Source organism: Salvia splendens, chromosome 9 (genome assembly GCF_004379255.2).
Source record: "Salvia splendens isolate huo1 chromosome 9, SspV2, whole genome shotgun sequence".
Lineage (NCBI taxonomy): Eukaryota > Viridiplantae > Streptophyta > Magnoliopsida > Lamiales > Lamiaceae > Salvia > Salvia splendens.
In genome coordinates this window covers 22088053-22361081 of record NC_056040.1, presented here as the reverse complement: position 1 = coordinate 22361081, position 273029 = coordinate 22088053, and the positions used below count along the sequence as shown (strand labels likewise).

Sequence of the window (273029 nt, the reverse complement as noted above, 5' to 3'; positions counted from 1 at the left end):
ATGCATGCAAGTGAAGTTGCTGGTGGTTAAATGAAGTAGGATCTGATTTACACGTTTTTTACAATTGGGTAGTTTTTGCGGGCAAGGATCTCCTGTTGTGCACAGCAGGGGATCCAAACCCAGTTTTTCAAGTGAGAGATGAGAGGTAAAAGATAGATGTTTCGGGGTTGTGAATTTGTAAACTTAATTTTCCTCCACGTGGGTTACTCTGTTACTGAAAGTGAAATTTATAAAAATGACGAAGCAAAAGGTTTTGGCAATATGAAAGGTGAAATAACTACAGTACTATAACATTATCTTACATCGATATAAAAAAATAATGAAACTACTCCTTTTATCCATGAATAATAAGCTAACATGGATTTTAAAAAATGTAAAGGAAAATTAATAAAATATAAAGGAAAGTAAATGAAAAACAAAGTAGAAAGTATGTCTTATTTTAATATATTAGTTTTATACATAATAAAATATGAGTGAGATAAAGTAAGTAGAACGTGGATACCATTACGAAAAACAGTAAAAAAAACACAAATGATACATTTATTGGTGGATGAACGAAAGACTTATGGGTACTCCTACCAAGCGAGATTTTAACAATTGGGGGCCAAAACTTCAATTAGGGCTGTTGGAAAAAGATGGGTGGTGGGAGAAATCGAATTAAAGGATTAATGATGAAAACTACCGATATACACTAAAAAATAGAGATTTATATTCATATAATATTGCTCTATTATACAAGAAAATGTAAAGAGAAACTATAAGAAATATACTTACCAAATCAGAAAAGATAGCAGTAACAGATAATATTGCACTCAAGAATTTCTAAGCTAGTGTAAATGCCATCTGCGCCTCTGATTTCTTGTTATTCTAGACATGAATACACAATATAGTAATAAGCTTATCACTTGACTCTGTATGAACGTCGTTTTAACATTTTTTGTTAACATATTATTTGACGTAAGTAAAATCTAATGATCCAAATTTTAGTTTCTAGTTTGCACAAAAGATGTACAGAAGGTTGGAATTGATTACACCTATATATATAGAGAGACTATAGTGGAGTATTAAATTTTTATTAAAATAATAATAATAATAATAATAATAATAATAATAATAATAATAATAATAATAATAATAATAATAATAATAATAATAATAATGATGGATATAGAAATTGGATAATAACATTCGTGTAAACTAGACTTTCACCTTTTGTACCATCTTTCCTCTTTTTATCGTCTGAACGTTAGAATAAGATTTTTAAAAGAACGCATTATGAAATAGTTGTAACCCTAAAGAAAATGAACATTATCATTGACAGATGACATTTCTTCTTTTTCTTCACTTTGCCCTGAATATTGGTACTACTATTACCCCATTGGAGTGGGTGTATCTGGCAATGCAAGTGTATAGGCACTTAATAACCAACAGACCAAATAAGTATACACGAGTTCACATACATATGAAGCAGAGGAAGAATGTGTGAGAAGAGGAGGTGATTTATGCAGTTTGGTGCCACTCCTGAATGGCGTAATAAAGAGCATAGTTTGGAATTAGGTCGCAATTGTCAAGCATGAGATTTGTCATCGGTGAAGTCTTGTGGCCACTATTGAACCAACCTTGTATTGCTTCTGCTTCATACGTGTAGCCGTCTCCGGCTATATGCGGATCCGTCATAACATCCTGCGCCATCACCACTCTCAATCAGCTATACAAAAGCAACTAACAAGCATTTGGACAGAGTCACAGAAACCAAGATGTATTTGCAAGTATTACCTGGATAATGGGACACACAAAATGAGAAGGTATTTTGCGCTTACTCCCGGAATCCACAGATGATGAGGCGGAGCACAGCTCCCTCATCGGCTCAAGAATAGCCCAAACTTGCGACACAAGATCTGGCCTATCCATGCTATCGTTTTCACAGCATTTCAAAGCCAAATTAGCCAACTTCTTGGCTATCCCGAGTGGCCACTCCCCAGCTGACATGTCGAGTATGCTGTCTAATTTTCCTCTTTCGAGAGCACATTTCACATCCCTCAGTGCCCCTCTAGCCGCTCTTGCAGTTAATAGTCTTAAAAGTACCATCCCAAACGAAAACACATCAGATTCTGGGGTGAGCTCCCCAGTTTCAAGAGATTCGGGATCAATGTATTCTAGATCTTTTGGATCACTTGTGTACAAATTCAAACAATTCTCGTTCTGGGATACCAAATTTGAGATGCCAAACTCACTTATTTTGGTGACAAAATGTACATCAAGAAGAATATTTGAGGGTTTTAAGTTTCCATGTACATTACAGCTGCTGTTCGCATGCAAGAACATGAGGGCAGCACATGTTTCAATAGCAATCCTTATCCGAGTTTGCCATGGAAGAGAACAAGCTTTGGCAGGGTTGGAAAGGTAATCTTCAAGGCTGCCATTATCAATGTATTCATATATGAGTGATCTCGATTCTGGACAAGCGCCAAAAAGAGTAACGAGATTTGGATGCCTCACTCTCGACAGAATTTCCACCTGTGTTGACATAGAAGCCTTTTAAGATGATAATATCAGAATAGCTACAGCTAACTGTTTTTGAAACCAAACCTTGTTAAGCATACAATTTCATTTAGAGATGGATTACAATTTCAAACAATTTACAATCGCACATCATTGACATAATTGTAAATTTTGCAGCGATATTATGCTAATATGCAAATGTTAAGGTTTTGAAAATATTACCTCGATCTTGAACTCTGAATCACTCTGAGAACCTGAAGACGGTAACATCTTTATAGCTACCTTGTTATGGTTAAGTATTCCCTTGAAAACACTTCCATACCTTCCCTCTCCAACTTTTTGTGATGGTTTAAAATTTTCAGTAGCCTCAATGATATCCGAGAAACTGGTTCCAAAAAAATGTGCAGGCGATATTACTGAAGGATCCTCTGTCTGCAATGCCCTATATCTGTTAATTTTCCTTACAGAAGAATCGTACTCCATCTGCAATTCATCCCGTGTTCCCTTAAATGTTATTAAGAGATTCACAGCTTGAACAATCTTGTCTTCTAGCTCTCTCTCTGAACAGCGGGCTTCACTTAGTTGTCTTTCTAGTGCAGGCTTCTGGGCCTCAATCAGCTGAAGTTCTTTTAGAATTTCATCGTGCTGATTTTTCATTGTCTCAGTTTCTCGCCTTACTCTCAGCAATAGTTCCTCAATTTCTTTAGTTCTGTTAATCTCGTCCATCAAAAGATTTTCTGCTGCCTCAGCCTGAGTTGAGCATTATAACATAGTATATCACATGAAGGGCATATTTTTTTATTTATATGTTAGGAAATGAATGAAATGGATCCACCAACAAAAGTTGCAGGTAATTTTGAAAAAAGACTTTGTAAGGAAAAAATAAATTTTCTGAAACTCCACACTCCGGTAAATGTCATGTGGATGAAAATAAACTATTTTATGATCAACAGCAGGGAGCATGAAAGTCTAGTTCTTAAGTCTACGATTCTTTGTTGTAACTATATGATTCAGACTAAAATAAGTACTCCCTCCACCCGCCATTAAATGTCCCATTTTTCCTTTTTCGTTTGTCTGCCAATAAATGCCTCATTTCAGTTACTATTTTTGGTAAGTGGACCCTACATTGCACTAACTTATTCCACTCACATTTTATTATAAAACTATTATATAAAAATAAAACCCACATTCCATTAACTTTTTCTATCCACTTTTCTTTATAAAGTCAAACAATTTCTTAAAACCCGAGCCGATCAACTATGGGACATTTATTCATGGACGGAGGGAGCATTATTTTTCAGTGATAGTTTTCATTAATAAAAAATGGCATCATTCTAGATGACAAGATAGTTCGGAATTCACTCCCACTAAGAAAGAGTTGCAGATTCTCACTGAGTATAATGTCTCTAGTGTTTTACTTACTAATATTTTTCTACCCTTAGAGCTGTTGAAATTTTCTCACTGAGTTGAAGATCTGTGTCCGGTGGGATTTGAAATTTTGTCAAGGTGGAGATTTGTTGAAATTTTCCAATATTTCCAATCCCACATCGGTGGGCTATCAAATGTTTGGGGGTGTGATTGCCTATAAAAGGAGCTCACCCCCCCATTTTGTAATACATCCCAAATTTGTAATCTCTTCTCCGTCTATATATAAGCGGGCTCTGCAGAAGGTGCTCGGAGACGTATGCAATTTGGCCGAACTCCATTATCAAAGTTTCGGGTGTGTTCTTTCTTTATTATTTATTTTGTTCCGCATTTATTTCCGGCTTTATTTTCTGTTGGGATATTGTATTCAATATTATTTGCGGGTTTGGTAGTAGTGTTTTGTACGGTTCTTTTGGGTGTTTTTATATTGTGATAAATACACCGACTGATAAATTCTGTTAGGAATCTGGTATTTAAGAGGGACAGTGTCCTCGCCAGTCTTTCCAAAGAATTTATTTGGAGAAGTAATTTTATCGAGTAGACCCCATTGGGTTAACTCTGAAATTACTGAATCGGTTCATTTCACTATTTGAGAGAAAATTACCCGGTTTTCTCAACAAGTGGTATCAGAGCCAAGGTTCGTCCTTGGTTCTGTTTGTTTGTAATATTGAATACTTTATTTTGAGTCTGTAATGGCAGCTAATGATCAAGAAAACAAGGCTAGTCCTTCGTCATCGTGGTCGAGGTTTCCACTGTCAAATATGAAATTGACGGTGGAGATATTTGACGGTACTGGCCATTTTGGTATGTGGCAGGGGGAGGTTCTAGACTCTCTTTTCCAGCAGGGTCTTGACATTGCCATTGAAGAAAAGAAACCAGAAGATATAGATGATAAAGATTGGAGTACCATAAATCGGTTAGCTTGTGGAACAATTTGATCGTGTCTGTCCAGGGAGCAGAAGTATGCTGTCAAGAATGAGACTTCTGCACATAGATTGTGGAAGACACTGGAGGACAAATTTCTGAAGAAGAGTGGTCAGAATAAGCTCCTTATGAAGAAAAGGTTGTTCCGATTTGAATACCGATCAGGTACCACTATGAATGAACACATTACTTTGTTTAACCAATTAGTAGCAGACCTGCTAAATTTAGATGTGAAATTTGAGGATGAGGATCTGGCATTGATGTTGTTGTCGTCTCTACCTGATGAATTTGAACATCTGGAGACCACATTACTCCACGGTAAAGAGAATGTGTCTTTAGATACTGTATGTTCTGCTTTGTATAGTCATGAATTGTGAAAGGCAGATAAAATGAAAGACAAAGCAGTTACAGATGAAGCATTAGTGGCAAGAGGTCGTCAACAAGGCCGATCAAAGGAGAGAAGAGGAAGGTCCAAATCGAAAAGGCGAGTTGCCAAAGATGAGTGTGCTTTCTGTTATGAGAAAGGACATTGGAAGAAAGACTGCCCAAAGTTGAAGAAGAAAGAAAAGGCTTCGCAAGATGCAAATGTTGCTGAATGCAAAAATGATGCGGAGTCAGATTGTTCTTTGACGGTTTCACCTTCAACATCGCATCCAGACGAGTGGATATTGGATTCAGGTTGCACCTATCATATGTGTCCCATCAGGGAGTGGTTCTTTGATTTCGAAGAACTCAATGGCGGACTTGTTTACATGGGGAATGACAGTCCATGTAAGACAGCCGGGATAGGCTCAATCAAGCTACGGAATCAGGATGGATCCACTAGAATTTTGAAGGATGTGCGGTACGTGCCCCAGTTGAAGAAGAATCTCATCTCATTGGGTGCCTTAGAATCTAAAGGCCTAGTTGTGATGATGCGAGATGGAATTCTTAAAGCAACTTCAGGAGCATTGGTGATGCTGAAAGGTGTGAGGAAGAACAATTTGTATTACTACCAAGGTAGTACAGTTGTTGGGACAGTAGCAACTGCAACTTCGAGTAATAAGAAGGATGCAGAGGCAACGAAGCTTTGGCATTTGCGATTGGGACATGCTGGTGAGAGATCATTGCAAATTCTCGCCAAGCAAGGATTATTGAAAGGTACGAAGTCTTGCAAATTAGAGTTTTGCGAGCATTGTGTTCTGGGAAAACAACGAAGAGTGAAATTTGGCACTGCAATCCATAATACGAAGGGAATTCTGGATTACGTGCACTCAGATGTGTGGGGACCTGCCAAGACTCCGTCACTTGGAGGTAGACACTATTTTGTCACTTTTGTTGATGATTTTTCCAGGAGAGTTTGGGTGTACACTATGAAGAGCAAAAATGAAGTCCTTGGGATTTTTCTGAAATGGAAAGCTCAAGTTGAAAATCAGATGGGGAGGAATATCAAGGTTCTCCGATCTGACAATGGTGGAGAATACAAGAGTGATCCTTTCCAAGATGCATGCCAAGAGTGTGGCATAGTTCGGCACTTCACAATAAGAAATACACCACAGCAGAATGGAGTGTCAGAGCGTATGAATCGAACACTAGTGGAGAAAGTTCGTTGTATGCTGTCTAATGCTGGGCTAGACAGAAAATTTTGGGCTGAGGCCATCACATACGCTCAACACATTGTCAATCGTTTGCCATGTTCTGCCATTGATGGCAAGACTCCTTTAGAGGTATGGTCCGGTAAACCTGCAACTGATTATGATTATTTGCATATTTTTGGTTCTATTGCATATTATCATGTGACTGAATCAAAGTTGGATCCACGTGCAAAGAAGGCTTTGTTTATGGGTTTCAGTGCTGGTGTTAAAGGATATCGGTTATGGTGTTTGGAGTCTAAGAAGACGATTGTAAGTAGGGATGTTACCTTTGATGAATCTTCCATGTTGAATAAGGTAAATCCAAATAGTAGTGATACTTCGCAGCAGGTGGAGTATATACCGAAGCAGGTGGAGTTCGAAGAAACAGTTGTGATCCCAACTACGAACACCACAAATGACTCTTCTACGGAAGAAGAAGAGTCAGATGATGAAGAGGTTCCACCCCAAGAACCTTCGCAGCAATCAGAGCCAATTGCAGTAAGGCGAACGAGGCGGGAAAATAAGAAACCTGCTCGATTTGCGGATATGGTAGCATATGCGCTTCCAGTTATTGATGATGTTCCATGTATCTTTTCGAAAGCTATTGAAAGTTCAGAAAGCGATGGTTGGAAAGGTGCTTTGGAAGAAGAGATGCAATCTCTTCATAAGAACAAGACGTGGAAGCTGATGCCATTGCCGAAAGGCAAGAAGGCAATTGGATGTAAATGGGTTTTTGCAAAGAAAGAGGGATTTCCTGACAAAGATGATGTTCGCTACAAAGCAAGATTGGTAGCTAAAGGCTACGCCCAGAAGGAGGGAATTGATTACAATGAGGTATTTTCTCCTGTTGTTAAACATTCCTCCATTAGAATTTTATTGGCTTTGGTAGCGCAGTTGAATTTGGAGCTAGCTCAACTTGATGTGAAGACTGCGTTTTTACACGGTGATCTGAAGGAGGAAATCTATATGACCCAACCGGAGGGATTCAAGGTTGCTGGTAAAGAAAATTGGGTTTGCAAGTTGAACAAATCGTTGTACGGATTGAAGCAGTCTTCAAGACAGTGGTACAAACGGTTTGACAAGTTTATGAAGGATCAGATGTACACAAGAAGCAAATACGACCACTGTGTGTATTTGCGCAGACTTCAAGATGGTTCCTACATCTACCTACTCTTATACGTTGATGATATGCTGATAGCATCAAAGAGCCAAGTTGAAATTGACAGATTGAAGGCTCAGTTGAGTAAAGAGTTCGAGATGAAGGATTTGGGGGAAGCCAAGAAGATTCTCGGTATGGAGATTACAAGGGATAGAGAGGGAGGCAAGCTTTGGCTGACACAGAAGCAGTATTTGACCAAAGTACTACAACGTTTTGGTGTGAATGATGATTCCAAATCTGTAAGTACCCCACTTGCTCCCCATTTGAAACTTAGTTCTCAGTTATCTCCAAAAACGGAAGACGAGCGAGAATATATGGCGAAAGTTCCCTATGCTAACGCAGTTGGAAGCTTGATGTATGCAATGGTGTGTACAAGACCAGACATTTCACAGGCCGTTGGTACTGTGAGCAGATACATGCATGATCCAGGAAAGGGTCATTGGCAAGCTGTGAAATGGATTCCGCGGTATATCAAAGATACTGTAGACATTGGTTTGTTGTTTGAGCATGATAAATCACTTGGTCATTTTGCAGTTGGATATTGTGATTCTGACTATGCTGGTGATTTGGATAAGCGAAGATCTACTACGGGCTATTTGTTCACTTTAGCGAGTGCGCCAATTAGTTGGAAGTCTACCTTGCAGTCAACGGTAGCTTTGTCTACGACAGAGGCAGAGTACATGGCCATTACTGAAGCTGTGAAGGAGGCGATTTGGCTTCATAGGTTGCTGAAAGAATTGGGTGTTGGTCAGAAACAACTTGAAGTATATTCTGACAGCTAGAGTGCTATTCATTTAGCAAAGAATCAGGTCTTTCATGCAAGGACGAAGCACATTGATGTTCGCTATCATTTTGTGCGGGAAATTCTCGAAGAAGAGGAAATTGTCATCAGAAAGGTTCCGACTTTGGAGAATCCTGCAGATATGTTGACCAAGGTGGTAACGAGAGCCAAGTTTGAACATTGTTTGGACTTGGTTAATATTCTGCGATTTGGAGCTGGCGCTTGACTGCGCAAATATGAAAGCACCGCGAGTCGTTTGTTTGGATGGAGAAGATCTGTGTCCGGTGGGATTTGAAATTTTGTCAAGGTGGAGATTTGTTGAAATTTTCCAATATTTCCAATCCCACATCGGTGGGCTATCAAATGTTTGGGGGTGTGACTGCCTATAAAAGGAGCTCACCCCCCCATTTTGTAATACATCCCAAATTTGTAATCTCTTCTCCGTCTATATATAAGCGGGCTCTGCAGAGGGTGCTCGGAGACGTAGGCAATTTGGCCGAACTCCGTTATCAAAGTTTCGGGTGTGTTCTTTCTTTATTATTTATTTTGTTCCGCATTTATTTCTGGCTTTATTTTCTGTTGGGATATTGTATTCAATATTATTTGCGGGTTTGGTAGTAGTGTTTTGTACGGTTCTTTTGGGTGTTTTTATATTGTGATAAATACACCGACTGATAAATTCTGTTAGGAATCTGGTATTTAAGAGGGACAGTGTCCTCGCCAGTCTTTCCAAAGAATTTATTTGGAGAAGTAATTTTATCGAGTAGACCCCATTGGGTTAACTCTGAAATTACTGAATCGGTTCATTTCACTATTTGAGAGAAAATTACCCGGTTTTCTCAACAAGAGCAACATATAATCACATAAAAAGTAGTTCAAAATGCAACAGCAAGCAGCATTAAGCATAAGGTTGAATGAAAAGAAAAGAAAAGACAGCCCAACATTCTCTACTTACCTTACTCAGAGCCTCCAAGATATCTTCTCCAGCTTTCTGTTGCAACGGCTCCTTAATTTCTGTCTGTTTCGACTTCTCAGCATCTATCATAGTATGCTTTAGTTTATTTTGTAAATCACACATTTCTTGTTCTTGAAATTCAGAGTCCTGGAATATTTGATCATCAAAATCAAAATTTATAAATTTTATAACATCTGCAACCACATTCATGTTATGTTCAAGGACCCTATAATCATATATTCATATGCATCATGAATGAATGAGAACTAATCCCTTCAGGTGCATAAAACTGAAAAATTAACTGTCTATTTTTGGAGCCATAGCAACATACATGGTCTAGGAATGTTACAAATACATTTCATTCATCCAGATGGTCCAGAATCCTCCTAAGATATTATCTTTTGCAAGTCATACCAGGCCATAACAAAAGATATATCCAATTAATTAAATCTCTAGCATACCAGCGAAGTGCTAGAAGAATGACTTGGTAGATGATCTGGAAAGTCCACTTTCAGAAATAAAGTCGTTTGGCGTTGCTGAGCTTCCGTTTCAATTCAAATTATCACATGATATTAATCATTTTTATGAAAAAAGGAATAAAATACAAGTTTAAAGCACAACAGCATAACTTTCAAACCATTGGTTTTACTTATAACATTCACAATTGTCTCGTAGTACTACAATTTATTTTGAGACCATCTGTTGGGACAATTGTGGATTCTGAAACACCATTTTTTTCATATTTAAGCGGAGAGGGACACTGCAAATCTGCAATGACCAATGCAAATCTTTAGGCTGACAATTATAAAATTTAAGATTTAATTCATCATATTTGAAATTTATGGAACTAAGCAAAAGTCAATGAAAATTATACTACTTAATCAATTTTATAGAATAATTATAGTATGTGACGTGGAATAAACCATGCACCTCTATTATTGGGCCTAAGCCCAACATTATAAATAGCCATGGCCCAATCGGGCGATCTAAAGAAGATTGAGCCCAAATTCAACGTATCGCCGAATAATCCGAAACAATCCAACTTAGTTATCTTTTCACAAAGTTTCTGAAAAATAATTGATGAACTGAAATGATTACTCACTTAATTTGGTTATATACATTTATGAATTTTAAATAATACTAATAAATTGTAAAATACCTGTTAATTAGTCGCCTTCTTTTTAAAACTATATTCTAAAAATAAATTTACAAACTAAAAATAAATATGCAAACTATATAATTCTATTTATATTTTAAACTGATGAAATCACGTGGAATATTATCACCCAACCCCATATAAATAGTTATAAATTGAATACCAGTGTCAATAAATTTAGTAAGCATAAGTTATAAGTTACTACAGTATATAAGTAGCCGCTTTGTTTCTATTCTTAATGTGATAAAATAAGCTTTGCTGCCGAAACTATTTATTTATTAAAAATTAAATAAGTAGTTAATCTCTAGTACAATTACATTCAACTAATGTTAATCTCAAGCACGCCATTGAACAAATGAGGACTTTTGTCCGATACTTGAAAACGTAAATATTTTTTATAAAGGTTTACGTCAGTTGATGACGACCGGCCGCCAGTAGAAATTCGATGTTGGATTCAAGGTATTTAAAATATAGTGGAGTATGAACTAACATATTTTTATGTTGTTTGGCGTTTTTGAGACACATTTTGAGTGGGGTGTCTTGTTTGTTGTAGGCTATCCACCCTGGTTATGGTTTCTTATCAGAAAGCTCTGAGTTTGCTCGACTTGTTCAAGACGAGGAATTACATTTGTTGGACCTCCGGCATCTGCAATTCGTGACATTGGTGATAAAAGAGCCATTTAGTTACAATATGTGAGCAATCTTTGCCAATCCATTTCATTGTGTGGTTATACACGTTGTATTCCCCTATCTAAAATAAAATGTGTGTTTTAAGAAATGTGAGAAATGTAATGGTTACTTTATTCTCATATCAGATCAACATATATCTCCCTAAACTTTAAAACTAAATGCCTTGTATTTATTTATATACCTAAAAGGTCTCTAATTTGGGCATCGCAAGCAACATAGTAATAAATAAAAAAACACAGTAGAATAAATAAGGAGGATTGTCCATAAATATAAAAACATACTAGTAGCCAAACTGCATCCGAACCTAAGACTTGTTCTAATAACAATTCGACAACATCTCTAATATTAGTGGTTAACAAAATATATAGTAGCAAAGATATAGGTATTATGCGTCGGTCGGGTCTGGTTTGACAACCCACCACTGTTCAAGTTGCCAAGGTTTACATATGGGGTGATGGACAACTGCTCGGATAGTAGCAGCTTCTGCTTGTGCTTGTGCTTGTGCTTCTTCTTCAACCTTTTCCACAGCAAGAGTCAAAAATAGCAAAAAGAATGGGGCCCAAGTGACGACAACATTGGTAACTTCCACAAGCTTGAAACTAGTTTTGTTTTTCTGCAAAAACATCTTGTTTCAATCATACATAAACTACTACTATAACAGTCAAATTTGATCATCAACAAACAGTCATATACATACCATGTCAAGATTGATTTCATGAATGGCAATTTTTGCTGCTTTATTGACATATTTAAGATCACTGCGGGTGGCATGAGAGAGCCACATTGGGGTGAAATATAAGGCGGCCTCGTGCTTCAGCCATGAAGGAAGAATCGTATCCACATCAAAACCCTACATCATAACATGTCATTATCCATCAATCAATCAATATTACTCAAAACATGAACCTATTATCATATCGCTATCAATCAAAATCAATTTTACTCAAAACTCCAATCAAACTTGAATCAATTACTCAAAACTCCAATTAAACCATCATAACCCCAGGAAATTCTCAACAGTCAATCAATCCTCTCCAAGATCAAATTTTTATTCCTTTTTGATCAATTATCAAACTATCATTATCAATCAATAAGTCAAAACTGCAATTGAACTTGGAATCAGTTATCATATCAATCAATTACTCAAAACACGAATCAATTATTATATCATTATCAATCAATTATCATACTAATACCACCAGAAAATCTCAACAATCAATCCTCTCCAAGATCAAAGCTTTATTCCTTTATTTCGACCAATCAAATAGTGGGGAAGACATGGCAGTGAGTCAAAACATGAATCAATTAAACTTGAATCAGTTATCATATCAATCAATTACTCAAAAGATGAATCAATTTGGCTTGGAATGAATTCAAATTAGGTTTACTTACAGAGCTAAGGCGGACTTGGGAGATGTATTTGATAACAGCCTCGTGGTCGTAAGGAGTAATTTTGATGTCCTCGAGCAGACGCTCATCATACCATGGCTGATCATGACCTGGGATATAATCATCCAATTTGAAACCTTCCTTTTCAAATACCATCTCTTTGTCGTAGGGACCAAGTATTCCATATCTATCTTCAAATTTCTCTACTTTCCGCGTTTTCTTTTCCTTTTCCTTTTCCTCGGACTGATCGATTTCCTCATACTCATACTCAGACTCAGACTCATATTCAGAAGACTCAGAATCAAACTCATCTTGTTCCGATATATACTTAACCCCTCCTATTTCTAGTTTACCACTCGCATCCTCATACTCATACTCAGACTCAGACTCATATTCAGCAGACTCATTCCCTCCTATTTCTAGTTTACCACTCGCATCAGAATCTATTTCCGCAATCTCACAGCCACCGGAATCGATTTCAGGAATATCCTCAGTCTCTCCTCTTTTTCGTTTACCAATCGCACCAGAATCGATTCCCGAAATCTCACGGCCAGCAGAATCGATTCCCACAACCTCGCCGCTGGGAAGGATTAAATTAATATCGCTGAGTCCCGCAATGTTCGATTCCGATTCCAACATAAACATTGTTGACCTGGAAGCCATGGAGGAATCACCACCGGAATCGATTTTCGCAATCTCGCCGCCACCAGAATCGATTTCCGGTGTATCTTCAATCTTTCCTCTTTTCCCTTTACCACAGACACCGGAATCGGGGTCGGATTCAGGAGCTGTTCCTCCGATTGGGGAATTAGGGTTTTCCATGTTTTGGGAATTTCTCGTATTTTGGTTTTGTGTTTGTGTGTGTACTCTTTTTTTCTCTCCTTTTATTCTCTTTTAAATTAATGGATTGGGCCGATAGCATGTGGATTTAACATGGGCCTTAGGGCTATTGATTTCATAAAACAATATTCACTCATTTCAATTAGGGCTGACAATTTTTTGCACGACACGATAACAGGACACGAACCGGCACGAAATTGATAGGTATGGTTCAAAGCTTATCGGGATCGTGTCATTATCGTGTCGACATGTTAAGAACACGAAAATTTCGTGTCGTGTTCGTGTTACACATTAAGAAATAATACTACTATAATATTATTAATTTTTATTATGAGCAGTGTCATGTTTGTGTCATGTTTCGTGTTGTATCAGAATCAAGATTTTGTAATTTTTGTTAATCATGAGCAATTGTTATCATGTTCTTATGTGTTGCTATCGTGTCGTGTTGACCCAAAGTGGTTCGTGTGTTATTGGGTTCGTGTCGGTGGCTACTTGCCGAAGACCATTTGCAACCACCATCTGGAGCTCAACAGCTGGAGAGTCCCCATGTTTCTTATGTTCACTTCTAGCATCAAACTGTGCTCCTATATCTTCAACTGACTCTTTGTTTTGGGGTTGAACAGAGTCTGAGGTTGTAGGAACCTCTTTTGAGTTTGAGTTTGGGTCCGATGGGGATGACAGATCAGATGCTTCGGCTGAAGTAGGCCTATCTATAGCATCAACATAGACATTCAAATCTCTGCTGCACCCATAGTATTGTTCCCTGACCTTCTGTTGCTTTTGACGAAGCTTTTTCTGTTTCTTCCTCTCCAGAATCACTACTTGCCTAATAACATTTCAAATCAAAGTAAATAGTGTTAGAAGAATTTTGTTCTAGTACCTGCAACCCAATCCACTAATAGTTGCCCAATTCCTTAACCCAAATTCTGCATGAATTTCTGATCAGTGTTATGCATCTCTCAACTCTAAATACTTCAGGAATAGTTTCACACAAATACAGTAACCATACATCTCACTAAAGCTGTGTGACACTGACAATTCATAATATAAGCAAGCATTCACAGTACTGCCCTCTTTTGGCAAATCAACCATGCAATACTAAATTACACCTACACATAAATATTGTGTATGAATCAAGAAATGGAGTCTACCTTTTCTGTTCAGCTTCCTCCTCCTCCACAAGGAATTATGACTCAACCTGTAGTATACTGAATAGTCCAGTTACCTTGACGCCATGACAACTAAGGCAAAGATAAGGGCGGAGGATATATAACAGAGATCCAATCTCTTTCTTACTTTACCAATTGTGCATTAATTCATGTGCCATACCAAATGTCCATATTTTTATGGGACGGAGGGAGTAACTAAATAGTGCTGACAGCAGACATGGGCATAGTAGTACTTTTTTATGTAGGAATGGTAAAAGAATTCAGAATTCTTTTACAGGACTAAATAATTTGAAACACGCAGTTCGGACTTTTGAAGCTTCCCACAAACAAACAGAGTTTTTTCCACACACATTTTCCCTAATATACAGTTCATTTATTTCTTTCTGGCATGCCACAAATACAAGTTTACCATAAATTGTTTTTTTACCGGAAAAGAACATTGCATAAAATCCCTTACCGAAAAAGAAATATTTCACTTTGAATGGGACGGAGGGAGTATATCCTAACAAACAAATTATATAGAGATATAAAGGGAGAGCATGACTACCTTAAGAATTATGTCATTAAATGACACTAATTCCTTAGCCCGCTCCAATGACAACTGTACACAGCAAGAGTGAAATTTTCATTTTAGAAGGATAAGCAATAAAGGAATGCAAACAAGAAAGTAATTACCTTATCCCAAAATACAGCTAATAAATCCCTATTTTTGTGCCATTCCTACACAATATTAAGACATGCATTAGAAATATTATAAAATGTGACTCAACAAAACGTTGGTGATATTCTTGGAAATACAAGCAACAAACAGATAATGTATCATATGCATTGAATTTAATGCTTCATAATAAAAGAAGGCCATCAATTTGTGTGTGCTTCTTAAGGTGCTCAGGAAAAGTTTGACAATCTTGTTGATATTTAAGGAGCGGCGGTGCACCCGAATATGTCTTCTGTAGTTTATTGGAGAACAGAACTCCCGGGAACACTTCTAGCACCTTTGCATCTGAACTTTCACAGGGGTCAGCAATGGCCAGCCAGGGAGATCTATAAGTAAAAGAAGAAACAAACATAAAAGCCAAATTAGAGTTCATATCTAGAACCTACCAAACATGATCTTTCGTAAAAACTCCAATATCTAGTACAAATCAGGCATCTAACAAGGTAACCGCTGCACCTGAATGAGTGATAATCATCAAGGAAAACCTTTCTAAATGAACACCTACAGATAGTGCTTGTGGTGTTTGACATGTGCCAAAAACCAGCAGCCACTGGGTGAGTATATGTCAAATCTTGGAGAACTGGGTGAGTATATGTTAATCTGGAAGATTATACCTGGGCCCTAGCATTGTGAAACCAATGAAGCAACAACCAAATGCAAAGAAATAAACAAAAAACTACACAAGAAAGGCACCCAAGTAGAATAGAAGGCAATATACTACTACTCTACTTGCAAATAAGGTCTTCTAGAGAAAATGTTGCGGCTTCTGCAAATCTGATTTAGCTTTTGCCAATGAATTGTAGGTAACTGATCAGGTGCAGAGGACAATTACTAGATTGTAAGAGTAGAGGTGAAGCCTTAATTCTTGAGGAAAGATATAAGGTGCCATCAGTTAGGTGGATAACCCTAATTTGCTATTTATATGGGCCATAGAGTACAGGGCATTCGGAAAACAGTCCGATTATGCAGTACAGTACAGGATCGATGAAGAACTAGAACTGATTGCAAATGTGGTTTGTACATTTATTTCTCTCAGTCTATATAAACACACCGTAAATGTTAAAAAAGAAAATTATAATGTTCCATACAGTTGCAGACAATTGTATCACATCTGTATGTGTTAAGTTTTTATGCCTTAAATCATGGATATAGAATCACATACCCCAATCGATAACTTCACCATATAGGTATTTTTCTTCGTGGATGGACAACCAAATTCAACAACGTTAAACTTTATTTATACCTGGTTGATCTAAGGCCTGAAACAATTGAATCCAAGGAACTGAACTATCCACAGTCCTTGGGAAAGGGAGAAGAGGCTCCTTTCCTACGGCTTGTCTGATGAAGGTATCTAGGGAATCATTCCCTACTTCTGATTTCATTGCATTGAGAGTTCTTGAGCAGAGCTTTGTAGCAGGCATCTAGGTTTCAATTACAATTATCTCAATCAGAACTGCACAATTTAATGATATATAAGTGACCATATATTGATTGAAAATGCCAAATAACTATAAAACTCAGTCAGACAATAAAGGAGATAAATCTCATTCAAAAAGGCACAAGATTCATTAAATAAATAGGCAGAAGCAGTATATATCAAGAAGGTCCTATAGCATTAAGCATTTATTATAAAGGTAAGAATGATTTGGGTATGATTCTTTTCTCATTAATGGATGAACAAACTTGATTAAACCACGTGCTGAAGACGAATATAAGGACATAAGTAAAAGCTACTTTAAATGTGTAGTGATCTTACACAAAAAAAAAAAGCTACACCCAACGTTTAATTGTATTTAACATGGTAACACACAATTGTATCCACCTATTAAATTCATTTCAAATTTTAAGAATGAGAACCACCGAGAATCACATCTAGTTATCCTTAAGAACTAATCTATACATTTTACAGAATAATTGTGACTTACAGAAATTGTTAATGAATACTTACGTCTGTAAAGCAACTGAATAAGTTAATAAAATCGCATGTTAAAATGAAAAAAAAAAAACTCATGCAAATCAGATCAAGCCGCCCTTAACCGTTGTTACCAGCTCTATCCACAAAACTAATCTGTGAGCAAAAATCTCCAATTGCTTCCTCAGCGAGCAGCATATTGCCTACTACTTATGTAGCTAACAGTCACACACATAAGCATTTGATCATCGGCAGAATAACACTGTCTATACACAATGAACTTAGCAGCACTAAACAAGAAGATGCTCATAGTGTAGATAAATCCTGGAAATATGAATTAGTGAAAAAACTCATTCTCACTACAAAGGATCCAGAACAATCTGAAGAAACTCATACTTGAGTTAAAACTGATTCGCAAGCAAAATTTTCTAACCATAAATTGAGATTCAAACATTATGATCGAAAATCAAGATAATATAATGAGCCAGGAAAAGCGGCATTAAATTCGCCACCACGCAATTGTTGAGACGGAAAAAGGAAAACAGAAAATGAATACACAAAAATGAGTTTATAGGGTTAGCGTGCTGATGATCTTGAGAGGAGATAGGCAGCACTTACCACTGAACGGAGAGATCTGAGGCGAGTGACTGCCGAATAAACGACGTCGCAAGAACAGGAAATGGAACAAATTACGCCTTTTTATGTATGACAGAGTGTGCGTTTATAAAGAAAAATAAAATGTTTAAAGATACAGAGGAGGAGGAATAAGCGACACCTTTTTGAGAGAGAAAGCGGATGCAAGAGTATCCACAATGGGCGAGCGGACCGGCTAATCGATCTCCGGCGCTTGCCGGTTCGCTCGCCGAACTATTGTAACCAGCGAGCGCCATTTCAGCGAAAAAATCGGCGAGCGCATGCCGATCCGCTCGCCGCCATTGCAGACTCCGGACCGGCGAGCGATCGGCCACCGAAATTTTTTTTTCTTTTTCGAAACACTATATATACGCGTAGACATGCCCACGGTTCACGAACCGGCGGTTCCGGTTCCGGTTTGGCGGTTGGCGGAACTGGAACCGAACCGTGAGGCTATTTCACGGTTCCGGTTCCGGTTCGAAAACCGGCGGTTCCGGTTCCGGTTCGGAACCGCCGGTTTTTCCGGCGGTTTTTGGCGGTTTCGGTTTTCGAACCGGCGGTTTCGCCGGTTCAATTATTATTTTTATTTTTTTTTTAATTTGAAATTTGGCTTTATACAATAAATCGGAACAGGACAATGCATAATTCAAGCACAAATAAGACGAATATGGAGAAAATGAAATAAATTTTATTGATTTTGAGTTGTAACGGACAACGAGTCAACGATACATTACAATTTACAATACATAAGTATACAATACAACAACATACAACAATATAATATAATTTACAAGTGTCGTCGCCTCATGGGACTCGGAAGGTAAATAAAAAAACATGAAATGGAGGGGAAAAGGAAAAATTGAAAAGGGCTTGGGATCAACTTAAACTTTCAAAGTTAAACTTTTCAAATTTAAGTTGAGTTGCCTACGTATCCACAATTTTATTGAGGAATCAAAGCCCACGTAGTTCTCTTACCTTATGATCAACCATTTTTTCTTGCAAAATGTTGCCCATTTTCTAAGCAAACACATATCAGCACGCCATATACACATTGCTGCATTTCTAATAGGGGTAATTTGATCTTCCAATGCAGCAATGTGTATATGGCGTGCTGATACGTGTTTGCTTAGAAAATGGGCAACATTTTGCAAGAAAAAATGGTTGATTCCGAGAAGAATTGTACTTGAAGATCATTAAAATATATTCCCCATTTGATAAATATCTTATTGGTGAAAAAGTGGGTATCTTTGAGGCAGATGGTACTGGAACACAAATTTATAGATGGAATCTGGATGATACTTCAAGATCATATATAAATTTGTGTTCCAGTACCATTTGCCCCAAAGATATCCACATTTTCACCAATAAGATACTTATCAAATGGGGAATATATTTTAATGATCTTCAAGTACAACTTAGCCGCAACAACGATACATTATAATTACAGATAAAAAAACATGAAATGGGGGGGAAAAAATAATTGAAAAGGGCTTGAGCTCAACTTAAACTTTCGAAGTTAAACTTTTCAAATTTAAGTTGAGGTGCCTACGTATCCACAATTTTATTGAGGAATCAAAGCCCACGTAGTTCTCTTACCTTGCTTACCTTTTTGGTCGGTTGTGCTCGCCGTTCACCGCCCCCCGTCGACTCATTGCTAATGTTGAGTGCTCTCGCTGCTGACCTCGTCATCGCCATCGGAAGAAAATTCTTCACCATCACTCTCTACACGGAAGTCGAAATCCGGCTCTTGTGCTCTCATGTCCGCCTTTGCTCAATCGTCAAGTAACATAGTGGTTCCATGTTCTTGGCGGAGAGATTGCTCCTTTTGTCGTCTAGGACACAACCGCCGACTCCTTGGTGGTGGTGGGGGGTGGCATTTCTTGAACCTCTTCTACCTCCTCCCCCTTCTCCTCGTCGTCATCATCATCGTCTTCATCAACATTCACAGGGGGTGGACTTTGTTGGGAATAGGCACCGCGACCGGGAGCACCACTACCGGTACCAACATAAGCATCGCCTTGGGATTGAGAGCGAGAGAGAGCAATAGCATGTGCCACATCTTGCTCTTCTCGAGCCTACAAAATAATATTTGTATTGTAAATACAAAATAAAATTATGAACAATAATGTAATGTAATTCAAAATTAATTAAATTAGTAGATAATAAATATTAACCTGCCACTCATCCATGTTCATTTGAGAAATTTCATCAATAACGGATCTCCGAGATGGCCTCTTGGCCTTTCCCTTTCCCTTATCAACACGACCTTCTCGGGATGAAGACATATTGCTATGTAGAAATGTAGAAATATGGAATAATATTTTTTTTTGTTTTAGCAATTGAGAAAGGAAGACAACTTATAGAACTACGGGAACAAGTATAAGTGTATAACAATGCGTAAAGCGTAATAAGAGTAGCACTTGCGTAATTAAATGGAAGCACAATAGCACAAATGAGAAATTGGAGACAATGAGAGAGAATTGGAAGATTGAAGAGAGAAACTCTTATTAACACAAGAGTGGGGTGAATGTAAATGAGGATAGAGGGGGGGGGTATTTATAGATAAAAATGGGGGGGAAAATGGAAGAATTCGAATTTGAAATTTGAAAAAAAAAGTTGAAAAATCGGCAAAACCGGCGGTTTTTGGCGGAAAACCGCCGGAACCGCCGGTTTCCGGGCAAAACCGCCGGTTTCCGGGACGAAACCGCCGGTTCGGTCAACGAAACCGTCTGCAAAAGTTGCGTCATGTAGCCTCGTTTCTCGCGCCGCATCCGGAACCCCCTGAACCGGCGGTTCACGACCCAAAAACCGCCTGAACCGGCCGGTTTTTCAGCTGAAAAGCTGTCGCCGGTCTGCCCCATCCGCATGCCTTGAAAAACGCACCCGAACCGGCGGTTCGGCCGGTTAACCGCCGGTTCCGAACCGTCCGGAACCGCCGGTTCGGTGACGGTTCCGGTTCGAAATATCTTGAACCGGAACCGGACCGCGACCCGAATTCTGACGGTTCCGGTTCGGGAAAAAGGCCACGGTTCCGGTTCGGAACCGGAACCGGAACCGGTGGGCATGTCTATATACGCGCTTTGCACGTAATTTTTATTCGCAACCTTTGTTTTAACGAGTACTCTCTCTATCTTAAATAGTATAGTACTCTCTCTATCTTAACTAGTATTAACCCGCGCTACTCACGGGCTATACAATTTTTAAATAATAATTGCAAATTGTAAATAATTAAAAAGAAGCATGATCCTTTGTCCTACTCTAAAAAAAAGATTTCGTATTCCTCACACAATTAATTCTCCTCTATCCCAAGGAAAATGAATATTCACTCCACTATTGTTTGGACCACCAATAACACCATTATCAATAGATGCAACCCAAGAAGAAAATCATTAAAATTGAAAACAATCCAACATGAAAAAGCAATCGATCTTAACTTTAATAGTCATTGCATACGCCTAACCTACTTTTTGACACAAAATAGCTTTTATTCAATCGCAACCAGTTCTAATCTACACAAACAGACCTCCTCCAGATCCGAATGTGGTGAAGATATTGAAGAAAAAAGTGTACGACTCTACAATAAATCCGAACGTGTCAAACAAATTGGAGAAAAATGTGTATGACTCTACAACTAAAATTATCAATACGAGAACCTGAAAGGGAAATAAATAGAATTAAATGTATACGAAAAAATTATCACTATCACCTTCATATATGAAATTCAATTTCATATACCTTCAAATAATACTATAGTTTCTAAACTGTAGGTAACATCTTAGTAAACAAAACATAATAATAGAATCAAAAATAACTCCAACCTCATCATTGTAGACTAAAATCTCGTGACTATTAAATATGCAACGTACATTTGTGCATGACTAAAAACTTGTCTTTTTAGAAATTGACCAACATGAGCAAGCGAATACGAAATAAAATTTCTGCAATTGGTATTCACTTTAGCCATTTAATTCAATACATCACAATTAATATATTCAACAACAATATATTACCTAATAGAATAAATCAAAGTCTAACTCAAATCTAACTATGTATTATCTCAAGTAATTTAAATAGTATATTTATTTATAAATTATATAGCTTAAATAGTAAATATAATAAAAATTTATAGTATATAAATATAATCTATAAATAATTGCAATATACCAAAGTGTAATAAAAAATATTAAATAAATTAAATGTAAAAATTATAAATCAAAGTCAATTGCTATAGTATTATTTAATCTAATAAATCAAAGTCTAACTCAATTGTAAGTATTCTTAAAAGCATCTCCAAACATTTACATTGAACTCAAACCCAATTTAGTGTAAATGTCAAATCGAATACTCCATGATTTTACTTTAATCAATTACGCCAAACTCAAACTTAAAAAAAATCTCTATTATGCCTTTTTCTACTCAAAATTTGAAAAATTTTTTGATTAGTTCATGTTTTAGGGACTAATATCCTTAAAATATATTGCTTATATCCTACACTAAAAGCTCAAATTAGAGCCCAATTAGTATACAATAGCAATATTTTATGAAACCCTAACTAAATGATGTGCCACTCTCACTCTCTCACACCGTCTTTCCCCATTAACGCCTCTGTCGTGGCTGCGCCTCCGGAAGCGTCCTGCCGCCTCCTCTCTTGACCGCCCCGCCGCTCCGGTGAACCATCCGGCACCGCCGCCACCGACGTCGCCACTCCTGCATATCAGCGTCGCCGCAGCTTCATCTTCAGCTGCACTCACCGCCTCACCCATTGGATGCTGCCTCTGTTTGCCGACGCCGCCGCCTTCTTTGCCTGACGCCGCTGCATCTCCCTTCAGACGCGGAGAAGGTGGAGAAGGTTGATCTTCTGCACTTGAAGAACTTCTCTCAAAATGAAAATGAGAGAAAATTGACTTGAGAGAGAAAATTTTGTTAATGGAATTTTGAAGATCTTGCTCGGTATTTATAGAAAATATGGCTTCATTTAGGAATTTTGGTGTGAAAGATCTTTTTCATAAATCCAGATTGATAGCCTTTTTTTTGATGTCTTGTAAATTACAAATCTTTTTGGAATATGTACCACCTCCTTGTTTCCCACTAATCAATGTAGCACATGTCCTGTAAATTATTTGGAATATGTATCATACTTCACGTACATCTAAATTTTACAGAACCAACTCCCATTTTCCCACCCAAAAGGGTGTTGCAGTAATTTTAATCAATTGTCCCTTTTAGTAGTATAGATTAATTAATTAATTAATTTAATCAATAAATGGTTTCCCTTCAAAAAGGGCAAAAGTGTCATTTCACCCAACTGGCACTTTAGATTAGTATAGATTTCTGTACAAGATCAACCACATGAAATGGAGAACAACAACGAAGGTACTCCAATGACGAGCGGGTCTCAAACTCCCCCGGTACCCGTGGGAGGTGGATGGGGTCCGATGCCTGGGTACTACAACATGTGCCCGGGATGACAGCCGGGGGGAGTATGCCGGGGGGGTTACCGGCGATGCCGGGGTGGGCACCCGGCATGCAGATGATGCGGGAGGTACCGGCGATGCAGGGGACGCCGGGGGAAAGTCTATCGCTCCAGTTTTGATTTTTCGACTGCTTCTTCGCACACATCGACCCCAACGGAGGCGCAGTTCATGCAATATGAGACTTTCTCCTTAGAGGAGTTGAGGTTTGATCTTCTCGGTGTTCCGGAAACTCCCGTTCAAACCAGTGGAGTAGGGCGGGGTCGGGGCCCCCCAAAGAAGAAGGGGAAGGGCAAGGGCAAGAGGGTCGGCGAGTCGTCGCAGCTGGGTGAGGACGACTGCTCGGTAAGGAGGAAGTGGACGGATGCGGAGAATGTCGTGTTGTCCAAGGCGTGGGTGAGTGTTTGCGATGATCCCCTCACTTCGAACAATCAGAGGATCGTCAACATGTGAGCCAAAATAGCAGCAGCCTACAAGGCATTTTGCCCGGAGGGGAGGCTGCGCAACGAGGAGGAGTGCCGGAAGGCGTGGGACCGAATTAGGGCGGACCAAATTAGAGCTGGGGTCTCCCGATTTTCGGGCTTGTACGCCAACGCCCTCTGTATGCAGAGCAGTGGCCAAACGGAGGATGACTACAGGGGGATAGCGGAGAAAGCCTTCCCCCAGCCCGGGTTGTATAAGGAGTTCACCTACTGGAACTGCTATGAGGTGCTGAACGACTCCGAGAAGTTCCGGGCAAGTGTCGACGCTGGCTGGCTGGCCGAAGAAGCAACGACTGAACTATACCGGTGATTACAGCGGCAGCAGCGGCGGTTCCCACAACCTCCCCGAGGGTGCTCAGGAGCTCCTGTCCCCTCCATCGTTCGCTCGCCGAACTCGCCCGGTTGGTCAAAGGCGGGTGCAACTGGAGGCGAGGGGGCGCCGGGGGGGTCCCAGGAGGTCCAGTCGGCATCCCCCTTGGCCAGTCGACAGAGGATCTCAAATTTTTCGCGCGTCAACAAACGCGTGCTCATATGGTCAAGATCTTAGCCGATTGGAATGCGGCAGAGGACCCCGAGGAGACGAGTTTTCTTCACGCATTGCTCGTGAGCATGCGTGATGATTTGAAGGCCACGCGGCACGGGGGTACCGGTGGCGACGGTGGCGACAGAGGCGACGACGACGGAGGCGACGAGGGCGACGGAGACGAGGAGTGAGGCGGAGGTCGGGATTTTTTTTTAAATAATGTAATTTTTTTTAATTAATGTAATTGTTTAATGTAATTTTTTTAATTTAAATAATATTATTGAATTTTCTCGTATCTGTGTCGTAAATTTAATTCTGTATTTTGTGTGATTGTCAATTATTTGTTTTATATAATTTTGAGTGATATGGCTAGGCTATTGTTGGTCTATTGCTGGGCTATTTGCTTGTCCTGATGATGTGACATGAGGATTTTTAGTGCTAATGATGTGGCAGGAGGAGTTTGTGACTGGGCTATGGCTGTGCTATTCTTATCGTGGATGCCCTAAATAGGAAAAAAAGAAGAAGAAGAAGAAGAAGAAGAAGAAGAAATAGAGATGAAAACAGGAGCGGCTATATACAAATTGATTTCTTTTTTATGTTTTATATTCTAATGCTCAACTTTCCCTTCTCAAAAAAATTCCATACCTGATCAATTGGAAAACAGCATTAGCACTCACTCAGAAACAATCAAATTAGGGATTAGGGATATGAGTGAAGTTCGAAAGCACTTCATAAATCAATCTTTTATTATGGACTAGTATTATTCTTCTATATATTTAATGGAGTACTCCTATAACATTTTTGTGCAATTGACTGAAATTTTCTTGTTATTCTAGACATGAATACACAATATAGTAATAAGCTTATCACTTGACACTGTATGAACGTCGTTTTAACTTTTTTGTTAACATTATTGTTAACATTATTTATCATCCATTGACGTAAGTAAAATCTAATGATCCAAATTTTAGTTTCTAGTTTGCACAAAACATGTACAGAGTAGTTTGAAATTGATTACACCTATATATATATATATATAGACTATAGTGGAGTATTAAATTTTTATTAAAATAATAATAATAATAATAATGGATATACAAATTGGATAATAACATTTGTGTAAACTGGACTTTCACCTTTTGTACCATCTTTCCTCTTTTTATCGTCTGAAAGTTAGAATAAGATTTTTAAAAGAAGGCATTATGAAATAGTTGTAACACTAAAGAAAATGAACATTATTATTGACAGTTGACATTTCTTCTTTTTCTTCACTTTGCACTGAATATTGGTACTACTATTACTCCATTGGAGTGGGTGTATCTGGCAATGCAAGTGTATAGGCACTTAATAACCAACAGACCAAATAAGTATACACGAGTTCACATACATATGAAGCAGAGGAAGAATGTGTGAGTGTGTGTGAGGTGATTTATGCAGTTTGGTGCCACTCCTGAATGGCGTAATAAAGAGCATAGTTTGGAATTAGGTCGCAATTGTCAAGCATGAGATTTGTCATCGGTGAAGTCTTGTGGCCACTATTGAACCAACCTTGTATTGCTTCTGCTTCATACGTGTAGCCGTCTCCGGCTACATGCGGATCCGTCATAACATCCTGCGCCATCACCACTCTCAATCAGCTAAACAAAAGCAACTAACAAGCATTTGGACAGAGTCACAGAAACCAAGATGTATTTGCAAGTATTACCTGGATAATGGGACACACAAAATGAGAAGGTATTTTGCGCTTACTCCCGGAATCCACAGATGATGAGGCGGAGCACAGCTCCCTCATCGGCTCAAGAATAGCCCAAACTTGCGACACAAGATCTGGCCTATCCATGCTATCGTTTTCACAGCATTTCAAAGCCAAATTAGCCAACTTCTTGGCTATCCCGAGTGGCCACTCCCCAGCTGACATGTCGAGTATGCTGTCTAATTTTCCTCTTTCGAGAGCACATTTCACATCCCTCAGTGCCCCTCTAGCCGCTCTTGCAGTTAATAGTCTTATAAGTACCATCCCAAACGAAAACACATCAGATTCTGGGGTGAGCTCCCCAGTTTCAAGAGATTCGGGATCAATGTATTCTAGATCTTTTGGATCACTTGTGTACAAATTCAAACGATTCTCGTTCTGGGATACCAAATTTGAGATGCCAAACTCACTTATTTTGGTGACAAAATGTACATCAAGAAGAATATTTGAGGGTTTTAAGTTTCCATGTACATTACAGCTGCTGTTCGCATGCAAGAACATGAGGGCAGCACATGTTTCAATAGCAATCCTTATCCGAGTTTGCCATGGAAGAGAACAAGCTTTGGCAGGGTTGGAAAGGTAAACTTCAAGGCTGTCATTATCAATGTATTCATATATGAGTGATCTCGATTCTGGACAAGCACCAAAAAGAGTAACGAGATTTGGATGCCTCACTCTCGACAGAATTTCCACCTGTGTTGACATAGAAGCCTTTTAAGATGATAATATCAGAATAGCTACAGCTAACTGTTTTTGAAACCAAACCTTGTTAAGCATATAATTTCATTTAGAGATGGATTACAATTTCAAACAATTTACAATCGCACATCATTGACATAATTGTAAATTTTGCAGCGATATTATGCTAATATGAAAATGTTGAGGTTTTGAAAATATTACCTCAATCTTGAACTCTGAATCACTCTGAGAACCTGAAGACGGTAACATCTTTATAGCTACCTTGTTATGGTTAAGTATTCCCTTGAAAACACTTCCATACCTTCCCTCTCCAACTTTTTGTGATGGTTTAAAATTTTCAGTAGCCTCAATGATATCCGAGAAACTGGTTCCAAAAAAATGTGCAGGCGATATTACTGAAGGATCCTCTGTCTGCAATGCCCTATATCTGTTAATTTTCCTTACAGAAGAATCGTACTCCATCTGCAATTCATCCCGTGTTCCCTTAAATGTTATTAAGAGATTCACAGCTTGAACAATCTTGTCTTCTAGCTCTCTCTCTGAACAGTGGGCTTCACTTAGTTGTCTTTCTAGTGCAGGCTTCTGGGCCTCAATCAGCTGAAGTTCTTTTAGAATTTCATCGTGCTGATTTTTCATTGTCTCAGTTTCTCGCCTTACTCTCAGCAATAGTTCCTCAATTTCTTTAGTTCTGTTAATCTCGTCCATCAAAAGATTTTCTGCTGCCTCAGCCTGAGTTGAGCATTATAACATATATCACATGAAGGGCATATTTTTTTATTTATATGTTAGGAAATGAATGAAATGGATCCACCAACAAAAGTTGCAGGTAATTTTGAAAAAAGACTTTGTAAGGAAAAAATAAATTTTCTGAAACTCCACACTCCGGTAAATGTCATGTTGATGAAAATAAACTATTTTATGTTGATGAAAGTAAATGTCATGTTGATGAAAGTCTAATTCTTAAGTCTATGATTCTTTGTTGTAACTGTATGATTCAGACTAAAATAAGTACTCCCCCGTCCGCCATTAAATGTCCCATTTTTCCTTTTTCGTTTGTCTACCAATAAATGCCTCATTTCACTTACTATTTTCGTAAGTGGACTTTACATTGCAATAACTTATTCCACTCACATTTTATTATAAAACTATTATATAAAAATAAGACCCGCATTCCATTAACTTTTTCTATCCACTTTTCTTTATAAAGTCAAACAATTTCTTAAAACCCGAGCCGATCAACTATGGGACATTTATTCATGGATGGAGGGAGCATTATTTTTCAATGATAGTTTTCATTAAAAAAATGGCATCATTCTAGATGAGAAGATAGTTCGGAATTCACTCCCACTAAGAAAGAGTTGCAGATTCTCACTGCTGGCAGGAAGTATAATGTCTCTAGTGTTTTACTTACTAATATTTTTCTACCCTTAGAGCAACATATAATCACATAAAAAGTAGTTCAAAATGCAACAGCAAGCAGCATTAAGCATAAGGTTGAATGAAAAGAAAAGAAAAGACAGCCCAACATTCTCTACTTACCTTACTCAGAGCCTCCAAGATATCTTCTCCAGCTTTCTGTTGCAACGGCTCCTTAATTTCTGTCTGTTTCGACTTCTCAGCATCTATCATAGTATGCTTTAGTTTATTTTGTAAATCACACATTTCTTGTTCTTGAAATTCAGAGTCCTGGAATATTTGATCATCAAAATCAAAATTTATAAATTTTATAACATCTGCAACCACATTCATGTTATGTTCAAGGACCCTATAATCATATATTCACATGCATCATGAATGAATGAGAACTAATCCCTTCAGGTGCATAAAACTGAAAAATTAACTGTCTATTTTTGGAGCCATAGCAACATACATGGTCTAGGAATGTTACAAATACATTTCATTCATCCAGATGGTCCAGAATCCTCCTAAGATATTATCTTTTGCAAGTCATACCAGGCCATAACAAAAGATATATCCAATTAATTAAATCTCTAGCATACCAGTGAAGTGCTAGAAGAATGACTTGGTAGATGATCTGGAAAGTCCACTTTCAGAAATAAAGTCGAACCATCTTGACTTGTCTCACCCACTGCCGGTGCCGTGTTCAATTCTCCATCTACATCTTCTGTTGATCTGGATGAGTGACCAATATCCTTAACAGATCCGACTTTGACATCTATGTTTTCCTCCGGATTACTGGTTTGTGCCATTCCACTTCTACTTATTGGAGGTGAAAGTGGCACAACAGTGGTTGAATGAGAACGAAAGCCAACAGGTCTAACAAAGAAAATGAATGTCAGTTCTCGTTCTAAAATAAATAATGCACATGCAAGGGGAATAAGAGCCCAGGGATTAAAGTGTCTTCTTTTGCATCTCAGAATTCAAAACTCATTGGTTTCTCACTCAGCGTCTGCAAATGGAATTATATGTTCGCTAAATTTGAACTCCACACTAAATAACAACACAAAAACCTATTTTTCCCATCGAATTCTTCAACACACACAAAATAAATAAATAAAAGGAAAAAAAAACACCTTATACTTTTTTTAGCCTCACAATTCATTCAATAACTTCTCAATCAGTCAATTGTCAGAGGCACCCAGTGGAATGCAATAATTAGCTTACAAGCATTAATTTGCACACCTTTCGTATATGAGCCTCCCCTTTGAAATAAACCAGACATGGCATGATGATGGAGCTTGTTGGCAGACGATCATAGCTTTACTGGAATTGGTCGTTGACAGCTTCCTGCAATCTAGATTAGTCAATATTAGTAAATAAACACTATCACTACAGGAATTAAATGTGCAGTTAAAAGATCATTGAATTCATTGGAGAGGATCTATCTACTTAGTAAGGTAAGTCAACTTTAGTTAATAAAATTTTCAGAGACAATATGTTCCGCATATGCATTTCTGTAAAATATTGTAGAACTAATGAGAATACCAATTATACTTTAAATAGCCATCAGTATCTTCAATATCTCAAGTGCTCAACATGCCCATTTTAAATTACCTTTTGACTTGAAGATGTGGTCATGTAACTATGTAAGTAAGCTGCACAAATGAAATCAACACCGCCATTCTAACTCTAACTTTTGGACTATATACAAATTGATTAGATTTTTAGATACTTAGATCAAAATAAAGAGCTAACAAGATTCTTCTTCCTATTTAAAACCCACATTAACCAAAGGAATGAAATGCACCATACTAATTTGCGAGTTTACCCTATTTTATTCTCTGAAATAGCCTTCATTAGACATTTTATACTACTGTTGCCTTTTCCTGATCCAGATCATAAATGCAGGTCAGCAGCTAGCATACATCACATGAATTAGCAAATGCTTCATACCACAACAGCCATACACAAAATTCCAGGGTCGGTAAAGCAATCAAGACCCAAAAAACATCATAATAAAACACCGAAATTAATAATAGCATACATTGGGGTGAACGTCTCAGCTGAAGCTCCCATGATGAGCCTTCCTATTTTGTATTTTGTGATGAGTTGTAGAATCCCTTTCTCAATCTCTCTCATTTCTATCCAAAGCCTATCAGCCTGTTTCTGTACAAGAGCAAGGAAATCAATCTTTTTCAGTTGCAGTTCATACAGGGCTCCGTAACATTAGGAGAAGAAAAACAGATAGTTGAATATTTGTTAAGGCCTAAGGCTGATGGAATATATAGAAAGGGGTGAATACTTATAAACCAAACCTACACAGGCTGATATACATTTCACATATCTGTATGCAATTATGCATGAAGTGACAAATCAATACAAAATTTGATAAGGTATCTGCGAGCATTAGTGAAAAAGATATTTACCCCCATCTTGGACAGGAAGAGAAGGTACTGGTTAATAAGCTTTTGCATCTTCATTGTTTCGTATTCCTGCGATGATTTTATTCCCTGACTTTTAAGGTTGCTAGTTGACAGCTTCCCACCGACTGAAAGCATGTGAAAGAAAGGTTATGTCAATTCAAAGTGATGAATTGATTTGCTACCATCCTATATTATGCAGTATAAGGAAGACGAGAATAACACTAGCATGAAACTCAATTTAAATTCATGCATCTCCTGAAAAAGAAAAAACTAGAATAAAACTGAAAGTGAATTTGATCATCTCTACATGCCCAAATCAACTAGCCTTAGACAAAAGTTTTGTTAATGATTAATAATAAGCAGCATAAAAGGAATTGCAATAGTTTCATTGATACGATCACAGGAATAAAGAGAAACCCAATAATACTTATAAAAAAATCTGTTATAACAAATTAAAAATACAGAAGTTGGAATCAGCTAAACAGTTGAAACTGTTTGAAGAGTCGCGTCTAGGAAAAGATAAATTGATTAGAGTTGAGAATTGAGATGTAACTGGTATCTTTGATACTGCGTAAACACATTTGGCTCATTAAATTCTGGAGAATTTTTTACCTTCTTTTATAGGCAAATGAAAAGATATTTTAAAGGCCTCGTAACGGTGGACTCACACCCAAGACCTATGGCTTAGGATTAACCACTCTACCACTAGGCCAACTCACACACACAAGAGAATAAGAGATTGTTCTTTACCTTCCATTCATTCTTTCTTGGGTTTCTCTTTATTCTTGTGATCGTATCATTCATCACAAAATAGCTTGAAAAGAATATAACTTTGCACCAATTCAATCAGAATCAATAAGATACTATTCAAAAGAGAAGGAGTATAAGATTTGAGAACACATGATCCTCAAAAAGGCCCACGTCAAAATCCAAATTTTTATCAAACAACAGAACCTAAAACGATATAATCCCCCATCCATGAAAAATATAAGAAACAAACTTTCAATAAACCAACCAATCACAGCACAGAAACACAACATCACCAAACCCCAACATATAAAAAACTAAAATGGAATAAACATGAACGAAAAAGGTTCAAAATTAAGCAAAAATGAGCTTACAGAGAGACGCAAAACTCGCGGGCTGATGAACATGTACAAGGCAAATCTTGCTCCCACAAAAATTCTCGACCGCCCAAGTGAGCAACGACTTGCCCACCTTTACATTCCGTCCCACGGCCACATATATCGGCGAATCGCGATTTCCGATTTCCCCTTCACTCCCCATCTTTTCGTTTCTGACACAAACTCATCACTCCCAGTTTTGTGACTTTATGCCTGTGTGAAAAAAGAAGATTAGGTATGGTTAGAGGAGTTAAACTAAGTCGTGGTCAGGACGAAATTGTATACTAGTGGAGTGTGAGCTGCCCACCTTTTCCTGATTTTCGTCAAAACCAGAAAGGATGCCCACTACGTGTTTGTTATTTTGCCGATGAAGACTTTAACGTTGTAATTAAATGGGCAAACAAATAGTTGACCCATAAATTAACAAAGTCTTTCAAATTTTCTTTATATAGAATCTACCCTTTTCTATTCGCAATTTCTTTTTATTTTCATATTTTTGATCTGAGAACATTTTCCACAAATCAAATACTAATTCCTACACAAATACTCCCTCCGTCCCACAAAGATTGTCCCATTTTTCCATTTTCGTTCATCCCACAAAATTTGTCTCATTTCACTTTTTACCATTTTTGGTAGTGGACCTCATATTTCACTAACTCATTCTTACTCACATTTTATTATAAAACTAATATATAATGGACCGCATATTCCACTAACTGATTCATACTCACACTTTATCATAAAACTAATATATAAAAGTTGGACACACATTCCATTAACTTTTTCAACTCACTTTTCATTACATTTCTTAAAACATGTGTCCAGTCAAAGTGATACAATCTTTGTGGGATGAGGGAGTAATCTATTTTATTTATTATATTATAAAAACTTTCTTACTATTTTTCACTTTTTTCTCATATATCTATCTTTTCTCTTTCCTTCATACTTTATCAATTATTTATTAAATTAATATTATCTACAAATTAGACTATTTTGGTGGGTAGTTAAGGTAATACTCCCTACGTTCCCTCATAGTTGATGTAGAACTTTTCGACACATAGTTTAAGAATTGGACGTTGAGTGTGTTAAATGTATAGATAGAAAAGTAAGAAAGATAATAAAGTAAGATAGAGTAAAGTAATAGTAAGAAAAAGTGTTACTACTATATATGGAAAGTGACTCAACTATGAGGAAATTTCCCGAAATGGAAAAATGACTCAACTATGAGGAAACGGATGGAGTACTATATTTTAAAAAAACGAAATCCAAACTATGTAAATAGAGCTGAACCAAAAAACTGAAATTTCATAAATATATCATAAAGACCCGGAAAAAATGAAATTTAAAAACTGTACTATCAACTAATTAACATATCTTAACCATTACAATTTTTATAAAATTTAAATATCATGATATATATAATTCAACACAATTAGAATTTGTTCAAGTAGTACTCCAATGAAAAATTAAATTAAATTCAACACAATCATGATATATAGGAGTATAATATTAAAATTAAATCCATTTTTATGGGTTTTGTATATTCAACTAAAATGAACCGATAGTTCAAATTTAAACAGTATCAAAATCCAATGAAAAACTGAATTAAATTCTAAATTTTAATTTAGTTCGGATCAAAAAATTAATTTTCATAGTATAGTTTTACTTACCCCTAATCCAGGACGGTAATTCCAATGACTTTTTTTGGCATAAAATTTAAGAAAATAATATATAAAGAATTAAGTGAATGGCGAATAAAGTAAAAAAGAAAGAATAAAGTGAGAGAAAATAATTACGTTATAGTTTGTCAAAAAAATAAATGACTCACTAAGTCACTATGGAAACAGAATACAAGTCGCATATGATTGGACAGGCAGAGTACTACTCCCTCGGTCACCGAAGATGACTCACTTTCCCTTTTTATTTATCCCAACCAAGATAACTCACTAAAATAGAAACACATTTATACATAATTTATTTCCTCTCTTTTACTTTATTCTATCTATTAAACACACAAAATAAAGTTATATAAAATCATTGACACCCAAGGTAGGGGTCATCTTCCTTGAGACAAAGGAAATATATTAGATTTAAAATTCAATACTTTTGAATTGCAGTTTGGATTTTCTTGAAACTGATATTCACACACATAAAAAAGAGACTACATAATCATACAAAGAATATTGAATAAAAGAATGATGCCTTCATAACATACATATAGCACTCAACCAATAAGTGATTTCCTCAGCAGCATGTGACCAGACTCGTCCCTCTCAAACAGACGCTCGATCAGCTCGTCCCAGCTCTCCCGACTCTTGCTTTGGGAAGATGACCCTGTCGAACTATCTCCTAACGATTGCTGCGAATCCACATCCTCCCTTTCATCAAAGGTTCCGTATTGAGACGGTGAAAAGGCATGTGGAACAGCTAAAGTAACAGCTCTGCGTAGAGCAGACCGGTACTCATCACCATGATCCTTGGCTAACGACTCCCGTCTCTCCATTCTTTGACGCGCTGGAATCTCCAATGCATCATCTTTCTCTTGCAATAACTGTATTTTGTAAAATACCCAAGTTTGAAATAAGGATTAATGAAAATATTGAATTCTTGCACCAAGCTGCAAAGCATCTTTTAAGACAGCATAGAACCATTGTATTGAAGATGATAGACATACTTCCAGAGCCCTTTCAGCTTCTCTCTCTATCCAAATGATAGCATGATCGGAGGTGGCATTACAGGACAGAACTATATGCTCGAATCTTCCATCCACGGGCACTGCTGTCTTCACAACTGGAGGAAATCTTCCACACCTGTATCCATAAAAGGACATTTTGTGATTGTGAGATGATCAGACATCGATCATCGATCAGCTCAAACTTATTAACAAAACACCAGGACAAGTATTTGCATTTAAGAATATCCAAAAGTATCAAATTTCAAACATTTAAGGTTAGTACAAATAAGTATGTGGTGATATTATTTTGATGATATAGATAATAGTTGTAGGATATAAGTATCCGCCATTAACCTGAAAGGTTTTCTCTCAACAATGTGATAGAGGCGACCCGGTGCATACAACCTTCTTGGATCTTTTAGCATCTTGTCCTCGGGTATGCATGTATCTCCCAAGCATCTTAGGCACAACAAGCACGGTAAACTGTCCCGATGGATAATATGTGAATTTTCATTTTTATTTTTTTATCTCGGAAGAAGAAGATTATAATAGATATGATAATTCCTTTTTACCAGAAAAGCGACTTGAATATATCTTCCAGTGGAGTGGCTGTCCGAGGCAAAAAATCATCCTGTTTCAATAAAGGTAAGTTTAATTTAAATCTGGCATATTCACCTGCACACCTCATTTCAACATGTATGTACACCCAGCAAAACATATGCTTCAATAGATTCCACTTCCAAGTAAAGAAACAAGGTCAGGCTCAGCTCAGAGTAAGTATTAGATTCTTCAAGCCTTCAGAGAAGAAAAGTTTACAAATAAAATAATCAACACCAGATGTGAATATGAAGATCAAATCAAGCAGGTCGTATAAATTTCTTTTCTTTCACTCTCAAACAAATTATAAATCCATCAAAGATATCTGGTGCAGAAGACTAATAATATTCAGGTTGATATAAAGTTGCAGTAGTGTTCAAGATTTAAGAACAACTCATGTCAAGTCATTATATGTACATAATATTCACCTATGAATACCAAAAGTTCACAAACAAAAGTGTAAAATAAGTTAGCAGATGCACTATATGCCTGCAGCTGGACGAAGAGACTCCACAGGGAGCTCTTACCATTATCAAATATCGACACTCCAACTATAATGGCGGCACAAATCAAAACCTCATTTCCATTGTGTATAACTATATTTAGCATCACAAAACAACAAATATGTTCATGCTACAATCTTATACATTCAGAAAATCCAATTGCTAAAAAAATGAAATGCTTCTACTGGCTCTCTACCAAGCTATAAAAATCACACTGTAACCAAACTACAATAGGCACAAACAAAGTGTGTACCGACTTGCCTGAAGAACAACAGAGTTAATAACATCAGCATATCTGACAGCCAAATTAAGCGACATACATCTAGCCGGTGCAATCGCATAGCACCTGACCCTCGATCTCTCCACACCCCCAAACCTATGGCGATTCTGCACCACCACCACAGTCAGCAGCGCCGCCACACCAGACCCTAGCGAATGCCCCGTGAATGTCAGCGTATAACTCGGATACCTCTCCAGAAGATCCCTTAAAACATCACACTCAGCATTCAGAACACAGCCAGCCGCCTTGAGCAGCCCATTGTGCACATACCCTCCATCAAATTTCCTCTTCCCCAGCTTATTATCCATCAAAACCGCATAATCACTTTCCTTAGCTAGATTAAGCCCTCTTACAGCAAGAACTATATCAGAGTGATGATGATCAAGGTATATCAAATAGGGAGGCGCTTGGCCGCGCGTATCGTCGTAATTCTTCCTGACAACTATGCAATCGGGGTCGATTCCGTAGCCCCTCGGCGGCTCCCAGAGGGGGCGGCGGAGATCATCCTCGTAGACGGCGAGAATGTAACGGCAGAGCCTTGGAACGGGCTCGAACTCTTCGGGAGTAGCGAGGCCCCATGACTCGCTGTCGTGGCCAGCGGTGTACAAACACCGCTTCCAAGCCCATCTCGCGCATCCTATGCAGTATACGCACTCGAGAAGAGGCAAGCCGCAGATAATCGACATCGCATCACTAGCATTTCAAATAGGAAATGGCGTGGGTAAAGGTGTGAACTTGATCGATGATTTGAAGTTGCTGCAGTTGGACTGAAACTGAGCGAAATGAAAAGGGGAAATGGAAGATTGGGTTTTGTCTTTTTGGGAAGTGGCGGAATTGAAGGGGATGGGTCGGAATTGGTGATATGGGTGTGGATAAAGTAATCAACAAGCGAAAACTCTTTACGCTATTCTTTTACCTTGAATGAGCAAAATTATGGAATTCGTTTGACTGGTTTGAGAGAGAGATGAAATCCACAAGCGAAACTCTCCTCGTCTCGGACATGAGATAAAAGAGGTTGAGTGGTCTTAATTTGAAGCTTTTTTAATGATTTTTTTATAATTTATATCTAAATGAATAAGAGACAGGAATGGTTTAATTAATAAGAGGAGGGTGAATACAAAAAGTGATATGTGGAGTGAAAAAGGAGAAGAATTACATTTGTATACTCCTATTTTTGGATTTGTATACTTCTACTTTTTTGTCGTGGCCAATAAGAAGTGAAATTAACGATTTAGTACTTACTCCCCCTGATCTGCAATAATTATCCATTTTTATTCCAATACGAGTTTTAAAAAATGTAAGGAAAATAGATTGGAAAAAAAAAGATATTGGTATTTACAACCATTAACTTTGGTCAAAATTTAGTATTTCCCATGAATTTTGAAATTGGTGTAGAATATCACAAATTTTGCATTTTGTTTGGTATTTCCCAAACTTACTCAAATAAGATATTTTCATCAAAATCTTATCTTACATGGGCAATCGTGATACGTTTTATGATATTTTAAACAACTTTTTAAGTTCATAACAAGTATGATAAAAAGTCACATAGAAAAACACATTGATTTAATTGTGTCAAGTATGATAAAAAGAAAAGCCTCGTAAGTTAGTCAAATATGGTGATAGACATGCCGTGGAAAATATCAAACAAAGTGCAAAGTTTGTGATATTCTACGTCAAATTTAAAGTTCGTGGGAAATACTAAATTTTGGCCAAAGTTCATGATTTTAGGGACCAATATCCTTTTAAAAAAATTAGTACTCACTTTTATATATTAATTTTATAATAAAATGTGAGTGGAATGAATTAGTGGGATGTGAGATAAACTTAAGTTTATGACTTACCATTTATAGTAAAAAAGTAAAAATGAATCATTAATGGAGGACGAATAAAAATAATAAAAGTGGATAATTAATGAGGGACGGAGGGAATATATATTATCGAATATTAAAATTTTTATAATTTTGTTTGAATAGAAATGAAAAGTGAGTCATGATTTAAAAATTCACAGAGACGCTGGGGGGAGGTTGCTAAGAGGTGTGATGCAGATGACAACAAAGATTAATTGAATTTATGAAGAAATGGAAATATTAATTGATACGTATTTGTAGTTCACATTGAAATAAAATATTGTATAACACATCGATCTCGTTTGGTAGCTATGTTTTACTAGGATAATATTCCCACGATCTTATAATAGATGTCATACTTGAGTATTGACACAAGATTTTAGAAAATGTTGTTTTGTGTATTAAGTAAAAAAGAAAAATACTACTATTATATTAGTGAGATAGATAATTTTTTCTAAAAAAGAAAATATGACATCTTTTATGGATGAATTAAAAATAGAAAGTGTGATACACCTATTATGAGGCCGACGGAGTATTATTTATAATGACTCTACTTATCGTTTGGTATACAAAATAAAATATTCACTAGCCCGTGTTATTCTCTCCGTCCGGAGAAGCCTGCGCCATTTTTCATGTTTCACTAGCATAATTGAACCAAGGATGAGAGTGAATTTATTTAGGGTTATTTGCCTGGAAATATATGAACTTTGAGATTTTTTTTTATTTTTTCTTTAAACTTTAAATTTAAATATAAATGCATGAACTTTTAATGTTTCTGATTTTTTCCCAATATCCAAAATCAAAACACATGTAGCAAATTAAAGCTTATGTGTCACTCATACTACACCAACATATTTATATTAACTAATAAAATAATAAATTTAAATTCCACATCATCCATCTCTTATGGACCACACCTTCCTACTCTTTCTTGTCGCGCTCTTCAGTAAGGCTCTACCGCCGCTGCCGTCGGGACAACGCCGGAGATGTTTGCATCTCCATCAGCTGTCTCCTTGCTCAGATCAAAGCTCGCGCCTTCATCCTCAGCTCCTGCACGCACCGCGTGAGTGCACGCTCCCCCACAAGCTCCCTCTGCAGCTGCCCCTTCACCTTCAAAAACCTCCACAACTTGCAATGCGCGATGGCAATCGCCGCCGACGCGCACCCCGACAACATCTACGGAAACCACCACTCCCCTCAGTGCTCGTTCTGCAACGGGGATGACGATGCGAAGAGGATCGTGAAGAATTCGCCGTGGAAGTGGATGAATTGAGTGCAGAGGTAAAAAGATCTCTCGTCGGATGGAGTCCATTCGCGATTCCTTTTTCGACATTCTCCTTCCAAACAAATCCTTCTCCCTCTGCCACAGCTTTAGCACTTAGGAGGAAGTGCCCCCGGGCTGCGCAAGATCTCCGCCAGCGGATGGCACCTCATCGCCGCTGTACAAGCCGATCTGTGCGCTGCTCCTCATCCACCAACGGAGTTTCCACCACGTGAGTGTCTTTACCTTCCGCCATTGATGTAATCTTCCACCAAGATGAAGAGGCGGCGGGTTAGAACTTGAGACACGAACATCTCCGGCGTTATCCCGACGGCGGCGGGCAGAGCCTTGACGAAGAGCTCGACAAAAAAGAGCAAGAAGGGTGAAAGATGGCTGATGTGGACTTCAAATTTATTATTTTTAATTAATATAAATATGTTAGTATAATTTTAATTGCTACGTAAACTTTAATTTGCCACATGCGTTTTGATTTTAGATTTTGGGGAAAAATCAAAAGTATCAAAAATTCATGTATTTATATTCATATTTTAAAGTTTTGGAGAAAAACCAGGAAAAACCAGAAGTTTATGTATTTATAGGCTAAAAATCCATTTATTTATGTATATTCAAAACAGAGTGAATTTATTTATGTATATTCAAAACCAAAGAAGGATATTGCCTAATTAGCATGCGAAAGAGAGGAGGCAACGCAGAACTGAATTATTGAATATTGGCTTTATCAATTTCCTTTTCACATTAGGCAACGAATCACAAATTCTGGTGGATGGAAGGGTTTTTTCGTTAAATACAATCGCAATTTTGGGGCAAGGATGGAGATTTAGTTGTCCTGCACGTGTTAGATTTGAAGAATTTGTAAGCAATAGTACACTTTGTCATTGCCTCCCTACTAAAGCTGGTCTGCCTTTCTTCTTTCGACTCTTCTACCACCTTCTTGTGGGCAGTATAGCAATGGGTATAGTTGTACTTCAAAACACTCTTCAAATATTATGTATTCACATCCTTTTAAACAAACAATTATTATTAATGTCAAAATCGAAAATCTAGAATACTCCTAATTACAAAACCAAAAACCTTAAACCAACGCCACAATTCTGAGTGACAACCAACAAAATGGAACAATCCAACAAGAAACAATTACTCAAAACCCTCGAGTAGAAAGTTTAAAACCATGATCAATCGAGATCGTATATTAAATAAAAATACGCGTAGTTTTTCCAAATAAAGTCCACTCAAAATGGTAGGTGAATGATGAACCTAAAGTTCGTATCCAGATAAGTAGGGTCAAGTAAGAGAATACAACCCCCCATGCAAGGACAATTTTGTCAATTACACAAAGGATATATAGGAAACTCCGCCCACTCACCGCATTCAGCCAATTCGTTATCAACCAAATCAGCCCTGCTACGCCGCGCCGGAATCTGCACTCAGGGATATATTACCCGAAATACCCCTAGGAAATAATTTATTGACCAATCGTATGATGCAAAGCCCACTCCAAATTATAAATTCAAATGTCATCAATTTCCAATCGCACTGCGTCTGCTCTCATTTGTCATTTCTCTCTCTGCCTCTCCTCGTAACTGCACTTTCAAACCCCACTAAATCCAGTGAGAGAAACCGCGCCGACCCTATTTCCACCAGCACTACCAGATTCAGAGCTAGGGCGATGCCTTCTGGCGACGACAATGGTGCTTTGAGTAATTTCAAGCTCAACGAATCGACCTTCTTAGCATCGCTCATGCCGAAGAAAGAAATCGCCGCCGATCGCTTCGTCAAGGAGCACCCCGAGTACGATGGCCGCGGTGTCATTGTTGCTATTTTTGGTCTGTTGTTTAGTGAAGATGATATAATTCCCCCCCCCCTTTTCGCAATTGATTGCTGATTTTGTTGTGTTAAATGCTCGTTTTGATTGTTTCTTTGTTGCTTATGTTTTTGGTGTCGATGTTTTCTAGATTCTGGTGTGGACCCTGCGGCTGTGGGGTTGGAAGTGACTTCGGATGGGAAGCCGAAAGTTTTAGATGTGATTGATTGGTATGTGAAGGATATCGTGCGATTGAAATGAAACTATATTGTGGAAAGATAAGGGAATACTTTATACTATTGTGTAGACATGTTTATGTTTGTATGTATGACAATTTGAGATTTTTTTACTTGATTTGTTCTTTTGATAGTACTGGAAGTGGAGATATTGATACCTCAACTATTGTCAAGGCAGATGACAGTGGGTGCATTAAGGGGACCTCTGGTGTGTGTTTCCTGTGAACATTAATTTTCATTTTCTCGACGGAGCTTAATTCTTCAGTTGCTATTTCCTAAAAATTGGTATCTTGGGCATTCTCCTGATCATTCTTCTTATGGATGCAAATGCAAAAATATTCAGGGAATTCTTTGGTTGTCAATTCATCATGGAAAAATCCATCTGGAGAATGGCATGTTGGCTGCAAATTGGTCTACGAGCTCTTTACAAGTACTCTGACAGATCGATTAAAGGTAATATTCTGAATACTGATGATGTTCCAATTAATGTTTGATAGTTGTTCGACTTGCAATATTCTTATAGTGCTTCATTGCCCTATATATTCCTTACTTTGGTTGCTGATTGTGGTGCAGAAAGAGAGGAAAAAGAAATGGGATGAGAAAAATCAGGAGGCAATATCAGAGGCTGTAAAGCAGCTTTTTGATTTTGACAAGGTAGTTAGTACCCTGGTCATAATAATTGTTGTATTTAATATTCAATACAGCAGTTACTGTCATATCCTAACAGTCTGATTTACATTCTGATGGTGTATATGTCACATATATTGATTTTGTTAATGTTTTCTGTACCTTTTGTCCATGACCTTCCTAGTTTGTCTTTCTGCTTATGCCTTTCACTCGTGGAAGACACATGCACATATCATTTAGATTCTGGAAGAGTCGACTTGTCTGCCCACCCTTGATTGGTGAGCATTTGGGTGATTGATGAAGTTGTTCTAGAACATGTAGATTCAGTAGGAAACATCATTTTCCCCAATAGGCAAAGCAGCCAAGATTCGTATTCTCCACTTTCTTTATTAACTTGATTGGTGAGAGAGCCAAGGAAAAATTGCGAGTTTTGGAATTCAGGAAGGGTGATAACGTCTAGAATAGTTAGCAAGAGATACTGTGCTGACTTGTTGGTTAGTTTTATGTTTTTTCACTCTCTGTTTTTTTTTTTGGTTTCAGCTTTCTGCATATTGTAGGTGATGTGATAGTTCAATACTCATTTCTTTTGTAATATTGCCTGTATTAGTCGACCACAGACAGTTACATAAACTTTTTAATATTTGAACTAAGGTGACATGGAAAGATCTAGAATGTTGATTGCACAGCAACTGATTCTTCTAAGATTTATTTGATATTGTAAGGCGGTTTTCCTTTTCTTTAAAAGCTATATCATTTGAAACTGTTTTTTAAATTATTGAGTTGTACTATTTCTGAAGCTATAGCTCTCCTAAGACATCATTATTCCATTTTTCACAATGTATAATTATTGTGCTTCAGTTTCTAATGTTGCTAAACAAATAATTACATGTCAAAAGTTGTTCTTACTTAGGGTTGTCAAATGGCTATATAGTTTTGTAAATATGACGGGGTCCATACTTGATATTGGGATTTTTTGCAGCTGTGCCAAACTCACCCTTAATCCGGCTCAAGCTGTAGGAAACATTAGGCTAGAATTCAACTCCCTCGGCCTAAATCTGCTGGTTCAAATGCTAGATATTTGTCAAAATAAATGTGAGAAGTGATTAAAATATTGCTGATGAAATTGCATGTTAGTTCTCAAATCATTAGCTGTTAGAAATAGTAGTCCTTTTTCTTATTCCCCTTACCCACTGTACAATCCAAATGTGTGTACATTTGTTCAAATCAGGAATCTTTTCACATTCTCCCATCCAAAACATTCTCAGGGAAATCCAATTTATGATTTCTTTTTATTGTATAACTATCTGTAGAAACACCCAAAAGTTGATGACACGAACTTGAAAAAGAAACGGGAAGATCTCCAAAGCAAAGTGGATCTTCTACGCAAGCAGTCTGATGTAAGTGTCCCTACACCAATTGTTTTCCTATTTCCTTTTGTTTTCAAGATTGTATTATATATCCAATGTTAACTATTTCATTGATTCCTTAGAACTATGATGACAAAGGACCTATTATAGATGCTGTTGTATGGCATGACGGAGAAGTTTGGAGAGCTGCTCTTGACACACAGAATCTTGAGGATGAAGCAGGATGTGGGAAGCTTGCTAACTTTGTTCCTCTTACTAACTATAGGTATTTTTGGATCCTTAAGAAAAACTTTAGCATATATTTCTTTGTCAAGCTCTTTTGTTCTCCTCAGAAACTGTATTATTGCTGGGAACAAGCAAACAATTGTCTTAACTTCAAAGCCATGGTTATGACATGTTTTCTTTTGATTGTTCCTGTCAATTATTGACATCCATTTGCGCTGTGCGTAGTAACTTCAGTTACTCGTTCCATATTATATCATGACATATATCATAACTTCTCTTGTTCATTGTGTACTGCAGTTCACCACTCACTCCTACCAGATTCAATATCTTTATTAGGATCATGAGGAAGCACTTAAACTAGCATTTGCTAGCTGTCATCTGAAAGTTAGAATAATCTATTGTGTGTTCATTGTAGAATTGAACGGAAGTATGGAACCTTCAGCAAATTAGATGCTTGCACAGTGGTCCTTAATGTGTACAATGAAGGCAATGTTTTGAGTATTGTGACAGACAGTTCTCCTCATGGTACTCATGTTGCTGGTATCACATCTGCTTACAATTCTAAGGTAGCCTTGTAAAGGAATTATAATAAATCATAGACCCAATTTCTATCATTAATATGCATTTTCACAAGAGTCATCATCATCTAGGAGCCTCTGCTAAACGGGGTTGCCCCTGGAGCTCAGATAGTTTCATGCAAGATTGGAGATTCACGCTTAGGTTCAATGGAAACTGGGACAGGCTTAGTTCGAGCACTGATTGCGGCTGTGGAGGTAATGCTTATGTTTATATAAGACAATGGAACTTATGTGGCCAATTACTGCGGAAGACAAATATCTTGGTTACATATTTACTGCTATTTATATTTGAGACATACAACAAAGTCATTATGTTTGCTGTTTGCTTCCTAGTCTGCAGTCTCATCATTTTTTATTGTTCTTCATCTCCAATGTGCCATTTCTCAAAGAGTATTTTGATATGCAGCACAAATGTGATCTTATAAACATGAGTTATGGGGAGCCTACTTTGCTACCAGATTACGGTCGCTTCGTTGACTTAGTAAATGAGGTATACTTTTCAACTTCTTTTAATTGGACTAGCTTATTTCATTGCTATGTCTCATATCTCGTGTACGCTTCGAATTCTTTGTATATATAGGTAGTGAACAAACATCGACTGATATTCATCAGTAGTGCTGGTAATAATGGGCCAGCATTGAGCACTGTTGGAGCTCCTGGTGGTACAACATCAAGTATAATTGGAGTTGGAGCATATGTTTCTCCTGCAATGGCAGCAGGAGCACACAACTTAGTAGAAGCTCCTCCTGAAGGTCTTGAGTATACCTGGTATATCAAATTCTGATCTTCAATTACATTCCAATTTTGGAACTGATAATCGTATTGAATTTGCTACCCTCCGAACAAGTAAATGATAGTCTCCATATAGTCAGCTGACTTTTAGTATGGTTGAATTTTCATCTCATTAGCTGATATTGATGAAGGTCAAGTCGAGGACCAACAGTCGATGGGGATCTTGGTGTTTCTATAAGTGCAGCTGGTGGTGCTATGGCCCCTGTTCCTACATGGACTCTACAACGGCGCATGTTTATGAATGGAACATCTATGTCATCTCCATGTGCATGTGGAGGGGTTGCTCTGCTTGTCAGTGCAATGAAGGTTATTTTGTTTTCAACTACAAATTGAACTCTTTTTAAATTCATATTGGCCATCTTTTCTCTTCTTGGGATATGAAGGTCTAAAGTCTGCAGGCTGAAGGAATTCCCGTGAGTCCCTATAACATACGGGAGGCTCTTGAGAATACATGTATTCCAATTGGTGGTTCTCCTGAAGATAAACTGTCTGCTGGACAAGGGTTGATGCAAGTTGACAGGTTATATTTAGAACTTTGAGTTTCCGTCCTCAACATGCAATAGTTTTATGGATCATTGCTTGATTATGGCTTTCTAATGATTTTGGATAACAGGGCATATGAATACATTCAAAAGTCACAAGATGTTCCATGTGTTTCTTATCAAATAAAGATCAATCAATCTGGAAAGACAAGTGGGTAATCCATCTTGTGTGTATTTATCTAATGCGTAAATACCATCTCTTCTAAAATCACAATGTGTAGGTTGATTGCATATAGTACTCTTTATGAGCATAAGTATGTAGATGGCAACTTGTGTTTACTGGGTATTAGCTTTTTGGTACCCTATTAATAATTATACATGTAACCATTGTGGTCTTTGATTCTGTAAAGGCCATGTGCAATCATCTCTAAGATTCTCTTTTATGTACAGTACCTACATCACGGGGCATCTACCTCAGAGAGGCTGATTTATGTCAACAGTCAACTGAGGTAAGTACTATTTACTGCAAAAGTTCCTCCTACAATGTTCCACTTTCTGTATACAGTTTTTTAATGGCACAAAGGTTTTAATGTTTAACAGTTACAAATTTCTGCAGAAGAAACTCATTTCCATTGCTATTAAAAATTGAAGGCTCTTACCAGTTATTTTCACCTTTTGGTAATAGTCCGAACTTATCAAAATAGAAAAACTCTGATTTCTACCGTTCTACATAAGACATTGTTTTCTACCAGAAAGGACTCCCACATGATAAATAAACTTTTTTGTTTCTAGATGGTTCTGGTTCTCTGTGGGGTCTTTTTTTGAGTCTAACATTGAATTAGTTCATCCAACCTGTAAATATTGAAAATATACATTCTTTTTTGTCTTGTTTATCAGATATTTCATGCAATTTTGTAAAGTCTATTCCCCCCCCTGTGGGTGGCTGTCCTATAAAATTATGGTTGTTTATGACAAGGTGAAATTGGGAGATTTTGCCTCCTAAAATGGAGGATGTCATACTTATTTGATATTCCATCCTGTGAGTTATATGAACCAGCAGTTACATTTCTAGGGTGATAACAATGGAAACTTTTTTTTTTATATTTATTTATAGTTAAGAATTCTTTGTGGTTGAGTTGAGTTCCTTCTTTCTTTGACCTTGTAGTGGACAGTGAAAGTGTCACCAAAGTTCCATGATGACGCTAGCAACTTAGATCAACTTTTTCCTTTTGAAGAGTGTATACAGTTATGTTCTACTGCAGAGGCAGTGGTGAAAGCTCCAGAGTATCTTCTCCTAACTCATAACGGTCGTGAATTCAAGTTAGTTTCACGTGCATTTTACCTCTTCTCAGTTTTAGTGCTTATGTGCAGTAGATTATCTGATGTTTCAGCTGCACCATCTTATTTGCTTATTTATGTATTGTTATTTTATTGAGGAATGAAGTGCTGAGTTAGGTTGATAATATGGTGGTTACAGTTTTCTTCATATCCCATTTTATAAAGCAAATTTCCTATAGAAAATGAAAATGTTCATATCTTGAATAAGTTTTGCATAGCCATCTGTCCGATAGTATTCTAAACTATGGATTGAGAATCTAAGTTTGATCCAAGGTATATAACTATGTGGACATTATTGCTAATATGGGTAATTTATGCTGAGGCGATTAATGCATGGCAGTACTTTTCTGGGCTCACTTTGGGAATTGCAGCTATTGCTTTAGAGGAGCTGTTATATTTTCATGTAAATTATGAAAAAATGGCACCTATTAAATAGTTTTTCTGGTTCCCCTCACGTGGTTTTCCCTAGTAGAAACTATGCTCTGAGTAGCTACATCCTGTAGCTTGTTTATGTTTGTCTTACTTTGTGATAAATGCACACATTCTTCCTTCCTTTTCCAGCATAATTGTGGATCCTTCCACTCTTGGCCATGGTTTGCACTATTTTGAAGTCTATGGATTAGACAGTAAATCGCCATGGCGGGGTCCTCTATTCAGAATTCCTGTTACTATTACCAAGCCCCAAACAGTGAAGAGTCGACATCCAGTTGTGTTATTCCAAGGGATGACTTTTGTACCGGGTATGTTATAATTGAATAGCAGAGCTCTCTAGCAATCTTTTTGTTCTTTCTAGTTGTTCATTTCCTATTTTATTCTTGGCTAGTATATGTTGACTTGTATCTTTGTTTATGTAGTATGCTGTTGTCTTTGGCTCCAGTCTTGGTTTCACTTAGGAAATTTGTATTGCAAGGCTGTCTCAAAGTTGTTTAGTTTTGTTTTATTTATCATATAAGCAAGTTGAACATGATGCTGGAACCAAACATCATTTTCTATTTTTCAGCTCAAAATTTATTTTTACTGCTACAGTCTGGCATCTTGGCCATGAAAGATGGAATTTTTATTTTTTCTGAAATCAATCACGGGTTAAAAAGTATGATTATAGTGCTTACTAATGACAATTGATAGTACAATTAGTTGTTAAGCAATTTATGATTTGTGAATAAGAGTTTTCCATTGGATGTAGGTCATATTGAACGCAAATTTCTAGAAGTCCCAATTGGGGCTACCTGGGTTGAAGTAACCATGAAGGCATCTGGTTTCTGTACATCACGAAGATTTTTCATAGATTCTGTTCAGGTAATGACTTTTATGGCATGCAATTTTCAATGTTTTAGTTCTCTTGTCCTTGATATTTAAAGATGACATTATTTGGAGCTTGTTAACCTGCGCATCATATGCAGATATCTCCACTGCTAAGACCCATTAAATGGGAAAGTGTAGCCACATTTTCTTCCCCTTCTTCAAAAAACTTTTGCTTTGCTGTTGAGGGTGGCAGAACTATGGAACTTGCAATTGCTCAATTCTGGTCAAGTGGCGTAGGAAGCCAAGACGTAACTAATGTAGATTTTGAGGTAATATCTACCGGTTAACTTAACATGCTTCTAAATTGGAACTCATACACGAATACATGCAGAAATGTTAGTAGAGGCTTCTGAGTGGTGCTGGGCTGCTACTCATGTAATTTCTTATCAGTTAATCAATTACACACATTAGTATTTCATACTCTTGCATGTCACCTTTAGCTATAAAGTAATGGATATAATAAATAGTATATACATCATTTTTAGTATTATTTGATATATAGGTGGTCTGCAAAAACACAACAATTTATCCTGGATATATTTCTGATTGCTATGATCTATTGGATATAGCTCTTCTGGTCTTGCAAAGTTCTTTCGTTCTTTCTTATTGCTGCCAAATTGTTAGCACATGCACCCTATTAATTGTGTCCTGCTTTTTCCTTATCCCTGAAGTCTATTATTTTGAACAATTTCAGTTTGTTAGTGATGGGCTTATCTCTTTCCTATTCATTTCTCTGTGAGAGGAGATTTATTCTTCCTATGCCAAATCACTATAACATCATGATTACTAATTTATTATGTTTCTTTTGACCTTGGTATTTCTCCCCAGTTCATGATCATGTTTTATGCGAAAGGTTATTGTAATTAGGTTTCAAGTAAATATCTGGATGCCTGTTGTCATTAGTCTCAGGATGTGGAAACATTTATCTTTTTGCTTGATTCTGATGCAAATCCCAGGTTGTATTTCATGGCATCAGCGTCAACAAAGAGGATATTGTACTTGATGGAAGTGAAGCACCTATACGTATTGATGCTGAGGCTCTTCTTTCTTTGGAGAATCTTTCTCCAGCAGCTGTTCTAAATAAGGTGAGAGTTGCTGCCACCTTTAATATACACATACATAGTTACTGTCACCATGGCATTTTCACTTTTCTTCCGGTTTCTCTAGTTTGCTACTCTTTCATATCTTCATGCTGAAAGATTAATATTTGCAGGTGAGAATTCCATATCGCCCTGTTGATGCGAAACTGAACACACTTTCAGCAGAGCGGGACAGACTGCCCTCAGGCAAACAGACACTGGCTCTTGTATTAACGTGAGTTTTTCTCTGCTACCGATGACCTTCTATGTTTGTTTTATTGGGCTTACAAGATATATGACTATACTTTTCATGTGATGCTGCAGTTACAAGATTAAATTTGAGGAGGGTGCTGAGATAAAACCCAATATTCCATTACTAAACAATCGTATCTATGACAACAAATTTGAGTCTCAATTTTATATGATATCAGACACAAACAAGGTGATTGCCTTCTTCATCTGTCCAACTATCTTCTTTTTTTCATTATTTTCCTCTTTCAAAATTCATTCTTATTGCCAAAAGTTGTCTCTTTTTGATTTGTCAAAAAGTTACACCTAAAAGCAAAGATAGTATCCCCTTATAATTTTATTGAAGGATATTACATACACTCCATGAAGTGGAATATCTTCCTGTTTGGCTCTTTTATGGGAGCTCTTTCTCTCTCTCATATTGGAATTGAAGTATGATCTGTTGAGTGTTATTCATACAGAAGCTTCTTAAATCGCTCAATGTGAGGCGGGTTTCTATATTCATTTCTTAAAATATGTGCCTCGTATCCCAAAGCAGGCCTGGATCTGCAATGAGAAACACATACCATTTAGAATGTTGGGGAATACTTTCCATGTTCTCGCCTGAATTATCTTGCCAAACTTTTTTATAATGCTCTTCAGATGGGGGATTTTTGTTACGAATAAAATATCGTAGTTTCATGAATCTAATTTATGCCATAAAATCAAATGAAGAGCTCATAAATATTTATGTAAGAACGCTAGTTTTGTTATCTGATGGTGTGTAATTCCACTCCAAAAGATGTTTTGCAGGAAGCTGTGGCTTTAAGACTTTGACTAGAATTAACTCAAAACTGCAGTAGCAAGTAAGAGGTTAGGACTGAGAAGAGCTAATGCTAGTTTTGAGGAAACTTTCTAGTGGCATACATGCGAATATATGCCATATATCTTTGTTCAGTAGCAATTTAGGGTTAAGAAAGGACATAACTATTCAACGACCATGTCTACTGGTTTATCTTTGTGTGCGCACAAGTAGTCATATAATATCACATTTCGAAATGGACCTAGGTAGAAAAAGATTCAATCACACATATGATGTCTTTCGTTGCAAGAACTTTGTTATAAACTAGAACGGAGTGGCTTCGTGAAAATTTAAGAACAAAACTTCAAGTAGCACTGTAGCATGACTAAGAACTAATTTGTCAAGGAACCAAGATTACAGCTCCACAAATGGCTGAAATTGAAAGGTATATTTAGCAAGTCTTTACAAGAATCTGCTTTGTGCACCATCAATAATTAGCTCCCAATTTGACTAGCTTTCATTTAATCCATGAAAAAGGTAAAAGGTATTTAATTAAATGTGCTAATAGCTTACAAATACAATAGTTACAAAAAACCTGGAATAGATACAATATATTAGGCCATTAGTCAGCCTGCTTATATTTGATTCAATTCATGTGCAAGTGTAACCAGATTATGATGTTATTTTTCATGATTTTCTGCAGTCATGAGTGTGTCCATTTGAGATTTTTGATGAAATCAACTTGGTACAAATAATTTTTGCTAATTGAAACAGTTTACACATCAATTGGATGCCCTAACTTCTTTACGAAAGCTTTTTCCTATAATTATAAAGGCTTGCAAGTTGCAACCAAATTCTAGCAAGGTGTTTGTGGTTTCTTGTTCTGATTTTATTGCCATATTTTGTATTATCATCAAGGCTCCTTCCATGCTCCTTATGATTTTTAGGTTTCCTTGCTGGTTTTTCACTTGCCTAATCATTTTTGTTATGATATGTAGCGTGTGTATACAATGGGTGATGTTTATCCAGACACTGCCAAACTTCCCAAGGGTGATTACACATTGCAGCTTAACTTAAGGTACTTGAACACGCTACACACTATACATATTATCTGGACTGTGGTAAATACAGTAAACTTATATTTTTTCTGTAGTTTGTTTTGGCATTGAGTGTCCAAAATAAAAAAAAAATAGAGATATGCACAACCTTTTTTTATCAAGTGTAAGAGCTTAAGAAACTTAGTTACTACGGAGTATGATTTTAAATCCTGATATGGTCATTGTTTCAGGCATGACAACGTGCAGTACTTGGAGAAGATGAAACAGTTGGTCTTATTCATTGAGAAAAACTTGGATGAAAAGGTTATTTCACCTTCATAAAGAATCAAAATTCTTGATTCACCAGCATGTTAAATGATCCCACTCATGGGGAACTGAAACAAAATTTTAACAACCTTTATCCTTTAGAATGCCTTAGGGGGGTGTTTGGATGTTTCAAGAGCTTATAAATGTATTGTCTTAAGAGCTTATTAGTTGTGAAAGTTTTTGGATATTTGATATCGCGAGCTAGAGAAAGAATTGTGAGTCAGAGAGATAAAATTAAAGACAGATGAAAATGGAAGTGTTTATATTGGAAGCAACGAACCACAGTAGAGTTATTTATGTAAAGAGATCGTTTCTGAATTCTTATGAAAAATTGAGTTGGGATGGAGGAACTTATTTTTAGGGATTTTATAAGCATTGGAGCTTATTTTCAAACCTATAAGCTATTTTGGAGCTTATTTTTTCAAACATTTTTCAAGAGCTTAGCTTATAAGCTCAGCCAAACACCCTGTTAAAGTTTTCTGACATTTTATCTCAAACTCCTTCAATTTTCTATTATAGGAAGCGATTCACTTAAGCTTTTATTCACAACCTGATGGACCAGTGATGGGTAACTCCAATTTTAGTTCTTCAGTCTTGATTCCTGGGTATGTGATATATTATTTATTTATTCCACCATCTTTTTTCCTTATTCTTTTTTTCATAAAGACCAAATTAAGTTATTGTATATTACTGATGATAGAACAAAAGAAGCATTTTATGTGGGCCCTCCAGCTAAGGAAAAGCTTCCTAAGGTTTTGCATCTTTACATTATTCAGTTTTGAATTATCTATTGTCATCTCTTCTTTACAGAAAGTGGGGAAATATATTCTTAGTGCTCATCTTGTCGTATTCCTGCAGGGTGCTTCAGCTGGTTCTGTATTGGTTGGGTCAATTTCATATGGAAAGGTTTCTTTTGGGGTCAATAATGATGGGAAGAATCCAGAGAAGAACCCTGTATCATATAGCATATCATACATAGTTCCACCAGCACAGGTTCAATATTCAGTTATCTTCCTGAATTTGTCTCTTTTTGGTTTCTTTACGGACATGGAGTAACTTTTCCTATCACCTTAAATACATGGTATCGGTTTATCAGTATGCTGGCCCAGATTATTGTTGACATAGTGCATGTTTCATTCTCATCAGGTTAATGAGGACAAAGGACAAGGCTCTTCTTCAGGCTGTAGTAAGAGTGTATCTGAACGGTTGGAAGAAGAGGTATATTTACACAGTTTCATATAGCAACAAGTGAGCTTATTATTCCAAAATCTGGGTTGTATTATTTTTATTGGAACTACTTTAGTTCGGCTTCCTGATTCTTGAGTTGGCCTTCATCTGTATTTGTAAAAAAATACTTGTTTAAATCACTATTGTCCGTCTTCATGTTTTGGCGTGCAAAATAAAGATTATTAGGAAATGAATACATACTTATCTATAGCAAAAGAGACAATGAAGACTAAAAAAAGAAGTCTTACAATTTCCATGGCAAGAAGCGGAAGAGAATGTAAGGTTTTCATGTTGAGTGCTAATAGTTTTTATGTGGCTTTTAGTTACTACACTGGAAAAGTTTAATTATCTTCATTATAATGGAAGTTGTGTGTCTTTCTAATTTAGGTGATTTGTAATTTTCCTCATGTTGCCAAACAGGTTCGGGATGCCAAAATTAGGGTCCTCTCCAACCTAAAACAAACTACTGATGAGGAACGTTCTGAGTGGAAAAAGTTATCAACCAAGCTAAAGGTATTCATTTCATTCTCAATCAGTTTTCTCCTACTGGAATCTTCTCCTTTGAGTAGTATTAATAAAGGGCCTTCTTGGTGCTTGAGAATAGATGATGAATGCTACTATGATGCTATGAATGCTACTATGATGCTAACAGTATTTCACCACCTTAGCGTAAAATAAACCAACTTTCCTATTTTCTACCTACAATTAGGCACTCACCTTATTTCTACCCTATATCATTCCTTTATATCTAAACAATATTTTTTCAGAGTAGTGCAGTTGTGGCTTAGTCAATATATTACAATATTGCCCCTTTTATTGAGTATATTGGATGTGTAAAACATAGACTCTGTTATAATAATAGATATATAGATATATTGGCATTGAAAGGATTGAAATGGAGATCTGAAAATTTATTGTCATGTACTTGCAAGTAGTAAATCAACTAGGGTTTATGAGCACAACATATACTGATTATATAGATCTACATTGTTCTCAATTTGTTCGCTGGGTACGTACTTTCTTCTCTTTCTCTCTTGCACCGTGCGACCTTGGTTTGGCTCTTTAACCTGCAAAACTGAAATTGAAAAATTATCATCTTAGAATCCAATGTCATAAAATAAGTTTATCAAGTGCTTCAACTTTATTGGATACTGAAAGTTATGTATGGTTTATTTTGCAGCACATTTTTTCTTCTGTGTAAATGTATAAAAAACCATACACCACATGCTATATTCTTACTTTCCAGAGATCCAGGGTTTTCATTCCATAAAATATCTAATCATTACCTGTTGGCAGTCGGAGTACCCAAATTACACACCGTTGCTTGCTAAATTGTTGGATGCATTGGTATCCCAGAACAACTTTCAAGACAAAATTCACCATTATGAAGAGGTAATGCCAATCATTTTCCAGCTACATACTCTTTCTCACAATCCTTAATAACTTGAGAAAAATTATGAAATGATTGAAGTACATTCTCTGAGTTACTATCGGATGATAGCATAAATCTGAAACTAGACCCTTGGTACTTAACTCAGTGTTAGCTATTTCCTATGCACCATGTCAATAAAGATAGTGAAAATGATATGAAGATTTATCATTATCTGGCTTTTTTTTGTAACTACTGTTTTTTATGCAGATTATAGCTGCCGCAAATGAAGTTATTGAAAGCATTGATGCAGAAGAGTTGTCAAGATATCTTTCACTTAAAAGTGATCCGGAAGATGAGGGTGCAGAAGTGAGCATTTAATATTCCATCTGATTATTGTTTTCCTCCTCAATTTTCATTTTCTTCTTCTTCTTAATGTCTTGTAAGGTCAATTTTTTTATGTTAATGTGCTTGATAACCTAGAAAACAAAGAAGAAAATGGAAACGAACCGCGACCAATTAGCAGAGGCTTTGTATCAGAAAGGCTTGGCTTTAGCAGAGATTGAATCAGCAAAGGTACATGCTTTAAATATTAGTATGACCTTATAACAGCTATTCATCTGCTAGCAGTCGAACCTTTACCCCCAGAGTTCGGTATGCATGAATTTGTGCATTTATCATACCTACTAACTGAAGTTTTATCAAATAAGCCAAAAGGTAGTACATGCATGGGACAAGATTTCCACTTAACCACAGTTTGATATATTCTGCAATGATAGCAGGGCGGGAAAGTTGTGGAGACGGAGGATGCTAAAGCTGCAACAGACTCCAGCAGTAAGCTGGATCTGTTTGAAGAGAATTTCAAAGAACTCCAAAAATGGGTAGATGTGAAATCCAGTCGATACGGAACCCTTTATATCATACGTGAGAGACGTAAAGGGCGGCTTGGAACTGCACTAAAGGTATTTTTATTACATGGGGGTTTTCATAGTGTATTTTTTAAGAATGTAAGTTGGTCTAGGTGGAAAGAATATGCAGTTTTGCATGAATAAATTAAACTAATCCCTAAACATCCTATCGAAATTTTATGAGCCTTAAGATTTCAAGCACTTGATATTTTCTAACTAATAATAATTGTCATTCAACTGTATTCTTTACTTGATAAATATTATCTCAAATTTATTCCTAGTGCAGTTTGACTAATGATTAACTGTGGACATTTTTTTTACCTGAATTGGGAAGAGATTTGGTTTCTAATTCACGATTTCAGTTTGTGAACAATAAATGTCATGAACTATTAGTTATTGTTGCACGATAACATTGATCTGATTGAACAATCCAGGTTCTAAGTGACATGATCCAAGAGGATGGCCAGCCTCCTAAGAGGAAGTTTTATGACCTGAAGCTTTCGCTGTTGGAACAAATTGGATGGGACCATCTGGTGTCGTACGAGAAGCAATGGATGAACGTTCTATTCCCTGCGTGTCTACCTCTTTTCTGAGGTTTATGCTCATCTACTGAGCTACAAGTGCTTTCCCAGATTGCTTCTGAGTTCTGCATAATGAATAAAAAGACCATGGTCTCCGAACTAGTTAGCTAGAGTTAAATCCTAAACCGAGTCGTTTCAAGATGTATGTTTTAATTTTATTAATGATTATATGGACCATTTTTTAATCATCATCGTCATCATCATCCATCTTTACTATAATTCGTATGTAAGAAAACGAGACTTTGTCGTAGCCTGTATCATGTGGACTCCTTTTTAGTAACAGACCGTGTAGAAGCTAGATCGCGACTGAGTAAGGATTACAATAAAAAGTAAGACGACGATATGCCATGTTATTGGTTATACCACGGAGCAATTTGGCAGGGCAACATAATCTTATTTTCTCAGTTTTTTTAATTATTATCATCAATCTTATACATTCATTTCATATTTGTTATTTATAAAAATTCCTAGAATTGAAAATATATAACTAAAATTCCTAAAAAAGCAAATTAAAAACCTACAAATATGTAGTAATTTAAATTGCTACTCCATATTACTTTGTACTCATTTTCTTATGAAGCATTGCAAGCATCATCCTTGGTTCTTTAGTCATTAACAACATATCTTGGATGATCATCTTCAAGTACTCCTTAACTAAAATTACATTTTCAATGTGGTCAATCAGGTAGAGATAGAGAGACTTCATCGATGTCAGAGGTGGTCGTCATTCCCCTTTGCATTATTCTACTTTGCCGTTTTAGTCGATTGATGGAATCATTCCCCCGCTCATCGATTTTGGTTCTCTTCGACTCGCCATTAGAGAAGCCTCTCAACCACCACAATATCCACCATTAGTGTCACTCTTTTTTTTTTTTTTTTTTTTTTTTTTTTTCTGAGCAAAAGTCTAAAAGTCAAAGATCTCACGAATCATGAAATTATAATTATTGAGTGTTGTTTATAAAATTATAAAAAAATTCATAGGATCAACGATATTAACTTTCGAAATTTAGTTTTATATCTTATACTCTTTTAGAAGCTTATTTTCAAAAATTAAATACTTTATAACCGCATTACACATCAAAAGTTAGAAAAGGAAGATAATAAGCAAAAATATGATGAGCAATTTTGATGTAAGATGCGCAATATATGTGAAATAAAAAAAAAGTTAATTTGACTAGTTTGAGGAGACAAGTGGGAGCCCACATGCTGCGTATAAGGGAGGCAAATCAAATGTGATGCTTACATTTGAGATATAATCATAACGCAATCTACCACTATGCAAATGGGAAGATAAGATTTCCTTTTTCTTTTTGCTGTTTGTACCCAATACACAACTAATATTTGTGTGCATCACTTTATATTTATTTAGTAACCATCAACTTATAGTTCCAAACCCAAAATTTAAAAATCCACAAGTCGAATTCTACTTTGAGAATGAGTGAAGAATATATATACTGGAAGAGTAGAATTATTAAAAAAAATCGTGTTAAATGAATTAAGTGAAAAAAAAATACTAGAATAAATTAGACAGATGAAAAAAAAATAAAGTAAAAAAGATGAGATGTGCTGCTTTTTATTAAAAAGAAATAAGTCAATTATAATGGAACAATAAAAAGAAATAAGTATGACTCAACTAACAGATAGATTTAAGAGAGTGAGGTAGAATGTTAGGTGTGAGTTTGTGATGAAAAATGTGACACAATTTTGGTCTAGGTGTGGTGTGGGTGTAGGTAAGGCTTATTAATTGAGACGTTAATTGTGTAATGAAGAGACAAGAAGGGTCCACATAAATCAATATGTCCAAACAGAATTTCATGTGCCACGAGCAACAACTACTACTCGTGCTTCGGCCTTCATCTCTTCTTTAAGGTTATCTCGGAATATTATTAATGAAAAATAAGTTCTACTTTTTAAGGGTTATTTGGTTGACAAGATTATAATATATATCATGTTAGATTTATAAAATTGAATTCCACAACTTTAATTCTAGATGAATAATCTTAAAATAATTAGTCATAGCCATGCCTTCCAACTAAAATAATCCCACAACTTAATCCTAAATGGATAGTTATACGATAATGATTCATAGCAACCGAACGACACTAAGCACACAAAACACATTGTGCACAACACACAAACACACATACAAAACGTACACGCAAATACAAACACCATATGACACTTTACACAAAGTATACGTAACACATGAACATTGCATACACACGACTGGCGGGGCACGGATAGCGACTGCAGAATATGGATTTTTGATTCAAGTTATATGGAAGAGATAACTGAACCGGATAGATCAGTTAGCAAATGTCGTTGCCACTTGATCAAGTTGCTCTCGCTCTCGCGCACCGCCAATGTAATTTATAAACTCTCAATTTTGCACTACTTTAACAGTAAAGCGGCAAGTTCGGGGTCGATCCCACATAGAAGCTAGTGTATCGAGTGTGTGCGTAGTGAATAGGGGTTTGGCTGCTGCCACGCTTTAACTTTGAGAGTTTTTAACTACTGATTTTACTTTAGACAGAAAAGTAACTAACTACTTGCTCAAGGGAATTTTAACTACTAGGTCAAGTGAATTTAAGAACATGAACTACTTAGAACAGTAAACACGATGACGAAAATAGAACAACTTCGATTTTATACTCAAAACCCAAACGAGTACATCGATCATGCGGAATGTAAAAAGCTCGAAACTTTAACTACGAAGCAACTTGAAATTTAACTAAGCTAACACTTCGGAAAATATGAAATCAAGTAAAATCGAGAAGATCCTCGGCGGGAAACTTGAGATAACGCCTACAGATATAGAGTATTCTGTAGCGCTCACTTCGGTCGCCCTTTAACTAAACGTTTCTCTATCTAAGCTATCTAGAGAACTGAGCTAACTAAACTAAAAACTAAAGACGAAAAGGTAAAAGATCCCCCCTTTAATATGGTGGCACATCCTCTATTTATAGGCTCGGCACGACCTCCAGCTGGATAACGATCTTGGCAGGGAATATTTGCTCATGCTGAGAGTGAGCGACTCATTGATTGCTACGTGCTTTCCTTCTAGAATGACGACGCTTTTCAGTAATAGATTCATGGCTCAGCTCCGTTCTTGCGTCTCATATATCAGCATGTGTCCCCTTCTAGAACATTGTCCTTGATAACAGAATGATGCGCACCATCCAGCTTATTGCCTCACATGTCCTTCTTCTGGAAGCCAGTGGTCCCCTCCTTGATTGCTTGATTACCCCCTAGATCAACTCCCCCGATTCTTGGCCTTTTTTCGCCTATTGTACTTGCTTGATTAGTTTGGCCTTGTTGCTGTGGTCAAGCGGCATTCCTGCACCTTTAACACTTGCTTTGCGCGATAAAACCGATCAAGTAACGTACATTTTACCCCTAAACCGATGCATGAAATGGGTTTTATCAAACTGCTCACACTTAAAACATACTTGTCCCCAAGTATAAAGAAAAAGAAAAGAAAAAGAAAAGAAAAAGATAAGGCAAATTTCAGGCATGGTTTACTCATTTCAAGAAAGTAAAAGAAGACGAAAAAGAAAACAAGACTCGAAATAAAAACACATATTCACATAGATGCATTAGATCGAATAAATTTTCAACAATCATACCCGAGGTCGAGGTCAATCCATTTACCAGCAGCTTATGTTTCTTCCTTTTCGCTTTTACTTGATCAAGGTGTCAGTTCGTCAAGATTGCTCAATTTTAAAACCACTGTTGGATTCACGCAGTCACTCATTTCTCACCAGAGATGTTAGGACTGTTCACTCGGCATTGCCACAAATTTAATACCCCGAATCGGATTGCGTAAGATAGTTCCTTAAGGTCTTTGTTTCGGGTGTAATGGGGCTTAAGGGTAGTGGTGTATTAGGGTAGGGTCCTAGGGGTTCTAAGTTTAAAAATATAAACTGTAAAAAGAAAAACACATGAGTCAAGCGACCAAAGATTTGAACTTTTTATTTTGCCAATGGATATCTTACTTGGTCAGTGGCTACTTCTAGCCTTTAATTTTTGGCTTTATACTCTAACTTTCGACTACTGAGTCAGGCTACAATTTTCTTTTTCCTGCCCTCTTTTTCTCAAACTTTTCTTGACTTTTTTTCCCGACATTTTTTTTTCGACTTGATTTCTTAGACTTGATCAACCTGACTACCCTTTTATTTTGACTTTCTATCGGTATCCCCTTTCCTCACATGTTTATATATATATATATATATATATATATATATATATATATATATATATATATAAGTATATGGAAGTTGAATTGGGTTTCAAAAGAACGGGTAAAAGTGTATTTGGGCTCAATGTGGTTAACTAAGGGGTGCCTTGCTTGACGAGGCGGGTTCGTGGAGCGAAAGAAGAAAAGATTCAATTGGTTAAGTCATAATCCTTTAGTCCTCACTACTTGTGCAATTTTCATCTAAATATTAAAAATCAACCTCTTGTAAAATATTTTTTCTTTGTAAAAATAGTAGAAAGTGTTCTACTTTGGCTTATAACTCACATATAGAAAGGCTTCACAGTAAGTTTAAAAATTGAGCATTTCTATCATACTTGCGTCGTTCAAACTGATCAAGTTTTTGCAATCAAGTTTCTACATGTAAACATACTGAGTCCTTTTTCTAACTCTTCCCAAAGTAATCAAGTCTTCCACTTATCCAATTTCATGCATACTGCCCTAATTACTAACTGATAATTTGTATTTTCAAAATTTTGACATGAACGATTTTTTATTTCCTGGAACTAACCCTCCCCCCTCCCACTGCATATGAACTCGTCCTCGAGGGACTGGATGTAGTGGAAAAAGGGTTAGGCACAGGCAACGGCTCAACAAAAACAAGGAAAACTCCTCACACTTAGACCAGACACTGGGCTAAGTGTGAGACAGTGCCAATAATCAAACATGCCAAATAAAAAACAACAACCAAAACAGATAAGACAGGCAAACAAACATAACAAAAACAAATATGCATAACTTCTCACACTTAGACCCAACACAGGTCTAAGTGTGAGGTGGAGCAGAATATCAATTATACAAACCAAAATTAAAATTGTTTTGAGATTGAAATGGGTTGAGATGGGGGGTTGTACTTAGTGCTTCCTGGGAGGTTGTCTGAGGGATGTTGAGGGTGGCCTGGAGGATGATGGGCGCCGGGTTGGAGGAGAGCTTGTAGAGGGAGGTGGTGGTTGGCTGGCATGGCTCTGTTGGCGGATAGCCTCCAGAATCCTAGCTTGAGCAACCAGCTGGGCATGTGAGTTCTCCACCAGCTGCGTAAGCATCTGCTCCATACGGAGCTTCCATTCGCGGTCGCGCGTGCAGCCTCCTCTGTCTCTGGCTCCGTTATGGGCACCATATCCAGCCTTCGCCTCTGCTACCTCTCAGGGCTAGCCGGGCGATCGGTCGTCTGTCTCCTCCCCTCCGGCCGCTCCTACTGCTTTTCCTTCTGCCTCTCCTGCCGTGCCTTAGTGTAGAAACGAAGCTTCCCACCGGGTAGCCGTTCAAGTACCTGTATTCTGACAAAGAAATCTAGGTCAAATAATTCGGGCTTGAGGCAACAGCTGGGGCGCTCCACTTCCTCCTGGAAAACCAGAGTCCAATTGCGCCTTAGGTAGGCTCCAAGCAGGTGGAAGACATTGAGGTGGCGAGAAGGGCGAGTTGCTATCTGATTTATCGAATAAGCAAGCCAGTAGCCAAGGTGCACCCTCTTCTGCTCCCTCATGCTCCACATAAAGTAGAGGTCGACCAAAGTAATGATCGCCAGTGTATTGGCTTGGCCAAGGAGATTACAGGCAAGGTAGACCTGGGCAAGGCGGAGGGCCGGATCAGCAATATGGATACGTTTGGACTCAGAGGCTTTAAAGTCAAGGGCACGTCCGTTGCACAAGGCCTGCCAGACGGCCTGCTGATCAAAATCCGGTTTCCTCTGAGGAAGGCCAATGTCGCGGCCGAACCACTCCCCACTGGCGACCTGTGCCTCTGTGTGGAGTCCCATTCTTATGGAGAACTCATTCAGGCTCATATTCTGGGCACGGCCGAACACCCTGAAGGAGACGCTCCTGGCCTCTAAGTCTGTGCTTCCGGTGAATCGGAAGGACGTAAAAAATCCTTGGTCAGGGCCACCGGCACGAAGGTCTCCTCAATCTCCAGCAGCCAGTCAAAACCAATCCCAGTGATATACTGGGTAAATTTCACCTCGATCCGGATAGTCTCCAAGGCTGGCTAGTGGAGTTTCTTGCCGGCCTTTAGCCGCTTCTGGGGGGTTACCCTCAGGTGGACCTCCTCTTGCCACTTGGGGTTTTATTATTTCAGCATCCGCTGGAGGAGGTCCGTGGTCAATACCACAGTGGTGTTGGAGTAATGGGCGGTGGGGGGTGTTGCAGGCCTTCCTTGTTTGCGTGATGTTCGGGCCCATCGAAGCTCTCTGGCCTCGGATTCGCTGCCCTCATCTCCTTCTTGTGGAGGAGCAGGTCGGTCTGTATCAGCAATAACAATGCCCCGGGTTGTGGGGCGCATCCTCTTCGGAGGAGAAAGAAAACTCTTCCCATTCCTTTTCCTTTCCCTCTCTGCCCTATCATGGCTGTCCTCAACAGCCTCCCTCTCCTCACCGGCCTCACTGGCTCCTCTCTCTTCTACGGCCTCCCCGACCCCTTGGTTCGCCTCCTCCGGATCATCCAACAGCCGCCGCATTACGCGGGGCCTTTGCTCCGGCTCCTCCTCTATCCCTGGCTTATCGGCCACCCTGGCCTCTACCTCCTCTATTATTCGCGCCATGTTCCTCCGGCGCATCCGGCGACGGAGTGGCTGCTCTTCCCTCTCCTCTGGCTCATTCTCCACCGCATGGTGGAAAACTCGGAATTAAATATCCTCGGAACTTTCCATTGATACGACATGCTATTTTATCCATTTATTCCCTTTCAGGGTCAGTCGTGGTCTTCCAACCTCCCTTGGCTGCAGTAGGACGTCGCTGGGAGGCGGCTGAAGGTCCTCCGTGGAGTCGTCGTCTATGGTCACAACCTCGATCGGTTGTGACGGCCCTTGGAGGGGGGAAGTAGAACTCCCGTCACTCGGTGGTAATGGGGCGTTTTGAGCAGATGTGACCTCTGAATGTGGTGGCGGCGGCACAGACTCTGCTTTGTCGGCCGGAGCGGCGGCGGGGTTGCACGCCTCCCTCCGCTTCTTCATCGGAGTCCCCACTGTACTGTACCAGTGAGAGAATGGGTGTAGGTTCAGGTGCATGAAGGGGGGCTTGTGTGTGGGAGGAAGATGGAGGGTTTTGGGGAGTATTTTGGGGTGTGGAGGTTGTAGCGGGGTTCCTCGACCGGGAAATTCTAAGTCGGGCTTTTAGGGTGGCGTACACCGTCGCGGTATCCATCTCGGGGGCATACTCCGAAGGATTCTATCTAAACGCCGTATGGCTTCTTCATCCACTTCAGGCAGTGGAGTGGCGGCGCTGGTTTGTGGTGGAGGTTGAGAAGATGGGCTAGGGTTTTCTGTATGGGCTGGGGAAGAGATTTCCCGGTCACCACTGTTGGTACCGGCATCGGAAGATGATGAAGACGTGTCAAGTTGGGTGATTTGCATTTTTACTGGTAATGATGGTGGGAGAAGATGTTAACTTGGGCAAAAGGCTTGAATTCTTGGAGAAATCGGGTGAGAGCAAGTGTAATGTACTGTAGACGGATTGGATAAAAGTGATATACGGATCTTAAGGCTGCCTTTTATATTGATATCCCGTCTGTTGAGATCCTGACTGTTGAGATCCCTGCGACTCTTCGCGTACAGGCGCGCCTTTTCAGAGTGCCAGCCGGCAAAGCTTCTCCGATACGCTACTTCCCTCTCTCCAGTACTATTCTGTCCAATGCAGTAGTTGGCGCTTCCGAACACCTCTTTAACGACTGCACACGCCCTATCATCACCTGCCCTGATCAATGCAAGTATTGTACCACCAATTAAATTCGAATTGCACTGATCAAGCGGACAATTAACTCCAGATGAAAACTCAAATAATTCCACTCGATCAGTCTCTTTCTTTACTTCCGACTTTTAATTTTCCTAAGATTTAAAAACTAACACATGAAAGACTATTTACACTAACTTCAAAGGACTTGACCAAGTTCCCCTAGGATGTCACTTGATCAGTTTAATAGATTAAGAATTTGTTGCTTGATCAAGCAGACTACCCATGAGTACCCGATCACTCCTTTTACATGCTCACTGGATAAGATTAGGCAGGATCAGTGGAATTTCTTCCACTATGTCCGCTTCAGTCTTGTCTCTGAAGGGCTCAACCCGATGACTATTTACCACGAAGGAGAACAAATTGGGGGGGGTCTCCTTGGAGTATGTTTGCCTCCTGTGTGTGCATTGCCATGATGGTACGAGGGTCCGCCCATTTTGAATTCCGCCTCCTGGGTATCAGTTTGAGTTGACATTAGAAGAGTAGCTCTTTCTGCCCCACTATGAGCTCTTCCTTTCTTAAAGCGGGGTCGAGTCTGCGTTGTCAATCAAGGTGGGGTGTCACTCCTTCTTCTAACATGGCGGGATGCATGCACAGATCTGGGTTAATCTCTATCAAGTCTGCTGTTTTCCACTAGACCACCTCTTGACCCAACCTCCGTTCTTCCATCAATTGTCCCCCCTGTCCTTGCAGATTTGATTTGACTGGTTTTTGATACGTCTGGTTGGATAGGATCTTGAGGGTAACTGGCGATGCAGGTAAAGACAATAGTTGCCTTGAAGGCGCGGGACTTTCCTTCAACATTCTTCTCAATAGGGCGGCTTGGTCAGGTGGTTTTTCGACCCTTGCCGATTGAGTGATCTCTTTTGACTTAACTGGTCGTGGCGGCTTACAGAAATCCATAATTGCCCTTTCAATGGCTTGATCATCCATTTCCCCAGTCATCGTTGCATCAAACCATTCAGCTGCTTCATTCTTAAGCTGTTCATCTTCAATGGAATCAGTGGATGGTCTTTTGAAGAGTTCCTTTTCTAGATACCTTTACTCCCAAGGTCTGATAGTATCTACCGATTGTATGCTCTCACTGTTCTGTGGCTTCCTCACAGCTTCATCAATGTCGAATATAAGTTGTTCTCCATTAAAATCCAGATTCATCGTCCCATGGCGGACGTCAATGACTATGCTGGCTTTAGATAGGAATGACCTTCCCAAAATGACTCCAATAGACTCCTCTCTCCCTGGCTTATCGGCCACCCTGGCCTCTACCTCTTCTATCATTCGCGCCATGTTCCTCTGGCGCATCCGGCGGCGGAGTGGCTGCTCTTCCCTCTCCTCTGACTCATTCTCCACCGCATGGTGGAAAACCCGGAATTAAATATCCTCGGAACTTTCCATTGATACGACATGCTATTTTATCCATTTATTCCCTTTCAGGGTCAGTCGTGGTCTTCCAACCTCCCTTGGCTGCAGTAGGATGTCGCTGGGAGGCGGCTGAAGGTCCTCCGTGGAGTCGTCGTCTATGGTCACAACCTCGATCGGTTGTGACGGCCCTTGGAGGGGGGAAGTAGAACTCCCGTCACTCGGTGGTGATGGGGCATTTTGAGCAAATGTGCCCTCTGAATGTGGTGGCGGCACAGACTCTGCTTTGTCGGCCGGAGCGGCGGCGGGTTGCACGCCTCTCTCCGCTTCTTCATCGGAGTCCCCACTGTACTGTACCCGTGAGAGAATGGGTGTAGGTTCAGGTGCATGAAGGGGGGCTTGTGTGTGGGAGGAAGATGGAGGGTTTTGGGGAGTATTTTGGGGTGTGGAGGTTGTAGCGGGGTTCCTCGACCGGGAAATTCTAAGTCGGGCTTTTAGGGTGGCGTACACCGTCGCGGTATCCATCTCGGGGGCATACTCCAAAGGATTCTATCTAAACGCCGTATGGCCTCTTCATCCACTTCAGGCAGTGGAGTGGCGGCGCTGGTTTGTGGTGGAGGTTGAGAAGATGGACTAGGGTTTTCTGTATGGGCTGGGGAAGAGATTTCCCGGTCACCACTGTTGGTACCGGCATCGGAAGATGATGTAGACGTGTCAAGTTGGGTGATTTGCATTTTTACTGGTAATGATGGTGGGAGAAGATGTTAACTTGGGCAAAAGGCTTGAATTCTTGGAGAAATCGGGTGAGAGCAAGTGTAATGTACTGTTGACGGATTGGATAAAAGTGATATACGGATCTTAAGGCTGCCTTTTATATTGATATCCCGTCTGTTGAGATCCTGACTGTTAAGATCCCTGCGACTCTTCGCGAACAGGGGCGCCTTTTCAGAGTGCCAGCCGGCAAAGCTTCTCCGATACGCTACTTCCCTCTCTCCAGTACTATTCTGTCCAATGCAGTAGTTGGCGCTTCCGAACACCTCTTTAACGACTGCACACGCCCTATCATCACCTGCCCTGATCAATGCAAGTACTGTACCACTAATTAAATTCGAATTGCACTGATCAAGTGGACAATTAATTCCAGATGAAAACTCAAATAATTCCACTGAATCAGTCTCCTTCTTTACTTCCGACTTTTAATTTTCCTAAGATTTAAAAACTAACACGTGAAAAACTATTTACACTAGCTACAAAGGACTTGACCGAGTTCCCCTAGGATGTCACTTGACCAGTTTAATAGATTAAGAATTTGTTGCTTGATCAAGCAGACTACCCATGAGTACCCGATCACTCATTTTACCTGCTCACTAGATAAGATTAGGCAGGATCAGTGGAATTTCTTCCACTATGCCCGCTTCGGTCTTGTCTCTATAGGGCTCAACCCGATGACTATTTACCACGAAGGAGAACGAATGGGGGGGGGGGGAGTCTCCTTGGAGTATGTTTGCCTCCTGTGTGTGCATTGCCATGATGGTACGAGGGTCCGCCCATTTTGAATTCCGCCTCTTGGGTATCAGTTTGAGTTGACATTGGAAGAGTAGCTCTTTCTGCCCCATTATGAGCTCTTCCATTCTCAAAGCGGGGTCGAGTCTGCGTTGTCGATCAAGGTGGGGTGTCACTCCTTCTTCTAACATGGTGGGATGCATGCACAGATCTGGGTTAATCTCTATCAAGTCTGCTGTTTTCCACTAGACCACCTCTTGACCCAACCTCCGTTCTTCCATCAATTGTCCTCCCTGTCCTTGCAGATTTGGTTTGACTGGTTTTTGATACGTCTGGTTGGATAGGATCTTGAGGGTAACTGGCGATGCAGGTAAAGACAATAGTTGCCTTGAAGGCGCGGGACTTTCCTTCAACATTCTTCTCAATAGGGCGGCTTGGTCAGGTGGTTTTTCGACCCTTGCCGGTTGAGTGATCTCTTTTGACTTAGCTGGTCGTGGCGGCTTACAGAAATCCATAATTGCCCTTTCAATGGCTTGATCATCCATTTCCCCAGTCATCGTTGCATCGAACCATTCAGCTGCTTCCTTCTTAAGCTGTTCATCTTCAATGGAATCAGTGGATGGTCTTTTGAAGAGTTCCTTTTCTAGATACCTTTCCTCCCAAGGTCTGATAGTATCTACCGATTGTATGCTCTCATTGTCCTGTGGCTTCCTGATAAGTCGTATTCTAGGTCTTTGTTACGGGTCAGTATGATGTGCAAAATTGATTATATCTGCAAAACAGTTGCTCAAAGTGTGCAGGTTAAGTGTTCTAGCCAGTAGGGAAGTTTCGGAATGTTCAGGTGAAAAAGGACGCCAGCATGATCTCATACTGATCAGTATTCGTGCTGAAACGGCTTGAGATGGAAAAGACGGATAGCTGGGACGGATTACCCACAATTAAGGGCAAAGAAGTCAACTTGCAATGAGGATTTACCCTAAAATCAAGGGTAAGCCTCCCTATAAAAGGAAGCCAAGAAGAAGAGAGAAAGAGACACATTCACTCATTCACCACCATCTTTAGGTAGAGAGTTCTCTTGGTAATACCAGTCTTTCAGCCGTGTCTCGCTTCTTGCCTCGCCGCAGCTATGATCACCTGACGCCCAGATGTTCCCGAAGTACCAGTCATCCTTATTCCAGCCAGCAAGATCATAGTTTAGGAGTTCCATCACCCGGAGTGGCAAAACACTTTTATTTCGCTTTCGTAGTTAAATTGCTTGTTTTTCCTTACGTTGGATCTTTGTTGCTTTTGGATATTTTCTGTTTTTGAAGTACTTGTTGAAGATCCGAACGTGTTTATGCTACGAAGTTGTTTTCTGTTCAGTTTACTTCGCCGATCTCTTTTCCTTCTGCCTAGTTAGCTTAGATCTAGAGTTTCTGGTCGTTTTGAGTATCAAATCGTGTGTTTCCAGTTAGTAGTTTATTTCTTCAAGTTAGCATAATCTGTTTACTTTTATTTCATAGAGGTTTGTGTCATGCAAGGTGCAGTTATGTGTTTCTTGTCTTCTCCATGCTGATCAGTAGGCGGGATTTCAGTTTCGATGTTTGATTTTCGATTTGGAATTTTTGATTGTAGATCTGTGTTCGTGAGTTATTAATCTGTGTTTTTATGGTGCTGAATCTGGTTTGTTTTTCTGATTTTAGTTTGTGTTTGTTGAAGAAGATGATGTCCATATCCAAGTTTGGGACCACTTTTGCTTTTTAGATGCCTTTTGCTTTTTGTCCTTCACCTTTAGTACACCCTGCAGATCTGTCAGCCTAGTCACCACAACTACCACTTATTCTCTGCTTTTCTGTTTAGCCTTTTATAGAAACCTAGTACTTTCCGCATATTTTCTGTTACACCGCATCCACCATAATTCCACGTACACCACTACATGTCGACCACCATTCACCCTTCCTAGTCAGTAGGACACCATCTTAATTTCCCGTCTAGGTAGAGACTCAACCCAAGCGTGGTAGCTAACCAAACCATCCAGAATATCACCACAATAGTTTTAACGCACCATCTCTGTGGGATTCGACCCCTACCTTCACTATACTACCCAGTAGAAGAGGGTTGAGGAATCTTTGAAACCAGGGTCTAGGCTTAGTTAGGATCTCTATCCTGACCAGTAGGTTGCTTGAACGACACCTACGCACCCTGCTGCATCTTTCAAATGGCGCCGTTGCCGGGGATGGATGGCGTTATTAGTTACTTTTGTGTGTGATACTTTGGTGTATATATTGTGTATAATTTTCCTTTTTCTTTTCATTTCAGTTTATGAGCAGTAGCTCGTCTCCTGATCAGTGGAGGCCGAAAATACTCAAGCGAGGAACTATACTCGTAACCACTCGTTCTGGCCTGTCGACCACCCTGTCTGACCTAGGCACGAGTAGTGACGAAGAGAAGGGCAACATAGAGGGACTACTCTATGTTGCGGCGGCGGAGTGGCTGCTCTTCCCTCTCCTCTGACTCATTCTCCACCGCATGGTGGAAAACCCGGAATTAAATATCCTCGGAACTTTCCATTGAAACGACATGCTATTTTATCCATTTATTCCCTTTCAGGGTCAGTCGTGGTCTTCCAACCTCCCTTGACTGCAGTAGGACGTCGCTGGGAGGTGGCTGAAGGTCCTCCGTGGAGTCGTCGTCTATGGTCACAACCTCGATCGGTTGTGACGGCCCTTGGAGGGGGGAAGTAGAACTCCCGTCACTCGGTGGTGATGGGGCGTTTTGAGCAGATGTGACCTCTGAATGTGGTGGCGGCGGCACAGACTCTGCTTTGTCGGCCGGAGCGGCGGCGGGTTGCACGCCTCCCTCCGCTTCTTCATCGGAGTCCCCACTGTACTGTACCAGTGAGAGAATGGGTGTAGGTTCAGGTGCATGAAGGGGGGCTTGTGTGTGGGAGGAAGATGGAGGGTTTTGGGGAGTATTTTGGGGTGTGGAGGTTGTAGCGGGGTTCCTCGACCGGGAAATTCTAAGTCGGGCTTTTAGGGTGGCGTACACCGTCGCGGTATCCATCTCGGGGGCATACTCCGAAGGATTCTATCTAAACGCCGTATGGCTTCTTCATCCACTTCAGGCAGTGGAGTGGCGGCGCTGGTTTGTGGTGGAGGTTGAGAAGATGGGCTAGGGTTTTCTGTATGGGCTGGGGAAGAGATTTCCCGGTCACCACTGTTGGTACCGGCATCGGAAGATGATGAAGACGTGTCAAGTTGGGTGATTTGCATTTTTACTGGTAATGATGGTGGGAGAAGATGTTAACTTGGGCAAAAGGCTTGAATTCTTGGAGAAATCGGGTGAGAGCAAGTGTAATGTACTGTAGACGGATTGGATAAAAGTGATATACGGATCTTAAGGCTGCCTTTTATATTGATATCCCGTCTGTTGAGATCCTGACTGTTGAGATCCCTGCGACTCTTCGCGTACAGGCGCGCCTTTTCAGAGTGCCAGCCGGCAAAGCTTCTCCGATACGCTACTTCCCTCTCTCCAGTACTATTCTGTCCAATGCAGTAGTTGGCGCTTCCGAACACCTCTTTAACGACTGCACACGCCCTATCATCACCTGCCCTGATCAATGCAAGTACTGTACCACTAATTAAATTCGAATTGCACTGATCAAGTGGACAATTAATTCCAGATGAAAACTCAAATAATTCCACTGGATCAGTCTCCTTCTTTACTTCCGACTTTTAATTTTCCTAAGATTTAAAAACTAACACGTGAAAAACTATTTACACTAACTACAAAGGACTTGACCGAGTTCCCCTAGGATGTCACTTGACCAGTTTAATAGATTAAGAATTTGTTGCTTGATCAAGCAGACTACCCATGAGTACCCGATCACTCCTTTTACCTGCTCACTGGATAAGATTAGGCAGGATCAGTGGAATTTCTTCCACTATGCCCGCTTCGGTCTTGTCTCTATAGGGCTCAACCTGATGACTATTTACCACGAAGGAGAACGAATGGGGGGGGGGAGTCTCCTTGGAGTATGTTTGCCTTCTGTGTGTGCATTGCCATGATGGTACGAGTGTCCGCCCATTTTGAATTCCGCCTCCTGGGTATCAGTTTGAGTTGACATTGGAAGAGTAGCTCTTTCTGCCCCACTATGAGCTCTTCCTTTCTCAAAGCGGGGTCGAGTCTGCGTTGTCAATCAAGGTGGGGTGTCACTCCTTCTTCTAACATGGTGGGATGCATGCACAGATCTGGGTTAATCTCTATCAAGTCTGCTGTTTTCCACTAGACCACCTCTTGACCCAACCTCCGTTCTTCCATCAATTGTCCCCCCTGTCCTTGCAGATTTGATTTGACTGGTTTTTGATACGTCTGGTTGGATAGGATCTTGAGGGTAACTGGCGATGCAGGTAAAGACAATAGTTGCCTTGAAGGCGCGGGACTTTCCTTCAACATTCTTCTCAATAGGGCGGCTTGGTCAGGTGGTTTTTCGACCCTTGCCGGTTGAGTGATCTCTTTTGACTTAGCTGGTCGTGGCGGCTTACAGAAATCCATAATTGCCCTTTCAATGGCTTGATCATCCATTTCCCCAGTCATCGTTGCATCGAACCATTCAGCTGCTTCCTTCTTAAGCTGTTCATCTTCAATGGAATCAGTGGATGGTCTTTTGAAGAGTTCCTTTTCTAGATACCTTTGCTCCCAAGGTCTGATAGTATCTACCGATTGTATGCTCTCACTGTCCTGTGGCTTCCTCACAGCTTCATCAATGTCGAATATAAGTTGTTCTCCATTAAAATCCAGATTCATCGTCCCATGGCGTACGTCAATGACTATGCTGGCTGTAGATAGGAATGGCCTTCCCAAAATGACTCCAATAGACTCCTCCGCTCCTGGCTCTGTCATCTTTATGACGAAGAAGTCGGTGGGGTACATGAATTTGTTTACCTTGACGATTTCATCTTCCAGAATTCCCTCTGGGTGAACGTAAGACCCGTCTGCTAGCCGTATCACCATACCGGTTTTGACAATCTTAGCTTTTCCCAGCTTTTCATATACAGAATACGGCATAACATTGATGGAAGCCCCCAGGTCGCACATTGCGTGCTTCATTCGAACGTCTCTGATAGAAATTGGGAGCGTGAACACCCCTGGGTCAGTCTTCTTTGGTGGAAGATCACTTGGTTGGATCACCACGGTTCCATTTTCTGCTTCAACCGTCCTCCCATTCTCAGTGACGAGTTCTAGGGTACTAGACTCTCCTTCTTTTGTGACTTGATCAAGGGCGCTGGACTCAGAGCCTTCTTCATGACTGGGTCCGTCTGCGGGTGCTGGAGAACTCGCAGATGAGCTTTGATAAACTCTTCCTTATTTTAGAGATACTGTATTGACATTCTCTCGCCCAGTAGGTTGCTGCACTGTAGCTGAAATCTTTCCTTCATTTCCTCTCTGCTTGCCCAGTGACATGGCAACCTGAGATAACTGCTTTGTCAGCATCCCCAATGCCGGGCGCTACTCTTTCTGAGCCTCCTGGATTTCCCGCATCGCATCATTATGATGGTGCGGTACTATCATATCTCATTGGCCATCGCTGGGGTGTCGGTTGTATCTTTGATTCGATGGTCCCCCACCGTGGTTGGGGTGCGGGTAGTCAGATTGCCCATAATGCTCTTGCTGGTATTGTGGCTGGTTGTGCTGTTGATTTCTAGGATGCTGATTTCCCCGCTGGTGCGGTGGAACATAGCTGACCATTTGGTTATTCGGCTGCCTTCCCTGGTTTCTTGACTGGGGGCCTTGTTGTCTGTACCCCCAATTTCCTTCATTCTGCCTGGTTGACCAGTTGGGTTGTCCTCCACTGGACCAGTTTCCTTGAGGTCCACTTGACCAACCTGCTTGTCCTCCCTGCATTCTGATCCCTCCGCTATTTGTCATTTCCTGGTTTCGGGCTGGCCAGTTGGGCTGCCCCTCAGAGGGTTGCATCTGCTGTGTTGAGGGTTGAGGTGGTTGGCTCTGACTCTGATCAGTCCACCTAAAGTTAGGGTGGTCTCTCCATGAAGCGTCTCTCTGTTTGCCCTGAATCCAATTGTCATTCCCATTCCAGTGGCCGACGACATTCACTTGGGCTTGCGGCTCCGCCTCAGGGGGAAACTCGCAATAGTAATAGTGATGCTCTTCCAGCGGTGGTGGTGGCGGCACATACTGCTGCTCTTTGGGTGCAGGTGGCGGAGGTGCTCTGGATTTCTCTACTGCCTCTTACAGCTTCTTCTCCATCTGTTCAAATCGAGCCTCCAGTTTCTCGTCGCTGCGCGCCTCTGCTGCGTGCACCGCACCTCTCTTGTACTGGCCACGGGATATCTCGTACGACCTCTTGGCTTCAATAAGCCTCTCCAGGATGTTTTTGGCTTGGCTGAATGGGGTCTTTTAGAAATCCCCTTGGGCTGCGAGGTTGAGGTCGTTCTTGCTGTCAACTGTCAGTCCACCATAGAAGATCGAGTAGATTTCCAGCTCCCCCAGCTTGTGGTTGGGGCATGCTTGAAGTAGCCCTTGGAATCTATCCCAGTATTGACCGATGGGCTCATCGTACTCCTGTCTGGCTTCTGTAATTTCCCTCTTGAGGGCACTTGTCTTTGAGGCGAGGAAGAAACGATCTAGAAATATCATGCGGAACTCGCCCATGTTCTGATGGACCCTTCTGGCAGTCTCGACAGCCATACTCCAGCATCACCCTTCAAGACGAAGGGGATAGCCTTCAGCCTATAGTCTTCAGATGTAGATCCAGCCGACACGGGCTGGATATCGCAATATCGGCAGAACTCTTCCAGGAAGGCGTAAGGACACTCTTTTGAAAGGCCATAAAAATGGGATAAAACGGCCAGCACTCCTGATTTAATTGCGATGGTCCGCATCCCAGGAGTAATGGTGATGGCATGGGTAGGTTCCTTTTCATCATGTGCGTGCAGGGAACCAATTCCTGAGTCGTTGTCGACGAGGGCCATCTCTGCTTCTGTTTGTTCAAGTGGTGGTGGTCTAGGTTGCGCGCTGCTCTCCTTCTTCTTCGTTGGTCAGTTGATCAGCGCTGCTGCTGCGGCTAGTGCGGCTCTGTAACGAGTGGTAACTACGCCGGCTTCCTGGACTCTCCAATGAGCGTTAGTGCCTCTGTATATAAGAGGGTGATTCCAGTGGCCGCCGCGGTGGTACCTTCTCATCAACAGAAGAAAAAACAAATGAGAAAAAGAAAGAAACAAAATTATATACATATATGCGCTACACACAAACATAAAATAACACGATGCTTCCTTGGCAACGGTGCCATTTTGGCGGGGCACGGATAGCGACTGCGGAATATGGATTTTTTATTCAAGTTATATGGAAGAGATAACTGAACCGGATGGATCAGTTAGCAAATGTCGTTGCCACTTGATCAAGTTGCTCTCGCTCTCGCGCACCGCCAATGTAATTTATAAACTCTTAATTTTACACTACTTTAACAGTAAAGCGGCAATTTCGGGGTCGATCCCACAGAGAAGCTAGTGTATCGAGTGTGTGCGTAGTGAATAGGGGTTTGGCTGCTGCCACGCTTTAACTTTGGGAGTTTTTAACTACTGATTTTACTTTATACAGAAGAGTAACTAACTACTTGCTCAAGGGAATTTTAACTATTGGGTCAAGTGAATTTCAGAACATTAACTACTTAGAACAATAAACACGAAGATGAAAACATAACAACTTCGATTTTATACTCAAAACCCAAACGAGTACATCGATCATGCGGAATGTAAAAAGCTCGAAACTTTAACTACGAAGCAACTAGAAATTTAACTAAGCTAACACTTCGAAAAATACGAAAGCAAGTAAAACCGAGAAGATCCTCGGTGGGAAACTTGAGATAACGCCTACAGATATAGAGTATTCTGTAGCGCTTACTTCTGTCGCCCTTTAACTAAACGTTTCTCTATCTAAGCTATCTAGAGAACTGAGCTAACTAAACTAAAAACTAAAGACGAAAAGGTAAAAGATCTCCCTTTTAATGTGGTGGCACATCCTCTATTTATAGACTCGACACGACCTCCAGCTGGATAACGATCTTGGCAGGGAATATTCGCTCATGCTGAGAGTGAGCGACTCATTGATTGCTATGTGCTTTCCTTCTAGAATGACGACGCTTTTCAGTAACAGATTCATGACTCAGCTCCGTCCTTGCGTCTCATATATCAGCGCGTGTCCCCTTCTAGAACGTTTTCCTTGATAACAGAATGATGCGCACCATCCAGCTCATGGCCTTTTTTCGCCTATTGTACTTGCTTGATCAGTTTGGCCTTGTTTCCGTGGTCAAGCGGCATTCCTGCACATTTAACACTTGCTTTGCGCGATTGCTCAAGGGAATTTTAACTATTGGGTCAAGTGAATTTCAGAACATTAACTACTTAGAACAATAAACACGATGACGAAAACAGAACAACTTCGATTTTATACTCAAAACCCAAACGAGTACATCGATCATGCGGAATGTAAAAAGCTCAAAACTTTAACTACGAAGCAACTTGAAATTTAACTAAGCTAACACTTCGAAAAATACGAAAGCAAGTAAAACCGAGAAGATCCTCGGTGGGAAACTTGAGATAACGCCTACAGATATAGAGTATTCTGTAGCTCACTTCGGTCGCCCTTTAACTAAACGTTTCTCTATCTAAGCTATCTAGAGAACTGAGCTAACTAAACTAAAAACTAAAGACGGAAAGGTAAAAGATCCCCCTTTTAATGTGGTGGCACATCCTCTATTTATAGGCTCGACACGACCTCCAGCTGGATAACGATCTTGGCAGGGAATATTTGCTCATGCTGAGAGTGAGCGACTCATTGATTGCTACGTGCTTTCCTTCTAGAATGACGACGCTTTTCAGTAACTGATTCATGACTCAGCTCCGTCCTTGCGTCTCATATATCAGCGCGTGTCCCCTTCTAGAACGTTGTCCTCGATAACAGAATGATGCGCACCATCCAGCTCATGACCTTTTTTCTCCTATTGTACTTGCTTGATCAGTTTGGCCTTGTTGTCGTGGTCAAGCGGCATTCCTGCACATTTAACACTTGCTTTGCGCGATAAAACCGATCAAGTAGCGTATATTTTACCCGTAAACCGATGCATGAAATGAGCCTTATCAACGACATACAATTGAGATACACAACACACACAATTGAGATTATATACAATCATAGTGAAGAAATAATTATATATATAGATATATAATTTATTTATTAAAAAGTTATTAATTTTTTGACTTACTAAACAAAGTAATTAAAATAAGAATGTAAGTTTGTAGTACTCCGTATTTAATTTTACCGAACAATGAATTTAATTATAATTGAACTAGAATAAAATTAGAATTCCAAATTCATTGTATCATACACACTAATATGAGATAGGTACATGGAAATTAATGTTGAATTATTTGAGGTGGTTATGACATAGTAGTAGGAGTAGTAAATTAGTGAGAACTTATGTAATAAGACATTCCTATAAACAGTGGTTGCACATATTGAATATGATGTTGTATGTGTCGGGACGAAAAGCAGACAGCATATTTGCATAGACACTGTTTATAGGAGTGAAAAAGGGAGAATTGCAAAGTAATATTCTTTCAATGAAATAGCAAACTATTTTGCTTTATTATTCATCAGTCACATTACACATAGCTGTTTTGATTGCAACTTTTATCTGCTTTTGAACAAAGCCAATAAAAGAGGTCTCATTATCTGCCATTATTATTTCGCATAACAATTTGGAATCTGCAGCTTTGACTAATCGACATGCATGTCGACACACACACATATATATATATATAAACTATTATTATCCCTGCCTATGTATATTTACACTCACGTGCACGCTTGCTTTTATATATATATATATATATATATATATATCCCAAGAGTCATGATAATCTACAAACCCTCTATAATACAAACTATACGATCTTTAGGCGTTGACATTGTTGACATTCCTCCCAGTGACAGAATTTGTATTAGGCGTTGACTTTGACATTCCCCTCAGTGACAGAATTTGTATTAGGCGTTGACATTGACATATGAATCTCAGTGCTAACCGTTGATTACTTACAAGGAGTGTGTATGATTAAAGTTTGTAGTTTGTATTATAGATTGAGGTTAGTATTTGATCACATCTCTATCTCGCTATATATATATATATATGGCATTGAATTTAATTCATAGGGCAGTACATAATAAGAGATACCAATCAGATCAGACCAGTGAATTTCATGCCAATCATATTCAAGTGGTGGATTAATCGGTCGTGATTTTATGAGGTATAAATATTCAATCATAATCCTAACTAAAGGTTCGGATTTTGTGTTAGCCACGTATATTAATTGAGATGCTATCGATAAAATTAACATTGTGATCAATCCAATAATATAATGATGAAAATTAGTCATATTTATAATATAAAACATTTAATTTTGATAATTTTTTATGTTTAAACTTAAACGGATTAAATAATAATTTCAAACATATTCTAAAATACTTCTTCTAGTGTTTGAATTTATTAATTTATTTATTTTTCATTATATTAATAAAAATTTAATACTAAAAATCATGAATTCAATGTTGAATTAAGTATTAAACAAGATGAAACAATAGACCATAGTTGCATTAAGGTCTAATTCATTGGGCTACCTATATTCGGGTTGTGCGTTGATCATGTGTAGACTGAGATTGTAATTTTATGGAACTAAAAATTTCGAACCCTAACATTCTAAATGTAGAGAGCTATTCAGATCAGCTGTGAGTTGCATTGAGTAAGGAAAGTAATGATTAAGGAAAAATGGAGTGCTTTATATTTTTCGCTCCTAAAAACTAGTAGTAATTCATATACTATACTATAGTATTTTTTAATTCTCAGTTAGGTTTTGGTCCCACAATAAGCTAATAAATTCATGGACAATTTTGCTTATTTTTGTTGCATCGTATAGATTAATACTAGTATTTTAAAACTCTCGAAAATTCGTAATCAAATTCTCGTTGACGTGATATATCAATATTATCTTTTTGTGATTGCATTTTCGATTATGAAGCCAATTTTTGGTGCTCATTCTTTCAAACTAAGTGATTTAATTTTATTTTTTTAATTTCGCAATATTAATATGTTATTATTATGCTTTTCCACACCATGATTAAAAAAAGAGATAAATAGTTAACAACAATGATTAATCATCTAATATACAATTATGGATTCCTCGTTCCCTCCAAACTAGCGGTGATTAAAATTAGTCGAAGATTCCTTATTTCCTTACTCACAAAGTACTTTGTTGCTTTGAGTTGATATGCGTGCAGGGTTTGCTATGGAAAATATATTCTCTTTATAATCTATATCACGTGTATGTGTTTCAATAAAAATAAATTAATCATGTACTCCTATTAAAAACTTTGTATCTTATACTATTATGACTAAGTAATATTTATCTTTATTTTTTTTAATACAGAACCAATTTTCATAGTTCAGAATCAGGTTCTGAATTATGGTAGTTTTACGGTCACTTATAATTCATATACATTCCTCAAACAACAAAGATTTATGAAATGCAAGTTGCACAAAATATTATAAAATTTGGTCGGTCACACAACTTTGAAAACTAATAAGAAAAAATTATGAGATTTAATATTGTTCACAATTATCCCGTGGTGAAATATTTCAGTCGTCTATGTGTATGAAATTGTTAATGTGATGCATACATGATTTAAATTAATTGTATGATGCACTAAGTAGTTGGGAAAACCCTACTTCCCGATCCCCTAGCGCCACTTGGTGGAATTCGGCTGCCAGAGTTCGGTTGCCAACTCCGGTGAAGAAGTGGTGGTTGGAATCACGCTTTAATTTCCGGTTGGAATAGAGCGAAAAAAAGCAATCCGTCGCTTATGCAACTTCATGGCTGAAATTCACCTTCTAGCTACCGCCTCTCCATGGGACAGTTACAAACATGGGTGCATTATATTGCTAACTTTTGAAGTTGATAACTCTGCTACCTCATCAACGCAATGTATTAAAAATTTCAACACGATGGCATTAAAATATCAACACATAATGCCAACACAATATATTGAAATGTCAACAAAATTATGTGTTGACATTTTAATATAATCGTGTCGACATTTTTAATATATTGTGTTGATGGGTTAGCAGAGTTAACAATTTAAAAAAGTTAGCAATTGATAGCAACCCGTTACAAACAATGTTAAAATTCATGATTTTTCTTGTCGATTTTGAAAGTGATTCCAAATTTAACCAAATTCATGATTTTTTAACAATCTGCATTATGAATTAAATATTCTGATGAGAAGCATCAATTGTCCTCTCTAAGTTTCCTTTTATGTCCAAAGATCCTTGGAACTGAAAAAAGTACTCCACCAAGAAGAAATAAAAAAAATAGGGCTAGATACTTGAGAGTCATGATTTCATGACCCTCACCCAATATTAATAAATGATTTTGAAATAGTAGATAAAATTGACGAGTTGTGAAAACTGAAGGACTTTTATAATTTATTGAAATACTATTTAAATAAAAGAAAAAGGTTTGTTGAAGACCTGAAAAGGGGAATGTATATAAACCTCCAAATTCCTAACTAACTTTGCTCATGCCTTTCTCACACTAAATGAGTGAATATAAATGAGCAAACCAACGCATCTACCACACACGCATCTCTCAAGTTTTTTCTTCTGAAATTTCTTCATCAATCCAGCTTCGTGAGAAGTGGAGGATTCCAAAGGGATCGCATTGATCCGATGATTTTTTTTCTTTATCTACAGATCGATGCGATCCTTTCGGAATTCTCCATCATACTACACTAATTCATACTACTTCTCAGGTAATTAATCCTACTTTTTTTTCGATTTGTTCCTGTTTCTTATTTCGATGATGATTGATGGATCAGTTAATCGGTCGAATTTATGTTTCTGTTGTTTTTGATTCTTACTTTTCCCCTTTTCTTGTGTTTGCTTCTGCGTGTATTGTAAATTTGTAGATATAACAAATTAAATAAGCAGATTAATTATCTGCTTATTTTTGGATTTGAATCGTTACTTTATGTAGAATTGATTAGAGTCATCCTCTATAATTTACGTATGTGAAATCGATGAATTGTTTGAAAGAATTATTTTAAGATCTTTCTCGAATATTTCTGTGAAATCCAGATTTTCACTTCAAATGCTACCTTAAATTATTCAGCAAAAAAGTTGTTTATGTGAGCTGTTTCCTTTAATAAGTACCTGGCGAATATACAAGTTTTATTAAAGAAAAAAATATGCCAAATTAATGTAAAGAATGAGGTATGTGGTTAATTAATTAATGTGCGTGTTCACTGAAGATTTTAACTTGCAAGTGTGCATGGTAGTTAGACATGCTGCAAATTAAATTAAATATAGGAGGGAATTGGAATGGTGCATACATATATATTGATATATTTATGGGGAGCCTTAGGGTGCCATCATAGTTAAAGTGACAACGTACCACCAACCTCGTGCTGCCACGTGGCACGCTATCCAGCAATATTAGGGGCATATCCAGCAATATCATAGTAAGCGTTTTAGATGGATTTCTACAGATTGCATGATAGTACTACGTGGATTGCTGAGTATTGCTAGATTAGATATACATCAAAATAACAGTATAAAAAAGCAATCTGTCTATATACATACTGCAACTGAAACATTCTATGCATATATAGCAATACTTAACCATCTACACAGCAATCCACTTATTACTATCATGCAATCTGTAAACACATACTAAATGAATATTGCTGGATAACGTGCCACGTGACAACACGAGATTGGTGGTACGTTGTCTCTTTAAAAAGGGTTATCATCTAAAAATAATCCTATATTTTTTATGTGTGTATGTGCTTGAATTTTGATGGGTAGTTAATTGAGATATATAGTGGTAGGGCAGATGAATTAGATGTGATGGAAGTGGTCCGTGTGTGTTTCCGGTATAAGTGGAAGGTAGATCCTTCACTTTCTGCTCTCAAATTATTTTCTTTTCTTTTTTGTTCATTGTCAATTACTACTACTAAATTTTGTAACACTTTTTTTTGAGGTCAGATAAGTGTAACTTTTATTCTAAGCATGCTGAGTTAGTAAACAAGATTTCATTCAACAGTACTACCCTTTTTGTTGAGTTAGGAAACTAACTAATTGGGTTGGGAATTGGTGTCTCGAGTTAGAACTCATTGATCATTCGACTTGCAACTCCAAATGTTCGATGGTCAGTAGCGCGTGAAGAATATACAAACATAAGCTTCAAAATCTTAAATCCCCTTTAAATATATAGATACCTAAATTTGTAAGAAAATATTTGGAATGACAAATCTACTGTAACTTTAAAATTTAAGGCATTATTACAACGTTTTAAATATCTAAGTTAAATTAGCAACAAACACTAAAGTATTGTATAGTAGGAGTATAGTAGTAGTAGTAGTATTTATGCCTATTTTGGATGTCTAGATATGATAAGTCAAGATAGGATTGGGTTTTATTAATATAGTGTATATGTTTAGAGTATATATAATCTTGATTAGCTATGTTTCACTACTCCCCACTTCACAAAAATATAGTCTCATTGGTGGGTGATACATGCATGTTTATAAAGTATGAGAAAGAAAGAGATATACTGAGTAAAGTAAGAGAGAGAAACGAAAATGTGAACAAAATAGGCGAGAAAAGATAAAAAAAAGTGAGTACTAAGTTAAGAGTAATTTTTCATTTTTCATATAATACTAATTTTGGTGGACATATGAAAATGGAAAAATATGATTATTTTTAGTAGATCGGAGGGGGTATTATCAAGTATTATTGTAGGGATCAGACCAGTCCGGGTTCACTAATTTCCGAGACCTCTTTGTTCTTCTTACAAGAGAGCTCGGCCAAACTCTCAATCAAGCGGCTGATATTAATCAAGAATTACAAGGGAAACCTATCAACTATTACAACAATAGTTAATAACCCTAACTATGTTCTTGATTAATCGCCAACCCTTCTTGAACCTGCACACTCATTAAATCTTTTCATAGTTGACTTGGTCAAATATATTTCTCCAAACCCATCAATAAACGATTTCCACATATCTTCATCTTACCTAAAATCTCTCCAACCACCAAATCTATCAATATCTATCAGTTTTGCCTATATATACCCAATCAATCCCTCAAATCAATTCCCATCGAATCAAGTTCAAGGAGGGTTGACAATACAATCTTTGCCAGCCAAACCTTTCACCAACAGCAGGTATACACTTCTTCCACCTCATTCCTATTCCATTCTTGTGCATCTCATGGAATCTGAAATAAATCTCCAATTGGAAAACCAAAACAAAACCGAATCAAAGAATCGAACTTTAATTTCACGAAATTAACATAAGAACTTTACTTGCGGGGTGGTTCGGGTTGGTTTCGGGGCTGCGCGGTGTCGTTTCAGGGCTGTTCGAACAGCGAGCAAACCCGTGGCGACTGCAGACGGCGATGGCGTTGAGCGACGGCGTGGACGCGGCCAGCAACAGCTCTTCCCGGCGGCGACAACGGCGTCTTCCAGGCACGGTGATAGCAGCACCGTTTCCTCTCGGTGAGCAGTGGCCGGCGGCATGGAGCGAATCGGAAGAGGCGATGAAAATTTGGGGATCTTGTTTTCTTCCTTTTTGTGAGAGAAATCGAGAGACATAGATGAGAGTTGGGGAAGAAAGGTGCGCGAGAGAGGGAGAAGAATACGCAGATGTGAATGGGAGTATATTTGATTTCTTGTTATCTTCTTTAATATATTTGATGATTGTTAAAGTGGAGTGGAGGGTATACATATTGTTTATGGAATGGGAGTACTCAATCCCTTTTATTCTTTGACCATTAATTTTATTCTTGTTTTAAAGTAGAAAATGAAGGGGCACGTGTATTTGTGAGGGAGTATTTTTGGGATTTTAATTCGATATCGTGGAGGGAAATACGAGGAGCCAACGGAGGAATATTAGGCGGCCACCGAATAATCGAAAACCGAGAAATGAGATAAACGATTTTAATTAGGGTGCGTGCATCTTATTTATTTACTTGATTCATTGTGTTGATTTATGTGTTATTTAAATGCTAAAGGTGATTCCTTGCAAGCGAGACGTGATATCAAGGGAAAGGAAATAATTTGGATTAAGAACTTGAGGTGGGCTTTCTTTTTAAATAAGAGCAATGCCCTAAGTATATTTTTATATGAAAATAATATGAATATTTGTCATGTCGTGTTTTGTTTTAATCTATGGAACCTATCTGATGTGTCTTTTGCCATCAATGGATAATCGAATTCAGGTCTGTCTAGGGAGTGAGTCCCTATTCAGGCTAGTGTACACCTATGAAGATCGTGCGCTATCTCTTCGAGTTGGCCGGTCTAGTGACTTGGAATGTGGCCACGTTCCTTGTCATCAATGGATCAGATATGGTAGACATCTATGGGAAAATGGTTGATCAACCGAATTTTACAATGGAAATTATTTTAGTGTCTTGTTCATTTTCTAAAGTTAAAACCCCAAGGTCACTCAATGGTGGCATGATAAATACTTTTTATAAAATGTTTTCGGCATGAGTCCACTGAGTGCATCAAGTACTCAGCCCTGCATTTCTTTTTAAAAATGTGCAGGTTGAGCGTGACGGGTGCGGTGGGTGTTGAGCAAGACCATTGAAGAAATTTAAGTGTGTAGAATGTGTCATGTCTTTACACGTGGCATATTCCTTCTCTCAAATGCTTCCTCAAAGTAGTTGTCATTCTTTTGAGTTCTTGTATCGCTGAAATAATATTCATTTTTGAGTTGTTGGTTGTTGAGATACTCTGATTTTATTTAAGCTATTCCCATTTGTTTCGAGCTATGGTCGATTTGTATTGATTTCCCCTTTCTTCCCCACTTCTTTAATCATCCCCTAGTCGCGATTAACCGTATTTTCTATCCTTAGAAAATGCGGGCGTGACAGTGCTGCAACTAAGATTTCCAACTAATGCAGGACCTGCAAACTGTAAACACATAGGAAGTGGTTGACTTCCTTTTATCCCAGTCATTAGCATAGTTGGAATCCACAAAACCAGTTAGAGATACACCTTCATCATATTTAGAATAACAAAGCCTATACTTAGCAGTGAGCTTCAAGTATCTCAGAAGCCATTTTAAAGCTTCCCAATAAACAGGACCAGGATTTGACATATACCTACTTAGGCATGACACAGCATAGGCAATATCAGGCCTAGTACTCACCATCAAATACATCACAGACCCAATAGCATTAGCATAGGGAAATTTCTTCATAGCATTAATATCAGACTGAGACTTAGGACACAAATCTTTACTCAACATAAAATGAGCTACTAAAGGCATAGAAGCTGGTTTAGCATCAAACATGTTAAATTTCTTCAGAATTTTGTACACATAAGGTTCCTGATGCAGCACAAGGGTAGAAGCTTTTCTATCCCTAAAGATACTTATCCCTAAGATTTTCTGATCATCACCTAGATCCTTCATATCAAAATTCTCACTTAAAGCAGTTTGCACAGCCTTTATAGTTTTCAAACAAGGACCCATAATAAGCATGTCATCCACATACAACAGTAAGAAGACAGTCACAGAATCAAGGTTTTTAACATACAAACATGCATCAAAGGTACTTCTAACAAAGCCTAACTTCTGCATACATGTATTAAACTTGATATTCCATTGTCTAGGGGACTGTTTTAAACCATACAAGGCTTTTTTCAACAAACACACATGATTGGGGAACTTTGGATCAACAACACCTTCAGGTTGCTTCATATAAATGGGTTTATCAAGATCACCATGCAAGAAAGCAGTTTTAACATCCATTTATTTCAATTCCCAGTCAAACTGAGCACATAAAGCAAGCATCAACCGCACAATAGTAAATTTAACAACAAGAGCAAAGATCTCAGTATAATTGAAAGGTCGGATTGGACGAAGTGATTTCTTTTTTGTTTGCACGTGTGGTTTACAAACCCCCAGGTCCAGATGATTCACTAGAGCACATGGTCTAGTAAATCGTGGAACCTTCGGATATGCAATCGTTGTCACAACAATCCCCCGCTTCAAAACCTCAACCCTCTATACTATTGGCTAGTATAGGGAAGTCGGGATCGAATCCACGAGAATGGAAGGGTTAGAATGCATTAAGAGAACTTTGGAAGGTTCGGCTGCTGCCACACAACGAGAGGGTTAAGTTTTAACTACTAGACCTGGGAAATTAAACCTAATCTATTCTATCTACTGGCTCCAGAGAATGGAAAATATGTGAAATATAAATGCATGCATGATTTGAAACTGAATTTAACTTTAGATCATTCACCAAATTTCCTGGGTCAAGCAAATGAGTTCCCTAAAATAGCTAGACACAAGGCATGCAAAAGTAAACGACAAACAGATTTCCCTAACTGGCTACTGACAGAAAGCTGGAACTAACAAACTAAAGCAAACTCGACTATAACTACCAATCGACTTCATATTCTTCAGCAAACGAACACGAAATAGAACGAAACAGAGCATAAAAACAGAGCATACTTCAAATCGACCATTAAACAAAACGATTAAGCTAAACATCACCAGATCTAATCTACCAGGTCAAGCAAATCAATAATAACAAACAATTCCATGCAGATCCAAAAGTACGTACTCATATTTAAATATTAAAAAGGAAATCTACACTAGATCCATCAGATTCAACACCAACAAAACTCAGATCCATAACCTCCAACTCCGATTCAAACCAACAACCAACAAATCCACTCAGATCTCTCCGATCTCAATTTCAAACGAACATTCAATTGCGAAAAGTATCCAAATCAATAAAGTAAACACAGAACATCACAAATCAGAGTGAAAGCGAGAAATGGAACTAGATTAACCATAAAAATGTCGAAGTGAGTCACAAAACAGTCACCGAACTTCCGGCAAGGAAGTCGGCGAGAGAAAGTACGTGCGGAAAATTAAAATTATTTCTTCGCCCTTGTCAGGACGGTGTTACACTTCCAACTGAGCAAACACACCACGCTTCACTACCCAGGATTCCGCATATGAAACCAAATGCGTGAGCTAAGTGAGTGAAGATGAAGAGTGAGCCGAAACACTTAAGGAATTTTTCTAACTAAGAGCCTCTTTCCTTTTTCGCAAGCTTCCTTGTATTTATAGGCGTGGCTCAAATCCCTAGGGCAACGGACTTCGTGATTTGACATTTGTGCCCTTGAGGATTTCGCTCTTTTTCTTCACTTTTTCTCTTCTGTTTCCTCTGCCCTGGTGATTGATCTTCATTCCTAGGTCTGACAGATTATTCACGCACCTGGACTTATAAATACGCGTTAGCACCGTAGAAAACACAGAATTTATACCCAAAATAGATGCATCAAATGAGCCTTATCAATAATCTACCCCCTCTTGTTGAGTAAAACCTTTGGCCACAAGTCTGGCCTTGTACCTATCCAAGCCCCTTGGCCTAGCGGTAAAGGGTGCTGGATACCGCGTCCATCCTGGAGGTCTCGAGTTCGAACCCTGGGTGGCGTAATTTGTCTTTCCTCCTTGTTATAGGAGTTGATTTGTAATTTCCTCCTTCATATATATGATATAAATATATGAAGTTAATTTTTTTTAAAAAAAAAAAAAAAAAAGTCTGGCCTTGTACCTTAGAGCATCCACAACCGTGCTCTTGCCAGCGGCACGGTTGTGGGCCCGGGCGGTACTATTCATGCCTGCTCTCTGGCAAGAGCACAACACCCATAACTGTGCTCTTCCGCAAGGACGAGCACAATTAATATAAAATTCAATTACACAAAAACATTTCCATAATATTAAAGTTCATTTAAAACCCACAATAAATATTACAAATGACAAATAAAATTAAACATTGCATAATTAAAATCCTAAAAATTAAAAATTACATAATTAAAATCCTAAAAATTAAAAATTACATAATTAAAATCCTAAAAATTAAAAATGACACTACTCGTTGCCGAATTTCGCCCATATGTGGTTGATTAGGTCTTCTTGTAGTTGATTGTGGATTCGAGTATCGCGCATTGTGTGTCTTGTCTCGATCCTCTGGCCAACCGTCGTATGCTCGCCTCGGCGTAGGGGAGACCTCGCTGTTGAGCTTCCGGCTTCGTCCTCGTCGTAGAAGCTAGCCGCCCTCGGCCCTTCGTCGGCTATAATCATGTTGTGTAATATAATACACGTGAACATGATGTCGGCGATATTATTCACTTACCACAGCCGAGCCGGGGCCTTCACAATGTTGAATCGAGCTTGAAGGACCCCGAAGGCTCTTTCGACATCTTTCCGCGCTGACTCTTGACGCTGCGTGGGTGAAATCCATTTGAGATTTTGAGTGGGGGATGAATGTGTTGATAGTTTGTATGAGAATTATGAATGAGAGATGAATGAGAGATGATTTGATGTGATAAATGGATGATGAATGTGTGTATTTATAGATGATTTTGGGGAAAAAAAAAATAAAAAAAAATCAAAAAAATTCAGAAAAAACGGGAAAAAAACGGCCATATTTTTGGGATTTGGAAAATATTTTTTTTTATTTTTTAGCATTATTTATAATTAAATACCGATTTTTAAAAAAAAAAAATAAAAAAAAGTTTAAACACAACGGCTATGCCGTTGACGAATGGGAGCGCGCCACGTGTGCGTCCGCTGGCACGGACGTGCTCGATACATCGAGCAGCGCCGTGCCAGCGGCGCGGCTGTAGCGGCGGCGGTCCTGCGCCTTGCCAACGGCGCGGACGGCGGTGGCGTCTTTCGCCACCGCTGCGGATGCTCTAAGATCCTCTACCTCAATTTTCAATTTATAAAGCCACCTGCAATCAGCCACAGAGGCACCAGGGGGTAAAGGCACAAGGATCCAAGTAAGCTTAATTTTCAGAGAATGCATTTCCTCTAGCATGGCTTTATGCCACTGGCTCTAGTACTTTGACTTAAGATCTTGCTTATAAGATTGAGGTTCATCCCCATCAGATTCATACACATTAAAAGCCAAGTTAATAAGAGCAACCAAGCCAACATAGCCATCAAACTTAGAGGGCTTCTTAACATTCACCATTCTAGTTCTATCCCTAGACAACACATAATCTTGCAAGTTGGGATTATCAATAGCATTTTGAATACCACTGGGGCTATGAATCACATTCTGAGCAGGAACAAAAGAAGCATTTCTCATAGGACTAGCATGCACATCAGGAATATTATCATTATCATTTTGGGGAGGCACAACATCATTCACATTTAGATTTCCTTCACAGGGTGTCTCATTAGTTGTAAAGACTGGATAAGAGTTCTAGAAAGGTTGCTCCACCTCACTTGGAGTATCACTAGGATGCTCCACACCAGTGAGTGTATTTGTGGACTCCACCTCAATAAGAGCATCTCCAATGGTTCTAGATATGAAATAGCCCTCTCATAGCCTTCCCACTGCCACATCATCTGCACTAAAATCCTCATGCCACATCATCTGGACATGCAACTGGACATGCAATAGCCCTCCCATAGCCTATCCACATCACTAATAATAATTATATAATTTAATTTACAATCGTAGCAACATACGGAATTTAATTTACGAGACAAATACAGGAAAATTGAATAATAATATTAAAATTTATAAAAAAGTACAATAATTTATAAAAAAGTACATTAATTTAAAAAATATATAAAAACTAAAAAAGTACAAAAAAAAATACATAAAAAATCACTCCTCGTCGCCGTCCTCGCCTCCGTCGTCGCCCAACCCTTTGTCGTCGCCGCCGCCGCCTCCGTCGCCCCCAACGCCGCCGCTACTCCCGTCGGTATCCCTCTGAAACCCCTCCAATTCTTCACGCATGCTCCGGAGTAAAACGCGAAGATAAGTCTTCTCCACGGGATCCACCGCCGTCAGGAAGTCGGCTAAGGTCTTCACCATTTGAGCGCGCGTTTATTGACTCGCGAAGAATTTGAGCTCATCGATGGACCTACCGAGGAGGGATGCCGACTGGACCTCGTGGGAACTCGGGGTGCCCCCCCTCGCTTCCCGTTGCACCCGCCTTTGGCCAACCGGGCGAGGTCGGCGACCGAACGAACGAGGGGTCGGGAGCTCCTGGGCCGTCTCGGGGAGGTCGTGGGAACCACCGCTGCTGCCGCTATACTCACCGGTATAGTTCAGTTTCTGCTTCTTCGGCCAGCCAGCCTCGATACCTGCCCGGAATTTCTCCAACTCGTGGAGCACAAGGTAGGAGGTCCAGTAGGTGAAGTCGTAGTACTTCCCGGGATCCGGGATGGCTCTCTCCGCAATCCTCCTACAGTCCTCCTCTGTTTGGCCACTGGTCCACATGCGGAGGGCGTTGGCGTACAAACTCAAAAATCGAGATATGGCAGACCTGATTCGGTCCCAGCATTTCCGGCACTCTTCCCCGGTGCGCGGTCTCCCTTCAGGGCAAAATGCCCTGTAGGCTGCGGCTACCTTGGCCCACAAGTTGACGATCCTCTGGCTGTTCAAAACGAGAGGATCATCGCAGACACTCACCCACGCCTTGGCCAGCGCAACGTTCTCCGCGTCCGTCCACTTCCTCCGGACCCCACTATCCTCAACCGGTAGCGACGACTCGCCGACCTTCTTGGCCTTGCCCTTCTTCTTAGGGGTGCTCCGACCCCTCCCTACTCCCCGGCTTGGAATGGGGGTTTTCGGAACCTCGTTAATATCAAAACCCAACTCCTCTAAGGAGAAGCTCTCAAACGGCATGTACTGTGCATCTGTTGGGGTCGATGTGTGCGAAGAACCGGTGGAAAAATCAAAAGCCGGCTGATAGACGTTTTCCCCCCGGGCTTTCCCTGCGGCGGTGGCATCATCTGCTGCGCCGGTGGCTGCATCCCGGGTGCCCACCCCGGCATCATCTGCATAGGGGGTTGCATCGGCGGTACCCCCTGCCAAGCCGGTAAACTTTCCTTGGCGACCATCGGTGTCATCATCTGCTGCCACGAGTACATGTTGTAGTACCCGGTCATCGGAGGCCAACCACCTCCCACGGGAGTCGGGGGAGTCTGAGACCCGGTCGTCACTGGAGTACCTTCGTAGTTGTTCTCCATTTCTCATTGTTGATCTTGTACAAAAATTAAGATAGAGAGAGTACTCGTTAATATAAGTGGTGCGAATGAAAATGACGTCCAAAGCGCGTATATATAGTGTTTCGAAAAATTTTAAAAAATAACAAAATTCTTACGCCGGTCTGACCCCGATTCGGGGCCTACAATGGCGCCGTGAGAGTCGGCGTCAGAATCGGCGTCAGTCCAAGAATCGGCGTAGGCGCACCGATTTTGACGCCGACTGCAATGGTTCGGCGTCAGCACTGGCGTCCGCAAAAAATCGGCGTGCCTACGCTGACGCCGCCATTGGAGATGCTCTAAGAGGATCATTGTCCACATGTTCTGAAGTTGGGTTATTAGTCATTTTCAAGCAAGGGAATTCATCTTCATTGAAGACCACATCCCTGCTAATTATGACTTTAAACCCTGGTTCATCTCTTAACCAAACTCTTTAACCTTTAACACCTTCAGGATATCCTAGAAACACACATTTTTCTAGATCTAGGCTCAAGTTTGTCAGACTTAGTATGCACAAAAGCAGCACAGTCAAATATCCTTAGATTAGAAAGAGATAGAGTTTTTCAGAAAACACATATTCAGGACATTGTCCTAACAAAGACACAGAAAGAGATCTATTAACCAATTAAGTAGCAATTAACAAAGTTTCACCCCAAATTTTTTTAGATAAACCAGATTTAGCAAGCATGCATCTAACTTTATCAAGTAAAGTTCTGTTCATCCTTTCAACCACCCCATTTTGCTGTAGGGTGTAAGGAACATTTTTATGTCTTTTGATTCCAAAACCAGCACACAAGTCATCAATCTGTTTGTTACAAAATTCCAAGCCATTGTCAGTTCTGATAGCCTTAATTTTTTCACATGTCTGAGTTTCAATCAAAGTTTTCCAAGCTTTCAGTTTTTCAAACAGTTCACACTTATGCCTCATAAGGAAACACCAAACTTTTCTTGAAAAATCATCAATAACAGACAAAAAATGCGCATAACCAGAGTGAGAAGACACAGAAGCAGGGCCCCAAACATCCATATGCAAATACTCAAGAATGCACTTACTAACATTAACAGGCACATGAGTAGGAAATGAAACCCTATGTTGTTTACCCAGCACACAAGTGTCACAGAAAGACAAATTACCATGGACATCATTATCAGAGAGAATAGCATGCTTTTTCAGAATATTCAAACCTTTTGCACTCATGTGGCCTAGCCTATTATGCCACAACATAGTTTTATCAGTTTTAACAACATTGACAAATGCTTTCTCACATGAAAGAGGCACAGCAGTACAAACATACAAACCACATTTTCTCTTGGCCTTAAACAGACACATTGAACCTTTGCAGATTTTCATGTAGCCTTCCCCCCATTTTCAAGAGGAGTACAAGACATCAAATTATAGCATAGATCAGGAACATATCTTACATCCTTCAAGTTGAGCACATAGCCATTATCAAACTTTAAACACAATGTGCCAATACCAAGAGTTTCTCACTTCTTGTCATCAGCCATTGACACAAAAATATTAGTTACAGGCTTTAACTCAGAAAAAACTTCCTTGAAAGGACTAACATGATAAGTACATCCAGAATCATAAAGCCAATAATTTGTAGTAAAGGGGCAGATAGGAGAAGCATTTATATACATCAAATCATGCACCATATACACAGATTCATTTTCAGCATCATACTTGGCCACATTGATAAGGTTTTCTAGCTGAGTGTTATTATTGTGGGGTTTATTCTTTTTAGGCTTGGTGCAATCTTTCTTGTAGTGCCCAACTTCTCCACAATTAAAACACTTTCTATAGCTTTTAGGATCCTTACTTCTGGACCTAGACCTAAACTTCTTCCTTGAATTTTAACTAGAACCAGAACCCCCATTGGATTCATTTCCCCCTCTAGACTTAGGTCTACCTGTGACATTCAAGACTTTATTAAAAGCATTCTTGTCGGCAACCCTTTCCCTTAATTCAAGTTCTTTAGATTTCAGGGAGCTTATGATTAAGTACAGAGGAGCAGAGTCTCTACCATACTTAATGGCTGCTTTCACATCACGATAAGAGTCAGGTATGACATTCATTAGAGCTATACTAGTGTATTCATCTATAGTTTTGTCACCAGATCTCTTTATATCCTTCACAAGCTTCTGAAACCTATTCACATTATCATCAATGCCTTTTGCAATATCAAGCTTAAATTTAAACAACTTTTCAAGCAGGTACATTATTGAAGACATTGAAGTCTCAGTGAACTAGGTATCAAGTTGTTTCCACATATCAGAAGCTGATTCAATATGATCAACTTTCCTAATCACAGAATCAGACAGATTTAACACAATAGTAGCTCTAGCCAACTCATTCATCTCATCAATTTTATCTTGAGCAGTGTCATCAGGTAAAGAATCATCCACAACCTTAAATACCTTTTGCTGAATTAAAACACACTTCATTTTTTGTTTCCAAATAACAAAATCATTTTTGCCATTAAAAGGAATCAAACCAACATGTTGGGTCATTTTTGCAATCACTTTAGCAAGAACACAGGAAGTAAGACAGAAACACAAAACCTTGCAAACCTCAAAGCACAGAGACATACACCAAAGACCAGACACACTTTTACACAGCTTTCACACAAGTCAGACCTCAAATCCCTGACTGTCACGAGCAACACTGGCTAAGGCTATCCCAATTCGCAATCACTCACTTTTAGAGGGTGCAGGGGGTCACTTAGGCAATACTAATGCTTGGTGGTCAGGTAATCAGAAGCTAGAAAACATAGAGAACAAAGAAAACAAGAAAAGTCCTAAGTCTTTGCTAGAGACTATCTACCAGCAGAGAATAACCCAAGCCTATATGTGGCTCTAAAACAGAAAAGGAAATCGGAGATTTAGCCAATTTACCAGAGTGAATCCCCACTCGAAAGAGGATTCCACTTGCCCACCTCCTTAAGCGATTTGGCGTGCCAGACTAGTCCCCCCCGTGGCTCTGATACTACTGTAGGGATCAGACCAGTCCGGGTTCACTAATTACCGAGATCTCTTTGTTCTTCTTACAAGAGAGCTCAGCCAAACTCTCAACCAAGCGGCTGATATTAATCAAGAATTACAAGGGAAACCTATCAACTATTACAACAATAGTTAATAACCCTAACTATGTTCTTGATTACTCGTTAACCCTTCTTGAACCTGCACACTCACTAAACTCATTAGTAATAACAAATAAGATCCTCTCGGATCTAAAGCAATTACACAAGAAAGAACAAGGCAAGAACAACACAGATCAGAACAAGGCGATGGCTCAGCCACCCGCCTATAGAACAAATCTATTCTCCGGAAACCAGATCCAAGGGAGCACCGTTGAATCCACAAGTGATTCACCTCACACCACATAAATCAACACCACACAACTCCTTCACACCGGATCTATAACCTGAGAACACAACCTCGCACCAATTCTCTCACACCAAAACCCTAGATCTCACGCACACACCAGCAACCGAAGTAGTTGCTTAAACCAGCAAAGCCACCGGTCTATCACTCAAAGAAACATTGATAACCAAAGTAAAGCCGTCGGAGAAGTCATCGGAGAAGAAGAGAGTGTAGAGAGAAAAGAGAGAAATCACAGCAACGAGTGAGTAGAGAGAGAGTGTGTGACATCTGAATAATGAGAGGAGAGAAAGGGTCGACTCTCACATAACGAACACAAGCCACAATCCAACGACTCCAAGCCAAGATCTGGGTGGGAGTACACATGGCACCATCTGGTGGTAGAGGGAAGAGATTTGGGCTCAGCCCAAATAATTTTCACATGGGCCAAATTAAATAAACAGCCCAAATGAAAGTCCACCACAAATATTGAACAGTTATTTTTATAGTTCCAAATCAAGATAAAATTACAAAATGACAACAATAACCTTAGTTAACTAGAATAATTACTTATAGCCTTAGTTAAGCAACATCATTTTGAGGCATTTGCATTTCACTTCCTAAAAATCCCGGGGATTTGTGGGTGTTGCAAATTAAATATTCATCTTTTATCCCATCAAACTTTATTGGTGCTATGCATATTTGGACTCAATTTAACAGAATATCTCCACTACATGGCATGGAAATGTGGCAATTGGAACGAAGTCGGGAGTCAAGGGCAAGGTTTGAAAGCAGTTTCACTTCCACTCGACCAGAGTGGAATTGTGGCGAGAACTCACTCGACCAGAGTGGATAATCACATTCCAAGTGAGAAAGTTCCACCGCCGACTGAGCGGAATTGTGTCCAGAATCCACTCGACCCGAGTGATGTTGCGCTCAACTGCAAATTGACAGTTATTTTTTTTAATTTTTTTTATCATTTTTAAGTGGAAGTTTCAAGCTCATTTTTTTAATCCGAAGGTCTGATACTAAGGGTAGGGAAAATACTGAAATACCGTAATATCGGTCTTATTATATCGAAAAAATACCGAAAATACTAAAATTTTGGTATACCGTGATTTTAGGTATGATATGATACCTTATCGAAATATTTCGATAAGGTAACGGTGTGAATTTTCATATACCGCGGCTTATCGAAATTCGGTATATACCACAAATTAAGATATATACCGTGATTACAGTTAAAAAACAACTAAGACATTTATTGGTGGACATATGAAATTGAAAAAATGAGATGATTATTGGTGGACGAGGAAGTATTATTTTCAAAAATCAAAATATTGAGAGATACACCATTCTCTCTTTATTTCGATAAGGTAACGGTGTAAATTTTCATATACCGCGGCTTACCAAAATTCGGTATATACCACAAATTAAGTTATATACTGTGATTACAGTTAAAAAAAAAACTAAGCCATTTTTTGGTGGACAAATGAAATTAAAAAATGAGATGATTATTGGTGGACGGGAAAGTATTATTTTCAAAAATCAAAATATTGAGAGATACACCATTCTTTCTTTTCTTCCTCCCTCCCCCCTCTCTTAATTTATAAACCGATGTTTGTATTAAAATTTTATGATATGTTTTAAAAGATTTCAACAGCTTAACATAATTAATTAAATTTCTCGCCAGAAGCACTTTGATTGACAATCTTGTACTCATCTCAAAATTCTCTCTTTGTATTAACATATATAGCTAAATTTAAGTGTTAAATATTTATTGATTTAAAAGCTCTAAAATTTTACAATGAGATGGTATGCGAAATAATTTTAAATCATGAAACACCTTTAGCCCTACTTGGTATGATGAAAAGAAAAGAAATGAAATGAAATGTGAGAATGTAATGACATTCTTACCTCCATTCCACTCCATTCTATTCCTTTGCTTGGTAAATTTTTTTTCTTAGGAATCACCTCCATTTGGAATGGTCATTCCATCCATTTAGCTAAGGAATGATCATTCCATTTCATTTTTCTTTCTTCTTATTTTAAATTTTAACAAAATTATATAAATATTATTTTATATTATATTTAAATTTAATATTATCATAATTTTATAATAAAATTTAAATTTTAAAATTTTTAATAATTGAAACACACTCACACATATGCGCGCGCACAAACCAAAATCTCCAATTTCAGTTTCATGTTTTGGGCTAACCACAAACAGGCCCTGATTTTCTCCATCCTTCAAAATCAAAATCAATACTCAGCGGCGGTTTAGAGTCTCCGCCTCTTGTCTCGGCGCCGCCTCTTGTCAGCGGCGGTTTAGACTGAAAGAGGATTTAAACTTGATGAAAAAGCAGCAGCCACCGCTGCTAATCGGATTCCTGCCTCTCTTCTCCGCCCTCAACCGCCTGTAATCACGCAGTGATGGTGTCGCAGCACGGTATTTTACTCGCCGCCCATGTCATCTCCTCCTTCTACGGTGATTTGTGCTCTGTAATTCCCTCTCTTCTTAATTTTCTCACCTATTTTGCTTTCTGCTTTTAATGTTTAGCAATTAAGTACAAATCTGTTTTATGTGCAGAAAGTATGCGAGTGTTTGCTCCGCAAAGGAACCCTAAAGCTAGATGAAATTGGCAAGTCCACACAGCTCTCTAGAGAAAATGTTTTCAATTGTTTACGGGTTTTGATACACCAAAACTGCGTTCAAGCCTTCCAACTTGAGCAAGAAGGTGAATCTTTGCTGCATAAATTTCATTAAAATTCTGTTTGTGTTGCTGATTCAATCTTGTATTTTGATTCAAAATGGTTGTTTTTTGAAGTTGGGTATTTTATTCAAGAAAGGCCTGTTTATTTATACAACATTGATAAGAAAAAAATAAGTTTATCTATTAAAGATTGTGTGGGAAGTGTTTATTCAGTGATTGCGACTAATTTATTAGTGAAGATTGTTTAAAGCATGAAGCCCATATAAGTGGTTTCTCTTTTGCGACTGTAGGTGTTAAGGCACAGAAATCCACCCACTATATGGTGTTATTCGACAACATTATGCATAAATTAAGGGCCACAAAATTTATGCAAATTGTATCAGAGGAGCTTGGTGAAGATGTGAGTTCATTTTTTAGTATTTTTTTTGTTCTGTTTACTGGCATTTGAGTTTATTCTTTGATATGTGATAACTGATGTTGAGGTTGATTGCTCATCTCGTTATTTTACAGTGTCGAGGAATATTTGATGGGTTGATTCAACACGGGAGGCTTTCGCTTGATCAAATTATTGATAGAGAAAAGCAGAAAACAGGTATCGATAATTAGTTGTAACTTTTGCTATAAAACTAGTCAAAATTGAAACATACTTTATAGAATATAGACCAAGTTCTTCTTCAATTTAATAGTCATTTTTTCTTCATTATAATTCAATATCCAAGTAATTGCAATGAAATTCTTACCAATATAATGATAATCGTCATTATGGTCATCATCTGATATTCTGATGCATGATAAAAGTACGAAGCTGTTAACGAAAAGTTTTGAAGAGACCATTTCAATCAGCTCCAAGTTAGAACCTTTAGTCAATCAATTCATAGTGAAGCATGTTCAAGAAATTAACCGACAATATATATTAGCAATGGTTACCAAAGTGTTTTTTTTTTGTCTCTTATCAAAATCCAGTTAACTAATAGTAATTTGGATTTGGGACTATATTATATGGTTGCTTTGCATTTGAAAACTCTTCACTCCTGCAGGTAGTTCTGACAATCAGGTTGTGCATGATAGCTTCAGGAGACTTTTGAGTGCCCGGTTTATAGAGCGCTGCCCTTTGCCTGGGCCACTCCTTACTCCACCTACTGATGAGGCTCCTGCCAAGAAGCGAGGTGCCAAGTCAGGAGAGGTACCCATTTGAACATAGCAGTATATTCTACGTTTCAAGAGACCTTCTGCTAATTTCCTTTAAATATCTGTCTGCACAATATATTTTTGGATGGTGTGTATATTGTGCAGTTCTTTGCTTCCATTCATCATAAAGTTTATTTGTCTTGTATGGTCATTTCCCTTCAATTGGTTGAGGGTATAAACTTTCATAAATAACATGCATTATATCTATATGTTGACAATTCCTTTGTGCTGATGCCTGCTTCATGTATTAAAATATTTTTAGGAAGTAATAGGATTGATGAGAGTTGTAGTTTCTTGGATTATATCTATTCTCTTTTGTTTAAAAATATAAATATATGAAGAAAACGGAATCTTTTCTCTTTTTGTCTGCGGGATGGGGGCAGGGTTCTTGATTATCGAGGTAGATGACTGTATGAGGAAACTGGAAAGTCTCACTTGTTTGTCACTAGCTAACCTGTTCATGTGGTCCTGCATCTTCTGCTGATATTTATGCAAACGACCTACTTTAGTAGAACTGACCATTCACTTAACAGATCACAGAAAGGAAGACCATAGAGCAGCTTGCTTTGGAAGCTGCTGCTCCATCAGAGTTGATAAGATTTTCAATGGACACGGGTGATATTTCTGAGGAGAAGGGTGAGGAAAGTACTAGTATCCCAAAAGTGGGCCAGAAGGTTCGAGTAGCATTTCTTTTGAAGTATCTTTCAGCACAATATTTGAAATTATTGACTTATTATTTGAGATTATTGACTTGTTATTTTTGTATTCATTTTGACTAATAGCGCAAGAATATTGTTTTGGACTCTGATGACGAATTAGCGGATGTAAATAGAAAGATAGAAGTTCTTTGGCGTGTTAATTTTGAAGAATTTTTGTGGCGCCTGATACATAAGGTTCGTTATTATAATTATTTCTAATTGGTTGCTAGAAGAAATAAGTTTGATGTCACTTGCTGTGTTTATTTACATAAAAAGCTTCTGTATGAGATTCTTATGTATTTCTTCGATGCAGGCTTGTATTTCACATGTGAAAACAAGTATTAACAATGAAGCAAGCATTGTGCTGAGTGCAGCTTTGGATTTAATTGGACAATCAGAGACTCGAATGAATGCTGAAAACTCTCGTAAGGACATTTCTTTCTATACATACCTGGATTGAATTCTAAGGTTATGTTGTAGGACTTCGTCACTCTCCATTACTAAAATGGAACAAATATCTTTGGAATCAAATCCATCATTCAAATAATTCAATGGCTTTAGTTAGTGGCTTATGTTGTATGTGGTGTACTGGTGTTTTAGTTCATTCTACGAATTCACAAATTTGATGGCAAGGAAGAAGACAAGCGTACTATTAAGACATAGCATGGGGATTGCCTAACTTGTTAAGAACATGGAGCGATCTATAGTGATTTGTCAAGAACTTCAAGGCATGTATGGTTCAACAAGAACAATTTATACAATGAAATAAGAAAGCAGTGTACAATTTGATCATGACAGCCTTGTAGTTAAGAATTAAGACTGGCTTGCCCCACATACCCTTTATATGTGCATTTGTCAATTTGGTACGAACGGCGCTAAAAACACCAATAAATAGTAGTTGTCTTATTGTTGGTTTGCTTTGAAGTCATTTGATTGTTACTATTCCAAAATTATTATGTATTTTAGATTTATCCACTCCTTAGTTTTCTGTCTCATATTTAGTTGATTAGTAGGGACACCTGAACAACTTAGAATTAAGAAACATATTCATGATGGCACTTGAAGGGATTTGTGTAGGGCTGGCAAATCGTGCGGATTGGGTCGTTATCGGGTCAACCTGATAATGACCCAACCCAATAAGGCCTAACCTGAACCCGACCTGCTAAGGAAACTGTAAATCCGAACACGAACCCGACCTGCTACCTTCAAATCCGAACACGACCCACACCCGACACGAACCCATTATCGACACGATATAATATGGGTTGACACGACACGATAACAACCCGAACCTGATATTACACGATTAAAACCTAATATTACACGATTAAACCTTAATTTTTAACCTAATTTACATAATTAAAATTCGTTTTATACTATTTAAACCTAATTTATAAGAAATTAAAAAATTAAAGTAATATATATTTTTTTAAATAATAATAAAAATAATAATATTATTTCTTAATGGGTTACCCGTATCCGACCCGCATCCGACCCGAACCCAACCCGAAATTATCGGGTTCTTAATGGGTCAACCCGATAAGGACACGAATCCAATAAGACTCGACCCCAACCCAATAATTTCATGCGGATTCGTGTCAGATTATCGTGTCGTGTCGAAAATTGCCAGCCCTAGATTTGTGTACCATTCACAGACATTGTTAAATGATCAATTGTGCCCTGGTTTATCAACATTTATCTGATCTGACTTGTGGTATTATTTCCAGCCGATCTGTCTATAAACGATATATATGAAGAAGTGATTAAAAAAGATGGTGGTGTTGGCATGGATCTTGACCGTGTCCAAACTTCACTCGAACAACTTGGTTGTGAAACCCTTGCTACTGATATGGAAAGCTATAGCATTGGTACTTTCATCCTCTTCTTGCTTTTTATCTTAATGCAACCTTTATCAACCAAGCCACCATCCATCTATTGAGTTCTAACACATACCTTTGCTATTTGTCTCTCTTCAGATATTAAGAGCTTCATTCAAATGGCTCAAAATCAAGAAGTTTGTTTTTTTGTTCCTTCATTCTCTATTGGTCTCTGTTAATGTTTATTTATCTCAACATCTTATGCAATGGCATTCTAATTAGGTGGAGTCAATGATATTGAAAAGGTATGGGAAGGAAGCCTACAAGATATTTAGGCTACTGTCAAGGGCTGGTCGCCTCGTTGAGACGGACAAGGTAACTTTAGCAATTTGATAATCTTAAGAAATAAGGATGTTGTTTCCCTTCCTCCCTCCCAGAAGTGAAACATATTTTTAAGAAGTTAATAGTTTAGTTTACATAAAATCCCATAAAATGAATTATTTCAGGAATCATTGCACATTGTACTTCAGTCAATTCAAGGTGGAATCATCGCAGTAACTAGTTCGTATCTTATGCTTTAGATTTCAGATATTACATTTGTTGAGAAGAAAGAGACCACCAAGATACTCTTCCAGCTCTGGAAAGATGGATATTTACACATGGAGGTATTTTCTATTGCATTATCATGGTTCCAAGAAGAATTTTGTGTCTGGGTGGGGGTCCAGCCCTATTTATATTGATATGAAAATCTAATATTTGTGCAATGTTGTCAATCATGCTGTGCAAAAGATAACATGCACATTGAATTAATATGTGAAGTATACATTCAAGTCCGCTGATACGCTTTTCCTCGAGAATTTCAGTGACTGAAAGAAAACTTTATTTGTAGAGTATGACTGCGGCCAGGCCACCATCATTTCATCTGTGGAAAGTGGATCAGAAACGTTTCCGGGAAAAATTTCTTGATGAAATGTACCATGCTGTTCTAAATTTGAAACTTAGAATCGCTCACGAGCAAGACCAGAGAAAAGAGGTATGCTTTAGATAGTTACGATGCATATATATGAAGGAATAAACAGTAATGGATTTACTACATCATTGTGATTTGTGAATCAACAATAACATATCTATTTTGTTGAGAGGAAAACCTCACTGTTTGGCACTGTGAGTGTATTTATAGAAGATCGGTCTCAATGATTTAAGTGATGTGCTCCAGGTTCTTCAAATACCTAAGGATAAACTTGTTGGGGAACTGAGGAATAAAGTTATGGTGTACAGAATAGTCAGGGCTACCTTGGAGCGTTCATTGATGGATCTAGATGATGCAGTGGTGCTGTTTCATCATTTCTGAGGGTTCGAGATTCCCTTCAATTAGATTTTCAGTGATAACTGTCTGCTTTTCTCAGGCTCTCGATGAATTAGACAGAAAGATGAAGCAATAAGAGGGCAGCAAAGGAGGTGCCCTGGTGAAAATATATGTTCATTTTTTATTACTTCTATCATTTTGTAGTGCTTTCAGTTCATCAGTTTCTGTGTTGACGTTATTAGTTTTCGGGGTAGGATATTGATAAGACAATCTTACGCAGGTTTTAGGAAACTAGTGTTCATATTAATTTAGGATATCATCTCGTTTTACAATGCTAATGGTTTCTTGGTTTGATGTTGGACATGTATCCTGCAACTTGGTAAATGTGATCAAAGTCTGCACAATTTCAGTTTGGAGCCATAGAGATTGGGCATAAGCCATCAATATTTTCCCTCATGGGTGTTACCCCTATTAGTTTTTTATTTATTACTCCGTTGATGTCACTTTCTTTTTTATTTTGTCCTAAAAAAATATGAAATTTCATTTTTTTGTAAAAGTTGCCTCACATTAATAAGAGTAAAGGTCAATTTTGATCTTAAGAGCTATCGCTTTGCCGTCGGCGTGGCACATACCCTGCCAGCCGTTGTGCTCTTGCCAACGGCACGACCCTTATAACATCCATAACCTAAATCATATACTATTATTTTATATTATTATATTTATTATAATTTGTATTATACAGATTTTATATGAATATTTATTATTATTTGTTTTATAGAGATACTATATGGATGTCATAATAAGTGGAGCAATATTTATAAATTGAGAAAAATCAATATGATTAATTTTTTAAGATTTAGATAATTTAAAATATTTACAAATAAATATAATATATTATGTGCATATGTGTTAACTTAAATATTAGCTAATTTACGTAAGAGCATCTCCAATGGTGGACGTCCGGTCGGATGTGCGCGACGGGCGACCGGGACGTCCGCCATTAAGGCAGGGGAGGTCGGATACGGACGTCCCGTGAGGACGTCGGGTGTCCTCGAACGTCGGCGCGACGGGCGGGCGGACGTCCGCCATTGTGGCGTGGGTCGGACGTCCGATTTTTAAATTTTTTAAATTTTTTTTAAACTCTATATATACGGCTCGTTGAATTTTATTTCATTCGCACCACTTGTGTTAACAAGTTTCTCTCTCTACATCTCTAATTTCAAGTATATCTAGAATGTCTAGTGACAGTGATAGCGAGAATGAATTGGAGGTCGCTGTGGAAGGTGCGATAGATAGGCTGCTACAGCAGAGGGCGCAGCGGCGGCAGCAGGCTGCGGTACCTCGGCCGATCCATCGTCGAACTACAGTACCCCGTGACCACATTGCTGCACATATTCGGTTGTATGCAGACTACTTCGCTCCGCAACCGCGTTTTGGGGAAGCCTTATTCCGGCGACGCTTTAGGATGCATCGTCCGCTGTTTCTGCACATCGTGGGTGCTTTAGAGAGAAGATACCTGTATTTTAGGATTAGGGAGGATGCAGCTGGCAAACCCGGACTCACGCCCTTGCAGAAGTGCACTGTCGCAATCAGACAACTGGCGTACGGAGGCGCGGCCGACATGTTCGACGAGTACCTCCACATTGGCGAGTCGACAGCCGTCGAGTGTCTGCAGAATTTTTGCGCGGGCGTGAGAGCGATATTCGGTGAGCGGTATCTTCGGAGTCCGAGCCCCGAAGACTGCCAGAGTCTGGTAGATATGCATGGGTCGGTGCACGGGTTCCCTGGGATGTTGGGCATCATAGATTGTATGCATTGGGAGTGGAAAAACTGCCCCGCCGCCTGGAAGGGGATGTACACTACTGGCTTCAAAGCCAAGCATCCCACGATGATCCTAGAAGCTGTAGCTGACTACCGCCTGTGGATATGACATGCTTATTTTGGAGTCGCCGGGTCGAACAACGACATCAACGTTCTCCAGTCGTCGCCCCTGTTCAATGCTCAGTGCAATGGCGTTGGTCCCGCCATCAGTTTCGTCGCCAACGGCAACCAGCACAATATGAGATACTATTTGGCGGATGGGATATACCCAAACTGGCCCGTCTTTGTGAAGACAATCAAGCATCCGCTCGGACAAAAGAAGTCATACTTTGCGTGCCGTCAGGAAGCAGCGCGCAAGGATGTGGAGCGGGCATTTGGTGTGCTCCAGAGTCGATGGGCGGTAGTCAAGGGTCCTGCACGGCAGTGTTATATTCCCAACATCGGCGATGTCATGTACGCATGTATCATAATGCACAACATGATTGTCGAAAATGAAGCTGCGGAACTGACTCAGTGGACCAATGAAGATGATACGGGTGCAGGTCCAAGTCATGGCGTGGCCACCGCGAATGTGAATATGGGGGTACCTCATGGAGAGGTCAAGCGGATGCGTGCATTTGCCGACATGCGGCAAACAGATGCCCATGTTCGACTTCAGAACGATATTATCGAAGAGGTTTGGACGCGGAAGGGTTGACGTTGATGTTAGTACTTTTTTTTGTTTTATTACTATGTAATTTTTTTTCAAATCATGTATGTTTTTTTTAAATGAAGTTGTTAATTTTTTCGTTCGTATTCGTGTTGAAATTTTATTTCCGTAAACGTAAATTGCTTTATTTGTGAATTTGTGATTTTTTTTATTGCGGGAAGTCCTAGTGGGAAGGGCGATGGGAAGGGCGGATTGTGAAGGGGATGTCCTAGTGACGTGGCAGTGGGATGGGAAGTCCTAGTGACGTGGCAGGAGGTGTTTTTGGGAAGTCCTAGTGGATGTCATAGTGGGACATCCGCCCATTGGAGATGCTCTAAGTACATGTGTAATGCACGTGAGTGTGTGCATGGAAGTTTTTGTGTATGAAAATATATGTAATAAGATAGAAGTTACGTTGTATGCTTTTATATGTATATACACGTGTGTATGCATGGGATTAAGTCAGTCATCCGAGGTGGTGTTCGGTTTCTAAGATAAAATAATACCAAGATATAATCTAGGATTGAGTTGTGAGATTATTTTAGTCATAGGAGGTTAGCTATGACTAATTATCCCATGATTATCCATCTAAGATTAAGTTGTGAGGTTGAATCTCATGAACCAAACATACTACAAGTTTAATCTCGGATACAATCTTACAAACCGAACACCCCCAAGTAGATTATTAATCTACATGTGTACATCACCTAAGGACTACGTGTACACAGGGTCGGCTTTGTGTTTTGAAGGGCCCTTGGCCAAGCTGGATGTCAAGGCCCCATACTGGATTATAAAATTTATGATTACATCTAATTATCAATGTCTTATAACAAAAAACTCTCAATATTTTTTATTACATTTAATACTCAATGTCTCATAACAAAAAACTCCGTCGAGCATTTCTTGAAGCAAAATCAGCAAGGACGATGTTGAGATCAACATTCTCCAATATACCCTTCTCAATAGAACATGTAGCTAAGCCATTCAATCTATCTTGCGACATAGTTGACCTCAAATAATTTTTGAGCAATTTCAGCTTTGAGAAACTCCTTTCAGCTGAGGCTACAGTCACAGGTATGGTCAATAAAATTCGATATGCAATAGAAACATTTGGATAACAATCTTCAATAGTAATGAACTGAAAAATCTCAGGTGCTGACATCAAATCATCTGGTAAAATTACTTGCAGCACTTGTAATTCACTGATAAAGTCATTGAGATCAACATCAGAAGAGTTATCATGAGAAAAAGCTTCTGCAAAAGTAGTACAACACTTCCATAGATCATTATCATCCAAAGACTTCAGGTTTTCTGAGTTTAATAAGAAACCAAATAGGTTTTCAAATGTCTTCATCTGCTCGAATCGACTAGTCAATGAAGCAATCGCCATATCAATCATGGTAAGAAAATAATTAATTCTGAATGGCTCTATAGCTGCTAGTGTCTCTTCATTTTGATCATTCTGTTCATCAAAATGTTTCTTTCTTTTACCTTTTCGTTTTGTCGGAAATATTGGCTCCACATCCATCTCTTCTGCAATTTCTATTGCAATCTTAATGCTACGACTAAAGCCTTCGTCTCTATACCTCTTGAAATATGAAATGACACCTTCTATTTGGTGAATTGTAGCATCCATGCACACAATCTTAGATTGCAGTTTTTGACTCACCATATTTATTGAAAATAGAATATCATGCCAAATAACCATACCACATAAAAATTCAAAATTCTCAAGAGCGGTTACTAAATTTTCAGCATCACTTACTGATTTTGGGTCATTTGTAGAACTTCTCACCACTTCCAACAAAGCTGCTCTTATTTGGGGAGTTTGGTACCTAATAGCTTGGACACTGTTTATTCTACTCTCCCAACGAGTGGTGGACAAAGATTTGACAGTTAGTTTGGGAACATTGTCAGTCAATATCTTCCACCTCTTAGTAGAACCAGAGAGCAAAGTATATATCCGTTGTATAACACCAAAGAATGAAATAGTTTTTCCACAAGATTGTGCCATATCACAAAGAGTGAGGTTTAGACTATGACAAGCACATGTCATATATAATGCTCTTGGATTAATCTCAAGCAAACGCTTCTGAACACCCTGGTGTTTTCCCTTCATATTAGAACCATTGTCATAGCCTTGACCTCTCACATCATCAACATTCAATTCAAAATGCTCCAATAAATCCATCAAATAAGTAAAGAGTCCCAATCCTGTTGTTTCTTCCACAGATAAGAAGCCTAAAAAGAATTCCTCCACTCTCGGAATGTTACTTGACATATTGACACAACGCACAATTAAAGTCATTTGTTCTTCATGGCTAGCATCTGGAGTACAATCCAAGATAACAGAGAAATATTTGGCAGCCTTGATGATACTCAACATATATCTTCTTATGGAATCAGCAATAAGAGAAATTATTTCATTCTGAATATTATGGCCAAGATAATGATGATGAATTTCATTATTCTGAATCCGTCTAATGTGTTCTTGCATAACAACATCAAATTCAGCAATCATTTCAATTGTGCCTAGAAAATTACCGTTATTATCTTGATAAATCTTCTCATTTGTTCCTCGCAAGGCCAAATTATTTTTAGCAAGAAACTTCACAGCAGAAACAATTCTTGTCAACACTTGTCTCCAACGCTCTTTTTCCTTTGCCACTTCCCGTTGCAAATCATCATCAATTGTTTCATTTTTGTTCAGCCTCAACCTAAGTTCATTCCATGTACTCATACTTTTTAGATGCTCAACACTGCTCTCATGTTCTTTCAGCCTCTGACTAAGACGCTTCCAATCCCTCAGTCCATCAGATGCCAATAAAGACTTGCTACAATTTGATTTGAACAACTTGCAGCAAAAACAATATACCTTGTCCACATTCTTAGAGTAAAGCAACCACTTTCTATCAACAACCTCATTGTTAGGTAACTTCCTAGAGTAGAAAGCATATGAAAAATGTCTACCAATAGCATCTTTAGGGAATTCCAGATTCAATTCTCTCACCGGTCCCTTTTCAATTAACAAATCCCTTTTGACATTGTCAAGATTCTCCCATGTACTAGGATCAAAGATAGATAAAAGGCCATCTAAATTTTCAGTATGTAAAGAAGGTTCCCCTGAAGCCGTACCATTTGGATTTTTCGTATGCAAATTTTCCTCATTACTGTTTTCCTTATTGATCTCAACTTCTGCTATTAAACTTTGTTCCCCTGGAGCTGTAGCATCTTCATTGACCTCAACTTCTGCAGCTAAATTATGATAGTGTTCCTGTTCATGACCAGATTCCTGCCCTTGATCTTCATTAACATTAACATTGCTAGAAACTGAAAAGAACTTGTCTAAAGCACATCTCTGCGATTCAACAAACAATTCATCTTGTTTTCTTTTTTTTCTTTTTTGAGCTCCAGACAAATGTTTCTTTGGCAACATTCCAACACCTAAATTATGTATTGGAAATTAGATATGCAAAGTCCAGAAATCTAGAAAAGAATTCGCTAAAAATTTGAGTAAAAAGTTAATAAGAGTTTGACACCTATTAGTATATAACCTAACCTCGATCAGTGAATCAGTGATTAGGCTGGGCTGCTGGCCGCGGTCAGGAGGGCGTAGCGTAGGCTGAGGCGTCCCTGCTGGTCGGCACTCGGGACGGGACGCAGCGTCGAAGGTGCGATGCCGTGCCGCGATCTGATCTGAGAGACGACGGAGGCGCAGCGTTTTTTGGAGGCGGCAAGGTCAAGGGTTGTTCTGCCTGTTCGTTTTCGTATGGATCGACTGGCGACTGCGTCTCGGACTCTCGGTGGAACGGTGGCAGGCTGGCAACTCAAAGCCTCAAAGGACATCGCTGGGTGCCTGGGTTACCTGGGCAGACCTGCTGGGCCTAAGAAGCTGCAAAAAAATTTGGGCCCCTGTCCATCCTGGGCCCCTGGTCGTGGCCTTGGTTGCCTATGCCCAGAGTCGGCCCTGCGTGTACACCATGTCAATTGTTTCGTTCAAATAATTTTTTATGTATCCAGACATGAGGAGCTAGATATATTTTACGTTTCAAAAAGATGGGAGGGGAGGAGGAAATATTCGAAAAAATAAATAAATAAATAAATAAGGTGATGAAGATATCATATTATAGTTGATCGAGAGTAAGTAGGTAGAAGAAGGAAAAAAGGAAAAGATTCAATTTGGATCGTAAGGTTCGGGAGCTATAAATAAGGAATAGAAATCAATGGCTCAGTTCAGTTAAATTATCTCTCATAATCAGGTGTGTGTATAAATCGTACTTTTAAATTTTTATGCTATATGATTGAGTGCTAAATATTTAATTGGATTGAATATTCGGATTAGATGGTGGAATATGATATAGAGATATGATTGGTGCAAAGGATATATTTCTATACTGTATTGGAATTATTTGATAGAGTATAATATGGATATATAATTGATATGTTTTACACATGGTGTTGAAATTACATGAATCATATAATTAAAGAGGATCTGTGACGGTCTTGCCCGGGATCTGAAATCATAATGGACATATTAGGACCTTCGGGTCAATCATATTGGGACCTTCAGGTCAATCAGAGTGGGACATACGAGTCAAATCATATTGGGACCTACGGGTCAAATCATAATGGGACATTCGGGTCAAATCATATTGGCATTTTGGAAATCCTGGGCAGTTAACAGGCTTGATCCGTGATAGAATAATAAAATTGAACAAAGAGGCATATGCATATGGATACGAAATTATTTATGATATTATTGCTTCTAGTTGGCTAAAGAATATGTTTGATATTTGGAATGTGAAATTGAAAGTGAAGTTTAAATACATTAAGTTGTGGCTCATTAACCCACCACTATTTTTCGGAATTAGATATCAATAATGGTTTGGTTAGTGTGAGTTATGCAAACTCCACGTATTATCAGGGTCGGCGGCTGACTCATTTTAGAAACCTTCTCCTCCTCATTGTTGTACGTGTAAATGAATGTATAATATATAGAGTGGCGATAGGACCCCACCATTAAGAATGTTTTGAAATATGTACCTAAAAAATGTTAGCTTTTGAACTTATCTTATTTGGGAGGGTTTCGCTTTTAGCAAGTGGACTAATTATTTAAAATCTTAGTTTTGATTTTTTTATATACGTTATAGAGGTTGGGGTGTGACAGCACTGCTCCATAGCAAGAGCACCGCCGTGACGAAGAGCATGCCTACGTGGCGCCTCCTGATTAGCTCATTTTTTCTGTTAAATTTATTATTTTTTAATTCATAAAAAATCAAAAATAATTCTGAAAAAAGAAAAAAAAATTCGGATATCCAAAAATGTAACCGTTTTTTACCATTTTTTTTCAAATTTTTTGATTTTTTTTAAAAACTTTTATTCCAAAATCATCTATAAATACCAACATTCATCATCCATTCTTTACATCAAATTATCTCTCATTCATACTTCAATTTTTTTTATTATGAATTTAATTATGTAATTTTTAATTTTTGGAATTTTAATTCTGTAATTTTTAATTTTGTAGTAATTTGTAATAATATTTCGGATATTTTTAATGCATCTTAATATTGTGGAAATGTTTTTAGTAATTGAAGTATTTAAATTGAATAATAGAATGGTGTGACCCTTGAGCATGCTCTTGCGGAAGAGCATGAAGTAAAAAATGAATAAATGTGGGTCCGGGCCTACATCCATACTCTTGCATAAGATCATGGATGTGGATGTTCTAACATGGAAATAATGAAAACTCTCAATTAAAAGGGAAGAAAACTCTCAATAACATGGAAATAATGAAACAAGGCAAAATATATTTGGAATTGGATGGAAGGAGAATTAAACCACGGCACATGTAAGAATTGTGAAGCGCGCAGAAAAGGAATTTAGAACAAAAATACGTACTCTTCCACAAAGAAATAGAAAAATAATAAAAGAACAAAAAAATACTCCTCATTTAATATCTTTCTGACTAACCAAGTGACCCCACCCGTCATTTAATAGACCGAAGCGATTAGCGTGTGTTCGCCATAATTACTGTTTAATACTCCATATCATCTTAATTAATTGCCTTATTTTACCACTTTTGTCCAATTCTCACTAAATTTTTTCCGTTCATAGTTATTACGGTATATAAAATTAGGTTTATATACGATTAACTTTTTGTCTGATTTTTCTTAATAAAGTAAACTTGCATCTGAGATAATTAATGGGAAATGGATGGCATATTGAATTTGATTTTAAAACTAATCATTTAATTTATAGATAAAGTATAGGTATTTTGAATTAATGAATGAATTTGCGATAGTTTAAGCTAAAGAAAGAATGGGCATAGATGTATTTTTCCACCCCAAAAACCACGCCATAATTAATGGTGTAGAATTGACTCAGAGGAAGGTTTCGCCTCAAATTCAATTAGCCGTCGACAGGTCACTCCTAACCATCTAAATCAATCCCCCTAGAGAGTAGAGAGTGACCAAGTCATTCGCTTCCAACTTATACCAAACTTTTGTGAAAGTTGGTTTTTGTAGCTTTCACACATTTACACTATTCACATCATCATAATAAATTCCATGCATCCATCACTCCCTATATATATCCCATTTCCTGCAACCAAATATCCCCACACCAATACTTGTCTTTAAATCACCAAATTTAAAGGCATAAAATGGCCTCACAAAATGCATCTACTTTTGCTCTTCTCCTCACTCTAGCTCTCGTCTTCCAAGCTGCTTACGGTTAGTAATCAATACTATAAAATTAATTTAGTTAATTGTTTTAATTTATGTATATATAGTGTAATTATAAACAATGTAGATATTGATAAACACTAGTTACGTAGGAAATATTATTGAGTGCGAGAATTTGGAGAAGGAGTCGTGCGCGTACGCCGTGTCGGCGACGGGGAAGCGGTGCGTGCTGGAGAAGCACGTGCAGAGGGGTGGGGCAGAGACGTACGCGTGCACGGCGTCAGAGATCTATGTGTACAAACTGAAGAACTTTATCGAGAGCGACGAATGCATCCAAGCGTGCGGCCTCGACCGAAGCGCGCTCGGCATCTCGTCCGACTCTCTCCTCGACCCGCGCTTCGCCAATCAGCTCTGCTCCAACCGCTGCTACGCCAACTGCCCCAACATCGTCGATCTTTACTTCAATCTCGCCGCAGGAGAAGGCAAGTATTTTTCATCTCCCTTAAAAACGTGTCCCAACTGGAATTAAGGGATGCAAACTAAACTAAAGCGTCTAATAAAAAACAAAAGATTGAGGCGTTGTGGACAAACTGTGTACAATTGTGTCCTCAATGTAGGTAGGGGACGCTTCTTTTTTTTTTGTCATATTTTAAAATTTTCCATCGCAAATAATATTATTAGTATGTTAAATTGCTAGCCTATGGCCTAAATTTAGCGATTATTTAATAATGGCAGGAGTGTACCTGCCGAAGTTTTGTGAAGCGCGAGGAGCGAACGCGAGGCGACAAATGGCGGAAATAAGAAGCTCGGGATATGCGACTCCGGCAGCTGAAGGACCCTATAACAACTATGTTAGCTTTTTCGGCGAACCAGCACCGGCTCCTACTGCTTAAATAATTGGGATAAATTTCTTCCCAAATGTTATACGAGAGAGAAATAAGGATATATACCATGCCATATTTGTAATACTTATACTATACTACACATGTTATATTGAATTATTATACTAGTGTAGTGTGTTTTTTATGTTTCGTCTATTGTATTTGAATTACATACTATCAATCTATCATACATGAATAAAATATCACCTTTACAACTTTTTCAGTTCAATATGTTGGAAATTTTAGTTTTGTCAAATTAAATCATATGGATGTGGGTGGTTAGGTGATTCATTGACGGTGTACTTTGACAATAATTATAGCACAAGTAAGAAAATATGTACTTCAATTAATCATTTTCAACTTTAGTGAAATGAACGAGATCAGAACTTATTAATTAGTCACAGCATTTATTAATTAGATCGCACCCCTGGGGCTGGGGTTTAATTTGGAGTGCAGGAAAAAAACATGTATTTATGGTTACAATAAATTTCTTCCATTTCAGACGACAAATACGGTACAAATTTAATGTACTCCGTATTATAATAAATTATTGTTTAAAACTGAATAAATTATTGTTTAAAACTGAACAAATTATGCCTACATAATGTGGATTGTTTAGCATCTACATTGTTATAGTACTTGCAATTTTCATCATATTGTTACACGTCGACATCAGGAATTTTATTTAATTATGCATATATACTACTCTGTCCGTTCATCATGTAAAGGATAGTAAATAGAGAAAATAAGTGGAATGTGAGACTCAATTTTAATACTTCCTTCGTCCCACCACAAGGATCAACTTTCTATTTTGAGTTGTTCCACCACAAGTGATCGATTTTCTTTTTTAGCTAAAAACAAAACTTCAACCATCTCTTATTTTATTCCATCTCTCTTTCTTACTTTATTCTCTCTTTATCTCTTTTACTTTTTCATCTCTCATACTTTACTCTCTCCACTTTAACCCATTATATATCATTTTCTTAATTCTCGTGCTCAAAAGAAATTCATCACTTGTAATGGGATGAAGGGAGTATTAGTTTTGTAATGGATTGTGAGTGTAAAAAATTAATGAAAGATGAGATCTGCATATCAAAAGTGGAATAAAATAAATAGTTAAATAGTGGACACTAGATAGAGAAAGTAGTTTTTGTATCATTCGGCCCAAAATAAAGACCAATAATTTTATGTTGATTTTGGAGAATATATGTTGATAGAGTATCCATCAAATAATATTTCTGCAATTTAACATTATTTCATGAAAATGCATCTAAGTGTGGCCAAACCCAAAGTGATGCTCAAGAATATTATGTTGATAGAGTAGTCATCAAATAATTTCGCTGCAATGAAAATGCGTCAAGAGTGATGTGCCAAAGCCCAACCCAATAAACTACTACTTTCAAATTCATGGTTGCCATGTCATGTTTATTGGGATAGCAGATTTTCGGTATCACAAAACAAAAGATTCCATTTTTTTAAGATGACACGAATATGAGTCTTCTTATTTATATTGATATCAACGGCTATAATTTTAATTCAAACATGATTGAAATTACAATATAATACATCGAATATATATTTGGATTAAAAAATAAATTAACTTGAAAGTACAAACATATAGTAATTACTTACTAATTTTATAGTAATATAAATGCCGATTAAGATAAAATATATTTAATGGAGAAAACGTGGAGCAATATGAATGTGATAGAAGTCTGATGAGATTTTGCGTGGCGTGTATTAATTGAATTTGTTGCGAGTAGTAATGGCCTCTAATTGTAGACTTAACACAAAATTTAACTCTTTCATTCCCATAGCCCTTCCCACTAGGACTTCCCGCACTTAAAAAAATCACAATTATTTAATTACGTAACGGAATTATAATTTTGATAAGGAATACGGGAAAATTGCGAATGAAATGAAGTTCAACGAGCCGTATATATAGAGTTTTAAAAAAAAATTAACTCGGACGTCCGACCCGGACGTCCGCCCGCCCGTCGCCCGGATATCCGAGGACATCCGACGTCCATACGGGACATCCGTATCCGAGTTGCTTTGTTATAATGGTGGACGTTCCGGTCGCCCGTCGCGGATGTCCGACCGGACGTCCGCCATTAGAGATGCTCTTAAATATTACTAGTATTGATATAGATGAGCCATTTGAAAAATCAAGCGCCGACACGACATACTATTTTTAAGGGCTGCAATTATACTAAATGATTAAACGGATTCCTCGTGGAGATTCCAGACTTTCATAGAAATTTTTTCAATTAAAAAAATAAATAGATTAAATCTTCGAGTGTGATTTGTGAAAGAGCAAATCATATTTTTTACCCTTAGGTCATCCACAATGAGGAGACGATATGACGGACGATGCGTCGTCCGCGCCCGACGCTTAGTCCGCGGACGAAGCGCGAACGATAGGGCATCGTCCGCGTCATCATCCGCCCACTGTGGGCGACGTGGACGATGCAACGCGTTTTAGTTTTTTGAAAAAAAAATTGAAAATTTTGTTATATATATATACCCTAGCTTCACTTTTCATTTGTAACTTTTTGATTAACTTTTAAACTTTCAAATTACGCTATAAAATGGATTCCGGTGGATACTCAAGTCCCAATTTTGTTATATATATACCCCAAGCCGAGCGCCTCCAGAGGTTGAGTGATGAGTTGAGCTGGAAGTTGGAGCTTTTGTAGGATAGTCATTTTTTTTTATTTCTAACTCGTGTAACTTTTTTTTTTAAATCAATGATATTTTTTCCCGTTCTTTTAGTTAATCGTTGTATTTTTTTAATAAGTTTGCATTTATATATTTGAAAACATTTAAATTAAATAACAAAATAATAGTAAAGTGCTTAGGGCGCCCCACTGTAAGTGAATTATAGGAGGATAAAATGCTGACATGGCGGTGCATAGGGCGGGCTTTAGGGCGCGCCCTCATTGTGGATGGCCTTAGGCATTGCCAAGCGTCGAATGTTGTTTATATTTTGCCTTTAGAGTTTTATTGCCTTTTTCTTATCCCGGACACTGACTGACTGACTCATCTAAAACCTAGTGCTATTTGTTAAATAAATTTCGCATGCTGAATATTGTCATTGCCAAAAATATACTCCATATAACTGATATCTATCTTTACTATCATCCAAGCAACTAACTTTTTAATAAACGATCTCCAACTTGGGATTTGTAACAGTTTTTTACTGCAGGTTGAAATTAAAAGACTAATTAGCTTTTAGTTGAATTATTCTTGGAGTTGATGATTTGGAATTTTATTTAATTTAAAATTATTGAAATGAATTTCGGTAATTATATAAACTGAGTGTCTCTCCCAAAACTTATAAATTTATATCTAGATGAAGTTTCGTAGAGATTAGATCTATAGGTTGGTTGGTACTAATTGCCATTATTACTCATGCTATGTTAATAAGTGAAGTTCTCATTTAAGTTATCTATGTTCTTCATATTGTTACTTTTTTGAAGTATGTTTGGCCAGTTGGAGAATGGCTATCCCCACCATTTGTGTTTGGTGATTACATAAACAGCTGATCCGGCAATTTTTACTATGTTTATGTTTTACAAAGATAATTTTTAAATATCTTAACTAAATTCAGTCTTAAATTTTGTGAATTGGGTCTTACTTCAAAAAATCCACAAACCACTTAACATGATTATTGACAACCAGTAGATTACAATATTAAATAGTCTAAACCAGTAGATTAAATTACAATATTAAACAGTCTAAAATAGACTATTATCGATTTATTAAAACACATTCGGTTAAACAAATAACATGGACAGTTTGGGCGAGTGGTCGAAGAGCATCCACAACGGTGGTGCCCAGCCCGCGTCCGTCCGCACCGCTGGCACGGCGCTGCTCGATGCATCGAGCAGCGCCGTGTTAGCGAGCAGGACACGTGGCGCGCGGCGATTGGGCAACGGCTTTGAGATTTTTTTTAATTAAAAATCGGTTTTTAATTAAAAAAAACGATAAAAAATTTAAAAAAAAAATTCACTTCCCAAAAATATTATATCCGTTTATTACCGTTTTTTACCACTTTTTAATTTTTATTTATTTTTTTCCCCCCAAAAATACACACTTTCATCTATAAATACCCCCACTTTCACACCCAAAAATTCACATCAAACTACACAATTCTCATCTTCATTCTCCCATATCCATTCTCATCTTCATTCTCTCATATCCATTTTCATCTTCATTCTCTCATACCCTACAACATAACAATGTCCGGCCAAGGCGATGACCACCCGCCCTCTCACGGTTTGAACCCCGAATGGTTCGGTTCACAACCGTTTCCTAGTCCGGAAACGGAATATTCGGCCCCTCCTCAAACCCAAGATTCGGGTGTTCCGGGTGGCTACCAGCCTTACCCAATCGACGACCAAGGTGCCTCCGAAGGGCGATACGGGTGGACACCGGATCCTAGGCCGACCGCCCCCTCCCAAACTCCGTCTCCTCCTACTCACGGTGTCCGCACACCGTACACTCCGACGGAGATGGATAAATTGTTCAAGGCGTACTTGGAAATCTCCGAGGATGCGGTGGTTGGCACGAACCAATCCGACGATCACTTTTGGTGGCGCGTCTCTCGCCGGTACAATGAAAACCGGCTCTGGGAACGATCGAGCGCAACGAGAGTATGGTGCACAACTCCATCGGCCGAGCCAACGAAGAAATTGGCAAGTTCAATGGCTATTTCCTCCAGAAGACGCGGAATGCCGGGAGCGGCCGGAGCGAGGTCGACATCATCACTGCCGCGCTGAGCACCTACCAATCCATGAACGGCAAGTCGTTCAAGTACCTCAACGTTTGGCAGGACACGCGGACGCACCTGAAGTATATGGGAGGCTTAACATCCTCCTCTAGCGGCTCCTCCAAACGGTTAAGGTCGGTATCCCTATCCGACGCCGGCTCTGAAGAAGTGGCTAGCCAACTCGCCGGAGCTAACTTGGGTAGCCCCGACGCCGGACCAAGTGGTTCCCGACGCCGACCGCAAGGAAGGAAGAAGGCGGAGGCCGGCCGCTGTCTCGCCGCGACTCCATCTGCCCCCGCTCCCTATGCGCCACCTCCACCCCCGAACAACTCGTTGTGGATGCTCTTAGGCCAACTCAATATGGCCGATAGGTCAACTATGACCCCCACGCAACTTCAAACGCACGAGACCATGATATTGGGTCTCCAAAAACAATTGGGGTTAGTGTCGCAGGATGAGTAGTCTTCCTCAGGTAATATTAGCTAATAATTATGTAATTTTAAATTTTTAGGAGTTTAATTATGTAATTTTTAATTTTTAGTATTTTAATTATGTAATTTTTAGGATTTTAATTATGTATTTTTTATTTTATTTGTAATTTGTAATATTATTTAGGTTTTTTTAATGAATTTTAGTATTATGGAAATGTTTTTGTTTAATTGAATTTTAAATTAATTGTGCCCGTCCTTGCGGAAGAGCACAGCTGTGGGTGTTGTGCTCTTGCCAGAGAGCAGACAGAAAAAGTGGGCCCGGGCCCACAACCGTGCCGCTGGCAAGAGCACGGTTGTGGATGCTCTAAGGCCCCAGATTTAGGCTCTCGTCCGAAAGGGCGTGGTTCAAATCCCGCAGCTGTCCCTCAAAATTCTTTTTTCCATTTTTTGGCATAGAATAAAATTAGTGTTTTTTTACATGGAATAAAATTAGTGTTACCTTCAATTCTCATATGGTTTGATTTTTCTTAATGGTCAATTGATATTAACACGTTCAAGTATATTATGTTGATATGCTTGTCTCAATATATTGACATATCTATGTCATTTGTTGATATTTTTAATATTTAATTCATTCCTTAAAAATGAATTTTCGAAGGAGTTCAAGTCTTAATATACATTGTAAAATAAGAGAGAAATATAAAGAAATAGTGATTGAAATATTGTAGTGGAGAATAAATCTCATTTCATTAAAAAAAAATTAAATAAAAAGTGTATAATTTTGAGATACAACCTAAAATTAAAATAGTTCATATTATTAAGAGATGGAGGGGAATAGTATATTGACATTGTTTTATGCTGCATGGTTATACTAAATATTGATAAAATGACTATTTTTCTGTTGATAAAATTATATTGATGTACAAATATAATTGACTTTATATATAGTCGCAATATATATTTAATGTCGCATTAGGCCATCCACAATGGGGCGGACGATAGCGCATCGTCCGCGTTATCGTCCGCCCACTGTGGGCGACGCGGACGATGCAACGGGTTTTAGTTTTTTTTTTTAAATTCGAAAATTTTGTTATATATATACCCCAACTTCACTTTTCATTTGTAACTTTTCGATTAACTTTTAAACTCTTAAATTACGCTATAAAATGGATTTCGGTGGATACTCAAGTCCTAGTAGTCCGATGTTTGGAGATGGCGCACGGTGGCCGAGTACACAACCTGACGAATATCGGTCGTTCGACGCCAACACGCAGTATGATTCGGACTTCAGTACGGATTCGTACGGTCTCTAACTCGTGTAGGATAGTTGGGGCTTTTGTAGGATAGTCATTTTTTTTATTTCTAACTCGTGTAACTTTTTTTTTAAATCAATGAATTTTTTGCCGTTCTTTTAGTTAATCGTTGTGTTTTTTTAATAAGTTTACATTTATATATTTGAAAACATTTAAATTAAATAACAAAACAATAGTAAAATGCTTAGGGCGCGCCTTAGGGCGCCCCACTGCAGGTGGAATGGCAGGAGGATAAAATGTTGACGTGACGGTGCATAGGCGGGCTTTAGGGCGCGCCTTAGGGCGCCCCATCGTGATGGCCTTATAAGATTAGATCTATGTATAATAAGATATTTAAATAAGACTAATTTTGTTGATATATTAATGATAATGACAAAAGGAATCCAAATAAATAATGGATGCATTGAATAAATGAGGAGAAAAAAATCAGATTATAAAATGGAGAAACAGAGGAGAGAGAAATCATATACTCCTAGTATAAAGTGAGATGATAGAGAATCAAAATACGGCTAAAAAAAGTGTGAGATTGGTAAAAAAAATTAAAAATAGTAAAAGAATATCTCAAACGTTACAGAGACCTCTATTATATTTATTTTTATTAGGTACCACCTGAAATATACAAATTTCATTGTAAAAAAAAACTTTTGCATAGTTTACTAGATATAATTAGTAGAAAAACGAAAAAAACATAAGTAACCAGTTCATATTTATACCCTTTCTTAAGAGGATTAGTAATAATTTATCGATTATCTCTTTAGTAACTTGAACTCTCAATCTAAGTTAAAAGATAAATTTTCTAATACATAATTTAACGTTAATGGTCTCCCTTAACCTCTCCTGCTAAATGAAAGAGAAAAACAAAAAAACGAGAAAGAAACAAAATCCAAATTGACGACATAACTAAACGTGGGTCTTACAACGTATTTTCTGGTCAAGATTGGATCCTAAGTCATTACACGTAATGATTATTCCTATGTACTTATAAGAGAAACATATTGCTGCTTACGAATAAGCTTGTAAGAGCATCCACAACCGTGCTCTTGCCAGTGGCACGGTTGTGGGCCCGGGCGGTACTATTCATGCCTGCTCTCTGGCAAGAACACAACACCCATAACTGTGCTCTTCCGCAAGGACGAGCACAATTAATATAAAATTCAATTAAACAATAACATTTCCATAATATTAAAATCCATTTAAAAACCATAATAAATATTACAAATTACAAATAAAATTAAAAAATACATAATTAAAATCCTAAAAATTAAAAATTACATAATTAAACTCCTTAAAATTAAAAATTACATAATTAAAATCCTAAAAATTAAATATTACATAATTAAACTCCTAATAAGACTACGCATCCGGCGGGATCAACCCCAATTGTTTTTGGAGACCTTTTATCATGGTCTCGTGTGTTTCAAGTTGCGTGGGGGTCATAGATGACCTATCGGCCATATTGAGTTGGCTTAAGAGCATCCACAACGAGTTGTTCGGGGGTGGAGGTGGCACATAGGGAGCGGGAGCGGCTTCGGGAGTGGCTTCGGGAGTCGAGCCGCGACGACGGTTGGCCGCCGCCTTCTTCCTTCCTTGGGGGCGGCGTTGGGAACCGCTCGGTCCGGCGTCGGGGCTACCCAAGTTAGCTCCGGCGAGTTGGCTAGCCACTTCTTCCGAGCCGTAGTCGGATAGGGCTACCGACCTTGATCGTTTGGAGGAGCCGCTAGAGGAGGATGTTATGCCTCCCTTATACTTCGGGTGCGTCCGCGTCTCCTGCCAAACGTTAAGATATTTGAACGACTTACCGTTCATGGATTGGTAGGTGCTCAGCGCGGCGGTGATGATGTCGACCTCGCTTCGGCCGCTCCCGGCATTCCGGGACTCCTGGATGAAATAGCCGTTGAACTTGCAAATTTCTTCGTTGGCTCGGCCGATGCAGTTGCGCACCATACTCTCGTTGCGCTCGATCGTTCCGGGCGGCCGGTTTGCATTGTACCGGCTAGAGACGTGCCACCAAAAGTGATCGCCGGATTGGTTCGTTCCAACCACCGCATCTTCGGAGATTTCCAAGTACGCCTTGAACAATCTTTCCATCCGCCGGTGAGTACGGTGTGCGGACACCGGCGCGAGATGGAGGAATCGGCATTTGGGAAGGGGCGCGATGCCTAGGCTCCGGTGTCCACCCGTAGCGCCCTTCGGAGGCACCTTGGTCGTCGATTGGGTATGGACGATAGCCACCCGGAACGGCCGAATCTTGGGTTTGAGGAGGGGCCGAATATTCCATTTCCGGACTAGGAAACGGTTGTGAACCGAACCATTCGGGGTTCCAACCGTGGGAGCCCGAAGGGTTATCGTCTTGGCCGGACATAGTGATGTTGTAGGGTATGAGAGAATGAAGATGAAAATGGATATGAGAGAATGGAGATGAGAATGGATATTGGAGAATGATGATGAGAGTTGTGTAGTTTGATGTGAATTTTTGGGGTGAAATTGAGGGTATTTATAGATGAAAGTGTGTATTTTTGGGGTAAAAAAAATGAAAAAAAAATTAAAAAGGTGTAAAAAACGGTTATAAACGGATATATTTTTTTGGGGAAGTGAAATTTTTTTTTATTTTTTATCGGTTTTTTTAATAAAAAACCGATTTTTTTTTTAAAAAAAAGTTTAAACACAACGGCTATGCCGTTGACCAATGGGAGCGTGACACGTGTACGTCCGCTGGCACGGACGTGCTCGATACATCGAGCAGCGCCGTGCCAGCGGCGCGGCTGCAGCGGCGGCGGTCCTTCGCCTTGCCAACGGCGCGGACGGCGGTGGCGACTTTCGCCACCGCTGCGGATGCTCTAACATTTGATAAGTTTTGATTTTTCAATCTGTTACCGTTTTGATTCCATTCATTTTTTGATGTTAAAGTACACAAATTAATTGCTTTAATCATTGAACCGATTTTTTTCGAACAAGCCAAGAAATTTATCTTCGTGCATATTTCCACTGCTCGATAAGGAAGAATTTCATTGCCAAAAATAATAGTACAAATGAAATGTGAGTTTATTAGAATTGAAAATTAAAAAAAATTACTCCATCCGTCTCATAATAAGAGTCTTATTTCACTTTTACCATAAATGATAAGTAGGCCCCACATTTCACAGACTTATTTCACTCACATTTTTATTATAAAACTAATACATATAAGTAAGATTCATATTCCACTAAGAGCATGCGCAGCGGTGGCGTCCGTCGCCAGCGGACGCACACGTGGCGGCACGGGATTGGGCAACGGCGTAGCCGTTGCATTCAAACTTTTTTTTAAAAAAAATCGGTATTTAATTATAAATAATGCTAAAAAAAATTTCCAAATCCCAAAAATATGGCCGTTTTTTCCCCGTTTTTTCTAATTTTTTGTGATTTTTTTTATTTTTTTTCCTAAAATCATCTATAAATACACACATTCATCACTCATTTATCACATCAATTCATCTCTCATTCATAATTCTTATACAAACTATCAACACATTCAACCTTCACTCAAAACATCAAATGGATTTCACTCATCTCATGGCGGAAGCGGAGCACGAAGAACAAGAATACTACGAACAAGACACACAATGCGCGATACTCGAATCCACAATCAACTACAAGAAGACCTAATCAACCACATGTGGGCGACATTCGGCAACGAGTAGTGGTTTTTTTTAATTTTTAGGATTTTAATTATGTAATTTTTAATTTTTAGGATTTTAATTATGTAATTTTTCATTTTTAGGATTTTAATTATGTAATGTTTAATTTTATTTGTCATTTGTAATATTTATTGTGGTTTTTAAATGAATTTTAATATTATAGAAATGTTATTGTTTAATTGAATTTTAAATTAGTTGTGCCCGTCCTTGCGGAAGAGCACAGTTGTGGGTGTTGTGCTCTTGTCAGAGAGCAGGCATGAATAGTACCGCCCGGGCACACAACCGTGTCGCTGGCAAGAGCACGGTTGTGGATGCTCTAACTTATTCAACTCATTTTACATTAAATTTCTTAAATACGTGTCATAACTAAATAGAACTCTTATTATGAAACGGAGGAGGTAGGACTTTTAATTAATAAGACTAGAGAGAGTAAGAGTGTCCACAGTAGGGAGCCGCAGCTCCCGCCAAGGACACGGCTGGGCTGCGGCTTCCTATAGGGGTTGAAACTGAGGGCCAACTAGTTGGCGTGGACACGGCGGGGGGTAGGGCCGCGGCTCCCTATTGTGCGGCACCGGCGGCCGGAAAACTTTATTATTATTTTTATTATTGTTTTAGTTTTTTTTGATAAAATATTCTGATTTGTGATAAAAAATAATGTGATTTGTGATAAAATAATGTAATTTGTACCAACAATTGAAAAAATAATGTGATTTGTGACCGTGGCTTGTCCACTATTGGGGTGGATAACTTTTTTTTATAGTTGCGGACAAATTTTTGTGGCTGAGGAAAAAAATTGTGGCTTGGCCTTAGAGTGTCCAAACTATTGTGGCGGACATTCTAAATAGTAAGATCGAGATCCAAATGAAGAGCTCAAGAAGTTTAAGTCCCTATAAAATTTTTAACTTTATTTTAAAGGGATATTTGCATCTAATATCAAGGAACTTTTAAGAAGTTGGATTTTTCACACGAATTTTGAAATTGACAAATAATATAAAGAACTTTACCCCGAGTTTGTTATTTCCCACTAATGAAAAAATCCCCACAAATAATATTTTGATACGGATTTTTTCATAATTTCTCGCAATAATTTTGAAAGCTTCAAGTTTTTCAGTCTTTGAAGATAGTTTTTCTTGAAGCACACCCTCCAAAATTGTTCTTCAATCTATTAAAATAAGAGCATCCACAGTGGTGCGGATGCCCGGTGGACATCCCCGTGTACATCCCAAATACACCTCATGTCATGTCATAAGGAATTCTCACTGCACTGCCATGTCATAAGGACTTCCCACTGAACAGTGGCGGACATCCCCAAGGACATCCCGACGGACTTCTCACAATAATAAAAATTCACAAATTCACCAAATTAAACAATTTACGGAATTAAAATTTCGCCACGATTACGGAATAAAAATTTCATTTAAAATATAAAATAAACGGGACGTCCGTGCGGACGTCCGTGGGGTCAACGCAATGGCGGACGTCCCAGGAACGCCGCGGAACTTCAGTATCCGCAGCAGACGTCCGTATCCGCGTCACCGCTGCGCAATGGCGGACGTCCCGTGCGGAACTCCGGTACGCCGGCCGGACGTCCGCCGGGACGGGCGCAATTGTGGATGCTCTAACATGAATTTTTTCATTCGTGGGAAAAACCAATTTGGGGTAAAGTTCGTGATATTATTTGTCAATTTTAAAGTTCATGTGAAAAATTTAACTTTTTAAAAGTTTCATGATATTAGATGTCAATGTCCTTATTTGAAATGACATGTAATTAGATATTATTGTATGATGTGTCGAGTTCGAGTCCTCTTAATATCAATTGTAAAGTTTGAGTCTTCTTGATATCAGTTATAATTTTAAAAATAAATAAATAAATAAATAAATTTAAAATTATATAAAATATAGGAGTACCTAGTTTGGAATAAAATTTAGTAAATATAATGTATCCTAATTATTTTTCCTGTATCCAAACGAAATACTAGTAATATTCCCTCTATTGTATAGAATAGATTGAATAACAAACAAAATAAAACCCAAGTTTCTCGTCAGACGCAAATATAAACAATGGTGTCCAGTGTCCTATTTCACGTGAGATATCGCAAATCCAAAAATAACTTTAACTGAATTACTTGGCAAGATAATTAAGATGAGCATGAAATGATGAAATCTGGAAACATAATTAGACGTGGCACATAATTTCGTAATACCTTCCCTAGTTCCGCCTTCACCTCCACGCCAAATACGACCAAAATCGGAACCGCCATCCCTTCTTCTCTCTATTTATCAATCACCATACACACATTCATTTTTCATTCATCATCCTTATCTCTCTATTCACTCATTTCCTTTTCTACTATCAACAATGCCTATCTCCACCCTCACCGCCTTGCTCACCCACGTCGCCGCTCATTTTCCTTCCCGCCGCGCTCTCAGCCTCTCCGCCAACTTCGATCTCACCCATGCACGCCTCAATCAACTCGTCGATCGCGCCGCCGCTCACCTCCTCGCCGCCGGCCTCAAACCCGGCGATGTCGTCGCCCTCACCTTCCCCAACACCGTCGAGGTACAATTCAATCAATTCGTCAATTCGACTGATTTTACTTTTATTGGAAAGTAAAAAATTGTTCTGTTTCGGTTGCAGTATGTGATCATGTTTCTGGCCGTAATACGCGCCCGAGCAACGGCCGCGCCGCTCAACTCCGCCTACACATTCGACGAGTTCGATTTCTACTTGTCGGACTCAGAATCGAAGCTCCTAATCACGTCAGAGGAAGGCAACGAGCAGGCGCAGGCCGCCGCCGCGAAGCTCAATATTCCTCATCTCTCCGCCGCGCTGCCCAACGGCGAATCGGAAATCACTCTATTCCCAAATCAATCCGACGTGGACGCCGAATCGGTCGCTAAACTCACCAACGACCCCTCCGACGTGGCTCTGTTCCTCCACACGTCCGGCACCACCAGCCGACCCAAAGGCGTGCCGCTGACTCAGCACAACCTCTTCTCCTCCGTTGAAAACATCAAATCGGTCTACAAATTAACCGAATCCGACTCCACCGTCATCGTCCTTCCCCTGTTCCACGTCCACGGCTTGTTAGCCGGCTTACTCAGCTCGCTCGGCGCCGGCGCCGCGGTGGCCCTCCCCGCCGCCGGTAGGTTCTCGGCGTCGACCTTCTGGACCGACATGAAACGATACAACGCGACGTGGTACACCGCCGTGCCGACGATCCACCAGATCGTGCTCGACCGCCACCTCAGCAAGCCCGAGCCGGCCTACCCGAAGCTCCGGTTCATCCGGAGCTGCAGCGCGTCGCTGGCGCCGGCGATACTGGCTCGGCTGGAGGAGGCGTTCGGGGCGCCGGTGCTGGAGGCGTATGCGATGACGGAAGCGACGCATCTGATGACGTCGAATCCGCTGGCCGAGGACGGGCCCCACAAGGCCGGGTCGGTGGGGAAGCCCGTGGGGCAGGAGATGGCTATTTTGAACCAGAATGGTGTTGTGCAAGCCCCTAATGCGAATGGAGAGGTTTGCATAAGGGGGCCTAATGTCACCAAGGGTTACAAGAACAATGTTGAAGCCAATAAATCGGCTTTTTTGTTTGGATGGTTTCATACCGGGGATTTGGGATACTTGGATTCAGATGGATATCTCCATCTTGTTGGAAGAATCAAGGAAATGATCAACCGTGGAGGTACTAACTAATCTTTTATGATTCTCATACTAATCATTCATTGTTTTTGGGTTGTGATTTTGTTTCCTAGTTAGCTTAGCGGTCCCAAAAATGTCTATCGTTTTGATGGGCTTGCAGTTGTTGAGATGAGAGTAGCAGCCTTGGTTAAATATTGTCGTTTTCATATAGTAGTGTATGATTTCTTGGGAGTGTGAATTTTTGTTTGATGATTGGTTTATGCAGGGGAAAAGATTTCACCGATTGAAGTAGACGCAGTCCTATTGTCCCATCCTGAAATTGCTCAAGGTGTAGCGTTTGGTGTCCCAGATGACAAATATGGTGAAGAGGTAAGAAGACTAAGGAGAGTCATTTTACTCACTTCTCTGCTTGTTTCAAATAAGTAGTATAATCTGTCTGTCACGAGATTATTGGAACTTAAATTTGTGAACGCAACCAATGACTGCTTTTTTTTAATGTCATACAGTATGATGTAACCAACCCACTTGTAAACAGATTATTACACACCTTGTCTTATGCCACTTGTTATATTTAACCAACTTCTATATTTTATATTTTCAAGCCGAAAAAACATCTTTTTCACCGTTTGCATTCAAGTCATATGCCACACTGTAACCAATCAATTTTTCTACACCAATTTACCAATATTTGCGCTTTTTAGGTGTTAACTATAACCTTTAAGGTCATTTGATGATGTATGTATCTTTATTGCTTAGTGTTGAGTTGTTGGTGGTGTTCAGATAAATTGTGCAGTTATTCCAAGGGAGGGGTCGAAGGTAGATGAGGAAGAGGTGATCAAGTTCTGCAAGAAAAATTTGGCAGCATTCAAGGTCCCTAAGAAGGTTTTCATCACTGATTCACTCCCTAAAACTGCGTCTGGGAAAATCCAGAGGAGGATTGTTTCTGAGCACTTCCTTGCACAGATATCTACTGCTAAGGTCCCCAAATTTGGAGCCTAAGCCTAAGCCTAAGCCTAAGCCTAAGCCTAAGCCTAAGCCTAAGCAGTGCTCATTCAAAATCATGGTGATGCAGGATTCTTACACATCAGAAGAAGAATATGAATGTTTTATTCAACTTCAGTGATATGCAAATTTTTATGTCACTGTTGAACAGTACTATAATATCATATGAAGTTATGTACTAGTATTCTTTAGTTTGCTCAATTATGAAATGTGGCATATAAGTAGCAGTTTTAGCAAACTCATCTTCAAAATTCATTAAGGTCACAAGCTAAGCAGAGGACATTATAAAACAATCTCGAAAACCATTTAGCAGCAAACACCAAACATAGTAGGAAAAATTATATTGCTAGCTAGATAGTAATAAACTTGATATGTGTAAAAATTGATGGCGTAAACATGCATGATATGAGAACAATTCCATCAACAATTTCTTTTATTCTAAGAATAGTAGTAGTGGCTATGACAAGGGGTAACAAGGTCACCCTTATTTATATTACGTCTATATATGATTCAATAGAAAAGCTAGCTAGCATGCACATTATTACAAATGAAATAACAAGACAAAGTGCAATGGCGTGTTAGTTGGCACGCGACTTTATTATGTCGAAACTCATCTCGCTGGCGTCTGTTGCTTGGAGTTCATACTGAATCCCGTCCAGTTCTCTCTTGAACCGATCTTTTGAGCTAGCGTACACCATCTTCATCCTCACAACCGCGGTTTCAGGCGACCTAAGCGAATCGCAATAAAATTAGTAAAATGGTTTTAATTTGTAGTGGTACTACTATCTAGTGCTAGGTGTAGGTACCATGCAATGAAGAAGATCTTGCTCTTCTGGCAGTTCTCATTGGTTGTGAAGTCAAAATCGAAAACAGCGTAGCGACACTCATCGGAGGGGAGGGAGGACATGAAGACGTCGTAGGATTCATCAGGGCCGCCCAGCTTGTCGACCACCACTTGATAATCTAGGATCATGAATGTGATGAACCGATAGTTCCTCTTCGCCTTCAGCTCCAAGAATTTCAGCTTGCACTCGTCATCGATTGCCATTCCAGATGCCGAATTCGCCTATTCATTCATTATTTTGATCAAACTTAAACACATACGACACACAAACCATTTTTATTAAAACAGAACACACCAATATATTTTTCAATAATATCACAACGTTAATCATCAAGATCTATCAAATCTCCACTTCTCTAGCTAGCTAATATTACCATTTCAAAACAAATGGCAAGTTTGACACATTTCAATTAATTGATAGATCCAAAAAGAGAAACAATAAATATTATAGGTTGTGTTATGAATAATGGGATGAAAAGGAAAATAAGGCATGCAGAATGTAATGGAAGAGAGGTACCATTTTGTCTTCCGATCTGCAAAAAAAACAAACAAAAAAGTGAAAAAAGAAAAGAAGGAGATCAGAAAAATGGGAAATTGGTGTGTTTTTATAAGAGGGATAAAATTACTTGGCGAAGAAGATGAATTGAATGGCCAAGGATTGTCTCCTAAACATAGACATGCCCTTTCTTTTCCTATCTCAAAACACTCCTATTATCACTCTACCAGATTTGCTCTTTTTATATTTACAATATACTCATAAGAATCAGATGTACTCCACATGTTATTTCTCATAAATTGCTGAGCTTAAAGTTTTATGTCACCTTATATTTTGCATGCATCTGTGTAAGACTATATCAAATTTAGTCTCTATTTATAAAGGATGGATATTTCTAAATTTTGATAATTTTTAAATATAATATAATATAATATAATATAATCTATTTAATATTAAAAAAATTGAACCAATGAGATAGTGACAAATGGCATCACGGCAGAGGATCCCCATCCGAGAGACCATAGGGTCTCATTCGAATGAGATGGAGAGAGAGAGAGAGAGAGAGAGACCATATAGTATTAGTTCTCTCTCTTTTTTTAATTTATGGATAAGATGGAAAGAGAAATTTTGTCATGAATAAACATGGTCTTAGATCATAAAATGTACTACTAGCTTCTGCCAGCAAAGTAATGAAATAAGTAAATACTATGAATAAGGTGTAGATATAGAGAAACTTGACAAAAACAAAAATTGTACTGTATTCTCTAATAATCATCTGGTGTGAAATGTTACAAACAATCATCCACACTTTTATCAAGATTTATCAGCCAACAAAATTAACAACTTTGGTTCCCTGCTTTTTCTTTATCTTCACATCTTCGTCTTTCCCAGCGAGTGGAACCACAGGAACAAAGTCGTCTTCAAGGTCATCGCCCGACAACTTGGTTATCCGGTTAGGCCTTACATAAACTTCATTTGTATACATACAAAGGGTATTTCTTGATTAGTTAAGAGGCCAAACACATTTCACACCAGTAAAACATTATACACAAACTCGTTATCGACATTATCATGAAGTGTATGTGTTCAGGAATTAATGAAATGAAGGGATAATATTCTTGCAAAGAATTGATAGCATGATCTTCAGAAGTACAATCAATTCTTATTCAGTTTGAAATATGTATAATTAGACTCGGAGCAAAAGGAACAAAGACGTGGACACCACTTACATGATTGACCAGCCGTACCAGCTTCATTGTTGATACTGATGTGTTTAGTGGGACAATCTCTTGCCAAATGTGTCACACCTCCACAAATTTTACAGCTCCCACCCTGCAAATTTTAGACAACATATCATATGACGGTTTTTTCAGGCAGCTACAGAGGTGCCAAGCATGTGTATACTGTGTGTGTGTTTTATATTTACAATAACCCTCGACATAGATAGGAATATGAACTTCCCCAAGCATAATGAGGGGTATTATCATGTTAATTAGAGCTTTGATGCACTTTTTCCCCCATGATTTACAGTTTGAAGGTGTAAAGTGTAAACAGTATAAAAATGCAACTAAAATGAGAACAAATGAATCAAGCAGAAAAGAGAATAGCAGCTACTAAACTCAATTTCTGTGTTTATCTACAAGGAGTTTAGTACACAAATATTTATCCAGCCACGATGACTTATATTTTACTACTATGTATTACTATTATTTCTTTAGTAGTTGTTAACACAAGGAGTTTTGTTACTCCTTATGCATTAGATTGTTATAGATAAGTTTATCTGTTAAAGTTTGATTTGGTTTAAGAATTCATTTCATTAAGAGTCTAATAAGATAAAAAAAATTAGATGGATTTTACATGTGTTTAATTTGCAAGTTACAATTACTGATGGACCTTAGAAATAATCTTAGGTCCAAGCATTTGTCATGTGCTAATTCATAATTAGCATTTCTAACCAAAATGATAAGTTTATATTCTTCAAACATAGTTCTAAAACCTAACCATATCTGTCTAGTCATTCAAAGTAAAGAGACCCTTATAGTTTTACTAAGTTTGGATCCTTAATAGTGTCGTATAATAGGGCATTGCCGCATTGTTCTATATTATCTTCATTATTTATCATGCCTATCACACCCTATGTTTCGTATTCCAAGATATAATAAGCAAATGCTTACGATGCTTCCGCTTATCACTCTGTATCAAATTGTATAATGTAAAGTTGACAAGAAATAAACTAATTTGTTTATATTAACAAGCCCAATAAATAAATGCAGTTCTAACATAATGCATCATTCATTGTATGAGATTCCAAATGAACACAAATTCAGTTTTGTACTAATAGTTTACCTTTGGGTAAATTCCACGGGTATTCTTTGGACAATCTTTACTCAAGTGCCCAGTTTCATTACATATAAAACAATTGGCATATTTTGTTCCTCCTGCAACACCAAAACAGACAGCTCATAATATGTCCCAAACACCCTGAGCACAATAGTCAACGAGTTATAGAATCTGTAAAATTCTTATTAATATATTATGCTACGGAATCCATAATTACATAATTAGGAAGCAGTACAACGCATTGAGACAAGAAGGTTCACAGGGGAAATACTCAAAGGTTATGGCTATATGTAATACATGATTTATGCAAAACATATAAATCAAATTAGAAACAAAGAAAGTCATTTGAAGTCTGAATACTTAGATGCATGGCAAAACTAAAAATTGAAAAAACCACATCCTGCTTCACATGATTCTAACACAGTTCTACAACACGGCTAGGCTATTGATAAAATTCATGGGAAACCTCTACATTCTTCAGAGCTTCCAATTTGACCGCCACTCTTAGGAAAATAGAAAGTAAAACAATGGCAACAACTAATGTATGTAAATAAAATGAGTACAATACTGAAATGCAAAAGCATTGCCGCCTTGAATTTGATAGCATCACCATTGGAATTATTTACACAGAAATAGAATGGATGAATAGAACAAATCATGCTCCTTGAATTAATTAGATGATCAAAGACTTAAGTAAATCAGATGAGAGTAATATTGTTTGGTCTACAAAAACATAGAATGTGAATATCAATCGCCGGTCTTTCATTTTGAGGAGTAAAGTCAAACTCTTGTAGACTCGCTCCCTTACCAGAAAGTAGCACTTTTGTATCTCACCGTTAATTACTGACAAGAAGCATAACTTACCTTTTCAGGAGCAGATTTTATTTAGGTGAAAGAAAAATTAAACAAAGGGATCAAGGGAATTATGATTTATGATCAGAGAAAGAGAGATCTCCTAACCTAACTTATGCACACGTTGAGTAGTTTTACATGGTAATGAAACTAGTTACTGCTTCTGCTCAATCAAATACGTCATCAAATAATGAGAAAAAAGGGTTAACAATGGCAGTATAGACTGAAATTATTAGCTCATTCAATCAAAGAAGACAATTAAACATGTGTTTTAACTATAGCCAAAAAATGCTATCGACGGAATGATGATGCAGAATGGAACATGCATCTTACAAAATTCTATATTTAAAAAGCATACCATCTTGAAGAGGTTGGGTGCAGTGAGCCAGAGAATGCCCCATTTCTCCACAATTGTAACACAATTTCCTATCTGTAGACTCTTCATTCTGGTTAGGGCAGTTCTTAAGACTGTGGCCGCGTTGCCGACAAGACAAACAGATCTGCATACATGATCCAAGAAGATGAGCAAAATCAATACTATCTCAGAGAACTCAAATTTCAATTCATCATCAGACACTTCATTTAAAATGGAGTCAAATATCAATCAACAAAAAAATGAGGCACAACCACAACTGATTTTCCAAACTTATATGCAAGCATACAGAAAAAAAATTCTGTAAAACCTTCTCTCACATACACAAAACAAAACTGAATTGAACTCCCACATTTTATTCTCTTCACAGCAAAGGCTAGAACTCACTTACAACAATAATATTAATAACAATGAAAAAAGGAAAATAAAAATCGAATAAAGAGCAATGCACAAACAAAAGGCTCATCCATTAAATTTAATCTCGCTTAGAGATTTTGCAATAAAAAGAAGCAATAAGAGTAGGAAACAGCAGAAAATAAAATATAGTACTAGAAAATAGACTCTGAATTGGTATAAAAAAGGGGACCTTGTTCCTTTCCCACTCAGATTTCTTGGGACAATTCTTGGCAATGTGGTCGGGCGCTTTGCATATGTAGCAGCTCTCACCGGGCTTCATACCGGTGACTCTGAGCGGGTGCTTCTTTCCGGATGATTTCCTGACTTTGTTTGGATTAGTGGAGTCAGAACTTTTGCGATTGAAATTGCTTTTCTTCTTTTTCTTTTTATTTGGGTCCGGTGGCGGCGGCGGCGGGAAAAGCTCCGGGTGAGCTTCTTTGTACCGTTTTCTCGCTATTTGTTGTCTTTTACTCACCATCTCTCTCTCAAGATTTCGCAGAGAAGAGGCAAATACTACTCCGTACTCAAGATTTTAGGGACGCCCTGCAAATGTTAAAAACAAGGGTTTTAGAGCCTCCACATGGTAATTACATATTTAATACGGAATGTTTCACCTTTGTTTTAATTTAGTACAAAAAGTATTAAGTTTACATATTTCATACAAAAAGTTACTTAAAGTTACAAACTAATACATTCCATTAAATCTCTATTAATATTGTTACTTTCAATTACATCATACATACCAAAAGTTTCGTCAATGTTTAAAATTTGTACAAAAAATTTTAAATTAAAATTTTCCATTAATTATTTCAAACACAGTTATTTTTATTACTCACAAAAATAAAAAACACAGAGAAAAAAATCACCACTCTTCACCATCAAATTAGCGAATTGCATTTTATTGTCAAAACATTCTCATGTAACAATGGAGAATACAACTAAAAAGATATTGAATCTTTTTATAAAATTAAATATTAACTTATTGACTGTTTGAAGCTAAATTAGTCATTTTGTAAAGATGAAATATGGACTTATTTTATACTATGTTCTATAAAGAATACAATAAAAAAATAGAGTATATTGAGAGACAGAATTTTTTTAAACCACGATCAATTGCTGGAATAATTGATATTGACTGTTATTTTTTTTAAGTGATTAATTGTATTAAATCTCTAATTATTCTTTTATTATGATGATAAGTTGGACAAATTATAAACTAACTAACGGTGTTTAAAATATTTAACGGAATGTATTATTTTGGAACACTAAGTAAACTTTTTGTATAAAATATGTAAACTTAATACTTTTTGTACTAAATTGAAACAAAGGTAAAACATTTTGTATGAAACATGTAATTACCCCACATCCACAGTAGGACGGATGTCCCGACGGACATCCCTACAGACTTCCCAAAAACACCTCCTGACACGTCATAAGGACCTCCCACTGCACTGTCACGTCATAAAGACATCCCACTGCACAATGACAGACATCCCGACGGACATCCACAATAATAAAAATTCACAAATTCACCAAATTAAACAATTTACAGAATTAAAATTTTGACACGAATACGGAGAAAATGCAACCACTTTATTTTTAAAAAAATACATAGTTAAAAAAAAACAACCCCAAGCTTCGACAAATGCGGCCCTTGTCTAACTCCTCGTCGTCCCCGTCACCAGTCCCGGCGCCACTACCGGGCAGGGGTGGCATCCCCAAATCGGCCCTCAGAGAGTCGATGGCATCCTTCAACATCATCTTGTATAGGGGATCAGTCGTTGCATGCCACTTGTCCATGGTGTCTAGCAGGCTCTGCGTTTGCTGCATGCGGGCGAGATGGTTGAGCTCGAGAGTGACCTGGGAAGGAGCTTCCGATTGGACCTCGTGGGACTCGCTGGCGCTTCACCTAGCCATCCGCATCGCGGTCTTTTGCCCAACCAGGCGACGGCGGCGGGAAGACGATTGAGGGGTCGAGAACTCTGCCTCGGCGTAGGGGAGTTTGTGGGAATCGGCACTGCTGCTGTACTCTCCGGAGGAGTTGATCTTCGTCCGCTTCGACTAGCCAGCTTCAACACCCGCACTAAACTTGGCGGAAGTCTGCACCACAAGATAGACCTCTCAATATTTGAATTCCCCGAAACTCAATTCACTGTCGGGATACTGCTAGTGAGACAGAAGCTTCACATCATCGGCCGACATGCTGCTGGTTGCCGTGCGGAGGTTATTTTGGTAGATGTCGGAAAATCGGCTGAGGTGCCTCCTCAGCGCTCCCACTGTTTCCGGCATTGCTCTCCATCGTGAGGCTTCCCACCTGGCGGTTTGAATTGGAGGTAGCTTTGGCTAATGCGCCACCACATTCTGTCGATATGCTGGTTAGCCCCGACGTAGGGATCCTCGACTACACCGACCCAGGCCTTCGCCAGCGCGACGCACTCCCCTATGCTCCAGATGGTCCTCTTTCTCCCGTCGGCTTCCTCCGCCCCCCGGCCCCCGCCCCACCCTTGTTCCCCGCACGCAAGGACAAGGTAGTGCCATTGCCCTTGCCCTTCCCTCTCCCCTGCTTCCGTGTCCTCCCTGCCGCCGGTGGCATCTCAGTGGGAGACTCCCTGACAGGAGATAGCCCCAACTTCTCAAAAGACAAAGTCTCAATGCCGGTGAACTGAGTCTCCAGAGGAGTACTCTGGGGGAATCACTAGACAATAAATCCATGTAGGGGCGATAGACATTGTCCCTAAGTGATTGGGGGACCCCCTACTTGCTCCCCCCGCAGCGGCAGGCATGCCTTGCATCATCCCGAGCATTTGGGGCACCATCCCCGTTATCGCGGCACTCACCCCGGGCATTTGGGGCATCATCCCACCCATCTCTGCACACCAAGGGGTTACATATTGTAGTACACTGGCATCATCCCCGCCATTTGGGGTTGGGGCATCATCGGCGCCATTCCGGGCATCATCCCGGACATCGGTACACTTTCGCCGGCGTTTCCCCCAACTCTAACGGGAAACGTCAGCGCTTGTGACTCGCTCGTGGTTGGGGAATCACTATCGTGGTGTTCCATTTATCTTCAAAAGAAATGAAAGTAGAGAGAGAAACTCGTTAAAACAAGTTGTGCGAATGAAATAAAGTTCAACGAGCCGTATATATAGAGTTTTCTAAAAAAAATAAAAATTAAAAATCGGGACGTCCGTCGTGGCCCCGCAATGGCGGACGTCACAACTGACGTCGTCGGAAAGCCGCGGATATGCGGTGTCTTCAAGCGACGTCCGCGTCCGCCTCCCGCACGCCTAATGGCGGATGTCCTGTGTGTACGTCCAGCACGCCGGTCCGACGTCCGCCGGAACGTCCACCATTGTTGATGCTCTTAGGAAGAAGGAATTATCTGACGCTTTTCTCTATATATTTACGCTTTCTATTTTTCGTTTTATTAATATTGTTTGTAATATTTTAATGATAAAAAATTATTGTCATGTAAAGGACCTTTTCTGGATAGAGTCCGGTGTTTAATAGAGTAGTTAAAAATTATCATGTCTGGCCCGGCCCGCGGTTATATTCTGCTGTACTGCAGTTTTTTTCGGCCCAATATGCCTCCTTCCCTGCCATTTTTCCTATTAAGTATGAGGAAATAATAAATTCCTTCATCCGTTTATAAAAAAATAGACACATATATGGAGAAAAATATTCAATAGTTTAGGCATAAAATGATTGATGAAAAACTCGCAAACCAGAAAGTGCAATAAGTTAGTGATATTAGTGGCCATTACCTTAATTAGTTGCTTGATAAAAAAATCATTCAATGTAATCGATTAATTCATCTCAATTTGGTCAATTGAGATCGAAGTCAGTTCAAATGAACTTTCAGTTTGACTTCATTCAATGTAATCCCGAGTTTGATTAGTTAGAATTGAACTTCAATCAATTCATCCCTGATTTAGGATCAAACTTAGTTCAACTAATTGTTTAAATTTGATCCATTGGATCAGTATGGAGTTAATTCAATTGGAATAGAACTCGGTTCAACTAATCCACAATTTAATCTAATTGGCTCCACGTCAACAAATCAATGCAATCCTATTTGATAGATGGAAAACTTAGTTCAGTTGTTTCACTCTCAACTCGATCTATATCAATCAATCCTCAACTTGATCAATTGAACTTAACTTCGATCAACTGTCTCTATTTTGATCAATTGAGATTCAACTTAATCATATCTTGATCATTGAATCCCCAATTTAAACAATTGGATCAATCTTCAAGTAATTCATTCTCAATTTGATTGGTCCAGATCATACTTAGTTTAACTAATCTAACAATTAGATCTGGATAAACTGATCCTCAACTGGATCAATTCATCATCAATTCGATTTGAGGTTGAACACCGTTCAAATGATCACTCAATTTGATATAGATCAATTTATTATCGATTGGATAAAACACCAATCAATTCATCTTGGGGTCAATACTTCTTAGTTCGATTGAACTCACTACTTGATCTAGATAAATTGATTTTCCATTACACTTATGCGGTACAATCCGCAATCAACTGTACTAAATTCAAGAATAGAACACATTTTTATCAAATAGGAAATATTTGAGATTTTTCGCAAAATATAGCAATACATAATAGCCGTGGGTTGTTGGCTGAGGCAAAATTTGAGTTAAAGAAGTTTGGAAAATGCCAAAGATAATTTGAAACTTGTATGTTTTATTTTCTTTTTATTATTCTTCTGGTAGGTATGTTAACCCTAGGACTTTACATACGTGAATTCAATGTTATTTACATAAATCTCCAATCAAAATGTATGGATATACTTCAAAAACTGATAATTTAATAGTAACTAGTATCACGCCCGTGCGATGCACGAGTCATTTTAATTTCTTCATATTTATTTCATTATGCGAAATAAATTTTGTGAAATGATAAACAAAAGAATATTCGACATCCTCTTACTTTGGATTATACTTTTTCAATCACATTAACCACACATGGGCACAAGAGTGCGTCTAAATACTAACTTTTCTTTAAAATGTCAATACGATCACATTAAAATTTTAACACATATTTGTGTTGACATTTTAATAAACTGTCTTGACATTTCAATATCAGACTAAAAATTAAATCACTTTTTTAATTCTGTGAAAATATGAATTAATCGTTGAGTTATAACTGCAGGAGCAAGTTTACGTTGCAATAATTTAAGATTGCACTGGTGAGACATTTCCTAGTCGAGCTTCATTTCATTGCAATATAGTGACCCTATACACTAAAAACCCAAACCTTGAAACCTAAATCCTAAACCCTTAACTTTAAAATATACTCATCATGACCAACAAATGAGTCATATATCAATAAAATTCACCCTCCGTCCCAGTTCAATTTTACTTTGTTGATCACTTATTCTATTTTGGGGGTTTTAGATATGTATTCGATATCTTACATTGGGTCGGCCTACTTGATAATCCTTACTGATAATAGAGGTTTTTTACCTGAATCTTGGCTATAAATCTGATTATATGCTCATATCAAGAAAGTGCAAATTTAATTAAAAAACATGATGACATTCTGTTTATTTTTAAAATTTTTGTGCAGATCTATACATATATAAAAGAGAGTTTTGGATCAATAAGAGTGGCTCGATCGACACATTTGAATCCTAAACCATAAACACTAAACTTTGAACTCTAAACCATAAATACTAAACCCTAAACCCTATTAGCTTCTAGATTTGATATCAATTAGAATGGCTCGATACACTTGAACCCTAAACCATTAATCATAAACCCTAAACGCTAAACATTGAACCCTGGATCTAAACCATTACCTTCATCTCAATTATATGGAGATATGTATTAGTATTAATTTTCATAAACTTTCTCACTTCCGCTTCGCCTAATTATCATAAAATAAAAAAAATATTATTATGCATATTGAAATATGCATAATAATATGTACTTGTCTGTGAAACCTTCAGTTCATGACGACGATAGTACGTCTGAGGCGGCAACACATGAGAATCACCGCACTTTTTTTCCACCACGGTCATTACAATTTTAATTAATTATTAACTAAAATGGTATTTCCATAAATATACAAAGGTGGAATGAAATACAATAATAAGTAATTGACTTCCCTCTGTAACTTAATACCATTTAGCCGGTAACTAATTTTTCAGAAGGTATTTATAGAAGATCTTTATATCATTTGGTATTCTTCCCAGACTGACTTTTAGTATGTCCACTATTAAAACTTAAATCAATAGTAGTAATTGTTTAGACCTTTCAAATAATGTCGATTGATTAAATTGACCTTTTAAATAATGTAACGTTAGCTTAATTAAGATTATGATCATTTTCTGAAACTGCCAATGAAGATAGACAAATTTATTAACAAAAACTATTTCTAATAAATTTTTATTTTTTAAATTAAAATGGCAGTTTTGTAAATAACGCCAAAACTCCTCTTTTATATATGTATAGATTATTATTTTATTATGAATTTTGAAAATGTCCAAAAAATACACATATTTAATTGTTATTACCATTTTTTACTCATCACAGTTAATTTTATCTCAGTGAATTCACATTTTGAATTAATTACTTAAAATCAGATATAATTACATTATTTGAGTATTTAAAATCATAAATACATAAACCAATTTAAATGTACAATTGTATACACATATTTAAGATGTCAAAAAGTTCAAACCACTTATGCTAAATTATTGATGAATGAAAAATTGTAACAAAAATGTAACATTAGTTAAATTAGTGAATTATTTACCAAATGATCAATATATCTGAAAATAACACTAAATAATTGTCATATTGAATTCATTTGCAATAAATGTAATTTTAAATGTACTACCCCTTCCGTCTCACAAGAAATATACACTTTTTAATTTTGAAAAATCTTCTCTTAATAAGATGAGACTCATTCTCCATTAATAATACTTTATTTATTTTTCCTCTTAATCTATCTTACTTTACCACTTGTAGATTAAAACCTCATGTGCAATCAAAAGATGTATATTTTTATTAAATGGAGGGAGTAATAATTAACTTTATAACACATTTGAATTTATTAACTATTAATTTAATAATATCCAAAAAAATATACATGGAGCATCACCAATAATCTAAAATTGGATCCTAACAAATATCTCGAAATCAATATAAATATCTGATGATACCTAACTCAAATTAAAATAGGTATGAACAACAAATTCAATCACGCATAAAATATTCTACTAAAAACATTTTAAGTTTCGTCGTTTCTCCTACATACTCTAGAAATATCTCGACAATATTGCAACTTCTCAATATCCTGCTTTATAGCAAGATCCACCATAATCATATAAAAGCAATGAAATACACTATTATATAGCAAAACAAAGCTATAAACCTGATAAGATAAGAAATGACAAAACACCTATTATGCTGTCATGAAAAATGCATTCTAAGTTGACACGTTTGACTTGTCTTCAAGTTTGGTCTTTTCAAACAAAAACATATAGAACTTTGATGATTGATGAAGTTATGCAGGTTGCATATTACAAATTACAAATTCTACTTGAGAAGTCAATGAGGAAGTGAGTAATAAGCTTATATATGGCACATATTTATAGTCAAAATATATAAAGAATCTTTTTCAATCATTTTTAGTACGTTTCTAATGATGCGGTGGTTACATGATGCGGTGGTTACAAATTAGTGTAACGCTAATTCCATTAAATATGTAATATACGAATTTGTGGACTAAACAATGTTTGACTTTATTCCATTAATTAATAATAAATTATACTACTACTATACTATACTATACTATACAACTCCTCTGATCAGTGTAACAGTAACAACTAATTCCATTACCTATTTATTATATATTTATAATATTATTAATTGTAACCGTTCAGCGGCGTTTATTATGATAAAATTACACAGCACTTATTATATTACTCCTTAATTAGTGTAACCATTTATACATTGCTTATAATGATAATAAATAAATATAAATATGATAATAAGTCAAACATATGAAGAAACTATATTGTGTATAACATTCACAAATTTATACTTAAAATAATTATGCCAGTTACAAATGTTAGGCTGAATTTATTTTAAAACTCCCGCACCATATTGTTTAGCCAAAATAATTTTAAGAAATGCCTAAAAATAGTGACAGTTACGGAAATTAAATGGGTTAAAAATGAAAGGCCATTTAATAATTTTTCTTATCATTTACATCCTTTACATAAAATAGCTATTCAAAACGTCCCAAAACTCAACTTTTATATATGTATAGATAAAATACTACTACCAAATAGTACTAGTAGTAACTTATCTAAGTGTAAATAGGCATGCACAAACCGAACCGGCGGTTAACAGGCGGTTCGGAACCGCCGGTTCACAAACCGGAACCGGAACCGACGACGGCGGTTCAACCGGGCCAGTTCAGGTTTAAAAAAATCATGAACCGTAACCGGCGGTTTTGAACCGTCGGTTCACCAGTTCAAACCGGCAGTTCCAACAGTATGATTCCGGCTAGGGCGTAGGTTTTCAGGCTAGGTCTGCAGAAAAACCGGCAGTTTTCGTCAGAAACCGTCGGTTTCCGACGGTTCAGGTCCTTTTTCAGGTGGCAACGTATAGGTGGCCTGAAAACCGGTCAGAAACAGCCGGTTTTCGGCCAGAAACCGTGGACTGAACCGTCGGTTTAGGTGGTAAACCAGCCGAAATTTGAAATTTGAAATTTGAAATTTGAAATTTTTTTTATTTCTTCCAATTTTACTCCTATAAATACCCCACTTCCCCCATCATTTTTACTCACCACATTCTTGCGTTAACAATGATTTCCTTCTCAATCTCAATTTCTCTATTCTCTATTCTCATTCTCTCTAATTTTTTAAGTTGTTTACTACTATATTTGTTGTTGTGTTCGTAATTTACCATTTATTCAATACTCCATATTCCATACTACTTTCATTTCGCATTATGTCTTCTTCTCGTGGTGGACCGGGACGTGGTGATCGGGGCAAATGAATTTCCCAGGATCAAAGTAGTCATCCCCAAAAATCAAAGCGACCTAGTCGTCGAGAAGTTATGGAAGAGGTTTCCCGAGGGGCGGCTGAACGCATGATTGAGTTTTTTAATTTTTTTTGTTCCTAATTAAAACTTCAACTTATATAATATTTATATATAGAAGAAGATCATAGGACCGCCATGTTACTCGCTCAAATGCATCAAGGTGGGGGTAGTTCCGTGCAACAAGATGACGAGTACAACGTGGCTATATCGTCGGACTCGGACAACAATGATGATAGATCTCGTTCTCGTATTCCGTCTAACACCGGCGGAAATGAGGACATGCCTCCCCCTCCACCTACTAAAAAAACATTGAAATCTGATAATTTTGTTAAACACTACAAGAAGGTCCCGGTGGTAATTTCAAGTCCTAATAATCCACTCTCTCAAGAAGAGACATCGGCGTTTTATGCATATTGTAACTATTGTGATAAAGTCTACAAATTTGCGAGTGGTGGGGGATATGGCACCCTCCGTCGTCATTTGGTGACAAAACATCCGGTAGAATGTGGCACTGCCGCTACCCAAACCCAACTAAACTTCCAACCCGGTGGCTCAGGTTCGTCAGGTACGCCTCTTTTTAAATATGATCCTAAAAATTTTGCTGACGTTATGACTAGACGAGCTGCAATGAAGCATTTTCCTTTTAATGTTTATGATGACAAAAAAAATTGAGGTTACTATGCAAAATGGTTTGAACGTAGCTATCAAAAGAGTAGGTCGAATGACCGTTCAACAATATACCGTTCGACAATGTTTGGAGAAAAAAGTTGAATTATCACGTTATTTACTCAACTTGGGACACAAAGTGAACATTTGCTCAGATGTATGGACTGATTCTTTTAATAGACATTCATACATGGGCATTACGGTTCACTTTGTGGACAATAGTTGGACTTTGAACAAGCGTTTGATTGGTTTTAGAGAATTTGAGACACCACATACTGCACCCGAAATTGTTTCTTTAATTATTCAAGTTTTGAATGAATTTCAATTATGCAATAAGATATTTTCTATTGGTTTTGATAATGCAACTGCTAACACTGCAAGTATTAATGACTTGATTGCGGCTTGTGCAACGGTTATTGGTGGTAAGTATTTTCATCAAAGATGCATATGTCATATTTTGAATTTATGTGTACAAGATGCGCTTGAATTATGGCAAAAACATGTTAGTCCTATTGGAACTGCAGTTAGATTAATCCATCAAAAGCCGCCTATTGGCAAAGCTTGGAAGAAGTATTGCCATCAAAAGAAGGTAAGATATATGAATTTTACCATAGATGTGTCTCATAGATGGAATTCGACATATGATTGTCTGAATTCTACTTTGGGGCATAAAGATTTTTTGTGTGATTTTTTTAGAACCTATCCCGTTTCTGATTTATATCTGTCGCATAGTTGTTGGGATTATAGCGTGAGTTTATTTAAATTATTCAAATATTTCAAAAATGCGACTGTTGAATTATTGGGTATTTATTATTGCACTGTTGTTCATGTTTTAGAGCATTGCATGTATATATTACTTGGTTTTAAAACTGCGATGAAAAATGCTTACTCTTCTGTTGAATTGATGTGTGTTTTATATTATATGATTGACAAATGGCTTAAGTATTTCAGTGAGATTCCAACTGTGTTTTTTATTGCAAAGGTCTTGGATCCAAAATGGAAATTAGCCGGTACCTCCAGGTTTTTAGATTTTTATTATAACAATTTGAGTTCTATTGATCTTGGCCCACTTCAAGCATTGCAAGCGGATACCTATGACCAATGGGGAGTGAACCTAACTGAAACATTTCAAATAAACCTCCCGGACCGGTCAATTGTCCAACAAACCTTCGAGTTTAAGTTGCGTGCTCTCTACACCGAATATGAAACCAAGTATAGCAATACCCACCAAGTCAGAAGACCTACCCCTCTTCAACAACATAATTTTGGCTTCGCATTTCAAACTGATTACGATGACCCCGACGCGCAATCCCAATTAGCCGACCTATACAACTACAACACCGGCGGAAGGTCGACCTCAGGTATGGTAAGTGAGTTAGATTTATATTTCGATTCACTCTTTTCCTTCGGTGATGAAGGTCCTACTCCTCCCGCCCAAATCGACGTCCTCGATTGGTGGGGAACACACGAGAAAGATTTTCCCATACTTGCGCCAATGGCCAAGGAGATTTTTTCGGTTCCGGCTTCCACTGTCGCCGTCGAGTCCGCTTTCAGTGTTGGATCACGTGTGTTGGATGAATCAAGAAGTAAGCTCTCCGCGAAAAATATGGAAGTCGTGATGTTACTTGATGATTGGGTTAAAGCTGACTTCAGAGAACAAGAAAATGATTGGGATGATCGTCAGGAGGAATCACAAGATGATTTCACCGGGGATGAATCGTAGGCCAACCGTCAACCGCCGGCCAAGCCAAATAGGTAAGTAAGGTAAGAGAACTACGTGGGCTTTGATTCCTCAATGCAAATGAGCATTGCGGATACGTAGGCACCTCAACTTAAATTTTAAATTTAAGTTGAGCTCAAGTCCTTTTTTCTTTTATTTCTTTTTTTCATTTGTTTATACTTTAAAAATATGCAAATACAATTAAATAATTGTAGTTGTATATATTCTAGTCGGTGAAGGAGATTTCTCTACACTACTAAATCAGGGAAACTTTTGATAATTCTACTATAATTGTTGATTGTTAGACTAAACTCAACATTTAAGATTTAATTGCTAAAGGTATCCTCAATTTAGGTATGTAGAAACATCTCATTCGCCGACCAAGAGTATATGTACTTATAAATTTATTGTTTAGAACTTCAAGTCTTTTTTGTAATTGGTAGACTAGTAGTCTCGTTGTATTTTAATTTTTTGTTTAAGAAGTCTAGACTAAAGACTGCAAGGTTGTTGTGATTTGTAATTGTTGTAAATTGTAACTTGTAGTCTCTCAATAAAATTGCAATTTTCGTCGTGATTTTTTGAATTTTATTTACGCACATTTCATAGATAAATAAATTATAAAAAGCAAAAAAAATCGAACCGCCGACCCGACGGTTTTTGAACCGGAACCGCCAAAAACCTTGGTGGGCCCGCCAAAAACCGAAGCGCGCCACATCGCGCTGGCGCGTGGCGAGACGTCTCGCCATCCGTCTCGGCGGGCTGGGGGCGAGACGGCGCTGCAACGCGTCACGCCGTCGTCTCGTCCCTGCGTGACGGATTACGGGCCACCCGCGTAATGTGTTGTAGGTGGCCTTAGGGCGCCCCTTTGTTAATGCTCTTAATCACATACGAGCAGCTAAATTACACCAGATTTTTTTACAAACTAAAAAAAGTTAATAACCTGAAATTTCCCAACAATTTTAGCTGTTTACTACTCCCTATTTTCCAGACTAGGGTAACTATAGTGGATTTCTTAGAAAATTTTTCATGCTCCTTCCGTTCTATAGAAATAGGTTATATTCCTTTTCTATCCGTCCTATAAAAATAGTCCATATTTATTCTCTTTTACTTTATCATTTATGGGTTTACCATTCATTACACAATTTCAACTACTTTTTCTCCTTCTCTCTTACTTTATTAATTATTCATTAAACTCGTGCCAATTCAAATAGTCTATTTCTATGTGACGGATAGAGTAGTAATTATTAATTTGTAGGTGCTTTAAACAATGACATAACTAGTTAGAAGTAGGATTTGAGCTTGATGCCATTTCATTAAATTAGACGAATCACATTCCACTTCACCATAGTCGTGTTGCACTCTATTATGATGATGTTATAGTATCGGACCTTTACTTGAAGAAGGAAAAGATCCCAATCACTCACCTCTATCTGTCTCTTTACTTAACTGGCCTGGGCACAAAACTGCTCAAATTCGATAGATAGAAGTTTGGATTTCACCAAAGAGTTCACTTTCTTCGTTGTTTGAGTTGAAAACAGTTGCTCAATACACGGAATCGCGCTGCTCTTTTGTCCTCGTAATAGTCTCTGATCTCTCTCACTCTGATGCTTTACTTGAATCGACTGTTTGATTCCTCCTTTTTAGTCGCAATTTATCTGATTCAGCTTTATTGTTGATATCTGTTTATTTACTTATCTGCTTTCTCTGCTCTAATTTGATGTGCGAACTACATAGAAATGGTTGATGGTTGAGGATTCGAATGGTGTGAGAGCCCGATTAGTTTCATTTCTAAGAGTGATGGTAGATCCATGTGTGTTATTATATTTATTCACATATTTGCTAGCTACAAGTAAATTCAGATTTTTATAGAAGACATTTTTGGGTTAAAGAGTTAAGTGAGAGAAACGATGAGGATATGTATGGATTTCAAATCTATCAAGTTAATGGAAGACAATTCATGCTTCAAACAATGTGATCCAGATGTATTCTGGAAATTTTGTCTTCTGTTTGCTTTTCCCTCATTATTTACCATTCTAACACAAATCATATGTCCAGTTTGATTGATTGCTTCTGAATCATTTGGAATCTTGGTTATCCACATGATATTATCACTACATATTGATTAGTGTAAGCGTATCACCATTTCTTGATCACTGTCTCTCGATTATCAGTATGATACTTCAAGCTTAGCAAATTGGGTGCTAGTTTTAATACTTGCAGGTTACTTGGATTTCGGCTGGGATATTTCTTTTTTTGTTCTAGACTAAAACTTAGATTCCGTAAGTGTACTGGAGTTTTTTTATTCCGGGTTTGGGAGAGACGCATGACCCTCATCCGACTCCTTTTAATGAGACGCATCACGGACATGCGTCTTTCATAAAGACGCATGAGGGACATGCGTCTTTCTATTTTTTCGAAAATTTTTTAACGACGCATCATTCTTTGTTTTTTCTCTTTTATAGAGACATCCTTTGTTGTTTCTCTTTTATAGAGACATCTTTGAATGTTTTATGTTTCACCTTCGATGTTTTTTTTTACAAAATCATTCTTTGTTGTTTCTCTTTTATAGATACATCCTTGAATGTTTTATGTTTCACCTTCGATGTGGGACAAAATCATTCTTGGTTGTTTCTCTTTTATAGAGACATCCTTGAATGTTTTATGTTCCACTTTCGATATGGGACAAATTCATTCTTGGTTGCTTGAATCCTTGAATGTTTTATGTTCCACTTTCGATAGGGGACAAAACTCATTCTTGGTTGTTTCTCTTTTATAGAGACATCCTTGAATGTTTTATGTTCCACTTTCGATGTGGGACAAACTCATTCTCTTTATGAAAGACGCATGTCCGTGATGCGTTTCTAAGTTTTAGTCTAGAACAAAAAAAGAAATATCTGGATTTTGGCTCTCTATGTTAGTGCACAAAGTAGTCTACTCGTATATATATGAACTAACGCACGACAAAACTATACTTTTTCGGTTTGTCCTCTACATTTCATGAAGATCTGTTCACGACTTGGAAAGGCTAGATTTGCTGTCTCAATGAGTATCTAGCTAGTAGTTTTGGACTTACTGAATTGATTACAAGTAATCTTCACTATGAATAAATGTTGGTAAATTATTAAATGATCATTTACAATGGTGTGTCCTTTTCTGAAGGTTACTGATCTAGAATGGCCTTGGTCACAACAGCTGAAGTGTGTGATACAAACCCACAGCTTATAGTGAGTGGTGAGCTACGGGCACTCCATCCAGTTTTCCAGATTTATGGTAGGCGGCAAGTGTTTTCCGGCCCAGTTGTTACTCTGAAAGTGTTTGAAGATAATGTTTTGGTACGAGAGTTTCTTGAGGAGAAGGGGAATGGGAGGGTTCTTGTTGTTGATGGAGGTGGAAGTTTGAGATGCGCGATATTGGGTGGTAACCCAGTCGTGCAAGCTCAGAACAATGGATGGGCTGGTATAATAGTCAATGGCTGCATAAGGGATGTGGATGAAATCAATGGTTGTGACATCGGGGTGAGAGCTCTGGCATCGCATCCGATAAAAGCTAATAAGAAAGGGGTTGGAGAAAAGCACGTTCCTGTGAACATTGCTGGGACCAGAATCTGTGATGGAGAGTGGATGTATGCGGACACTGATGGCATTTTGGTCTCTAAATCAGAGCTGTCGGTTTGACAACATCTATCTTCTGCCCGATTGTTCGGAATGGTTCTGAGGTATCCTCTTCAGGATTATTCTGATATGCACTGTTTGCTACCGTTTATGATTCTATTCTGTCAAGTTCATGAGGAACTTATGACCATAGTCTGTACTGTAATATGTATGCTTCTGTTTTGAACTTGCATTATAGTATCCACTTATGCTGTATGCTATTTTAGTTTATTCTTGTATCTGATTTTCTTGATTAATAGTAATCATTTCACCCCTCCATACTATTTTCTTTCCATCCGAATTTGGCCCTGTCTTTGCAGCAGAAAATGAGGTTGATCATCCCACTCTCTAAGCTATTTGAACACTTTTTCTCCTCAAAAGGACCAAACATATAGTATTATATTTTAATAATATCATATCAGTAACTTATAGTACTAATATCTAAATGAATTTACATATTGTAAACATAATATGTAAGTCGTCTAAATGTATTTTTTGGATATACATCAGCTATTAAAAAGTTCATTTCACTTGTTGGGAGACTTTCGCTCTTAATTCGTAAACCCGGTCGAATAGGAATAGTCGGATTTCGTCGAAGGGGGATTCGGTATCCCTGTGATCAAACCAAAAAAAAAAAGTTCATTTCATTTTGAGAATTACCAATGTATTATTTTTGAATTTTTATTCCAAAGGCTATCTTTGCAATTAAATTGTATAGTAGAGAATGTAGTGATATAATTTGTGATACCAAAAGAGTTATCATGAATTTGTTAAATCCGCGCGCACAAATTTGTTAAGTATATGTAAATTTTTTTTTATAAAATAGACATTTCAGTGAAGACGTGATAACTCTCTCTCATTAAAATATTTAATTTATCTCCTATTCTCTCTTCTTTCTCATTTTATCCTTCTCTTTTCTTCTTTTCAGTCGAAGTTCAAGTCGAATGAATCGCAGTCTATTTTAGTGAAGACGAGATGGTAAATTGACTTAAATGCGCTTAATATGTTTGAGGGTACTCACGTTTTCAAATAATGAAAAAGTAATTAAATCGAAATGAATAGCAAAGATTAGACTAAAAAAATTACTCCCTCTTTCATATAAATGGTCGTGGGGATTCCAAAATGTTAGAAGACATTACTCTGCGAGTGCAAGGGTATTTATTGAATGGCACATGTGAGTCGATAGAACCCGCCAAAACATTAATATAAGCAAATCTACCGTTACAACTTTCGAATATTTCAACTCTGTTCTTCTTTCCTCACACGATGCGCACTCGCTTCCTCGCCGCCCACGCGACGGCCGTCGCTGATCCGGTCGAAACCCTAGACTTCCACCACCTGCCTCTGCCTCATCTTACTCCTGCAAATTGTTCCTCATTTTCAGCTACTTTTGTACACTCTTTCGATGAAATTCCTGTTTTCGGAGTATCTCGCCAAATCGATAAGCTACCGATCGACGACGCTCTCTCCATATTCTTGTGCCATGTTCTCCCTCACTTCGTCGGCGATGCTGGTTTTCATCAACTTCAAATTGACAGCAACAACGAAAGATATGAGGTTAATTAGTATATTTTTGTAGCTGGCAATCTCAGTTTTCTGCTTCCTCTCTTTGATTTTGTGGTGCGATACGTTTTTTTATTATTTTGAGGTACAATGCATTATCTGAAGATATAGAAGTGATTGACGAAGTTTACCTTTCTCTGTGGATATACGCTCAATTGGTTTTAATTATTTTTTCCAAGTCCAACTTAACTTAGCTATTCTCTGTAGATATACACTTCCGTGATCACTTTCATACTGAGATTATATGTTAAACTTATATGAAGTGAACTCTTTTATCATATGATCTCCATCTAACAAGGGAAATGAATATCACGAAATTATTTTTCTCGTTTTATCTTCAGTACTCTTGTTACGAGCTTGAGTTACGTTGATAGCCAATTGTCTTTTATCATTCATTAAATTATGTTCCAAGTGTATCCGTACTATCTTTGGCTGCAACATATGGACTCTCTTGAATTTCCTTGCCTTCACCCTTTAGTTTCATTCATTTATGTTATTTCCTTCTTCTGTTCAGCCTGATGGTCTCTACTTTCATATTTCTCCGCATTGTTATCAGATACTCCCTTTAGGAGTCTGTTAGCTTCAATAGTATGGCTCGATATTCAGATGTGTACATTGCTATATACTGTCCTTAATAATTTGACTACAATTCAGTTCATATATTTATATGTAAATATATATTTCCTTTCTCCTTAGAGTGATCATCTTTGTAGAAAGTATAATGTGCGAAAAATGGTCTACTTTCCAAAAATTTTGGGAACTAACTACGGAAGAGAATAAATGTTAATTATGGTGAGAAATAACTAGACAGGCTGTGTATTGTGACATTAATCTTGTTTTTTCTCGTTGTAACTCAGGACAATGATGGAACAGTTCCTTGTACTAAAGGTGGGGAGGAACCTGTAGTGCAATTTGAAATCCAGAGGTGGATATATCCTTGCTTCTGTCAGTAAGTCTTCTTTCCTATTGTGCAGATATTCATTAATTTCTGATGTTCATTATGATCAATGTATTTGATTACGAATCACTGTGTACTGTTGATCACATATTATATATGGACACAGGATATAGCAGTGTCATGGCTGCGACGCATGTTTGATGTTCTTTATTTTTTTGAAATATGAGCAAGACATGAAAATTTTTGTGCATAGACGGTTTGATGCACCAACACATCATGGTTCAGGACGTTTTGGAGATAGAGGATTTTCTTATTTAAACTAAATCAAATGTTTGATTATAGTAAAGCTTGACTATAATAACAAAATCTACAATTAATTTAGAAGTGATATTTATGTATATTTTATTCTCGTTTGTCTTTATGAATCTATATTAGTTTTATCAACAAAATGAAAGTTTGAAAATCTAATTAACAGACATATTAATAACCTAAAAAATGCCTTTCTGATTGCACTTGAACCTATTAATTGGATGCATGCGTGTATGTGTGTGTGTGTGTTGCTTGTCAGGGTTTAAGCCTGATAGATTCGTTTCTACTGTATCATTCTGTGCATCATTGATATTGACACTCGGTGAAATCTCTCTATTCTTCTTCCAATCTCTCTGTTCTTCCTGTATTGGCAGAAAAGTGCTGTCCATTCCCAAATCGAGCACATGGATATTTTTTCTGTGGTTCCAGATTCTGAATATACAAAGGTAAGTGTCTTAGCTTTATTTTTTCATCTTTATAGTGTTACCCACTGAAATTCTTTAAGAATGAACATTAGTTTCTTTGTCAGCCGCCAGATTTTTCTCAACTTGATTTAAAAAGTTATGCTGCTTGATAAGCTGTTGGTGGCAATTAAAGATTAGCTTCTCAAACCATTATGTTCGTTTAGGAAGGACATACTGACAACAATACCATACATAATAAAGATATTGACATGCATAGATTCATCTAATCTTCAATGATCATCATTGTCTTTGAAGTCTTATAGCTATCCTTCTGCTAATTTAATTTTGTTATTCGTACAATTTCTATTCTTAGATTAGATAGTTCTATACAGTCTATTTGATTCGTGACTGTTTAACATGCATTTGTAAAAAAATTAATTAATTTCTTGTTATGTTTAAAATTGCTGGTTCCTAGTATTCTCCAATTTATGTTTTCTATGAATAATATACGTATTTGTTTAGTTCAAAACTGAAATTTGCAGGACCTGTTAAATGATGAGTGTCTACTGCATGACCTGACTGAGACTCACCAATTATTTTATTCAGTTGATAACATAAGTATAGAATACTCAGAGCAAAAGGCTGATTTTGTGGAAGATGCTGATTCTGTTCTAGGAAAACATCATTCCAATAACATTAAATTTCCTGAATTTGAAGTGGATATGGAAAGCCTGGGTGTTATTGGAAGAGTACTTATGATGGATGAAGTGTTGAGTTTTGAAAATATTGAAAAGAAGGAGGTGACACAAGCAGGTGAAGTAATTAGTAATAACAAAGAGCTTTTGGGTTCTATGGAGTATAACTTGATAACCTCTACATTCCATCATTCTGTAAAAATGGATTGCCTTGAAGGAATAAATTTGTCATCACAAGTGGACTGCATAAGCATTATTGAACTGTCACATTGCCAGCAGTACTCAACTCTCTGTGGGAACCCAGATGGCTTTTCAATTATTTCAGTGGAGCCAACTCCATTTGATGAGTTCATGTTTATTGATTTCGATCTGTATAATTTCTGCAAGGTGCTTTCAGATTCAGCAAAGGAGACTGAGTATGAAACATGTGAAAATATGTTCAGAGAAGCCATGAACTTTACAAGTTTCAACCAATTGGTTGTTTGCCATGAGCTTACACTTCTAGATGGCACTTTTAAATCACTGCCTGTACCTATTATTTCAGATCATGAAATTTCTAGTTCACTTCATATGCTGATTGAGGATTTATTGTCCCTGTCGGATTGGCAGTCTTCATCAGCATCTGATGGTCTATATCTAGATTGGAATTTTCTTGGAGAAAGTGATTGTGAATCAGCTAAATATTCTCCATGTTGGAAATTGTTGGGGGAGATAGACACTTACAACATTGACATTGATATGTTCTCGAATGATAGTGGAATAGTAATCTTGAATTTTATTTTTATCAGAAGGCCATTTTAGTAATTCTAGTAAACCAAATGTAGAAAAGGATACAGAAGTTTTAGACTCATCTTGTTCTGATGTCTCTATACCCCATTCCCCTGGTATAGTAGAGTTAAGTAGCTCGAAGAATCAGGGATATGGAAAAAGAAAAAAGGATGATATCTTATTGAAGATTGGTGTTCAGAATGTTCCGAGTTTTGGTGAATCGATGTCAAGTGATCTTGAGTTTTTTCGCAATCCCTGTAACTATGTTCTCGGAAAAGAAAAAATACATGCAGATAAGCTAGTTCATACCAAAACTGTGGGTCAAGGATGTATTTTCAGTAGTGAGGCTGCTGGTGCTAGTTCTACCACTGTTGAACAGAACTTGAATGTAGAGGAGCATAAGGTATGCTCGTCTGCTAGTAATATATTAGTACTACTGATTGAATATTTGGGTTTGGAAAATCCCTAGTAATTTATTTACTGATCCTGCTGGGCAAATTCTTTAATTCTAGTGCTAAACATCATCTCATTGAGTTTTCAATGTTTTAATTAAATGTGATTGTATGAAATCAATGTAGTTGGTTCTATCATAACTTCACAAACTTATAAGTTATCTGTGCATTTGTAAGTTTGAACTTTTCAAATTGCTGAAACACATGCCAAGCTATGGGCATTTGAGTGGATGAGATTTCTATTGATGTTTTGTTTCTAATAACAATTATTGTAGTGGGTGTTTGGCATTATTATCGTGATTTCAGGGGTCATCTGTGATTGTTAACAATTCACTTACTTTAAATAAATTGTTCTCTATGTTGTCTAATTGTTATTTTTATTGGAACGCTGTACCAGCAAAGAAATTTGGGTTTTGCATCAGCTCTGGAGGGGAAGTTGGAAGAGCTATTAAATATTTTACCTGTCAAGAAAACCCTTGGAAGTGAACCCATGGAAGCTGTAAATGATGCTGAAGTTTGCAATCTGATGCCTGTTCAATCCATGCCAGTGGGTTCAGAATCAAAGCAAAATCATTCTTGCATGCCTTTTGGCCCCCACACAGTTGTAATAGTGAACACCAGAGATTTAAATGAAGAAATGATAATTTCTAGGAGAACCACTTACCAGAGGATTCTTGAAATGGAGCAACAAGGAGCGCAAGTTCTAGAACGCGATATAGGTCTTCCAGTTGATGTAATTGTAAGTTCAGAAGTTTGTCTCACTTGGTATGACTGCAAAAATATTGGAAAGAAAGCTTCAGCGCCAGACGAGGCCTTTTCAAGCTTATCCTTATGCGTTGAAAGTGTTGCAGCAAGTATTTTGACATCCTTGAGTTTTGCTTTCAGTTGCTGCATCCTGGTAATTACAACTGAAAGTTATAAGATTATAAAAGATTTGTTGCTGCCTTTTCTTATTTATTCTAATTGTTTGGTCATTTATTATATACCTCCTTTGGTGGTGAGTACGTGGTGCAAATGGCAAATAACATGTATTGGTCAAAAGTCACTTTCTTTTAGGATGCTTGTAAAGCAGAGCACACATGAAAAAAATTAGTATGACACTAACTTCATTACCTTCATCACCAGTAAAGAAAGTTGCTCATTCAGCTTTTTATAATCATTCCAATTTTGCTTATAATCTGTTTGACAAACTCTAATTTTTTTTCTACCGTCTTATAGCCACCATTGGCATGCTTTTGGACATAAATATATTAGGAAGAATATAATATTATTGTTGGAATGGAAGGGTTTAAGAAGAATTGCAATGTTCTGGAAGCAGGTTTTGCGATACTGTTCTTTGTCCAGATTAGGTCTGGCCAAATCTTCACCGAAACTCAGTACTATTTTTTTAGCATGTCCATGACTGGGTGCTTCATTTAATCATTGCAGATATTTGAAGGAGAAAGCAAATTTCTCGGCAGCATTATGGAATCATCAGATGAACTCTATGCTGCAGCAGCAAGCTTAGGAATTGACATACAGCTCTTTTGCTCGTATTCAGATGAGATGAGTGAAGAAATTGTATTGTCCTGCATCAATACTGCAGCAAAGTTGAGAATGGGTCTCTATCCGAAAATGTCCGACTCAGAAAGCCTAGCAGAATCTTTTCTTACTGCTTTTCCTTCAATTAATCCTCTCTCAGCTCATGCAATATTGTCCTCAGATATTCGACTTGGCAGCTTTCTGGGATCGTTGAATGTGTCCAGAATGTGCACCCTTCAGAATGATCATACTCCTGATGAAAGCCTAGCTTTGCTGAGTGTAGCAAGCAAATATGGAGAGCGGGAAGATTCTAAATCAGGAATAACAGACTGTTCCTCCTCATTATCACTTCCAGACTTGGGAAATGCTCAATTTAAAAGTGAATCTGAGAGGAAGAAACCTAAATACACACACAACCTTAATGCCGATCCGCCTTCAAATGACTTATTTCCGGTGGACCTAGCAAAGTCACTTCCTGATTTTGAACATGATTTCCATAAATTATCTGTCTCAGGTGATTCCTGGCTGTCAAGAAGGGCTGAGATATCTAAAGCGGAGGAATTCAGTTTATCTTTCAATGAAAAATCACTGTTTCATGATCGGGATATTGATCTTGGCGTGATGAGGCCTTCTGCTGCTGGCGCAATGAAGTCTGTTGATAAATCAAGCCTTCATGATTTCCCATTGGCAAAAGATCATCAAATATTTGATGAGAATGAAAAGGCCTGGGTGCCTCCAGTTGACCGAGATTGCAGTCCAAGATGGAGATCAGCCATGGTGAACTATGACATGAGCAGACGAACTGTGAAGCTAAATGGAATTCGGCAGGGTGATTCTACTGGGGAAGTTATCAATTTAGAGGATAGTCTAGCATTTGGAGAAGATTTGTTTATTGCAACCTGCAGTAGCTTTTCACCTACTCTGTTTGACATTGAGAAAGAATATTCTGCAAGAAACTCTGGAATGAACAAATGGCCTTCCAGTGCAACCAATCTTCCCAAATTTGCTAATCCTACTGAGTTTCGGGATGGCTCTGGTGCTTGGGTTTCTACAAATGATAAGAGACATATCTCAAGGGATGAAATCAGACCAAATGATATCATTAATAGGAAAAACATTTCTATGATGAAACACAAAGAGCTCATGGAAGAGGATATAATGGAAAGAAATTCACAAAATCCCTACAAGTATATTCAAGAAAAGGGAAGTTTTGATAGCACACCATTCTCAAATGCTCTTCACTCCACTCAACCTCAGATATCACCCTGGACAATTGAATTCCTTAACAGAGTAAGGGAGAAGAGTAGAATGCACAAGCAATCTGTTTCATATGACTTACCCTCTCCATATCTGGGCTCCTCTGGGAACACATCCAAAGTTACTAAAAGAAGAAGTCCTTCAATTCTTGAATTCTACAAGTATGAGGGGGCTGGCACCCCACAGAAAATAGTTCAAGAGAAGAGACTGAAGAGATTTTCTAAAGCAACAAACTCATTGAAGACTAAGAAGGCTGCTACTTCATGTCCCTTGTCAACACCAGTTGATAAGAAAGCAAGACAGGTATAACAATCCTTTGTGCTAATTTTGATATATTTTGTGCATCGTAACTAGTATTTAATTAACTGCAGATACTATCTTTCTCGAAATATGGAACTGCTGGGCAAAGTAAGCTCATTTGGAGGGATAATGATAACCAAGCCTCACAAAGAAAACCATAAATAGCATCAAGCATGGACTCCGAAGATTTTACAAAAACTAAAGGTTTTGTTGGCTTTAATGTTGATTATGGTGATGTTGCAGCTATTCGACGACTTGAGTATACTTACTAGCCTCTACATTGCACCACATCATCTCAAAAGGATTTGGATAAGTATATACAGGTTATACATTTTTCGTGTTTTTTTGAATAGTTGGTGTTGGGAATTGGGATCATCCATCTATTTTGTTTGATTATGAGAGCAGTATATAACTATGATAGATGTTCTGTAAATGTAGTATCAAAAGTTTCAACAAAGGATAAATGTAGTATCAAAAGTTTTCAACTAAGGATTCATCGATATCTTGTCAACTGTCTAACATCATTATCCAATTATAACCAGAGGCTGGAAGGCGTAAATGGTTTGTGGATTTTACTATCCCAGAACCGTACGTACTGTTCTGCTTATCACCATCAAGTTGCTGCTACTTTACCTTTTTTACATCAACATGATCTCCACTAGTTCTATTTTTATTTGTAGCTGAATTTTTTCGTAGTTATAGTGTATGGGGCTTATAATAGTCCCAATACATGGTTTATTTTCATTTTGGTTTGTTAATGTTTTAATCTTCACAAGGAACCCTTCAGAAAACTAAAATTAACACTGCAATTGTATAATAAAAAAAGAAAAAGACTGAAGAACTGGTTTTTATTACTATTGACTCTGAAGGAGACGAAACAAGCAACAAATTTGGCTATATGACGTGGGAAATTGTTGATGTACATATCATATGCCTAAATGACCTGTAGTTGGGTTTCACCATTATTCCAGTAAACTAGTTTTTCTTTCCATTTTTCATATTACGGAGGGCCATAACAAGTTGTTGTCGTTCACCTTCTACCTCTGCAAATCTGAGACTTATTTCTGAATATCTGTCATGCATTTCCTTCAACTCTTCCTCCATGCTTTCGTTTCTATCTTTCAATGATGCTACACCTAACAAGCTGGAAACATCACATCCACCATTGGATTGGCTACTAGTTCGCGATGGAATAGTTTCCTGTAGTCAAAGTAAACACTCTCATTATAAATGGATGCAAAAGAACTATACGAAGAAGAGACGACGCTTTCCAAACTTGTGACCATTGACAATATATGATTGCGCATTGTATTTTCTTATCCGTTTTTTACTTTTTGCTGGAACTATGACTGGGGTTTGTGTTTCCTTTCACTTTTGATACAGTGGTACTTCCTGTTGTCCGTCTTTTTCATTTTATTATGAATATTGTCTACACTGAAAATTTCAGCTTATAGATGCCATGCTATGTCTAGGATATTAAATTGAAGTTCTCATGTTTCCTCAAAACATGATTTATTCTGCTGTTTTGGTGTTCATACCAACCTGTTCTAATTGTTCTGAAAAGGAGTCAGTTGATTTTACCTGATCTTTCCTGATTTCTGTGGTATTACACTGTTCCTTCGCTGGAGACTTTATGCAATTTTCAAGTGTAGCCTTTTCCAGTTCCTGTCAAATTAGCCACTGTTAGTACTCTGCCTTCGAGAAATACAAAATAATTGCTATTTATCTTTGTTGATGGATTTCAGGGAAGGAGAATGTTGAAGTAAATTACAGAGGCTTTTTCATGCCTTTCTAGCAATTCTGATTCACGCTCATGGTATTTTATGAGTTATTGAATCATAATATATACTGTTTAGAATGTAATGACACAAATGGTATATTCATGTAATCTTCTAACACAGGTATGAAATCTGGATGACAAATAACTTTATTACTTACCCTAACAAATATCCATAGGCTATTACAATTTATAAGTCATCAGGATTCACCATTGTCAAAAGGAAAACATGAATGCAATTTGACAAACATTTCTCACTCTAGACATCCTTTATATGCTGACTTTGATTGGTTCAAAATATATTTGATGTCACTACTGAAATTTCTTTGAAAGATGTGAAAGAGCTTCAAACTCATTCGAGTTGAGCAAGTTAATGATTCCATGTAGAGTCAGAGCATAGCAAGAAATGCATTTGATGTTATTGCACTCATTATATATAATTCTATCCAATGATTCTAATGGAAATATAGCCTCGTACTAACCTTTTCCTTTTTCCGTAAGTTTCCTTGTAATTTCGACATCTCTTTCTTCAGGCCTTCTTTCTCCTGTTCTAGTTCAAGCAGATGACTTTTGGCTTCGTTATTCGTTGTTCTCAGCTTCTTCACTTGTAATAGCAAGTTATCTTCTTTGGTTTTCTTCTGCTGTAACTGAGACTTCATGGAGACATTTTCATGCATGAATTTTTCTGCTTCCTTCCTCACTGCATCTAGTTGTCTCTCCAGATTTTCCTTTTCTGATTTCCATCTTTGGAGTGTTTCTGATTCTTTTGTAGTTGTTTTCTGATATGGTTTACTTCCAGAAATTGTTTCATTTTCTTCTGAGTGCTCTCTTATTGTTCTTTCATGTTTGTCTCTAATCATTTGAAGTTCTTCTTTGGCTTTCTGGAGCAATCCTTCTAAAGCTTCATTTTTCTGACGCAGATCATTAGCTTCGACAACTGCTTTATGGGCTAGTTTCTCATTCTCCTCTATTTTTAGTGACATCTCAGAAGAAATCTGTTTGAAGTCCTCCTGAAGTCGCTCAGTCGTATCTGCATTGGTCAACCTCATTTTCCTCAAGGCATCTTCAGCTTGTATGGCCCTCTGCTCCTGCTCAACTTTCAACTCAGTTACTGCTTCCAAATCTTCCTGAAAAATTTGTGCCTGCATTTCCAGTTCCTTCTGCAGGTTCTCAACCTGGAACTCAACCTCATCAATGATATTCAGGGACTCTGAGTATTGACGTGCCTTCCTTTTGCTTTCCATCTCCAAGCTTGCTATCTGGAGTTTGAGTTTCTTCTCTGCAGCCAAGCATTCAGCATAACTTTGCTCTAGTTCCATCTTTTCTGTTTCGGTTTGCTCGAATTTGGAGCTTATATCCTTGTTTTCTGCCTCTAAACTGTCGTAATCCTCAGTAAGCCTCTCAAGTTGCACTTTTATCTCTGTATTCTCTTTCTTGAGAGCTTCAATTTCGGAATGGAGAGACCTAGTTTCCTGCTTTAAAATTTCTATATCTTCAACATGTCCATGCTTCCTCTCCAGGTCTTCTAGTTCATCAGTTTCTTCATTATGACCCATCTTCGTTTTAGGTGATGCTGCAATACCCTCTGCACCATAGTGGAGGGCCTTAATTTTGCTTGAAAGTCGAGATATTTCTGCATTTTTTTGTTCCAATTTTTTGGTAAGATCTCTCATGGCGAGAACAAATTCAGAATTTGAATCTTCTGTCTTCTGTAGATGCAATTTCAACTTTTTATTTAGTTGCTTCTCATGCTGAAGTTCTTGCTTGGTCTTTTCAAGTGAAGCATTCATATTTTCAGTCTCTTTTGGCGTATGACTTGAAAATCCATCCTCACACACTGAGACCTTGAGTCGCTCACATTCTGCTTTAAGAGTGTCTCTCTCCTCCTTTAGGTAATCAATTTGCTCTGATAATTGCTGTCCTCTCTTGGTTTCCTTCATTATTTGCTTGTGAAGGGATTGCACTTCTAAATCTGAAAGTTCTGCCTTCCTCTCCAACACTTTCATGTGATTTTCCCTTGAAGTTCCTTTCACTCCATCTCTTGATTGGGCATCATTATAATCTGATTCCGCATCTCCAAATCTTCCATAATGTTCATCATGCACAGATGTCGCTTCACTCAAATCATCACTCTATAGGAGGGGGGAAAATGAAAAAGGAAAAGAGTTTTTGTTAATGCTATGAATCATTACATACTTCAGTCATTTTTAGTTTCTGAATCGTTCTGTACCCACAGACTTCATTAGTTGAAACTAAAACCAGGGAGGTTACATGGAGATCTTACTTCCGGAGATTTTGGGGTATCAGCATCCATATTTGGATCACATGATTCCTCTACTGGGGTTTCGCTATCTTCGTCATATCTGAGAAAAGTCATTAGATAAATGCTTTTCGGTTAAACTTCCGAGGGCCATATTCAGCAAAATTATAACATCAAATATAATGATCATCCTTGTTATGACTTCACCTTGAATCAGGACATCCTTTCATGTTCTGAACTGTGACCTGAATTGTAAAATTTATGTTAGTGCTATCAGCATAGTTTATGTAAGTCAGAAATGATTGATGCTGTGCAAGAGATGGAGCAGACTAACGTGCAACACTGCACCAGATTTTGAAGTCTGTAGAGGGAGAGTTAAGTTCACTGGTTTGGTAGCATCTGCTAGATCTGCAAAATCAATTGAGACTTCTCCGAGAAACCCCGATTTTGAGGACCCCTGTAAGTACCCCCAAAACATAATGTCATTTTTTAGTTTGCTATTGTAGATGACTAAAAAACTGCCTTTTATATTCATAGTTTGTGAATTGTATCTTGAGTGAAGATGGAGAAGAGTGTCACTTACCGTTGATACAATCACATAGTAGAACTTTTCTCTGATTCTTCCTGATTTGATCTCCTTGATTAGCTTTACAGTTTCGTATACAGGATTTTCCCAGGTGCAGGTTCCTTCAACAATTGGTGATTTTGATAATCTGACTGTAGGCTTTCCTACATCTACCGGAACCAGAGAAATCATGAGGCTTTTTGATTTGAGCTGCGGTACCTGCCATTATTTCAATACATAAGCCAAATCACAGGTGAGATAGGTATCCTTTCCAAAATCTTGAATTCATGAGTAATATCATCATTTCTATCATAGTTGCCCATTTTAGTATTGGTGACATTTTGCCGCAAGCACAAGGGATTTCAAACTAATATACGTAGTTGTATTATTTTGCAGAGAGGAATGAGGGCATAATCAACATGGTTCAAGATCTTCTCCGAAATATAAATCTTGTAAGTTACCAAAGACACTTGTAGTATTAAAGTTTAATGGACAGCACTTGTGTTTTTTTGCATCAACAATGTTGAGTTGACATACCTGTGTTGCCTGAAACTGCATCTTGAAGACTGCTTTGATCTTTTTCTCGCTTCGCTTGAACATCTTTCCTGCACCAAAATTCGGGAGGAGCTGCAGTGTTTTATGTAGGTAGTATCAGCCTATCAGATAAAAATGATTGGGTGGTTAGATAAACTAGATTATCAAGATTCCATGTTTTTTATATGCTGCAAAGAAGTAACAATAAGGTTACAAACGGATAGTTTCTGGGTTTTGACTTTTGGAGTAAGATCATAGGAGATTTGTTTCCTTCACAGCATGTGGTACCAGGAAACAGGCTGCCATTTCACTATATTTCTATTTCTCCTTATTCTAGAGTATTATATTATAATCATCAAGTAGTGGCTGTCATGAATAAGTTAATGTATTTTCTACTTTCTTGGTTAGTGGAGTAACTAATGTGTTTGTGCAAGAGAGGGAGAGGGAGAATGTGGGTAACATAGGAGGACTTGGTATTGTGAATCTTCTATACTGGATATAAAAATGGAATTACAGTGATCGGTCAGAGAATAATAATAATAATAATAATAAGAATGGAGGATCCAAGTGACTTGCAGCTTTACATGATGCAAATTGTGCCAGGCTTGTCACTTGGGAAAGTATGTCGCTCTCTTTTGCCTGTCGCTTTTCTCATTTCTTTTTCTTTTTCTTTTGTTTGGAGGAATAAACCCTCCAACCACCATATATGCATCAAATTTCTCTCTCTATATGTACCTTCGAATAAATGATGCAATGATAGTTGAGTGATGTGCTTGCTTGAAAATAATTACAATTTATGACTGTTCCACGTGGTAATTGTGCTTTGTCTTTTGTCGAAATAGATCTATCCGGTTATGTATGATTGTGGTGAAGTTGTAAAGAGTGTTTGAACTTTGTGAGGTTGGTAATATCACTAGGTGAGTCTTTATGTGTCCACAAAGGATGATATCTTTCGGTTGAGTTTAGTAATAAAATTAGGTAAATATTATCCTACTACTTGACAAATCTGCTCTATCTGGCCAAATGGAAGCTATCTTATAGAATAATAGTATTCTTTTACCAGCTAACTAAATCAATCATGCAATAACTATAAGTCAGTAGTTATATTATAATAATTTTAATTGAGATGGGTCTTAGTTGGGTGTGTGTCATGTTGGGTTTGGTATTAGGGTTTTTTGTACACGAGAAAGAAGCCGTGACAATTTTCATCATTTATGGTGCTTTAAATGAAGAATGTGAGTATGATTTATGATTCGGTTTGGTGCCATTAGGAACTTGTGAGGGATACATCCTTACAAATAATTGAGCATCTCTAATAAGCTTTATTATATTGGTAATCAGTGGGCATCAATTGGTGGATGAAAGCTGTGCTTGGGAGGGGTCACGCAATTAAATTTGATAAATAAAAAGTGGGGTCATCTTAATTTGCTGTAAATGTTAATATGAGTCCCATATTGCCTGCACAATTGATCTGGAAATTTGGACCGACACGTGAATACAAGTGCTGCTACTCTCTTTTCTCTACCATTATTTCTCTTTGGCTCTTCTTTATTTTAATCACTATTTTAGGGCTACTTACAGCAAGACGTGTTTACGTTTAAATTATTATTACTATTACTATTACTATTACTATTACTATTACTATTACTATTAATATTCAATTCTTCAAACAAGTCTAGTTGAAATTAAGGGAATAACAAGTTAAGATTTATTTGTTTTTGAAAAAATATAAAGTAGAAGCCCTCATTCGAAAAAAAGTTATAAGAACATTAGTATATATACATCCAATGTATGTGTATGTGTATGTGTATGTGTATGTGTATGTGTATGTGTATGTGTATGTGTATGTGTATGTGTATGTGTATGTGTATGTGTATGTGTATGTGTATGTGTATGTGTATGTGTGAATGGTTAAATACAATTATACAATTAGTGAAATAGATGAAGACGAAGACTCACCCTTCAAGATTGACGAAGTCCAATTAAATACAAATAAAATTATGACTATCGTCTTTGATTTTTTTGTACTGCAACTTTTTCTCTGCTTTTTCAATATGTTTCGCCATTGATGGCTGAGCAAATTTAAAGCAGGACCGCATCATTTATGGTGCTTTTAGAGCATCCACAGCGGCGGACGTCCCGCGAGGGCGAGGCGGACGCGGACGTTGCTTGCGGACACCAGAGTTCCGTGGATTTCCGACGACGCCCGTCGTGACGTCCGCCATTGCGGGTTCCCGATGGACGTCTCGATTTTTTATTTTTATTTTTATAATTATTGTGGATGTCCTTAGGGATGTACGACATTGTGTAGTGGGGTGTCCTTATGACGTGCCAGTGCAATGTGATGTCCTTATGACATGGCAGGAGGTGTTTTTGGGATGTCCGTCGGGACATTCGTCCCACTGTGGATGCTCTTACTTTTTTATTCCTATAGCTGCTTCACAAGAAAACTTATTTTTTTCATTAATAATACTTCATTCATCTAAAAAAATAGTTTCATCTTTTTATCTCCGCGCATCTGCCAAAATTAGTCTCGAAATAGAAAGCTACTCTCAAATTTCTACTTTTTTTATATTTTTATCTCATAGTACTCCATTCAAATTATCTCTTTCTCTTTTATACTTTTTTAATTTCGCATTAAAATTTGTATTATCCACCAGCGTAACATTTTTTGGTGGATAGATAGAATAATAAAATAAAAAATAATCTGAAAATGCAAAAATAAAATAAACTAAAATAAATAAATTGATAAGAGAGTAAAAGAGAAAATTATAGCTATAATCGATTTGCCTTGGTTATTCAGTTTTTTAAAACTATTTTTAGGTGATTCTTAGCCTAATTTTGGGGACCGCCGTCTTATAAATTAATCTGTCACCGGTAATTCTTTTGATAGTAGGGAGTGCTAAATTATGTACTAACATATAACAAATTTTAAAAGATGTTTTGATGTAGTAATAATCATAGTACAGTAAGTACTCAACAATTACTACTACATAGGTCAACACAAAATACCTACATAGAAAGCAATTACTTTGGGTTTTGTAACAAAATTTATGCTCTTTATAATATACTGTAAATAAATTAGATTCTTCAACATAAAGCCGATTATCATTTGGGCTTATGAAGATTGCCTTCGAAAGATGAAACAGATTTCTTGTTTTAAAAACCTAGTAGTGAATAAATCCATATGCAAGGAGTCACTTTGTCCCAGTATTATTTTTTATTTTTTAAAAGAAGCGGGCAAAGCCCGAATACAAAGACAAAATCAACGAATATAAGCAACACCTAGTCTGTCATGCAGCAACCAGCTATCAGTGGCGGATCAGGATTTTTAGTTCGGGGGTACAAAGTTGTATAACAAATGATTATGATATAAATAAAAAAACATTAAATATTAAAATAATTTAAAATAGAAAGAATTTTTTTTATTTGAGGTACAAATATAAACATAATAATATATAAAATGATAAAAATAATAGAGTATAATATAAAAAATTCAAAGCTTTTAAAAAAAGTAAGAATTTTTTTTATTTAAAGTACTAGTTTTACTACAAATAATAACACATAAAATGATGACAAAAGTATTGAGTAAATTATAGAATTAAAGCAATTAAAAGGTAATAGAGCATAATATGGGAAATCAAAATCATTAAGGCAGTAGTAAACAACCTAATATCTAGAAAAGAAAATAGGACTTCAAATAATTACAAAACTAAAAAAACAAATTACATAACAAAAAAAAGAAAATATGACTACAGAATTAAAAAGTAAGAGTGCAAATTTAGGACTAGGCTAACTAATAATTACATAACTGAAAAGGAGAGAGTAAAAATATAATAATGCAATAGTACATAACTAAAAACATTGAAAATGAGAGTAAAATTTTCAGGCTATGGCGCCTCAAAAGAATCGAACCCGGGATAGTGATAGAAAATGAAGGGGAATTGTCACCCGACCATCAAAATCGAAATCCTAGAGTAATCCACGTACCCTTTTCACTGTAGAGCGACAATTGGTAGAAGTTTCAAAGTGTCCCAAGATCATGGCCACTCCAACAAAATTATCACTTTCTACCTTCAACTTACGGATACCTAGAGACTTGGCCAAATGTAGGTCGTGATACAAGCATCAAATCTCTGCAGTTAGAATAGAACAAACTCCAATGTTAACAACAAAGACATACCTCCATAATCCCGCTGCTTCTCTAATCAGACCTCCCCAAAGGTATAACCCGACTCATTCTTTTAAGGAGGTATCAATATTCAATTTTAAATGATCAAGCGGGAGGTCGCCCACCCACTAGCATAGGCGGTCTGGACAATCTCATGTCTCCTGGGTTTGTCAATCTAGCTTCTTCCACATTCTTGGCCATAGTGAGAATCTTCTCCCAGTTTTTAAATACCTCGTTTCCTATTAAATGTGTTTGAGATGCTGCAAAGGAATGGCACCAATTTTCTTCAAGTTGATGGAGTATTTGATTTAAAATGTCATTTCAAATATGGATGTAAGTGCATGGGTTAGACCAATTAGTCCGCTTACATTAGAGAGTTAGGATTGAAAAACTATAATCCAATTAGAAATCAGGCTAGCACGTTCGGGCTGACGGGTTAAGCGGGTCAGCCCAATAGGTTGCACAAAAATAATACTAATTTTTACTTATTTTTCATTTGTCATGGTCAGTACACTCTTTCATTCGAACAATCCCTCCACATTTTTTCTTCTTTTATCTCTGAAAAATATATCATTATATTAAAGATATAACTGTCTCAAACTAAAAAAAAATACAAGTTTTCTATATAAATAAGGTCTAAGAAATATAAATCTTTACAACTAATAAATAATTAAGATAACTTCAATTAATAGTTTGTAGCATGATTAGCCCACTGGGCTAACCCGAAACTAAATGTTTAGGATTAAGATTATAAATATTACTCCCTTTGTCCGTGAATAGAAGTCCCGTTTTTCCATTTTAGTTCGTCCGCGAATAGGAGTCCCGGTTCACTTTTACCATAAATGGTAATAGGTCTCACCTTCCACTAACTCATTCTACTCACATTTCTTTTAAAACTAATATATACAAGTCGGACTCATATTCTACTAACTTTTTCCACCCACTTCTTAACATTTCTTAAAATCCTTGCCGCCCATAAATATGACTCCTAATGGCGGATAGAAGGAGTAAACAAATAAAATTACAGCCTAATAATTATGCACCTATTAGTTCGTAACCCTAATAAGATTAGCCCGAAACTCACTGAGCAGGCACGATTGATATCCATAATTTCAACCCTAGTCAAAAGCATGACAAGACTAATATTCCAACCAAACTATTATAGTACATCGTATTAATTATTTTTTCCTTCATACTATTAAAATACAAGTCTAATATGGAATCAACACACCAAAGTCAAAATGAATCGCATGTGAAAGTACCAAATAAAATTCATGTCATTTACGCTTCCCCATTTGTGGAAGATTACAAATCATAATGACCTTGTATATTATTCACCCATTTTTTGAAATGCTCCATAGCTTAGATTAGAGTAAAGCGAGTGTTATAAGCTGGGCCCAAAACAGCCGATAAATTGGCCCATACATGAGAATAAGGCACATGATAAAATGATTGTTTTACTTTTCTACATATAAAAATGTTAAGAGAGAAACTAGTGCATCAACACCTGAACCAAGTTCAATAATGTCAACTTGCAACTAATCTCGGTTGATATTAAATTCGCATACGAGATTCGAGCCATAAATTTGCTACGGCGGAAAGTTGGACTAGCACAGTGATAATAGTTAACTCGTAGAGGCAAATATGACGTTTGACAAAAGTAAGGGACATGATGATTGACGAATAAATCTATCGGAGAGAATCATACTCTATTACTCTTCTACTTCGGAGTAACACGCGGTACAAAACAAAGAGTTAGATGGAAGGAACCAATCCAAGAAGAATATGAATCAAGGTAAATGATGAAACTGTGATGAGTTTGGGCACTTTAAGAATTAATGTGATACACTAAAGAAATACTTCATTCAAGTTTTCCTTTCCAGCACAATATTATATGTAGTGTATTAGTTTGTGAGTTGGGAAGAAAGAGAATAAAGTACAGATAATAACGTTTTTATTTTAGAAAATGAGTCGCTTTAAGTAAGTCGGAAAGAGTGTAATCTTAGTTTGCGTGTGTTAGCCGAGCGGTAGATGCCCAGACTAAAGGCATGAGTTTGTGTTTACCATGTCGCGACCTTTGAAATTTATTTGTATTTGCCCATAAAAAAGAGCGTAATTTTATAAATTGCTAAAAGGGATTTAATTTAAAAATATATAACTAAGTACTATACAAAATCCATCATATTTAGAAGTCCATATCATAACTAATCTAACACATAATAAAAAAGAATTGAATTATAAAACTCTGTATTGTTTCTAACCCAAATTAGAGAATCCAATCCGTAAAAGTTCCGTCGTATACATATAAACCCTAATGAATGTGGCGCCTCCATTCATAAACCCGACCCGCCACGCCGCCCGGTTACCGGCGAAAACCGACCCTCCGGCCTCGCTCCTCCGATAATTCTTGATTTACTAAGATTTTCTTGGTCGATTTGGTATGATTCAACTATTCTGATCTTATGTTTTATCGAGTTCCTGCTCTTCTTTCTATAACCAATCTTTTTCAAAAATTTATGATTTTTCACTCCAAAACTGAGCTTACTGGCATTTCTGAATATTGTCCCAAAACTCTCTCTTTATAGTATTAGTATTGATATTCATATAGATATTCATCGGCAACTGCAATTTTCAGGTCACAACATGCGATGCAATGCTGATTACCGATGTCTTTATCTGATGGGAAGTTTTTCATATCTTGAATTGCGTGCAACTGACCGCAATTTGTTGGTATTCTTAGCCTTTCCCGGAGCTTATGACTTGCTGTTATGATGGGTTTTCCCCCATTTCTGATATACATTTGCCATGTACTCTGTAGCTCTTTTCAGTTGCAGAAATATCAACAGATTTTGTGGTTTTAGCTTGGTTTGTCGAAATTTATGTAGTCGTATATTTAATGGTGATGATGTCGAAAATGGGTTTGGGCCGATTGAGGATTTTCTCAATGAATCGTGGAAAAGTTCAAAGAATGGGTCCAATTGGGAGGAGACTGCTTCATTTTCACCTAATTCTCGGGGAAAATTCTCTGCAAGAAAGGTTTTTGTTGATGAGGTGAGATGCAATGCTGAAAGGATTTTTGAAATTCTATCTCAGGATGGCCCGGGGTATGATGTGAAGCCTGTCTTGAACGATTTAGGTGTGAGGGTTTCAGGCCTTCTTGTGAGGGAAGTTCTTTCTAGTATCATAAAGACAATAAATCATGCAAACAAAAATAGGTGTGCAAAGCTGGGCTACAAGTTTTTCGTGTGGTCTGGTGAACAGGAGAATTACAGACACACAACAAATATTTACAATTTAATGATGGAGATCTTTGCACAGTGCGAGGAATTTAAGGCAATGTGGAGATTGCTCGAAGAGATGATTGAGAAAGGGTACCCTACTACTGCCAGGACATTCAATCTACTGGTATGCACTTGTGGTGGTGCTGGATTAGCTAGGAAAGTTGTAGAGAGGTTTATGAAATCGAAGAATTTCAACTATAGGCCATTTAGACATTCATTCAATGCTATTTTGCATTCTCTTTTGACACTGAATCAGTACAAGTTGATTGAGTGGGTGTATCAGCAGATGTTGGTTAATGATCACTCTCCGGATGTATTAACCTACAACATCATGATGTGGGCAAAGTTTAGGCTCGGGAAGTTGGATCACTTTCATGGATTTCTTGACGAAATGGGTAGGAGTGGGTTTTCACCTGATTTTCACACATTTAATATACTCCTTCACGTCATTGGCAAGGGTGACAAACCATTAGCAGCACTGAAGCTCTTAAACCACATGAAGGATGTTGGTGTTGATCCAACTGTGCTCCACTTCACCACATTAATTGACGGCCTCAGTCGGGCTGGTAACTTGGAAGCTTGCCGGTATTTCTTTGATGAAATGACAACGCATGGGTGTGCGCCCGATGTTGTCTGTTACACTGTCATGATAACTGGCTATGTTGTGGCCGGTCAGTTAGATAAAGCTCAGGAGATGTTCTCTGATATGATTAACAAGGGTCAATTGCCTAATGTATTTACCTACAATTCCATGATCCGTGGACTTTGTATGAACAAGAAATTTGAGGAAGCTTGGTTGATGTTAAAAGAAATGGAATCAAAGGGCTGTAATCCCAATTTCCTTGTATACACAACCTTAGTAGGTTATCTTCGCAATGCAGGCAGGTTGTTTGAAGCTCACCAAGTCATAAAGCATATGATGGAGAAGGGGAAGTATACACATCTGCTGTCAAAAATTAAAAGATATAGGAGATGCTAAGTAGGTGAAGGGGACCTATATTAGGGAGGATCCTTTGAAAATTGGTGTTCAAAATGTTCCGACTTTTGGTGAATCAATGTCAATTGATCTCGAGCTTTTTCTCAATCCCTGTAACTTTGTTCCCGGAAAAGGAAATATGCATGCAGATAAGCTAGTTCATGCCAAAACTGCGAGTCAAGGATGTATGGTCAGTGGTGATTCTGCTGCTGCTAGTTCTACCACTGTAGTACAGAACTTGAATGTAGAAGAGCATAAGGTAAGCTTTTCTGCTAATATATTACTACTAGTAATTATTTACTGGTCCTGCTGGGCGAATTCTTTAAATCTAGTGAAAAACTACGTCATCTCATTGAGTTTTTAAATTTTTACTGAAATGTGATTGTATGTAGTCATATACTGTAGTTGGTTCTGTCCTAACTTTGCAAATTTATATGGTTTTCGTTCTGTGCATTTGTATGTTAAACAATTCAAATTGCTGAAACACATGCCAAGTTATGAGGATTTGAATGAATGAGATTTTCTACTGATGTTTTGTTTCAAATAGTAACATTTAGTTTAGTGGGTGTTTGGCATTGTTATTGTGAATTCAGTGCTCATCTTTGATTGTTTACAATTCACTTACTTTAAAGACTTTGCCTTTGTTGCCTTACTGTTATTCTTATTGGAACGTTTTACCAGCAAAGAGATTTGGGCTTGGCAAACCGAAGCTGGAAGAACTATTAAATACTGTACCTGTCAAGAAAACCTGTGGAAATGTGTAAATGATGCTGAAGTCTGCAATATGATGCCTGTTCAATCCATTCCAGTGGGTTCAGAATCAAATCAAAATCTTTCTTGCATGCCTTTTGGCCCCAATATAGTTATAATAGTGAATACCAGAAATGTCAATGAAGATATGGTAATTTCCAGGAGATCTACACACCAGAGGATTCTTGAAATGGAGCAACAAGGAGCACAAGTTGTAGAATGCGATATAGGTCTTCCAGTTGATGTGATTGTAAGCTCTGAAGTTTGTCTCACTTTGTATGACTGCAAAAGTATTGGAAATAAAGCTTCAGAGCCAGACGAGGCCTTTTCAAGCTTGTGCGTTGAAAAGTGTTGCAGCGAGTATTTTGATGTCCTTGAGTTTTGCTTTCAGTTCCTGCATCCTGGTAATTACTACTGGAAATTTGTAGATTATAAAAGATTTGTTGCTGCCTTTTCTTATTTATTCTAATTCTTTGGTCATTTTTGGTGGTGAGTATGTGTTGCAAAAGGTGAATAACATGTATTGGACAGGAGTCGCATTCTTTTAGGATACTTTTGTAAAGCAAGTTCAACACATGAGAAAAATTATAGTAACATTAACTTCATAATTCTGCCTTCATCACCATTAAAGATTGTTGGTCATTCAGCTTTTTATATCATTTCAATTTTGCTTATACTCTGTTTGACAAACTCAAAAAAGGAGTATTTTTTTTGTTACTGTCTTACAGCCACCATTGGCATGATTTTGGACATAAATATATTAGGAAGAATATGATTATGATTGTTCTGGGAGCTTTATTTAAATCATTGCAGATATATTAAGGAGAAAGCAATTTTCTTGGCAGATGAACTCTATGAACTTTTATTACTTTCATTGTAAAGAGTAATAATAAAAAAGTAATCTGAAAACGCGAATATACAATAAACTAAAATAAATAAATTGATAAGAGAGTAATAGAGAAAATTAAGCTATAATCGATTTGCCTTGGTTATATCAGTTTTTTGAAATTATTTAGGTGGTTCTTAACCTTTGGACGACCGCTGTCTTACAAATTATACTGTCACCAGCAATCTTTTGATATTAAATTATGTACACACATAAAAAGCAATTACTTTGGGTAACAATATTTATGGTCTTTATATCTAAAAAATAAATAAATTAGGTTCTTCAACAAATAAAGCCAATCGTCATTTGGGCTTATGATATAAGGCCTACAAAAAGAATTCTTGCTCTAAACCTAGTAGTCAATATAGATCATTTTTTGCCCTGTTTTAAATACCTCATTGCTAATTAAATGTGTTGGATATATTGCAAAGGCATGGCGCCAATTTTTTTGTACTTGATATTTGATTCAAAATTTCATTTAATCCTTGTCAAAGCATAAAAGATTAATATTCCAGCCAAAAAGCAATACCTCATTTGCTTCTGTTTTGATATTTTTGTAATTGATTTAGATGTTGTTATTATATTTTGAATTACTTTTGCATTCCTAGTTTGTCATATATTTTTTTGTTATCACAAAAAGTAAGTTAGATAGAAATAAATAAATAATATTTTAAATACCTAAAAAAAAGAAAGAAAGAAGCCAATTGTGGCATAGTTTGAGAGTTTAGACTACCCACTTTGGGCCATCTTCCTTATACCGAACACTTCTATAGCCCAAATCTGTGAAACTAATGTAATTGAACCACCCTACATAAACTCACCCCTTTAATATTTAACAAATAAAATTATAGGTTAGAAAAAACGGCCAATAAGAATAAGACTATAAAATTATAGGTTAGAAAAAACGGCCAATAAGAATAAGACTATAAAATAGATGATGTAGAATAGATATCCGTATTAGTGAGTCTATATATAATATAAGGAGTGGGGTAACTAAGCTGCCCGTAGGGGTGTAGCGCAGTTAGCAACGAAGGGACAGATCTTGCTGCAATGAGCCTGGATTCAAATCTCACTACTGTCGTGTACTACGCCCCTTGGCAACGGAGGGGCAGATCTTGCAGCAATGAGCCTGCATTCAAATCTCACTACTATCGTGTAGTTGCTTCCATCTCTCAGACATAAGTGTGAGGCCTTGGGAGATGAGCTTCTGGCAGTCAGTGGGTTAAGACCTCTCCCTTAACGGGCCATTGCGTACCCTGATTTAACCCCCTCACATGATGTCGGGCCGGAGTGTGGGGGCCGCCAAGGCGACGGAATCGCCTATGCTGCAAGGAGTGGGGTAAGTATAAACGTATGATGCAGTTGGGCATGAATGGTCCCTGAAGTGAATGACACAATTATCGTTTTATTTCATTTAAGTACACTTTGGGTTTTAGGGGCAGTTATACTGAACAAACACCACTTTTTTTTTATGCATGCCAACCCAATAACTCTATTAATACTCACTTATTATGACTATAAAGGAAAGCAAGAATTTAGATTGCTTTAGGCACTTTACTTTTCCAATGTTAATAATTGAGTTTTAAATTATTACTGTCATATAATTTCATAACTTAAAGGAGGGGAGGGAACCTACTCACTCCAATGCCAGCTAAACACAGCGTATAAAACCTCAAATTGCAATAAAGATTTGTGTCACCATCGTATATTTATAGGGGACCCATGCTATGTATGCACTAATTAACATTATTTGATTATCTACGACATGAAGCAAGTTGATTTTTCAGAATAAATAATGCAAGAAAATAAAATGCTTCCTTACGTGTGGAACAATTGCACGGAGGAAGTAAAAAAATTGGTAGCAAATTAAATTTGGTCAATTACTACAATATATAAAAAAATAAGAATAATCATGATAAATAATTTAAGTAGCATGTAAATTCTATATTTTACTGCTAATAAGGTCTGGAGTTTTGACGTTTCATATGATCCAAATGTCATAAACATAAAGACAAAGCATCAATATTTTCAAGTGGTACATGACCTAGCTGCCTTCCGACATACGCAACACGTCTCCCACCACACTAAGAATCGCTGTCTCTTATCCGTCTCTTAACCGTCTCATCTCTTAACTATTCATGTGCCACATTGTACTTTTCACTCCATCTCGTAATTAAGAGACAGAACCTGCAACCCTCCATCTCTTATCCGTCTCTTAACCATCTTTTAACTTACTATTCATTCAATTTCATTTTTCTTTATTTCCAACAAATTCAATTAATAAAAACACATTTCATTAAATAAAATAAAATTACAACATAAAATAAAATTACAACTTAAAATCCAAAAAAAAAACACATAATTAAAATCCTAAAAAAATAAAAATTACATAATTTAAAATACAATTTTATAGAAATTAAAAAAACTACTCCGCCAGTGAATTATCCCCCGAAGGCGGTGGCGGTGCACTCAAGCTACCTGGAGGCGGAATACCAAATTGTCTTGCTATATACTCAATTCCGGCAAGATGGGCTTGATATTATGGAGGCGTCATGCTGGAAGTGTCCGTCATCGTGACGGTCAAGTACATGGACAATAGGGTGTTCGAGCCCGAGACCGAGTCCGCCTGGCTTGATTCGCCTCGGCCCCTCCTCCCTCTAGCCGCCTTGGTCCCTTGCAGCCAACGGCGCCCACGGGAGGACCCTCCGACATCGTCTGCCGTGCCCTCAACCTCCTGCGAGTCAACCTCTTGTGCGACGCTGCCCGAACCGCCCCCACTAGACGAGTATTGGCCACCCGCCGTGTGCTTTGTGTGCTTCGAGGTCGAGCCCGAGCTGGACCGGACACCGCCGGCCCACCTTTCCTCGTCTTTGACGGCCTCCCAAACATCGACATGTCTGAATTCTTTGCGGGTGTCTTCGAAATAGACTCGCAAAGCCGATCTCAGAATGTCGGCTCTTGTGGCTCCGCTTTGGTAATGAGCCGCTTCGTTCTTGTAGATGCCGCAGAATTTTTTGACCTCTCTGTCGACTCGGTCAAAGTGAGCGCGGAGCATCTTCAATGTGCGGCGGCGGGACCCCTTCGGCTTAATCTCGTTGTAGGCCTCGGTGACCTTTTCCCATAAGCACTTCCGGGTTTGTTGATTCCCGACGATGGGATCGCACGAGACGCTGATCCAGGCGTTGTACACAGCCATCATGTCCTTGTGGCTGTACGGATGCCGGCCTACATCCTCCTCCTCCTCGGCCGCCTCCGCCTTTTCCTCCACCGCCCTGGAGCTTCCACATCCCCGTCCTCCTTCCGGAGTGGGTTCATTCGGATAATCCTCCCGAATTTGGGATAATCCCTGCGAACTCCTCGGGGCTGAGGGACGAGCGTATGCATCAACATCAAAATGGGGTGGTTGGTACCCCGGCGTCGACGGGCCCTAGGTGCCCGGCGTTGACGAACCGAAGCCGGAACCACCCAAGACATTGTACATGCCCCCAGTCGCCAAACGCGTTGATGTCAAACCCGCCGAAGCCGCCACCGCCATAGTTGCCGTCGCCGGATATTTTGTGATGACAATTGGAGAGGTTAGATGAAAATTGGAGAGGAAATGAAGATGATTTGGGAAGAATAGATGTGTATTTGTGTGTGAAATGAGGAAGAAATATGAGTATTTATAGAGTTAAAAAAATTAAAAAAAGAAAAACGGTCGAAAAACGGTAATATTACCGTTTTCAATTTTTATTATATATATATATTTTTTTATTAAATTCGAATTAAAAAAATGATTTATTGCGTCAGCGTGACGAAGCCCACTCGCGGGCCAGCGAGTGGGCGTCACGCATGACGCCGGAGCGCGCCACGTCGCGCGAGCGCGTGGCGAGACAGCCCGCGATCCGTCTCGGTGGGATGGGCGTCTCAGCGAGACCGGGACGAGACGGGACGCTGCAACACGTCTCGCCGCCGTCTCGTCTCAGCGGGACGATATACGAGCCACCCACGAGACGCGTTGTTGTGGCCTTAGAATCTCAAATCTCTTAATTTTATACTACTACTCCTTGTTAATAATAACATAAAAAACATTATGGGAACGTGCACATCACATAAAATAAGTGATACATAAATGACATCAATAATAAAGATCTCAACTTAGAATTGTTTCGTTGCCGCAATTTGTGTGAGCCACTTTGAGCATGACCACTGAAATTCAATTTTTTAACAAAATAAAAGTAAAATCCTCAAATTAACAAAAGTAGTGAGCAAAAAGTTCAACACATCGACTAACAAAGCTTTGTAACAAAACAAACACAAGTAGAAGAGCCAAAGCCTAAAAATGTCTGAAAAATTCAGAACTCCCTCTGCTAATTAAAGTGTCTGGACGTGTGATGATATTTTTAAATTTTCAATACTCTGTTTGATACCAAATTACCAATCCATACTTTATAGGTGCCAAAAATATAGTACACTTTTTTTAATTCTAAAATTTATAGAATTTTGTGTGAAGGTCATCATACGCTCTAGCTATTTAAGTTAACATTTGTTTTTTAAACTTGCGCTGCTGGTTAGCTATTTTACAATAAAATTTGTCTTGCAATTTGAAAATAAGTCTAATCTATTTCACAAGTAATTCAAACACCACACTAGTAACAAACAATCTAGATCCTCCTTTTTTACATAAATAACACTACTACTATAGAATGAAAGGGAATACTAATGCCTTCTCAAAATTAATCATTAAATCGGAAAATTACACATCAAAACTAAAATTGCTTATTTAGCCTACACCATAATTAAGCGAAAAAAATCAACAATATTGATTCCGCCTCCATGAAAATAAAATAAATTATAAAAACTGTTTGCATATTACTAAAAGAATATAAGATTTTTTAGATATTTTTTGGATGTTATTTTGATATTATTAGAAGTGCTATTATGCTACAACTACAATTGTTGTAAGACCATATAATATATGCCTATCATACACTTTTCAATACGACTTACCTAAGTAGTAATACTACAATAATTTAGACTAAACAACATCTCAAACGAATCATTAATATATCACCTGTTCCTTCTTCGTAGCCTTTTAGTTTGTTCCTCATTCATTCACTACATTTTATCCCATTTTAAGAAATTTAAATGTTAACCTTATTATTTCATTTACAGTAATGTTTTATTCCATAACAACATCTTTGATTTTGTCAGCCCCAGATTTCGTCCAACGTTCAAGGTCTTTTACAATATTAAAATATTTTATTATAGTAATTAATTGATTTTTGTAATTTAAGGGTTTGATTGTTAATGTTCGTTGATTCATTTAATTCAAAATAAATTATAAGTACATTAGTCAACATAAGATATAATTATAAAAAATACTACTCCATATAGAGACATTATATTTATATAAAAAAAATCATTTATGTGATTCTAAAAGAACTTTGCATATCGGTAGACATCACACATTTGATAGCATATTGTTTAATTGCGATTTGTAATAGGATTATCACACACAACAATATATCTTTGTCTCGTCCCTCTGTCCTGTGCCCCATTGTAAAAATTTATTTAATAAAAATATAGGTGGTGACCAGTGAGTGCAAAAGAAAAGAGTATAGATAAGGAAGTTAAGTTTCTAAATTTAAATTGGAAAGTGAGATATTTAAATTGGAAAGTGAGATATCCTAAGTGAGATATTTTATATTTTTGGGAATAATAAATTTTATTTTTTCTCTTACTTTATACTCTTTTCTCTTTTACTTTATTTTTTCTTTTTCGTACTTCATTATTTACTCCCTTCATCACTAGTTAAAATAGACATTCCTTTTCGTCATAAAATTTAAAAAAATGGAATTTTGTGAGTTAAATAAAGAGAGAATAATAAGAGTGAGAATGATGCAAATCAAATAATGTTAATTCTACTCCATGATTTCTCCTATTTTGTATATTAAAATCATCTATTAATTAATCGTTAAAGTTTGATTATTATTTATTAGTTGATAGATGTACATGTGGAGTGAAGGCATATAATGAGCCAAATCGGATCTGGGGTCTGATTCAAACTGTTCGTTGTCTATCAAAACAATGTCTAAATTCTTTTATCTTACCACCATTATCTTCGTCTTTGAAATAGCTTCGCGTGGGTACCTTGCACGCTTCAATCGGAGCTCGAATGAAGAAGTTATGGCCATTTGATGAAAGCTGGGCGGAGCAGCGTGAACGGTGAAAACGCCAAGGTTGGCATTAAAAACGCCCGGGAAGCTGTTAGACGGCAGTTTATGGAGCAGTTATTGGGGCAGCTTTGGTGGGTATTACACGTGAAAGAAAGGAGAGATAGGGAGGACGGTTTTGGGCAGTTATTGGTGTAGGTATGGGGAGTTTTTAAGGTACAAACGGAGAACAAAAAGGGGACTGTTTTTTGGGGAGATAGAATCAGCAAGAAATTATCAGATAAAGAGGAGGAAGAGAGGAAGATTGGAGGTGCAATCATTCAACTTCCATCATTCCGGAGGAGATTTGCTATCATCTATACATCAATTTCATGAGTTCTATGGTTCTTCTTTATTGGTTGTGGATGTGAAACTAAACTCTCACGTTGCTCCTAATTTGTGAAAGATGTGAATTACTTTTGGATTCTATGAATTAATATTAATTTATGATCTTTTTCTACGGTGCTTTTTACATTGAATTATAATTCCAGTCTTATTTATTATTCAGTCATGTCTTTTAACCAATGTCTCTTTAACTTGGTTAAAAGGTGGAAACGTAGATAAAGAGTTTGAGATTTGTATCATGTTCAGTATATGAATCTTGGTTAAGTTAATTTACATGTCGTTACAATAATTGTTGGACATTTACTGTGCTTCCGTAGGAATGTTCAATTGATTTTGTAAATGAATCATGTACGTTGGAACTTAGAAGTTGGGTTAGAGCTTACTATGCGTCTGTAGGAGTGATAATCCGATGAGTACGAATTTGATCTTAGAGTTCAGCAAGGTTAAATTCAAGCATCTATAAACATGTTCAGCGTGAGTAGAATGAACGATATTATTTCCACTTTCATTAGATTAATCTTTAATCCATAGGTTAATTGGTCCATTAAGTTAATTCACATATGAAGCATATTAGGAGCAATGTTCTCAATCTCTTGGTTATATTTTGTGTTGTCGTTTTATTTCTCCACTTATTTTTGTTTCAATTTAGTTTCTCAATCCAAAAAATCCAAAATTTACTTGCTTTCGAATTAGATATTCATACGCCTCCATGTGGTTCGACACCCTAAGTATTACAACTACAACTGTATTCTTGCAGTTAAGTTGCAGTTTTAGAGTTATTATTTTAAACTTGAGTGTCAAATTTCTATTGACTTTAAAGCTCTAAAAATACATATCAGAGAACGAAGTAGAAATATCAAAGTAACAAAGAGAAAGAGAAAAAAATGACTCACTTAGAGCATCCACTATAGGAGGAAAGTGGGCGGACGAAAATCTGGGGCGAGGGTGGGGCGGTAGAGGCTTCGCCTCCTACGGGGCGAGGACGGGGCGATGGTGGTGGCGGTGGGGCGAGCCGGGGCGATTGGGGGGCGATCTATAGTGGGGCGACGGGCTATGGACGTCCGCCCCGTTTGAGTTTTTTATTTTTTATTTTAAATTTTTTCAAAAATTACATCTATAAATACTCCTCCTCCACCATCTATTTTTACACTCTTTCACACACTTCATTTTCACACACTTTCCCCGCATTCACTATCTACACTTTTACTCTAAAAAAATGCACGGTGGAGACAACGAATCCCCCGGCTCGCACGAATCGGGATATGGCGGCAATCCTTCCCAGTCGTCGGGATATGGCGGCGTACCGTCGGGATATGGCGGCTTTCCGTGTCAGCCATGGAGTTGGAATCAACCTCCCCCGCCATGGGCATCGAGTCCAACTCCGCCACCATCTCAGCCTTGGAGGTCTTCTCCCACCCAACCTTTGGCGAGGAATCTGAGCCGCTCGGCGTTTGGAGATTACAGACTCAACCTCGACGCCCTTCACCATGCGCGTCCGGATACCCCTTTCCAATCCAACAGCTCTCATTTCACTGAGGCAGATCAAGACGCACTGGATACGATGTTCAATCTACTTAGTTCCGGCATACCGGATACGCCCGTTGCGACGAGAGTCAGAGAGTCCGAACGCGGTGGCGGTGGCGGTGGAGGATCGGGCAATGTCAGCGGAGCCGGCGGATCGGGCAGCGGCGTCGGCTCCGGTGGCGGTTCGGCCAGTTGCTCAGTTCAAGTCGGAAAAAAAAGCCCCTCCACTACACCAAAGCGGAGTCTGTTGCTGTGGCGAGGGCGTGGGATGCCGCCACATCAGACCCCGTAGTGGGCACTGATTAGACCGAGTTTAGCTTTTGGAAGCGCGTCGTGCAGGCGTACAACGAGTTCAAACCTCATGACGCCCTCCCGCGTGACGGGGAACAGCTCCGCAAGAAGTGGTCTAGGATTCTGCCGGCGACCCGGCGGTTCGCGGGCATATACCAGAACAACCTACTCCATGCGGAGAGTGGCCGAAGCGAGGCTGAAGTGAAAGAACTTTCGATGGAGCAATACCACACGCTCGGCCATCCGAAGTTCACAGTGTGGGAGGAGTTTCAAGTTCTCCAGGACTGCCCGAAATTCAAGGCCATCTGTACCCAAGAGCAGGGTCTGGCGACGAAGCGGACAAGACACAACATTTCCGGGGACTACATCCAAGCCCCCTAGCTCAAGTGGTTGAGAATGGTGGCAAGGATATGGCACAATCCTGGAGGTCTTGAGTTCGACTCCTAGATGGCGCGACTTTGGGATTAATTTCCCTGTGTGTCTGTTCAAGGTTGTTTCCTTGGGATTAATTTCTCTGTGGGCCTGTTCAAGGTTGTTTCCTTGGGGCTTGGCAAGCTTTCGAGCTTGGACGCGTCTGAGGGTGGCGGGTAGTCTACCGGGGCTGAACTCGTCGGAGGGAGTGCAGTCTACGAGCCAACATTGGCTAGTTCACGCCCGAACCAGTCAGAGGGAAGCTAAAGTATTCGAGCCACGAGGGGCTGTGGCGGGCTAGTTCGCTTGCCGAATGTATCTCGAACTCCTATGTATGAAAAAAAAAACATTTCCGGGGACTACAGCAGCGGCACCGGCTCGCAATCGTTCGACATGAACGAAGAGCAAGCCGCAGAGCCCTCCGCTACACACTCTAGGCGCCCCCGCCCTCCGGGACAACGTGCGTCTATCCGACGCGCTAGAGAAGCCGACGGTTCCTCCCGACGATCGTCGGCGGCTTCTGGATCGCGCGCCCCACAGCCCGCGCCTATACCGACTTCAAGGGCCCCTTTTGTTAGCGAGGTCTTGAGGGATAACGTATATGCGCAGCTGGCACACGAATTGCATGATGCCTGCAGCAAATACGAGGCGGCAACCGACCCGTACATCAAGAATATATACTCCGACCTCATACGTCGGATCAAGCGCCGTCTGCGCTTGGCTGATGAGGGTCCTGGGGCAGCGGCGGCCGGCGGCAGCGAGGGAGACGTTGAAGGCGATGGAGAAGGCGACGAAGACGAGGAAGAGGAATCGGACGACGCCACCGATTAGACGGTGGCGGCGTTTTTATTTGTATTTTTTTTACGTTCGTTGTATAATTTTACTTTTGCCAATACAACGAATATTTGGTCTCAATTACCTCGTTTTATAATTATTTCAATTCAGCTGATTTAAAAACGAAACGAAAAAATTAAAATAAAAATTGGTTATAAAATTTTGGGGCTATTGGAAGTGTCTGCCTATAGTGAGGTAGAGCATCCGCAGCGGTGGCGGTTGGCGCCACCGCCGTCCGTGCCAGCGGCAAGGCGAAGGACCGCCACCGCTGCAACCGCGCCGCTGGCACGGCGCTGCTCGATGTATCGAGCACGTCCGTGCCAGCGGACGCACACGTGGCGGTCTCCCATTCGCCAACGGCATAGCCGTTGGTTTCAAACATTTTTTTATTTTATTTTTTTAAAAAATCGGATTTTTATTAAAAAAATCGATAAAAAATAAAAAAAAAAAAAATTTTCACTTCCCCAAAAAATTATATCCGTTTATAAACCGTTTTTCCCCACTTTTTATTTTTTTTTTATTTTTTTTACCCCAAAAATACACACTTTCATCTATAAATACCCCTAATTTCACTCCAAAAAATTCACACTTTCACTACACAATTCTCATCATCAATCTCTCATATCCATTTTCATCTTCCTCTCACACCCTACAACACCACTATGTCCGGTAACGACGACAACCCAAGCGGCTCTCACGGTTGGAACCCCGAATGGTTCGGTTCGCAACCGTTTCATAGTCCGGAAACGGAATATTCGGCCCCTCCTCTCACCCAAGATTCGGGCGTTCCGAGTGGCTACCGGCCATACCCAATCGACGATCAAGGTGCCTCCGATGGGCGCTACGGGTGGACACCGGAGCCTAGGCCTCGCGCCCCTTCCCAAATGCCGAATCCTCCATCTCGCGCCGGTGTCCGCACACCGTACTCACCGGCGGAGATGGAAAGATTGTTCAAGGCGTACTTGGAAATCTCCGAAGATGCGGTGGTTGGAACGAACCAATCCGGCGATCACTTTTGGTGGCGCGTCTCTAGCCGGTACAATGCACACCGGCCGCCGGGAACGATCGAGCGCAACGAGAGTATGGTGCGCAACTGCATCGGCCGAGAGTATGGTGCGCAACTGTAATTTTTAATTTTTAGGACTTTAATTATGTAATTTTTAATTTTTAGGATTTTAATTATGTCTTTTTATTTTATTTGTAATTTGTTATTTTTATTGTGGTTTTTTTAATGAATTTTAGTATTATGAAAATGTTTTTGTGTAATTGAATTTTATATTAATTGTGCTCGTCCTTGCGGAAGAGCACAGTTGTGGGTGTTGTGCTCTTGCCAGAGAGCAGGCATGAATAGTACCGCCCGGGCCCACAACCGTGCCGCTGGCAAGAGCACGGTTGTGGATGCTCGTAGTGGAGGAAAAAATTGGGGCTCTGGACAAAAAAGTGGGGTTGTGGACAAAAAAAGGGGCCGGGCTATTGGGGAAGGTCGCCTATAGTGGATGCTCTTACTTTTGGAATGTCCTAAAAAAGTACTGCATCCGTACGTTGTTAATGGAGACGTTTCTTTTTGGTACAGAAATTAAGAACAGTGTGTTAAGTGGATGATTAATAAAGTAAGAGATATGAAGAAAAAATAAAGTAAGGACGATAGTTACTTTTCGATAAAAATAATTTAATTAACTTGAAACTTTCTAATATAGAAAAATAACTTTATTAACTAAAAAAGAAAGGAGAGTACTTAATATAATTCTCTAAACATTCAAAAAAAGGAGAGTACTTAATATAATTGTCTAAACATTCAAAATTTACGTGACAAAGAAAAATATTTCACTTAGATTTAGATTAATACTACGATACAAGTGCCAACCTAGACAAGGAAAATATCTAAATCCACAGCTCTCTGTTACTATTTGCAAACATATGAAATCATTTGTGGTGCCGTTGGTTTAATATAATATCCTTAAATTGGAAACTGTTTGAGGATTTTAATAATCTGTGGGACTCAATGTTGTTTTATTCCAAATCACAGTAGCCCCCACCCACTCTCCTCCATTCTTGTTTAACTTCTACCGACACATACCTTCCATCCACCCATCTTTCTCTCACTGTGGGGTGGATATTATTTAGCTCTCTATAATCTTCAATTATTCATACTAGTATTCTCTCAACTGATGGCGGAGGAGGAAGTCAAAGCTGTCGACCCCAAGCCTAGTTGCGCCGACGCCGAGGAGAAAGCCGTCGTGCCGCTACCACTACCTCCGGCCCTAGACAAACCCGACGACTCCAAAGCTCTTGTCGTCGTTCGAAGTAATCATCTTTATTAATAAATTTTCTTCTATTGCAAAAATTTGTCCATCTTTTCCCCAAAAAATATGAGATTTAGTATTTTATTGGATTGTGTCTGCAAAAGTTAGTATTTGGAATCATTTTGTTTGATTAGTGGAATGGATTGGTGTGTACTGTAATTCTTTAACCTTATTGTCCAAAACAAGGGGGGATGGAATATATATTTGCAGAATCACCTAAAATAAACTTCTAGTGAGTTGTTTTTCAAGGCTTTCTGCACTTCTATAGCTTCCTTGTGCTTTGAGTGATTTCTCCCCCATCTAACTTGTGAAAACTTTCTATGTTTATTGCAAAACAACCAGAGGATGCTGCTGAAGAAAAAAAGCCCGAGGAGGGCTCTGTAAACAGAGGTATATGTTTTGCTAGAAAATTGATTATCTATGATAGCGTATAAGATGAGGAATGTAAGAAGAAGAAAAATACTTAACTCGTTTGGTATCTATGTAGATGCTGTGCTCGCCCGAGTAGCTACGGAGAAGAGATTGTCGTTGATCAAAGCATGGGAGGAAAGTGAGAAATCAAAAGCTGAGAACAAGTAAACACTTCTTGAACATGCCATGTTCATCCATACTCGGCTTATCCTTCCGAGAACTGTTTGAATTCTCTTTTTTTTTTTGTCGCATTTTCGCTTAGCAGTGCAACTCATGCTTGCTCAATCAATTGACAGGGCTCAGAAGAACATGTCTTCTGTCGTAGCTTGGGAGAATAGCAAGAAAGCGACTCTAGACGCTGAGCTGAAGAAGATAGAGGTAAAGACTCTTTGTCTTCACCACATATATTCATTCCATTCCTCAGTACTATCTCTCTATTATTTCTGCTCTATGTTGACACATACTCATGGGAAGTAGGCTGATTTCTACGTCACATTTATTTCGTTGCCAAATAATTCACTCGGAATTTACTGCCCCATGTTAGTTGATGTCTTGGTTTTGTTATGGTCCCTATTTGAACTCAATAGTTGCATAAAACAGATGAAGCTTTTAGGCACAAATTGGTGTTGTTTCTGAATTAGGCCTTGCTGCTGCATGTGAGCTGCTTTAACCGTCACGTAGATATATTCTCGGGACTTCTTTGGCATGATGTGTTGTAAAATTTGATCATCACCGTGTGCAATTGTGGCTAACAGGAGCAACTGGAGAAAAAGAAGGCTGGATATATTGAGAAAACTAAGAACAAGATTGCGGCCCTGCACAAGCAAGCGGAGGAGAAAAGAGCATTGATTGAGGCGAAACGTGGAGAGGATCTTCTCAAAGCAGAGGAGACATCAGCAAAATATCGCGCCACGGGCACTGTTCCAAAGAAACTACTTGGATGTTTCTGAAGTTGGAATGGGGTTTGGAACTCAAGTTGATTTGTACATTGTTTTGCTTTGGGATCTCTTTTTATTTGTTGCCAGATTTATTGTGTGGTGTACTTAGAATATAATTGTTTCTTGTTAAGTTTGTTCTGTGTGAATAATGATTTATTGGTTTATATAAGCTAGAAAATGAAGACTGTAAGAAAAATTGAGATTCCATGTTTTGAACTTGATTGATTATAAGGTTGAGAAAGTTGTAGCTGCAAGAGTTATTACAGTTTTTCTCCAACATAATTAGCACATCACTTTTCACACAAAAAATGTTTCATTTTACAAAATAACTAAGAAGATGTATGAAATCCAGATGGAGAAGCTACATTTCATGATCAAAAGGCTCTCAGAAGGAGAGTGCTTCGAGAAATTCCATGTCGTTTCCACCGACAGGGAAATCCAGCAGCAGCTTCAGCATTGCATCAGATGAATCATCGACCTCATATGGCTTCGATGTGTCTGAAAATGCAGCAATGTCTGTTTCCTTCTTGCAGTCCCAAAGCTCGACTTTCATCTCCACCGGGCTGGAGGTCTTGCATGGCTCTATACCATTGGTCGAGTCAACTATGGTCAAGGATGACGATGAATGTGATGTTGAACGGCGAGAGGTAGCTCCACCACATCCATGTCCACCCTCATGCACGTTTCTGAATGATTCTCCGACTTTGCTGTTCCACAGGTGTAGGAAGTAGTCGCCTTTGCTGTTGTTGAATGGGATAGAGAGACAAGACTCGGCCTCGACCCTCACACCCTCCCACTGAGCCTTGTGACAATTAGGGGAACCTGACTTTGAAGATGAAGATGGCTGGTCGAGGGCCTTGCTGTCGAAGCGCTTCCTTAAATGTGAGTTCCAAAAGTTCTTCACATCATTGTCTGTTCTTCCTGGGAGATGAGAGGCTATGATAGCCCATCTGGGCAAAGCAGAAACATCACAATTTCAATAAAACAGTTGGGTCCTACCAATGTTTTATTCACCATGAACTGTCAAGTAATAACCATAACTGAATTTGGAAGAAGGGGAATACAAGGAATTCTACACCATAAATCTATTTAGTGCAGGAGAGGTTATAAATTAATTACTTGTTACCAAGCTCCCCGTGCAGTTGAATAATCGTATTCTCTTCCTCAGCGCTGAAGGGACCACGTTTGATGTCAGGTCGAAGGTAGTTGGTCCAGCGAAGACGACAACTCTTTCCACAGCGGAGGAGACCTGTGGTTACCACACACCGTCTCAGTTGACTAAACGAAAAACTGGGGCAGAGTGGCTCAGCAAATCTAATGCAGCAAACATAGAAATACACTGCACAATAATACTAGCAAACTCTACTTTGCAGTGACACACTACCTCCAATAAACATGAGATGAAAATTGAGGACCATTTCTTGATAAAAAGAAACCATCCTTTATCACTCAAAGCAGAGGTTCTATAACATATTGTCAATATCTAAGCAGCATTCAATCATGGACAAGGATAGAAGTATACAATAAAATGCTATCTGTCAAAAATTTCCTACAAGAATATGCACTCTTTATGCCTAAACCTGCAAGAAGATTAAATATACAGTAAAACATGATTCATTGGTGTTATCCTACATTGCATCATTTTGCAGCAAATGGCTCATCTACATCTCCAACATCTTTGGATATGAGAAATACCACAAAGCCCTCAATCACATATTAGGAACATTCATCACAGATAATTCCTTGGACTTTTAGCTTAACAAGGTAAAAATCAAGTATGTAGTAGAAATCAAAACCAAGATGCATTTTTTTTTTGCTTCCCTTTGTTAGGTTGCATCAAATAAATAGAAAAATAAGCAGAAAAAACCTGCAAGAAGAGGGAGATTTCGCCAAGTGCCATGGCCATTCTGTGCAATGAAGTCAACAAGAATCACGTCCTCTTCGGGAGTCCACGCTCCTTTGGTCACTCCCTCTCTAACACAGCATGCCCTTCTGCCCTTCTTCTTCTTCTCCTCTTTCCCTCTCTTCATCCCCATTTTCAACCAATTCTCACTGTTCTCAAAAAAAACATTTGCCTTTAAAATTCAAGAATAATGGAAAAGCTAGAGGTGTGTGTGTATATATATATATACAGAGAAAGAGAGGGGAAAAAAAAGAATCTGAAGACAATAAATGCATGGGGATTATATTGAAAAGCAGCATTATCAGAGATATATATGTATCAGGCATCACTTTCCCCAGTTTTTGTCAATTGAACTCATCTATCTGCATCCAATGCATTAAATGTTGTACCCTGCCTTCTGCTCACTTCTCTCTCACATCATTTCCTTTTACACTCATCTTTCACAGAAAAATCAAGGAAATAAAGAGAGAGAGAAGGTGCTTACCAAGATAGAGGAAGCAGTGTGCAATTGATGAGCTTTTCTCTTGGAGTGTTCTTTTTTTATGTTCTGTTTTGGCTGATTTCATGCCTTATTTTCTTCTCATGTCATTTCCCTATATTGTACTAAGACCAAAGATTGTAAGAATTTCTTCTCACTTCTAAATATAATTTTTTATTTAGTTAATGTCAAGAACGTTTTTTCTTTTTTATCAATATTGAGGAAACTCGTGTCAATCAATTTAATTTTTTTTAGATAATTTAAGTAATCAAAAGCATTGCTAGGATGGGAGTCATGACATTTTGGGAAGGTTAGATCTTAGGGCATCCGCAATGGGGCGGATGATAGGCCGCTCGATGCCTCGGGGGAGTCATCATCTGCCACTGTGGGTGTGTGGACGATGTCCGATGCATCGTCCGCGCCCTATAGATCGTCCGCGGACGATACGCGGACGATAGGGCATCGTCCGACCACTATGGGCGACGAGGACGGTGACGCGGACGATGCAACGCGTTTTCATTTTTTTTTAAAATTTTTGTCTATTTAAACCCCATTTCTCATTCTATTTTTCATACGAACATTTCTCTCATCTCTCACTTTCCATACGAATATTTCGATCATCTCTCACAAACAAAAATGAACCACGACGATGACTGGAGTACCTCGGAGGGCGTTAGTCGGACCTTGACTCGAGCCTTATTCGATGCCGTTCAATGAGGTTCTATCTAGACAAGCCTCAATATGCAACCAACAAGACCATGCTCAGCTCATGAACGACATGATTGAAGAAGTTTGAGACCGTATTCGCCGTCGTTTAGAATGCATATTTTTTTGGGGCAGAAGGCCCATCGGCGAGAAGGCGCCGAGGACGCGCCTGGCGTGCTTCGCCGCGCCGGCAGAGGCCAGACACTTTTTTTTAATTATTTTCAAAAATTTTATTATAAATATCACTCCTCCACACACATCTTCACACTCCATCCATTCATCCACTCTCAAAATTTTTACCGTTTCTGTAATACATCGAATATTTTTTCCCAATTCTTTTTTTTAATTATTTACATTCCGATAATTTTAATTAGAATTGAATTAAAATATACAAAAAATAAAATAAAATAAAAAGTGGCTAAAAAAGTGTCCAGTATTGCTACGAACACTTTTTTTGTGGGCGCGGACAAATAAGAAGTAACTGTGGAAAAAAAAAGTGACGGGACTATTAGAAGTGTCCACCTTAATTTGAATGTTATTAGTATAGTTATAGGGGCTCTTTTAATAAATTGAGTATAAAGTATTGCACACTCCAAGTCAAATCATACATACGAATTAGATTCTCTTTTATTGAGTGATATATCATCATTATAACCTTGACATTACTTGTGTTAATAAAACATAAGTTGCAATAGTTTGTATCCAACTAAATATTAAGACTATTACAATAAATAGAAAAAGTTAAGCAAGAGAACATAGAATGAAATGAAATTATGTACAAATTTCCTGGTTCTTTCTTGGTAATTTAACAATTATTCGTACCATACCTTTAAAATAGTATTTTGCCCTTGGTTAAATATTTGCGTCTCTCAGCATTTAATCTCTCTATGTAGAAGTAAAAGCTTATCTTAAAACATCAAGATAAATGATTGAACCTCTAATCATACCACACATGACACATACATAGATATATAGTTCCCACATACCCTAATGCAATTGAGACTACTAAGTATGTTACTTTCAAAAATATGTCTTTAAAATTCCATTTTTGATGTAGTTAGTATTGTAGGACTAAATTTATATAAATAGTAAACCTCGTTTGTAGAATAAAGAAGTTATATGTTTTTCAATTTTACAATCAATGCATCATCATAAAGCATGAATCACGTATTCTATAAGCTTGGGGGTTTATAGGCTTGTAGCATGATTTGCACCTCATCTCTCAATTGAAAGTTAGCTACCGAAAAGTGCACAATTAACACTATTTTTCAATCAAACCACTTAAAATGCTAATTATCCTTTTGCTTCATTAAATGTACTTAAAGTTAATTGTTGAACCATTTCATTTTTTAACAAAAACATTTTGTTTTAATTTTACATTTTTTTCTTTCATTTACATTTTTTTTCTTTTCACTTAATATGTACTCATTTCTTAGTATTTATGCCAAAAAGTAATGCATTAGCTAAAATGGAAAAGAGGGAACAGTATTATTATTTTTTGGTAAACTTTATTCGGTTGCAAATTAATCATAAACTAAAAAATTCGGTAAAAATGATTTTTTTTCTATCGTAATTTAGTGATCACAATATTCTTTAGAGGGAACATCATTTTAGGTCTACGAACTTTGCCAAAGTATCATTTTAGGTCCGTGAACTTTGAAAATATCATTTTAGATCCGTGAACTTTGAGTTAGTATCATTTGAGGTACTTTTTACTATTTCTAAGTTTTTTTGGACAAAATACCCCCAATACCTTAAAGTGTATATATTTTTAATAAATTTATCATATACTCATATTTTTTATAAATATCTTTACAATATATTTTTGACAAATTTTCTAAATATAATTTGACCTTAAATATTATCACTTAATTTTGTGACATGCAAGTAAAATTGTTTCTTCAATTTTTTATATTATTTTTTTTAAATTGAATAAAGAACTTTTCTTTAATAATAAAAAATTGAATAAAGATCTTTTTATAAATATCTTTACAATATATTTTTGATAAATTTTCTAAATATAATTTGACCTTCAATATTATCATTTAATTTTGTGACATGCAAGAAAAGATCTTTATTCAATTTTTTATTATTAAAGAAAAGTTCTTTATTCAATTTTAAAAAAAATTAATATAAAAAATTGAAGAAGCAATGTTACTTGCATGTCACAAAATTAAGTGATAATATTTAAGGTCAAATTATATTTAGAAAATTTGTCAAAAATATATTGTAAAGATATTTATAAAAAAATATGAGTATATGATAAATTTATTAAAAATATATACACTTTAAGGTATTGGGGTATTTTCGTCCAAAAAAACTTGGAAATAGTAAAAAGTACCTCAAATGATACTAACTCAAAGTTCACGGACCTAAAATGATATTTTCAAAGTTCACAGACCTAAAATGATACTTTGACAAAGTTCGTAGACCTAAAATGATGTTCCCTCTATTCTTTATATCATGTTCTAATGTGGATACCATGGAAATGTAGATAATTATCATTACATCCATGTCAAATGATAACACTCCCTCGTGTATAATTAGTATTCCCTTTCTTCTATTTCGGTTCTTACATAAAAATTACTAGTAATTAATTTTTATTTTGGTAATAAGGTTCAATTTTGTTCTTTATCTCTTCCATACATTTTTTTTCACTTATTTATCCACTTTCAATCTGCAATAAGTCAGTAATTTATCTCATATCTCATACTTTACCAATTTCATATTAAATATGTGTTGTCTACTATTAAAATTATTAATCTTGGACGTAGGGAGAATTACAATAAATTAAATGAATAGAGTCATATTGGGGATAGGCATAATTAAATTGATTAATTTTACTATTTTGTCCTAATAGATTTTGGATCTTACAATAAGAGTTTATTTTTTTTTACTTTCCCTTCTTATCTCATTATCTATTCCACTGTATTCGTTCTAATCCCATACTTTATCTCGTCATTAATTTACAATAGCAATACTTAAATTGCCTTTTTTCACTTCTCTTTTCTTGCATCCCACTTTTTGGTAGAGAAGATTTGCCTAAATTCAAGATTCTAGTCGTGCATCGTGTGATAATGATTGTGGTCATTTAGTACCACACATCGTAAGATAGAGTGAAAAGAAAAAAAGAAAGATCTGAAATTTTTTCCTCATTCTACCAATGAAAAATTACAAATCCTACAATGCATATAAAAAGAGTAAAAAATGAGAGAAAGATATATACTATCGGCCTATAAAACGCAACCTTATGTTATTTTCATTAATTCGATTTGAACATCATTATACTTGAACTAGACAAAACTACAACACTCTCTTCGTCTCACAATAAATGATTCATATTCTGGATTGTCCGACCTAAAATAAGTCATTTTCTTTTAGCAAAAAAGATACATTTTCTCTATTTTATTTAATTTTCTCTGTAATTATTAACTTTATTCTTTCTTATAGTAGATTTTCAAATATCATAATTGAATACCAAGATGAATTGGGGATCAATTAGAATATAAACTTAATTTAATATTCTATTATTTAATTAAATAGTATACAAGTTATTCAATATTCAAATATTGTATCGATATACAATTAATTGAATTTCAAGGGGAATCGGATCGGAGAATATTTGAATCATTAGTTGTAAAATTAAATTTAAAATTAATTGAAAATTTCTAGCAATTGAAATCTCCAAATATTTATTGAGATCCAATATATTGATTGGAAAAAATGGAATTATTCAATAGATTAATAAAAAACATTATAGTATATATAATAACAATATAAACGTAATCCCTTCGTCCCATCTCAAGTGACTGACTGTTTTTCGGCACGTGTTTGGGGAAAATGATAATAAATAGTTACAGTAGAGAGAAATTAAAGTAAGTAAGACAATAATGTAGATACGACTTTCTTCTATATTATTCTCCCTCTTACTTTATTTTCTCTTCACTTTAACTATTTATTACTCCTATCATCTTCGCAAAACAACGGCAAAAAAGAAATTAATCACATGAGATGGGACGGAGAGTATTATAATATGAAATAATACTACAACTTACATAATAATTAGTGTAATTAATATACTTTTGTATCTCAATGCGTAAATAATAATTTACCCGACATATATTAATTTATAAAATTATATCACATATATAATTAAAAATAATAAACTATGAAATTATAATAATCCTATGATGTTTCATAAATTAATAAGATTTTAAAAATGCGATATAATCTACAATGAATAGTACTCCTAATAATTATTACTCCATTATTAATATCATCATCATTATTAACATTATTACTATAATCAATCTTTTAGATTATATTCTAATGACTTGATTTATAAAATGAAAGTTCAAAACGGCGAGTAACATATTATTATTAGTGGATAGTGAGTAATCCCATTTGACTATGAACATGAAAGTAATCCCATTATATAGATGTTAATGCTACAATAAGATCATAACAATAACTTGGGCTCCACAAAACCTTTTGCTTTTTGAACGAATACGGAATAACTTGGTTACCAAGTTCCCTCCTTTATCCAAGCCCCCTAGCTCAAGTGGTTGAGAAGGGTGGCAAGGATATGGTATCATCCTAGAGGTCCTGAGTTCGACTCTTGGATGACGCGACTTTGAGATTAATTTCCCTGTGGGCCTGTTCAAGAGTATTCGAGCCACGAGGGGCTGTGGCGGGCTAGTTCGCTTGCCGAATGTATCTCGAACTCCTATGTATGGAAAAAAAATTTCCCTCCTTTGTCCAATTGTCCTAAATTAAACAGCATTTCCTTTATATTACTACTATAAATGGCATGCACAAGGGTCGAAAACCGCCGGTTCAGGGTCATGAACCGGCGGTTCAAGGGTCGGGGAATGTATGAACCTGAACCGGCCCGCCTAGCTCCCGGCGGTTCCGGTTCCGGTTCAAAAAACCGGCGGGTTACGGAGTGGTTCAAAACCGCCGGTTTTCGGCTTGAACCGCCGGTTCCGGGCCAGTTTGACGGTTCGACGAATTTTTTTTTTTTTTTTTGCATTTTTCAACTTTTCAATTTTAATCAACTTACGTTACACTTTTCAAGTTTGTTTTTTTATGAAATGTGAGTAAATAAAACTGAAAAAAATACGGATAAAGTTGCAATTTTATTGAAATTGCATGTTTACAAATTACACGTTACAAGTTACAACAATTACAAATTGAAAACATATGGCGGTCTTGAAGTCTTAAACAAAATTTAAATACAAATGAGACTACTAGTGAAGAACTAATTACAAATGACAAGAAACGATGTTGAAGTTCTTAAACGTATAAGTGTATTATATATATACTCTTAACCGACGAAGAAGATCTTTCTACATAACTAAATTAAGGACACCTTTAGCAATTCAACTTTAAATGTTGAGTTTCGTCTAACAATCAACAAATATAGTAGAATTGTCAAAAGTTTCCCTCATTTAGCCTTATAGAGAAATATACTTCATCGACTAGAGTATATACAAATACAATTATGTAATTGTTTTTGCATATACAAAAACATATGGCGATTCAACCCTAAACCGGCAGGTTGTCCACAGTTTCCGTCAGAAACCGGCGGTTTCTGACCGAAAACCGGCGGTTTCTGACCGGTTTTGCAGGCCTACACACTGACCCTACGGCCTAGCCTCTGAAAAGTTGCCGGAACCGTCAGAAACCGGCTCCCGAACCGGCGGTTTACCCCGACAAACCGGCGGTTTACCCCTCAAACCGGCGGTTTACCCTCGAACCGCCGGTTCCAACGGCTATACTAAACCCCTACGCGAACCCTACGAACCCCTAACCTACTAAACACTATTTAACCCTTTGAACCGGCGGTTCGAACCGCCGAACCGCCGGTTTTGAACCGCCGGTTCAGGTTCAATATATTGCCGAACCTGAACCGGCCCTTCCGATCCTTCAACCCTTCTGCCGGTTCAACCCGCCGGTTCCGGGCCCGGTTCCGGTTCATGAACCGGCGAGCCCGAACCGGCGGTTAACCGCCTGGCCGGGTCGGTTTGTGCATGCCTAGTTGGAAAGGTAGGTGATGGGCTGCCTCTAGCTCTAGCCCATGGTTCAAGATATGTGAATGAAGAGAACAAGGCCATCCGTAACGCTGTCTCTTAACCGTCTCTTCTCTTAACTATTCATGAGTCCCACTGTACTTTTCACTTCATCTCTTAATTAAGAGACAACACATGTAACCCTCCATCTCTTATCCATCTCATCCCTTAACTATTCATTCAATGTCATTTTTTATTTTTATTTCCAACAAATTCAATTAATAAAAACACACTTCATTAAATAAAATAAAATTACAACTTAAAATCCTAAAAAATCCATAATTAAATTCGTGGCAAAATAAATAAAAAAGATATAATTTAAAATACAAATTTATAGAAATTATAAAAACTACTCCGCCTGCGAATCATCCCCCGAAGGCGGTGGCGGTGCACCGAATGGAGGCGGAATACCAAGTTGTCCCGCCAGATACACAATGCCGGCATAATGGGCTTGATATTGGGCGGGCGTCATCCGGGAAGTGTCCGCTATCGTGGCGGTGAAGTACATGGACATTAGGGAGTTGATTCCCAAAAGCACTTCCGGGATTGTTGATTCCCGACGATGGGATCGTAAGAGACGCTGATCGAGGCGTTGTACAAAGCCATCTTGTCCTTGCGGCTGTACGTATGACAACCTACATCCTCCTCCTCCTCGGCCGCCTCCTCGTCTTCCTCCACGGCGTCGAATGCCCTGGAGCTTCCACCGCCTCGTCCTCCTTCCGGATTGGGTTCATCCGGATAATCCTCCCTAATTTGTTGAGAACGGAATGTGCTTCATGGCACTATGTGATTCAATATATCCAAGAAAGCTGGCCTTTTGTTATTTACAAGATTTGCATAAGGAGTTTGTCAAGTTTGAGGATGTGGGCTTGAATGCCAGTTCTATCAGACCCTATAGCCTCAAGCCTTGCTAAATTTGGTATATTGCTATAGATTGCTGCTTTGGAAGCTTATTTTAGGTGGGAAATTTCTCAACATGATGAATTGAGTATGTCTGCTTTACATTGAAGGTGGTGTAATTGCAAATGTTAGAGGGAAATATGCTGACACAAGGTCACAGGCCAACTTGTCAAAGATGCACTCTGATGCTTCTCAAGATGCAGATGTGATTTCAGAGAGCTTTTCGCGTATTGTACAGCGTAGGCGAAGATCGGGTATGGTGTTTTGGATTTTCGTCGAGCTCTGATTCTTAATTTTTTTGGTGCCAAATACTTAACATACCTGATGAGAGTGATTCATTTGTTTGGAATGTCAGAACTGTTTGGGAGGATAAGTGAAGCACATTTACATTCTTCTCCAATTTGGTGTTCCAATAAGCTTGAGGTAGGTTTTATAGAAGCTTTTACATGAAAAACAGAGTTATTTTGCATAAGTAATTGGAGAGGATGCTTATGTTTTGTATGAACTTTTGCAGATAATCGCGTAGAAATGGATCCCAATTGGACTAGTTGTAGCTGTTGCAACTCTAGTTATATGGACCAGATGGTTTCATTGGGATGTGTTCTTGATTTGTTGATTTGTGAATAGTTGAAATCTTCTTATTTCTCTAACTTATTACAGAATGAAGATATGCAGTGTACAATTTTGACTAAAGAAAAACTACTACATTACCACATTAATTAGGCTATACATCTTGGAACTTATTACAGGAAAGTACAACTTATTAGCATCAATCACATATACAATTCATCGCAAGAAAAGTTAAAAACTCCGGGAAAATAATCGACCAGACCAGTCTCTGAGATCTGATCATCGAAGCCAAATGGTGATCGAAGAATATCATCAATAGATATACTATTGAAGTTTGGTTTAGTGTGGATTTCTTCAGTGCCGATGGCCTCTCCATTGAGCTGAGTCGAAGAGTCTTCAGAGATCGAGCTTCCATAGTCAAAAGAGTATTTGAGATCTTGTGCGTTGCTACAAGAAGAGCCGTGGTTGTGGCCATTGAACTGGTCATGAGACAGCCATTCAGCAAAAAGTACTTTTGGCAAGTTGCATTTGTCTTGTTGGTGATCTATCGACTGATCCGTGTTCGTTGATGATGCTTCCATGTTTTCTAGGGAGTCAAAGGTACTATTTTGGGGAGGCGACTTGGACGAAGAAGAGGGTGCATCAGCAAGTTTTGAGAGCCTTTTCTTTAGGTAAGAATGCCAGTGGTTTTTTATCTCGTTATCAGATCTTCCGGGTAGGTGATGTGCTATCTGAGACCACCTGATCATACATACAATAATCAAACATTAGAACTTAGAATTGATCAGTTTCTAAGTAGAATTAAGTTCATGTTGTAAGAAGTTAGTTAGTTACTTGTTTCCTAAAACTCGATGAAGGGCGAAGATCTTGTCCTCCTCTGCAAAGCTAAACGCCCCGCGCTTCAGTCCCGGCCTTAGATAATTAATCCACCTTAATCTGCAGCTCTTTCCATTCCTTTTCAGACCTGCAAACAAACATTGTAAGATGATTGATTGATCACATTTTTGTATTCTGTTTGTGTATGGATGTCATCAATTTTGTACATATATGCAACTATTAACTTAAATATCCTTAAATGGCTGACTTGAAACAGCAATCAAAATGTATTTAAATGGTGCTGGTGAATTACTATGTGAGATGTAGAGACATAATTAGCTGAAGACTTGTATAAATATTAGTTATATTCAAAGTCATAGGCGTGGTATGCTTTTGTTCGAATTTCTTATTTGACTCTGCAATTTACCTTCACTCACTAAGGTTGTTGTCTCTCACTAATTAGCATAATCATATTATCACCCATTTTTGGAGCAACATTAAAAGCTTAAATAATATGGAAAAAATAGCTCAAATTAATGCAGGTTTGATCAGAAGTCGAAGGAGTTAGATAACTCAAAATAACTCATAACCATATATATGTATGTTGACATTCTTGTTTAGTTTATATACATAAAATTAAATAAGTTACCGGCATTGAGAGGAACGGAGCTCCAGCAGCCATGGCCATATTTCATGATGTGGTTTTTGAGCTTGAGATCTTCATCTGGAGACCACAGCCCCTTCTTGTGCTTCTGCGTCGTCTTCGCCTTCTCCGACTTCTTGCACCCCATTAGAGGTATGTATGTATGTATGTTGATGATGAACAGATGTTTGATGTTTGAAGGTTGCACAAGAAATAATTTGGAATTTTGATGTGAGGCCTTGCCACCATTTAAACAAGGATTAGTTGGCAAGGATTTCTAATAAATTTATTAGGTTTGATTAAAGAATTAGGAGGACTAGAAGAAATTATATTAAAACGGAGTCCTTAAACGACATTTTCATGAGAGTGGAGAAATCAGAAAAGAGATGTTTTGGACATATTCGGATACCTACTTTACACGAGCTAGTAATTTTGCATTCTTCTGTTTATTTATTTCCACTTGTTTTCCACTGATCATTGTATTATATCCAGTTTTCATTTAAAAAAAAACATTGACGTAATAGTATATTATACGTCAAGAGACATTATACTAGTATTGCATGAGCCTTTAATTTGTTGTACTACAATTTTCACTGTTAATTAAGAAATTTGGCAGATCCCATGTAGTTTTCTAGTAATTACATTGTGGTTGACTACGTTAGTAATTTAAGCGACACTTGTGGAACTAATTTAATCAACTGAAATTTTTTAAAGTATTCACAGACGAAATAAAATTTTACAATATTACTTATTAGGTGCACATATTTGGTGGGAATATTTTCTTCTGGTTTAGGTAGAGACAACAATGTTACCTTCATTTTTTCATTAATTCTTGTGAGTATTTCATTGCGAATGTTGATTGTTTAAGGTTTCCCTAAACACGCGAGTTTTACTTTTGGCAAAAATTAAGTTTGACTTTTGTCTATGTGAATGTGAGAGATTAATAACGTAACACACAAGAAAAAAATCTGAAACTTTTTTCTCAAATTTTCTACCTCCATCCAAATTTCTAATTAATCTTCGTCAATTTATTATCTTTATTCAACAATATTACTACATTTTAGATTTCAAAATACAATGCTATCAATTTGTGATGATAAAATAATGTAATTTTCAATTTATGTTTATTTTGAAATAAAATCAATGCTAGAATCAATTTGTGATTAATGTTGAAATTAAAACGAATAAGGGTTTTTTTGGAAGCAATAGCAAGAGGGTAGAGAAAAACGTAAAGCTCGAAGTTTTACCTGTTAATTATCAATTTGAAGAAGATGGAAGTCTTTCGAGAGAATTGATGCAGGCAAAAATGTGATATTTTGTATACATTGAATTATCACGCCACTTTCGAAATATGATCAGTAATCACATGGAATTGTAGTTGGATTTTTTTTTAAGATTATCGATCGCCTTTTTATTTGTTGTCTAATGTAGACGGTGAGTAATTGGGACATGTTTTATTCGAATTTGTGATGCACGTTTTTTTCACTTTCATCTTTTTCTCAAGAATTTTGTATTTCTATAAAAGACACATAATATTATCAGATTTTCAGTATTCTACAAAAATTATTTTGCAAAAGTCCCTATTATTTGTACAATGCACTCCCTCCGTTTCATTGTAATTGAGTCCCTTCTTTTTTTACTCATTTTTAAAAAATAATAAATAGTTAAAATGGAGAAAAAGTAAAATAACATAGAATAGTTAATATTGATAAGACATTTTAATCTCGAAATTTATAATGTATAACCCCTACCAAAACAATTTGTTGCGTCCCAACTCTCTCCTCTTTAGTTTCAATTGGTCGAAAATGTGAAGTGTACTATTATAGATATGCGTGTGTTGTTTTTATATGATTACCAGAGATCACACGTACATCAATGGTTAGAAGGAAAATATGAAGATACCATGTTTCAAACAAAATAATGGTTACGCGATTTTGTGTTACATTTTATAATATATTTACTGATTCATTATTTATCATCGTATGCTACGTATATTCAACAATCAACATCATATAATATTGTATTTGATGAAATTTAATGAAATACAAACTACAATTAACAAATCCAATCGAACGATCAAACATATATTTTACAATTTACAATTCTTTTCACATATTTTACAAATGTTGTTGGAATTGTGGTGAAGTGTGCGTTGCGTGAGTTGAGATTGATGAACAAGAAGAGAATTCGAAGGAGAAAGAAAACTTATTGCTGAAAGAGAGAATTGCCGAGAGAGCTTACAAACTGAAAACAACAAATTGAAATAACAAACTAACTAACACAGCCTTTTAAATCTAACGGCTAGTTAGATCAACGGTTGAGATTAAAACTAAAAACTAACGAGCTGAATCCGACGGCTCCTGAAGCTCAAGCTCGAGTAAGCTCAATCTTCCACTCCTTGATCAATCCGATCATGACTGCAGTGAACTTGAGTTATCAAACTCACAAATCTCCACCTTGATCACTCAAGCCACTGTCAATCTATCTTACACAAATTCACAAGTTGCATACACAACTCAAGCTTGTTCCTAGGCTGCGGCTTCGTTAGCATGTCAGCTGGATTTTCAGCCGTATCTACCTTGAACACTTTCACCTCACCCTCTTCTATCTTCTCACGAATAAAGTGTAGGCGCACATCGATATGTTTACTTCTCTCATGGTACACTTGATGTTTGGCTAAGCACAAAGCGCTGGTATTATCACATCCAATAGCTACCACATCCTGAGTTATGCCGAAGTCTTGCAAGATTCCTCTGAGCCAGAAACTTTCCTTCATGGCTGCTGCAAGAGCCATGAACTCTGCCTCTGTGGTGGACAAAGCAACCACTGCTTGAAGACTGCTTTTCCAGCTTATGGCAGACCCATATAGTGTAAATATGTAGCCCGATTGTGACCTCCTTGTGTCTAAGTTTCCTGCGAAATCAGAATCTGACCACCCAATCAGAGCTCCACCTTCACACTCTCTAGCTCCATCAAACAAGATCCCAACATTTGTGGCCCCCTTCAAGTACTTCATCAGCCACTTCAAGGCTGACCAGTGATCCTTACCATGATTAGACATGAATCTACTGGTTGTTGACACAGCTTGAGCTATGTCCGACCTTGTGCTAATTATAGTATACATCGTGCTACCAATCATACTAGCATAGGGAATTCTCTGCATCTCGGACACATCCGCTTCAGACTTTGGTTTCTGATATGTTGAGAGCTTGAAGTGTTGTCCCATAGGCACTGCAACTTCCTTTACATTGTCCAGATTATATTTCTTGAGCATTCTGGAAACATAATCAGACTGAGATAACCAGATTTTCTTCTCCTTTCTGTCCCTGATTATTGTCATACCCAGAATCCTCCTTGCTTGCCCCAAATCTTTCATTTCAAACACAGCTCTCAGAGCATCCTTCACCTTCTGAATTTCCTGCTTGCAACTTCCAGCCAAGAGCATATCATCAACATACAATAATAAGTATGCCACAACAGCTCTACCTACATGTTTAATGTAGACACATTCATCATATTTTGAGTTCACAAATCCAGTACTTATCATGTGTTCATCAAATTTCCTATGCCATTGTCGGCTTGCTTGCTTCAAGCCATATATACTCTTCTTTAGTAGACAAACCTTGCCTTTGTCTTCTGGCCTAACAAAGCCCTCAGGCTGGGACATGTATATGGTTTCTCTGAGATCACCATGCAAGCATGCGGTCTTGACATCGAGCTGTTCAAGCTCCCAGTCCCTTCTTGCAACAATAGCCAGCAACAATCTGATGGAAGCATGCTTCACCATAGGGCTAAAGACTTCATCAAAATCCACTCCTTGCTCCTGTGTGAAACCCCTTGCCACCAACCTTGCTTTGAATCTCACTCCTTCCTCCTCAGCAGCCTCAATCTTCTTCTTAAAAACCCATCTACAACTTGCAACCCTTCTCCCATCTGGTTTATCTACCAAGACCCATGTTCCATTCTTTAACAGAGATTCAATCTCCTCAATCATAGCTTGCATCCACTTCTTCCATTCCTTGCTTTGCATGGCTTCATTGTATGAATTTGGCTCTGAGTACTCAACCTCTTCAGCCACAATCAAAGCATAGAATAGAAACTCAGCATCTGAATACTTTGCTGGTGGTTTGATGGTCCTTCTAGTTCTGTCTTTGGCAAGATTCCAACTTCTCAAGTTCTCTGGTTCAGGCTGCTGGAGGCCATGTTCAACCGATGGTGGATCAGGTGGATCCTTAGGCTGGCTCTCAGGCTGACATAGGCTCCACCTCAACTGCAGTAGTGGGCTCATTAACACCATAATCAGCTGTCTTATTTCTGAAAGGCAACACACTCTCCCAGAAAATAACATCTCTACTGATGATTATTCTTGCATTCCTAGGCTCTATACACTAAAGCCTATAGCCCTTGACCCCTGGCTGATAGCCTAGCATAATGCACTTCAATGCCCGAGGCTCCAACTTCCCTTGCTTCTCATGAGCAAAGGCTTTGCAGCCAAAAGTTCTTAAATCAGAATATCCACCATAGCTTCCATACCATTTGAAATCTGGGGTACCTCCATCAATACTAGATGAGGGACATTTATTTATCAGCTTGACAGCAGTGGAGGCTGCCTCTGCCCAAAATTTCTTCTCCAATCCTGCAGCAAGAAGCATACACCTCACCCTCTCTAGTATTGTTCTATTGGCTCTCTTTGCCACCCCATTTTGTTGGGGATTCATTGGCACTGTTCGATGTCTCTTGATACCTTTAGCTCTGCAAAAATCATCAAATTCCCTGGAAAAATACTCAAGTCCATTATCAGTTCTAAAACATCTCAAGCATGTCCCTTTTTCTGCCTCAACCTCAGCACAGCATTCACTAAACTTTCTGAAGGCCTCTGATTTCTCTTTTAACACATACAGCCATATCTTCCTAGAGTAGTCATCAATAATACTCATATAATATCTTCCTCCCCCAATAGATTTCTCTTGAGAAGGCCCCCACAAATCACTATGTGCATAGTCTAATGGCTTTGAGGAAGTATGATTACCTTTTGGATATGGCATTTTCTTGGCCTTGCCTAGTATGCATTCCTCACATGGGGCTGCTTCATCTTTATCATTGCAGTGCAAGATTCCCTTTCTAACCAACTCTTTTACACTGCCAACCGATGGATGGCCAAGCCTGCTGTGCCACTGACCCAGACTGATGGAAGTAATATTGTAGGCGTCTGCACATCCCTTGCTGCAGATCATTGCTGTCAAATAATAGAGACTGCTTCTCATTTCTGCTCTCATGAGCACCTTCCCAGCCTTACACACTTCCATCCTCTCATCCACACAAGAAAATGAGCACCCCTTCCTCTCTAAGAAGCCAATTGATATCAAATTCCGCTTCACATCTGGAATATATCTAACACCATTTAGAACTATCACAACCCCTTTGTCACCCCTCAATTTCACTGAGCCTATGCCCTTTATGGAGCATACCTGGTTATTACCAAGGATGACAGATCCACTGGCCTCTTTAACATCTTCAAACCAGTCAAGATTCGGGCATATATGAAAACTATAGCCCGAGTCCATGATCCAAGATCCAGTGATCTCAGTGTCTATTACATTCAGAACTTCATGGACCTCCTCATCTTCCACAGCCTCTGCTGAGTTGACAACCTTCCATTCACTCTATTGCCTTCTCTTCCAAGCGAAGCAATCTCTCTTCAAATGGCCAGGTTTCTTGCACCAATGGCATGAACGAGTCTCATTTTGGCCAGATGATCCAGCCTTGAAGGAATCTAGAGGTTTCTTGAACACCTTCTTGCCCCTGAACTTCTTGATGTTGAGGCTCTCTACATTCTGATCAGTGAACCTCGACTCACTGATCAATGCAGTCTGAACTTCCAAAAGAGTGATGGTTCTGTCGCGACCATACAAGAAGGCATCACGAAATTGATCAAAAGAATGCAGCAGTGCATTAAGCAGTAGGATGGCCTTATCCTCATCGCCTATCGAGACATCAATATTCTCGAGATCATCCACTGCCTTATTGAAGTCTTCAAGCTGCTCCAATACCCTTTTTCCCTCCAAGAACTTGTAAGAGTACATGCGCTGCTTCATAAACAACCTGTTTGCAATAGATTTCGTTAGGTAAAGATCTTCCAATTTTGTCAAAATAATCGCTGCAGTCTTCTCCTTCGCGACTTCGTGAAGAACCTTATCTCCAAGGCTCAACACGATCGCGCTATGTGCCTTTGCTTCAATCTCGGCTTTCTTAGCAGCCGCCTTCTCATCCACGGCCGCTTTCCCCTTTTCTCCCTCTTCTTCAACCGATAAAGCCGATGCCAAGCCTTGTTGAATCAACATCGCTCGCATCTTCATTCTCCACAGAGCAAAATCATTTTTGCCCGTAAATTTCTCCTCCTCGAATCTGGAGGCCATCGTCTTCGTGAACTCGCTTCCAATCAAAGAATCAATCGCAATTCAAGAAATCGCCCTCTTCCCACAGACGGCGCCAATTTGTTGGAATTGTGGTGAAGTGTGTGTTGCGTGAGTTAAGATTGATGAACAAGAAGAGAATTCGAAGGAGAAAGAAAACTTATTGCTGAAAGAGAGAATTGCCGAGAGAGCTTACAAACTGAAAACAATTAATTGAGATAACAAACTAACTAACACAGCCTTTTAAATCTAACGGCTAGTTAGATCAATGGTTGAGATTAAAACTAAAAACTAACGAGCTGAATCCGACGGCTCCTGAAGCTCAAGCTCGAGTAAGCTCAATCTTCCACTCCTTGATCAATCCGATCATGACTGCAGTGAACTTGAGTTATCAAACTCACAAATGTGGTTAAATTTACCTAAACTACATGGATATTTTTTTTGTTGAAACCCCATTTAATTTTTTTCTTTTCTGTCTCTAATTCGTGATAGATAAGTATGTTTTACCATAGAGTATAGGAGGCAAATAGTAGGGATTACATAAATGTGTGATAAAATCAATTCTTTCCTATTTTATCATAACTTTGTAACTATATAGAACACACTCTAATAAAGTAGGGTTATCCCAATTCCCAACTAATTACTAGTACTATATTTTGTTATTGCAAAATTTATACCCCAAATAATCCAAGAGCTCTTGTGTGGGCTCGCACATAGGCCATAGCTAGTGAACGTGGTTATACTGGATCCTTTCTGGTTTTTCTCCCATTGAATTGAGTTTTTTTATAACAATAATTTTTAATAACACTCAGATCAGTAATCACTTTTAAATATACGAAATGAGTCATTTTTATTTGGAACAAACTATCATAAGTTTTGTTCATAAACACAGTCATTCCTGTTTATAAGAATATCTTTTATACCACTACAGTATTAAAATAGGTTGTCGCTAGTGCTATTATATTTAGGATTAATTGTCAGAATACAAAACAACATTTTTATTTCCAAATTTCAACGGCAGCAATTTTTTCTCAAATGAATTCAATTTTTTCAATCAAACCAAAAAATACCAACAGTTTTGCTTCTCCAAAAACAAACAGCATTTGATGTCATGTGATGTTGGATATTTTTTGTAGTTTGAAGAATGTCGTCTACAATTTATGCAGATTGGGTGAAATAGATGGATATATGATTTTTTTTGCCTGTAATGAAATTTACTTGCCTAAATATTGAATATGTCTCTTTTCTTTATCAATAAAAATGAGGATCTTATTATTTATATATATATATATATAGGTTAGTGATCAAGATATAACTAATATTAAGTGTATAACTAGAGAATAAATCTCAGCCACACATTATCTTATTCCAATGACTAAAATAAGTAAACATTTTTAGTTAATAAAAATTGCATAGGGGTATTTTAGGAAATAATGTGTTCAACTTCAACTTCAACTTCACGGCGGAGGAGGAGGAGGGCTATATTATGTTCTCGGTGCTGCCGTTTCCCGGGTCTCCGGCGCGGTTTTTTTCAAGGTGGAGGCTGGAGTCCGATGGGGACATAGTTGATGTCGACATGTCCATGATTCTCTGCTTGCGTCAGGATCAAGGCAAGTCTGCGAATTCTGAGAGTCGAAAACCGCCTTTGGAAACACAATCACCGGTCTCCGTCGCTCCATTTCACCTCTCCGCCGCACTCGAAACTGCGACGTGATTTTCTCCCCGGCCACGTTGGACGCCGCAAATGACAGCCTCTTAAACGACGTCAAATTGACACTCTCCGAGTGGTAAGGTGCTGCAATTTTGCTTGGAGTCGACTGGTACACTACTGCGGCTGCCATTGCCACGCAAAGCTCCTATCACACTTTGTGTGTGTGTGTGTGAGAGAGAGAGAGAGAGAGCTGAATGAGATGATCAGAGAGAGAGCTGAATGAGATGATGGGGTTACGTGCGTGGATTGGTTTTGCATTGGCGGCGGCGGTTTTGGACTTGATGTTGGTTGTGATATATGTATCATATATTAATTTGTTGTTTGCATTATGATCACTAGTTTAGTATGTTTGTTGATGTTATAAAGAGAATTTCGTGTGTTTGAGAATAATATAATAAAATCGAGTAGTTTAGTATGTTTGTTGATGTTACAAAACACATCACTCTTAGCATGATTTTACTTCACTCCTGTTTACAAAACACATCACTCTTAGCATGATTTTACTTCACTCTTGTTTACAAAACACTCTTGTTTACAAAACACATCACTCTTAGAATGATTTTACTTCACTCTTGTTTACAAAACACATCACTATAACCATGATTTTACTTCACTGATGTTACCAAAATACATCACTATAACAAAAAATCAAAGAAACCTCACTATAACTCTGGAACACATCACTATAACCATGTTTTTACTTCACCGATGTTAATAAAATACATCACTATAACAAAAAATTTCTTTGTGCATTTATCCGTAGTAAGACTACTTATGTTTTATTTCCTTAATGAAATTATGCAACGTAAATACATTCAAAACTCAATTAGGAGCCAAGATGTCGTCCAGTTGAACATATAAAATTATGCAACGTAAATACATTCAAAACTCAATCCAGTTGACACAGCGACTTCGATTCCCCGCTTCGCCACCCCTCTCTTGCCCGGCCACTCCTCTGGCACGACCTTCTCCGTCTCAATCCTCACCCTGTCGTCCAATCTGGAATAGATTTGCACCAGCAGCAACGCCTGCTTTAGGTTCCTAACAATGTCCGGCACCAAATCCTGTAGCCACAAATCAATTTTCTCTAGAGGATCGCCGCCTCTGGTGCGCGAATTGATTGATTCCTCGCTTCCGTGATTCCGCAGGCGTTGCAGCGGCGGCAGAGAAGAAGACGCAGTTTCAAATGAATTCAATTTTTGCAACCTAACTTGATTTTGGAGTTAATTCAATAGGCTATGCAATGACCATAATACCCCTACCTTGTTATTATGGAGTAAATTTGTGATTGAGGGAACTAATATCTCATTAAATTCAAAAATTAATATTAGCCCTTGATTGTTTTGATCTTGTGGCTATGATTTGTTTTCTAGTTATTTGGTTAAGTGGTATTTGCATATATATATATATATATATATATATATATATATATATATAGGTCCATGATCAATTGAGATTTTTAGGCTAATTGAGAAATGAGATGCAACATCAGCCACTCATTTTTATTAAATGAGTGGTCCAGATTTTGCCACACAAAAAAATATTTTTAGATTAATTTATTATGAAAGGGCAGAATGGTAATTCACATCCCCCTCTCTTCTTCCCAAAAATCTTTTTTCCCCCAAATCACTACCGCTAATCGGCCCTCCATCTTCATCTTCATCCCTCCAATTTCGTCGACGACAATGGTGATTGCCGCCGCCATATCGCTGCTGTTGATCGCCGTCAAACATCCTCTTCGACTCGCAATCTCTCCTGCTCCTCCTCGGCTTGAATACGCCGTTGCTCTTCGGGATCATTGAGGCGAACCTCCACCTCTCAGCGTGCGATCTCCGCCAATTATTTTCTGTTGTTATTCCTCTTCTCCTTCTTCGCAGCCTTCCTTGAATGATATTGCGATTCTCTTCCTCGAGATCGCTGATTTGTTTTTGGAGATCTGCGATCTCGTCGGAATCTGCAATGTTAGCTTCAACGAATTCGTTGCCGGAGGTTGAGTTCGTGGACGTGTTCGATTTCGCTCTCAATTTTATCAGCGAGAGGTTCAATTCATCAAATCTTCAATTTGTTGGAGTTCATCAAATCTTCAATTCAGCAAATTCGTTGCCGAGAGGTTCAATTTGTTTTAAAATCTTCAAATATTGTTGATTTATTTTTTGGATAATAACTTGTTGGAGTTAATTGAATATTTGGTTGGAATCAATTGTCATTCATCAGCTTTTCGCCGAAGTAGTTTACACATGATTTTTTTTCCGGTGATATTTGTGCGTGTTGCTTCTTCTATACATAGTACTTTTTTGGTTGCTGCAAACGTGACTCTGAACAAAATTTTGCTTAGTTTTGTTATTCTTATGCTTGGAGAGCAAAGACGAACTGACGAATTTCTCCGATATATCGATTCTGTTTTTATGATTTATTTGTTGATGCCTAGTCCAATTTGTTCCTAATCAGTTTTTTTTTTGCCTTTTCATCTTTAGCTTCGAGTTCAATTCGTAATCAATACCTAAGATGTTATCTGATGGATTCTTCATCTTATTCCGAGTCGACGTCGACGAATGGTGAAGGTAATTTGGATTGGTTTTCATTAACATGACTTTTTGTACTTTGTTGGTGAATTATAATCTGTTGACATAAATGCATAGTTGCTAATATTTGAATTGATGTTCTGTTGACATAAATGCAAATCTGTTGACATGATGTATGTTACCTGTTAAATATTCTATATAGTTATACTCTTTATTGACATTTTGTTGACATACAAAATAGTTGTATGCAAAATACACTCTCCCTTGGCTGAAGAGCCCCTGCTGTGGTGTTTGTTGGTGGAGGAAGGTGTTATGGGTATGGTTGACAGTCCATGATAGGATGTCTAAGATGTTGGTGTTGGTGTGTTGGTGATGTGTATTTTGAGATTTTGATTCTGGTGTGGGTCGGTTAAGATATGCTAGTTGACATTATGTTTTGGTTTGAATTGATATTATGTTGACATAAATACAAATATGTTGACATGATGTATGTTACCTGTTAAATATTCTATGTAGATATACTCTTTGTTGACGTTTTGTTGACATACAAAATAGTTGTATGCAAAATGCACCCTCCCCTGGCTGAAGAACCCCTGCTGTGGTGTTTGTTGGTGGAGGAAGGGGTTATGGGTAGGGTTAAGAGTCCATGATATGATGTCTGATATGTTGGTGCTGCTTATTTTGAGATTTTGATTCTGGAATCTGGTGTGGGTCAGTTAAGATATGTTAGTTAACATTATATGTTTTAGGTTGTTGACATATTTTCCCATTATGTTGTAGGATCTGTTATTCCAATTTGCAACGCTGAGTTGAGGCCTTATGAAGGTCAAAAAATTTCTTCACTTGAGGAGAGAATTTCCTTTTATGAAAAGTATGCTCAAGAGGCTTGTTTTGATTGTCGAAGATTTGGAAATAGGTCTAGTGGTGGTGTTATTACTTTTCAGTATGTTGTTTGCAACAGACAAGGTTTTCATACAATTGATCCATTGGATGTCGATGTAAGTATATATGAGGATGTGAACGTGTCAGATGATGATGAAGTAACTTCAAAGAAGAAACGCAGACGTGGCACAAAAAGGTATGGATGTGGAGCAAGGATCTGTTTCTAGTTTTTTTTTTCTGATTGTGGTGTTAAATATTATCTTGTGCATCAATTCAGTGAGGAACACAATCATGCTATGGTTGACAAAGATCATAAGCGATTTATGAAAGGAAATCGCAGTATGAATGATGTTCATCACAAGTTTGTTGAAGATTGCACCAAAGCTAACATCGGCCCTACTTCAACTTTCAACTTATTAAATTTGAAAGTTCATCACAAGTTTCAACTTTCAACTTTCAACTTATTAAAGTTTTTTTTTATTGTGGTGTTAAATATTATCTTGTGCATCAATTCAGTGAGGAACACAATCATGCTATGGTTAACAAAGATCATAAGCGATTTATGAAAGGAAATCGCAGTATGAATGATGTTCATCACAAGTTTGTTGAAGATTGCACCAAAGCTAACATCGGCCCTACTTCAACTTTCAACTTATTAAAGGAGTTTTTTGGTGGTTATTATGTTGTTGGGTGTACGTTGAATGATGTTAGGAATTGTTCTCGTGATATTAAAGAGAAACTGAAAGAAGTGGACGTTCAAATGATCCTAAATCAGATGCAAGAGAAGAAGAGAATTTGTGAAGACTTTTTTTACAAATATCAAAGGTATGTGAACTGTTTCTTTCCTATAGATATTTCAGTTTATTTGTCATATGTTGCTCAAACAGGACTACGACATTCTCTGTATCTAACAAAAACACTCATGTTTAGTATATTTCAATTTTGTGTTGACATAAACAATATAGGCTGTTGACATGTTACAGATTTAGTGTTCATATAATTTATATAGGATATTGACATGTTATATGTTTGCAGGTTCTAACGAAGATGACAAGCTACATATTGGTAACAGGTGTCATGGACGTTACTTTGGTCTATATCAACACACTTTTAAGAATAAAAATCATCTGATTGCATTGGATAATTTGCTTGCGGGTATTGGTCCTCAAAATTTTACTGATGACACTATTGGATCTTCATCAGTTGATAAAAATGATTCCATCAAGAACATATATGGTATTGATGTACCTGAAGAAATAACTGCACATGATTCATATGTGGTTAGTACAAAGGGAGGTGCAAGTGACAAGAAAAGCAGGATTAAGTCGAGCATAGAGAAAGCAATTGAAAAAGCAAGTAAACTTCATAGACATAATTGTTCTTTTTTAACAAATAGAGTTGTTTTTTAGTTTTAACATATGCTACAAGTTATTGATATTTTCTTATTAATTGTTGATATTTGATTTTGCTCTCTATTGACATTCTATTGTATGATTTTTTTATTTTAAAATTTTTTTCTGAGTTGTACACACTTTATTCAAGCTGTTGACATTTGTGTATAAGTTGTTGACATTTCAATACAAGTTGGAGTCAGGCTTGCCTCTGTGCTCCTCGCTGATGAGGGCGTCCAGGCTGCCCCAGTCCTGCCTGGAGGGGTAATTACAATTACAATTCATGTTTTTAAGATTAATTACAATTAAAAATTATGTCAACTATATATACTAGCCATGTCAACAACTAATATAACTATGTCAACTATGGTGCATATCGTGTCAACGACACATACATGTCATGTCAACTACGGTACATATCGTGTCAACTACACGTACAAGCCATGTCAACAACAATCAGAGTTGTTTTTTAGTTGTTAACATATGCTACTAGTTATTGACATTTTCTTATAAGTTGTTGATATTTGATTTTGCTCTCTATTGACATTCTTTTGTATGATTTTGTTTTTTAAATTTTAAGATTTGTTTTCTGAGTTGTACACACTTTATTCAAGTTGTTGACATTTGTATATAAGTTGTTGACATTTCAGTCAATTTGTTGAACTGATTAACATTTGATATAACTGCTAAGTTCAAAAGTCAGAATCCACAATAATAGTTTTAAAAACCATCCAAAAAATAAGTTAACATCAAACATTAATATCACTTTTTGTTTACTTCTTCTTTCTACGACTAAACAACTCCTTGTACTTGTTGTTTAGCTCAAGCAATTTGTCCATGTTTGCTTCTATCCAATCATGAGCCAGTTGTAAAATCGGCGACCTCTGGTTATTGTAACTTTATGAAATCATCGTGTAGCAATACCTTCCCCGGAGTATCTGGGCAATCTTTACACTACGCGCAAAGAAGCCAATATCTCATTTCACTGCCCTTTTTGCCAACATTGGTCTCTATGTGCATCATCAAATAGACACCACCGTCCTTCTTGTTCGTGCTTGTGGCCCACTCTAAAGGCAGAAAGTTGATTGAAGACTTGTTTATATTTTCTGAAATATCTAACATTTTCTTCTCTATGAAGTATGCTTCAAACATATCTTTCTGCAAAATATATAAATAACTAAATCAAACTACACAAACAAAGCATTTTAACATGATGTAGAAATTATGTCAACCAAATGTAGAGAATATGTCAATAACATAGATAAAAGCATACCATTAAACCAATATCAATGTCATACTTCTCGAACGGATCCATATTTTTATGTGGCTGGCTGTTATCTATTATCTCAATGATTTTTTTCTTCATCCAATATACTACAAGATAGTAATGGAAATTTGCACAAACTGGGAAGAAGACCTGTATGACATTAAAGATAAAATTATATCCAAAGAACACCTGTTCATATTCTTACATAAATGTCATTGTGAGATCTTATTACCAAATCAATTTCTCTCCAGTTGAAATCTGGTCTTCTTTGAATCTCATTATCTATCTGAGAAATGAAATTCTTCTTTACTGTCGAAGCATCCCAATTATAGTTATGTCAATAGCTATGTCAATAGCCATGTCAAACAAATCATATACTCTGTTCAAACAAGCATATACTCTGTTTTATAGCTATGTCAATAGCTATTGTATGAAATGAAACACAATAAATCTATATCAATAACTCTTTCTGGTTCAATCTACAATCATCCTAACAACTATTCAAACAAGCATATACTGTTATTATAGCTATGTCAATAGCTATTGTATGAAATGTCAATAATCTTAAAAATTTAAACAAATCCTTAACTGATGCTTCCAATTGTGATTCTACCATGGCTAATCAACAAAAAAATTCAGCAGAAATCGAATTCATAAGAAAACAAATCCAGATTTGTTTTTAATACACTAAAATCGAAGCAATATACTTAAAATTTGAATCAATTGTTGAACCTGAAGAAGTCGGAACTACCACTGATGTGGAACGCCGATTTTCTTCGATCGGCGCTTCAACCGATTCAGCTACAATCGGCGCTTTAGCTAATTCTCTTCGAATTTGGTCTTCAATCGTCATTGTAGAAAACAGTGTTGAAGGTCTACGGTTTGGAGATGAATAACAATGTTTGATTGAATGATTTCGAATGCAGAATTGTATGAAGATTAGCAGATTTTGCAGCGAGAGTTTTAGAGAGTAGCAGATTTTGCAGCGTGAGTTTTAGAGAGTGTTTTAGAATAAGGTTTCAAATGGAATTTTATTTTTTCCTCCATTTTATTAATGAAATGACAATTATGCCCCCTGTTGACATAATCTGAGAGCTGTTGACATTTCGAAAATCTTGTGAATTAGTGGCTGATATTGCATCTCATTTCTCAATTAAGCTAAATAATCTCAACCTAACAAGACCATATATATATATATATATATATATATAGTAGTGATATAGGGAAAGTACTCGTTAAGTACATAACTAGAGAATAAATTTCAACCACGAGATTAAGAAATCAAGGGTTGAAAAATCAGCTTAGGATTTAGAAATTGATCCAGAAAATTACTTCACAATATAAGTAGGTGGGGGTAAAATAGTCATTTAACAAACAAAGCTGGGTAAAACATGAATCTCTCTCATTTAGATAATTTTTCTTCATCCCGTCATCTCTTCTACTAAAATTCTCCATTCCACAGTTTCATTAAGTGATGTTGTAGTGGTTGAGTGTGGCATTGGAGAAGAAGCGGTCCCAGAAGGGGGGCGAAGTGGAGGTTGGAGTTGGTGAGGAAGAGGAAGACGATTTTAGGGCGGCGGAGGAAATTGGCGGCGGGGGGGGAAATTGGCGGAGTCCATTGCGATGGCCTTGTGGAAGAGGGGGAGGTCGTCGAGCTCGCCGGGGAGGGAGATGGAGATTTGGCGCGGCGGCAGGATTCGAGGAGCGAGGAAGAAGAAGAGGAGTGGTAGAGAGGGGAAGGATTAGCAGTGGGGAGGAAATTTCCATGGCTGCGGATGAATTTCCCCTTCGATTACTAATTTAGGTTTATGCGAGAGAGGAGTGTGATTTCATGGATGGCGAATGTTGTTTTTGAGATTAATGGATTTTGAGAGAGAACAACAATTGCCAATTGGGGACAAGTCAGGAACGCCGTTATATGGATTGCTTTCTCTTCTTTCGCGATTTTCTTTCCCAGATTTTTACTTCACTAATGTGAACAAAATAGATCACTATAAGAAAATATCACAGAAACATCACTTAACCGTGGAAAACATCACTCTAAGCATGTTTTTACTTCACTGATATGAAGAAAATAGATCATTATACGCAAATATCACAGAAACATCACTTAACCGTGGAAAACATCACTCTAAGCATGTTTTTACTTCACTGATGTGAATAAAATAGATCACTATAACAAAATATCACAGACACTTCACTCTAACATTTGAATACATCACTCTAAGCATGTTTTTACTTCACTAATATGAACAAAATAGATCACTATAACAAAATATCAAAGAAACATCATTCTAACCGTGGAACACATCACTCTAAGCATGTTTTTACTTCACTGATGTGAACAAAATAGATCACTATAACAAAATATCACAGAAACATCACTCTAACCTTGGAACACATCACTCTATGCATGTTTTTACTTCACCGATGTGAACAAAACAGATCACTATAAGAAAATATAACAGACACATCACTCTAACCATGGAATACATCACTCTTAGCATGTTTTTACTTCACTGATGTGAACAAAATAGATCACTATAAGAAAATATCACAGAAACATCACTCTAGCCGTGGAACACATCACTCTAAGCATGTTTTTACTTCATTGATGTGAACCAAATAGATCACTATAAGAAAATATCACAGAAACATCACTCTAACCTTGGAATACATCACCCCATTAATATCACGAATTATTGTATATGTTGAGACACAATTAAGAAATGGTAGTAGTAATAAGTTGAGCAACAATCAAGAAATGATGCAAGTAATAAGTTGTGCAAAAACTAAGAAAGAGCAGTAGTAATATGTTGAGCAACAAATAATGAACTCATTGTGACATTTCATCAAACACATATTGTGCTCATATTAATATACATCTATTCTTCTTTATCTTACAATGAATCTAACCAAAAGATTTACAGAAAACAAAAAAAACAATAACAAAATTTACAGATAATCAAAAACAATTTCACGAAAAACATTTTAGAAATCCATCAAAATTTTCCAACAGCTGCAACAATCACTAGAAACTTCTCCTCCATCACCGGCGGCTCCCCCTTAGAAGCTTCGTTTCCTCCTCCGTCAGCCTCGAGGTCCCTCTCGGCGTATTCGGAGAGCTTCCAGTAGGAGCAGGCGAGAATCAATAGAGCGAAAGCGATGAGCCCCAACATCACCGCAAGCCCACCGAACAGGTACGGCACCGGCGAATGCCACGGCGACCACGTAACTAGCTACAGCGCTGCTGCTGATGATGCATCAAAATCCGAAACTCTTCCTCCACCCTCTCCTCTCCCTCCAGGCTGCTCCGGATCTCCCTCTCTAGCTCCACGTTCCTCCGCCGAAGCGCCTCCGACACATCACGGTGGCGGCCAGAGATCGGCACGGAGAGAGAGAGAGAGAGAATGATAATAGAAATAGAGAGAGATAATGTGTGAATGGAATGTGTATGTAAGAACATGGGAACGAAGTTTATTTTCAAAAATACCCCTATGCTATTTTTATTAACTAATAATGTGTACTTTTATTAATCATTGGATTAATGTGTACATCCATATATATATATATGGATGTATTCATTTCCTTTTTCCATATTTTCTCCTATTTCCTTCTTGATCTCAGCCGTTTATTTCCTCCATCCTATGGCCTAAATTATTGGCTTTAACCATTAAATTTAATTCAATTAAAATCCGAAAAGGTCAAAATAGGTAAACACTAAATTGGTGGTTATGGAAACTTCCATGATTTCCTCCTTTGAAGATCTTGGCGGTTATTTTTTATTTTCACACGCTCCAGACGTGATTCTCTCCCTAATCCATCTCTGCACTTTTTCTTTCGCTATTTCACACGTTTCAATTCTCGCATCTCCGTTGACGCATCCTCAGTATTACAATCATGTATTGCTGGCGTTGTAGCAATCGTTTTTCTCTCAATAATGGAAGAAGGTAATTCAACGTTTGCCTTCCTTGTTTATGTATCGGAGGTGTTAATACCAATTCAGATCAGTCCGAATATTCGCTAGTTGTAGAGCAAGTAATTCGTGTATTGTGTTGTCGTGTTAAAACATGTTGCCCAGTTTTGATTCTTTGGCGTTTAGGGTTCATGTTATGGTCTAGGGTTGCCCAATTCTGGGGGCTAGGGGTGTAGTATAGGGTGAGAAACACAACCTCTATGAAGGACCGCGATTATGTAACATTCCTTTAGGGTTTAGATATCGGCGTGGCTAGGGTAGTAGTTTAAATCGATACAAATAATGCACCAAATGATTATGGATAATGAATTTTATTGACTATATAATGCATAATATGTGAACTGCAATGTATAGGATGTAGGAAATAATGAAGGACCGCGATTATGAATCATTCCTTTAGGGTTTAGATATCGGCGTGGCTAGGGTAGTAGTTTAAACTGATACAAATAATGCACCAAAAGATAATGGATAATGGATTTTATTGAATATATAATGCATAATACATGAACTGCAATGTATATGATGGTGGAAATAATGAAGGACCGCGATTATGAATCATTCCTTTAGGGTTCAGATATCGGCGTGGCTAGGGTAGTAGTTTAAACCGATACAAATAATGCACCAAATGATAATGGATAATGGATTTTATTGACTATATAATGCATAATACGTGAACTGCAATGTATAGGATGGAGGAAATAATGAAGGACCGCGAGTATGAATCATTCCTTTAGCGTTTAGATATCGACGTGGCTAGGGTAGTAGTTTAAACCGATACAAATAATGCACCGAATGATAATGTGTAATGGATTTTATTGACTACATAATGCATAATATGAGAACTGCAATGTATAGGATTTCTGAGTCGGTAGCTTAGTTTATCTAATGCTTTATTTGTAATATGTAATGAATAATGTTACTTATCCGTTTAATTTAAGATGTGTCGTGTTTCGATGTTTGGCGCACGTTTCTTGTTTCCCCTAAGGGTTTAATAAGCCTAGGGGCCAGGGTATAGTACGTACACATTAATAACAATGTTTAAAAATAGCGCGTGTTTGACTTATACATAAATCACGTATTATGTAATGTACATATTATACCTAATAAAGTTATTCTTAGGTGCATTAATTGTCAGAACATTACATTGCTGCAATTTACATTTTTGCTGACCCCTTTTTTTTCTTTTCTGTACAGTGGTGGTTGTACCTGAATGTTCTCCGGAGTTGAAGCCTCTTGTTGGTCAGAAATTCCAATCCTTGGAATTCGCTTTCACTTTTTACGAGGTATATGCCCGCGCAGTTGGCTTTGATACGCGCAAACAAGTGATGAGGAAGGTGGATGATGTCACAACCTGGTATCTCGTTGTATGCAATAGGGAAGGAAAGAATGCATCACATAACATAGGTAATGTGAGGTTAACTCAATGAAGTACCCATGAGCCCATTGATACTTCGTATTCCTTACAACATTCAAAATAATGACAATTTCTCGATGCATAATGCAATGTTTTAATCAAATAATGCACATATCTGTATCCCATATCTATATCCACTTTTAAAAAACAATGCATCACATAACATAAGTAATGTACAATTTATTTGACTGATGCTGACAGTGTTGGTAACTAATTTAATCTCCCAAATACAAAAGTACATAAGAAACTAAAAATTACACGCCTGTTAATGACTACAAAACCAATTCACCCATATACACACAATAATTCTCATAATGCATACTATATTGCAAATAATGACAATTTATTTAGACATAATGCACAGCCTACAAAAACGTACTGCACATACTATGTTGCTGAATAATTTCAATTTCTCGATGCATAATGAAAGGTTTTACTCAAATAATGCACATATCCATATCCCTTACCTATATCCATTATTGGGAAACACTATATCACAGAACATAAATAGCCTACCTCTGATAATGCTTAATATATAGTCCCAAAATTTGGAGTATATTATGCATTTTGAGTGGTATTCTGTATATGACTTAATCTACTTAGTGTAGAATATATAAGTGCATTATTTGGTTTAGACAGTGCATTATGTACCCTGTTATTTACATTATGTGGAGTATATTTTGCATTATGAGAGGTAATTTGAATATGGGTTAATCTCTCAAATACAACATTACCAAAAAAACTAAAACACTCATACCAGATGCAAAGTCTCAAAAAAGTATAATGCACCGCCTAAAAAGCATCACTGAGTTAATCTTAAACCTATATAGACCTTGCATATACACAATAATTATCATAATGCACACTGTATTGCAGAATAATGACAACCGCTTTTCAAATAATGCACAGCTTAATAAACGTAATGCACAAACTATACGGCTGATTAATGCCAAATACCCCATTCATAATGCATATTCCCAAAATCATTGTCTAATATCAACACGCACATAAAAAGTTTTCAAAACGTTCAGTTTTAAATTGACAAATCAATCAAGCTATCAAGCAACCCATTAACCTCCATCAACCTATAGCCGAAACCATCACTCACTACAGACCATAATTCTCGACCCACTATTCGAAGTTGAACTTGGCAGGTCTCTCCCTCCAATACTTCGTTGCTTTAGACCGGTTTGCGGCACCTCGGGTGTTGTGCGCACAGGTAAGGAGCGTCCTTGCAAACTTGATTCTAAACATCTCTAAGCTTTTTGTTCCTTTTGCGCTCAACCCGCAATCCCAATCCTTCTCTTTCTCCCTGAAGTACGTTTCCATGTGGTGCATGACGTACACACCCGTCTCTATTGTCACCACGTTGTTCCTCCATGGCATTGTCACCACATGGGTAGTGCAGCTTCGTACCAGCTCGGCCATTTTCGATTCTTTGCACTTGTGCTGTGCATCAGCCATGAACTTTCTCTACAACAAATAGAAAATGTGTAACACATCAACATAATATTAATTTTGTGTACTATGATGCAACAAACCCGAGTAACCGCATTATGTACCAGAAGAGAGGGTGTGTTTCCATATTTTCCGCTGAAGGATCCGTGAGGTTCTGCCAGGCTGTGGTCTATTATATTCATCTTGCCATCCGGGATATCGAAACAGACCATGTACTGATGTCTATCACCCAAAATTGGGAAGAAGAACTACACAATGAATAGCACATTAAATGAACTTGTATTTTGTACTATACAATTGATTCTCAAAGCCATAAGTTTAGAATCAAACTCACCATATCGTACTTCTCCCACTGGATGTATCCCGCGCCAAGTGCTTCCTCGAAAAGGATGGTCCAGAAAGAAGCAAATTGCCTCTGTTCATCCCATCCTGTACGGGTGTCTACCACTAACTGTGTCTGCAATTTTGATGTGTAAATGAGTTCGTTAAGTTGCAGTAGAACATCATTTTGGTAATTAGAGTATACAAAAGAGTCACTCACACATGGCCTTGTGCAGAAAAATAGTCTGGACACCGTCTCCGGTGCCTTTAGCTTCTCCATGTTATTCAGGTAAGAGCTCCATGTGTCTACAATGGCGGGGCTGACAGCTTTGAACGGTGCCAACGTCAGGAACTCACTCTGCACCGTTTGCTTGTAATTTTCTTCGTAGACAATCACATCCCCGCATAGCAATATAACAAGTAAACAAATTCAAACACTACCTCTGAATAATGATTAATATATAGTCTCAATATTGTCAAAAACCTGCATTACAATGTCATCTACACGGAGTTGTTTAACCCATATTCAAATTACCTCTCATAATGCATAATATACTCCACATAATGTAAATAACAGGGTACATAATGCACTGTCTAAACCAAATAATGACTTACGTATTCTACACTAAGTTGATTAAGCCATATACAGAATACCACTCAAAATGCATAATCCGCTCCAAATAATGACAGATTACAAATACATAATGCACTGCCCAAACCAAATGATAAACATATGTAATCTTGAATGAGTTGCTTAACAAACACAAACAATACCCCTATTAATGCATAATAAACTGTAGATAATGACATTTAGCATCTACATAATGCACTACCTAAATCAAATAATGCACATATGTAATCTTCATTGAGTTTATTAACTAATACATGTTTGAGTTTGTATACTAGAAATCACCTTTCGAGTGATTGAATACTGTAAAACTCTATAAGCTATGTTCCAATAAACAAAACAAAATTATTTTTGTCATAATGTTGTTATGTTTTACATTTAATGGTTGTTTATTGCATATTTAATTGTATAAGAACGTAATAAAGTCTAAGTCTTTGTTCTAGTAGACTGGTTGTGGGTGTCGTCCAATTTAAGGTAACATGGTCAGTTCTGAACAAAGAAAAAACAGAATTTCACAACCCAGATAGGCCTAGACTACCTATCGTGAAAGGTTGCAATGTCAGTCCGATTATTTCTAAGCCTTATTGAAATAAGATGACGTTGGTGTGGTATAGCACTGAATGGATCTAACAGCAAGACATGTCTTTATGCTATCTACTGAAAGACGAGGTATTGATAATTAATTTCTTAATCAATATACGTTAGCATTGAGCATACGATATTGAGTATCTACTACTTTGACTTACCAAAGGTGCGGGTTTTTCGTCACCCAACGATCCAAGTATATTGGGTAGTGGTGATCGTTATCTAGCGGTGCTAGGATTGCTATTACGTTGAATCGTGCACGAGGAGAGTCTTGTTTGATAACATCCACGAGAGGAGCTCGAAACAAGGTTTTATTATTTGGAACCTAGCTAGTTGGAGTTTAATTACTCTATGATAAATAAATAAGAGTTTCTTGCTAAGTCCACTCTTGGAGATTAAAATATGTTAATTAATTAAGTCCATAGCAAACATTAATTAAATAATGGATGTTTCCATCTTAAGCACGTGAAATAAATTACTTACTTAAAATGGAAACCAGGAATACTCATAATTTCAGATTTGGAGAGGCAGTGCAATATTACTTCTGTAGTGGCTGCTTGTAATATTCCAATATAAGCTTATATTAAATTGTGGGTTCAATTTAATTAGTAAAAAGCTAATTGGGTGAGGCCTGATCCAAATTTTTCCTTAGATTCCTGACTGGCCCCAATATGTGACTTAATATAAATAGGAAAATAAAGGAGACATAACAAGATAACAACGACAATAACAATAATTACTATTGCTAGAATTTTCGTCCCCCTCTAGAGAACGAGAGAGTTCCAAAATTGCTTCCTCCGTAAGCAGAGTTATGTCTTCGTTATTCAAATTCTAGTACGCTGGTGAGATTTGCCCACACAAATATCAGTGTACAGTCCGGGACACTAGTCAGAAGATCCGAGGTCGAGTACTGAAGATCTTCACGTGGAGACGGAGCAAGCCATCATCGATTCTTGATTGAATCAACGAGGTAAACTGGCTAATTCCGTAGTAAGCATGTTTTAGGGATTTAATATGCTAAAGCATGTTTTAATTCAAGTTATGAGCATGATATGTGATAATTACGCGACTAGAATTTGTCTAAATAATCTGCTAAATAGATCAAATTATGTGATCGGATTTTACGCACGCTTCCGCTGCCAACCCCTTCAATTGGTATCAAAGCCAGTTTTTGGCTTTGATTATTTGGATTTAAATTTCGCGAAATTCATGTATGCATGTATTATTTGATTGCGAAGCATGTTCTTGGTGTTTTGTTTAATTTATTATGCATGATGAACTCAAGAACTATCGAATCAAAGAACTTGAATTACTCGATCGTGCGAGACATGCGATCCGTCAGCGCTCCCGCCGAGACGGATTGCACCACGCGTGATCGTGAAATAGGGTTGTCGATTGAGTGGGAGCCGAGGGATCACGATCACGGGGTGACGTGCAGTCGAGCGTAAGCTCGAGCGTGACGCCGGCCGAGACCGCAACCTCGAGCCGGCCCCGCATCAAGGCCGACGTGAAGGCTGGCACGGAGTGGTGGTTCGTCCGAGAACCACCGAGACACCAGGCGCCGAGAGCTGGAACCCTAGGCGGAAGGAAGGGTGGTCGGAGCTGGCCGAGAGCGGGCGCGCCACTGTGCGCGCCGCTGGCCGAGAGCTCGCGCCGCCCCGACGAATCGGATGGCCAAGACGGGCGTCGAGACGCTGGCTGAGAGGCGCCCGCCGCCGCGTGTGCGCCTGGCCGAGAAGAGCGGCACCGACGTGCGCACTCCTGGCCGAAAGGATGCGATACCCGACGAGCCAGGCGGCCGAGACACTGGCGCGCCACTTGCGTGCCACGGCCGAGACGCTTCATGCGTCGTGATCCAACGACGATTTCATCGGATTTTCGGCGTTCATCGTTCGTGCGAACCTTGCTCGATGAGATAACGAAGAAGGATTATTTTAATGATTATTTAATTATTTTATTAAAAGATATCATTAAAATATTATTATTTAATGCAAATAAAATCTTTTTGAAAGATTTACCTAGATTTTAGGAATATTTTATTATTTTCTATATATATGAAAATAAATAATATTATTTTGATTCCTAGATGATATGGATGAGAATAATTTAATAGTTTCATAATATTTATATATCTAAGATCCTAATAAGGATAGATATGTATGAATACATTAAATAATAAAATATCTCTTTCTAATCTTGAACAAGGAAATAATTTGAATTTATTTTTCATGTCTTATTAAGGATTAAATAATTTATTTATTTTAGATATACCGTATAGTAGACATGAATAAGAATTAAATTCTAGAATAATAGTTTCCTAAAGGAAGATAACAACATAAAACTAAAGATTTAATTATCCAGCAAATTAAATATCAACAGAATTTAATTAAGCTTTTGTCTGCCTAAAGGCTAAGGATAATTAAAGAAAAACCATAACCCAAATATCTAAGCTATAATTACGAACTCAACGTTTGTATATGGTCTCCATTAATTGGTCTGCAATTTATGAAGCCTTTTTTCTAATATTATCGTCACCTGCTATGTGGGGACAATAATCCTAAGAAAATAGCAAGTTCATGAGGGCGGACTTCTCAAAAATAAATAGTATGAACTAGAATGTGGTTTCCAATATTATCGCCACCTGCTCTGTGGGGACAATAATCCTGAGAAACTACGAGATTCAGAAGTTCACACAGAATTTATGAGATAGCTTGATCTTGTTAGCAGCACATAAGCATTATTATGGGAGTGTGTTGTAGAAATGAGACTCTGTAATGCTAAATAGGTGGTCTTGCTTAGGCAACATTAGGCTGCCATGCCACTCTGTGGTCTCTGGACTATTCGTCGGTGTTGTGACCAGTAAAAATGTAAGATTTTAATGCGTATTAACTTCCTCTGGAAGGTACAAAATTTTAATTTTACAGTTGTAAGATTTTGAAAAGGTTTATGGTTAATCTAATCAAACATCTTACATAAGATTATGACAAATAGTAAATACTCTGTTTTGCAGTGCAAATCAAATCGGCAAGATGTTATTCAATCCTCTATCTGCAATTCTAAAAGAAATAAACTCGAGGGCCAAAATTACATAGAATGAAAATAAAATTTGGACATCGTTCTTACAGCTGAAGAGTACAGCTTTGTACTCACAACCTCGCGACCTCCAGTGCCACCAGCTAATGCTGCGGAAGGAGTCAGAGATGCACACAGACGGTGGCATAAGGCGAATGAGATGGCTAAGTGCTACCTGTTGGCATCTATGTCATCAGTACTCAAGCATCAGCATTCTGCCATGCATACTGCTACCGAGATTATGCAGAATCCCAAGAATCGTTTTGGTACTCAGAATCGAACGGCTAAGTCTCAAGCCTTTCGGAGTATCATGTCGAAGACTATGAAGGAGGGCTCGTCTGTGAGGGACCATGTCCTCGAGATGATGAGCCACCTCAACCAGATTGAGGTCTTGGGAGGGACGATCGATCCCGAGTCCCAAGTGACCATTATCCTTCAAAGTCTTCCCCCTAGCTTCCAACAGTTCAAGCTCAACTTCGAGATGAACAAAAGGAACTACACCTTGGCGGAACTGTTGACTGAACTTCAGTCGGCGGAGGATCTTATGATCCAGGCTAAGGCGGCCATGATGACTTCGGCGCCTCGTTCCTCTGGCTCCAAGCCTAGCGCAGGAAAAAGGCAGGCACCGAACTCAGGACTGACCAAGATAGCTAAGGGAAAGAAGAAGAAAAAGGCAAACAAGAAGCCCTTGGGGAAGTGTTTCAAGTACGGAGAGAAGGGGCATTGGAAGCCAGATTGTCCTAAACGGGGCAAGGCTACAGGTATGCACCAAGCTCTAGTAGTCGAGTCTTGTTTGACTTCGACATCAACTTGCACTTGGGTTATTGACACTGGAGCTACTGATCATATTTGTTTTGATCCTGGCTTAATGCAGGTGACAAGACGGTTACGTGATCGAGAGATCGAAGTCCAGCTGGGCGACGCTACAAAAGCGCCGGCCGTTGCAGTGGGAGACATTTAGTTGCATTTTAGTAGTGATAGATTTTTTATTTTGAAGAACGTTTTGTTGATACTTTCTTTTAGAAGAAATTTAATTTCAGTTTCTAAATTGGTTTTTGATGGATATTCGATTTCTTTTAATGACAATAGTGTTATTAAGAAAGATGGTTCTTATATCTGTCGTGGTATCATGGAAAACAATCTGTACACAATCACATCTACACAGTTTAACAATCGCAAATTAGAACTCAATACAACATCGAAAATTTTAAAGAAACGAAAGGAACCTTTAAGTTCAATGAACGAAACGTACTTATGGCACCTTAGACTTGGTCATGCCAATGAAAAGAGGATTCATTCTCTTGTTCAACAAGATCTTATTAAAGATCTAGAGGAGGAACCTTTTCATAAGTGTGAGTCATGCTTAGAAGGCAAGATGACCAAGAGGCCTTTTCAGGCTAAGGGCAATAGGGCCAAGGAAGTACTTGAGCTCATTCATTCCGATGTATGTGGATCAATGTCTACTGAGGCAAGAGGTGGTTTTCGATACTTCATCACATTTATTGATGACTTCTCGAAAATTAGATACGTCTATTTGATGCGCCAGAAGTCAGAGTCTTTTGACAAATTCAAGGACTTTAAGACTCTTGTGGAGAAGTATCATGGTAAGAGTATCAAAAGCCTACGATCTGATCGTGGAGGCGAGTACCTCAGTGCTGAGTTTTTGGACTACTTGTTGGAGTCGAGAATTGAATTCCAACTGACTGCGCCGGGCACGCCCCAGCAAAACGGCGTGGCTGAAAGAAGGAATAGGACCTTGTTGAACATGGTCCGGTCGATGATGAGTTCTGCACGGTTACCTACTTCGTTTTAGGGACATGCCTTGCTTTCTGCAAGTCACATTTTAGACAATTTCCCTTCAAAATCCGTACCTACTACTCCTTATGAGTTGTGGACTGGGCGTAAGCCCAATCTAGCACATCTCAAGATTTAGGGTTGTCTGGCTCATGTATTGGAAAAGGATCCAACTAAGCTAGGATCAAGGACGGAGGTATGTTTGTTTATAGGGTACCCTAGAGGAACGAAAGCATATGAATTCTTTAGTCTCCGAGATAAGAAAGTCATTGTGAGTACTCACGCGACATTCTTAGAGGAAGACTATGTAATGAATCATAAACCCAGCAGTGAAGTGGCTCTTGATGAGCTAATTTCTGTCACAAGTTCCATTAACCAAGAACAAGTACCAAGTGTACAAACAATTCCAGAAACTTCAACTTCTACTCCAAGTATTGTAGTGTCGTGCCGCAGTGGGAGGGTATCTTACGAGCCCGATAGATACGTTGGTTTGGGGGAATCTATCGATCACTCCCCGGACGGAAATGTATTGGATCCCTGGAACATTGCGGAGGCGCTGGCAGATGTCGATCATTGCGAATGGGTGAAAGCAATGGATTAGGAACTACAATCTATGATAGACAAAGACGTCTACGATTTATCTGTCCTACCCGAAGGCTGTACTGCCATTGGGAGCAAGTGGATATATAAACGTAAACGTGGACCCGATGGACGAGTTAAAGTCTTCAAGGCAAGACTAGTGGCCAAGGGTATACCCAAAAGGAAGGTGTCGATTATGACGAGACTTTCTCCCCAGTGGCCATGCTTAAATCGATTCGGATACTGTTGTCTATAGCAGCTTATATGGATTGGGATGCATGGCAGACTGCGTTTCTAAACGGCGGTCTTGAGGAGACCATTTACATGGAACAACCCGAGGGATATGCCATAAAGGGCAAAGAACACATGGTTTGGAAGCTTAAGAAGGCCATTTATGGCCTTAAGCAGCATCTAGATCGTGGAACCAGTGTTTCGATCAAACTGTTCGCATGTTTGGATTCGAAAAATGCCCAAATGAAAGCTGCGTGTATAAGAAAGTTGAAAAGGGAAATGTTGTGTTCTTAGTTCTATATGTAGATGACATTCTTCTAATTGGAAACAATAAAAAGATGTTGTCATCAGTACGAACATGGTTGTCAAACCAGTTTGAGATGAAGGATATGGGAGACGCGGGACACATCCTCGGTATCAAGGTTATTCGGAATCGAGATAAGAAGATGTTGTGCTTATCTCAAGAATCTTACATCGACACAGTACTTAGCCGTTTTAGCATGCAGGACGCCAAGAAAGGTTTCTTACCTTTCAGACATGGCATCCTTCTATCTCAAGAGATGTGCCCCAAAATGCCGTCTGAGATACAAGTTATGAGAATGATTCCATATGCTTCGGCAGTTGGAAGTCTCATGTATGCTATGCTTTGTACGAGACCTGATATTTGTTTTGATGTTGGCATGGTAGCAAGATATCAGTCGAATCCAGGCCAAGGACATTGGACTGCCGTAAAGAACATACTCAAGTACCTTAAACGGACTAAGGACTATGTTCTAGTATACAATGCAGCCGAGCTCTGTCCTTTGGGATACACTGACTCAGACTTTCAGGCTGATCAGGACTCGAGAAAATCTACTTCAGGATATGTGTTCACCTGAGGAGGTGGAGCCGTAATTTGGAAGAGTGTGAAGCAGAAATGCATCGCAGACTCGACCATCGAAGCCGAGTATGTAGCCGCTTCGGAGGCTGCAAAAGAGGCAGTATGGCTCAAAAACTTCCTTATGGACTTAGGTGTGGTTTCAAATCTGCCCAAGAGCATCACTGTTTATTGTGACAACTCTGGCGCTGTGGCAAACTCGAAAGAACCAAGAACTCACAAAGCGAGCAAACAGATAGAGCGGAAGTATCATATCATTAGAGATATAGTGCAGAGAGGAGACATACAAGTGGTCAAGATTGCGTCAGAGAACAACCTGGCAGATCCTTTTACAAAGGCATTGGCGGTGAAACCGTTCGAATACCACGTTAAAGGGATGAGGGTTTGACTCATTCAAGACCTCAACTCGCTTTCAGTATAAGTGGGAGAAAAACATGACGTGTGCACTAAATACTACTTTTTGTATACTAGAAAGCTGTTTTGAGTATAAGTGGGAGATTGTTAGAGGTTGTATACTAGAAATCACCTTTCGAGTGATTGAATATTGTAAAACTCTATAAGCTATGTTCCAATAAATAAAACAGATTATTTTTGTCATAATGTTGTTATGTTTTACATTTAATGGTTGTTTATTGCATATTTAAATGTATAAGAATGTAACAAAGTCTAAGTCTTTGTTCTAGTAGACCGGTTGTGGGCGTCGTCCAATTTAAGGTAACACGGTCAGTTCTGAACAAAGAAAAAGCAGAATTTCACAACCCAAATAGGCCTAGACTACCTATCGTGAAAGGTTGCAATGTCAGTCCGATTATTTCTAAGCCTTATTGAAATAAGATGACGTTGGTGTGACATAGCACTGAATGGATCTAACAGCAAGACATGTCTTTTTGCTATCTACTGAAAGACGAGGTCTTGATAATTAATTTCTTAATCAATGTACGTTAGCATTGAGCATACGATATTGAGTATCTACTACTTTGACTTACCAAAGGTGCGGATTTTTCGTCACCCAATGATCCATGTATATTGGGTAGTGGTGATCGTTATCTAGCGGTGCTTGGATTGCTATTACGTTGAATCGTGCACGAGGAGAGTCTCGTTTGATAACATCCACGAGAGGAGCTCGAAACAAGGTTTTATTATTCGGAACCTAGCTAGTTGGAGTTTAATTACTCTATGAATAATAAATAAGAGTTTGTTGCTGAGTCCACTCTTGGAGATTAAAATATGTTAATTACTTAAGTCCATAGCAGACATTAATTAATTAATGGATGTTTCCATCTTAAGCACGGGAAATAAATTACTTACTTAAAAAGGAAACCCGAAATACTCGTAATTTTGGATTTGGAGAGGCAATGCAATATTACTTCTGTAGTGGTTGCTTGTAATATTCTAATATAAGCTTATATTAATTTGTGGGTTTAATTTAATTAGTAAAAAGCTAATTGGGTGAGGTCTGATCCAAATTCTTCCTTAGATCCCTGACTGGGCCCAATATGTGACTTAATATAAATAGGAGAATCAAAGAGACAGAACAAGATAACAACGACAATAACAATAAATATTATTGCTAGAATTTTCGTCCCCCTCTAGAGAAAGAGAGAGTTCCAAAATTACTTCCTCCGTGAGCAGAGTTCTATCTTCGCTATTCAAGTCCTAGTACGCTGGTGAGATTTGCCCACACAAATATCAGTGTACAGTCCGGGACACCAGTCAGAAGATCCGAGGTCGAGTACTGAAGATCTTCACGTGGAGACGGAGCAAGCCATCATCGATTCTTGATTGAATCAACGAGGTAAACTGGCTAATTCCGTAGTAAGCATGTTTTAGGGATTTAATATGCTAAAGCATGTTTTAATTCAAGTTATGAGTATGATACATGTGATAATTACGCGAATAGAATTTGTCTAAATAATCTGCTAAATAGATCAAATTATGTGATCGGATTTTACGCACGCTTCCGCTGCCAACCCCTTCAATACATACAATACCCTACATGGTACATAATGCACTGTCTAAACCAAATAATGCACTTACGTATTCTACACTAAGTTGATTAAGCCATATACAGAATACCACTCAAAATGCATAATCCGCTCCAAATAATGACTGATAACAGATACATAATGCACTGCCCAAACCAAATGATAAACATATGTAATCTTGAATGAGTTGCTTAACAAACACAGACAATACCCCTATTAATGCATAATAAACTATAGATAATGACATTTAGCATCTACATAATGCACTACCTAAATCAAATAATGCACATATGTAATCTTCATTGAGTTTATTAACTAATACATACAATACCCTACATGGTACATAATGCAATGTCTAAACCAAATAATGCACTTATGTAATCTACATTAAGTAGATTAAGCAATATACAGAATACCACTCAAAATGCATAATATACTCCAAATAATGACTGATTACAGATACATAATGCACTGCCCAAACCAAATGATAAACATATGTAATCTTGGCTGAGTTGCTTAACCAACACAGAGAATACCCCTATTGACAACCAAAAACAAAACAAAAAAACAAACCGGATTGACTCATGCGTCTCGGTTGTGCTAACCCCCGAAGTATAGTTCCTTGTCAGTGATGTTGGCCTTGGCTGTTAGTTTAACAGCCCGCTCGTTGAAAGGTGACGTCAAAGCCAGACTGGCTTTCTTCACGCGGGCTGTTTCCACGTTTGCCGCCTCCTGAAAAGAAAAAATATTCGTAACACAAATAATAATCATAATCAACAAAATGTAGAACTATTATTCCCATACCACTAGTCCAGCCTCCTCAGGCTGGACCTCCTTATGCTTTCCTTTCCCACGCACAGTCGCAGTAAGTAACGGCACCTCTTCACCGATCGCACCTGTCCCATCCCCACCGATCACAATCCCCTTCTGCTTAGCCTGGGGAGGTTTCTGTTTGCATCAAGCCACGTTATGAATGCGACAACAATATACTAGTACAGGTAATGCATAAGTCAAAACAAGGAATGCAAATCTCATAACAAATAATGCATAATTTATAACAAATAATGCACAAAAAAACCCAATAAAGTGCATAGCTACAATAATCCAGTGTACAATGAATGCTTACTTCATAACACCTAATGCACACAACACATTAAATAATTTAAAGATTACAGAAAATAATGCACATAGATATCTTGCATTCACCATCTACCCCACATCACATACCAATTTATTAAATAATGGCTCAATATTTACAATAAATGTATACTATAGTTCAGCAACAACCTTTGTCATAGCAGGCGGTTTCCCCTGCCCACGCTTGGCAGCACCATCCTTACTGGGGTGTGCTGTCTTCTCGGCCTGACCCTATGTTGTAAAGTCAGTCAGACATGTGATGTAACAACGAAACAAAAACATTGTATAATGCACTGGATTTATAGTTTGTGCACGCCTTGGCTCTCTCCTCTGCCCCTTCTAATTTTGTTTTGCCTTCACAGCCCTTGTTCTTGCCACCTTGCCACTTCCACCTTTCCTAATTCCACTTGGATCATGAACGGTCTCACCTACTGCACTAGTCTCCTGCATAATAAAACCATCAATTAAAACAAATCCAAATAGTAAAAAACATGTGACTGTAAAAGTGTTTAGGTTTTTAACTAATACTCTAGCCTTGCTACTCAAGCCACCGGCCACCACCTATGTCTGACGCTGCATTAACCCATATAAAGAATACCACTCAAAATGCACAATATACTCCAACAAATGAATAATTACAGATTCATACTGCACTGCCCACACCAAATAATAAACATAGTTAATCTTGACTGAGTTGCTTAACCAACACAGACAATACCCTTATTAATGCATAATATACTCAACATAATGCAAATATCATGGTACATAATGCACAGTCTAAACTAATTAATGAACATATGTAATCTTCCCTGAGTTTATCAACTAAAACACACAATACCATACATAATGCATAATATACTGCACATAATGACAAATTATATATATACATAATGCACTACTCAAAGCAAATAATATATATATGTACTCTTGACTGAGTTGCGTAAACAATACACACAATACCCCTAAAAATGCATGATATACTACAGATTATGACAATAAACATCTACATAATGCACTACATAAACAAAATAATGCCCATACAAATCTTTCAAGAACCACTTTTCCGCACAACAACTAAAGAACCTGGTACATTAATCAAATTTTTTAACCAATAATGCATACAAGTTCATCAACACTGTGATTTTTAGATTTCCTAATGCGCACTAAACAGATATGCAATTACCCTTCCACACAATCAACCGATATGATTTTGAATTGCACAAGCAGCGACGCATATATACCTGCAGCTTGTGATGGTTGTGAGCGCGGACGACCTCGTTTAGGCATTTTGGATCTGTCAAAACAAAAACATATAAGATACCCGAATCCATGATTTTAAACACAAAACAATGACTACCCTTCGGATACAGAGAAAAACCTTAACAAACAACTAGTTATTTCTGAATTTCAAAAGTCGCGTCATATGGGAAGTTCCAATATTTACTTTTCGTATCTACAAAATCATGAATACGAAGTCCGGAAATCCCTTTCCACACATACCTAGGCGAATGGTTGATTATAACAGGACCGGTGTTGCCGGTTTGGGTTCGATATTAGCACCGGTGGAGGGTGGGTGCCGGGATCTTGGACGAGTGATGTCAATTTTTTCGCAGCCTACCGACGTAGCAAAACGGCGCACGAAACTAGGGTTTAGAGAGTGGAGAGTGGAAGAGTGGAGAGGAATTAGAGAGTGTTGAATGAGAGAGAATGAACCGACTGAAGTTTTGAAATCACCAAATCGCTTCAATTTCGGACCTACCAAATTCTGGCGGTTCAATTTTCGCATATTGTCAATAATACCCTTATAATGCATAAAGACAAGCTCTATAATGCAACGCGGAGAAAAATTCGTAGCATCAATCTGGGCCGTTGATGCATAAAATCTAACGACTCGTATTAAGAAGAACAAATGATCTTAGGGATGTATAGGAGAATAATGTTCCCCAATATCAGGGGATAATTGCTAACTCATCATTTAATTGTTAACTACAACTAATTTAAGATCATAGGATTCTAGAAATTTTGTGGTCTACAATTTGTCAGGTGTAATTTCATTTTTCATTTATTAATATTAAAAAGATAATAGCAACTATCAAATCAAATTTAGGGTTTAGAAACACAATGTCAATACAGTGTATGAAATACATCAACACAAAGACATGACAATGTCAATACAATTTCATATTGACATTGTACAAGCATTGTATTGACATATTATGTGTCATGTATTGATATAAAGCGGTTAACGAAATTTATGAAAATTTTAAAAAAAAATCAAATTTTGACATCGGAACATATGCAAGTGAGATCTCGTTAGAATCCTTATGAAATTATCTTTAATTTTGATATATGTTGTGCGAAAAAATAATTTAAATCGAGAAAATTATATACGTTTTAAGATTATGGGATATTTTTCAAAAGTTAGTTACAACTAATTTGTTGTAAATTGACCTTAATACACTTATTGACGTTTTTTGTTGATCGTATTATATTCCAGGACTGATGATCGAAGCCCTTGATTTGAATATCCAATAGATATCATTTAATTGTAGTTAGCAATTAACTATTGAGTTAGCAATATAGCACTCCCTTATATATTCAAGAGTACATATATACAACTCCTAGCAGGGGAATGATCAATTGTTAACTCATCATTTAATTGCTAACTACAACTACTTTAAGACCATATGATTTTAGAAATCCAGTGGTCTAAAATTTGTCACGTGTAATTTTTATTTTTTATTAATTAAATCTAAAAAGATAAAAAAAACTACCATATTAGGGTTTTGGATGAAAATGTCAATATAGTGTTTTAAAAATATCAACACAGTACTTTGAGAATGTCAACACATTGCTTTAAAAATGACATTCTACATGTATTATATTGACATATTTTATATACTATGTTGACATTTGTTGTTGCACGAAAAAATTGAAATTTTTGGAAATTTTGTTCAAATTTTGACATCGGAACATATGTAAGTGAGATCTCGTTAGAATCCTTATGAAATTATCTTTAATTTGATATATGTTGTGTGAAATAATAATTTAAATCGGGAAAGTTATATACATTTTAAAGTTATGGGATATTTTTCAAAAGTTAGTTACAACTAATTAGTTGTAAATTGACCTTAATACCCTTATTGACGTTTTTTGTTGATCGTATTGACATTCCGAGACTGATGATCTAAGCCCTTAATTTAAATATCTAATGATTATTATTTAATTGTAGTTAGCAATTAAATATTCATTTAGCAATATAACACCTCCCACTCTATGGATCTCGAAGGAAAAATAATTTGGGGTGTAAATTGCAAAAAAATATTTAATTGACCGACTGATAAATCTTATAAAAATTGCTAAATGGTATGAATATTTTTAAAAATCTGGCAATTAAGTAGCCCATTCATTTAACCATATATTTTACTCTACTAATTAAAAAACTATTGTATATAATATTATCTAAACATAGTCTTCTTTTACTGTTTTAATACATACAAAAAATGGTCTAATTTTATTTGGAAACACTGCCCACAACATATTATTCTAATATACCAATCTATTTACAATTTTCACTAAATGATATAGTACTATTTTTTCCACCCACAATATATTTATTAGTCATTTATAATACTTCTCTTAGAGTGAATTTCTTTCTCCGCTCGTAATACATTTACCATTTTTATTAATATTTGTGCGACATTTTATCACGCATTTTTTTTAGAATTATATATGATGAACTAACACATTTATAGAAGCAATTCCTTTCGCAACTCCATCGTTATTTTTCCTCAACGACTGTCGGTTAGTAACTCAAAGTTGAATAGAATAAAAATAGTATTTTGCCTCATACTAAATCATAGAGTAATCAATTATTTTTGCTTATTATATGAAACAATGATTGACTAACTTTAAACTTGCACAAATTCTGTTCATAGTAGAATTTCGAAGGATAGTTCATTGTACTTTAACAAGTTGAAATGTTGTCTCTGAATCTTTTTTTGAAATATTACTATTATAATAGACCTTCACTATTCACATAAGTAGTAGTACTAATTTAAATTTGCAGTTGCTTCTTCCATCACGGAAAAACAATTAAGACCATTGTTTCTCATCTCTAAATTGCTCAAAGTCTCTCACTCATTTAAATAGTTTATCTTCTTTAGTGTAATTAATTCATTGACCTCTCATATTAATTTGTATCTCTAATATTTAAATACTAATATTGCAAAAATTCACTAGGCGTAGAAGTCGGTGTGTATAGTATTTCTATGACAGCTAGAGTTTCATTCATCCACATTTAATTTTCTAATATTATTTAAAAAATATATACGCAAAACGGTGACACATTTTCTCAGACACACACAGAAGGAGAATATGTATAAAATATATGCGAATTTGCTATCTTTGTTCAATATATATAGGAAATCGTCAGTGTTGAATGTCGCTTCTTTGTGAATTGTCTACCGACAACTGTTATTGTAATTTTAACAAAAATAAAATTAAAGAGAATAGCCAATGCATAAACGTAATATGATTTGATCCGTCTTTATTTAAATGTATACTACTTTCTTTTTAAGTGTAATTTGGATATTATCTTTTATATGTATTGGCTTAGATATATATTGCGTGGATGATTTAAATCCTGTAATGTTTAGTCAATTCATCATATGATAAATTTGTATCTTTCTTAGTCGACTTATTGGCAGTACACCTGTGTGATGGTTGGAGTATTTTTGTTATTTCATTTAAAAAATTATAATTTCTTGTATCCAAAATAATAATCAAATTAAACATATAGATGTCATATTTTGATTTCTCCAAATTTTCTATCAAAATTCTATAATCTCGTGAGTACATTAGAAAAAAAATTAATGATTAACATTTAAATATCAACACAAAATATTAGTGTAAAATTAATACTATATTTTTAAGTTATACATGCGGGCCTTCCCGCAAGTCTTTTATAGAAAAGGTAATTAACATACTCCATAAATTAATCTTTATACATTTAATTAAATTAAAAAGATCTTTATATACATTTAATCAAAATAAAAAGAAACAGAATATAAATTTTTAAAGCCCATTCCATGGAGGACTCGTACCCAAGATTTGGGTCTTTGGCATTACCTCTCTGCCCAACTTACACGCTATAGCTTAACATATTAATACTCTATAAATTAAGGTGTTTAACTAACCAAGAATAACTGAATCTTAATTAAATCTTAATTAATTAATTAATTTATGATTAACACTACATGAAGAGGAAATCCGCTCTAAAATCTATACGAGAACAATAATGTTTTGGTTTGTTAAAATAGAATGATCACAAGCAGAATTTTAATGTTATAAGTTAAAAAATATTTTTTTAAATAAAATTAAACATAAATATTACTCCTATTATATAAATTATATTAAAATGAAAATAAAAGTCGATTCAATTACAGCCGTCGATTACTCAACAATGTAATCCTCCAAACACTTGCATGTGGCTTGTGCCATTAGGTCTAGGTGTGTGTTGATAGACCTCTATATATCCATATTGTTTGTTGCATGTTGGATTAATGCAGCGGAGTCTGGAATTTAGTCTAACAGGGGCAAAAATAAATATATAATTTTTTAAAAAAATTTAAGGTGGGGCATTTATAAACGAAATTAAAAAATTTTAAAAATTACATAACAAATTAGTATACATAAAATAAATTGAGGTGGGGCAACGATACGACCCTAATCAACAATGCAACGACCGACGACGAGACGGAGCTGCATGAGCCAATGCAGCTAGACACTTCGGGGTGGGGCGATGAGAACGATGGGTTGATAAAGTAATTATCTTCAAGCAATCGCACTTTATAGGCGGTGCTATGTATTAAACTATACTAGTATTTTTTTTATCGCAATGTTTTAGAACTTTGTTAAAGATGCGTTGAGAATATGGTAGATATTTTTAGTGTCTTCTGAACAAGCCAAGTGACAATATTCTTCAAGGAAATTAATTGTCAAATTATTCTTACCTAAGTAATCACTCATGAGAAGAAAAAAATTATACAAAATTTAGATAAAACAACCGTTAATTAAGAAATGATTTAAAGCAATTATGGGGCTTTAAATACAAAGATAAAGATTAGCATTCACCTTTATCGTAATTAATAGTGTAGGGATCAGACGAATTCCGGATTCACTATTTACCGAGACCTCTTTGGTCTTGTTACAAGATGGCTCAGTCAAACCATCAACCAAGCGACTGATATGTACAAAAGATCTAGCTATTACAGTCAAGATACACAATAGCTATTACAGACTAAGTCCTTGTGCTAAATCAATTCAAGACAAGCATCAATAACCCTGCACACTCAACAAAACCTTGTTAGTATCACAAGGTAATAGATCCAAACGGATCTGGTACAATAAAGGCAGAATACCGAACGAAATCACAAAGAAAACAACAATCAACGGCTCAGCCACCCGCCGATGATACAAGCCTATTCTCCAGAACACAGATCCAAAGGAGCACAGCTGAATCTGCCGGTGATTGACCTCACACTCCAGATTCTAAGCCTAACAGACTCCTACACTTCAGATCTACACCGTTCGAGAACAACCTCGCACAGAAACACTCCAAACAGAAACCCTAGTTCCCACCCCAACTCCAGCAACCGAAATAGTTGCTTCCTCTATTACTGTAGCAAGATCTGAAGCACTTTCAACCGTGCAAGATCACACAGAATCACCAGAGAATCGTCGGAGAAGAAGGGAAGAAGAAGAAGAGTCGAAGAACTCTGAGAGAGAGAGAGATATATATCCGAAGAGAGAGAGTGTAGAGTATTGAATGAGATAGAGAATCAGAAGACTCACACACATAACAAGCACACCCTACAATCCGACGGCTGAGAGCCATGATCCGAGTGGGAGAACACGTGGCTGTATCTGGAGTGGAAGTCATGAGTCTTGGGCCAGGCCCAAATCAGCAATGCATGGGCCAGAGACTAAAACCAGCCCAAATGAGAGTCCACCAAATATTCAACAAATAGTCTAATACTATTATGTATAGATATATTATGAAAAAAAACTGACGTATCTTTGCCACGCTATTAAAGTTAATTAAATTAATGAACAACACCTATTGACCTAACGACAAAAATATTTATGGAATTAAAAGAAAATGTTTTTAATCATGGAAGCATAATTTAATTATGTTATATCACAGAACTGAGTCAATCTGTGCAAAACAAATTGAGATTAAAATGTCCAATGTGAATGTAGGGGACTTATCAATTGTTAACTCATCATTTAATTGCTAACTACAACTAATTTAAGACTATAAGATTTTAGAAATCTTGTGGTCTACAATTTGTCATGTGTAATTTCATTTTTTATTTTTTAATATTAAAAAGATAATAGCAACTATCAAATTTAGGTTTAGAAATACAATGTCAATACAGTGTATCAAATACATCAACACAAAGACATGACAATGTCAATACAATTTCATATTGACATTGTACGAGCATTATATTAACATATTATGTGTCGTGTATTGATATAAAGCTGTTAACGAAATTTATGAAATTTTTTAAAATTTTATTTAAATTGTGACATCGGAACATATTCAGGTGAAATCTCGTTAGAATCCTTATGAAATTATTTTTAATTTGATATATGTTGTGCGAAAAAATAATTTAAATCGAGAAAGATATAAGCGTTTTAAAGTTATGAGATATTTTTTAAAAGTTAATTAAACTAATTTATTGTAAATTAACTTTAATACCCTTATTGATATTTTTTTTGACATTTCAGAGCTGATGATCTAGGCCCTTGATTTAAATATCTAATGGTTATTATTTAATTATAATTAGCAATTAAGTATTGAGCTAGCAATATAACCCTCCTGTGAATGTATATATAGTTAGGAAGATAATATTATTAACGCTCATTAATAACATATTATTCCTTTAACATATAATAAGGTTGTCGTGGTAAAAAAAATTAAAGTTGCGTTTGACTGGTATTATTGCATTTCAAAATATACACACATCTAGGTTTAAGCAGTAAATTAAAACTAGTGACATGTTTTTGGATATTTAGAATCCATTACCATCGATATATGAATGTATGTGTACTTTTCTCACCACAAAATCATAAATATTGGACCTTTCTTATATGAAATCTCAAAATCGTCGGCAGAGAGATGTCTTTATAACTATTAAGTTAATCACTTCTTCACTAATAGAAAACTCCCAACCTAGCAAATCTATATTATAATATCATAGACCAGTTCCAATAGGGAGTAGCCATCCAAGAAAACCTTGCATCAATATATTTCTTTTCGTGTTTAATGATATATTCTTTAATACTACTATGAAACTAATTAAAAAAACCAACCAATCATATGCTAACTTGAAAAGTCATGCGCAAAGTAGTAGACCATCAATTAATTTATCTTTTAGTAAGGTCAAGCACTCAACTTAGCCAATAGAAGTTTGAGTGAAGTATTTTAATTTCATTTAAGTAATCCACCTACGTTAAATACGATTAACAGTCTATCTGGGAAATTTATATTCCATCATTAGTCCAAATTAAAGAATTTAAAGAATAAAACTTTGACGGCAAGTGTGTTTTACTCTTTGTATCAAAAGCAAAAACGTTGTCAAACCATTGCTCAAAATAATGACCATAATGATGTAACGAATTAAGAAAAATAGACGCCTTAGGTAGGTGGAATTGATAACTTATTTTTATGTATAGTTGATTGAAAGATTACAAGTGACTTAAGTAATCAGTGAATTACCAATCTGATGACCATATTTCCACATTATTTAATTTTGTAAAAACCTATCACAAATTAAATTAGCACGTACATGTAGCAGTTTTAGAGCATCGTGAACACAAGGGGCCGGGCCACAAATCGCGAGTCTCGGCCCATCCTGCGCGTTGGAGGGAGAGACGTTGTGGCCTGGGGACGGTCCCGGGGTCCGGCCCGGGCTCGCGTTGGATGGTTCCATATCGTGACGGAGCTGCAATTTTTGCCAAAAATTGGAAGAGGAAGAAGAGGGAGGAAGAGGAAGAAGAGGGAGAGGGAGAGGGAGATGGGTGACGGAGCCCAATTTTCTGATTTCTTTTGCATTTGGAAGAGGAAGAAGAGGGAGGGAGGGAGGGAGATGGGCGAGGAAGATGAAGAAGAGGGGATGCGTAATTTTTAATTTTTTTGCATTTTTTTTCATTTTTTTATGTTATAATTTTTAGTTTTTTTGCATTTTTTATGTTATAATTTTTAGTTTTTTTGGATTTGTATTTTTTTTCTAAGATTTGTAATTTCTTTTTTCGAATGAACAATTTATTTTCTCAGTTTGAATTGTTCAACGTATTGCATTTACAAGTCAAATAGGTTGAAATTGTGAATAGTGTCAATTATTAGTTGCGGCTCGAGTTGTGGCCTGCAGGGTTAGAGCAGTTGGGGTCTGGGCCGCAACTGTAAAGGAATAATGACGTGGAGGGGACTTGGGGCCTGAAACCGGGCCGGGGTTAATGATGCCCTTATCCTCCTCTGATGATGCTGCAAAAGCCGAAAAAATGTAAATTGTATCAAATGGCTCGGAACTGGTACGGTTCTTGCGAAACAGGCCTACGAGTCAAATTCACCGCATTTTTCATGACATAAAATGATAGAATTGATTTTAATCCTCTGACATCAATTGAGGGCCAAATTGTAAATTTATTACTTCTCCGTCTCATAAAATAGAGACTTTTTGTATTTTGATATATCTCATAAAAATAGCAATTTCTATTATTGATAACTTATTTTTTTCTGAAAAGATGAGTATTATTCTCTATTAACATTCTCCAGTAGGCAATTACTTTTTCTTTTCGGGAATCTCCTACTACAGATTTCACAGTAAGGGCTGATGTGTATACAAAACGCTTGATTTTAAGTATTAAACACAGGTAATTGATTTTTCTTATTTTCAAACCCATTATTTTATTATCCTTACATTTATTTATTTATTGTTATACTTGTCGGCTTTAATTTTACTTTATTGGTTAATTATTTTTATAGGTTATTTTTTATACGGCTAACTAGCCAGTTCTAATATCTTTCATTTGTATTTCATTTCGGTGATTATTTTAAGTATTAAACGTAGGCCATATTCTTTTTTTTCTTACATTTTTTTTAATGTTTTGAATACAATGAAACTCAAAAAATAATATGATTATGATTATTATTTCGAAATAATATAAAAGTTGGTGTCTCCGAGTTTCACTATCTCAACAGAGTCCCACCGACGACTTGAACGACCTTAGAAATTGGGTTGGAGGGTAAGGTAGTTGGTTGCTTTGATATGTTTAGTGATGCGTTGGTCTTGTTCTCTTGAGTTTTGATGTTTATTGTTGTGCTTTGCTATTTTTCTCTCCCTTTGTGTGGAACCCAACTCAACCCAGCCTTTTCTAGTCGTGGCATGGTCGACCTGATACCAAGACGCCTGATCTGAGATACACTTAGGTCAGGTTGGACGAACCAGACCATTTGATAACTCTATTTACATGTGATAAATATTTTTGTTTCTCTTCATTTGAATTTCTCCAGCATCTAATTGTATGGTGTACTAATTGAAGCATTTTAGCTTCAATTAAATAAACTAAAGGATGATAGTTGATGTGGCCACGCTTACTGGCTTGGTTCAAATATTTATTGTAAAACTTTCATTATATTTATATATTTATTATTTAGGGTTATGGGTTATAGGATGAAATAATAAATTTAAATTATTTTATAAGATTATTTTGGATGAAGGGCTTAATAAGTAAAATGGATATTGTGAATAGAAGAATTATCCTTAAAACATGTCCAACTCGGGCTATAGGCCAGCAACTGAAGCCCACAAACCAAATACTGTAAGAAATATAGGACATGCAAAACATTATAGAGTGTGGCCCAAAAGTAGATTACACATAATTTGACCTTTATATTTATGAAAAGTATAATAAAAGTAACCGGTAGCATTATTGAATAAATTAGATTGGCCCTCACAGATATTTTAGATGTGTACTAAATTTATTAGAGTCTCATTTATTATTTTCTAAAAAGAATCTTAATATTTTTCTGGTATTAGCGTATTAGTTAGATTAGAAAAAACTTACTCGCTATATTGCACTCCATTATCAAAATTGAATTTGAGATTTTGTTAATTTCATATCGAATTATAACATTAGTATTATTTATGAGTACATTTATATAGTGCAAAAAATTTAGTTACAATCTTAGTGTTTTGCTGTTTAGAGAAAATCCATTGGAAGCCAAGAAACAAAAATATGATCAGACTTATGGTTATGGACCACATATTTATAACCCAAATCCCACTTCAATATGGAAGAAATAAGGCAAGTTTCTGCCTCTTGGAGTTTATAAATTAATTAATTATTTCTGTGTCTTTTGTAGGTGGACTAAAATGTCCTCGGAAACCGTGTACTGCCATTTGGGTTGAATAAAGAAGCTGAGAAACTAGAGGAAATTGAGAATGAGAGGGGTAGAAGTGTAATCTTCCGTTCATTTCTTGAAACCACGTGTGCTGTAAGAATTCATTTCACTCTATCACAACACTTAATAGTTAATAGTGAGAGCCCTCATTAATTTTTAGGGCTGACGTGAATTAAATCTCATATACTGAACAGTGAACACCAATAAACAACTAAATTTGACCTTATATATGCACATATCTAATAAAGTGAACACGTTAAAGTAAAAAAAATTGTAATGCTTATGTATATTGCAGATATAACCACTAAGTCATGCAATTGTTTGCTACTTAGTGTTGCACGCTTATCATATTATTTTTCATTTATATGCTATAGTAATAATAATAATATTCTTTTCATCCACGAAATAATAATATCATAATTATCATTTTGGAATGTTCATAATTTAGGCTTTTTTTTCCATTTTACACAATTCACACTATATCATTATAGTCAATTTTCATTATAAAACTTGTACATAAAAATGGAACCTAAATTCTACTAATAATTTTTCTTTCACATTTCCTAAAATGCATGCAAGTCAGATTATAAATAGAAGTTGAAGGGCATAAACAAAAACGATGAAAATGAAATTCAAATAAGTAATAGGACAATGAATAGTGAATTACTCCCTCCGTTTTAAAAAAAATAGAAACATTTGAAACGACACGGTTTAATGCACAATTGGTAAAGTAAGAGAGGAAGAGAAAAAGTAGTGAAAATAGAGTTTGTGGATTGTGAGGTCCATGTCCTACCATATAAATTTTCTAAAATTTCTATTTTTAAGGAACGATCCAAATGAAAATAATTGTTATTTTTAAAAAATGGAAGGAGTAAATCAAATAAGGATGAAAATGTAAATATAAATTCTTGTCAAAATGTAAAACTCTTTCTAATAGTACATCAGAAAAATTATAGTTCCACCAATAATCCTATCTCACACTACCTATCCATCTTAATCATCGCCACATTTTCTCTCACCCTCAAAGAGTTGCAACATCCCATCGGAACCACCAACCACCAGCATGCACCGCTCCTCTCCGGTCTGCCGCCAGCACACGCTGCTTACAAAACCGGGTTCACACCCAGTCCTCGGACCGGTTTCCAGCCCTCTGACCCAAACCGGCCCGGCCCATCTCCTATCATACACATAAACCCGGTTATTCTCCGAGCCGCAGCTCAACAATCCCCCGTTTCTCCAAACGGACAGCCCTACAAATCTCTTCGTGTTGACATGACCTCTATACGTCCTAATCACATGCCCATCCTCCGCATCCCACATCATCAAGCTACCATCCACCGACGACGACACTATCGTCCGCGCATCCATAAACTTCGTATACGTCACGGCCTTCTCATGCCGGTCCATCACGAAGACCGGCTCGGCCGCCCTCCGCACGTCGTAGCCGTAGACCCGCCGGTCCGCGCACCCCGCGACCACGAGGGGCCCCCCGAAGGGGCTGAACTCCACGCAGCAGACCGGGCTGCGCGCGGACCGGTCGGGCTCGACCGCAGCGACGGACCGGTCGCAGCAGCGGGGGTCCCACAGCTGCACGGTGCCGTCGTCCGAGGCGGAGGCGCCGAGGGTGGGCCCCCAGCGGGAGTAGTCGATGGCCCAGACGCGGCGCCCGCCGTGCTCGTCGCGCTCGAAGACGGGCACGCGGCGCTCGAGGTCGTACTCCATCACGACCCCGTCGTAGTCGCCCGACCCGATGACCCGGGAGTCCGACCCGGGGCGCCATTTGAGGCTGCTGAGCTTGGCCGAGGCGCATATGTAGAAGTCGCATGCGCCCGATTTCAGCGACGTGTCCGTCGCGTAGATTCGGATCTTCCTCGCTATGCCGCCGGTGGCGAGGAAGCCGCCGCCGTCGTCGAATTCTGCTACCCCGATGGCGTCGGAATTGCCAGCGGAGGAAGAAATGACGGCGGAGAGATTGAATTCCCAATCACATCTTGCTTCATCATTAACATGATGGTGTAATTCTTGTTTTGGATTTGCGATTATTTGTGAATTTTGGAGGGGAAAATGGGAGGACAAGTTTTTCATTGGCCATTCGACTCCTAAATCTGTTTGTGGCGGAGAGTGAATGAGCATATTTTAGACGATTGGTAGTGGAAGAATTACTCTACCTCTATTTGTATAGTCTACGAATCAAAAATACCTATTTAAAATACGTACACCATTAAATTAGCTTTGGCGTCTCAATTTAATGCATTCTTCAAGATTTACTCCCAATTAATAAAGAAACGGGATTAATCCAAGCACTTGAGGTTAACTCCTAGCCTCATTAATTTCGATTTGAATCTATTAGTTTTTAAAAGTGAGACTCTATTGCCATTTATGATAAAAGTGAACCGGGATTTTTATTCACGGATGGACTAAAATGGCAAAACGGGACTCCTATTCACGGACGGAGGGAGTAGTTATCATTATTAGAGCAAAATAATTATAATCTAACGTGATTCCTTATTGTGGAAAACCAGTTTACCATCTCATATTCTAAAATCACAGAGGTAAACTCCGATATGAGAAAAAGGGTACATTCTGTTCCCAAAAGAAGCCGACTATTTTATTCTTTTGGATATAAGTACATATTCCAAGTTTCACCACCAATATCAGAACTCTATATATATTCATTAAATTATCTACAATATATTATTCCGTAACATATATATGTAGGTGATACAATACAATTAAGTACATTGTAAAATGCGCACATATATATATATACACTACGATAGAAAATTATTTCACCAAATAAAAGAAATTTGGGAAGTGATTTTGAATTGTTGGACAGATGGGAAATGATGTAGCTAGGAGAGTATAATTGTGCAAGTGGGGGAGAGATAGAGAATGGTTGGTCGTATATAAGCCTCTAATTCAATAAACTTTATATTTAAGATATGTGGACATAGGCTCATCGACACCAATATTACGTGGTCTAAGCCAGGCCTTTTATCCTCTGTTTCTATCTCAAAATCAATAGTATAGAAAGTTGGTATATATATATACCAACTTGTATAAATAGGGCTAGCTAGTTAGAACCTTACCTTAATAATTTACTCCATTATCATTTGATGCACGCATTTACATATATGCACCCACAAGCTTATTGGTCTGAAAATATACATGTATTTCTGTATTGTCACCCTCAATCGCTTTGTAATTTGTGTGGATCGGCACACGATACTATGGAAATATGAAATATACTTATATTTCTTTATGAAGGAGAAAATCATCTTTACTTAGAGGGATTAATTAAATTGGGACTTTATCTGAGGAAATATAATGCTCTTGAATTGTTACAGGCTGGAAATAGTCATTTTATATAGTGAATACAAAAATCATAGCCACAAATTTAAAAACTAGTCATTCCTACCAAAATGTCCTTTACCAAAATAATTCGTGTATGCTCATTATGGCATTGATGGGATGTAGGAAAGATAAATTTAAACTTTATAAACATTGAAGAATTAACTCATTTTTGAGTATGATGATGGGTCACTCTATTACAAGTTCGATTGATTAATTCAGAAATGTACATTCAATTTGGTTTAGACATGCATAGTAGTATATAGGCGTGGCTTTTTCTTTGCCAGTGAATGCTGCATGTTAGTACGTGACAATATGCATACCCATTAATGAATAAACCCTAGACCTAACATACGCGCTTTCAATTTTATTTACGTATCATACACCAAGAGTTTTTCTATGGCTAATAGTTCGATACAACTGCCATTAAGGACTCGTTCAGTATAGCCGATAGTGTCTTATAAGAGCCCAAATCTGAGTATTTCTTGATGTTCAGTGTACATGTTTTTACACTGGCGGGCCCTCGATATGCAACATGGCCCGCACTATTCACAGTAATTGACCCAGATTTAAATCATCCAAAAAGGGTGGTATTTATTTCTGACTACTCCAGAATAGGTTGTTTATTGACTACTTTAACCCCACCAAATTTGATTTCCCTGATTCTAACAAATATGTAAGGGGCTATTTGGTCATATCACATATTTGAAGAGGCGCATGTTTTTTAAACAACTCTCCATTTCATGTTTACTAAACATACATACTAACTTCTGTAATGGTGGAGCCCACCACCTAATTCTGTCACATATTTATTTCTTGCCATTAATAATTAGGTGAGAGTGAACACGTCCTAAAATTTACAAAATTCTAACAAGTTTGTATACTATATACTAAAAATAAAATAAATTCATTTCTTGATTTTCCTATATTAAATTTGGATCTATTCATTTTTAAACTTGAAATTTATAAGGATGTGTAGCCTCATTACCATACCAAGGATCCACATCCACCTATTAATTATTTTTTGACTTGAAGTCGTCTCTATTCTCGGCGAGAAAATCAAAGAAATCCCCAACATAATTGGAAGTAGCTCTAAGAGCATCCGCAGCGGCGGACGTCGTCCCGGCGTGTCGGACGTCCGCGCGGGACATCCGTCATTAGGCGAGCGACTGGCAGATGCGGACGTCGCTTGCAGACACCGGAGTTCCGCGGATTTCCGACTACGTCCGTCGGGACATCCGCCGTTGCGGGTTCCCGATAGACGTCCCGATTTTTAATTTTTTTTTATTTCATTTAAAAAATGAAATTATCATTGCATTTTCTCCGTATTCGTGTCGAAATTTTAATTCAATAAATTGTTTAATTTGGTGAATTTGTGAATTTTTATTATTGTTGATGTCTGTCGGGATGTCCTTGGGGATGTTCGTCATTGTGCAGTGGGATGTCCTTATGACGTGGTAGAAGGTGTTTTTGGGAAGTTCGTCGGGACATCCGTCCCACTGTGGATGCTCTGATGACCATGGTTGTTTATTATTATCATTATTCATTTCTTATGTATTTCTCCATTTTCTATGAACTCTATTGCAATGAACCCATCTCTTGTTGGATAAAATTGGGAAAATTCTCGAGCCGTTTACATGCAGTACTTTAAATATTACAACCGAAGAGCAATACAGATACAAGTGAAATGAAAATTACAACAAAAATAGAAAATAACTGTACTAACGATAAGTCGAGTCGAAGAAAGCCCTCTTTCCGCAAGACAAATTACGCCCCGGCTAGTGCTCACGGATTGGCGTAGTGTCCCCAAAGATAAAACGACTTCGTCCTAGTGAGTAGAAGCACCTCAAACTCACTAGGCACCGGCGAACTTTCAGAGTTTCGAGAATTGAGGAGACGATGCTCCTAAAGTGGCTATATGTGAATGAGAGAATTAGTTTAGAGAGTGAAAGGAGAGCTTGTGATGTTGGTGTGTTTATGATGAATTCTCCTTTCAACCTCCACACATATTTATAGACTTTAGGGAAGATTAAGTAGTAATCATCTTGAACTTTGCTTCCACTTTAAGAGATCATTTTTTATTTTACTACTTAAGAGGTAGTTATCAAATTGATAACTCCATAAGAAGCTTCTAACTTAATCAAGTTGATAACTAAGTGGTTATCAAATTGATATCTCCATAAGAAGCTTCTACCTTAAGTAAATTGATAACTAAGTGGTTATCAACTTGATAATTCCAACAATCCCCCACATTGGTTAGAGCTTCACAAGCTCAAACCAACATCTTAGTCACACCTCCATCGGAGGAATGCATATGCATGTATGCAGACGCTAGCCTCAATTCTCAAGAAATAATATTGCATTTGAAATGGTAGCTTGGGGCTTTGAACCTTCCATAGTCAATATGATCGGGCATACCGGCGGCCTGGTGGACGTGATGCCTAGAACCTTTCCTCCTTGGTGTATACCGAGACAATAGTATTGACACAATATTGTTTACAAACTCATCAGTTCTCACGTTTGTGTCCTTTTTCTGGCCATGGAACACCACTTTGGATTCATAAGTGATCTTACATATTTTGAAGCGGCCCTCACTTCTCACTTACATAGGTGATTCTTTCTCGAGTATCCTGCTATACTCTACCTCCTAGAGGTTTCCAAGAATCATTAAAAGTCAAAGACTTAACCTCTTACCACGTGCAGGTTACAACACTCAATGCTTTCTAAGGAATGGACGAAGACTAAAATCTTCTGAGTGTTACGACTAGATTCATATAGCTTCGTTTTCCCATTGAACCTAGCCCATGGGATCTCCAATCGTATGGTTGGGTTACCACTATAATCATCTTTTAGATGTGGTTTTCAACCCCATTCCTTCTAACAGCTTAAGCATTTGATCACGACATAACCCTTTGGTTAATGGATCCGCTAAGTTATCTTTTGATTTTACATAATCGACTGAGATAACACCACTCGTGATCAATTACCTCACGGTATTGTGCCTTCGACGTATATGTCGAGACTTTCCGTTATACAAACTATTATGTGCTCTCCCTATAGCCGCTTGGCTATCACAGTGTATCACTACTATGGGCACTGGCTTCTTCCAACATGTGATGTCTTCTGGGAAGTTTCTAAGCCACTCGGTTTCTTCCCCTGCTTTATCTAAAGCGATAAATTCAGATTCCATGGTGGATCGAGCTATACAGGTTTGTTTCGTTGACTTCCACGAAACAGCACCACCCCCCACAGTGAACACATACCCACTTGTTGAAAATGAGTCTTTTGAATCAGAAATCCAATTTGCGTCACAGTACCCTTCAAGTACTTGGGGATATCTGGTGTAATGCAGCCCAAAGTTGAGAGTATACTTTAAGTATCTCAAAACTCTACGAAGAGCTTTCCAATGTTCGTTACTTGGATTGCTCGTAAATCGGCTCAACTTGTTCACTGGACATGCAAGATCAGGTCGGGTGCAGTTTGTGATAAACATCATACTCCCTATGATCCTTGCATATTCTTCTTGAGCAATAGGCTCACCAGTGTGCACGCTCAAATGCACATTTGGGTCCAATGGAGTCTTAGCTGGCTCACAATCAAATGAGCGGAACTTCTTGAGCACTTTCTCAGCGTAGTGAGATTGTGTCAAAGTAATTGCCTCGTGATCTCTTACAATCTTGATTCCAAGAATCACATCAGCTAGACCCATATCTTTCATGTCAAAATTTCTTTTCAACAGATTTTTCGTTTCGTTGATAATACGATTATTACTGCCCATAATCAACAACATATCGTCTACATAAAGACACACAATAACAAACTCATTATCTGTGTTTTTAATGTAAACACACTTATCACACTCGTTGATAGTAAATCCATTTGACAACATCACTTTGTCAAACTTCAAGTGCCATTGCAATGTCGCTTGCTTTAATCCATATAGAGACCTCACTAGTTTGCATACCTTCCTTTCTTGGCCAAGTACAACAAACCCTTTAGGTTTCTCCATATATATCTCTTCTTCCAATCCACCGTTCAGCAATGCAGTTTTCACATCCATTTGATGAATCTCAAGATTGTGCAATGAAGCAATCACAAGAAGCATCCGAATAGAAGTGATTCTCGTAACCGGTGAATAGGTATCAAAGAAGTCACATCCTTCTTTCTGCTTAAAGCCTTTCACGACCAAGCGAGCTTTGTACTTATCAATAGTACCATCAGCTTTATATTTCCTTCTCAGGATCCACTTGCACCCTAAAGGCTTACAACCTTCTGGCAAGTCCACTAACACCCATGTGTTATTTCTCATGATTGATTCAATTTCACTATTGATCGCTTCTAGCCAGAATGGTACATCTGGGCCAGACAGAGATTCTGCTAGTGACTTTGGCTCATCATCCAACATAAAAGTAATAAAGTCGGGGCCAAAGGTCTTTGCAACTCTGGCTCTTTTGCTACGTCTTGGTTCTTCATTCTCAGTACTTGGCTTCGTCCTTTCCAGAGAATGAGAACTAGTAGCTTTTTTTTTCTTCTCCGGACATACATATTTAGGAGTTCGAAATACATTCGACAAGCTAACCAGCCCTTCCCCAGCCCCTCATGGTTCGTAGACAGGCCGCCAACCAGCTCCTTGTGGTTCGTAGACAGGCCGCCAACCAGCCGGGCACCTCCGGCGGGTCTACGCCCGTGAACAGCCGCCATCTGAGACGGCGTCACCCGAGACGGGTCTACGCCCGTGAACAGCCGCCACCCGAGACGGGTTCCAGGCCCATCAGCTTGCCAAGCCCCAAGGCAACCAGCCTTGTAAAGGCCCACAGGGGAAATTAATCCCAAGTTGCGCCATCCAGGATTCGAACTCAAGACCTCCTAGATGGTGCGGTATCCTTGCCACCCTCCTCAACCACTTGAGCTAGGGGGCTTGGATAATGAGAACTAGTAGCTTCATCCACCATTCTTTCACTAGAATGGTCCTCTTGCTTCTTACAAGGATAAACATTCTCAAAGAATATAGCATTCCTTGATTCCATGGTCGTTCCTTCATCTATGTCAGGCACAGCAGACTTATGGACCAAGAAACGATAGGCGTAGCTATTGAGTGTATATCCAATAAAGATACAATCGACTGTTTTGGGGCCGATTGCAACTTGTTTTGGAAGAGGCACTTCCACCTTCGCTAAACATCCCCAGACTTTGAGGTATGAATACGATGGTTTCTTTCCTTTCCATAACTCGTAAGGAGACACATCCCTACCTTTAAGTGGAATTTTATTCAGGATATAATTCGCTGTTAACACAACATCCCTCCCACATGTTCTGGGGTAACCCTGAATTAATCAAAAGAGCATTCATCATCTCTTTCAATGTTCGATTTTTGCATTCAGTAACGCCATTCGATTGGGGAGAATAAGGAGCCGTAGTTTGGTGAATTATACCACTCGCATGACATAATTCTGCAAACGGGGCTACATATTCGCCACCTCTATCACTTCGAACACACTTAATTTGACAACTAAGTTGATTTTCGGCTTCATTTTTGAAGTCTTTAAACGCTTCAATTGCCTCATCCTTACCTCTTAACAGATAAAGGTAACAATACCTTGTGCAATCATCAATAAATGTGATAAAATAATTTTTACCACCTCTAGTTTGCACAACTTTCAAATCGCATACATCTGTATGGATCAACTCTAGAGGTTTCGTGCTCCGTTCTACCGAGTGAAACGGCAGCTTAGTCATTTTAGCTTCAACACACACCTCACATCTTTCAAGTGAGTTGAATTTGTTGACTTTTAGTAAATCGAGATTCACTAATCTTTTTATAGCATTTAAATTTACATGTCCCAATCTACAATGCATAAATCGGAGCACTCAAGCAAGTAAGAAGATGCATCATTTTCATTACTTGATAATTTCGGAGTGCGGCGCACAACCGTTACATTTAGTTTGAACAGACCATTGGAAAGATAACCTTTTCCAAGGAAAGTACCAAACTTAGTCAATACAAACTTGTCAGACATAAAAACTAACTTGAAACCATGACTAACAAGTAGGCTACCCGAAACCAGGTTCTTCCGGATGTCTGGGACATGCGGCACATCCTTCAGTTTTAGCTCATGACCTGACGTCATCTTGAGCTTCACTTCTCCCAAGCCGATAGCTTCAGATGTGTTTTGGTTGCCCATGTGAAGCTTCTTCCCTTCGACTTGTTTGTATGTTGAAAACTGATTTCGATCTGAGCAGACATGTACAGTTGCTCCAGTGTCGATAAACCAAGACTTTGGGTTATCTACATGGTTCCTTCAGAGACCACGGCCGCCAAGTCATCCTCATCGAAGTTCTTCTTGACCAGGTTCAAGTCTTTCTTTGCTTTCTTTTTCTTGGGTTTTCGGTAGTCCTTCGCCATATGACCCGATTTGTCACATTTATAGCAGTTGCCTTCAAACTTTCGGGCAACTGCCTTCCCTTTCCCTTTATCTTTTTCATTCGGGCGGGGACGTTTTGAAGATCTTCCTTGCTCTATCAGATTTGCCTTTGAGTCTTCCGAGCTTCTCGGCTTTTGATGATAACGCATGTTGTCCTCTTCGACACGAAGACGAACAATCAGGTCTTCAGGCTTCATTTCCTTTCGTTTGTGCATCAGATAATTTTTAAAATCTGTCCAGCAGGGAGGAAGTTTCTCAATCATTGCCGCAACAATGAACTGATCTGGTAAGACCATTCCTTCAGCGTGGACATCATGGATTATAATTTGCAGCTCTTCGGCTTGTGCCACCACTGGACGATAGTCCACCATCTTGTAGTCCAAAAATTTTGCAACTACATACTTTTTCGTACCGGCGTCCTCGACGCGGTACTTCTTGTCAAGAGCCCCCACAATTCTTTTGAGGTCTTAGTCCCTGCAAAGATAGAATAAAGACTATCCTCTAAGCAGTTCAGGACGTAATTCTTGCACAAGAAATCGCCTTGATGCCAAACATCATAGGCGTTCCGGACATGGAAGTCCGTCTCTTCCTCAGATACGACTGACGCATCTTCCGTGAGGAAGTTGGCAACACCTAACGTGGTTAGGTAGAACAACATCTTTTGTTGCCAACGTTTAAATTCAGAGCCTTTAAATTTCTCTAGCTTATCGGCCTGAGGCATCACCCTCGAGGTTGAAACAGGTGTCAACACCGATGTTTTGGCAGCTGCAAAAGTAGATCCATTTTATTGGTGTTCGTTTCCTCCAGCTCCATGGTTTCCGTTCATTGTAGCTTCGGTCGACATCACCTAGAGTACAACTAATGTGTCTTGCGACTGTTGGATAAAATTGGGAAAATTCCAAAGCCGTTTACAGGCAGTACTCTAACTATTACAACCGAAGAGCAATACAGATACAAGTGAAATGGAAATTACAACAAAAATAGAAAATAACCGTACTAACGATAAGTCGAGTCGAAGAAAGCCCTCTTTCCGCAAGACAAATTACGCCCCGGCTAGTGCTCACGGATTGGCGTAGTGTCCCCAAAGATAAAACGACTTCGTCCTAGTGAGTAGAAGCACCTCAAACTCACTAGGCACCGGCGAACTTTCAGAGTTTCGAGAATTGAGGAGACGATGCTCCTAAAGTGGCTATATGTGAATGAGAGAATTAGTTTAGAGAGTGAAAGGAGAGCTTGTGATGTTGGTGTGTTTATGATGAATTCTCCTTTCAACCTCCACACATATTTATAGACTTTAGGGAAGATTAAGTAGTAATCATCTTGAACTTTGCTTCCACTTTAAGAGATCATTTTTTATTTTACTACTTAAGAGGTAGTTATCAAATTGATAACTCCATAAGAAGCTTCTAACTTAATCAAGTTGATAACTAAGTGATTATCAAATTGATAACTCCATAAGAAGCTTCTAACTTAATCAAATTGATAGCTAAGTGGTTATCAACTTGATAATTCCAACATCTCTTTCTTTTCCGTTTCAAATTTCAATATTGTAAATCAGTGGGTGGTGTTGGCGATGCGGTGGACGCCACAGATATATAGGGATAAGAATGGTGTATATTGAATTATTAAAGATCTAAATTCTCAACTTTTCCTTTTATTAAAAAAGTCCTTTCAACTTTCAAGGGATGAGTACATAAAAGGGTACTCAGTAGGGTTAATTTCACTATAAATACCAATGTTTTAAAAACCGGACCAGTGAATGAACCGGTAAAGCCACTGGTTAATGGTTCAACCGGTCGAACCGTTATACTGTTATAAATGTGTATATATATAATTATATAATATACCAAATATTTTTAATTAAGTGAATGATAGAATATATAATATATTAATAGTATATCCCAAAAACATTACACCTCCACCTATAAAAGTTTAGTGAATGATTGAATTTTATTAATTTTTTATCAATAAATATGATTAAATATATAAATTATACTGGTAGTAAGTTATTGTAAATAAAAAATTTAATATTTATGTATAAAAATAAATAATTTCATAGTATTATTTTCAAAAAGTAATGTCGCAAAATAATATTATACACAAAGATATATGAATAAACATAAATTAAAAACATACATTTAGTAAATACTCCTAGTATATAATCAAATAGTAGTAAACTTTAAGTATAATTAATCACATATTCATAATATACATATATACGTATTATACAAATAATAATAAAACTAGTCGTAGTAAGCGATACATAAATAAAGTGGATGATAATTAAATATCATAATTAGTATTACTAATTACTTTGCTATTAAATACGAATTATTAGTTTATATAGATAAAATATTTCGTGTTTAACATATAAAAATAATTTATGTTCATGTTATTACCAAGAAGTCCTTGTGGTGTAGTGGTTGAATTGTTAGTAAGTTCACCGGGAGATCTTGAGTTCGATTCCTATCAAGGCTGAAATTTTTTAAAAAAAATTGAAAAGCATTTAAACCGGTTCTCGGTCAGACCGGTCCGGCCTATTTCGGCGGTTCATGACGGTTAAACATGTCACTGGTTTTATAGGGCTAACCGGACCGGACCACTTACCGGTTCGCGGCCGAACCGTCCGGTCCGGTCCGGTCCGGTTTTTAAAACATTGATAAATACTCAGAGAGGGTACTCAGACGAAGTCAAGCGTTCGAATTTCACTTCCTATAATATCTCAGATATTATTTTAGTTTTACAAGATAAGTTTATTTATATTTAAATTGTTCGTTTTAGTTTCATAAATTACATTTGGTTTAGTTTTTTTTATCTTCGTTTTTTTCTATAAGGTTCCTTTTGTATAATCCCTCCGTCCCATAAAAATATATGCGGATGATATGACACGAGAATTAAGATAAAATTGTTAAAGTGAGAGAGAAAAGTAGAATGGTATGGTAAAGTAAGAGAGTACGAGAGAGGAGGAGAATGATAGTTAAAGTAGTGTTACTGGATAGTGAGACTTATATTATTAAACTGATATAATTATAACTTTCCAAAAATGGAATGCACATATTTTTGTGAACGGACAAAAATGGAAAGTGCACATATTTTTATGGGGTGGAGGGAGTATTTTTTTATTGATCGATTTTGTTTCTTGTAGTTCTTAGCTACTATGTACATGTATAAATATAGGGTGCTGTTAGGTTGAGATTATTTAGCTAAATTGAGAAATGAGATGCAATCTCAGCCACTAATCCACAAGATTAACGAAATGTCAACAGCTATCACATTATGTCAACACGGGGGTATAAGTGTCATTTCGTGTTTTAATGTGTCGGATTGTTGACATAGCTTGTATGTCTAGTTGACATGACTTATAATTGTTGTTGACATGGTTTCTATGTGCAGTTGACATGGTTGTACGTGTAGTTGACATGGCTTGTAACACAGTTGACATAGCTTGTACGTGTAGTTGACACGATATGTACCGTAGTTGACATGACATGTCAATATTCTATACAATCTCATCTACCAAATTGGTATTTTATGGAGTTGTCTTACGAAGCTCAAGGTATGTTCTCATGCTAATTCCACAAATGTCAGCAAAAAACATCCCATAATGTATTCATAAATTTCAAAGAAATGTCACTAGCAACGCAAATGTCAATATGTCAACAGACCTCCAAAGGCACCTACAAAATGTCATCCTAAATTTTCATCTTCAATTCACAATGTCAACAAACCAGCATCTCCTACATTTCAACATGTCAACAGCAAATGTCTACAACTGAAGTTTCAATATAATGTCAGCAGCAAATTTGTTCACCCAAAAACCAACAGCCAATGCCGCAGATTTTCAACAAATAAACAACATCCGAGAAACGCCGCAGAGACAGAATCAACGCTCCACTCTCCGCAAACTCATCCCTAAATCGCTCAACTCTCCGCAAACTCATCCCTAAATCCGAAAAGGTATTTTCCCCTCTTTCTCTGTCTCTCTCGAATCGAATCAAAATCGAATCAAAATTCTCACTGAATTGACCGATTCCGATCAATATAGATGGACAAGGCGGCGCCATTGGGGCACGTGGTGGATCACGTGAAGGAGCAGCGGCAGAGGGCGAAGGAGGCGAGCAAAATCAGCAGCGGCGTGCCGAGCGAGATCGAGGAGGTAATCGTCGATCAGATTGAAGACGGATCGGAGCAGATCAAGTCGTCGATCTGTTGCGACGATCGGCCGGAGCTCTTCGCGGAGATCGGGAGCGCTCTGAAAGCGCTGGAAGCCACCATTATTGAAGCCAACTTCACGAAGCACACACACCAGCACCCTCACAATCCCTAATTAAAATATGAAATTACCTTTCTGCCCTTTTATAATTAATTAATCTAAAAATATTTTTCATGTGGCAAATTCTGGACCACTCATTTAATAAAAATGAGTGGCTGAGATTGCATCTCATTTCTCAATTAGCCTAAAAATCTCAATTGATCATGGATCTATAAATATATCCTATGAATATTACTCCCTCCATTCCCTCATAGTTAAGCCATTTTTCCATTTCGGGACGTTCTCTCGTAGTTGAGTCATTTCCATATATAGTAAAAAAAAATTCTCTTACCTTACTCTCCTTACTTTATTCTTTCTACTCTATTCACATTTTACTTTATTTTTTCTACCTTTTTCTCTTTCTTGCTTTTTTATCTATTTATTTAATACACTCAACATTCCTTTCTTAAACTCCGTGCCGAAAAGTTTCGTCTCAACTATGAGGGAACGAAGGGAGTAGTAAATACTCCATATGTCCCAAAATAATTAGGGTATTTCTTCTGAACATGAGATTAAGAAATTGATATATTAAAGGTTAAAGTGGAGAGAGTAAAGTAAGAAACACGAAGAGAGAGTAAAGTATGAGAGATGATAAAGTTTTTGTCGAAAAAGAAAATGACTCAACTATCTTGGGACAACAAAAAAGGAATATTGCTCAACTACTTTTGGACGAAGAGAATATAATTATAAATTTTTATTTTCTATTTTTTTAAAATATATTCTTTAATTTATTATTATTAACATTGAATTTCATTATGAAATTCTTCTAATGCAATCTAATAATATCATTATGAAAAATAATTACTAAAAAATTAGCAAATCTAACTAGTTTAGTGATCTTACCTCCATATTAAACAAATTTTCCACATGATTACAATTTTGATATTTATGAAATATTTCAGTAATTTTGTGTAATGTATTAGTATTTTGACTTGAATTAGTGTATTTATTAAAAAAACGAAAAAGGAGAGTGATACAACAGTTGGAATGGTGCGTGGCGCCAAATCCGAAGAATTACGAACGTCAAAACCAGAACCACCGCTGCAAAAAGGCGGCGCGGCGCCTCTTCCCCGACCACCATAGCTCACGCCTCACTACAATGGGCAAGCAAAAACAACAAATAATTTCCCGTTTCTTCGCCCCCAAACCCGACCCCTCCGCACCACCACCTCGAAACCCTCCCTCAACCCCACCCCCCAAAATCGCCACCACCGTCTCATTCTCTCCCGCCAAACGCCTCAAAACCGACCACCTCTACTCCCTTCACAACAAACTCACCGACATCCCCAATCCCGATCCTATCCTCCACCAGAAGTTCCTCAACAAGCTCCTACAACCTTCCCTCGATCGTCTAGAACCTTCCCGAATCACTAACTTCCCAAAATCCGGAAACCCTAAGTACACTCCATTAGAGAATCAGGTAATAGTCCTCAAAAACAAGTACCCTGACGTGCTTCTGATGATTGAGGTCGGGTATAAATATCGATTTTTTGGGGAGGATGCTGAAAATGCTGCTAGAGTTTTAGGTATTTATGCATACATGGATCACAACTTTTTGACTGCTAGTGTGCCAACTTTTAGGCTGAATGTTCATGTGAGGAGGCTTGTTAGTGCGGGGTATAAGGTTGGTGTTGTCAAACAAACTGAGACTGCGGCCATCAAGGCCCACGGCGCGAATAAGTCTGCTCCTTTCTGCCGGGGGCTGTCGGCCTTGTACACCAAGGCTACTCTCGAGGCTGCTGACGATTTAGGGGGTGGAGAGGAAGGGTGCGGGTCTGGGTCGTGTAGTAATTATCTATTCTGTGTGGTGGAGAGGGGTGGGGAAGCGGATGCGAGGATTGGGGCTGTGGCAGTTGAAATTTCGACTGGTGACGTTGTTTATCGCGAGTTTGATGATGATTTCACGAGAGCTGGATTGGAGGCTATGGTTTTTAGTTTGTCTCCTGCTGAGTTGCTTCTTGGACGGCCTCTGTCTAAGCAGACCGAAAAGGTTGTTTTAATATTCGTTCTCGCTTATGGATAATTGGTTACATAGTACTGGTGTTGTGCTTCTTGTATGTCACACAACATTGAGAGGTGTCAGAAATTGAAAATAAAATAATGTTATGACAAGACGACCTTTATCATATATTGCGTTTATTACCATCTGGTTCCATCTCGGGACATTGCTGTTGATAACCATATTAGGATCATATGTGGAATGTTAAGTTGATATACAGCTGGTCATGGTAGTTCTTTTTCCATTTAAGTATTACACTATTACCTAATTAAGAAGAGTTGATATTTCAATCTCTGAAGGTTGGAATATTTATTTCAGGAATTGCTTAGAGTTTTTTTCTTCTCATGGGATAAACACTGCAGTTTTAGCGCCTGTTTTACACTTTAAATGCATTCCCTGATGCTCTATGAAAATTTGATGTCGGTGACAGTAGACCAGGTCAGAGGTTTCAGAAAAATCCAACAATTAAATTTAACATAGGCCGTATTGTCTCTTAACTGTCATCAGAATTAATTCTTCTCGAAAACATTCTATAAAACTAGATTTTGCTAATGGGACACAAAACCATGGCTGTTACATATGTCTAATAATTCAATCTAAACAGAGGCCAATCTTTTGTCATCAATGAATTACTCAGGTCATCTATAGAAACTGTAACTAAGAATTCTATAAAAATGTCATTAGATTTTGACCTCATTTATGAAAACTGGAACCAGAAGTTTCAGAGATCTACCCTAAAAGAAAAAAACAAAACAAGAAAACAGAGTTAAAAACGTTTTTTGTAGTCTTAAATATGTGGTCTTTATTTGTCTCCTCTAATCTTCATTGATATATATTTCTTTTAAGTTTTCTATAAAACATTTCTAGATTGCTTGGCAACTTATGGATTTTCACTTTTGTAATTGATCATTCTAGTTTTGGATGTTTTAGAAACAGTCTGAACATAAAGTATGTTTAAGTCACAAAACCTTATCCACAAACAAACTTTTAATTGCCATCATTTCTAACTACCCTTGGAGACAACGATGACTTTTGTTTTCTAGAAGAATTGGAAAGTGATGCACGTTGCAGACTTGACATTGAGCAACCTCTTATCCTGATACAGTTTTTGTGTTTCATGTGCATATCCTTGCATCATCAAGGTTCTTTCTTTATGCCAACAATTTATATTTACTTATTGATTTAGTCTTTCCCTGTTTAGTTGCTACTGGCATATGCTGGACCTACCTCAAATGTCCGAGTCATGCATGCTTCACAAGGTAGCTTACGGGATGGTGGTGGCCTGTCTGAATTGATATCACTATATGAGAGTTTAAACGAAAGTAACAACACCTGTGGTGACCAACAGCACATTATAGTTGCAAAGGTCCAAGGCAATAACTGCTTGAGGTTTGAGGTCCGACTGACTTCATTTTATGGCCTTTTTAGTTGTCACTTGTCAAATGTATCCATGTCATGCTGATATTGCTGATAAGTGTTTTTTTTTTTGCCTTATGATTTATTCAATCTGAAGGGGTTAAAAGCTATGCCTGAGTTAGTCATTCAAGCATTATCTTTAACCATTCATCACCTGAAACAATTTGGGTTTGAAAGAATTATTTGTTTGGAAGCTTCGTTTCGACCTTTTGCTAGCATCACAGAGATGACCCTTTCAGCCAATGCTCTTCAACAGCTAGAGGTCAGTGATTTAGTCATATTTTAGGGTTGTATGCAACCGGGTTTCAAAGGCAGTCTCATCTTGATTCTTGATTACCATTTCCAAGTGAAGGTGCTGAAGAATAATTATGATGGTTCCGATTGTGGATCCCTGTTGCAGTGCATAAACAATACCCTTACTGTTTTTGGATCAAGGCTTCTCAGACACTGGGTATGGAGTACACTAGATCCTGCCATGTTCTCTATAAGATTTGGTTTCCCTTCCCCTTCTGCTACTTATGCTTATCGATGTGTTTTACTTGATTTTCTCAATATTATTTTGCAGGTAACTCATCCTTTATGTGATAGAAACATGATCTATGCACGTTCAGATGCTGTTTCTGAAATATTGAGATCCATGGGCTCTAGTTCAGTGTCTGAGGTTGATTCAAAAGAGGAAAATCCTGACATCATGGTAGTGCAGCCTGAACTCCATCATACAATATCATCTGTTTTGACCACTTTAGGACGAGCACCTGATGTTCAACGTGGGATCACAAGAATTTTCCATCGAACTGCTACCCCATCTGAGGTAACACAAAAATTGACCTAACATGCTCTGATGTTAAGCCCTATCGTAATCTACGCTGCTCTTCATGCGAGTGCCATTGCTTACTAATATCATATACACTATTACACTCTGATCTAGTCCTTTTTAAACTTCCTTCCGTGAAGTTTAAGCCCTATTAATACTTATGATTCCTGAGAAATTATTTTCATGCGCTAGGTGAGTTTTCTGCTGTGTAATATTTATATAATCATCTTTCACTGTATTAATTTCATTCCAGGTCGGTATTAATTATCCATGAAATTACCTTTCTGCTTGGATCCAACATTTTCTATGCAGTTTCTTCTTTGCAGCTTTCCTCTCATGTAGTATTTATGACTACATTGTTGGGAACAATGTACAGTTCATTGCAGTTGTTCAAGCTCTCTTGGTTGCTGGAAGACAATTGCATCAACTTCAAGGTCATATAGAGGACATAAACAACAGTCTCAGAGACAGGACTGTGCACTCTGGTTTGTTGAGAAAGGTGATATTCACAGCCTCATCCTCCAGTGTTATAAATACTGCAGCAAGACTCCTGTCTCATCTTAGCAAAGAAGCTGCTGATCGACGGGATTTTCATAACCTTTTTATTGTTTCTGATGGAAATTTCTCAGAGGTATGATCGTGTGAGCATATGTGTGCCCATCCAGATTATTCTGTAAGCTCTGTCATACCTTGATCTAAATTTGCATAAATGTTTGTTGCTTTTGTAGGTTACTTCAGCCAAAACCAAAGTTCAATTGGCCAATGAGATGTTGCATGAATTGCTTCTTCAGTATCGCAAACAACTGCGTATGCACAATCTTGAATTTACAACTGTATCTGGAGTCACACATTTGATAGAGGTACTTCTATTAAATTAAATTTCTGGTATGATCAATAGCTTCTTTGATTTCTCAGTACATCCCACATGTGCCTTCCTTAACAACTTCATTTCCTTAACATAACTCTGTCCATTAACTATCGCATGTGCTTGCTTCATTTTGTGCCTATTTTTATTATAAGCCCGGCTTTTGTATTATGTGAATGGTTGTTCTTTATTTCTATATAAGATGTACAGGTCTATGTATGTTTGTTCCACTTCCCTGCCTTGACATAACCTTTGTTTGCAGCTGTCTCTTGATGTTAAGATACCTTCAAATTGGGTTAAAGTAAATAGCACGAAGAAAACAATTAGGTACCATCCACCTGAAGTATTGAGTGCCTTAGACCAATTAACTCTGGCTAATGAGGAGCTGTCAATTGTTTGTCGAGCCACTTGGGAATGGTTTCTGAAAACATTTGGTGGATTCTATTCTGAGTTTCAGGCTGCCATTCAAGCATTAGCCACTTTGGACTGTTTAAATTCACTTGCCATGCTATCTAGGAATAAGGTTCTATTGTTATATGATTCCAACTTCATATGCATCATTTTCCAAGGGCTTTTTGCTAATATTTGAATTTGCTTTATCATTGCAGAATTATGTTCGACCTGTTTTTGTAAGTGATGAGGAGCCTAATCAGATTATCATCAATAGTGGTCGACATCCAGTATGTAGTCTACATCTGTATTGATGTTTGTCCATTTATTAGCTTTCATTTTTTTTTATATTTCTTCCCCTCTTTTCATACTTTTTTTTGCTTGACAAAAGTTATGATTATCATAGTTATTTGCACTTGAAGCAATTGTGAATGTCATGGAGGTTTAACCATGGAGTCTTCATATTAAATGTCCATATTATAATTTACATGTATAATGTTTTATTTTACTTATAAGTATATCATGTTTGTCTCGAATATATGGACATATCAATCTGATAGCCATCTTTGTATTAATTTAGTTTTTTTTCCACTTATAGTTATAGTTTTTCATTTTTATGTGTGTAACTGTGTTCTCCTGATTTATAATGCTAGTGGGCAATGGAAAAGATTTTCCTCATGGTGACTTGTACTTTCTGTTGTGCTTGTTAGTGGGATTTACAAGCTTAAAGCACTGGGATAAAATAGCTTTGCTGCATAAGTATGTAACACCAAGTGTAATGATAGTTCTCGATATCTCTGATGATAGCCATTGATGATTAATTAGCTAGGAGCTCTATGTGATTATTTGTTGGTTCTAAGATATTTTACAGGGAATTAGCCTGCAATTTTGATCAATGCTTCTGCTCATTAATTTCGGCAGGTTAGGGAGAATATCCTGCAGGATACTTTTGTTCCAAATGACACAAATTTGCATGCAGATGGGCAATACTGTCAAGTTGTTACCGGACCAAACATGGGTGGAAAAAGTTGCTATATACGACAAGTTGCTCTTATTTCTCTTTTGGCTCAGGTAAACAGCACAAACACACACAGAAAAAAAAAGTGGAAACAGGAAACAAAAGTAAAATGAGGAAAATGCAAATGTAGAATAGAAACCGAGAACGGGAATGTGATAATTAGACTTAGATTTTAAATGAATTATTCCACTCACATGACTGTAATCAGTTACCATTGAGTTTGTCAAATGTAGTTATGACTTACATTACACAAATCACTTTTTTTTTCTGAGGCATGTACAAGTTGTTCATTTCGTTCTTCCTATGATAATGTTTTAGAAGCTAGATCCTCTTCAGTATCTGTTCTTCTGATTTCCATAGGTTGGCTGCTTCGTTCCAGCATCATCGGCAAAATTGCATGTTCTTGATGGCATTTTCACTCGGATGGGAGCTTCGGATAGTATTCAGCTAGGGAAAAGCACCTTCTTGGAAGAATTGAGCGAGACATCTCACATTCTTCAAACCTGCACTTCCCGCTCATTGGTCATAATTGATGAACTCGGAAGGGGCACAAGTACACATGACGGTGTGGCTATTGCTTATGCTACATTGCATTACCTTCTTGAGCATAAAAGATGTATGGTCCTCTTCGTTACACATTATCCAGAAATACTCAGCATTAGAAATGAGTTCCCAGGATCTGTCGGAGCATTCCATGTTTCTTATTTGACACAAGAGAAGGATATTGATGCGGAGCTCAAGGAGGAGGATACTGTGAATCATGAAGATGTAACCTTCCTTTACAAGCTTGTGCCTGGTGTGTCTGAGAGAAGTTTCGGGTTTAAGGTCGCTCAACTTGCACAGGTATGCTTTTGATACTCTTTGTAAAAATTTGGTTGAAGCAATAATTGTGAAGTACTAATAAGTATAGTGACCTAGGTTGTTCGGATATTCATATTCCTGGACTCGAGCTATGGCTTTCTTGGCCTAAGACTTCTCTTGTCTTGTGTTCTATTGAAACTTATGTTTAATCTTGATTGCAGTTACCTTCTTCATGCATCAGACGTGCTGTTATGATGGCAGCTAAGTTAGAAGTAGAGGTATGCGAAAGAGAGAGAAGCAAGTCTTTGCACAACAGTTCAAAGTCTCATGATAAATCTGAAGATTCAGATCATGCCTGTGTACCTATGGATTGGTTGCACACACAAGCAGTTGAAAACTCAGATGAACTTGAGAAAGCTTACAAGGATATATTCTTTCATTTAAAACTTGCCATCCACAATGAAGATGGTGCTGTAAAGAGGCTCCATAATTTGGAGCATGCGAAAAGCCTTGCCGACAAGCTGGTAAATAGGTAAAACTTGTCTTTTGCAAGAAATTTATGATGGAAACTGTCGATGTTCTTATTCATCTTTGCGAATGTGTCAAATTATTTGGTGGTCAAATGATGAGTGTGTTATACTAGCATTCAAACTAATGGTTTTTTTCTCCTTCTGCATGACTTGGCACATTTTATTCATTGAAACCTCGATGCTTTTCCAGGTAAACAGAGGTAGGCTGGGGAAATATAAAAAACGAGCGTTATCAGAATCAAACTCTCTGTAGATGCATATGTAACGCTGCCACTGGAATGCGAGCATGCTTTGGCTGTGTTGGTAATTCTAGTCTATCCGTTCAGGACTAATTAAAGAGGCTGCACGTGTAGGCCGGGCACTATGGTTGTGCCCTCGGTTTTGTAGCATGGTGTTCTTACTCTGATCTGGTTGGCCTCTATCCTAAATGTATGCAGATCATCTCCGATTATTTAGAATCAATCAGGTATCTTTTTGAACTTTTATGTGGCCTAGAGTAGTAAGTACTATATGTTTGCTATTACTGATGATTCTATAATTTTCGGATATTTTATCCTTTTTCTACTTTTTGAACTTTAAGGTTAATTTTGTTAATTTCAATACCAACATTTAGGATTGAGATTAAATTGACGATGCAACCGGCCACAAGACTCTTTATTTCAATACGCTATTTATATATTAACATCAACTATATGTCTATATCAATGGAATATATACATCAGTCTGTATTACCAATTTATTCAAGTACTTGGAATTTGGAAAGTTGACCAAAATTTAAAAGCATATACTAGCCCTCTGACTTTATTGCTATATGTATATTTTAGTTTATTTTATTATATTTATGACCTCTTATTCTTTTGATTTGTGGCTAACTAGTAACCACCATTTGGAGCGTGTACATTTAACAGCTTACATTCTTCAAATATATTCTAAATTAAATTTATATAATTCATTCGTCCTATAATAAATGTCACATTTGGGTGATGAAACGAAATCTTATGAGATATTATTGTTTTGTGTGTAAAGTGGAGAGATATAATGTATTTTTTTATATATTGATACGAGGGATCATTTTTTTCAAAAAAAATGAAATGTGACATTTATTTGGAACAAAGACATGTATTTTCCAATGTAATCATAATTCTTCAATTTATCAATACAACCGATTAATCCGTACACAAATGATAGTGCAGGCTGAAGAATACGTACTTAGATAAGAAGTCAACGAGTAGTTTAATCCAAAAATATGTATACTTTACAACACGAAACCATATTATTTTGTGGTACGCGTAAAGAAGTGGGTTCTGACCTTCAATTAATCCTCTCTATAAATATGTTATGAAATCACATAGCTACAAACAAACACCATACTAATCAATATCAACTGCAAAATCATAGAGTTTAAAGGTGGGACTGTTTCAAAGTTGATTCAGACATGAGGTGTTCATTGTTGGTGGTGATGTTAATGATTTTGTGTACGCAGATGCATCTAACAAGTTGCAGAAACATTGATGCTGCAGCTAATGATGTAAGAATTAGAGCCAAGTTTCATTACACTTTTCTTCAACACTTCGCAACAGTTCCTAATTATTGGAATCGAAGCAAAGGCAAAAACTTGAACACTGTGTCAAGAAGGCTTGTTCCTGGTGGTCCAAATCCACTCCATAACTGAATCAATGAAATTGTAAAGAGTTTTTGTTATGTTTTTTCATTCCTTGATCATTTTTTGGGGAGAAGATCTGCCTGACATCAATGTAGATTTTCAGGACATTATATATGTAAATGTTGTGTTGTTGTCATGTTATCACAGTTTTGTATAATTGACAATTTTTTTTCATTTTGGTTTGTCCCACAAAAATAGTTTATTTCCATTTTCGGTAAGTGTTTTTTTACTAGGTGGCCACATTCTTTACTAATAATAATCCATTTACTTTTTGTTTCTATTTCTCTCCTACTTTACCAATTTAACATTAAAACTTGTCCTTTACAAAGTTCCAATTTTCAGGGAAAGTAAAGTTTGTAACAGTGAAAGACTTTGAAGAAGATTTCCTTCATTCAGATACCATGTTAAATTTCATACAGTTAAAACTTAATGAATTTGTTTCCTTTGATTTGAACCGAAGATAATTAACAACATCCACCGGAGATTCTCGCAACATTTCATCATCCCCAATGTTGAAGATGGCTACGTTGCATGCATGAGTGAGATGTCGATATACGTGGATGAATAGCTGATGTGCATGATTATGAAGATGAGATGTGGCAAAATATCTTCACATGACCGTTGGCCAGCTGGATCCTAGTCAGCAATGAGTCAATTTGGATTAGTTAGTTAGTTTTTGTTACTTTTGTTAGCTTTGTTCAGCTTTCCGGTTGCTATATATAGCTTCCTTTCTCCTCTGTAAAAACATGATTTGTGTGTGATCAATAATAGATCATTTTCTCTTTCAATCTCATTCAATGTGTCTCGATTTATTGTTTTCTACATGCTATCAGTGAAAATCATCCTATTTCCGCTGTTCTACTTCTAATTTCTACCTTTTCAATGGCTCCTCGCGGCGGCGGCAATCAGATCCAGCCGGCGGAGGACATTTCCAGTCCTTTTACCTTCATCCGAGAGACAATCCCGGTCTCCAACTGCTATCTCAACCTCTCACTGGCTCTAATTACATCAATTGGAGTAGATCTATGTCTACGACTCTCTTAGCTAAGAATAAACTACTTTTTGTCAATGGTGTTTTGTTGAAACCAACCGATGATGATCTCTTATATCATGCTTGGATTCGATGCAATAGTATGATAGTTTCCTAGATTAGGAACTCATTATCACCTCAGATTTGTTCTAGCATCATGTATCTAGATGATGCAAAGGAAATCTGGTCAGATCTGCGAGATCGATTCTCACAATGCGATCCTGCTCGCATATATCAGCTCAAACAGAAAACCATGTCTCTGACTCAAGGAGATGAAGATGTCAGTAACTACTTCACTAATCTTCGTATAGTTTAGGATAAGTACAAACATACTCAACCGATCTCCTGGTGTATTTGTACAAATTGTAGATGTCAAAGTGCAGCAAAATGGCATAAACATCACGAAGAAGAGTGTGTTATGCAGTTTCTAATTAGCTTGAATGCATCTTACTCTCATATTCGTTCTCACATTCTGTCAATGGTGCCTTTGCCTACTGTATCCAAGGCTTTCTCTTTGGTTTTACAAGAGGAAAGGCAGCATATTATTGGAGGATATAGTGAATCTCCAAAATACTCTCCTATGCCACCAGCTGTGAGTGAGCATCCATACTCGGCTAATGCTACTTCACCTTACTTCAACAGAGGCAGAGTGTGTTCTCATTGTGGAAAGACAAACCACACGGTTGATAGATGCTACACTCTTCATGGTTTTCCACCTAGCTTTGGCAAAGGGAAATTCAAACCGAATCAGAGTTCAAAGGATTACAATTCTTCTAAGTCTGTCAATTTTGTTGATGACAACATTCCAGAGTCAGCTTATAAGTCTAGCACTCCATCAGTTATGCCTACTTTTGATCAGTGTCAACAGTTGATAACTTTGTTGCAGAGCCAACTTGCTACTGGTTCCCCTTCACTTACCACTTCAGTCGCACAAAATACCTCTTCACCCACACAATCTCCACCTTTCACAGGTACTACTTTATATCATTCTCTCATTGCAAATGTTTCTATGCCATCACCTGTTTAGCTCCTAGATACAGGAGCAACTCATCATGTATGTTGCAACTTATCTCTTTTCAGCTCTTCATCTCCTGTCCAAAATGCCTCTGTCAAATTGCCAAATGGCAACACAGCTTCTATAACTCATATTGGAACTGCCACTCTCACACCATCTATTACTCTTCGTTCAGTTTTACATGTTCCTTCTTTTTCCTTCAATCTAATTTCTGTGAGTTCATTAACCAGCTCCATGTCTTGTAATGTGATTTTTACTCATGATTCAATTGAAATCCAGGAAGCTTCTCAGACCATTGTGATTGGGAAGGGTAAAAGATTGGGAAACCTATACACACTAGATGTGAATTCTGAGCAAAAAGTCACTCAAGGTCATTCTGCTCATTATCTTTCTTTGAATGTCAACTCTGTCATTAACATTGATGTTTGGCATAAAAGATTAGGACACTTATCTTACAGCAAACTAAAAGCTATGTCATGAACTCTTCATTTCTCCAATAAAAGTCATTCTTTGTGTGATATTTGTCCTCTTACAAAACAACAACATTTACCTTTCCAATCTTCAGTAAGTGTTGCTAAGTATCCTTTTGATCTCATTCATTGTGATGTTTGAGATCCTTTTTCCCCAAGCACGCATCAAGGATACAAATACTCTCTTACAATTGTTAATGATTGCTCAAGATTTGTCTGGACATTTTTGATGCAGACAAAATCTGATGTGAATACCATCCTAAATTAGTTCTTCAATACCATTCTCATTCAATTTTCCAGAAAAATAAAAGCCATTAGATTTGACAATGCTCCTGAATTCAATATCCCCTCTCTCTATACAGCCTTTGGAACTGTTGTACAATACTCTTGTGTTGAAACTCCTCAGCAAAATGCTCGAGTTGAGAGAAAACATAAACATCTTCTCAATGTGGCTAGGAGTTTGCTTTTCCAGTCACATTTACCCATCCATTTCTAGGGGGATTGCATTCTAAATGCTTTATATCTCATAAACAGAACCCCTTCATATGTCTTACCTGATAACCAAACTCCCTTTCATATACTCTTTCAGAAATCACCCTCATATAATCACTTGAGAGTCATAGGTTGCCTCTGCTATGCTTCCACTTTGCATAGAGGCAGGGATAAATTCTCACCTCGGGCATCTAAATGTGTTTTTCTGGGGTATCCTACTGGATACAAGGGTTATAAACTCCTAGATTTGGACACAATGAAAGAAATCATTACAAGACATGTGGTTTTCCATGAAGACATCTTTGCTCTGGTTCATCTTCCTTCTTCCATCTTTCCTTCATCTTATGTACATCCCTCCACCTCTCAGCCAACCACCACCCTTGACACCTCCTCACATACATCAACACCTAATTTATCCCCTTCCTCTTCTGAACCTACCACCACAAGAAGTGGCAGACACACCAAAACACCAGCCCATTTAACTGACTTTGTCTGCAATTCTGTTACATCATCTTCTCTTTATCCCATATCAGCTCACTCCACCTTATCCAAACTCACTCTAGATTATCTGAAATACATCATCCTCATGTCAGCCATATATGAACCCCACACCTATAAACAAGCCTCTCAAATAAAAGAGTGGCAGTTGGCTATGCAAGAAGAGTTACCAGCCTTTATCAGAACTGATACATGGTTCATCACTGTACTGCCACCAGGAAAGATTCCAGTTGATTGTAAGTGGCTTTACAAAGTGAAGTATCATGCTGATGCTACAGTTGAAAGATACAAAGCTAGGCCTGTAGCTAAGGGGTTCACACAGCTTGAAGGAGTTGATTTCCTATACACTTTTTCACCTGTTGCTAAACTCACAACTGTGAAAATGATGTTGGCTCTTGCAGCCATTAATGGCTGGTCTCTAACTCATTTAGATATCAACAATGCCTTTCTTTATGGAGATTTGGAAGAAGACATTTACATGACTATACCACCGGGTCTGGAAGTGGACAGACTCACTGTTGAGGGGGCCACTCCTGAGTCAACACTGGTCTGCAAATTAAAGAAATCACTCTATGGTTTAAAGCAGGCTTCTAGACAGTGGTACTTCAAATTATCAGAAGTTTTGAAAGGCTTTGGACTTCAGCAATCAGCATCTGATCATTCATTTTTCTACAAATCAGATACAACAGGTTTCTTTGGTATTGTAGTTTATGTGGATGATATCTTAGTGGCAACCACAGATCCACAATTGACTAAGAATTTCAAAGCATTTCTATCTCAACACTTCAAGTTCAAAGACTTGGGAGTACCAAAATATGTCTTAGGCATTGAGATTGCCAGAAACAAGAAGGGAATTCAAATATCACAAAGGAAGTATGCTATGGATCTAGTGAATGATGCAGGTCTTTTGGGATGTAAACCTTCAGCAATTCCCATGGATCCCATGAAAAAATTACAACTGGACTCTGGTTCACCATTGGAAGATCCATCAAAATATAGAAGATTAATTGGAAGGTTGTTATATTTGTGCATCACAAGGCCAGATATCACTTATGTTGTGCATAAGTTGAGCCAGTATGTTTCAAAACCTTGCACTGAGCACTGGAATGCAACTGAAAAGATCCTAAGATATTTGAAGAGCACTCCTGGACATGGGCTTTTCTTTTCCAGTAGCAGCAAGCCCACACTAAGCATCTTTTCTGATGCAGATTGGGCGGCTTGCCCTGACACTAGGAAATCCATGACAGGCTATTGCTTGTTCCTTGGCAATTCTTTGCTTTCATGGAAAACCAAGAAACAAAACACTATCTCAAGATCCTCTGCTGAGGCAGAATACCGAGCCATGGCTCAAGCAACATGTGAAGTTGTGTGGGCAAAGGCATTGCTTGAAGACTTTGGAGTGAAGACAGAGAAGACAGTTCATTTGTATTGTGACAATCAATCGGCCATTTATATATGCTCAAATCCAGTATTTCACGAGAGAACAAAGCACATTGAGATTGATTGTCATACAATCAGAGAAAAGTATCAGAAAGGCATTATCAAACCCCTTCATATCAGAAACAATCTTCAAATTGCTGATATATTCATTAAGCCGTTGGGAGACTCAGCCTTTCAAGCTATATTGGACAAGATGAACTTCAATAGTTTGTATAGTCCATCTTGACGGGGCATGTTGAAGATGGCTACGTTGCATGCATGAGTGAGATGTCGATATACGTGGATGAATAGCTGATGTGCATGATTATGAAGATGAGATGTGGCAAAATATCTTCACATGACCGTTGGCCAGCTGGATCCTAGTCAGCAATGAGTCAGCTTGGATTAGTTAGTTAGTTTTTGTTACTTTTGTTAGCTTTGTTCAGCTTTCCGGTTGCTATATAGCTTCTCTTCTCCTTTGTAAAAATATGATTTATGTGTGATCAATAATAGATCATTTTCTCTCTCAATCTCATTCAATGTGTCTAGATTTATTGTTTTCTACACCCAACAACCCTTCACTGTAAAGAAGACATTTAAAAAAAAATCGAAGCATGAGCCGAAGCCCTAAACGACTGCGTTCTACTTCTATCACTTATTCGGGGGGAAAAGGTAAAAAGCACAGGGTTAAGACCTTTCCCGCCAAATCATCCACCCCCAAAACCCCCACACACACACCACCGTAAGCTAGTGAGGAGTGAAATTTGATCCGATTTCTGCAAAATCGGAGATGCTAATACAGGTGAAGTGCAGTTGCGGAGAGAGGCAATGCCCTGAATGGGCGATTGTGGAGCTTCAGGGCTCCGTCGAAGCCCAGCCCTCATTCCAACACCGCATCCAAAACCTCCAAATCGGCCTTCTCTGCCGCCCTTCTTCCGAGGTATAAACAATCAATTTGTTTCCCACTAATCCACTTTCCTTTCTCTCTCGCTTAGAATTTGTTGAGTTTCAAAAATTGCATTTTTGGGGGTTTTCAGGAAAGTTACACACTTGTAGTGGGGTACCACGAGCTGACCGGATCAAAACAGAGTTTGAAAAAGCCTATTTTAGTGTTGAAGAAGATCGAGGTTGGGGATGATTCAGATCCAGATCCAGATCCAGATTCGGATTCAAAAAGGGTGGAACTAGACGTAATTGGAATTATTCGCCACAAGATTTTGTTCAAAACCAGGCCTAAAGCCCTTATATCATCTAGTAAGCCTCCTCATTTCTATTAAAAAAGCATTTACTACATATTTTGATTCATATTAGGGAAAATCCCCATTTCTGAATTTTCTGAATCTGAGGCTTAGATCATTGTAAATTTGCAGTTAACATGAATCAATGGCTTCTTGTGTAGAGAATTTTACATAGCTAAACATAATGGTGTGGGACGGCAACAGAATTTGTGAATAATCTAGAACTAGCACTGTATGTTTATGACAGTAAGACTTGAATTACTAGTTAGATATTACTCATATATATGCTTGGAGTAGACTAGACTGGGATTTAGTGGCATATGTGAAGGAGTAGAAATGGTCTCATTGGTTAATGTTTCTTAGATGGTGTGGTGGATCCAACACAATTTGTAGACATGTATCCTCAAGTGTGGCTTTCAATGAAGAGAATGATAGTGCAAATTGGTCATTTATTTCTGCAACACAAGTTTCAGCTGAATTTGATGACAACATCAGCAATAGCTATCTATATTCATGCATTCTACAGGATCACCATGCCTGTTTCCATATTGAAAGAAAACTGTCTTACTGCACCTCAAGTCTTTGATGTTGGATTCAAGAAATTAATTCTCTGCTATTGCTGTTGATTCTTGGCAGGACCTCAACCGGCTGCCAAAGGAAAAACCAGTGCCCCTGCTTCTTCTGTGCTGAACTAATCCGGAATCGAGCTATGGTAGCAACAAGCCTAATGGATTTGAAATGTCCAATGTTACTGGTAAAGACCTGCTGTATAAGTTTGAATTGTAATGCCCAGTTATATTTTATAGCTAAATTGAACTTCTTAGTCGCACATTTTCTCCACTCGTCATTTTCTGGAGTCCTGTGAGGGGTGAGCAAAAATACCGAAAAAACGGTCTAGAATAATAGCACAACACATTCCTATTCTCTACAACAAAAAAAATATCACCCAAAATCTACAAAATGGATTTCCTGTAGAAGAGTTTGATTCATCAGCTGGTGGTAGGCTACTTAAACAATGCGGTAAGGGTTTAAATAAGGTTTTGAAAAGGGGGGGTTAAGTCAAATTGAACAAATTTGTTGTAAAAAAGCCACTCTAACAATATAGATCGGCCGCCAGTCCCAAAGCATCAAAGTTGATCCATGATTTGTGTACGGAATTATATGAAGAGTTGGTCGAATTCAATCACTTGTTAGAGCATCAGCAGCGGGGCGCCCAATACTCCGCCATGTCAACATTTTATCCTCCTACTCATCCACCTGTAGTGGGGCGCCCTTTAGTTTTAACTATTATTTTGTATTTATTTTATATTTGTTATGTTTGCAAATATGTCAATTAGAAAAATAAATATAAAAACACCACAAATTAAAAGACAAATCCTACATTTACTTAAATTCCGTCGGGACTATTCGGATTCGGGAAATCGCCGGGATTCATTCTAGAGAATTTGAGAGGGGGAGGAGAGTGGAGTGAGGTGTGCGTGAAATGAGAAGTGAAAGTAGTATATATAGAAGAATATTTTAAAAAAAAGGATTGCATCTGGCGCGGGGCTGCAGTGACGCCCGATAGGCGCGCCCGATGGTTCACACCCTCCCATATCCCCATTCTGTAATACAAAGTCCAAGTTGGTTTCAGTCCCTTAAGAGCATCTGCAATGGGGCGGACGATAGGCCGCCCAATGCCTGGGGCGCGCCATCGTCCGCCCACTGTGGGTGCGCGGACGATGCCCGATGCATCGTCCGCGCCCTATAGATCGTCCGCGGACGATAGGGCATCGTCCGCGCCATCGTCCGCCCACTGTGGGCGACGAGGACGATGCAATGCGTTTTTGTTTTTTATTTTTATTTTTTAATTCCGAAAATTTTATGTATATAAATACCTCCTACCCCACCTTCATTTGTAACCTTTTCATTCACTTTTCCACACTCAAATTACACTATAAAATGGATTCCGGTGAATACCCAAGTCCGAATAGTCCGATGTTTGGGGATGGTGCACGTTGGCCGGGTACAGACCCTGACGAATATCGGCCGTTCGACTCCAACACGCAGTACGATCCCGAATTCAGTACGGATTCGTACGGTCTGTCTGACATGGAGCCCCACCGCCCCCTCCGCCTCCAGAAAGAAGTGGAACCGGCACCGGGCGTACAAGGTGCCACCTCCGGAAATAAATGAAGAGTACGCCCCCTAGAGGACGAACTACCAACCAGATGAAACCCTCGTCTTGGCGAGATGTTGGGTGGATATTTCGGAGGACCCGGTATTCGCGAACAACCAAAAGCAGGTTGCGTACTGGGAGAGCATCGCCGAGCGCTACAATGAGGCGAAGCCGCCGAGCGAGTACAAGCGTCATAGGGAGCAGCTCCGCAAGCACTGGGATCAGGTGAAGAAGCAAGTCAACCTGTTCTCGGCGGAGTACGAGAAGTGCTCGAGGGAGCAGGGAAGCGGCGAGAGCTTGAGCGATGTACGCGATAGAGCGATGTTGTCGTACCAGTCAATGTACGGCGACTTCAAGCATTTCAACATCTGGGCGCTCTTGAAGGACAAGCAGAAGTTCCAGGGCGGGATTCTGCCATCGGTTGCGCTAAAGAGGACGAGGACCACCGAAGCCGGTGCTTACACAAGCAGCGTAAGCGGCGCATATCCGATGGACCTTAATCGGACGATGTATGAGGAGGAGGAGAGTTCCGGCACACAGGTGTCTTCCCGACGTCCCATTGGCGTCAAGGCTGCGAAGAACAAGGGGAAGGCGAAGGCGACATCCTCCTCGCAAGCCGTGGCCGCCCCCCCCATCACCGATCCTGATCCCGACCCCGACCCCGGCGGCACTTGCCTACGCGGAGTTGGCAGCGGCCGCCAACCGGAGGACGTTGTTGGACACGCACAATGCCCTCATGCAATGTCAGGACCCGGCCAAAGCCGAATACCTCCAGGGGATGATCGATGAGCTGAACCGCAAGTTGGGACTTTTGTAGAGTAGTCAACTTTTTTTTAATTTCTAACTCGTGTAAAACTTTTGTTTTAATCAATGTAGGATTTGCCGTTTTTAATTAATCGAGGTATTTTTTAATTATTTTGCATTGACATATTTGAAAACATTTAAATTAATTAACAACGTCCTCCATAGGGCGGACTTTTGTAGGGTGCCCCACTGCAGATGGAAGGATAGGAGGATAAAATGCTGACGTGGCAGTGCATAGGATGGGCTTTAGGGCGCCCCACTGCTAATGCTCTAAGTGGAACTCAGAATTAGCAATGAAAAGGGTACAATTGAAATCCATCTGCATATCCATCAAAAGCCGAAACAACTTGAAATGTATAATCTCGCTCGTCTAATTTATTGATACCCAGATATCGAGCGAGTTCATCCGTTGATACTCTTCAAGATCCTGTGCAGCACAAGAAGACCGCAGGTAGGGTACTTGTTCAACCTATCTTCTTTAGTTTACATTATCTAAATGTATTTGAAACTTCAATGCAACCAATATTGGGAGTGGATCCCCTGCTTTGGTGGAAACACAACAGGAGCTGTTGTGCCGTGAAACGGTGCCGTTTTGCCTCAACCTCCTACAACAAACTTTACTCTATCCGATTATAAGAGCATCCGCAGCGGTGCTCGCTGTGGAGGACGACGTCCGTGCCGCTGGCATGGCACGCCCCTGTCCGTTGTTGTGCTCTTGCCAACGGCACGGCTCTGCTCGATACATAGAGCACGTCCGTGCCGCTGAGCAAGGCGACGTGACACATTTCTATTGACCGTTGGCATTTTCTTTTTTTCTCTTTTTTTTTAAATTGAAAATAATACTAAAAATTAAAAAATATATATTTTTTCGGATTCCCAAAAATATAGCCGTTTTATTACCATTTTTTGAATTTTTTTGAAATTTTTTTAAAAAAAATTAATCCCAAAATCATCTATAAATACACACATTCATCATCCATTTGGGCGAAATTCTGCCACGTGTAGTGGGTTTTTTAAATTTATGAATTTAATTATGTAATTTTTAATTTTTATGATTTAAATTATGTAATTTTTAATTTTTAAGACTTTAATTATGAAATTTTTAATTTTTTTGTAATTTGTAATAGTATTCCGGGTATTTTTAGTGCATTTTAATATTGTGGAAATGTTTTTATTTAAATTAAATAATAGAATGGTGGGACCCTTGAGCATGTCCTTGCGGAAGAGCATGGATATGGGTGCTGTGCTCTTAGAAAAAAGTAGGGAGTAAAAAATTAATAAAAGTGGGTCCGGGCCCTCATCCGTGCTCGTGGATGCTCCGCACTAATACACGAGCTCTTTCTTCTTTTGTGCTAAGAAGTTAATGGAATTCCAAAATAATGAAGGATAATAGATTCATTCTACTAGAGGGGGTGACGCATAATGTTTGTGCATCGTTTATTAATGACGCACAATCCTTATGCGTCGTTTAATAATGACGCACAAAGATTATGCGTCGCTTAACAACGCATAAGGGTTGTGCGTCGCTATTGAACGACGCACAAACATTATGCGTCGTTAAGTCGGGTTTTAACCCCCTCCAGGCAGACACAGATCACAGAACGAACATTCACACACTTTCATTTCCTCTCTCGGCGATTTCCGGCGTTTTCAGGCGATTTCCGGCGATTTCTCCATAAGATCCGGTAATTTGTTAATCAATTTAGCTACATTCGACATTATTCATGTTTATTGCGCTTTCATTTGTTAGTTTGACCCAATTTATACAAATTAGGGCTTGTAGGAAAAATGTCCTTAATTGTCGTTGGTTTATATGTTTTTGATGCAGAAATCATGCAAGTATTTGTGAGTTTGTATTGGGGTGGTAGAGTAGTTCAACTACCACATATGGGTATTGGTTATGACCCACCTCGTGCGAGGAGCTCCATTATATTAAATTCAGGTGTTTCCTATTATGAGTTGGTAGCAATGATTTGTGATGCAATGGGAATAGATATGAACCAACACACAATTGAATTATTATGGAGACAATGTATAGTCTATGGTTCCGGTATGAGTTATACATGTTCTGTGATTCGCAATGATGATAGTGTAATGTTTATGTTCAACAATGCTCAAAATTCAAGTGGGTGTATTGAATTATTTGTTGAGTATTCACCTGTGAGGAGTGAAGAAATCCCACCAGTTGTTGATTATGGTATTGGAGCATCTGCGAGGTTTGAACAAATGAGTTTTGACTGTGGTATTGGTTCATCTGCGAGGGTGGAC

At 37.8% G+C, this 273029-nt stretch overlaps 20 protein-coding genes and 2 pseudogenes across 30 annotated transcripts; 12 read left to right on the top strand and 10 right to left on the bottom strand.

The window, feature by feature from the left end:
* Positions 1–1498: 1498 nt before the first annotated feature.
* LOC121748573 (U-box domain-containing protein 32-like) lies at positions 1499–9584 on the bottom strand. The gene is made up of 4 exons (XM_042143019.1): positions 9360–9584; positions 2725–3252; positions 1777–2517; positions 1499–1683 (listed from the first exon to the last, which is right to left on the bottom strand). The coding sequence occupies exons 1-4, from the start codon at positions 9567–9569 to the stop codon at positions 1501–1503; spliced, it is 1662 nt and encodes a 553-aa protein (XP_041998953.1). The 5' UTR covers positions 9570–9584; the 3' UTR covers positions 1499–1500.
* A 1865-nt stretch (positions 9585–11449) lies between these two features.
* LOC121748574 lies at positions 11450–17991 on the bottom strand. 4 transcript variants are annotated; one of them, XM_042143023.1, is made up of 10 exons: positions 17852–17991; positions 16565–16774; positions 15541–15647; positions 15279–15323; positions 15151–15204; positions 14586–14632; positions 12973–14260; positions 12598–12906; positions 11903–12055; positions 11450–11818 (listed from the first exon to the last, which is right to left on the bottom strand). In XM_042143023.1, the coding sequence occupies exons 7-10, from the start codon at positions 13414–13416 to the stop codon at positions 11591–11593; spliced, it is 1134 nt and encodes a 377-aa protein (XP_041998957.1). In that variant the 5' UTR covers positions 13417–14260; positions 14586–14632; positions 15151–15204; positions 15279–15323; positions 15541–15647; positions 16565–16774; positions 17852–17991; the 3' UTR covers positions 11450–11590. The 4 variants fall into 4 exon arrangements, with proteins under 4 accessions (XP_041998957.1, XP_041998955.1, XP_041998954.1 ...); XM_042143021.1 differs by having other exon boundaries at positions 12598–14260; positions 14586–14642; XM_042143020.1 differs by having other exon boundaries at positions 12598–14260.
* A 7559-nt stretch (positions 17992–25550) lies between these two features.
* On the bottom strand, positions 25551–32148 carry LOC121748737 (U-box domain-containing protein 32-like). Of its 2 annotated transcripts, XM_042143229.1 has the most exons (10): positions 32050–32148; positions 31740–31955; positions 30622–30743; positions 30240–30361; positions 29438–29542; positions 28795–29071; positions 28334–28480; positions 26996–27523; positions 26048–26788; positions 25551–25954 (listed from the first exon to the last, which is right to left on the bottom strand). In XM_042143229.1, exons 2-10 carry the CDS (start codon positions 31903–31905, stop codon positions 25772–25774), a joined length of 2391 nt encoding a protein of 796 aa, XP_041999163.1. In that variant the 5' UTR covers positions 31906–31955; positions 32050–32148; the 3' UTR covers positions 25551–25771. The 2 variants fall into 2 exon arrangements, with proteins under 2 accessions (XP_041999163.1, XP_041999164.1); XM_042143230.1 differs by lacking the exons at positions 31740–31955; positions 32050–32148 and having other exon boundaries at positions 29438–29549; positions 30622–30641.
* Positions 32149–33824: 1676 nt separating this feature from the next.
* On the bottom strand, positions 33825–36786 carry LOC121749019. Its single transcript, XM_042143631.1, has 5 exons — positions 35778–36786; positions 34989–35047; positions 34771–34899; positions 34417–34552; positions 33825–34293 (listed from the first exon to the last, which is right to left on the bottom strand). Exons 1-5 carry the CDS (start codon positions 36480–36482, stop codon positions 33967–33969), a joined length of 1356 nt encoding a protein of 451 aa, XP_041999565.1. The 5' UTR covers positions 36483–36786; the 3' UTR covers positions 33825–33966.
* Positions 36787–40350: 3564 nt separating this feature from the next.
* LOC121747630 (tripeptidyl-peptidase 2) lies at positions 40351–55422 on the top strand. Of its 4 annotated transcripts, none has more exons than XM_042141700.1 (34): positions 40351–40751; positions 40881–40959; positions 41100–41173; positions 41309–41418; positions 41539–41622; positions 42903–42989; positions 43082–43224; positions 43600–43750; positions 43835–43957; positions 44169–44252; positions 44343–44530; positions 44686–44860; positions 44953–45074; positions 45168–45247; positions 45487–45545; positions 46202–46356; positions 46936–47114; positions 47558–47670; positions 47775–47945; positions 48633–48761; positions 48890–48990; positions 49080–49197; positions 50784–50863; positions 51074–51146; positions 51669–51754; positions 51850–51901; positions 52008–52142; positions 52296–52367; positions 52797–52889; positions 53673–53768; positions 54016–54114; positions 54229–54321; positions 54525–54707; positions 55088–55422. In XM_042141700.1, the coding sequence occupies exons 1-34, from the start codon at positions 40406–40408 to the stop codon at positions 55244–55246; spliced, it is 4092 nt and encodes a 1363-aa protein (XP_041997634.1). In that variant the 5' UTR covers positions 40351–40405; the 3' UTR covers positions 55247–55422. The 4 variants fall into 4 exon arrangements, with proteins under 4 accessions (XP_041997634.1, XP_041997635.1, XP_041997638.1 ...); XM_042141701.1 differs by having other exon boundaries at positions 40352–40751; positions 41539–41619; XM_042141704.1 differs by having other exon boundaries at positions 40354–40751; positions 41539–41619; positions 54528–54707.
* A 39336-nt stretch (positions 55423–94758) lies between these two features.
* On the top strand, positions 94759–100746 carry LOC121748585 (DNA-directed RNA polymerase III subunit rpc3-like). Its single transcript, XM_042143040.1, has 14 exons — positions 94759–95081; positions 95170–95317; positions 95584–95693; positions 95804–95885; positions 96331–96476; positions 97015–97155; positions 97264–97374; positions 97493–97604; positions 98907–99047; positions 99156–99193; positions 99279–99371; positions 99578–99661; positions 99886–100029; positions 100213–100746. Exons 1-14 carry the CDS (start codon positions 95013–95015, stop codon positions 100345–100347), a joined length of 1554 nt encoding a protein of 517 aa, XP_041998974.1. The 5' UTR covers positions 94759–95012; the 3' UTR covers positions 100348–100746.
* Positions 100747–103685: 2939 nt separating this feature from the next.
* On the bottom strand, positions 103686–106247 carry LOC121749309. The gene is made up of 5 exons (XM_042143889.1): positions 105461–106247; positions 105206–105388; positions 104831–104983; positions 104378–104476; positions 103686–104062 (listed from the first exon to the last, which is right to left on the bottom strand). The coding sequence occupies exons 1-5, from the start codon at positions 106245–106247 to the stop codon at positions 103686–103688; spliced, it is 1599 nt and encodes a 532-aa protein (XP_041999823.1).
* Positions 106248–109421: 3174 nt separating this feature from the next.
* LOC121747312 lies at positions 109422–110607 on the top strand. The gene is made up of 3 exons (XM_042141328.1): positions 109422–109545; positions 109650–109979; positions 110233–110607. Exons 1-3 carry the CDS (start codon positions 109476–109478, stop codon positions 110388–110390), a joined length of 558 nt encoding a protein of 185 aa, XP_041997262.1. The 5' UTR covers positions 109422–109475; the 3' UTR covers positions 110391–110607.
* A 12201-nt stretch (positions 110608–122808) lies between these two features.
* LOC121748812 (probable CoA ligase CCL9) lies at positions 122809–125416 on the top strand. The gene is made up of 4 exons (XM_042143344.1): positions 122809–123130; positions 123209–124256; positions 124479–124582; positions 124994–125416. The coding sequence occupies exons 1-4, from the start codon at positions 122930–122932 to the stop codon at positions 125210–125212; spliced, it is 1572 nt and encodes a 523-aa protein (XP_041999278.1). The 5' UTR covers positions 122809–122929; the 3' UTR covers positions 125213–125416.
* Positions 125417–125661: 245 nt separating this feature from the next.
* On the bottom strand, positions 125662–131067 carry LOC121748813 (annotated as a pseudogene).
* Positions 131068–143309: 12242 nt separating this feature from the next.
* LOC121748944 (putative 4-hydroxy-4-methyl-2-oxoglutarate aldolase 2) lies at positions 143310–145915 on the top strand. The gene is made up of 2 exons (XM_042143532.1): positions 143310–143562; positions 145146–145915. Exon 2 carries the CDS (start codon positions 145160–145162, stop codon positions 145658–145660), a length of 501 nt encoding a protein of 166 aa, XP_041999466.1. The 5' UTR covers positions 143310–143562; positions 145146–145159; the 3' UTR covers positions 145661–145915.
* A 1156-nt stretch (positions 145916–147071) lies between these two features.
* On the top strand, positions 147072–154292 carry LOC121748187 (protein SHORTAGE IN CHIASMATA 1-like). Its single transcript, XM_042142413.1, has 7 exons — positions 147072–147193; positions 148057–148148; positions 148781–148852; positions 149353–150676; positions 151123–151623; positions 152154–153806; positions 153875–154292. The coding sequence occupies exons 4-7, from the start codon at positions 150497–150499 to the stop codon at positions 153962–153964; spliced, it is 2424 nt and encodes an 807-aa protein (XP_041998347.1). The 5' UTR covers positions 147072–147193; positions 148057–148148; positions 148781–148852; positions 149353–150496; the 3' UTR covers positions 153965–154292.
* A 345-nt stretch (positions 154293–154637) lies between these two features.
* LOC121748186 (sarcolemmal membrane-associated protein-like) lies at positions 154638–159587 on the bottom strand. Of its 3 annotated transcripts, none has more exons than XM_042142412.1 (9): positions 159524–159587; positions 158943–159061; positions 158424–158624; positions 158175–158297; positions 158048–158085; positions 157865–157943; positions 156063–157712; positions 155385–155468; positions 154638–155003 (listed from the first exon to the last, which is right to left on the bottom strand). In XM_042142412.1, exons 2-9 carry the CDS (start codon positions 159003–159005, stop codon positions 154779–154781), a joined length of 2463 nt encoding a protein of 820 aa, XP_041998346.1. In that variant the 5' UTR covers positions 159006–159061; positions 159524–159587; the 3' UTR covers positions 154638–154778. The 3 variants fall into 3 exon arrangements, with proteins under 3 accessions (XP_041998346.1, XP_041998345.1, XP_041998344.1); XM_042142411.1 differs by lacking the exon at positions 159524–159587 and adding an exon at positions 159154–159504; XM_042142410.1 differs by lacking the exon at positions 159524–159587 and adding an exon at positions 159158–159504.
* Positions 159588–165355: 5768 nt separating this feature from the next.
* Positions 165356–168725, top strand: LOC121746822 (pentatricopeptide repeat-containing protein At3g60050-like). The gene is made up of 3 exons (XM_042140757.1): positions 165356–165548; positions 165746–167626; positions 168049–168725. The coding sequence occupies exon 2, from the start codon at positions 165916–165918 to the stop codon at positions 167368–167370; it is 1455 nt and encodes a 484-aa protein (XP_041996691.1). The 5' UTR covers positions 165356–165548; positions 165746–165915; the 3' UTR covers positions 167371–167626; positions 168049–168725.
* An 11893-nt stretch (positions 168726–180618) lies between these two features.
* On the top strand, positions 180619–182508 carry LOC121749799 (remorin-like). Its single transcript, XM_042144435.1, has 5 exons — positions 180619–180906; positions 181248–181295; positions 181393–181480; positions 181613–181694; positions 182072–182508. The coding sequence occupies exons 1-5, from the start codon at positions 180771–180773 to the stop codon at positions 182264–182266; spliced, it is 549 nt and encodes a 182-aa protein (XP_042000369.1). The 5' UTR covers positions 180619–180770; the 3' UTR covers positions 182267–182508.
* LOC121749798 (transcription factor MYB17-like) lies at positions 182208–184723 on the bottom strand. Its single transcript, XM_042144433.1, has 4 exons — positions 184642–184723; positions 184122–184306; positions 183374–183503; positions 182208–183204 (listed from the first exon to the last, which is right to left on the bottom strand). Exons 2-4 carry the CDS (start codon positions 184288–184290, stop codon positions 182640–182642), a joined length of 864 nt encoding a protein of 287 aa, XP_042000367.1. The 5' UTR covers positions 184291–184306; positions 184642–184723; the 3' UTR covers positions 182208–182639.
* Positions 184724–184920: 197 nt separating this feature from the next.
* LOC121749308 lies at positions 184921–192927 on the top strand (annotated as a pseudogene).
* Positions 192928–193012: 85 nt separating this feature from the next.
* On the bottom strand, positions 193013–194488 carry LOC121747645 (transcription factor LAF1-like). Its single transcript, XM_042141721.1, has 3 exons — positions 194347–194488; positions 193716–193845; positions 193013–193622 (listed from the first exon to the last, which is right to left on the bottom strand). Exons 1-3 carry the CDS (start codon positions 194486–194488, stop codon positions 193085–193087), a joined length of 810 nt encoding a protein of 269 aa, XP_041997655.1. The 3' UTR covers positions 193013–193084.
* A 44425-nt stretch (positions 194489–238913) lies between these two features.
* On the bottom strand, positions 238914–240287 carry LOC121746799 (WD repeat-containing protein RUP2-like). The gene has a single exon (XM_042140729.1). The coding sequence runs from the start codon at positions 240187–240189 to the stop codon at positions 239050–239052; it is 1140 nt and encodes a 379-aa protein (XP_041996663.1). The 5' UTR covers positions 240190–240287; the 3' UTR covers positions 238914–239049.
* An 11304-nt stretch (positions 240288–251591) lies between these two features.
* LOC121749307 (transcription factor bHLH51-like) lies at positions 251592–252156 on the top strand. The gene is made up of 3 exons (XM_042143888.1): positions 251592–251606; positions 251694–251786; positions 251875–252156. The coding sequence occupies exons 1-3, from the start codon at positions 251592–251594 to the stop codon at positions 252154–252156; spliced, it is 390 nt and encodes a 129-aa protein (XP_041999822.1).
* A 949-nt stretch (positions 252157–253105) lies between these two features.
* LOC121746754 (DNA mismatch repair protein MSH3) lies at positions 253106–260537 on the top strand. Of its 2 annotated transcripts, none has more exons than XM_042140682.1 (13): positions 253106–254131; positions 255342–255536; positions 255654–255818; positions 255909–256007; positions 256122–256367; positions 256747–257001; positions 257099–257230; positions 257498–257758; positions 257844–257915; positions 258547–258696; positions 259004–259486; positions 259666–259968; positions 260165–260537. In XM_042140682.1, the coding sequence occupies exons 1-13, from the start codon at positions 253241–253243 to the stop codon at positions 260225–260227; spliced, it is 3315 nt and encodes a 1104-aa protein (XP_041996616.1). In that variant the 5' UTR covers positions 253106–253240; the 3' UTR covers positions 260228–260537. The 2 variants fall into 2 exon arrangements, with proteins under 2 accessions (XP_041996616.1, XP_041996617.1); XM_042140683.1 differs by having other exon boundaries at positions 259666–259976.
* A 6589-nt stretch (positions 260538–267126) lies between these two features.
* Positions 267127–268622, top strand: LOC121747412 (chromosome transmission fidelity protein 8 homolog). The gene is made up of 3 exons (XM_042141447.1): positions 267127–267501; positions 267599–267815; positions 268436–268622. The coding sequence occupies exons 1-3, from the start codon at positions 267352–267354 to the stop codon at positions 268492–268494; spliced, it is 426 nt and encodes a 141-aa protein (XP_041997381.1). The 5' UTR covers positions 267127–267351; the 3' UTR covers positions 268495–268622.
* Positions 268623–273029: the final 4407 nt, after the last annotated feature.

Bases quoted from the DNA above. Each gene is read 5' to 3' on its own strand.
- LOC121748573 (XM_042143019.1), bottom strand. From the start codon at position 9,569: ATGAATGTGGTTGCAGATGTTATAAAATTTATAAATTTTGATTTTGAT. The intron at 2,518-2,724 runs GTAATATTTTCA...ATGTCAACACAG, and splicing joins ATTCAGAGTTCAAGATCGAG to GTGGAAATTCTGTCGAGAGT. The intron at 1,684-1,776 runs GTAATACTTGCA...GTGATGGCGCAG, and splicing joins TTGTGTGTCCCATTATCCAG to GATGTTATGACGGATCCGCA.
- LOC121748574 (XM_042143021.1), bottom strand. From the start codon at position 13,416: ATGGAAAACCCTAATTCCCCAATCGGAGGAACAGCTCCTGAATCCGAC. The intron at 12,056-12,597 runs GTAAGTAAACCT...GTTATGATGTAG, and splicing joins CCCAAGTCCGCCTTAGCTCT to GGTTTTGATGTGGATACGAT. The intron at 11,819-11,902 runs GTATGTATATGA...ATGTTTTTGCAG, and splicing joins ATGAAATCAATCTTGACATG to AAAAACAAAACTAGTTTCAA.
- LOC121748737 (XM_042143229.1), bottom strand. From the start codon at position 31,905: ATGGGGAGTGAAGGGGAAATCGGAAATCGCGATTCGCCGATATATGTG. The intron at 27,524-28,333 runs GTAAGTAGAGAA...TGCTCAACTCAG, and splicing joins TCTTGGAGGCTCTGAGTAAG to GCTGAGGCAGCAGAAAATCT. The intron at 25,955-26,047 runs GTAATACTTGCA...GTGATGGCGCAG, and splicing joins TTGTGTGTCCCATTATCCAG to GATGTTATGACGGATCCGCA.
- LOC121749019 (XM_042143631.1), bottom strand. From the start codon at position 36,482: ATGTCGATTATCTGCGGCTTGCCTCTTCTCGAGTGCGTATACTGCATA. The intron at 35,048-35,777 runs GCAAGTCGGTAC...TTATTGAAACAG, and splicing joins TTAACTCTGTTGTTCTTCAG to GATGATTTTTTGCCTCGGAC. The intron at 34,294-34,416 runs GTATGTCTATCA...TACAAAATACAG, and splicing joins AAGCTGAAAGGGCTCTGGAA to TTATTGCAAGAGAAAGATGA.
- LOC121747630 (XM_042141700.1), top strand. From the start codon at position 40,406: ATGATGCAAAGCCCACTCCAAATTATAAATTCAAATGTCATCAATTTC. The intron at 41,174-41,308 runs GTGTGTGTTTCC...AAAAATATTCAG, and splicing joins GTGCATTAAGGGGACCTCTG to GGAATTCTTTGGTTGTCAAT. The intron at 48,762-48,889 runs GTGAGAGTTGCT...TAATATTTGCAG, and splicing joins CAGCAGCTGTTCTAAATAAG to GTGAGAATTCCATATCGCCC.
- LOC121748585 (XM_042143040.1), top strand. From the start codon at position 95,013: ATGGTGTCGCAGCACGGTATTTTACTCGCCGCCCATGTCATCTCCTCC. The intron at 95,694-95,803 runs GTGAGTTCATTT...GTTATTTTACAG, and splicing joins CAGAGGAGCTTGGTGAAGAT to TGTCGAGGAATATTTGATGG. The intron at 97,605-98,906 runs GTAAGGACATTT...TATTATTTCCAG, and splicing joins AATGAATGCTGAAAACTCTC to CCGATCTGTCTATAAACGAT.
- LOC121749309 (XM_042143889.1), bottom strand. From the start codon at position 106,247: ATGTTGCCAAAGAAACATTTGTCTGGAGCTCAAAAAAGAAAAAAAAGA. The intron at 104,984-105,205 runs GAAGATATATGT...TATTGGAGCATT, and splicing joins TCTTATTGCTGATTCCATAA to TTGAATTGAATGTTGATGAT. The intron at 104,063-104,377 runs GTCGTAGCATTA...CTTTTGCAGAAG, and splicing joins GTATAGAGACGAAGGCTTTA to CTTTTTCTCATGATAACTCT.
- LOC121747312 (XM_042141328.1), top strand. From the start codon at position 109,476: ATGGCCTCACAAAATGCATCTACTTTTGCTCTTCTCCTCACTCTAGCT. The intron at 109,546-109,649 runs GTTAGTAATCAA...CTAGTTACGTAG, and splicing joins CGTCTTCCAAGCTGCTTACG to GAAATATTATTGAGTGCGAG. The intron at 109,980-110,232 runs GCAAGTATTTTT...TAATAATGGCAG, and splicing joins CAATCTCGCCGCAGGAGAAG to GAGTGTACCTGCCGAAGTTT.
- LOC121748812 (XM_042143344.1), top strand. From the start codon at position 122,930: ATGCCTATCTCCACCCTCACCGCCTTGCTCACCCACGTCGCCGCTCAT. The intron at 124,257-124,478 runs GTACTAACTAAT...TGGTTTATGCAG, and splicing joins GGAAATGATCAACCGTGGAG to GGGAAAAGATTTCACCGATT. The intron at 124,583-124,993 runs GTAAGAAGACTA...GGTGGTGTTCAG, and splicing joins ATGACAAATATGGTGAAGAG to ATAAATTGTGCAGTTATTCC.
- LOC121748944 (XM_042143532.1), top strand. From the start codon at position 145,160: ATGGCCTTGGTCACAACAGCTGAAGTGTGTGATACAAACCCACAGCTT.
- LOC121748187 (XM_042142413.1), top strand. From the start codon at position 150,497: ATGTCAAGTGATCTTGAGTTTTTTCGCAATCCCTGTAACTATGTTCTC. The intron at 150,677-151,122 runs GTATGCTCGTCT...ACGCTGTACCAG, and splicing joins TGAATGTAGAGGAGCATAAG to CAAAGAAATTTGGGTTTTGC. The intron at 151,624-152,153 runs GTAATTACAACT...TAATCATTGCAG, and splicing joins CTTTCAGTTGCTGCATCCTG to ATATTTGAAGGAGAAAGCAA.
- LOC121748186 (XM_042142412.1), bottom strand. From the start codon at position 159,005: ATGTTCAAGCGAAGCGAGAAAAAGATCAAAGCAGTCTTCAAGATGCAG. The intron at 158,625-158,942 runs GTATGTCAACTC...AAATAATGGCAG, and splicing joins TGCAGTTTCAGGCAACACAG to GTACCGCAGCTCAAATCAAA. The intron at 158,086-158,174 runs GTTAGTCTGCTC...TTTACAATTCAG, and splicing joins AATCTGGTGCAGTGTTGCAC to GTCACAGTTCAGAACATGAA.
- LOC121746822 (XM_042140757.1), top strand. From the start codon at position 165,916: ATGTACTCTGTAGCTCTTTTCAGTTGCAGAAATATCAACAGATTTTGT.
- LOC121749799 (XM_042144435.1), top strand. From the start codon at position 180,771: ATGGCGGAGGAGGAAGTCAAAGCTGTCGACCCCAAGCCTAGTTGCGCC. The intron at 180,907-181,247 runs GTAATCATCTTT...CAAAACAACCAG, and splicing joins AGCTCTTGTCGTCGTTCGAA to AGGATGCTGCTGAAGAAAAA. The intron at 181,481-181,612 runs GTAAACACTTCT...ATCAATTGACAG, and splicing joins AAATCAAAAGCTGAGAACAA to GGCTCAGAAGAACATGTCTT.
- LOC121749798 (XM_042144433.1), bottom strand. From the start codon at position 184,290: ATGGGGATGAAGAGAGGGAAAGAGGAGAAGAAGAAGAAGGGCAGAAGG. The intron at 183,504-184,121 runs GTTTTTTCTGCT...TGGTAACCACAG, and splicing joins AAATCTCCCTCTTCTTGCAG to GTCTCCTCCGCTGTGGAAAG. The intron at 183,205-183,373 runs GTAATTAATTTA...TGCTTTGCCCAG, and splicing joins CACGGGGAGCTTGGTAACAA to ATGGGCTATCATAGCCTCTC.
- LOC121747645 (XM_042141721.1), bottom strand. From the start codon at position 194,488: ATGGGGTGCAAGAAGTCGGAGAAGGCGAAGACGACGCAGAAGCACAAG. The intron at 193,846-194,346 runs GTAACTTATTTA...GTTTGTTTGCAG, and splicing joins CTCCGTTCCTCTCAATGCCG to GTCTGAAAAGGAATGGAAAG. The intron at 193,623-193,715 runs GTAACTAACTAA...ATGTATGATCAG, and splicing joins CATCGAGTTTTAGGAAACAA to GTGGTCTCAGATAGCACATC.
- LOC121746799 (XM_042140729.1), bottom strand. From the start codon at position 240,189: ATGCTCATTCACTCTCCGCCACAAACAGATTTAGGAGTCGAATGGCCA.
- LOC121749307 (XM_042143888.1), top strand. The intron at 251,787-251,874 runs GTATTTTCCCCT...CGATCAATATAG, and splicing joins TCATCCCTAAATCCGAAAAG to ATGGACAAGGCGGCGCCATT.
- LOC121746754 (XM_042140682.1), top strand. From the start codon at position 253,241: ATGGGCAAGCAAAAACAACAAATAATTTCCCGTTTCTTCGCCCCCAAA. The intron at 255,819-255,908 runs GTCAGTGATTTA...TTCCAAGTGAAG, and splicing joins ATGCTCTTCAACAGCTAGAG to GTGCTGAAGAATAATTATGA. The intron at 259,969-260,164 runs GTAAATAGGTAA...ATGCTTTTCCAG, and splicing joins AAAGCCTTGCCGACAAGCTG to GTAAACAGAGGTAGGCTGGG.
- LOC121747412 (XM_042141447.1), top strand. From the start codon at position 267,352: ATGCTAATACAGGTGAAGTGCAGTTGCGGAGAGAGGCAATGCCCTGAA. The intron at 267,502-267,598 runs GTATAAACAATC...GGGGGTTTTCAG, and splicing joins TCTGCCGCCCTTCTTCCGAG to GAAAGTTACACACTTGTAGT. The intron at 267,816-268,435 runs GTAAGCCTCCTC...GATTCTTGGCAG, and splicing joins TAAAGCCCTTATATCATCTA to GACCTCAACCGGCTGCCAAA.